The 265,592-nt window shown below is 39.7% G+C and overlaps 16 protein-coding genes and 1 long non-coding RNA gene across 34 annotated transcripts; 10 read left to right on the top strand and 7 right to left on the bottom strand.

Annotated features, from left to right (window-relative positions):
* The first annotated feature begins 12,944 nt into the window (after positions 1-12,944).
* Positions 12,945-14,852, top strand: LOC100701496 (tripartite motif-containing protein 16-like). The gene has a single exon (XM_019363299.2). It carries the CDS (start codon positions 13,028-13,030, stop codon positions 14,690-14,692), a length of 1,665 nt encoding a protein of 554 aa, XP_019218844.1. The 5' UTR covers positions 12,945-13,027; the 3' UTR covers positions 14,693-14,852.
* Positions 14,853-32,907: 18,055 nt separating this feature from the next.
* LOC109203648 (tripartite motif-containing protein 16-like) lies at positions 32,908-36,029 on the top strand. Its single transcript, XM_019363298.2, has one exon. It carries the CDS (start codon positions 33,155-33,157, stop codon positions 34,826-34,828), a length of 1,674 nt encoding a protein of 557 aa, XP_019218843.1. The 5' UTR covers positions 32,908-33,154; the 3' UTR covers positions 34,829-36,029.
* A 3,413-nt stretch (positions 36,030-39,442) lies between these two features.
* On the top strand, positions 39,443-69,738 carry rnf150b (ring finger protein 150b). Its single transcript, XM_003456457.5, has 6 exons — positions 39,443-40,725; positions 57,500-57,750; positions 58,088-58,242; positions 60,714-60,810; positions 62,528-62,783; positions 63,728-69,738. Exons 1-6 carry the CDS (start codon positions 40,269-40,271, stop codon positions 63,844-63,846), a joined length of 1,335 nt encoding a protein of 444 aa, XP_003456505.1. The 5' UTR covers positions 39,443-40,268; the 3' UTR covers positions 63,847-69,738.
* Positions 69,739-74,437: 4,699 nt separating this feature from the next.
* Positions 74,438-80,742, bottom strand: LOC100700947 (toll-like receptor 13). The gene is made up of 4 exons (XM_019363297.2): positions 80,296-80,742; positions 76,193-78,730; positions 75,693-75,810; positions 74,438-75,603 (listed from the first exon to the last, which is right to left on the bottom strand). Exons 2-4 carry the CDS (start codon positions 78,660-78,662, stop codon positions 75,357-75,359), a joined length of 2,835 nt encoding a protein of 944 aa, XP_019218842.1. The 5' UTR covers positions 78,663-78,730; positions 80,296-80,742; the 3' UTR covers positions 74,438-75,356.
* Positions 80,743-86,671: 5,929 nt separating this feature from the next.
* Positions 86,672-100,620, bottom strand: LOC102080834 (toll-like receptor 13). Of its 2 annotated transcripts, XM_025905524.1 has the most exons (4): positions 93,990-94,267; positions 89,163-91,685; positions 87,918-88,035; positions 86,672-87,836 (listed from the first exon to the last, which is right to left on the bottom strand). In XM_025905524.1, exons 2-4 carry the CDS (start codon positions 91,627-91,629, stop codon positions 87,590-87,592), a joined length of 2,832 nt encoding a protein of 943 aa, XP_025761309.1. In that variant the 5' UTR covers positions 91,630-91,685; positions 93,990-94,267; the 3' UTR covers positions 86,672-87,589. The 2 variants fall into 2 exon arrangements, with proteins under 2 accessions (XP_025761309.1, XP_013120341.1); XM_013264887.3 differs by lacking the exons at positions 89,163-91,685; positions 93,990-94,267 and adding an exon at positions 99,876-100,620 and having other exon boundaries at positions 87,918-88,051.
* Positions 98,870-110,900, bottom strand: LOC100700682 (toll-like receptor 13). 3 transcript variants are annotated; one of them, XM_025905523.1, is made up of 5 exons: positions 104,610-104,799; positions 103,083-103,168; positions 100,629-100,712; positions 99,742-99,859; positions 98,870-99,662 (listed from the first exon to the last, which is right to left on the bottom strand). In XM_025905523.1, exons 1-5 carry the CDS (start codon positions 104,651-104,653, stop codon positions 99,434-99,436), a joined length of 561 nt encoding a protein of 186 aa, XP_025761308.1. In that variant the 5' UTR covers positions 104,654-104,799; the 3' UTR covers positions 98,870-99,433. The 3 variants fall into 3 exon arrangements, with proteins under 3 accessions (XP_025761308.1, XP_013120342.2, XP_019218841.1); XM_013264888.3 differs by lacking the exon at positions 104,610-104,799 and adding an exon at positions 110,192-110,900 and having other exon boundaries at positions 100,629-103,168; XM_019363296.2 differs by having other exon boundaries at positions 100,629-103,168; positions 104,610-104,812.
* On the top strand, positions 105,761-107,721 carry LOC112846185 (uncharacterized). Its single transcript, XM_025905525.1, has 2 exons — positions 105,761-107,188; positions 107,431-107,721. The coding sequence occupies exon 1, from the start codon at positions 106,411-106,413 to the stop codon at positions 107,113-107,115; it is 705 nt and encodes a 234-aa protein (XP_025761310.1). The 5' UTR covers positions 105,761-106,410; the 3' UTR covers positions 107,116-107,188; positions 107,431-107,721.
* A 92-nt stretch (positions 110,901-110,992) lies between the features above and the next one.
* LOC109203507 (toll-like receptor 13) lies at positions 110,993-119,212 on the bottom strand. The gene is made up of 5 exons (XM_025904972.1): positions 119,056-119,212; positions 113,386-114,090; positions 113,216-113,276; positions 112,223-112,272; positions 110,993-112,141 (listed from the first exon to the last, which is right to left on the bottom strand). The coding sequence occupies exons 2-5, from the start codon at positions 114,012-114,014 to the stop codon at positions 111,883-111,885; spliced, it is 999 nt and encodes a 332-aa protein (XP_025760757.1). The 5' UTR covers positions 114,015-114,090; positions 119,056-119,212; the 3' UTR covers positions 110,993-111,882.
* Positions 119,213-129,941: 10,729 nt separating this feature from the next.
* On the top strand, positions 129,942-132,488 carry LOC112845553 (G protein-regulated inducer of neurite outgrowth 1-like). Its single transcript, XM_025904970.1, has 2 exons — positions 129,942-130,536; positions 131,200-132,488. Exons 1-2 carry the CDS (start codon positions 129,960-129,962, stop codon positions 132,486-132,488), a joined length of 1,866 nt encoding a protein of 621 aa, XP_025760755.1. The 5' UTR covers positions 129,942-129,959.
* A 5,121-nt stretch (positions 132,489-137,609) lies between these two features.
* On the bottom strand, positions 137,610-149,793 carry LOC102076811 (uncharacterized). 5 transcript variants are annotated; one of them, XR_001223031.3, is made up of 13 exons: positions 147,298-148,798; positions 147,144-147,203; positions 141,707-141,903; positions 141,247-141,396; positions 140,706-140,822; positions 140,257-140,433; positions 140,001-140,188; positions 139,732-139,873; positions 139,261-139,380; positions 138,794-138,958; positions 138,372-138,482; positions 137,817-138,062; positions 137,610-137,733 (listed from the first exon to the last, which is right to left on the bottom strand). It is a non-coding gene; the product is annotated as an uncharacterized LOC102076811 (long non-coding RNA). The 5 variants fall into 5 exon arrangements; XR_002063417.2 differs by having other exon boundaries at positions 138,845-138,958; XR_003219370.1 differs by having other exon boundaries at positions 147,172-147,203.
* A 151-nt stretch (positions 149,794-149,944) lies between these two features.
* LOC100700412 (protein phosphatase 1K, mitochondrial) lies at positions 149,945-157,928 on the top strand. The gene is made up of 9 exons (XM_005461201.4): positions 149,945-150,095; positions 151,567-151,745; positions 152,250-152,426; positions 153,384-153,556; positions 153,684-153,784; positions 155,089-155,254; positions 156,080-156,224; positions 156,421-156,555; positions 157,203-157,928. Exons 2-9 carry the CDS (start codon positions 151,635-151,637, stop codon positions 157,332-157,334), a joined length of 1,140 nt encoding a protein of 379 aa, XP_005461258.1. The 5' UTR covers positions 149,945-150,095; positions 151,567-151,634; the 3' UTR covers positions 157,335-157,928.
* Positions 157,929-164,742: 6,814 nt separating this feature from the next.
* Positions 164,743-185,445, top strand: LOC100700137 (ATP-binding cassette sub-family G member 2). 2 transcript variants are annotated; one of them, XM_005461198.4, is made up of 18 exons: positions 164,743-164,890; positions 166,286-166,498; positions 173,072-173,131; positions 173,642-173,756; positions 174,040-174,192; positions 174,436-174,593; positions 176,013-176,115; positions 176,230-176,278; positions 176,367-176,465; positions 177,852-177,968; positions 178,428-178,573; positions 179,484-179,566; positions 179,668-179,757; positions 179,982-180,106; positions 180,420-180,574; positions 182,206-182,295; positions 183,332-183,402; positions 185,148-185,445. In XM_005461198.4, exons 2-18 carry the CDS (start codon positions 166,317-166,319, stop codon positions 185,296-185,298), a joined length of 1,947 nt encoding a protein of 648 aa, XP_005461255.1. In that variant the 5' UTR covers positions 164,743-164,890; positions 166,286-166,316; the 3' UTR covers positions 185,299-185,445. The 2 variants fall into 2 exon arrangements, with proteins under 2 accessions (XP_005461255.1, XP_005461254.1); XM_005461197.4 differs by having other exon boundaries at positions 164,750-164,956.
* Positions 185,446-190,944: 5,499 nt separating this feature from the next.
* On the bottom strand, positions 190,945-198,389 carry LOC100699869 (cyclin-dependent kinase-like 2). Of its 9 annotated transcripts, none has more exons than XM_013264896.3 (11): positions 197,696-197,905; positions 196,475-196,646; positions 195,761-195,955; positions 195,364-195,548; positions 195,156-195,268; positions 194,938-195,077; positions 194,520-194,608; positions 192,522-194,366; positions 192,211-192,304; positions 192,033-192,138; positions 190,945-191,318 (listed from the first exon to the last, which is right to left on the bottom strand). In XM_013264896.3, exons 1-11 carry the CDS (start codon positions 197,779-197,781, stop codon positions 191,215-191,217), a joined length of 3,129 nt encoding a protein of 1,042 aa, XP_013120350.2. In that variant the 5' UTR covers positions 197,782-197,905; the 3' UTR covers positions 190,945-191,214. The 9 variants fall into 9 exon arrangements, 8 of the variants coding, with proteins under 8 accessions (XP_013120350.2, XP_013120349.1, XP_013120351.1 ...); XM_013264895.2 differs by having other exon boundaries at positions 196,475-196,648; positions 197,643-197,901; XM_013264897.3 differs by having other exon boundaries at positions 196,475-196,648; positions 197,648-197,901.
* A 396-nt stretch (positions 198,390-198,785) lies between these two features.
* On the bottom strand, positions 198,786-214,631 carry txk (TXK tyrosine kinase). The gene is made up of 16 exons (XM_005461196.4): positions 214,145-214,631; positions 205,263-205,311; positions 204,741-204,822; positions 204,530-204,667; positions 204,386-204,450; positions 203,767-203,826; positions 203,590-203,644; positions 202,768-202,847; positions 202,276-202,400; positions 202,116-202,190; positions 200,683-200,854; positions 200,377-200,593; positions 199,780-199,844; positions 199,532-199,650; positions 199,092-199,249; positions 198,786-198,967 (listed from the first exon to the last, which is right to left on the bottom strand). The coding sequence occupies exons 1-16, from the start codon at positions 214,155-214,157 to the stop codon at positions 198,896-198,898; spliced, it is 1,545 nt and encodes a 514-aa protein (XP_005461253.1). The 5' UTR covers positions 214,158-214,631; the 3' UTR covers positions 198,786-198,895.
* An 8,624-nt stretch (positions 214,632-223,255) lies between these two features.
* On the top strand, positions 223,256-244,099 carry tec (tec protein tyrosine kinase). Of its 2 annotated transcripts, XM_019363292.2 has the most exons (18): positions 223,256-224,002; positions 226,894-227,097; positions 228,585-228,689; positions 230,027-230,108; positions 231,537-231,665; positions 234,566-234,602; positions 234,686-234,922; positions 235,731-235,796; positions 236,603-236,657; positions 237,831-237,910; positions 237,999-238,132; positions 239,528-239,602; positions 240,301-240,472; positions 241,035-241,251; positions 241,377-241,441; positions 241,533-241,651; positions 241,742-241,899; positions 243,477-244,099. In XM_019363292.2, exons 2-18 carry the CDS (start codon positions 226,960-226,962, stop codon positions 243,558-243,560), a joined length of 1,953 nt encoding a protein of 650 aa, XP_019218837.1. In that variant the 5' UTR covers positions 223,256-224,002; positions 226,894-226,959; the 3' UTR covers positions 243,561-244,099. The 2 variants fall into 2 exon arrangements, with proteins under 2 accessions (XP_019218837.1, XP_019218836.1); XM_019363291.2 differs by lacking the exons at positions 223,256-224,002; positions 226,894-227,097; positions 228,585-228,689; positions 230,027-230,108; positions 231,537-231,665 and having other exon boundaries at positions 234,566-234,618; positions 234,724-234,922.
* Positions 244,100-244,651: 552 nt separating this feature from the next.
* On the top strand, positions 244,652-249,526 carry LOC102075888 (endonuclease domain-containing 1 protein). The gene is made up of 3 exons (XM_005461191.4): positions 244,652-244,759; positions 247,531-247,881; positions 248,057-249,526. The coding sequence occupies exons 1-3, from the start codon at positions 244,727-244,729 to the stop codon at positions 248,786-248,788; spliced, it is 1,116 nt and encodes a 371-aa protein (XP_005461248.1). The 5' UTR covers positions 244,652-244,726; the 3' UTR covers positions 248,789-249,526.
* Positions 249,527-253,421: 3,895 nt separating this feature from the next.
* LOC109203697 (protein-glutamine gamma-glutamyltransferase 2) lies at positions 253,422-263,666 on the top strand. Its single transcript, XM_019363453.2, has 15 exons — positions 253,422-253,510; positions 255,025-255,192; positions 255,841-256,092; positions 256,435-256,553; positions 256,925-257,053; positions 257,196-257,373; positions 257,479-257,614; positions 258,187-258,296; positions 258,417-258,532; positions 259,086-259,212; positions 259,660-259,772; positions 261,247-261,421; positions 261,622-261,776; positions 262,075-262,208; positions 262,724-263,666. Exons 1-15 carry the CDS (start codon positions 253,501-253,503, stop codon positions 262,872-262,874), a joined length of 2,073 nt encoding a protein of 690 aa, XP_019218998.1. The 5' UTR covers positions 253,422-253,500; the 3' UTR covers positions 262,875-263,666.
* Positions 263,667-265,592: the final 1,926 nt, after the last annotated feature.

Here is a 265,592-nt window from a genome sequence, read left to right as displayed (position 1 = left end):
TTTTGTGATTTGTTTTTGCGTTAAGTGAATTTGTTTTTGCGCTTTTCAATTTGTTTTTGCGTTAAGTGATTTGTTTTTGCGCTTTTCCATTTGTTTTTGCGTTAAGTGATTTGTTTTTGCGTTAAGTGATTTGTTTTTGCGCTTTTCAATTTGTTGTGCGTTTTGTGATTTGTTTTTGTGGTTTGCACTTCAGGGCCACCGTATGAACCAGGTGATCGATATATGTATTTTTTTGTCTGCTTATTTTGTTGGTTTTTGTTTTTTGCCCTTTATCCCCGTCCCTCTTCCCCGCTGTTTTTCTTTCCCTTTCTTTCTCCCCTTTCTTTTCCCCAGTCAAGTCTGTCCCGTATTTAACAAGTGAAAATAAAATGAAATAAACAATAAAAGTTGAATCAAATAGACCAATATGACAAGGCTGGGATGGTCCATTTGGTAAAGTAAATCCGTTGGGCATCTTTCTTCGCCTTTAGACAATAATTCTGATGGCAAAAGAGCCAAACGGACAGGCGGAAAAAAATAAAATAAAATAAAATAAAAAAATAAAATAAATCTTAGCATTTATAAAGAACTATTTCCAAATAACATAATTTTAGTTTTATTCAGATTTAATGATAATTTGTTTTTTATCAAGCCAGAACTTCATTTTACATAAGTAAAGTGAAGTTCTTAAGTAGTCATCTCATCCAATAAATGCTGCAGATCATCAGCAGAACAGAAGATGCTTTTGTCGTTAGCAAGGAGTACCATATTTAATACTTTAGACTAGAGATGGACCGATCCGATATTACGTATCTGTCAATGGAAAATTGTACTTAGTAGTCAGTATAAGCTTTTAATGATATGAGTTTCCATATATGCTTAGAGGTGTATAATCGACTGTGTAGTGATAGGATGTGTGATCTGTAGAAGCCTGCAAGGACTTTTATGTGCATTCCAGAGTGTTCTGGCTTTCACACCCACATCCTGGGAGCATGGGAGAGGTCATACCTTGTCTTATTGTTTTATGGTAGGATAAACGTATCTATGTCTGTTTTAGGCTAAGTGCATTTTGTTTAGATGAACTGTTGGACTTCCAGACCAGCAGGTTTAGGGAAGTCATTTATGGGGACACACACACACACACACACACACACACACACACACCTAAACATCCACATTCCAATGTAAGGAACAAACACCCACTGATGTATAAATAAAGACCAGGGCAGTCTCAGAGCGCGTGTCACAGAGCCCTGCTCTGTGCTGCCCTTGTATACAAGTAAAACTGTGTTTCTCCTCTCTGATTCTTAACTGAAGAAGTGCTTTAGAATACATCTCTTGACAGTATCGGTTTCGGTCCGATACTGACCTAAATTACTGGATCGGATATCGGCGAGAAATAAAAAATGTAATCCGATCCATTAAATATCAAAAAAACACCTCACAAAACTTGGGACACGGCGTAACTCAGCTCATAACCGTAGCATGTCGGAGTAGTATGCGTCACGTGATAGAGCGGCTGTGTGTATTTGTAGCCTCGCTACCAAACGAGCATTTCATCTCCGAGGAAGTTATCCCAGAGAGAAGTAAAGCAAGTGTGTAAGTTCATCTCTGAATGTTTGTAAAGCATTCCCATGTTAAGCTTAACAACCGATATATGGAGCGACTGCCTCTCTCTCTCCCTCTCCTGTTGCTACTTCAATTGTGAAACTGATCAATGATCAGCTGATCGGCTTTTCTGTCGCGAGTCCGTCTCTCTTCTTTGTTTTTGGTCCACTTTGCACCAGAAAGAGGAAACCAGCGGCTGAACAACAGCAGCACGTTTAAGCTTGATAAGCTGTTGTTAGAATTTATTTAATATTACTTTCTACACCAGGATCCTTTTCTATGTAGCTGACGGCTGATAACTGTGCAGGGGCGGATCTAGCAAAGTTTAGCCAGGGGGGCCGATAGGGCATGAACAGGGAAAAGGGGGCACAAAGACATACTTTTTTTTCTTATTCTCATTTAAAATATCTAGCTTTTAATAAATAATTATCTGAATCTTACACCCAAAGCTTTAATCTGATGTAAAATGTATAGAAGTCCATTACTGTATATAGTAACTGTTAAGTCTAATATACCCTAGTAAGCTATAGTACTTTTTCCTTTGGGAAAGTACCATCTGTGAATTCTGCAATTCTGTTGAAGAAAGATGTTGAATCTATTTAATTATTCTTGAAAAATAATTTATTTCTGTGCATTTTTTTTCACCCTGCATCAAATTAAAGTTGATTACATCGATTAAGCATCATGAGGTGGAGGGTGGGGGGTGGTTCCCTATTTTTTTTTGCTGGGAGTTTGCAACCCTATTAGTTAGGTTGGTTAATATTTCTGCTAAGTACTCTTTAAAATACCAGAATAGGGAGGATGGAGTAGGTTTAAGTTTATTAGATTGATCAGTGTTGCTGAACTATGAAATATTTTGGGCGCAGTGTATTTTTTACATACAGGTATAACAGAATAGCTTTAGTGTTGTTGTTTATTTAAACTTGAGTATGAACTTATACAAAATGCAGCAAGATATTAAAAAAACAGTTTTATTGATTAAAAAACACACTATATCGGATTAATATCGGTATCGGCAGATATCCAAATTTATGATATCGGTATCGGACATAAAAAAGTGGTATCGTGCCATCTCTACTTTAGACCTGGGCCAGCTCTAGACAGGCATATATCAGGGGGCAGACAGAAATGTAAAGGGGGCACATAGTGGTAATGGAGGTGAGAATGGTGTGGGGGTTGGGTGGGGTGCTCTGGATTAGGACTGCCACAAATTAAACAAATAAAACACTGAAAAAAGCCAAACAATAAAATTTTTAAGTTACCTAAGTGATTTATATATCATGTTTAACCTGAGTAGCAAAAACACTGCGGGGGTCTAAAAATGAGATGTGCTGCATGTCAGGCAGCCACAAAAGATATATCCAACCCATCCTTGAAATCTGGGGAAATGAAGGAGGAGTCTTCAAATTTGGACAGCCTTCAAAGTGTCCCGGTGATGTAAACGGACTTCAAATGTGGCCTCAGGAGGATGCGGCCCCTAAATTTGGAAACAGCTACGATACCTGAGACTGCTTCTTGTTCTTCTTTGGTGTTTAACGGCAGCTGGCATCCTTGTACATGCATTACTGCCATCTTCTGTTTCAGTCCGTTATTACACTCTTAAATCCTACCACTTATCCCTGTGTCTTTTCAGGATCTTACAAAGCTTCGAACATCGCATCGACTATTAAATTAGTTGTTGACGATATTGATATTCGATGTAATCTTAACTACTTGACTAATCGTGGCAGCCCTACTCTGGATAACTGTTTTTGTCATGTAATTGGATTGCACTTTGTCAGACCTCTTCCCTAAGACCTGAATAACTTGGGTGTCCCACCTGAAGGCTAAGCTTCTGCTGGTCAAGCTTTTATGTTCACCAAGGCACACAAACCCCCTGAGCACGTTAAGGTGGCAATCCCTCAGGGGGAAAACAGAAAAGCAAAAAATGAAATAAAATATTCCTCATCAGATTCTAAGAATTAAAAACATGACATTTACCTTTATTGGATAGCGTATATCAAATATATTTGAAACAACAACACTTCTCACTACTGCCAATATTAACAAAACTAAATAGGGCAAGCCGATCTATAAAAAAAAAAAAAAAAAAAGAAAAAAAGAGAGAATTCACAAAGTCTTGAAAAATAAAACTGAAAAATAGAAATAAAGTGTCACGTCTGCAGTGGCAGACAAATGGAAGTTGGAAGTAGGACCCAAGATGCAAGCACTGACTTTGATGAGAGTGAGCTTTATTGTGACAGTGATGGAACAAACAGCAAAGGAGGTGGCAAGTGCTGAACCTAAGATTAACTAAACTGGGAAAAACTAATACAAGTAGACCTGAACAGGAGACACAGGGAGACTCGGGGAACCAACACAGGGAAATAACGCAGATGAACCAGCAACAGGCAGGCGAACACACAGGACTTAAATACACACAGCAGTAATCAAGGGATGGGAGACAGGAGGGGAACACACCTGGGAGAAATCACAGCTGACGAGACAGGGGAAACGAAAAATTGAACACACTCACATGAGACAAAGACCTTCAGAATAAAACAGGAAACAGACACAGAGGACCAGACGACACTGAACTTAACAGACAGACTCACGAGCAGACACAGTGACACCATGGACAGACTGAGGGAACACTGGCAGGCATAAAACAAAACCCTAATACATAGCAAACCTAAACAAAAGACAACAGAATAAAGAAGAACATAGAATAATACAAAGAAACACAAAACACTGAGTCGTCAGACTCAGGACCATGACATAAAGAATAAAATCAAATATCCATCCAGATCTTTACAACCAACAACATAAAATCTATCTTAATTGGAGGGCCTAATTCAAATAAATTTGCAAAATTAACTAAGAATAAAATAAGACCTCTTAATATAGCCAGTACTTACAAAACTAAAAAGGGCTGGCATAGTAATAAAAAATTAATACCTGTTTATCGCTGGTTCATTGAAACTCATATTAACAGAGACATTAAATGCACCTCATTGCCTACTGTAGGCAAACGGGAAAAAGGACGTTCTTCGCAGCTGCACTTCATCTCAAAGGTAGTTTAATAAATTGGACTTAACCACAATACTTTGACATGGGTTCTTTATAAACTTTGGTCCAACTTGAAGTAGGTGGCAAGATGCGTCACATTGATGTTTAGCTGAAGGGAGTGGGAGTTCTCTGCCGAGTGCTGTGTGAGCATGTGCACAAACAGTGCACGGAGGCAAAGAGCGAATGAGACATGAAACCTATCATCTCATTTGTGCCTTTTGCCAGTGGATTTTTCAGCTACTACAGTAAATCTTGTCCATATTCAGTTTGTGGGTAATCTATTATTTCAACTTCTAAAAGTTTGACTTAAGGGGCAGGACATTTGTTTAAGGGGGCATTGCCCCCTATTGCCCCAGCGTATAGCCGGCCCCACTTTGGACACTTTACAAATGTCACTGATATATAATTTAAAAGTACCCCGCTGACACAATAACATTCCAGTTTTCTTATTAATATATTGTGATCTATAGTGTCAAATGCCTTTGTCAAGTCTATGAATACCACAGCCACATATCGCTTTTGTCTATGGAATTTGTGATGTATTCAATTGAATCTAATAGTGCCAATGATGTTGATCTGCTTGATCTGAACCCGTACTGACTCTCAGTGAGTATTTTATGTTTATCTATACATTTTTACAGTCGGTTGTTAAACAGTTTTTCAAGAATTTTTGAGAATTGAGGTAGTAAAGAGACAGGTCTGTAGTTTGTGAAATGGTGTTTTTTGCCAGATTTGTATGGAGGTGTAACTTTCGCTATTTTCATCCTGTCTGGAAATAGACCAGTTTGAAATGATAAATTACAGATGTATGGAAATGGTTTTAAAATGGCCTCAATTACTTTTTAAACAGTTTCCAATATCATTACAATCCAAAGATTTCTGATTTTTTTTTACATTTTTTGACAATTTCAAAAACTTCATTTTCATCAACGGCTGTGAGAAACATTGAATAAGGATTTCTGTCTATCAGTGTATCCAGTTTTTCTTGTGCTTTCCCAGGGTCAGTAATTGTTTTTGCTAAATTTGGTTCAGCAGTGTTAGGAAAATACATTTTCTTTGCTTTTGCTTTTATTTGCTGTGTATTTTGTTTTATGCATTTAATAACAGGCCAGTATATTAAAGGACACCTTTGAGTTATAAACTGTGTCATAGGTCATTAGATTGTTTAGCAAGACTTAAAACTGTGCAGAACAGGAAGCTTTGTGCAGAGTTGCAGAGAACATTGCCTACGTTTGTGCTGCTAAAAGAGAACAACAGGAAATGACCTTTGGGTCATAAAAACTAGACATGAGGAGCTAGGGTGCAAATGTTTTTGCAGCTATGTGGCAGACATGTAGAATTAAAATAGATAAAGTGATGGTTTTGTAGGGAAGGAGGGAGCAGACCATATTATACACATCTGGCCTGTAATGCTTCAGGTCTGCAGATGCTTAGCACTGTGCACATCTCCCTTCCAGAGGGTAATGATTGAATAAAATGATTATAAATACTTTTACCAGTCTGCGTCTTCTCTGTCCGGTCTGAAGAATAAAACAACCTGGGACAATAGCAGTTAGAAAGGATTCATTAAGGCTGTTTGCCACAGCATCCATATCATCTTTGTCATGGTCATTATCAATGAAATACTTGGGATAGTTTTTTTAGTCTAGCCCAGGGGTCGGCAACCCTGGGTTGCTGATGGCACGACCATAGCTGGACTGACCCGATGGCGATTTTTCATTTTTATGGGCTGATGGGGTTTTTTTTTGTTTTGCTTTTTTGTAACGGTATGAATAATGAAAGGTGGCGGATTGGCCAGATGCTGGCCGGTGTGTAAAAATAACTCAATTGTTTGGTGGTGGCTATGGCGGAGCTTCCACAGATTCAGTAACATTAGCAAGTGGTAGAGGCCAGCAGGTGGATGAGGGAAAGGGGGGGCAGGAGGAGGAGAAACCCGAGGCGGCCGGCGGTGAACTAACCTTCAGGTAAGAAGTTATGACCTGCAGTCTATCTGGGTCAGATATAAACCAAGTTTATGTGTAGTTTAATTAGTAGAGTTGCCAACCGTCTCGGAAAAAACGGAATCGTCCTGTGTTCAGAGAAAATATTACGCGTTCCATATTGAGCTGAAAAGGAACACAGTTTGTCCTGGACTTCAGCTAGAATGGAAAAAGAGACAAAGTTGGAGTTATTCTGTCTTTACGCTGCACAGCCACCTCTTCTTCTCTCTTTCTCTCCCCTCCCTCTCCTGTTGCTACTTCAGTCATGAAACTGATCAATGATCAGCTGATCGGCTTTTCTGATGCAAGTCCCGTCTCTCTTGTTTGTTTATTGCCCACTTTGCGCCTGAAAGAGGAAACCAGTCGCGCTAAACAACACCAGCACGTTTAATCAGCTGTTGTTAGAATTTATTTAATATTACTTTCTAGTATCAGCTGATGTTTGCAGGAGCCACAGCTGTAAAAGCTGCTGATCATGATATCGGTTTGGATATGTGGTGAGAGGGAAACATGAAGATGAAACCAGGAGATGTCCTTACTGAATCATCAGAGCTGAACAGGTGATGGAGAAACAGGTTTACCTTTTAGGTGACATGAATGAATTGAAGGGAAGTTATGAACTGTTTCTGAGAGACAAATAACACCAGGATCCTTTTCTATGTAGCTGACAGCCGGTAACTGTGCAGGGGCGGGTCTAGGAAAGTTTTCCTAGGGGTCCAGGTAGGGCATTAACAGGGAAAGGGGGAACAAAGAAATACTTTTCTTTCTTATTCTCATTTAAAATGTCTAGCTTTTATTAAATAATTATCTGAATCTAACAACCAAAGTTTTTATCTGACGTAAAATGTATAGAAATCATACATATACCAACAAGACAGTGTGCATCACTGTCACAACAGCGTTCGTTTTCATTCAAAGGCTTTATAGCTTTTCCTATAATACCTGGTGGGCCGGTCTCTGGTCAAAATGCCCAGGCTGATTTTTTGTCCCAGTCCAGCCCTGGGCACAACATGCAGTCAATTAATCTGAGAAGGTGCATTAAAAAAAATAAATGGCTGGGCCAGCAGTGCACATCGCAAATTAGCTCGCATAGACACTTTAGTTGTGCCGCTTCTTAATGACGGTATCTTAGCTAACAACCCCAACTACCAGATTCAACTTGGATTGGTTAAAAAGAGTGTGGATGCGGAGAAGAAGGGATGACCCAAACACAGTGAAAGCTGGTGTTTATTGCAGATGGAATGAATGGACAGAACAGGAGCAGGAAATGGCTGGGTGGCTGGCTGGCTGACTGACTGACGGACTGAATGACTGAATAGCTGACTGAATGAACAAAGCATACAGTTACAACCTAACATCAACAACAATGACACAACAAAGACCAGGATGAAACTGAGGACTTAAGTACACTGGCTAATGATGATGATAAGGGACTGGTGAAAACACAGCTGAACATAATGAAACAGGAAGTAGAACTAATGACACTGAGACAGAGGGCTGGCAAGGTGAAGCGGGAAACATGAATGTGGAACATAAACTGAACATGAACTGAAAACACATAGTGAACCACCCAGGAACCCTGACAAGAGGCACATTGCTAGCTGGCAGTTTTTTCAAGCGATGTTGAAATTTCCCACATTCCGACACTTCAAATGCTTCTGTTTGCTAAGCGCAGCATCAGCACCGCGGAAATACACGGATACATCCGAAGACTCGAGACAGAATTCACAATGTGTTTTCGGGACTTTCAGGTGTATGTGTTACACCACTCCAGGACAACTTGGTGTAAACAGCAAACCGAGTTTATTTGGGTACTCCAGAACTGTGGCTTTCACATACAGAACCCAAGAATACTCTCTTCTCTTTCTTTTACAGAACATTTTTTTTCTTTTCTTTTTGCCTTTTTCTTAGTGGAATTCTATTCCATTCATACAGCCCCCAGTGTGTTGTGAAGGCGGTATATTTTTTCGAGTCTTCGCTGATTTCACCTTGATAGTACGCTTTGCCTTGGTCAAGCACACTAAACCACGTATTGCCGCCAAGTCCATCAAGGATTTCCTGTATTCATGGAATAGGGTGTCTGTCTGGAATGGTCTTTTTATTGAGGCCCCTATAATCGACACACAGTCTCAGGCCTCCATCCTGCCTCCTCACACACACTATTGGAGAGGCATATGGTGAGGTTGATTTGCGAATAAAGTCTTTTTTAAACAAGTCCTGAATGTGACTTTTTACTTCATCACAGAGAGCATGTGGGACCGCATTATAGGATTTGGCTACAGGAATCTGATGAGTGAGTTTGATATCCATTTTTAGATTTTTTTATGTAACCAACTTCCTCTTTGTGTTTAGCAAATGCGCCTGCCTCCTCCCTTAACATTTCCATGACAGCTGCCTGGTGTTCTGTGTTAAGGTGGCCCAAATTGACAGGTGGTTCCTAAGGCTCTTCTGGTAAGCTAGGTGAGTTCTGATTGTCTTTTTCTACAACCAAACCTATCTGAGCTTCTTTGAGATTCACAGGATAACTGTGTGTTACCCTCTCTATGTTACCTAGAAGGGTTTTAGGTGGCAAAACAATGTCATGTTTGGTAACATCAGTAACATAGATATTGACTTTGCGGGTATTGCCAGATACAGACAGCAACTGGCACTTAGATTTCAGACCCTCATCTAAAGACAGGTTTTCATCTGGCTCAAAAAGCATTTCACTTTTTACCTTTAAGTCTGTTTTGATGGAACAACTAACGCCGTACATTTGTCCACTCGGTACGACAATAGCTTTGCGTCCTGATCTGACAGGATAAGTAACTATCTCGCTACTGGCGGTGTGGATAAGGTTCAACAGTGCTTCTGCTTTGCTTGATCCTACTCTTAGAGAGTTTCTGAGTAAAGACAAGCTTTCACTGGACTGAGTAGTGTCTTTTTTTATCAGTTCCTCAATAGCATTAAACCCTATTATTGGTTTTTGCATCACATCCTGACTTACTAGGATTGGAACCCGAACCTCATTCTAAGCTACAGCTTTTCCTCTCGGATCACAAAGGCTAAGGCTAACTTCTACCCAACCCTGGAAAGGGACTTCAGATCCATTTACGGCTCTCAAGTCTAAAAGTTCATCCTTACTTAGTAAATCACTGATGGGGTGAACTTCTAAGTGAGGTAAATTGTCTGATTTCCAGCATGCACTCATTATTGAAACTTGGGCTCCCGTGTCCCACAGTGCCTGTGTTTTGCAGTTGTTCATTCTACACCATACTAGACACTTTTTGCCCACGAGCTGTGCTACTTTTCTTTTTTTGGTACTCAGATTGAACATGTTTGGGGGTTGGTTCCTGATTTTAGGATTTCCTGAGTCAGTTGGTGATGCATTGGATAAGCTTTGGGCCTTGGGAATGTTGTCACATTGGGACATTGGTGCTGAAGCTGTGGCTTGTCCTGCAGTCACAGCCCCACCCAGTTTCCCTGCTTCTGAGCTCCCCTTACTTTACATCCTTTTGCCCAGTGAGAGTCACTGCCACATTTGAAACAATGGTCACAGTCCCTGTTTTCTTGTTGACATGCAGAGCATCGCCTTTTTGGTCTCTGAGCTGACTTTCTGTACACCCTGGCTTGCCTATCACCATCACCACTTCTATCCCGTTGGACAGTTTGCACTAGTGAAGCTACCTGTCCTGTAAGTTCCCTGATTGCTGAGTTACTTTCCTCAATTTTTGCAAATAAGGAGTTATCTTTGAGGGTATTAGCCGGTTTTGTATCAGGCTGGCTTGTGCGGGGATCAGTAAGCACTACATTCTGCTCAGCTACATTTAGTCCTGTTCTAAATGACCTGTGGGCTTTTGCCTTTAACACTCTCTCGCTTGGCTGTTTGCATTTTCATTAATAAGAGTTCATCGCTACAGTTTTCATCCTGCAAATATACTCTCATTTCTGCTCTGACATTGTCATTTAGAAGACCCGTTCTAATGGACTGAAAACACTGACTTTGAACAAGTTCTTTGTTGTACTTTAGGCTAGACTGGGCGCGCTCAGATGCAAAAAGAATTTTTTGATGCAAATCCAGCACTCTAATCAGGAACTCAAGTGGTGTTTCATTTGCCCCCTGTGTAGCCTTGGTTAACTGCTGATACAGTACTGTTTCATCCGTTTCTGCAGAATGGGCTTTTAGAACTTGTCTCAGGCTGGTCAATGTGAGATCTTCTTTCCCTTCCAAATAGCTCCTTAGTTTTAACCCAGGACTGATGGCACGTATGACAGCCTCCACGATCTCAGCTTCAGAGTAGCCTGTTTTTAAGCCGCTTTCCATCTGGTGCTCTAAGCTACTGAAACTCAGCATGTCTTTAGCTGTTGACTCACCCACATGTCCACTTATCCTGAAGTCTTTTCTGAATCCACCTGATGAAACATTACAGCAGCTGTTGCCAATGCAGTCTATCCCCTTGCGCTGTGTTTCGCCGTCCAGCGACGTCCTCATGGCCACCTGATGCTCCAGTGATGTCATCGGCCCTGTCCGCCGCTACGGAGGTGCCCGCGCCGCTGCGAGTTGCCCCTCGTGCACAGCCTCCGCCGTAATCCCCGCTCTGTCTGAAGATGAAGACTGGGCCGCCGCCCCCGCGCCGACAGCCGCTTGCCGCGCCTCCACCAGCAAAACCAGCACATCATTTAGCTCCAGAAGCACCGACATGCCTTCATCCTCTCGTTGCAAAAATTCTTCTCGTTCACAGAACTGGCTAATAAGTTTAACGAGAGCTTGGCGAGATTTGCTTTGTATTTCTTCGTTGTCCTTTTCTGTAATATTACATTGCTCACATACTCTGAGCAGTTCTTCCACCGAAAGTGCACATAACTTCTGCTCCAACTCCAACAAACAATCTTCACGGTCCTCAGACATGCTTGAGAGATAACTAGGATGAGTGAAGCTCTCTCAGTGTATCCGACCGGAGAAAACACAGTTTGCGTCGCATTAGCTAGACTGTTGCAATCCGTTAGCATTAGCCCCTTTGCTCTGTCACGCTCCTTTACCGTGTTAGCTCCCTGCCGTCTTCCTCTGTGTGAGGTAGTCCCAAAAACGATCTCGGTGGAACCTCCAAAATGTTACACCACTCCAGGACAACTTGGTGTAAACAGCAAACCGAATTTATTTGGGTACTCCAGAACCGTGGCTTTCACATACAGAACCCAAGAATACTCTCTTCTCTTTCTTTTACAGAACATTCTTTTCTTTTCTTTTTGCCGTGACTGCCCTCTACTGGTGGAAAACATGTAGCAGCCAAAAACCCAAACATATAGCTGAATAGCCCAAATACCAACAGATTTATCCAATGTTTTAGACATATTTTAGCTTTACACTTTACCAAGTGCTACATATGGAGCAATGTTTCCTTTTCTAATCAAACCAGAAAGCTTTAATGAGCAGCTGGATTTCTCTCTCTTTAACTGGCTGGACACAGAGGACATCGAAATGCAGCTGATTGAACTGAAAAGCTCAACTCTGTGGGGGTCAAAGTTTGCAGAACTACGAACGCTGCTGGAATCCACAGCTGTGCGTGTTCATAGAGCTTGCATTTTCACCTGCTGGACATCACTACCTGACAAGTTTAACTGTCTTAAGAACATTGCAGAGGCCTTATTGACAGTATTTGGCTCCACATATCTGTGTGAGCAGATTTTCTCTCACATGAAGAGTGTCCTCAGGTACTCTTCATGTGAGAGTGGACAGGTAATGCAGGACACTCGGAAACCTGTGTCTCTGAGTGGGAAACCAGAGATCACATTAACATGTGGGTCTCTGTATTAACAAACATGCTATATTGGGCCAGTTTATTTTTCTTATCATTGTTGTGAGGAGACCATAAATAGCATTTGCATTTTCTGTTGTACAGTTCATTTGCTGTTCTTGTTATGGATAAAAAGTGTCCTTTTTTTGGTTTCAAAGTAGCTGATAACTATTCGCTAATAGCTGCCAACATCTGCGAACAAATATAATTCTATAAAGTTGTTCTATATAGTGTGTAACTGTTAATATAGAGCACTATTAAATTTATTGCTAATGCAATCATATGGCAAATTGACTTCTGAGGGACTTTTAGATGGCACACCTCATCAGAACGGTTGCCGACCCCTGGGTTAAACACACAGTATCACTCTCAAACTGCTCCTCTTCCTGGAATGAAGCACAGCCTGAAAATCCTCTTCTTCCTGCTCTTAACCACAGAACCTCCTCTCTCTCCAAATGTTTCCTCATTCCCTTCCCTTAAGATGTGCACTTTGAAGATGGACTTAACCAACATGTGGTGACATGTAAGAGCTGACAGGCTCCATTCGATGCAGAAATACAGGTTGTTGAGATCAGAGCTCAGACTAGTTTCAGTTATAAGCAAGATAAACTCACACAGTCACTGACACTGAGAGGAGAAATGGCACAGAAAGGAATTCAGCTGGACCAAGAAACCTTCTCTTGTTCCATCTGTTTGGATCTACTGAAGGATCCAGTGACTACAACCTGTGGACACAGCTACTGCAGGAACTGTATTAAAAGATTCTGGGATGAAGAGGACAGGAAGGGAATCCACAGCTGCCCTCAGTGCAGGAAGACTTTCACACCGAGGCCTGTCCTGGAGAAAAACATCATGTTAGCAAATCTAGTGGAGAAGCTGAAGAAGACTGGACTCCAAGCTGCTCCAGCTGATCTCTGCTATGCTGGACCTGAAGATGTGGCCTGTGATGTCTGCACTGGGAGGAAGCTGAAAGCCATCAAGTCCTGTTTATTCTGTCTGGCCTCTTACTGTGAGAAACACCTCCGACCTCACTATGATGTAGCTCCATTAAAGAAACACAAGCTGGTGGCCCCCTCCAAGAAGCTCCAGGAGAACATCTGCTCTCGTCATGATGAGGTGATGAAGATTTTCTGTCGTACTGATCAGCAGAGTATCTGTTATCTCTGCTTGATGGATGAACATAAAGGCCATGAAACAGTCCCAGCTGCAGCAGAAAGGACTGAGAAGCAGAAGGAGCTCGAGGTGAGACGACTAAACATCCAGCAGAGAATCCAGGAGCGAGAGAAAGATGTGAAGCTGCTTCAACAGGAGGTGGAGGCCATCAATGGCTCTGCTGATAAAGCAGTGGAGGACAGTGAGAAGATGTTCACTGAGCTGATCCGTCTCATCCAGAAAAGAAGCTCTGATGTGAAGCAGCAGGTCAGATCCCAGCAGGAAACTGAAGTGAGTCGAGTCAAAGAGCTTCAGGAGAAGCTGGAGCAGGAGATCGCTGAGCTGAAGAGGAAAGACGGCGAGCTGGAGCAGCTCTCACACACAGAGGATCACAACCAGTTTCTACACAACTACCCCTCACTGTCAGCACTCAGTGAGTCTACACACTCATCCAGCATCAATATTCGTCCTCTGAGGTACTTTGAGGATGTGACAGCAGCTGTGTCAGAGACCAGAGATAAACTACAGGACATTTTAAGAGAGGAATGGACAAACATCTCACTGACAGTCACTGAAGTGGATGTTTTACTGTCACCACCAGAGCCAAAGACCAGAGCTGGATTCTTAAAATATTCAGGTGAAATCACACTGGATCCAAACACAGCACACACACGTCTGTTATTATCTGAGGATTACCGAACAGCAACATTAACAAAACAACAACAGTCTTATTCTGATCATCCAGACAGATTCACTGGATGGGAAGAGGTGCTGAGTAGAGAGAGTCTGACTGGACGTTGTTACTGGGAAGTGGAGTGGAGAGGAAGAGGAGTTGGTGTTGCAGTTGCATACAAGAATATCGGCAGAGCAGGGAGGGACAAAGAATGTGGGTTTGGATACAATGACAAGTCTTGGTCATTATATTGGTACACAAAAGGTTATAGATTTTGGCACAACCATGTTCAAACTGTCCTCTCAGGTCCTCAGTCCTCCAGAGTAGGAGTGTACCTGGATCACAGAGCAGGTATTCTGTCTTTCTACAGCGTCTCTGAAACCATGACTCTCCTCCACAGAGTCCAGACCACATTCACTCAGCCGCTCTATGCTGGACTTTATCTCTATGGAGTTGGAGCCACTGCAGAGCTGGTGTAGTTTCTAAATGAGGCTTTACATTTTAGAAGCTGAGAAGTTCAGTGGTCCATTGATGTGTGAAAATAATATTGCACTGATTCAAACTGTACTTACATTTATATACCTTACATCAATATAAATCTGAATTTGTTCTTATGGCTGATAATCATGTGAGTTTAAATGATACTACTCTTCATATTCAGCATGTTTGAAATCGTTCATCAGTCTGGTTAGTGGTTTTATTCTGTAGTTGCTGTGGGTTGTCAAATGCAAAAATATATTGGAGCTGCAGTGATTCATCAATTAGTCAATGATTAGAGAATTGATTGTTTTATTATTTTAGTGACATTTAAAGCTGGTTCCAGTTTCTGAAATGGGAAGATTCTTGATTTTCTTGATCATATATGACCATAAACTTAATGTCCTTGAGGTTTGAACTTTTAAAATGAAACAAAACATTGAATCCTTGAGGTTTTTGATATTAAATTATCATTATTGTATCTAAAGTGATGACATTTAATGTCCTTTTTCATATGAAAAGTCTAATCACATTTGATCATTTATACATGTAAACATATAAACTAAATAACACAGGCCTGTATATTGTGGAGGATAGACATGTTTCATTGCCCTGAGCTGTGTCTGGCAGGCAGAGCATCTCCACTCTCCACAAATCTGATGCTTCTGATTTGGAGAAAATGAGCTGAAGGAGACACCTGGTGGACAAACACAGACATGACAAGGAGAAAGACTAAAGTGCAGAGGGGAGACAACCAGCTGGAAATACTTGTTGGAAAGGATTGTCATGCTTCAGAAAAAAGGGTTGGATGTTTTTATATGAATGTTGAATTTTTTGTATTGGAATTGATTTTTACTGATAGATGACTTGTTGTAAAAAGTGGATCTACCAACAGTTTGGGGTTTTTTTGTTATCATGATTAAAAGTTAAAACAAATTTATTGTCTAGTTTTTGAGTGACAGAGGCAGAAACTTCTCTGTCCTGCATGTAAATTTTTCCAGTAAAGTTGCTGAAATAAAAAAACAACAAAAAACAAACATCTTTGTGTTTTGTGATATAAAATACAACTCAGTGTTGTCCGTTAAGCTAGAGAGGTCTTTGTTGGGAGGATACTTACACACTTCATAAACCAGCAAGAAGACTTTTCCCCAGAAATAGAGTTTTGGTTAGTGGACTCGACAAACAGTTTAAGGCTGATTTGGCTGATATGGGTGAATATTGAGCAGATAATGATAATGTGAGATACTTGCTGACGTGTATAGATGGATTTTCTAGGTATGCATGGTTCAGGTGTCTTCAAACCAAGGCAGGAGCATCTGTTGCATCTGCCTTTAAGGATGTTCTGAGTGAGGGACGTATACCCGTTAAACTTCAAACAGATGAAGGCGAGGAGTTTAATCATAAACCTTTCCATCAGCTGATGGTTCAGTTTAATATCACACATTTCTCTGTATAAAGCCAGATTAAACTAAGTGTCGTGGAAGGTTTGAACAGAAGCTTTAAGGGCCGTATGAGAAAATACTTCACATGTGACATTATCTGATTTAAAAACATGAGGACTTACATGTGAGCTTTACATTCAGTCGTTCTGGTATTGGGCCCAAAAAAAAAAGAAAAGAAAAAAAGAAAGAAAAATGAAACACTTTAAGCCCTGACAATTGTTATGGAAATGTTAACAATAACCTGCAACACACCCAGTGAGCTTGATTTGAAGTGGGTTTAATAAACACATTGCAATGTGGAGAGAGCATCGCAGTGAAACACCAGCAGTCGCATCATTGTTCTGACACACAACACAAAACTATCCACAACACTACACACTAACTACACAACACAACACATTAACTACACACTCCAAACACGCTAAACGTCGCAAATCTCTCACATCTCAAAACTCGCTCTCTCTTTTTCTGCTGTCTCTCTCTCTCTCTCTCTCTCGCCATCACTCCTAAAACTTCCCGTTTTTTTTTTTGTTTGTGTTTTTTTTTGGTCATAAGCAGAGAGTGCTTACTGTCCTTAGACAGTAAACGTGACGAAACTATTGAGGAAAAAACGCCGCGTATATATTGTTTATCATGACTCTGGTTTTACGTGGCCTATCAACGGGAGACAGACACTATCTCTACTTTCAAGATTAGGCTTAAAACGTTCCTTTTTGCTAAAGCATATAGTTAGGGCTGGACCAGGTGACCCTGAATCCTCCCTTAGTTATGCTGCAATAGACGTAGGCTGCCGGGGATTCCCATGATGCATTGAGTTTTTCCCTTCCAGTCACCTTTCTCACTCACTATGTATTAATAGACCTCTCTGCATCGAATCATATCTGTTATTAATCTCTGTCTTTCTTCCACAGCATGTCTTTATCCTGTTTTTCTTCTTTCACCCCAACCGGTCGCAGCAGATGGCCGCCCCTCCCTGAGCCTGGTTCTGCCGGAGGTTTCTTCCTGTTAAAAGGGAGTTTTTCCTTCCCACTGTCGCCAAAGTGCTTGCTCATAGGGGGTCATATGATTGTTGGGTTTTTCTCTGTATTTATTATTGTGCTATCTACTGTACAATATAAAGCGCCTTGAGGCGACTTTTGTTGTGATTTGGCGCTATATAAATAAAATTGAATTGAATTGAATTGAATTGAATTTGAAAACTGGTATATATCACCTTGTTGCTTTGTCTTTAAGTGGTCATGTGATTGGCTTACCACGACTACTTTATTCTTCCTCAGTCAAACAGCAGCACTCATGCGATTGTTTTGCCCCTTTAGCTCCAGGTGTTGTGCAGTGATCGTGATTACCGTCCGCGTGAGCGCACAGCTGCTTAAAGCTGTACTTACAACTACTTCCATGCAACTACTGATGTTCGATTCGTGAACGAATCGTTCAATACTCGAGAATCACTTTACTGACTCGTGAATCATGATTCACAAGCACAACTGACTCACTGACTCATCCCTGTTGCTGTTAGCAAACTAATTCCATTAGTAGAAATATATCTAGCTTATAATTAAAATTGTGGGGAAAAAAACAACAGCCAGTTTCTTAACAAAAACATTCCTGCTCTGAACTGGAAGAAAAAACCCTGAGTAGAAGCTCACATCAAGACAATAGCTCCTCGGTTCACAGTAGCATTGCTCAGCAGGCATGCTAACAGCACATTTGAGGTACTCACCCCCTCCCTTGCTGTGCTGAATCATAGCATAAGCGAATCGCTCAGGACTCACTATCCCCCTCCCTTCCTGTTACGAATCACTCACTGGCTGTGTCCCAATTCAGGGTCTGTACGCTTGAATTATGCGCACTACGCGTACTACATACGGTGCATACTATAAGTACGAGAAGTGCGGAAGTGAGAGGCTTGTGAAATGGGACGGTCTAGCCTTCGTCGTGCTGCTCAGGTTGCCTAGCAACCATGATACTAACCGCGAGAAACGTTACATACAGCATTGTTTGACAGAAATGAAGGAGAAAAAATGTTTTGTTGGTCATTCATTTTTGTCATGACATCACTTCGATTAGTTGAGTATCTGAGGCTGAGACCACAGGACTGTAAAACATGATTGTTGGGCTTCATTTCTGTACTGAACAGTCATTTTAAGATTAGTTAATAAATAACAATTAGCTAATGTTGTTCATGAGACTAAAATCATCTCGCTGTGGTAATGTAAATATAATATGGCCAATATTATAGTATTGTCAGATTATTATGAAAAAAAAAAACTCCCATCTCACCCCTGCGGGTGGTTTATCCTTCAAGCTCGGGTCCTCTACCAGAGGCCTGGGAGCTTGAGGGTCCTGTGCAGTATCTTAGCTGTTCCCAGGACTGCGCTCTTCTGGACAGAGATCTCCGATGTTGTTCCCGGGATCTGCTGGAGCCACTCGCCTAGCTTGGGAGTCACCGCACCTAGTGCTCCGATTACCACGGGGACCACCGTTACCTTCACCCTCCACATCCTCTCGAGCTCTTCTCTGAGCCCTTGGTATTTCTCCAGCTTCTCGTGTTCCTTCTTCCTGATATTGCTGTCATTCGGAACCGCTACATCGATCACTACAGCCGTCTTCTCCTGTTTGTCTACCACCACTATGTCCGGTTGGTTAGCCACCACCATTTTGTCCGTCTGTATCTGGAAGTCCCACAGGATCTTAGCTTGGTCATTCTCCATCACCCTTGGGGGCATCTCCCATTTTGACCTCGGGACTTCCAGGTTATACTCGGCACAGATGTTCCTGTACACTATGCCAGCCACTTGGTTATGGCGTTCCATGTATGCCTTGCCTGCTAGCATCTTGCACCCTGCTGTTATGTGCTGGATTGTCTCTGGGGCATCTTTACACAGCCTGCACCTGGGGTGTTGCCTGGTGTGATAGACCCCAGCCTCTATGGATCTTGTACTCAGAGCTTGTTCTTGTGCTGCCATGATTAGTGCCTCTGTGCTGTCTTTCAGTCCAGCTTTGTCCAGCCACTGGTAGGATTTCTGGATATCAGCCACCTCCTCTATCTGCCGGTGGTACATACCGTGCAGGGGCCTGTCCCTCCATGATGGTTCCTCGCCTTCCTCCTCTTTCTTGGGTTTCTGCTGCCTGAGGTATTCACTGAGCACGCTGTCAGTTGGGGCCATCTTCGTGATGTATTCATGGATGTTTCTTGTCTCATCCTGGACTGTGGTGCTGACACTCACCAGTCCCCGGCCCCCTTCCTTCCGCTTAGCGTACAGCCTCAGGGTGCTGGACTTGGGGTGAAACCCTCCATGCATGGTCAGGAGCTTTCTTGTCTTTATGTCAGTGGCTTCTATCTCCTCCTTTGGCCAGCCTATTACCCCAGCAGGGTACCTGATCACGGGCAGGGCGTAGGTGTTGATAGCCCGGATCTTGTTCTTACCGTTCAGCTGACTCCTCAGGACTTGCCTGACCCTCTGCAGGTACTTGGTGGTTGCAGCTTTTCTAGCGGCATCTTCATGGTTCCCATTCGCTTGCGGGATCCCCAGGTACTTGTAACTGTCCTCTATGTCTGCAATGTTGCCTTCTGGTAGTTCAATCCCCTCAGTTCTGACTACCTTCCCTCTCTTTGTTACCATCCGACTACACTTCTCTAGTCCGAATGACATTCCAATGTCATTGCTGTATAGCCTGGTGGTGTGGATCAGTGAATCGATGTCTCGTTCACTCTTGGCATACAGCTTGATGTCATCCATGTACAGGAGGTGGCTGACAACCACTCCGTTTCGTAGTCGGTATCCGTAGCCAGTCTTGTTAATGATCTCACTGAGGGGGTTCAGGCCTATGCAGAACAGCAGTGGGGACAGAGCATCTCCTTGGTAGATCCCGCACTTGATGGTGACTTGTGCTATGGGCTTGGAGTTGGCCTCTAGTGTTGTACGCCACATCCCCATTGAGTTCCTGATGAAGGCTCTTAGGGTCCTGTTGATCTTGTACAATTCTAGGCATTCCAGTATCCAGCTGTGGGGCATTGAGTCATAGGCCTTCTTGTAATCAATCCAGGCAGTGCACAGGTTGGTCAGTCTGGTCTTGCAGTCTCGGCTGACTGTTCTGTCTACCAGTAGCTGGTGTTTTGCGCCTCTGGTATTCTTGCCAATCCTTTTCTGTGCCCCGCTCATGTATTGACCCATGTGCCTGTTCATCTTAGCCGATATGATGCCTGACAGGAGCTTCCATGTAGTACTGAGGCAGGTAATTGGTCGGTAGTTGGATGGGACCGGTCCCTTCTTGGGGTCCTTGGGGATCAGGACTGTCCGACCTTCGGTTAGCCATTCTGGGTGTCCCTCGTTAACTAGCAGCTGGTTCATTTGTGCTGCCAGATGCTCGTGGAGTGCAGTCAGCTTCTTCAGCCAGTAGGTGTGAACCATGTCGGGCCCTGGTGCTGTCCAACTCTTCATACTGGAGACCCTTTCTTGGATATCTGCCACTGTGATGGTTACTGGACCCTGTTCAGGGAGGTCGCTATGGTCTGCCCTCAGATCCACTAGCCACTGAGCATTGCCGTTATGGGTTGCGTCCTTCTCCCATATGCTCTTCCAGTATTGTTCCGTCTCCAGTCTTGGTGGTGCTGTTCTCTTATTGTTCCCTTGCCACTGAGAGTACACCTTTGCTGGTTCTGTGGAGAACAGCTGGTTTATTCTCCTGCCTTCTATCTCTCTGGTGTACCTCCTCAAGCGGCTGGCCAAGGCTGTGAGTCTTTGCTTGGCAGTTTCCAAGGCCTCAGGTATGGACAGCTTGCTGTATTTCTTATGCACCTTCTTTGTCGCACCTTTCTGCAACTCCGTTAGTTGGCTAACCTCCCTCCGTGCTACTTTGATCTTGCCCTCTAGCCTCCTTCTCCATGGAGGGTACTGCCCCTTGTGGCTGTTCAACTTGTAGCCAAGCATCTCACTGATCACTGCTGCCGTATTGTACATCAGCTTGTTAGTGTCGGTAATCGTGGTTCTAGGTATCGTCCGTAGTGCTGCATTAACATCATCTAGCAGACCTTCTGAGGGTACTTCACGTAATCTTGGTAACCGGCTACGGGGGATCCAGGTTTCAAGCTTGGCCATGATCCTATTTTTCAGGTCAGTTCCTCTCGCACTCAACGATCCTTCTCCTATCGCACTTGGGGCTGTGTACCCAATCTCGGGTGGGGGTGATGATATCTCCCCCCTGACCTGGCGTCCTGACTCCTCCTTGCCGTAGCATTTATGTTGTACCTCGTCAATCTCTAGCTGTGATAGCAGTCCCTTCTTTCGAATGTTGGAACACTGAGCTACTAGTTGTTTCGCTGTCATTGTGGATGTTGGGTATCGAAGAATCCATAGGTCCCTCATCCTATTCATGTAACCCCTTCCGCCAGGGTTACTTGCGTAGTAGCATTCCAACAACGCCCTGTTTTTGTCTCTTGCCCACCGATGCCTTCTTGTTCCAGTAGCCCACTTGTCATCAGGGTGCCCTGGTTCCTCAACACCTGACGCGGACCTTGTTGATCCGGGCGATGTCTGAGCCGGCATGCCTTCATATTTATCTGTCTCGTAATGTAAATATAATATGGCCAATATTATAGTATTGTCAGATTATTAATATATATATATATATATATATATATATATATATATATATATATATATATATTTATTTATATATATGTATATATTACAGCAGTGAGCTTGAACTCTGGGTCAAAGATTCAAGTTGCAGTTATTTATATTTCCTATCACCTTAAATCTTCACTCAAAGACAAGTATCTTTGACAGTGTATATATAGATGTATTATGCATAAGAGACAAATATTGTTCATTTAATATGTTGGCATTATTACATTTGGCTCAATGCTTACATATATGTGTAAAAAGGAAAATGTACGAGCTGTGAAAACTGTTTCTGATAGAATGAAGAGTAGACTGATATATTGAATATTCCTTTATTGGGTGAGAAAATCAGACCATGTCATAACTGCTTTAAGTCATACAGAATAGATATCAGAGCCTTAAACAGGCTGACTTCTGCTAAATGGGTCAAACTGGGCAGAAAGTATACAAACACATAACATCCTTATAGAATATGATGTAACACTATAGATCAACTTACCTCAGAATATATAAAGCATATAAACAATTACAGCAATATGATGCAACAAACACAGCAGTACTACTAATCCAAAATACTCAAAGCTTCATAGAACTGAAACAAACATTTATTTTTAGCTCCATTCTGCTGCTGATACATACTTTAGGTTTCTGAATATTAAACTTGTTGCTGCCTTTCATAGTGTGTAACTTGAAGGCCCTGAGTACTTTCTCCCACACTGAAAACACTGGAATGATAAAATTATTTCAACATTACCTAATAAGACTGATTCAGCACAGACAATTAGTTATGTTAAACTTTCCTAGCAGTCCTTCACAAACAGGGAACAGTCTGTCTATTCTCTCCATCTGTCAGCTGCTGCTGGCTCTTCCTCCTCCTCTTCCTCACACACTGCTGAGTTTGTCCTGGTGGATCATCAGGGGTGCAAAGCCTCACAGATGATGTGCAGCAGTGGGTCCCTCAGTCTGTCCTCACTCTGGACACTTGCAGTTGTCACACATGGAAATCAAATGTGTGATAAGCTGCAGGATTCAAACACAAGTGTAACTTATAAATACATGTTCATACTTTTATTACACAATCAGAGAGAAAGAAACAGAGAGAGAGTGCAGGACAGACAGACAGGTGACAGTCTCAGGTGTATACACTGCTACAAAACAGCACAAGAGAAGGAGGATTTAGTGTTTGTGTTATTACGAGTGCTAAACAAGAAGAGTTCCAGATGGTGCAGTGGACACATGTGTGACTCCTGTGATTAAAGCATCTTTCTTTCAGCTTAACGAGTGAACCGTCAGCTCGTTCAAACACACGTTAAAGTCCGTTTGGCTCGACACCACCGAACAGAGGCAGCAATATAACATAGCTAACATTAACAGTGCAGTGAATCCTGCTTGTGCCGTGATATTCAGGACTGCAAACCGAGCAGCATCACTGACTTTCAGCTTGTTGTGTTTGTGGATATATGACTGACTTTAATTATCCATAAAATCATCACATTCCCTGTAAGATTAAGGTCGACTATATATATATGTATATATATTTAGAAGTAGAGGCTTTAAAACCAAGTTACCGCTGAAAGTACAAACATCGCTAATGTCACATAACTTTGCCGACATGTGGCCAACAATAATGTTTTAATGTTCTTAAACATTCGCACATAAATAAGTGACATAATATTCAATACTTACTTTTGACAGTTCACTCTTCGGCCGCTCCCTTTTGCCGTATTTTGCGGCAAAATTATCCACACCCACCGCCGCGCTATGGATTGTGGGATATATGGGACCACGAAGCGTGCACGCTTGATATTTGGGGAAATCGACGGCGCATTTTTAGTATGCATTTGGAGTACACTTTGAATTGGGACAGCCGTCGTCGCGTGGCGGTGACGTACTCGCACTTGAAATGCGTACTTCAAGCGTGCAGACCCTGAATTGGGACACAGCCATAGTGTGTGTGTTTACCTGTGCTCATTGTCTGTTTGTCTGCGTCAGTTGGTGTTTCTCCGCGTCGCTCTGCTCTCATCCCTGCGATTCTCCCTGCATGTTATCCTGTGTTTTACCAGTTCGAAAAGACGGATTACAAATGCATGAAAGGTTGCGCTACATATTCTATAATACTTTTAACTAATATGTTAATACTAAAACAGTCGGTGGACTTTTTATTTTCAAGTGTTTTCACAATGTCAAGTATTTCTTTATGAGTTACATCACCAATAAACATGGAGGAGAAAATCTGAGTAATATGTTTATTTAGTTCATTATTATTTCTTGACTCTGGGATGTCTTTTTCTCTTTTTAAATTCATTTGCAATCTCTTTCATTTTATCAAGCACGATATCTTTATCGTTTTTTTTTTATATTCTGGATAATTCTTATTTTTTGAGCCCTTTTTGATTATTCTATTTAATAACCTCCATGTTTCTTGTGTGTTACTCCTTCTTTGCTCCAATAATGTGTGGTAAAATTCTTTCTTACTTGTTCTTATAATATTTACTAATCTATTTTTATATGAATTATCTCAGCATCTTTTCTCCTCTGTTTTATAACTCTCGTATATAGATTATTTTTCTTTTTACATGCATCTTCTATCCCCTTTGTGATCCATGGCTTACTTGATCTGTGATGCTTTCTAGTGAGTTTCATTAGACAATGTTTCTCATATAGTGAGATTACAGTTGAAAATGTATCATATGCACTACTTGAATCTTCATTTATAAAAACCTAATTCCAGTTGTGTTCCTTTAAGTCCACCTGGAGGGCAGCAATGGCTCTTGTTGTTCTGTGCCGTATCATGTCAAATGTTTGGTTCTTTTGTTTAGTTTTGATCCCAAAATAATTTTGAAAAATTGCAAAATATCGTATGCGTATGTCGTTTATAAGAAGTCCACCTACTATTTCATAGTCAATTTTTATGTGTGAATACATTATCTATAAATGTAGCTGTATCAATTGTTATTCTACTTGGTTTTATAATTACAGGGAAAATGCAGTTACTATACATTGTATGGATAAATCTGTTGTTTGTGATGTCTGTTTGGGTTTAGCAAATCTATATTAAAATCACCTCAAATTATTTTCACTTTTTAATCATTTAGGTTGCTAAACACAGCAGCTAGTTTTCATTGAATGTGTCAAGGCATGATCCTGGTGTCCGATAGATGCAACTTATAATTATATTTCTAGCTTTTTCAACATGGATTTCAATAGTAACACATTCCAATACATTATCAATGGTGCTTGACATACATTCAATCAGACTACACCTTAGAACTTTATCTACATATAAAGCAACACCGCCTCCTTTTTTACTCACCCTGTTCATTGTAAATAATTCATATCCTTTCAGTCCCATTTTACTAACTTTCTCATTATCAAGCCACGTTTCTGATATTGCAATTATGTTAAACTTTAACTTACTTAAGCATTCTTTATTTTTAGAAAAACTTTTATAGAGGCTTCTACTATTGAATTGTATAACTGACAATGCATTTTCCATTTGTCGTCTGTATAGTACAAGTGTTATTGTTGTTATTGAAGAAGTGGTTATCTGGGTCAAAGTTACTTTCAGGGTCATGCATTTTGTGCTCTGCATAGCTAAATTTTTTGATGTTCATTTTCTCAACATGTGTAGTAAAATGACCACCTCGACAGTCCTTTTCATAATCAAAGTCTTCCTCTTCAATATCTCTGAATGGAAACATATAATCTTTGTCCAAACTTTTTATTTCTGTGTTTTTTTTGTTTTGGTTGTTGTTGTTTTTTCCATTGCAGGTTTTGCAGTGCCTCTGCCAGGGCATCTTCAGCGTCTTTACCTCCACTAGCTGTTGCTCTGGCGTAGGTTCGGTGTTGCATCTCCAGTATATTTATGACTGAATCATCCATTCATCATTCTCGTGTATTTGTAGCCGCGAAGCCTGGTCGATCTAAATGTCCCACCCGAAGGTTCTTTCACATACAAGGACGAGGGGAGCAAGTGAATCAGCGCTCAGGGCACAGAGATTGAGCAGGTCTTAAATACACCATTTATTCCCAAGAAGGATGAAAAACCAGAATAACAAACAATTTTAAAAGGACCCTTATGCAATAAAACCATTCTCAGTATGCAAAAATCTCTGCTAACAGGAATAAATATTCAAAAAAATAATAAAAGTCCCGTGATACCACTGTCCGGCCAAACTCGGGCAAATGGTCCTTACCTTTATATCTATGTATGTATATGTATATGTCTGTGTGTGTATATATATGTATATGTGTGTGTATATATACATATATATATATTCAGTTTTACAATTTATATTCATTGTTAATTGTAGCTAGGCTCAAAGTGTTAATGCTATCCTATTTTAATAAACAACACTGTCCTATGCAAAAGTAGGGTGAGATTAGCGGTGGCAAGAGATCATTTTACGGTGGCACATACCACCCCATGCCACCCTTCTAGATCTGCCCCTGGCATGTGCTGCACTCACCGCTAACTACAGTGAAAGACCCAAAATTTGTGTCTGAGTACTCCACACTTGCGCTGTGCTAAGCACAGCGGGAAACCATTATTGGAAACAATAGACACAAATGGGTTTCAGAGCACAGCGCTGCACGTGCTGCATCTCATGTAAAAGGGCCTTTAGGGCCACAGTGCCAACTACTCTTACCGTTATTGCTGTGGCCCTCTGTTTTTAACCTGTGTTAATGTTAGTTTATCAGAAATACTTCTGTAATATACATTTAGTTAAAATCTACACACTTATTTGAAAAAAAAAGAAAATCAATTGTTATTTGGCTGTAGTTCTAAAGATCTGTGATCTTTAAGTGTTCACTGATGCCTTATTTGTGCATGCACACTGTTATTGTCGTTAGCTTCACTATGTATTGGATTTGTCTGAATTTTGTGCCTGCTCCTTTATCAGCCTTTGCATGTACAGCTTATGTGATTATTATCCAGGAGGGTTTGTAATGTCTTCAAAACATGAGTTGGTTTTTGCTTTGATTATGACTTTGCTGACTGGCTGAATGGCTGCTTTTACATTGCCGAGTCAGAATATAGCCAAATGTATAAACACTTTATACTGTTATCTGTGTCTATAGAATTTTTTCTAAGTCTTGATTTGTGTAATGTAGGGGGAAAAATTATTAGTGTGACAAAAATTTGACACGATTGCCAAGTTGTCAAAGCACTGTGTCAGGTCTTTGAAAACTGTAATGCTCTTTTCAGTTTCCCGCTGGACTCAACATGCCTTGGACCTTACTTTGTTTCAAATCTGTCTAAACACATGCATGTTGTATTAGTTGATTAATTAAAACAGAAAATGGTGCTTTTGCCACTCAAGTCTGAATATGTGGCATTGGCAATGCAGTACTAGTTGACTTCTGTTTGCTTTCCCCCAGCATGCTATGATTTGCAGTTGCTGATTTTCTGGATGGTGGAGGTGGATCCAAAATTCTTTGCAAGTGGTTTACAGGACTGGTGGAAGACTCTTGTTTCTGGGCACCAGGAAGAGTCAGTATCAACAAGGCTGTGAAGGATGGAGCTGCTCTACATACTGCACAACCACAACCACAAGATGATAGAGTTAATATGTCCTGGCTTCACACCCTAACAGAAGACACATTTACTATGGATGGTGTTGCTGTTCATATGTAAACATGGACTAATTCAAAAACTTTAACCTCATTTAAATTACCACTGTCCGTGGCTTGTGCCATTGCTGTTCAGATTCGGTGCAGCTATGCACAGGGGGCCAACCGGCACTCTGAGTTGTGAGTAGTGTGCTGTTTGGAAGAGCAGTGCCACTGTGTGATTGCACATAACAGCGCCTGCCACACAGGAGGACTGGCTATGTGTCAGTACCACCGGCGATGAATCCAGAAGCTTAATCTACGAAGAAAGAACGAAAATTAAAAATGTAACATCATCTTCATGGAAGAGCCGAACAGGAACATAGTTCAGTGTTATGGTTACTGACCCCTACAGGCTTACCCTCCTGAATGCTCAATGTTTCCTTCTCTCCCTATTAAAACAACTTAACCATCCTTGATAACTGTAATAACTTAGATTATGTATATTTGCAGTATTAACTTGGTGTCAAATGTTTCTGATCACCCAAACACACGTTGATTAAACTACCTGACCAATCAAATTAGGTGTGATAAAGCAGGGAGACCAGGAAAACATTCGAGTTGATGGGCCTTTAGGAATGAACTTAAGTAATGCTTAAATGAACTGAACCCCACTGAGCAGGGATGAACAACTTTACACAGCTTCCTGCCTACACTTAGTCTGTGTGGTGCCTCACTTTTCCTTATTGACCTGTAGCACAGGGCTCTCACACCGACCTCCCCTGACAACCTGTCTTTATTGGACACTGAATACAAGTACTGTTAACATTATTTCTGTATTACTCATGTCTCATGTCTTAAACATATATACTTTACACTTAGCAAGAGTAGCAGTAGGTAGTTAACTACCGGCTTAGTTAGCCAACTACCTAACACAATTATTACAGTGTCTAACAACAAGAGTGACATTAGTTAAGAAAACTCCAACTATAGTTTCGGACGACATAAAACACTGTTTAGGAAAACATGTAATGTAGAAAACTGACATCAAATGAAGGACATAGTGGAGTAACGTAGTGTTTGCATTTGACGTTAGCTAACGTTTCTTTGTCGGTTAATTTACGTTTTCTTACCTTCATAGTTGGGTATATATGATGCAGCATATAACTTTATCTAATCTATCCTTTATCTAATTTGCTGGTGGGGGTTGTCGTCACTCTGCAAATCCGATGAACATCAGTGATGTTCAAATTTGGGAGCTCTTGTAGGCAACGAGTGTGGAACGTCGGCAACCACACCAGAAGCACTGGAGCAGGACTAAATAGAACGTGGAAGTAATTGTGCAAGTAGTCCATTAACAAGCTACACAGTGAGTCTTTCGATATAAAATGAGTGTTAGAATGTACCTTTAACAATCTTTAACTTAAGTTTATGTACTTTTCAGAGCCTTTTATGTGTTTTGCTCTCGACCAAACCAGGTGGAGCGTGTGTTTGTTTCTTGGAAACTCCGGTGAGTGACTAAAAATGATAAGTTAGCAGGAAAACCTACACAGCAAAATCTCCAGTGTTAAATTAACACTAGAGAGTGTCTATATGGGTCCACTCCTCTGAGTGTTAAATATAACACTGTTGAGTGTTAAATGAACACTTTTGACAGTGTTGTATTTTTAAAGTAACCTAGTCAGTTTTGAAGATTAACAATGACTAAAACTGAGCAGTGCTGATTTTCTAACACTGGAATATTTCTAACATTTTGAGTTATTTTCCAGTGTTAGAAAATCAGCACTGCTCATGCTGTAAAGCAATACAAATTGAATTCATAGCAACAGAAATGATGTTAAAACAACAGTGTACTTGATTTTGAAACCTTATGAGATCTCATTTTATTTAGAAACAACTGCTAAGAACTATTTTGTTTATTGCTCTGTACTGTATGTGCAGACTGTTTTTTTGTGATCCTGGATCTGATCCCGAAGATGGTTCTGGACACTGATGGCGAACCAGACCCTGTGGAAATTCTTGGCAAATCCAAAAGCAGTGTGGCCAGCTGTTCTGGATGCAGGAGTCGATCTACAGACTGAATTACTTCAAATCGCAGGATTTCAGATAAGCAAGAGCAAAACCACTGACTCCATATGGATCGTTCTCTGAAAAACTATTGAACTCATCATACATCACCTGTTCCTCAGGAGTCAGGTTTAAAGAGACTGCTCATTTTATTTTATTTTGTTGTTTATTTTCAAAAGAGCGCTCTTCTCTGTTAATTTTCTCTGCTGTTTACATTGGGTTATTGAACGATTGTAAAGTTGTAATAAACCTGCCGGCTGTTCAACGTTCAGTTTTCTCAAATTTATTGTATTCCTCCCGAATCTAGTCAATGACCCTAGCCTAACTATAATAAGCAGGTGTCTCTCAAGAAAACGAACAAGGTCTCAGAATAAATCTATACTGTGATTGCCATCATCATCTTCAAATGGATCAAAAGTGTGTTGAAGTTTCCTTTAACATCTGTTGTGGCCAGAATATCCTGCAGTTTCTTCATCCCACTGTCTAAAATACACAACATAAACATCACTTTAATACTTTTTGCTTGTTAGAATAATGAACTACAGAAAGAAAACTAAAGAAAATATATTTATTAAAGAAATAACACAGAATGGCCTCCTCGTGATTTAAGGTAATGTTACATTCCTAGAGCAGATGTTTGTTACATTGTTTTTTGTTATTACACGATAAACAGAAAATTATTTCTGAAAGAATCACCATGTCTAACAAGTCTCGATCAAAGCTGTGAGAATAAGACGAGACTTTGTTAAGTGGGGTTTTTGTAAAGCAGGTTTAATGGACAAAGAAGATTTTGAGCTCAAAGTTCAATCACTGTAAAAATAATGATGGGAACTTTGCTGCTTCACACTCAGTTTCTACTTGATATCTTTTGCTGTCTGAGCACTAAAGTTGCTGAGATTCAAGTGAACATCTCATGATGTGTTTTCAGTGCTCTAGTCTGACAGTAAAAGTTTATTTAAAACACATGAAGTCAATCACTTATGTAACAGATTCATCCACCAGTCCTAACAGCATCATTTAAAACATTTCAATAGAAAAGGTTTTAAAAACAGAGACTATTATTTTCAATACAGAGCAGAATACAGGAGGGATATGCACTATAAGCCCAACCCAGTGTGAGGGTCCATGTTTCCATAGTGAGTAAATAAATACAGTACTATATGCTGCTTAGCTAATAGAAACTGAATTTAGTTTAAAATACACTTAATGACAAAAGATACTTGACTGTTGATTTGGTTTAGTATTAATAATCTTGAAAGTTAGACGACCTCTGGAAGATGGACTAGCTTTAGATGAAAACCGTTTTCATGTCTCTCTCCTTCTTTTAAACACTCTCTCCACCCAACCAACATGGAGTCTACTGCCTTTAGCGGATGTTGCTCTGCACTTAGTTTCCTTTGCCTTTCATGATAAAAAGTGACCACTGCATGAGAACCATGAAAAACTCTTCAGACTATTACACAAATTTCACAATGTTTAGTTTCATAAGTATTACATGTCTAAATCATATAACACATATACTCACTTTTTGTTGAGCTACAAACATGTCTGCAAGAAAAATGTTATCTTCTGCTCTCCCTTTGTCTCACTGAGCAGCCATTTCAACTCTACTACATTAGCAAGATAAACAAAACAGACCAAACAATAGATGTAGGGCAGGCAAAGGCACTTCCATGCTTACAAACGATTACAAGATAGAGTAAGGTGAAAATATCTTGATGCATGCTCAATCATCCAGGTAAGTAAATCTCCAAAAGTTGAATCTGTTCATCTGGACGTAGCGTTTTGTGGGAGAAATGTTTCGTCACTCATCCAGGTGACTTCTTCAGTCTCAGCTGACTGCAGGTTTCCCCAAACCTTATAAACAGTACATTTGCATAACGACTGAAACCAGCCCACTGAAGGAACAATGGGCTGGGAGCTCCAGCCAATCCAGGAGAGAAGGACAACCGCTGACTAAGCGAAAACCTGTAGTGATCCCATATGTGTCAGGAGTATCGGAACAGTTGAGACGCATTTTTTCTAAACACCGGGTCTCTGTGGCTTTTAAACCCCAAAATACGGTGCGCCAAAAACTGGTCCACCCCAAGGATCGGGTCCCCCGACACAAACAGAGTAACATAGTGTACGCTGTTAAGTGCCAGGAGGATTGCCAGGATTTATACATCGGGGAAACCAAACAACCTCTAGCGAAGCGGATGGCACAACACAGAAGAGCAACCTCATCAGGCCAGGACTCTGCAGTCTATTTACACCTACAGGCCAGTGGACACTCTTTCAATGATGAGGATGTACACATCCTGGACAGGGAGGAACGCTGGTTTGAGCGCGGAGTCAAGGAGGCCATTTACGTGAAAAGGGAAAGACCATCTCTGAATCGAGGAGGGGGCCTAAGGGTACATCTTTCGCCATCTTACAATGCTGTGATTGCAGCCATTCCCCAACTCTCTGTGAATGGTACTCATGGCCATTGATCAGTGTTCTTTGATCAGTGGGTTTTGGTCAGTGGTTGTTGATCAATGGTCATGGGAATTTGCATAATTATGATTAAGGAACTGACCTCACAGCCCATTGTTCATTCAGTGGGCTGGTTTCAGTCATTATGCAAATGTACTGTTTACAAGATTGGGGAAACCTGCAGTCAGCTGAGACTGAAGAAGTCAGTTGGATGAGCGACGAAACGTTTCTCCCACAAAACGCTACGTCCAGATGAACAGATTCAACTTTTGGAGAGAGTAAGGTGAAGATAATACTTACCTGAAATCAGCAAGGCTTCCAGAAGAGCCTGGGAAAGAGAGACTGTGTTTGAGTTTGTTAGTGTATATATGTGTGTGTGAGAGAGAAAAATACAGAGATAAGTACAGGAATGGTTCTTAAAAAAGCTGTTTGTGTTTGTATGAAGAAGGAACAAGTGGAGGTCAGGGTTAGGACAAAAAAAGGACAAAGTGCTGCTCACAGCAGGTGCTGTTTGGACAAAGAAAAAGAGGAAAAATGATGATTTTTATGTAAAGAATATGGTTATATCTCTTGCAGCAGCTCTTATAAATCCAAAACCAAAACAAAATGCAAGATTCTTGTAACTTATTAACTTTTTGAATATCTGTAATTATAACTGCAGACTCTGTTGCGTTAGACTGTTCAAAGCAATGCAGTGGCATTTATCTAGCTCTCATCTTGCTACAGCAACATATCTTACTGACTATAAAAGGAAAAAAAGAAAAAAAGCCTGGACAACCAACAATATAACAGGGTTATGTTAGCCAGCATATGTCTGCTGGCTAACATAACCCTGTTATATATATCCTTTAATTAATGCAGCAGCCTCTGCTGTTCTGACAGTTACAGGTTTAGAATCTGGTCATGTGACTACAACCATGAGACATTTATGTCCAGTGTTCATTAATGCTGGTTTTGTCATTTATTTATTTATATAGAAGAAAGGCTTAACAAGCTCAAAATTTGAGGTGAGCAGTAAATAAAAAGGGTTAAACACACAGTTTCACTCTCAAACTGCTCCTCTTGCTGGAGTGAAGCACAGCCTGATAACCCTCCCTCTTCTTCCTGCTCTTAAACACAGCACCTCCTCTCTGTCCACGTGTTTCCTCGTTCCCTCCCCTTCAGATCTGCACTTTGAAGATGGGTGTAACCAACATGTGGTGACGTGTAAGAGCTGACAGGCTCCATTCACTGCAGAAACACATGTTGTTAGATCAGAGCTCAGACTAGTTTCAGTTATAAGGAAGATAAACTCACACAGTCACTGACACTGAGAGGAGAAATGGCACAGAAAGGAGTTCAGCTGGACCGAGAAACCTTCTCTTGTTCCATCTGTTTGGATCTACTGAAGGATCCAGTGACTACAGCCTGTGGACACAGCTACTGCATGAACTGTATTAAAAGTTTCTGGGATGAAGAGGACAGGAAGGGAATCCACAGCTGCCCTCAGTGCAGGAAGACTTTCACACCGAGGCCTGTCCTGGAGAAAAACACCATGTTAGCAGCTTTAGTGGAGCAGCTGAAGAAGACTGGACTCCAAGCTGCTCCAGCTGATCACTGCTATGCTGGACCTGAAGATGTGGCCTGTGATGTCTGCACTGGGAGGAAACTGAAAGCCATCAAGTCCTGTTTATCTTGTCCAGCCTCTTACTGTGAGAAACACCTCCAACCTCACTATGATGCAGCTCCATTAAAGAAACACAAGCTGGTGGCCCCCTCCAAGAAGCTCCAGGAGAACATCTGCTCTCGTCATGATGAGGTGATGAAGATTTTCTGTCGTACTGATCAGCAGAGTATCTGTTATCTCTGCACAATGGATGAACATAAAGGCCATGAAACAGTCCCAGCTGCAGCAGAAAGGACTGAGAAGCAGAAGGAGCTCGAGGTGAGACGACTAAACATCCAGCAGAGAATCCAGGAGCGAGAGAAAGATGTGAAGCTGCTTCAACAGGAGGTGGAGGCCATCAATGGCTCTGCTGATAAAGCAGTGGAGGACAGTGAGAAGATGTTCACTGAGCTGATCCGTCTCATCCAGAAAAGAAGCTCTGATGTGAAGCAGCAGGTCAGATCCCAGCAGGAAACTGAAGTGAGTCGAGTCAAAGAGCTTCAGGAGAAGCTGGAGCAGGAGATCGCTGAGCTGAAGAGGAAAGACGGCGAGCTGGAGCAGCTCTCACACACAGAGGATCACAACCAGTTTCTACACAACTACCCCTCACTGTCAGCACTCAGTGAGTCTACACACTCATCCAGCATCAATATTCGTCCTCTGAGCTACTTTGAGGATGTGACAGCAGCTGTGTCAGAGACCAGAGATAAACTACAGGACATTCTGAGAGAGGAATGGACAAACATCTCACTGACAGTCACTGAAGAGGATGTTTTACTGTCACCACCAGAGCCAAAGACCAGAGCTGGATTCTTAAAATATTCACATCAAATCACACTGGATCCAAACACAGCAAACACACATCTGTTATTATCTGAGGGGAACAGAAAAGCAACAAGAATGAAACAACAACAGTCTTATTCTGATCATCCAGACAGATTCACTGATTTTTCTCAGGTCCTGAGTAGAGAGAGTCTGACTGGACGTTGTTACTGGGAGGTGGAGTGGAGAGGGGGAGGAGTTGTTGTAGCAGTTGCATACAAGAATATCAGCAGAGCAGGGAGCTCAGATAAATGTGGATTTGGATACAATGACAAATCTTGGGCATTATATTGTTACACAAACAGTTTTCAATTTTGGCACAACAGCATCCACACTGCCCTCTCAGGTCCTCGGTCCTCCAGAGTAGGAGTGTACCTGGATCACAGAGCAGGTATTCTGTCTTTCTACAGCGTCTCTGAAACCATGACTCTCCTCCACAGAGTCCAGACCACATTCACTCAGCCGCTCTATGCTGGACTTTGTCTTTATGGACTTGGAGCCACTGCAGAGTTGATTAAAGTCAAATAGAGAAGACAGGTTGATGTTGATCCCTGACCATTATATGTACTTGTGTAGTTTCTAAATGAAATTTTACATTTTAGAAGCTGAGAAGTTCAGTGGTCCATTGATGTGTGAAAATAATATTGCACTGATTCAAACTGTACTTACATTTATATACCTTACATCAATATAAATCTGAATGTGTTCTTATGGCTGATAATCATGTGAGTTTAAATTATACTACTCTTCATATTCAGCATGTTTGAAATCTTTCATCAGTCTGGTTAGTGGTTTTATTCTGAACTAAATAACAGAGGCCTGTATATTGTGGAGGATAGACATGTTTCATTACCCTGAGCTGTGTCTGGCAGGCAGAGCGTCTCCACAAATCTGATGCTTCGTATTTGGAGAAAATGAGCTGAGGGAGACACCTGGTGGACAAACACAGACATGACAAGGAGAAAGACTAAAGTGCAGAGTGGAGACAAACAGCTGGAAATACTTGTTGGAAAGGATTGTCATGCTTCAGAAAAACACACAGCACACACTCTAACAGTCCTTTATTTGCACTGAAGGAGACACGTGAAGAAACCAAATCACACAATAATGAAGTGAACACATTTATAGCCAGTGTTCAAGATGATGGATACAAATTAAAATCATGGAGCATTTATGCATTTTTAGGTCTGTGTCTTACAGCAGAAGCAGCATTTACATGAACTCACTGGCCTTTTTCTACTCAACACTCTCTTCTTCATCACCTCATCTTCCTCTTCTGACTGCTGCTGAGCTCCCACCCTTTTTACCTCCTGGAGATGATTCATATTCACTGAAATTTCACTCATGACACAGAAACTGTTCAGCTATTCCCCATTTATTAGACTATTTATCAGGAACCTCTGTTGATTTTATATGTAAAGGATTTTTCTTCTGTCACTTGAATCTTTTAAGGTTTTTCTCATCGTAGTTTTGGTGAGTTTTTAATTAGATTCACAGCTTCAGAATAACTTTGATGTCAGATTAGAAAGTCTGTGTCCAACCCTGGTGTTTGATCAGATGTTTGATCCCTGCAGGGTTGGATTTTTTATATGAATGTTGAATTTGTTGTTTTGGAATTGAGTTAGATTTTCACTGATGGATGATTCTTTGTAAAAAAGTGGATCTACCAACAGTTTATTTCTCTGATTAAATGTAAAACAAATATATTTTCCACTTTTTGTGTGACAGAGGCAGGAATTTCTCTGTGCTAGATGTAAATTTTTCCAGTAAATTGTTGAAACTGTCAAAAAACCCTTGTTTGTGTTTTGTGATATAAAACACAACCCAGTGTTCCCAGGTAAGGTAGAGAGGTCTGTGTTCACAATGCTCATGTGTGGAAATGTATCAATAGTGTGTGTTGGGAGCTGATAACAAGCTAAGACAGCCAAGAAATATGTTTCTTTGATAATTGCTCTTTTAACAATGCTGGTTAACTCTGTCTGTGGTGGAGTGTGGTTTGTTGCTCGGCTTCACTGGAGGGGTGGAGCAGTGGGTTCAGGGTGTGGTGTCAGGGGAGGCTGGTTGTCACAGTCAGCAAGTATCATCTAATCATACCTTCACTATTTTAGTAGCTGCTGGGGGCGGAGGAGGAGAGAAATGAGCTGAGGGTGAAGTAGCTGGACAAGCGGCCCACAAGTGAGCGTCATGGGAAGTGCAAACACACAACTGTGGCAGTGCCAGCAGAGCGCTGGGCAAAATATAAAGAAAGACGATTGTCAGCATCCCACACCTGAGTCGTGCTGAGTCCTTTACACAGTCCAAGAGCACTTGTCTCATGTTTGAAGTTTCAATAAGTGAATCAAAAAACAGCAAAACAAATGAGATTCATGGTACGATCCAGAGGATTCCTGAAACGGGTTTCTAGCCTTACGTTTCCAGTTTGAATTAACAACACATTCCCTGAATGCCCTTCATCAGCTTTCAGCTAAATCAGAATAAAGTGTAACACAACTGTTATACGTGGTGCACAGTTACCTAGATCACAGTGAGTCAGTTGCACATGGTCAGAAACTATTCATGTGGGAAGCATCAAATTTAACAGGCGTGCACTGCTTAGTGTTTTTGTGTGATGGGAATGAAATAAGAAGATGTGTTAACACTGACAGTCTGTGTCTCATAGCGATCGTGGAAAACGCATGACATAAATGAAATCATGACCCTGGTTTGGGCAGTCTGAATAAGCTTCACATTGCTGCAGGGGAATCAGCAGGTGTAACGCCGCCACTACAGGAGGTGAAACATTGTTTAAAGGGGGAGGATACTTACTCACTTTGTAAACCAGCAAGAAGACATTGGCAGGGTGTGGTCTGCGATGCCACTGCGGGTGAGATGGATGCACCTGCGCGGCATCTGCAATCATGTCTCGCCGTCTTAAAATCTGTGCTCTGCCTGTTGTCATGTTGTTGGTGGTGTGTACTTGTGGCTGGCAGCGTTTTGTAACGGCAACCGTGTGAGCAAATAAAATGATGCTGAACAGCATTAATATGTCGTTGGGCCTGCCATGGTCATTCACAAAAACATTTTCCTAGAAACAGAGTTTTGTTTAGTTGAATCGACAAACAGTTTCAGGCTGATTTGGCTGATATGGGTGAATATTGTGCAGATAATGATAATGTGAGATACTTGCTGACATGTATAGATGGATTTTCTAAGTATGCATGCAGGTGTCTTCAAACCAAGGCAAGACACGTGTACCCCTTAAACTTCAAACAGATGAAGAAGAGGAGTTTAATAATAAACATTTCCATCAACTGATGGTTCAGTTTAATATCACACATTTCTCTGCATAAAGCTTTTACTGTTTAATCTCAAAGCGGTTTGATTTGAGGCCTGCAGTGACAAAATAATAACTCACCTCAAAGGTGTTAAGCCTAAAGTAACGAGTCTGTGAAAATGTAAGAAGTAGAAAGTAAAACGTTGTCAGAAAAATATATATAATATAATATTTGTACGCTACTTCCTACCTCAGGCTGTAACCCTCGACAACCGTCTGTTTCATTTTGTACAAGTTTGTGTGTTTTGACACCGTCTTTTCAAGGCCCTGATGCTGATCACCACACCGTGTTTATGTGCTAAAAGAGAAATCATTTCCTGCCTTGTTACTAAAACTGATTCTGAAGCACAATTTCACTAACTCAGAGGGTATAGCAACCACTGAAGTTTGTCTCGCAACAACTGTAATCTCCAGATTTGGACTTTTTTTCTAAATTGAATTACGATTTTAATCTCAAAATTGCAAGTTTATTTTCAATGTGACCCATAATATTCTTTTTTAATGTGGCCCTAATACGCCTTTGTACAACAACAATTAACTCGAGAAGCTTTATAAGGTAAAGACCCTACAATAATGCAAAGAATACAGAGAAAACCTAAGAGTCACATGACAATATGAGCAAGCACTTAGGTGACAGTGGGAAGGAAAAACTCCCTTTTAACAGAAAGAAACCTCTGGCAGAACCAGGTTTACCAAGGGGGAAAGTTTTAAGCCTAATGTTAAAGCCAGAGAGGGGATCTAACTCCTGAATTCAAACTGGAAGCTGGTTCTTCTGAAGAGGGGCCTGAAAACTAAAGGCTCTCCCTCCCATTCTACTTTTAAACAGTCTAGGAACAACAAGTAAGCCTGCAGTGTGAGAGCGAAGTGCACAAATAGGGTGATATGGTACTACAAGGTCATTAAAATAACATCGGGCCTGATTATTTAAGACCTTGTATGTTAGGAGCATGAGTTTGGATTCAATTCTGGATTTAACAGGGAACCAATGAAGGGAAGCCAATATAGAAGCCATATATATGCTGACCTCTAAGATACGTTATCACTTAAGGATTTGCAGATTTCACGAGGGGTGGGAGCAGCTTGAGCACCTGAGACCTCCTCCTCAGACTCATCAGATGTGTCTGTGTCTTCCGATTGATGCTGTATACCGTTGTCCTTCTCAGAAACTGGCTCATCCATATCGCTATTCTGACCTATGTCCTCTGCCTCATTAAAAAAGTTGCGGTCGAGAACCTGGCTTATTGTGTCTTTATTTTCTCTTGCTGAAATCTGGAGTGTGTCCTCTGTAACTCACCATCTGATCTGAGTTGGCCTGTACATGCCTTACATGTCTGCATATTTCTATCTGGATGATCTTTTCAGTCTTTGGAAGCAGAATATTAGTAACTATCTATATATAAACAGGTAAAGAGAGAAGGTCCTAAATAAGTTCTCTCTCTGTGTGTTGGTGAGCTTACAGTGTGTTTATGATTTCAATTTTGGCGGTACTTGTTGTTTTATAGTAACAACAAAGATCATTATTTTTGTCAGAGTATTTTATAATGTTGTAACATTTATTTATTTTTGTATTTTATTTTATTTAAATAATAGTTCCTGACAAATTCATAAATCCTGGATGGAGTGAACAGAATTAAACTGTACCTTTATACAGTCAAGAAATGTAAATGTAATTTTAAATGTGGCTTTATTGAAGATTATATAAAGACGAACATGAAAAGTTATTTGGTGAAGAATGCAAAAGACAAAAAGTTAAAAGAAAACATAAAAATAATGTACAGTTAATTTGCTATTAATTAGCCCTCTTCAGAAAAAATTATTAAGGCATTAAAACTATGACCCAGATTTGTAGCTATAATCAGAGTGTAGATTTTGCTTCGTGTCGCTTGGTGGCGCTGTTTAGAATTAATTTCTTCAAATCCAACAGAGCGCTTTAAATTCTTCAGGTAAACAACGTGTGGTGACCTTCAAAATAAAATACCTTAGAATTTCTTTTGTAAAGGTTGACTGTCAGAACACGTGATGGACATTGTTTCATAAAAATATTGAAATTTTTTCGTAATCTGACGAGCAATCCAAGCTTTAATCGAGTATCATAGACGTATAATTAAAGAAAAAGAAAATGATTTTATTTTGCAGAGTCATAACCGGAACTAGCAGTCCACATTTCCGTGACTTTACCAGTGGACCGTGTCCCAGTCAAAACAATGCAGCCGCGCTGGCCTGCTGCTGCAGCTGCACTTAGCTTTAAATCTCCAGCAAATTATTAACGTCTGCGTGCAGTCAGCCCACCGCCTGGTGCTTCTCCTCGGCGGGGTTACGTCGAGTCACTCCTGCGGTGATTTCTCCCCTCAGCTGTGCGCATTTAGGCGTTTATTCGTGGGTGTTTCTCATCGAGTTCACGGCGACGGCTGGAAATGGAAACTGCTAACAGGCGTCTGCTGCTAGGTAGCCTGAGAGTAGTGGAGGGGAGCGGCTAAAAACAGGGATTTTTTTTTTTTTCCCTTTCTTGTGGAAAAAAGGGAGTATAAGCGAGTTAAACACGCTCCCGGTGGTTTTGCCTTTTAGCATGGTGGGGTAGGAGGCTCCAGCGTTGAAACTATCGGGCTCATCCGACCTACCGACTCACAGCTCGCTCTCACCCCGGGGAGGCTCGTCATGGCCCCGGGATCGCTGGTGGCGGCCTGCCGCAGCCTGGCCCTCTCTACGTGGCTGCTCTCCTTCTGCTTCGTCCACCTGCTGTGCCTGGACTTCACCGTGGCCGAGCGGGAGGAGTGGTACACCGCCTTCGTCAACATCACCTACGTGGACCCGGCCACCTCGGAGCTGCGCACCGAGAAGACTGAGTGCGGGCGATATGGCGAGCACTCTCCGAAGCGGGACGCCAAGGGGGTGTTGGTCCTGCCCGCAGCACCGCTCGACCGCCAGGCCTGCGACCCCAACACCCGCTTTGCGGTGCCCGCTCAGGCCGGGGCCTGGGTGGCGCTCATAGCCCGGGGCAACTGCACTTACAAGGACAAGATCCGCCACGCTGCAGCCCACAACGCCTCTGCGGTGGTCATCTTTAATGTGGGCTCCACCAACACTAACGACACCATCACCATGCCTCACTCAGGTAGATGATGCTCTGCTTTATTCACCCCAATAAATGTGCATTTAACTCGATTTCCTCCCTCTATGAAGTGGCTTTGTTTAGCTTTTGTAAGTTGGGTAGTTTGCTGCTGGGGTGAACTATGGGGATTAAAGGTGACGTGGACAATGTTTATTTTAATTTCTTAATGCAGATGTCATGGAAAGAGTCCAACTCAAGACGTATTTCTGTTATAAGGGATGTGTTGTATCTTTCAGAGTCATTTAGTTTTATGTCAGTCCAAGGAGGAGTGGCATGGTGTTTATATGCAAACTGTCCCCAGATTCTCCTTATTTGGAAATGGTGTAGTTTAGACTAGAGGAACCACTTTTTGCAGAGCTGTATATTTTTATATAATTTTAAAGTTGTGTTTCCCCACTTTCAAAATTCTCCCATCTGTGGAGGTACCGTCTTGCTGCCACCTTCACTGGGCAGGGTGAAGCACTCACACTGGGGACTGCTTTACTATGGATGACACGGAGAAATAGTTAAGTGTAAAATGTAGATGTGTGTACAGGTTAAGACAGTGTTGGGTACAATAGCCACACTGACACACCCATTGGTTTCACTCATTTTTATATGTTGTGGTTGGTGTTTTGGTCTCACCTGTTGGTGTGTTGGGGCAAGAAGTTGCCTCATTTAGATTAGAGCAGGGGTGGCCAACTCCAGACCTCAAGAGCCGGTGTCCTGGAGGTTTTAGAGCTCACCCTGGGTCAACACACTTGAATCACATGATTAGTTCATTACCAGGCCTCTAGAGAACTTCAAGAAATGTTGAAGAGGTAATTTAGCCATTTAAATCAGCTGTGTTGGATCAAGGCCACATCTGAAACCTGCAGGACACCGGCTCTCGAGGCCTGGAGTTGGCCACCCTTGGATTAGAGGGTGAAGTGAATGGCTAGAACACTTAACAAGTTAAGTGTGAAGTTAACACACACATGAAATATCACGGTTGCACCCATGAAGCCATTCACTTTCTGCCGCTTTTCTGGGCGGCGGCAGCCTGAGTAGAGAAGCCCTTCCTCTCCTCAGCCACCTCCTCTAGCTCTCAGCTTTCTCAGGCCAGTTGAGAGACATAATCTCTCCGTCATGTAGGGACATGACATGAGCCTACCCAGGGCCTCCTCTTGTGAGGGCATACCCGAAACACCTCACCCAGGAGGCATCTTAATCAAATGGTTGAACCACCTTAGCTGGCTCCTTTTATTGTGGAGGAGTAGCCGACCCTGAAGCAGGAAACTTGCTTCAGAAAGTACTCTCTCAGACTCAAGACTCCACAGCATTGAACTGAAGCTTGCAGTTCTTGTTCTGCTCCTCGGCCTTTGTGAGCTCATCCTACTGACACATGAACCAGTTCTCCACCTGCTGCACGTTCTGGTTAGAGTGTGCATCTAGCTCACTGAGGTCTTCACATCTAAACAAGGTCCAGCATCTTCAGGGCGGTGGAGTTGGAGAATTGCACAGTCTGATCAGCGTACTGGCAGGAAGCACAGGCGCTAAATGATTGTCAGTAGTTGACCTTTCAAAATAGTCCCACAAGGATTTTTTTTGGTAGTAAATTGAAAAAAGAAATCACAAAATACACACCATGTAAACCAAAGTATGGGATCTTTCCTCTTAATATTTTAGTTCAGTCTTATTGCCACAGCCGTATGAAATCAGGCACCTAGCCATGCAGTCTGCTTTCCAAACAAAGTGGCTCTTTTTAAAGACCTCGCTGAATTTTGAGCGTGGTGCTGCAAGAAGTCTGCTCGGGAAAAGTTTATGTTGGCTACACGGGTAAAAACACCCCAGTTCAGGACAGAGTGTACAGTGATTTGAGTTCATTTATATTCATGGTTGTGACACTCTATATGTTCATATTTTATATGAATATTAACATTTTCCTCATGAACTGATGCGGGCGGGCATGCATTTGAATATCTAAAAAGTGAGTTGCACAGCAGATTCAGGCAGAAAATCCAAGATTGTCTAGCAGAAATGTTGGATTTTGGAACAAGGATGCAGGTTTGTTATAAAGAAATCCATCATGTCTAAAAACGTTAGTGGATTTTAATTTTCTTCAGCACCTGTAGTGTTTCTGTTCAGTGCTGTATCCGATTCAATTTGGCAAACGATGCTCTTTGTCTGATAACTTCATTAAAATGCTCCACACTCACTGTGTCTTTCAGCTCGAGTCAAAGAGTTTTTGGGCAATAAACTGTTATCTTGTGGAAGTGAAACTGAACAGATGTCTGTAGATGACCTGTATGTAGAAGGATCATTAATGTTGCAGTCATCTTTGTCTCCAGGTCTTTGATGCTCAGATTTGTACCACAAACACACCAGGATACATCTGCCTTTCATCTCCTTTGACATATAAGGTGTTCATTCTGTTAGAGTACTGTACAGACTCCACCCCCTCATTTCTTTATATTTTGCTAGGAAAATGGGAAAGACCTGCCTTACAACATGCAGTATGTAACAGGTGGTACAAATGAAATGAAGTCAGTTTTTGATATGATGATCTTGATCCGTCAACACAACCTGAATTATCTTAGGAAACTTTCTTGTAATTTCTTTAAGTCGTCTTCAGGAATGGTTCTCCAGGCTTCATGTTTTGGGTCCTTTTAGTTCTGTTCTTTGTTGCGATGATCCCACACGACTTTAACAATGCTGAGGTCTGGGCTCTGGAGAGGCCAGTCCATGAGTGATAATTTTCAACTGTGTGTGTTTGTTTGTTTGTTTTTTTTCCTTTTTTCTATCTGTGTATGCTTTTACTGTATTGGCTGTGTGTTAGGTAAAATTGGCATGCTGAAAAATGAAGCTGTCATCAATCAAACGCGTTCCTGGCAGTACTGCATGGTGGGTTATAATCTGACAGTACTTCTCTGTGCTCATAATTACATCAGCTTTGAGAAGATGCCCAACACCACTGGCTGAAATGCAGCCCCAGACTGAACTGGAGATCAACTAAAGGGTCAGATGGATCTTGCAGATCCGGAGTCGGGTTTTTGCTTTTTTTTTTATATATTTTGTTTTGAAGCCGGCTATTTCATCTTTTATCCGCCACTTGTATAGTTTCCAAAACATGTTTAAGGACTGCGAGATGCTGATTATTCAGCTAATAACTCCTTAGGGATCACTTTGTTGGTGCAAAATATTTAACGTCTGTCGGACTGTATTTTTCAAACTAAAGAATTGGGAATAAATTATGTGCTTTTGTAACAGGCTGCTAGTAACAAAGTGCCTAAATACAGGATTTAAAATAGGTTCTTTGATAAGTTGTGTTTTTTATGTTATTATGTGTTATTTCATTGGTCCCCTGAGTTATGTTGGTCTTCTTTTCATCCTTAAATGATTCATAGGTCAGTGTTAACAAACAGCAAAACATTTCTGTGAAACTGGTCTGGTACAAGGACTGATCTGAAAATGCGTGAAAGGCAGCCAAAGTCATAAGAAAAATGTTGAAAGACCTTCAGAGAGCCTGCAGAGCTGTTACTCAAGACCAGTATAAGCAAAATAAAGGGAAGTCTGACTCAAAATGTAAAGAAATGAGGGCAGGCTTGAGACTTGTGCACAGTGCTGTATGTGTGGCACAGTTGTACTTACAGGCATAGTCGCCCATCGAACAGACCATTTTCAGTCAGAAGACCCCCTCTGTGTAGTAACTAGAGATGGCACGATACCACTTTTTTATGTCTGATACCGATATCATAAATTTGGATATCTGCCGATACCGATATGAATCCGATATAGTGTATTTTTTAATCAATAAAACTGTTTTTTTTAATATCTTGCTGCATTTTGTATAAGTTAATACTCAAGTTTAAATAAACAACAACACTAAAGCTATTCTGTTATACCTGTATGTACAAAAAAAACCAAAAAAAAAACACTGCGCCCAAAATATTTCATAGTTCAGCAACACTGATCAATCTAATAAACTTAAACCTGCTCCATCCTCCCTATTCTGGTATTTTAAAGAGTACTTAGCAGAAATATTAAGCAACCCAACTAATAGGGTTGCAAACTCCCAGCAAAAAAAAAACAACAGAACCACCCCCCACCCTCCGCCTCACGATGCTTAATCGATGTAATCAACTTTAATTTGATGCAGGATGAAAAAAAAATGCACAGAAATAAATTATTTTTCAAGAATAATTAAATAGATTCAACATCTTTCTTCTACAGAATTGCAGAATTCACAGATGGTACCTTCCCATAGGAAAAAGTACTATAGCTTACTAGGGTATATTAGACTTAACAGTTACTATATACAGTAATGGACTTCTATACATTTTACATCAGATTAAAACTTTGGGTGTTAGATTCAGATAATTATTTATTAAAAGCGAGACATTTTAAATGAGAATAAGAAAGAAAAGTATGTCTTTGTGCCCCCTTTTCCCTGTTCATGCCCTATCGGCCCCCCTGGCTAAACTTTGCTAGATCCGCCCCTGCACAGTTACCAGCCGTCAGCAACGCAGAAAAGGATCCTGGTGTAGAAAGTAATATTAAATAAATTCTAACAACAGCTTATCAAGCTTAAACGTGCTGCTGTTGTTCAGCCGCTGGTTTCCTCTTTCTGGTGCAAATTGGGCCAAATACAAAGAAGAGAGACGGACTCGCGACAGAAAAGCCGATCAGCTGATCATTGATCAGTTTCATGACTGAAGTAGCCGCAGGAAGGGGAGGGAGAGAGAGAGGCAGTCGCTCCATGTATCGGTTGTTAAGCTTAGCGTGGGAATGCTTTACAAACATTCAGAGATGAACTTACACACTTGCTTTACTTCTCTCTGGGATAACTTCCTCGGAGATGAAATGCTGGTTTGGTAGCGAGGCTACAAATACACACAGCTGCTTTATCATGTGAGCACACTGCTCCGACTGCTACGGTTATGAGCCGAGTTACGCCGTGTCGCAAGTTTTGTGAGGTGCTTTTTTTGATATTTAATGGATCGGATTACATTTTTTTATTTCTCGCCGATATCCGATCCAGTAATTTAGGTCAGTATCGGACCGATACGTAATATCGGATCGGTCCATCTCTAGTAGTAACAGTCACAAATGCAGACTCGTTACACGTTGAATGGGCTCATTGCTGCGGACTCAACCACCAAGGGCCCTTTCTTTGAAGCTGTGTTTTGTAAAGTTTTGTCAAGTCTTCTCTCTTTTGTTTGAGATTTGAGTTTCAGGATATGGCTCATATAAAAAAGAACATTTTGGAGACTTCTTAACAAGAAAGTAGTAATTTTTTGACCTTTTATTTGCATCCATTGGGTTGGAACAGATAGAAATCAGAGATTGTCTCAGAGTGCTGACTGAAGGTCTGTGATGCTGCTTTATCAATTTATTTCCACTTGTTAAACGATGCTGTCAGTGTCTGTCATCCACACAGTGCCTCTCTGACAGAAACAGACAGGATTCCCAGCTCCGCTGCATCCACAGTGACTGATTATGGAAAACAGGCTCCTGTCATTCGATTATGTCCAGAGAAACTCCATGTGACGTTTGATGTTGGTCACGATTTAGCGCTGAATTACATAACAGGGCTGACTGCTCTGTAGCACCGTAAGTGGTGGTCTTTTGAGTCGCTCTGCTGCTGAGTGAAATAACAGCTGTTTCTCTGACAGCTGGGAACTCCTTCAGGGATCCCTGGCAGGCCTACACACCCAAATTTAGATGCCATGAATTCAGGAAGGGGGGGAAAAAAAGCCCTGGGTGGTTGGTTTGCTTTAAATCCAGTTTTTCATGACGTTTTCTGTGTCAGGGTCATTTTCTGCAAATCAGTCTTTGCACAGTTGAGCGCAGGTTAAATCATTTTTCCAGAAGTTCAACAGCTGGCCGGTCATCCACAAGTTCAACGACGCTGTTTGTTGTTTGGACATGTAATCACTTGGCTTCTTATTAAAAGCTGACTCACGTACTTAGTGAGGGCCATCACATAGTTTTTACTTTAGTTTTTGCCAGAAAGTCAGAGATTCTGTTATAAGATTGCTGCTGAGACTTCACAGGGTGCCGGTTTATCTCGCAGGTTGAGCAGGCGACCATATGCCACAAAGGCTAAATGCAGCAGCCTGGGTTTGACTCTGACCCGAGGCCCTGCTGGGCTTCCTCCACTCTTTCTCTCCTCCTGCTTTCCTGCCTCTTCACCGCATTATATAACAACACAGTAACATTTTTGACTGGAAACTGACTTCACTGATCAGCAGAAAAGCTGCAGATTAAATACTCGCAGTAGGTGAGGATGAATCATGATTAATCTGCTGATAAGGCTTATCATGAATCATCTGCAGAAGGCGGGCAACAGTGCAAAATGTTTTTTGTTTAGAGTGTGGTCTTGAACCTTTGTTCCTTTATCAAACAGTCTGTCCTAAACCAAAAGATGTTGTTTACTGTCCAATCAGCTGCGTCCAACATTTATTTGCAGGATTTTTGCTGCACAATAAGGAAAAATTAACTTTCTCCAAATGAAAATCATGAGAATTGCAGTTGAACTGGTTTTTGCTAAACTTTTCTAAGTGGGGTTTCTTTTTTTTTTTTTCTTTTTTTTTTCATTGAGCAAAAAACTTTGGTTCTGTTTTGTGTTTTATGAAATGGATTGAAACAAGCAGGAAAATTATTTGCTCGCTGTTAATAATTCCAGTATAATGCTGACATATTTTAACTGATTCCTGCACACTATTAGAGCAGCACTGCATCGATGTGCAGCCTGGACCGCACCAGCAGCTCTCTGCCTCTCCAGGCTTCTGCTGCTGTTTCAGGAAGTCTAGCAAACACAAACAGGCCTCAAAAATGTGAAGTTGAAGGTATGCAAACACGGGCAGCCAACTAAAAATATGAGTATAAATAAGCTGAAGAGGATCCTGTTCAGCATGCTGAAATGACAAACAGTGAAGTTAATGTTAGAAACATGAGTGCCGAGGGTCTGCAGAGAGGTAATGCAAACATTAGTAAAGTGAAGCAGCGGTCCAAAGACAAGTTTAACTGACTGATTCATAATGTGTGGATGGCTCTAACTTACAGTGGTCAACTTTGTTTATAAGCACATTTAAAAATAACAAGTGTTAACCAAAGTGCTGGACAAATAAAAAAAAAAAATGAAAAAAAAAAAAAACCACAATAGGAGCGATAAAGAAACATAATACAGAAAACAGACTGATCAGGTTTAAGTACGAAGGAGTAAAAATGAATTTTCAGACGGGGTTTGATGATGTTGCGTTTTGGTGAAGTTGTAAGTTGAAGGGTCAGACTTTATAACACTTATTAGTAAAAAAGCATAGCATTATTGAGGCAGTGCAAATTATTTAATCCCAACAAAAGGCTGTAATCTGCTTCATGGTACAACCAGAAGCATCTGGTCAGCTGACCTCAGTGATCTTTTGGGAATGTGCATTAGAAGATCAGAAAGGTAAGAAGGCGCAAACACAATTTAATGACTTAAAAACAAATAAAGTCTTCAGATAGTTTCTAAAATGCTTTGGGAGCCAGTGTGAAGAAGCCAAAACAGGGGAAGTGTGGTCTAATTTGTGTGCGCCTGTCAGGCATCGAGCCATCGCATTTTGAATAAAACAGCTATAGACGAGAAATGAGTGTCTTGATTTGTAAAATACGCAGTAATGAGGTGCTGATGTGACAGAAAAGGCAAGAGAAAAGGGAAGAATTTGCTCCAGTTTTGAAATGTGATTTTGAAACTCTGCTGTAAGCAGTAACTGTTTTAATTTATTTATTTTTAAATAGTTCAACCAGCAGAAGGACAGATGGCTTCATGCCTCTGTCCTTATGTCCAGAATGGTACACAGTGATCATGTAAAAGGTCCTGTCCTACATTTTGCCCAAAGCCGAGCTCACATTTGTCCTTTTCCAGGCAATTCTTTTAAAGGCATGTTTACTACTGACCCTGTAGGCATAATACTCCTCAGTACAAACACTTTGTTTTTGGTGATTCGATTAATTTGTCCTGGATGTGGTTGCTTGTAGCCATTCTGGTGTCTCAGTGGATTTTTGTGTTTTTTATTAGTTTGTGCAGCACAGCCAACCAGTGACAACAACACTTTCTATCTGTACCCATTACTATAACCTGTGAACTGTGTCATGAGCCAAGTGAGCCACTGTGTCCCTGACATTCTGTTTATCGCCTAAATAATGAAGTTCGACTTATAAACATGAGGGAATCCCAGTCACAAGGCCTTTACTGTTTTCTCCTGTATTCTGTCTCTTCTTTTCTGTCACACCACAAACGGCAACCAACCTCACTGAGCCTGGTTCTTTGAGTTCTGTTCTTGGTAAAAGGGTTTCTTCCTCCCCACGGTCGCCAAGTTCTGGTCGCAGGGGATAGTCTGATCATTGGGGTTTTCCTGTAATATTGTTGGGTCTTTACAATTTAATGTATTTAGAAATTGAATTGATTGATGTGGACAAATCAACTCTTTACCTCTTGAAAACCTACGAGGAATAACCTGTTGAGAGGTTTCTGTCATATTTCCGTCCTGCTTATAGAAGAAAACGAGGTATGGGTGGTCTTTGCCTTTGCAGCCACCCTTGGAAAAACCCAAACAGTATTCCAGTAGTCATGATTGGATGGATGGATACTTTATTGGTCCCATGAGGCAAATTGTTGTTACAGCGGCATGATAAAGAGTAAAAATAGCGCAGCTTACAATAGGGCTGTGCAATATGACCAAAATCTCATATCCCGATATAAGAATTCTATCGTCCCGATAACAATATAAATCACAAAAATGTAACATTTTCTGTAAATTCTGTGACTCTCGGGCTGCGCGTCATGTAGCTGGAGTCCAGTGTTTTAACCGATGCATGAAACTATACATTTTTAGACATAAGTTGTAACGGCCGCCGTTTTCTTTGTATTTATTACACGGCGTGCTGCGGGGAAAAGCCTGTTCTAACGTTTGAGTCTAAGGTTTATTTTTTAGCACCTGGCGGCTCTTTTTTACTTCTCATCCATAAATAATCTGCTCTTTCACGTGATTCAGTTTATTTTGAAAAATCTCAACAGGATCTTGAGCTTCATTGTGAAAGGTTTATGTGGAACATAAACAAGCAGACACGCGATGGTGTCACCGTCATTGTTGCTAACGACAACACATAAAAACAGGCGCTTGTCCATCCTTAGTGTGGTTATATTAAATATAAGAGAAAGAGAGAACTTTAAGAAATTAATATAGCCACTACAGTGACCATCAAAACGATGAAAAAAATATTGCCGTAAACAGTTTATTTTGCGACACCACGAAACAAATGATAGCATAAAATGAAACAATAGACATTTTTATATCGTCAGCCGATATATATCATTATATCGAACAGCCCTAGCCTACAATAAACAACAAATAATACAGTTAAAATAAAAGTGACACTGGCACTCTGGAAAACTGAGACTTTATTCAGATTTTTGGTCAATTTCTGCCAAAATAAGTTGATGTGACAGAAAAGTGATGCTAAAACATCCACATGCAGGATTTCTGGTTGTAGAGGGGCTTTAAAAATCTCTGATATCAGATGGAAATCAGTACTGTCAGAGTGAAAAGTCAAGTTGGTGAATTCCTCTGTTGGTCAGGAATTCACTCTGTGCTAATCCACCTGGAAAAAAAAGGACTATGTGGAATCAGCTGCTTTATCGTCCCACCGTTTATCCGGCAGATTAGTTCAGAGCTGCTGATGACTGCGAGCTGAATCAGTCTCACTGCGGTCTAAAGTTAGAAAAATGACATAACACCTGAAATACAGAAACATTTGAGGAGGAGCTTGAAGCCTTCACAGATCTGAAGCTTGTCTGCTATTGGTTCCATGCAGAGATTTACTTTGTTTTTACTGAGTGTTTTTAAAAAACAAAACAAAAACAAACCCTACTAAAGAGACTGACCAAATTGCAGTTATTTATCATGTAGTTTGGAGGTTTAACTGGAAAATAAATTTGCAGCATGGAGGACAAGTGTGATTGAGTCACTTTTCTCTTTGTGCAACATTTTAGTTAGTTGTCAATAGTTATAAATTATAAGCAGAGAGAAACAAATCTTAAAAACTTTTTTTGGTCCATCCCATAAAAACTTCATTTGAAATTCTGTTTTTGTGTTAAAGGGTTGGGATTGTGTAACTTCTGAGAGATTTCTCACAACAACTATAGAAATACAAATTTGTGTGGGGGAGAGAGACATCGATCCCAGGGGATTATTTTTAGGGCAAGACTAATCAATTTTTGTGTTCGTGTGTTGGTCGGGGTCATGTGAGTTCAGTGCAGGCCTCGGGGGAGTTTTTCCTAAACTGTGGTCAGCTAGACTGTGCTTACTGAGCAAATATACTGATCTTTGAGCAAACATTAAAGTTCAGCCTCAGCTTCCTTAAGATTATAATCTGAAGTATCCGCCATCTGTGTTTATCCAGGTCAAAGTCGATGGACGTTGGTCTTTCAGCTTGGAAGATTCCACATTAATGTAAACGTTTCTCCATCTATAATAAAAACCCTAAAACCTTCAAGTTACACAATAAAATAAAAATTAAATTGAACAGATATTCCTGTTTTAATGAACAAGGAGGCAAAATGCTTGAAATGCATTTATATAATGGTGGCAGTAATTGATCCCTTCATCTTTAGTAATTATGCTGCTACTTTGCAGTTTTTTAACAAATTAAATATCCTTTGTTTTTTTTTTTTGTTTTTTTAGTTAATGTGTAAACAGATCTGATCAGAACCATCAATTTTTACAATATCTCCAACAACACTGTCTGCAGTATAGCCCCAAACCATGACAGAGTTTTTACAGATGGGTACAGACCTCCCTCCTTACCTCCTCTGTACATACTGAAAATGATTGTTAAAGCAGAAATTTAAATTTGTGTTCATCACTCCATCAGACCTGTTACTGCTGATTTTTTTTTTTTTTTTTTTTTTTTCCAGTCCAGCTGTGTAATTTGGCTTCTTGAGAGCCACTTTTCCACTGACAGCAGCTGGATCAGCTGAAGGGTCTGATGCATGTCTCAGCTCCAGTGTCAGATCTTTGTTGGATTTGTCTTTGCTCCCCTCCTGTGTTTTAAGACCATGACTTTCAGGTGCCCCTCTCCTCATATCTGAGAAAGGTCAGATATAAGGACTGCCCTTAAAATTTGTAAAGACCTTCAGAAAGCCTGGAAACCTAATCCTCAGTCTCACTTTAAACAGTCTGGCCTCTTTGAAGCAAAATATTAAAAAATGATGGGCAGGTAAGTAATTTTGCACAATATTATCAAACCCCACCAACTATTGTCTTGAGTGGATAATCTTGGCTAATTACTTGAAATTCTGGGGCAGATCGGGTCATTTTATTCACTACTTTCACATTTCTTTGTTACATTATTTGATCATCACCAGATTCATGTAGCATGGGTAGCTATCTGTGGGTAGCTTGCTAATTTTAATGCTAGCAAACTCATACTGGAGTTGTCTGGCTTGGCTTTTGTTAGCTGATGTGATTTGTGTTGCAAAAGTCAAACAGCTTTTACCAGTTGGTAAGTCCTGTAACGACATGGAGCAAAAATGTTTACGTAAACATGTTTTTGTTCTGTACAATAAAAACAGATTAGTCTCACATTAGGAGTTCTGAGGTTCGAGATTCAAATCGTAAATATATCTGTATGAATCTGCCTTATGCTTCTGATGGTTTTGATCTGTGTGTAAATGAAGAAGAGTGTGGACTAAGCCTTGAGGAACTCCTTAAGCAAACTGTGAAATAGAAAAAACGTACCTTTGTGATGGCCACACAGGAATTAGAAGTTGAAGAGAAGTCGGGAGAAATATAATACTGTAGCTGATTTACTGCACCTTACATACCCATTTGCATGTCATGAGGAAGAGATAAAATATTTCTGTTGCTATGCTCAGGATGCTCTGTTACCGCTATTTTGAATAAAGTTACTGTACAAACTCTGACACCAGCCTTTGCTCCCAGTTTCTCCTGCAGTTAATCCCAAGCTTGTTGTCAAACGTTTGCCTACATGTGCCAATGTCTGGCCATAAACTTGTAGTGCGACATTCTTGTGCCACTTGTGAAAGAGTTTCTCCTTTTTGGGTGCATTTTTGTAGTTAAACACTTCAACGTTGCAGATGAACTTGTTTTTACTTGTCAAATCTGTATTGTGGAATTGAACTTTTACTTCAGAGCTGCAGATAAGTCTTAGTCTGGTAGCAAACCTTCCTCTGGGATATTTTTCTGTGCGTTCGGGGTGACATGAGGGTGCGTTTGTACCGAGTCAGGCCTCAGTCACAAGGATGGCCTCAACTCTAAATCAAAACAGCCCAAATGACAGGCAAATACAAATTAAATTTTCTCCTCAGTTGTGCAGAACTGAACTTGCTGTGTTCATGAGTCTTTGTGCATTTGTGTATTTTCAGCTTCAGAATAAGCAGCTGTTGAAGCTTGGAGTTGTGGTTTGGCTCGGAGGTGCAGCTCACAATCCTGCGCCATGAGCATCCTTTAGCAGCACACCGAATCATTACCAGCTGCACACCCTGACCTGACCCCGGAGTTCAAAAATGTTACTTTTTTTTTTTTCTCTTCAAGCCCTTTGAGCCCACAAAAGTGCCAAATATTTGTCCTAGATCAACACTTCAGGTTGTCGGTCTAACAAGGTTGGACAGTAGTGCAGATCATTGTCATTGATATTTGTGATCCACTAACATTATAAAATATTTTGGCCTGATTGTTTCTGTTATTTTTGTTTTTTGTTTTTTTGCCAGTTGTGCGGTCTGCCTTCTTGAGAAGTCAGCTTGGTAAATTGGAAATGGAAACATTATGTAAAGAGGAGACATGGGGCTCAAATTAAGACAATTAACAAAGAGTGCATGTGCACAATAGTTTCACAACATTTCAGCTTTGTGGTGGCAAGCATGCCTACTGGGCGTGGAAGTAAAATGTCAGATATTTGTTCTCTTTCCCTTCGTTAAGATAGAGGCTTCGAAAGAGTGTTGGAAGCATTTCAAAGGAAGCTGCTAAGGGCATGACTTCTGGAAGAACTTTGGCGTGAACCAATGAAAGCTAGAGTCTGATTGGTTATCCTGCACCATACATTTAGATATTAACACCTAATGTGAGTGGTAAATGGACAGGTTTTTGTTTTCCTTCTTAAGCACTCAAATGCATTACACAACTTGTTTTTCCTACGACAAAATGCTTTCTAACATTCACACGTGATGAACAGATCGGAGAGCAACTCAGGGTTTAGTGTCTTGCCCAAGGTATACAGTCAGTTATCAAACTACCAACCTTCTGATTAGAAGATGACCCTGCTCTATGTCCTGAGCTATAGCCATCCCATTCCTTTGCTTAATCAACCAAACGTTCCCTTTTCCTTTTAAAGAGGTTTTCCCTACTGAAAAGTCACAGTTTAGTTTAACTCAAGCCAACGAGAATCTTTGATCAACAAGTTTTATCTAGAACTACTTTTAGGAGTTGAATGTTTCTGCCTCCAAATGACAGGATCCCTTATGCCCACAGATATCTCCACCGCTGTCCTTTCATAGGATGGTCTTTTCAGTGAGAAACGCCCCACCTTCCAGGCCCAACTTCCTAACAACAACCCTGCATTTCCAACCATTTCCACTTTTTATTGATTTATTTTTAAAAATCTAGTTCAAGAAAAACTTCTGTAACCACACACTTGAAAAAAATTCTATTAAGTGCATGATGATTAAGTTGATGAATAATCACAAAAAATAAATATTGATCAGATAAATCTGACTATACCGTTTGATATCAGTATCACATTAATCTGGTCCTCTGGACATACGTGAGTACACTGGAAACAGGAGCTTTGAGAAACCTGCACCTTTCACAGACCCTAACAGGGTCACAGAGGTCTGTGCTCTTCTGTTCTCTTTCCCTTCACTCCCCCAGTGGTTGCAGATGGATGCCCTCCCTGAGCCAGTTTCAGATGGAGCGCTCTTCATCTTAAAAAGGAGCGTGTCCCACCCATAGCTTCCAGGTTCTTATCAGGAATCATCTGTTTGTTGGGGTTCTCTCTCTGTACGGTCTTTACCCTGCAGTATAAACAGCCTCCAGATGACTGTTGCTATTAACTGGTGCTGAAATAAAAACTGATAACAGACTCAACCAGCACTGTAAAGAAAACTTGGCTTATCAAAAGCTTTCCTGCTTTTCACTGCATTTTATTGGGGACCAAGTACACTCCTGTTACTGTGAACTCTTCTGTCAAACTCGCAACAGTTGGTTAACAAACACTTTGACACTGAGAGACTTTGTAATTGTAAGAAATCTTCTCTGTGTGTACTTCAAATCCATCATTTTGAACAACAAAAATCTGTGTTGGTGTGCTGTGGTTAAAAAAACAAAACAAAAACAAAACAAAATCTCTGATAAGAGAAACTGACTGTGATTAAGAGGTTTCTGCAGTAATACCTGCTGTAGGATTATAGAAATCCTGCAATAATCCTATAGTAGTCGCAGAGTCACTTATATAATCTTGTGTTCAAATTCCATCCCAATGCTGAATATGCAGTGCATCACAGATCGTGTATTCAGAGTATTTTTAGAGAGGCAATCCCTTGTGCGTGGGAGAGGAGCTGGTCTCCATGGTGATGGTGGGGGGATTTGTTGGTGTGGTGCGGGTGTGTTTGTGTCGAGTACGAACTCTGAGGTCACCTCCACAACAAGGTCGAGTGAACACGGTCAGTTTTCTGGACACTGAAAAGGTAAATAAATTAAAAGCATATCAACGCATCCATATCCATAAACGGTGTTAAATAAATATTGAAGTCTGGCTGAACTCATTGCATAACATGCAAGTAAGGTCATTTGAACACTGATAGTCGATTAGTTGATTGGAAGTTATTATTTCTTCACAGAAAAACTGAATTGTCTGCAGCTTAGCCTTCTTAAATTTGTAAATGACTGGAAACAATATATTTGAGTTTTAGATGCTGTTCTGGTAAAATGATTGCTACTCAACTCTTGTGGCCCGGTACCAAACTACTCGCAGCCAGGTACCGGTCCGTGGCCCGGGGGCTGGGGACTGTTGCATTATTTAGTCTGTTCAACATTTAATGCCTATTAAATTAATTTCACCAGTTTTGTTCTGATTAGCTGCCCCTCATAAACTGAGGGTTTGAACAGCAGGTGGGTGGAGCTTCTATTTTTATAGCCATGTCATGCCAGTACAGGAAAAAAACTTTATCAAACAGAGCGTTTAGAGCAGCCTGAAGCTTTGTGCTGATAACTTCTGAGCTCATTATTTGAGCGGGTACTTAAGCTTCCCAGTTTAAATGTTTGTTAGACCCTGAAAAGGAAACACTTTTTTTTTTTTTTTTGGAAGTTTTCTCACAGGGAGTGGAAGTAAAGCTGGCCTGAAGCTAATGAAAATTCTTCCTTCCTTCATTTATACTAAGGCACAGTCAAAACAAACGATGGTACGACATTGTCTGATGCATAAATGGGATAAAACTAATTGGAGGAAGTGGCAACTGTGAGTAACAGATAAAGTAGGACTTGCTTGTCTGGGGTTTTTCCTACAGCGAGCTGAAGGTTTAGGAGAAAATGGTCAAACCATGTTAGTGAAGAGTGAACCCCCTTTTGGTTTGGGATGAATTAGAAAGAAGTTTTAGAGCAAACCAAAAAGTGTAGCACATTTGTGTTAGGTTGTGCAACCCTGTTGAGACAAAGTTTCCAAACAATGTTTTATTTGTTTTTTGAGAAGAATGTTTGGAGTTAAAACTCTTGGCTCCTGAGCAGCAGGAGCCAAGAGTTTGTAACTTTTATAAGACTTAAAAATGCGCTTGTTCACTCAAAGTGGAGCAAATAAATCAGGCTCTAAAATTGATGGATAGATTCATGTTGTGTTCCAGCCTTTTATCTATTTGGTATTTACCGTAAAAGACTAACCAAATTTTTTGCATACTCGAGTCCACATCCCAAAGTACTCACAGCTTTAGGTCTCATTGAATTTCTTTTAATTTGATCCCATCACTCTGTTCTCTTTCAAAAATGTGTGACTGGAATATTTTTTCATTATATCGGTTTAACTTGGCAGGTTTTCATCTTTTTTGCAGTAAGCAGTTATGTTGTATTAATCATACACATCCATTCACCGTCTCAGAGGATTTTATTTCTCTTAAATTTGTGCAATACAGCCAACCAGTGACAACAAAACCTATTGTCTTCTTTCTGTACTTTATGGATTAGGGTAACATGAACTACACTACAAAGCCATACTAGTGACAGAGAAAGGAGACTTAACCAAAAGGAAGTGTTTTGGATTTAAATATAACTAAATATCCTTGCTTCAATAATATAGATTCATGTTTTATTCATCTTGATATTTGAAATCTATTCCTGTTCTTAGTAATTGGTGGTTGTTGCTCATGGAGCTCTAAACTTTCATTTTTTTAATTTGACAAATATTTTGGGCCAAAATGGTGACATTGATGATCTTTATATATTGACACCTTTTCCTACATCTAGAAAAGAAATGATGAAGTCTGAGTTCCTCATGAAAGCTTTTTGTTTGTTTTTTAACTTTTTTTTAATTTATTTTTTTACACAAAATGACTGGATCTGCATAGGACGTTAGTGAGGATAATCTCTGCCTTGGAAAAATCAAACATATATTCTAATGGTCATCAAAACCGCGTCTTTATGGATTATATATACTGACGGGCGTTAAAGTTTCATTGCAGCTTCATCGACCTAAGGAGTAAAGTTTAAATACTGTTTTTATGTTTGTCACTGACTAAAAGTGTCACTGACTTCTCACCTGTCCTCATCTTCAGGTGTGAGCGAGGTCGTCGCCATCATGATCCCGGAGCCAAAAGGCCGTGAGATCGTATCGCTGTTGGAGCGAAATGTGACTGTCACCATGACGATCACCATCGGGACGAGGAACCTGCAGAAGTACGTGAGCAGGACGTCTGTGGTGTTCGTATCGATCTCCTTCATCGTGCTGATGATCATCTCCCTCGCCTGGCTCGTCTTCTACTACATCCAGAGGTTCAGATACGCCAACGCGCGAGACCGGAACCAGGTACGAACACGGGTCTGCGTCTCCTGCTGTTCTGCTTAGTTTACGAAGACCGAAGGAACAGGTTCTAGTTATATGATGCTATGTTAATGAGATGGTTCAGAAGAAAAGGTTTATATTTTACAGGATAAGCTTAAGAGTAAATAATACAATTTTTATCACTTCAGGGTTAGTTGAAGCAAAACATTTTTTTAACTTATCTTTTAAAAAGTGTCGTCATTAATGTAGTTCATCTCTGCTGAATAACAAACCCATTATTTGAAAGGGTTCGTTTTCAGCTTGTAAACATGAATCACATTTTACAAGCTCAAATAAAGTAAAACTCACTGTGTCTCTCCAGCGGCGTCTTGGTGACGCAGCGAAGAAGGCCATCAGTAAGCTGCAGCTTCGCACCATCAGGAAGGGCGACCAGGAGACCGAGCCCGACTTTGACAACTGTGCCGTCTGCATCGAGGGCTACAAGGCCAACGACGTGGTCCGCATCCTGCCCTGCAGGTAACCACAGCCTCAGAAACGCCTCACGTAAATGTGGAAGTAAGGACTGAAAGATGGGGATCGTATTATGTTTGAGGACTGAGTGCTGAGTTTGAATGAAGACTATCAGGATAATATCTTCCATACAGTGTCAGTGATTCTTCTTTTTGGGGGGGGCTAACTATTCAAGCTATTTTAGTATTTTCATGGTGTTTTTGAGTCAGTTGGTGTTCGTCAGGCCACTGTAACCTGCAGGAGCTTTGCTGCCACAGAAGAAACAGTCATCGAGACTGAAAAAGACCTTGGGGAGTCTCCTGACGTCTTCACGCTGCAGCTGTCGCAGGTTATGAGCTCAAAGTGTTAGAGTCTGTGCAGGGAAATGACTCAGAGCTGACACGACAACTTTACTCTGACTGTTAGACAGGGATAGTGTGTTTGGGTTACTGAAAACAGCAGACTTTTAATGCTTTATTTGCTGGTGGGTTACGCTGTCTATAAGAATATACCATGTTTTAATTAGCAGTGATGTGAATAATCTATGTCTGTGAAAAAATTACTAAGTAGTTACTTAGTGCTTTGAAATAAATGTAGTGCTGCAGGTGTCAGTGCTAGAAAGAGGAGGACAAAGATTAGAAGACGTTTAATAGTAATGGAAACTAAATAAGACAGCTGTGGTTTTAACTTGTTCTCACTTCAGTTGGGCTGTTTCTGCAAAACAAAGTGGGCGTGGACAGCAGCTGAAACGAGACCTTTCTTCATGTTTAAGCTTACTGATCGGTGGTTTGATAACTTACTGGGTTGTGCTGCTGCTGTCGACTACAGGAAAAGCATGTTGGCTCCACCGCACATCACTGACTCGGTTTTTTCTGCTTGTGTGTCAGACTAGACAGGCTGCAGTCCCACCAGAAACAGTGACCGCATCCGTCTTTGTTGTGAACAGCTGAGCCTGCTGGGGCTAAACTTTAGCCCTTAGTCACACAGGCTGGTTAGCAACCATCTGGAAACCTATGGTAACAAGAGGAAAGAGGGATTTCTGGTAATATTCAGATGAAATCAGTTGCACCAAAACTCTGCTTTTGAATGTTTCAATCACAAGCAGTTTGCCACTGTTGTCTGTAGTGTCCTTGTCTACAAACACAGCATTTCACTCTTTGAGCTGTAATGAAACTTGAAAAACTTGGACTTCAAAGTAAAAGTTGTGCCTTACTGTTAAAATCAACACTTTTAAAAGGGTCAGCTTTTACTTTGAGGGCCAATGGCATCTTTTCCATTTTTGCATTGCACTTCTGACTTTTTCACTATGACTCGATGAGTAGTTGCTGGATGTTTGCAGCCAAATCAGCAACTGCAACAGTCGGCTAGTATCCGAAGCAGTCTCGAAGGTTTTCAGCACAGCACTGCATACCTCTCAACCAATTTCAAACTACCATCTGCTGAGAACCTCTAGAAAACACTTGACAACTTGTTGCTGGACACACACTTTTCTCTAGTGAGCAGCGGTTATCAGAGGTTCACTAACCCTCCTCTTGGCCTGCATGAGTGGGACTTTAGCAATCGATTTGACAGCGATTGGGAGCAAACACTGGCAACCTGTGGGGAATACACATTTTTCCCTAGCAACTGGTGGCTGCCAGACGACTGCTAATTGGTCATTAGGCCTTTGTGACTCTGGGCCTTTATTATTCACACATGTACTGCTAAATGCATTTTACAGTCCTTGTAAAATGTTTTATCTTATATGGGTCACTATGAACAGTCTCTTTAGTGGTAAAATACTAAAATATAAATAAAATAAAATAAATTATTGCGGGTTCAGCCTCTTTCAGGTGCTTCACAAGTAAAGTTGTTGTTGACTCTGATGGAAACCCCGTCACTGACCAAGGTGAACTTTAAATTGACCATCAGGCCGTCGTCTGTGCTGAACCCTGGCATGTTTACCTTCTGCTTTTGCATCTTCTTTTGTGAAAACTGAGGGAAGAACGAGAAGCATCCAAATATTTAAAAACACTGATCATCATCACTGGTAAACTGTTCAAATACCAGCCAGAAAACGCCCCGTTTAGTGTTTATTGTTCAGCCCTACGCGAAACTTGTTGAATGGAAGCCGTGATCGTTGCGGGCAGAGTGGACCTTTTATGAAATTGTTGCCCGTCTTGTTTTCATGTGATCACAAAACGACTGTGTGCCGATGGAAGCTGCTGAGTTGCGCTCAGGGCAGATTGTTTTCTTGTGATCAGAGGAAATGTATTTTTGGTTGTGACTACAATGACTATTTGTTTTGACCCCACAACACTCTGGCTGTGCGGCGCACTGTATGAGATTACGAACCAAGTTTCATGGGATAAAAAGCATGTTTGCGCAGATTCTTGTGTGCCTGCGCTAAGTGAAAGCAGCTGTGATGTTTGTCTTTCCTCACAGCGTTTTTGTAATGTTTTCAGATCCACAGCAGAATGACTGATTTCACCATATTTTATTGTTTTTCTTCTTTGCAGACATTTGTTTCATAAGAGCTGCGTGGATCCGTGGCTACTGGACCACCGCACATGTCCCATGTGCAAGATGAACATCCTGAAAGCTCTGGGCATCGCTGTGAGTGTGAAACTGGGTTTTATATTTCCTAGAGTGAGCACAGAGCAGGATATGCAGCCCTGAAAGGAAGTGATTTTATAGTTTAGGGCATGTTTACGGCTGGTTAAATAACAGGTGATGATAATGTCCTTCCTGGATCTTTTCACATATGTTCGCAGATCTATCGTAGCAGCTCCGAGTCATGCATCCTCTGATCCGTAATGGTAGCTGAGGATAAGACACGGGCGTCAAACATAGGGCTCAGGGGGCAGAATGAAGGCCGCAGTCCTGTCCACTCTTTAGAGTGTGAAAACTGCAAATAAGGAAATTAACTTTTTAGTGAGTTTTGTCCGTAAGAAGGGATCACGTCACAAAACTCCAAACTGTTAATTTAATCTAAGCCAGACGTCTGAATCATTCTCAGTTTTTACAGCCGTCTTACCGACAGAGACCTAACCCACTGTCTGTCCATGCAAGTGATACATAAACACACAGAATATGACGTGTTTTCCATGAAAGTGTTCATCATCAGTTTTGGAAATGCATAATTCATTAAATGAATGTTTTCTGAGTCTGTTTAAACTTTCTCACTTCTAAAGAAAGATGAACGACTTGCAGTTCTTTGAGACACTCAGCAGATAATATCCACTTTAGACCAGAAGTTGGGAAACTCCTGAAGCTGCAAGAAACGATTGCAAAACAGAAAGTGTTCGTTTGTTCAAAAACTGAAGGGAGAAAACATACAAACTTGTATTCGATGACTGCAATTTAAATGGTCCTTTACCAGCTTTACTAGAATTATTTCTTTTAAGATGGTGTAAATTTTTTTGAAACTCTTCTCTGAACCGAGTGGTTTCTGCCATGGTTCAGGTCTGCTTAGAAACAACATGACCAGGTTTGCATCAGGGGTTAGTGAGGGTGGTCTCTGCCTATGGAGAAACCTATGAGTGAGGGCCACAATATTGATGCTGTTTATCATATGTCCCTGCACACTGGTGTTTTTAACCATTATTTGCGTACTGGTTTATTGTATTTTCTAACTATTATTGAGGCATGTCTCTCAAAGCGAAGAAGCTTTAGTCCACCACTGCAACAACAGAGAAGCACACAGTAAAAGTACACACGAACATCTCAGCCAAAGGTCACCCCACTGACTTACATCTGCCAAGAAAATCACATTTACTTGCATCAGTGGAGAATATTTGTCTGACAGTTTGTTGCTGGCAAACTGTAAAAAAAAATACCATGGCCCGATGTTGGACTGGCCATTAAAGCAATGAATAAAAAAAAGAGTAGAGACCTAGTATAAAATGTTAAATAGTGACAGTTATAACACAAGAGTGTCATTGGTACTGGAACTGTTTACTTTACTACATTAGACATTGTTTTGTATTGTGTTTAACATTTAGGTTGAATTTGTTCAGTGATTTAAAAATTACTTTTTATTATTTTCCAGTAAAAATATTTTTTCTGTGTTGGCAACAGAACTCAGTCAATCTGTGACGCTCAGTGTTCAGAGCTAAAACGTTTTTAAGCTTTGAAGTAGAGGTTAGCTTGTGTCTCAGAACAAAGATGTGAAGTTTTGACATAGATCGAAGAAACTTTTAAAAAATGACTGTCACACATGTTGTTGATTGGTTAGACCCTCACTGTATCTTAGGTAGCATGACATGATGTCAGTGGGCACCTGTTGCTGGACAATCACACTGTGGCGTTCTTTCATGTCGCTCTGCTACAGTTGAACGCAGACTGTCTGGACGACCTGCCTCTGGACTACGACCTTGACCTGGGCCGTGTAAGTGGGGTGGGCGGCGTTGGGGCTCTGGCACTAGAAGCGGTGGTGTCCGGGGCATCCAGCGACGGCACGCTGAGCGAGGGCGGCTCCTCTGTGGTGCTGGACCCCGGCGTGCGGCGGGTGGGGCTCCCACAGGACTACCAGGACCCTGACACCCTGAGGGACAGCCCTGTGACCGCCACCACAGACACCCACACAGGTGACTGTCACACTCCATCTGATGAGTGCTCTTACACTGACACCCAGTGGTGTCTCTGCCCCATAACTCGCTTCAGTCATGGCTGCTGCAATTCACACTTTACAGAGCTATGTGATGCATCCTCACCCTCATAACGCCCTTAAACTTCCTCTTTATTTGATAATCAGCACTCTATTTGAGTGACTGCAAAAGAGGAAGCAGAAATACAATTTTAGCTTAATTTTATTGAATGAAAGTGTCCCATACTACGATCTATTATAGAAACATAAAGCTAATGTGACACTTTTGGCAGGATTTTGGTGATGTTTTCATTTCTCTGTAGAAAAACATGTTCTCTTGTCTTGTCCTGGAAGTATTACTACCATGTCTGTGTCATGCTTCAATGTCATCCTTTCTAACATCCTTTCGACTGGTTCTTATATACCACTATTCTGCTCTACTTGAGCACTCAAAGCAAGTCTATACACAACATATCCCATTCACCTACTCACACACACAGTTATGTAAGCAGTTTTTTATACTTCTAAGTGCTTTCTAACATTCATACTCCAATGAACACATAGAGGGTGTTCAGTGTCTTGCCCAAGAATACTTTAGCATCCAGACTGGAGCAGGGCTCAAACCACCAACCTGCCAATTAGATGACCCGCCTGAGATCTTGAGCCACAGACATTAACACTGAGTCTTAATTCTAGGTTCTGTTTAGCAAAACCAAGATTGGATTGCTCTCAAATGACTTTACATTGTTATTGTAGACCAGAACAGCTGGTTGTACCTGGCCAAGTTTGGACTGCACCTATTTATCATTACTTTTTGAAGGGGTTTCACACAAGACTTTCAGACAGCCGTGAAACTGAAAACTGTGAACCCACTCTGTAATCTGAATTAAAAACAAAGTTAAGTCGCCAGAAACTCAGGAATAGCCCTCTTTTTCTCTCTTTCAGGTGAGCTCCAGCCAATGGCGAGCAGCGCCTCAGTGGCATCATTTGTCATCGCTGTGGAAACGGGTCTGTCAGATGAGGAATTGTCTTTGGAGCAACCTCAGTTGGTGGACAAGTCCTGAGAGCAGCACAGCAGAACCTAACCAGAACCGGCCCAAACCAGACTCTAATCAGGTTCAGATTAGCTAAATAACAGACCTGACTGTTATATTTAAAAAAAACAAAATGATGAAAGAGAAAAAAAATGTATCTGAACCAAACCTGACCGCATTCGACTGAGCTAAACCTGAGCTAGGCCTAGGATCTGGTTCTGGTTTTCTCTCTTTCCAAGTGGATGCTAAACCCAGATCCAACACCAGGGTTCTTCTGGGCTCGTCTACATGGATATGTGATACAAGATTTCGCCAAACCAACTTGTCTGGACCAGAAATATTGGAACTAAGTTAAGTGGGTGTTTCCAGTGTGTCTCAGTCCTTTCCTTGGTTCTTGATTTAACCAGGTTTTTTCTCCAGTGCAACTCAGTCTGCAGATGTCTTGGTTAAATGCAGCTCTGCCTCAGTTTCTAAAAACAGCCAGACTCGCATCTTGATATCCTTACGAACCTTTCGTTGACCCTGACAAGCTTCCGCAGTATAGATCGAGTCCTTCATTTCAAATGCCACCAAACTTTTCAAGACTTTTTTTGGTCTCCTGACTTTGAGGACTTTCAAGCAGCATTAGGTTGTATTTCTGTATGCAGTCCGTGAATATAGAGTAAGGTTTTGTTCGGTAACTTTTCTCTGGATCTCCTGGAATATTCTCTGTTACCTGGTTTTCCCGAATAGGGAAGCACAACAGCTAAACCAATCATGATGGACTGCTCGCTTCCTCTCCAGGTCCGCATTATTAGAAAACTGTTAAATCTGCTTATTTTAATTTGCCTGCAAAAAGGCCAGGCACTGTTTCGTGATGTGTGTGTGAGTATCTGCGGTGGATGATTTACATTTTGCAAAGGTGGACATTTATTTTGAAAGGACACAAGCTACTCTGAGCAGTGGCTTTTTTTCAGTCTGTAGTTTATGTAAAGAGGTAGCTTTGTCCTGAAATAATTACTACCACAGTTTGACTGCAGTATTGAACGGCAATTACACGCAGTATTGTTTTATTTTAATTTCCCCCCCTTTTTCCCCGTCTGTGTTATTCTAGGCTTCGTTATCTTAACAATACTCTGACAGTATTTAGTTTGGATGCTTTCTGTCCACAGTTGGGTTTCCAAACAGGGTTCCTATGTTTGTCTGCAAGAGCGATGACGTTTAAACCACATTTTGGTTTGTAGATTACGGTTCTCCACAGAAAATTCTGGATTGTTGTAGCGGTGGCATTTCAGTACAAGAGGTTCATATGGAGGCAATACATCGTGCACCCTGGGTAATCGGGTCAATAGACATCCTGTTATGTTTCAATCAGCTTTTAAAATATTTAAAACAGTCAGACCTTAGAAGGTGAAAACAATTTCAGAAAATGGGATGAAAATGTGACATTTTTGAGATTTCTTCTTCAAACCCATAATCACAAAATACAATTGCAATAAAGGTAGCAGTCGAGTCCATACTTCGGCCAGTGCCGGGTCAGATAATGTTTTTATTGGCATGCCATTTGGGAAAATTCTATCACCACGGTGCACGAGAAGGGAATAACAGAAGTTTAAAAACTCCAACGCTTGCAGTTGGTGTGCTGTATTCCTTTAACATCAGAAGTTCGAGTTGGGATCGAAGTTTAGAGTTGACCACGTTCCAGCTGTAGTAGTTGGAATGACGGGCTTATTTTGTTCCCTAGCAAGGTAGAGTCATTTGGCCATAAACAGTGAATTTGTAATCTCCGACTTCTCTGAGGTGAACGTGAGATTTTCAGCTTCAGGTGGAACACAGCACGGGGACGGTTTGTTGTGGTTTGTGACCTCTGACGAACTCGTTGGTCTAAAACGGTTGTTGGAGATTCCTACTTTTTGGATCAACTCCAGCTACAAGAAGTATTTTGTTGCAATTTTTGCATTGATTAGTGTGCAATTAATGTAGAACTGATTTTAATTAGGAATGAGGTATCAACGTCTGCCCAGCCTTTAAGGTACACAGTGGAAACTCTTCCCTTGTCATTCTTCCGTCGCCTTAACCTTAACTAAGCAAACTTTGTGGCAGTCATACATCCAAATGCCACGTAGGAACCCTGTCTATAGCGTTGCCTTGTTTTGCTGTTTGACTGTCCAGCCGTCTATCCGTCTGCCTGACCACACGTGTCTGTTACCATGGCCTCATGCTGCCTTTTTTTTTCCTTCCTTCTTTTTTTTTTTTTTAAAAGACACATTTACCTTTAAACCCTGACAATCAAGGATTGGGTCCTTTACTTGCTAGTCAGGGATCCTCTCTCTGAACCTTAGGAAACCTAAGAAGCGCTTTCAAATCTGCAGTCAGCACACCACACAGTAGAGGTTAGATACTATTACTACTTCCACAGATCAAGAAATCATCAGCACCTCCTGTGAATTAAAGTACCTGGCATAGAGAAATCCTTTTAGAGCTTTAGAGACAGATTTGTGGAAACGCGTTTCATCAGGATGTGTTCGTCAGCTCAAAGCCGAACATGTAAATAAATAAAGTATATAACACAAGTCCACTTTGCCACATGGCATCACTGTCAGTTTGTCAAATTGGTACGCAGACTGTGTAGGGCTGCGGTCGCATTGTGGTGTCGGTGGCACCACGAGATTCCCGAAAATGAGAAAGATTGTTGTCTATTTTGATACCAGAGGAGACGTTTATTTTTGTAAAAAAGACTGATTTCCTTCCCACCCTCCCGAGTCTACCTGTTGCCTGGATGATTCTCAATGTGATTGAGCATTGACCAATTATTATCGATTATTTGTATAATTGTACATACAGTTTGCAAAGGACCTTGATGCTATGAGCCTAAACTGTTGTTATAAGCTTCTCTGTAAAAGGTTTTGGGTCTGATTTGTTTTGTTTTTTTTCTTTCCCCTCTCCTCTTTGCTGTAACCTGATGAAAAGTGAGAGAAATGAGACCAAAGGGCAGACTGGAAAACCAGCGCTATACTGGTCCACCAGGCAAACTGGATCGTATGAGAACTTCCAATGCTTAAATAAGAAGACATAAAAAATTTAAATGTTGTGCAAGGAAAAAATAAAATAAAATCTTGTCCTGACAAGAGTAAAAGACTAAATTTAAGTCTTGTGTTTATTGTTTACTTGTCTTTTAAAACTAATTAAAAGGAAATGCAATTTGATGAACAGACTGATATTTGGAAATTCGAGCTGATACAAATTTGCAGGAATCAAAGACGATGGTTGTGTGGCTGTCTTCAGTCCTCCCAGTGGCTTCTTTTTCTCTCAGATTCTCAATGAAGCAGAATTTATGTTGTGAAATTCTCCGACTTTAGTTCCAAGACTTCACCTTTCCTGTCTTCATGGTTCAGCTTCAAACCTGAGAAATTAGTCCACACTAAGATCCACCAGTCACCAAGTATCCTGTAAACACTAGCTGACTGAATCTAGAATGGTGGAGGGCTGATAACACATGAAGATGACTGATTTGTATGCCTTGTCCTGGCCTATTTTCAGTGAGTGATGTTTTAATTAAAGTTGCTTTGTGTTATAAGCTTTAACTGCGCATCGACATTTGCACTTTCATCCTCTTACTGTGTGACTGCTGCCATACAGTGGAAGTGAACTTTTCTCTTTTCTTCTAGTAGAGACTGATGCTGCTGTGGCATCATGTTCCCCCAGAGAACTCATAATAGAGGCCAGACCTCAGGTTTCATAAGGGGCTGTGGGGAAGGACTCAAGATGGTCCAGAATGAACGGGGCCCTATGGAGCTACAACAACAACAAATTACATTTTCTAGAAAGGGAAAAAAAAAAGCTGAATTTCTTTTTATTTTCAATAGATACAGTATAGGTTGTTTTTTCGATCTTTTATGGGTGTCAGTTGTAATGAAATCACTTTAAAGCACCATCAGCTGTTTTGCAACATCCAAAATTGAGATTTCAGGAATGAAATGGCAGCAGCAGAATTTCTGGCAGCACCCTATTAATGGCCTCTTAAAGGCCCTGCCGTCATGTACCCAAATGTTTAGAGAAATATCTATTCATTTTATGTAAATGGCATTTTAGGTCACAGAAAACGGAGCTTTTATTAAATAAATAAATAAAAGCAGGATTTCTGCTTTTAGGTGTTCAGAAGAAAAACTGAGACTTTGTCTTTTGGCATCATCGTGTACTTCTGATCTGTTTCGACGTCAGATCGGCCAACTTTTTTATAAAATTTGGGTAATCACCACAGGTTACTTTGGCATGCCCTCGACAGCGGCTTGGCCTTTTCATGTGGATGAAAATATTTTTTTCAGATTAATAGATGATGATAACAATAATAATAATAATAATAATAACTGTATGCAGCCCTTTACTTACTTTTTTTTTTTCTTTTGAATTATAACTGGAGTCAAAAATATTTTTAATGAAACTCATCTTTCGTATCCTGTTAATACATTATTTCAAATTAAGAAATATTTAGGAAAGTTAAGTTTTCTTGCTCATGTTAACTTTAACCTCCTAGGACCTGGTGTCCACATCTGTCCCATTTTGGGTTGTCTTGACCAAAATACAAAATTTTGCTCTACAGGGGCCTGATATCCACTTACAAGGACATTATACTGCCACTGTACAATCGAAATTTAAAGCGAATGTCCTCCTATGTGGATCTCACTTTATTTCAGGAACAAGAAACCGGTAAAAAAATTAAAAAGTAATTCTTTGGTTTTACATTCATCAGGTCCCAATCAGCCCAAATAGCACAGAAAAATTAAAAATGCATGCCAGGAAGGAGGTTAATGTGAATGCTTTAATAAAGATTATTTCCTCATTAAAAATGAGGAATTGATTCATCATCAGACAGGAAACAAAACCCAAAACAGCTCGAGCTTTGACGTTTCCTGCTGTTGAAGACATGGACAGAAAATTGCAGCCCTCGTTTTGGACATTTTAATAAATAAATAATAAAATTTTGTAATCAGCTTCATGTAATTATTTGAAATAAGAATACAAAAGAAATAATGTAATCTTAATAAACTTGCTTTTTGTGATCACAAAGGTTTAGAGGTAATCATCTAAACATGAGAATTATATTTTTAATGTTGCACATTAACGTGAAATGGTGAAGACTACAAATCATAAATGAGATGCGAGGCTGTGATTCCACGAGACAAACCTTGTGATTGGCAGTAATTATAGGTATGACATGGAAGTTGAGGTCCTTTAAAAAGGAGTTTTTCAAAAAGTCAAAGGGGGGACTGTTGTGTCACTGCCAGTAATGACGTCTGATTGGCTCTTTTGTTTAGGTATTTTTTCTTGTGTACGCTGTGGTTTGATTGGTTGCCCAGATTTTTATTTTTATTTTTTCCCTTCTCGCCTTGCATTTGTTCTGCTTCTTTACAAAAGTCTACTCCTTCTGCTTCAACTTCACCTCACTTCTGTTTTGTGTCTTTACATGTTTCCTGCTTCTGTTTTTGCCTTTTTTCTATCTGCTCTTTTAGATTTTGTTACTTTTTGTTCCAAGTCCCTAACCTTCTTTTTTTTCTTTTTTTTTCTTGAAGCAAATGAGCCCTGAGCCATGTTTATAGATTGCTGATTTTAGGTTACTTTAAATACATTTCTGCTTTTTTTCTTACAGTTTAGAGAAAGGAGGAAATCCAACCTTTCACAAAGCTGAGAGAATTCATGTGCTTTGCAGCCGCGGTGATGGTTGCGATGAGATCATGTGTGCGTTTCTTCAATATTGTCGTGGATTTTTGTTTTCCAGAACGTTTGTGTGTGAGTGTGTGTGATTGTCCCATGCACGCAAACATAAAACAAATACACATACACACACGTGTAAATACAAGGCGGTATGACGCCATGTTGTTTCTGTGTTTCAGTTGTTGCACGTGTCCTGATTCAGGACAGAATTTAAATAAAGTTTTACCCCAAGTTTTTGTTTTTATTCCAGCCTGGTGTTTGTGTCTCATGCTTGAATGTCGTGGGTTTCAGTTATTAGGCATGCATGCATACACATATATACTCCTTGTTGTATACTGAAACAAACCCAAACCATGCATTCGCCAAACAGACTACATCCCTGACCTTCTAATGTTGTTCTGTGCATCCACATGTTATAGTTGGTTTAATGCATGCAATAAGGTGTCATTTAGATGGCCCTTTAGTGGTTTTCAAGTCTAAACAAGGACAATAGCCAACATTAGTTTATCTAATGGTACAAAGAGTTAGTACCATGTAATTTTTCTTTTCCTTCATTTTACTGGTTTGTTTTGTTTCCTGCTGGAGCTTTTCAAGTGCATAGTATTGTTTACAAAATACATAGTCTCAATTTAAGAAAAAAAAAAATCCAGTTAACTATTTTTATTATTTGTAATTATTATTGTTATATAGATTTTTTTTTCATATTTTGCATTACTTTTTTGCTTTATCTACTATAATTTTTTTTTGTTTCAGATAATAAATGGAGACTGTCATTTTTATGCTTTTCAAACAAAGTTAGTGAACTAGAACCATAGATTGTATTTGGTTTCTGTTGTACATTGAAACTTCAAGGTACTGGTTTGACGTGTTTTTGGTAGTTCAACTTTAAGACTGGAAGTAGAACAGAAACTGTACAGAACTACATAGAAACTCTAGTCACAGCTTTCCTCAAGACTCAGCATTACAGCTGGTTGGTTTCCACTGGTCTTCAGGTAATACAGAATCAGGCATTCCTTATTGCTGCTCTGTGAGGAAACCTCTACAAGAAGAAAAAAATTTAAATCGATTCAAGGTAAACATTAAGAATTTTGGATAGCATTTTACCATAGCCTGTGTTCAGAGTCACCACCTTTACTAATTCACTACTTGATGTTGAGTGTCTTACCCAGTATGAAAGGAGAACAGGAAACAAAACTTTTCTCTCATCTTAAGTTAAAATGGCAAAAAAGCACCAACGATTGTGTGACATCAAGGCAGCACAACTGACAAATGTTCTGAAATTCTGAAATTAAGCCTTTAAATATTATTTGCTCCATGTTAGCCAGTAGATGGTGTTATACTTTCAGTTTTAACCTCCTCATTTCTCTTCTGGCTTCAGCAAATTCATCTCCACACGAATGTGGTCACTGTTTCCGCCACCTACACACACAAGTGAAATGTGTATATATATATACAGGTATATATATATCTATATAGATAGATAGATGGATATATATATATATGTATATATTATGTTTTGTTGTTGTCATTTAGTTAATATCAGTTTGAGCTTTAGTCCACCTGTGCCCCATTAAGTTCGAGTAAAAAAAAGGTCCTGATAACATTTTACCTGCTAATAAAGAAGGCGACATATGACACACATATGTTCCAGGTAAATGACTTTAAAGCTCAGTGAACCTTTCAGAACTCTAATGGTGTGTAAACTAGATGTAAATTAATTGATTGTAAATGTAATTGTAAAAAAACAAAAACTTCAAACTTGACAGACATCAGAATAGAGGTGGGCAAATAATTTTCCCATGAGAAACTGGGATTGTTTGGGAGTGCTGGACTAACAAGCTTATAAAGAGAAAGAAAATGCAAAAAAAAAAAGTCTACAGGATGGAAGCATTAACTTCCATTTTCTTGCAATAGGTCTGGCTCAAAATGTGAACTTCCTAAAAGGACAAACTCTTTTATTACAGCTGCTGGCACTTCTTCATTCTCCACAACATATGTGAATTTTAAAGAATCCTGGTTTTTACTGAGCGGTAATGATACAAAAGGCAGTGACATGAATGGTTCTCCTCACTTTTTCTTGTTTGTCTTCGTGCACTGTGTGATTCCATGGGACCAGCACCTGCATCTTGAATTTACCTGCAAAAAAATGTCAAGACACACCTAACATCTGTGTCTCTCACTCACTGACACACACAAACACATACATTACACACTTGTGTGCCATCACTTCCAGCATGGCTGTTGACTGACACAACCAGCCGTCTCTGGAGAGGAACTGCTGCCTTGAGGTGTGTCTGTGTATGTCTGAGTGAAGCTTTGTCCCTGGAGATGTGTCTGCAGTAGAGAAACAGTGTGATGACAGCTTTTCTGAGAAGTCCGTATTTCTCCTCCATTTTCTTTGTTTCTTGTAACGCGTTACTGCCCATCTCTGCCAGTCACTGCCAAAGGCTCTCTTAGGCTCAGGACTGTGAACTGTCGTCTGTGAGGCATGAGCTGTGTTTTGTTTTTGACATAGTTCATGGTGGAGAATATCTGCTCACATAGTATGTTGATCTGAAGATTGAGATGACTCCGAATGCATATTTCTTCATGTTTATGTGTCAGGGATGGCATTCAGTGTTTCAAACACGAGTTTGTCTGGTGTTGGAAGGTTCTCAGTATCACTCCATTTGTGATTCTGAACGAGAGCGGCCTTCTGGTGTGAAGTGTGACGCTTATTTTGAGCGACAAAAAATAATAAAATATAATTTTATTTTAATATTTCAAGATCACAATAATCTTCCAATTTAGAACTACAATTTTTAAAAAAGAAAGAACACAAATAAAATATACTTCAATTAAATACTTATAATTTATTTTCCCAAGCCACACAGAGCCACAGTATAAGGATGAAAGAGCCGCGGGTTGCCAACCCCTGTCTCAGTGGTAATCGGACCACTAGGTGCAGTGACTCCCAGGCGAGTGGCTCCAGCAGATCCCAGGAACAACATCCGAGATCTCGGTCCAGAGGAGCGCAGTCCTAGGAACAGCTAAGATACTGAGCAGGACACTCAAGGTCCCAGGCCTCTGGTAGAGGACCCAAGGTTGAAGGATAGACCGCCTGCAGGGGCAAGAGGGGAATTTAAAAGAAAAGAAATTATAATTATAATATATTAAAGTACCTGCTAATAACTAAAGTGGAACAATTACAAATTTGAAATTTTAACATCTCACAGCTTTAAGAAGTGAAGGTGGCTTTTCCATTCAGAACTTGTACTTAGTTGATACATGCCTTGTACAAGCTCGCTACTCTGAACACATCCAGAGCATTATGATCAGAGCAGCTGGGATACGATGTATCGGACTGGCTCTGTAGCGTATTTTAAAGGGATGAATATATTTACTGGAGGGCTGCACCAATAAGCTTACAAAGAGATTAATGCTTCCATCCTCTAGAGCAGTTTTTTTTTTTTTTTTTTAAATTTCCATTTGCTTGCAATATTTAACACAATAGCAAGCATAACCATTAAAAATAGAAATTTCCAGCCAGCTTCCTCTTTCTTTTGTATCATAGAATGAACATTCCAAATCCTTCCTGTTTCTGTGAACTAATTTTTCTCCAGTCAAGTCAGAGCCAAGGTTGCATCTTTACAACTACAGCTTAAGAAAACAGATTTCCAGAATCCTTGAAGCCCAATATATGAGTAGAGAGTCACAGGTGAGGGGAGCAAGTAATCTTCTCTGGCTTTGTTTCCAAGTTGCAGTGAACAAACAATGACCATGTCCATTACTTTTAATTGCATAGTTAAAAATGTCTGTTACTGGATGTATTGGACCAACAATTCACCCTTCTCCTGGACAGTGGTCAAATTTCTATCCAGCCGTTCAATTCCTGGAAGCAGAAATGACGAGTCAGGATGAGTTAGTCTGAAAGTTAGTAATCTGGATTCGGACTTCTCTGAGCCGTGGCATTTAGACAACTACGATGTGTTCCACTATTGTATGTGCAGTATTTTTGGAAGAATATGAGCAGAGTCAGTGGCTGAAAACACAATTTTATCACACATTAAAGAATATGCATCACTAGCCCAACCTTGTTTTTCTGCGGTGCGACTACGGCTTCAGTCTGAGGTAAAGCTGGCATTTTTTTTCCTTTTATATGAGTATATGAATTGCACAGTTGCACTTAAAAGTATCTGTTTGAAATAATAAACTAATGGGTTTTTTTATTCACACAATCGGGCCCTTTATGATTCTGTTTCAGGAGTTAAAAAAATTTCTTTGTGTTAAATTCAGTGTTGTCAAATGAGTGTCTGGAAAGTATGAATATATACTTAATTATAAATGTTGTGTTAATTATGAAAAATAAAAATTCCAAGGCCTCAGCATCTGAGAACCACTGATGTAGCTGAAGACTGCTGTCAGCAGGCCCCACACAAAAAGCTCTTAGTTTTTAGGTGACAAACTCTAAAAGACAAAGACAAGCCTTTCGGTAACCTTTTTGTTTGTTCTGACTTGTACTGGCCTATCAAGTTTGAGAACACAGGTAAGAGTTCTTTGTGGAGAATTAAAGAGGGAACAGATTTTCTCAAGAGTTGTTTGAAAACCATTGGCTATTGTCTGATAAAATAGCTTTTTTATTATGTTTTTCAAATATTTATCTGTAAACAATGACAGAAGTAAAATTCTTTGACCTGAAACCATGGCTATCATCCAATTCAAGTAACTTGAATTAGAATAAAATTGACCTCAAATATTGTCGCTACTGGGCAGTTAGGTTTAAGCACAGTACAAGATCCAAATGTCCTAGCCTATCACAATAAATTATTTGGGGGGGGGGGGGGAGAACAACACCATTATGACATTTATGGTTATGATTTTTTAAAAACACTTTTGGTGCTGTCAATGGGAACAATAAAAATGATGTAATAAATAAAACATGCAACTACTGTCATGTAAAAACATTGTTTTGCTTTTATTACAGCTTTCTCATGTGACATGTTATAACACATATTATCATAGCATTTCTTTCAAGCATATCAACGATGAAAAAAACTTTTATTTACACTTTAACGGCAAGAAAAAAATAGTAAATAGCAGATGGCACTCCAGGAAAGTCCACCAGACCAGAAAGTGTTCACTAAGGTCACAGGTCAAGGCAGCACAGGGCTGTTTTCCCTTCTAGCACCACCTTTATTGAAACCACAGGAGTTCCCCCCTGCTGGGCATTAGAAGTAATGCATGTTTAGCCGCTCCTGCATTAGCTTCACCTCTGTGGCCCAGAAGCTAGCGCTTTTATATGGAATAAAATTATGAATTTGAACAACTGGTCCCTTAACGCAATTGACACCCTATTCTCAACGAGAAGCCTGGGCTTGCGAGAGTCCGATTATCCTGCAGGGACGTTTCCTGCATGATGGACGGGTGGAGCAAGTTGCGCGTCGAGTGCCTGGCGGGACTGTTGATTGAGGACATCAAAGATATCTCCCTATTCTGAACCATGATAACAGGGTTCCTGCTTATCAGTGCTGGCTTGGCCCTGGCTTAAAGAAAGCTGTTACTGCTGTTCAAACCCCCACAAGACTGGCTGCTATGATTGAAGTGATGGGAAGGGCCTTTTTTTCTCCTCTTGTCCCTGATGTTGTGTATTTTTCATTGTTTTTCTTACCATTCTACCTCTCTCCGACCTCTCTTCCAATGTGATGTTTGTGCTATGTACCTATGGTCGGAAGGGGTCCAGTTTCACTGCAGGTAACTGTACGTGTAACACGCAACATGTATGCATAACTTTGCATGTGACAAATAAAGGATCAGTTGATTGTTTGACTGACTGATATATACAATCATTGATTTTCCACCTGGGTTAAATCTCACTGGATGACTCTCTGGTGTCCAGTGAGGAGGCGCCTGTGCACAGCAGGGGTTTCTTCTCTCTTGAGAGCTTGTTGTATTTTCTGCCAGAAGACTCCAGTGTGCTGAACAGCCTGTGGCCAACTCAGGTAGCTGCGCTTCTTCACCAGACTCCTCATTTGGTAGTACGGAGACAGCTGCTTGGCTGGTATGTCCTCCAGAAACACCATGATCAACACATCCTTGTGCTCATCGAACAGACGGTAGCTAAAGACACCACACACAGAACAGACAGGTGAATAAGCACAGGAACATAGTGACATCATTGGGTGCAAGGACAGAGATGTTGACAACACCTGGCCATTTGGATCTCTCTGGAGCACCACTCGCTCTGCAGGTAGTGCTGGCTGATCACACAGATAGTCTTCCTGCTGTTATAGATGGCATCTGTGATGTTTTCGACAATGGGCTTACCTGTTTAAGATAAGAAGATAAGATAAGATCACCAAAAAATGCACAATAGAAATGGCAGGTGAATTGCTTGGGAAATTAAAAGAACAATTCTTGGTCTTGATTAAATTGTGTCTGTTGGTTTTGAAAAATCTGCACTGGCTGTCGTGCTGATTTCACATCAAGCGTGGTTGTTAAGTTTTTATGCCAACTAACAATTATAGAAATAAAAAACAGAAATGGGTCCAAACCGAGTCTCAAAAAAAGAAGTTTAAATTGCTGACAAAGATGTTAAGAGGAAGTGAGTGATGCAGAAGAGAGAGCATGACTTTGACTCAAACAGTCAGAATCAACATTTCAGCTTCTCATTTCCAGCATTTCATAGTGATGAGAAAAGCATCTATACCTGGTTCAAAGTCTCTGTGGTGCAGACAGAGTCTCCAGCCCTGCTGACCCTCCAGCTCTGGAAGCAACTCTCCGCAGACCCAAGCTTCATCATGAACATTGTAGGAGACAAAGGCATCGTAGCTGTGAGGAATACCTTTCTTCCTCTTCTTATTATCATAGAGAAAGGCCAGGAAGAGGTAGTAGGCATAAGTGAGGTGTGACCTCAGGAAGTGGTGAATGAAGGATATAAGAAGAGTAAGCACAACTAGAAAAAAGCTAGAAATGAAGCAGAGAAAATTAGCATCCATCCGACAGGAGTCGATATCAAAGTCCAGGAATTTTTTCCCCTGTTGGCTCACAGGAAATGCACAAGTGTACTGGTGAGCATTAATGACCTGTGTCTGGTTGCTGCTTTGAATCCACCTGTTAAATTCAATGCTAGAGCACTCACATGTTAGACGGTTGAAAGCTAGATCCAGATAGGTTAAAGCAGGGAGGGAGCTGATCACATTCTGACTGACTAGTGTCAATGTATTGTCGCTGAGTTTCAGCCAGGTGAGTGCCAGCAGTTTGGCGTCAGCCAGGAAATCCAAAGATCTGAGTTTGTTGTTGGAGAGGTCGAGCATTGTCAGGTTTGGGACAGGCCAGAACACTTCAGATGTTAAATTTGAAATCTCACTATTAGATATCTTCAAAGACGTCAGTTGGGGGGTGTATTTAAATGTCTCAGGGTGCAATGACCCCATAAAAAATTTCTCCATCCATAAGTACTCTAAAGATGTCAGACCATTAAGTACGTCTGACGGAATTTCCTCGTGAGTTTCCCTTTTATCAAAGATAATAAGTTTCTTCAATTTGGTTAAATATGAGAAAGGATGTGCATGATGTTGTATGTTCTGATTTTTGGTAATATGGAAGACCAGAGTATTTAAGTTTGTTAGTCCCCTAAAATACTCTTTTACGTAACCCCTACATGACACTTTAAGAGTTTGGAGACTTTTAAGTCCTTCAAATATTCCCGAATGATCAATGCAACTGTCGTCTGATTGTAATTCCAAGTGATCGAGGGAATGGAGTTTTTTGAAGTCTCCTTGCTGCAAATCTGTCAAAGTGTTGTTGTTCAAATACAAATATTTTAGTTTTTCTAAATGTCCTTTGAAGCTATGCTCAAAAGAAAAAATTCCATTCGTTTCTATTTTCAGGGCTTTCAAATGAGGCAGATTTTGAAAAATATGCGATGTGATTCGGGAAATGCGATTGTGGTTTAGATTGAGGTGTGTGAGTGCCCTCAGATTTTTAAAGTCAGAGCTGTTGAGTTCGCTGATGACATTGAAGCTCAGGTCCAGAACTTCCAATGTGGAGAGTCCCCGGAGAGCAAGTGGCACTTTGGTTAGAACGTTCTTCTGCAGGTCCAGGTGTTTGAGCCGTGTCATTGATTGGAGTGCACGATCAGACATTGTGGTCATCTTATTAAAAGGTAACCTAAGCTGAGTAATTTTGGAGCAATTCCGCAGCAGGTTATCATTTGCATGGATAATTTTGCTACTCCCTATATCGAGACTTTGTAGAGAAGGAATCCGGCAGGCGATATCTATAAGACCGGATTTTATTGGGATTTGCATGAAGTACAGTTTAAGATGCTTAAGTGAGTCAGCAGTCTTTAGCATCTCACTGTATGCCTTAAAAGTAACATTATTGCCATCCAAGTAGAGTGAAGTTAGGCTCCTCAAGAATGTTTTATTTGTTACATTCCATTCAATCTTACTATTACATCTCCTGAAGTCCAGTAACTGCAGATGAGGAAACATGTCTTTTGTAATACTGAACTTTCTGAGTTTACACCAAATTATATCCAGTTCCCTAAGGTTTGAGCTATTTAAAGGCAGGTCAGAGGACTGAAAAGAGGTAAAAGGATTTCCCCCAATGGACAAATTTTGTAAATGTGGAAGTGTTAATACTGGAACAATAATTGCAATTTCAGACAGAGAATTGTAGCTCAGATCTACTGAGGTTATGCTGACCAGGGACTGAAAGGCTGCCTGCGAGATGGATGAGATCAGATTGTTATTCAAAGATAATTCTTTTAATTTGGAAAGACCCTGAAACATATTTTCTGTCACCTTTGAGAGGTTATTTCTAGCCAAGACTAGAACCGTTAACTCTGCCAAGTCTGCAAAAGCTCCATCATCAATGTGTACAATCACATTACTTTCAGCGTATACAAATTTGAGCTTAGATAAATCTCTTAAATCTTTGCAGGTGATGTTTGAAATCTTATTTGAGGAGACATTCAGTGATGTTGCATTTCTGGGAATGTCATCTGGAATAGCAGTGAGGTCACGGTCTGTGCATACAATGGATGTAGTATTTCCCTTTTGAGGATAGGGAATTGTGCAGTTTTTCAGTGAAAAAGCATGTGTGGGGTTATAGAAACAGAAGCAGAACAGAAATGAGATGAGTAGCAGAGACCAACTTCCTGTAGCTAGCATGGTGAAATGCTGTTTACTTCAGTTTTTGGACAAACTTCGAAGGGGCAATATTTAGTTGTTCATAACATCTGAAAATGATAGGAGAAAAAAATTACTCTTTACAATTCAGCATTCACACCTTTTTCAAGGAAGCAATTTTTCATTCAGTGTTTTCATAAAAGCCTTTAAATACATTTACTACTACTAGGGGGAACAAATGAGATTTAAGGCCTGGACAAGTTTGAAACCTTTTGTCCTTCACAATGGAAAATGACTGAAAATAAAAATAGCCAGCTCCTAATTTGATAAATTCTGCACCCAGCTTTGAAGTCTCCAGTATCATTGAATTGCAGCCAGATGATGCTCACTTCACGTTTTTCTAATTTCTTCACTTTTTCCCAACACGCATGCGTTCCCCTTCTCTCTGTACTTTACACCGAGTGTAGTCTTCAGAATGTCTACCCCCCTTCCTTCTTTCACATATTGGCATGACCCCAGTCTGTCTTTGCATGTGATTGGCTGCATGGTGTGCCCATAAAAAAAATCCCTGCCCTGTCTGCATGGATTTTTAGCAAGGCTGAAGTTTAAGCTCCCATATACCAATGGGCCATTAATAACACATGACACATGAATTTATCTCAAAGGCCAGATATAATTGTGTCACGGGCTGGGTGTGGCCCACAGGCCATATATGAGGAAGCTTCACTGTTCACATTTAAAAATGATGCTTAGCCAGTGTATTTACAGGTCATGGCAAAGGGTTAGATTTACAGATATCCATAGGTGATGGCATGGACTTAATAAAAAATGTACATACCTATGTTAGTGTCATTTTAATACACAGTCAGTTTCTTTTTTTAAAAAACCCAAACCATTCTGATTAAAAGAACTCCCAAAAACTCTTTTCTTGACATTAGTGAACTAGCAGAGCTAGGCCAAGCAGATGGCGCCACTTTAGGGAACAAATATGAAGCAGCAGAGATGAGGTGCTACATAAAGGTTACCTTGTATGTAGCACTTTTTGACTCTGGTCATAAACAAATATTGCTTGCTTGGTTGGTAACCTAGAGCAGTTGCTGATTAAGTTCAAAATAAAATAACTTGCCTGCTTTAATACTGCTTAACCTCTACTTTCTAGTCACTCATCAGCCTAAAGTTATTTCATGCTACGGATTCTCAGAAAACATCTCGGATAAAGTACATGGACGTAGATACCCAAACTCTGAAAAATACAGAATTCCAACGACCATATCCACAAACCATAGATAACACAATACAAACCTGCACACTGCTTAACCTATATTTTACTTACTATTCTTTGTGTCATGTGACGTGTAAATGTACCAACACAGTCCAACAGTTTACACTTAAATTAACTCCACCTGAGGATAATTTTGAATTTTCTTACATATTATGATTAGAATTGCAGTAATTCAGTAATAAAATATTAGCATAACTATTTTAGACTTAAAGTAGATCTTACTATGGGTAATTTGTTTTTAATATACTTTTTTAGAGTTAAGTTGTTCCATTTCTAATAAAAAAAAAGTCCAGTTTAAATTGTCTTGCAAAGTAAATGTTATTTGCATTAAATCTGACCATATATATATATATGGTCAGTGGTTTTTCATTAAGCAAGATAAAAGAAACTTACCTGTTCCAAAGACTGTTGTTTCTTTCACCAGCTTAATTACAGAAAAAAAAGAAGAAAAAAACCCCAAGCTGTAACCATTGAGGTCAATCTGACAAATTATAATGGAGTAAATTCAGAGTGAATCACTTGTACAAGGAAGAGGAAGTTGGATGGTTCACTCCCACAGATGATGCTACTTCTGCAGTCTGTCTACTCAAACCCAAGTTTGACTGGTCCATGAAGTAAAACACCAGAATGAAAAAAAAATTACTTTCTGCAGCTTGCATGCATGTCTTCTTTTTTCCTTTTGTTTTTTCATAGTTTTTTCCCCAGTATTTTAGATGAGCCTCGACCGTTGTCCAATTTTATTTATTGAAAGGGATTTTTCAAAAAATTTGTTTTAGTTGATTTAAACATTTTAGCATTTTTGAAGTCCAGAAAAGTTTTGCTCTGCAGCCTTCCTTCCTGCCCTCACATCTTAAGTGAATAGCTTAAGGCCTGTGTACACAAATGGGTTGCTTGCTTCCTGTTTCTACTTTGTGGTCTTTAAGAACACTCACTAATAATACTTCATGTTTCTGTATATCCTGTGTGAAATGTCATGTACATCACTGCGCAAAAGTTTCCTCACCCAGGGGCGTCCAAGACACTGGTCTGTATCTATCCCCATTTGACGAGGATGATGCCATCATTTAGCTTGTCTAGCCACAGAAAATGGCAGCACGTGAGTCACAACATTCAGTCTCAAAGCTGAAAAAACAGAACCACTGACTTGCCTTTATTTTATTACCCTTCTCATATGAAACTAGGTAACACCTCAAATCCACCTCAAATCCACTCCAGGCCTTTTGTCTAACGAAGGATTTTCCCACACCTGCCCAGGAAACAGCTAAAAAATTTCTGCTCCCCAAGATCAACAAAACAGATCTTGGCCTCTGCTGCTTATTTCACTTCTGTTTTTATTTCATTGTAAGAAAGCAAGTGAAAGGTTACTTTACTCTTTACTGAAAATTCAAAAGACATGCCAGTTATATGTGCAACGAAGACCTCACTGCTAATCCAGTGACATTCCCAAAACTAAACCTCACGTCAAATTGAATTTTTAATGATTATGATTGAATTGCACATATTGCTCCAATACTAAATCTACAATATTTGTCTGCCATATAATAACAAAAAGCTTAGGGTATTTTTTCTCATTTTTTGCCTCTACAGCGTTCATGGTGAAGCTTGGGTCAGAGAATTGCTTGAAGAGGTGGAGGGTTAGCGGTGTTGGAGACTCTGTCTGCACCACAGAAACTAATGATACAAATGCTTCAGTTTTTTTTTTTTATAGATCAAAAGTTCACAAAGCAACAGGACTCCTGTTCCTTACTTCATCTAAATGCTATTGTTGGAAAGCTAAACTTCCTCTTTTCACTAATCCTGAAAGTTTTTCCACACCATTATATTTTTTTCTTTCTATGACTGCTCTTCTATCTACGAATAGCTGCTACGGTGTCGAAACAAGAGTAGCGATCGCATTTTACTCCAAAAATGCATTTGGAATGCCAGATCTAGATATTTGAAGACTGACAACTTGGTCAAAAGCTACTCACTGGTTTTAAAAGAGTAGAGTTTAGCTCTGCAGAAATCTCTGCTAGTTAACTGTCATGGCATCCTGGATCAGAGCATATGCAAGGTTAACGGAACAAAATTCTGTTGTAGATGCAAATTTTGGTGACGGATAAGTTACAACATAACCTGGCAACATATGTTGAAGGTCACATGTTAATTATAGTTGGGTCCGTATATATTTGGACACTGACACAAGTTTGTTTTACCTGATTACTGAAACATTCCAATTATAGTCATATAAGTATAGTAAGGCTAGATATTAACTTTCTAATTTTGCATTTGCTTTCTTTTCATCATAACGCTCACATACCAAATGAAGACTTGAGATTTTAATTCAGTTCAATGCATTATTATTTATAGTCTCAACTCACAACAACATTCACCTCAATGTGCTTTATATTGTATAACAGACCTTACAATAATAGAGAAGAACACCAACAATCAGATGACCGCCCCTTTGAGCGAGTACTTGGTGACCGTGCAAAGGAAAAACTCCATTTTAATAGAAATAAGCCTCCAGCAGAACCAGGCTGAAGGAGGAACAGTCATCTGCTGTGAACAGCTGGGGGTTTGAACACCCCATTATGAACATTGTATCATTTGTCTTATACTAAATTCAAGTAATGGAGGGAAGACAGATCCCTGAATGCCTGAACCCTCTTAAAAGCTTCGAGAAACCATTCTGTCAAAAACTCCAGGTTTTATAAATTTAAGGTTTTACCAACAAATAAAATGAGATTTTGTTTTCAGAACTGTCAAATTGTTCAGATTTTGAAAATGTAATTGCTTTTCAGTGTGTTAGTTCACTGAAAATGTTGAAGCTCAGGTCTAAGAGTTCTGGCGTGAAGAGTCCTCTGAGAGCAGCTGGGACCAGGTAACTGAGCTCAGTGAGATTAGACCAAGACTTTAGCAGGATGTCATTTAGACCGCCAGTTTTCCTAAATATTACATCAAAAACTATTAGAGGAGGAATTTGGGAGGTGATGTCTGTGAAATCTTTACCTATCCACCTTTTTATGACGCATAGCTAAAGATCTTGACTTGAATGAGCTGTTTGCAGTATTGTTTCATAACTTTGACCCAAGTACAGTGATGTTGTAAATGTCTTAGACATTCTACTCAGCGTCAGTGATATAGTTGCTTAAGTCCATCAGCTGCAAATGAGGAAATATGGTGAACAGAGTTAACACCAAATTAGATTTGCTTCCTTTGAGCTATTTAACAGCAAGTCCTAATGCCCTAAGCTTTCTGTTTTTACATGGCAGTAGTATGGGAGCGATATGTGCAACTCAATCAGGATGTAACTAGAACATAATTTGAATGTTCAGTATAGAGAACTGTGCAGTTGTTCAGTGAAAAAGCAAGTGAAGTAACCCTTCACTTGCTTTTTACAACAAAATAAAAACAGAAGTGAAATGAGTAGCAGAGGCCAGCTTTCGTTATCTATCATGCTGATCTCGGGGTGCAGCGGTGTTTTGTTTTTCTTTGTTGAGGAACCTGTTGCTAACGTTGTATTGGTATTCAGCTTATCTGAGAAGGACAGCAGAAGAAAGGAAACCATCAAGTGTTTGTTTGATCGCATTATAGTGTCCAGCATTTTTGTCATGGTAACTGTCTGATTCTGATTCTCTGACCCTAAGACATTCTTCAAATTCTCCACTTATTCACTCACAGTGTTTTGTATATAATACCCTATGTATGAATGACCGCAGACAGCTGTTGAAAAATTTCAAATATTATAAGATGCTGATGTCTAAAACATCTGGATTAAGATCATGGGCACCTCAACGTTTATATTTTTTGGGTGAGTAAATGTTACAGTTGATATATACACATTAAAGTTTTGTGCACATAAATGCATTTATAACATTCTGTGGCTGAACTGTATCCCCTTACAAAAGAGAGTTTGAACTGCACCTGTAACTGTGATAATATATAATTATGTCTTGATGCATGCTCAGTCATCCAGGTAAGTATTTTCCTGGAGGTCAGTTCCTTGATAATTTCTTGATTATGCAAATTGTCATAACCATTGATCAGCAACCACTGATCAAAGCCCATTGATCATTCGTCAAAGACCAGTGATTAAAGACCATAAGTACCATTCAGAGAGAGTTGGGAAATGGCTGCAAAACCTCACAGCCCATTGTTCATTCAGTGGGCTAGGTTCAGTTATGCAAATGTAAGGTTGATGAAACCTGCAGTCAGCTGAGACTGAAGAAGTCACTTGGATGAGTGATGAAACGTTTCTCCCACTGAACACGCTACGTCCAAATAAACAGAATCAACCTTTTGGGATTATATAATTATCATTTTCCTAAAAAGCTGATTCTGTTTTGCATTTGTTTTCTTTGGAAAACTTCTTCCTAACCAACCGGTCTCAATTCCTCCCCCCATCAGTCAACACTGGATCCTCGCAGGGCTGCGATCTCAGTCCCCTACTGTACGTACTGCACGCCTATGACTGTACATCATCCCACCAAACCATCATCATCATCAAGGGCTCACTTCTGATGGAGATGAGACAGAGGTAGAGAACTTGTCCCGCTGGTGCTCAGAAAACAACCTGATGCCAAACGTCCTTAAAACAAAAGAACTCTTGGACTCCTGAATCATGGACTTCAGGAGGCACAGACATGTCTACTCCCCTCTAATTATAAATGAAAAATAGGCGGAATCTGTTTCCACCTTTAGGTTTCTGGGCACCCACGTCTCTGCTGATATCACCTGGACCCACAACACCGTCACCCTGCTAAAAAAGGCAGCGGCAGCAGCTACACTTCCTCCATGTCTGGATCAGAAGGTGCTGCTGTCCTTCTACTGCTCCTCAGTGGAGGGCTTGTGTCAGAGTAAATTGTTAAATGTTGTAATTGTTTTACTTAAATTTGTAAACCGTGCCTTAAACTGCATGGTTAGATATTCTTCTGTTCCTCCCCTACACATCTGTGATGCTGGGGGAGGTAATTAGCTGTAGCTGTTTAACTGCAGGCACATTCCATGTGAGATTCTGGTTTCCTTCTCTTCTGAGGGATGTTCACTCCCGGCCATTTAGGGGCTCGTCTATGCTTGCATATGGTGAACCATTAAAGTTAAGCTGTATACGGGTGTGGGGAGATGACCTTTGGATAACCAGGAAATGTGGTTAAACAGTTGTAAGCAGGAAGTCATGTACACACACACATTCTCGCACATGCATGCACACACATACAGGGCCCGACACACCACAGGGGGATTTACGATGGGTGGTGCTTGTGTAAACTGTAACTGTATTCAATAAAAAGGCTGCATGGAAGGCTGTTTATTTGAAGTTGGCTAGGAAACAGGTGAGGAGCGTTCAGCTCCAAGAGCTTGGGTTCCGACCAGCCTTCCCTTGCTAGCAAGTAAAAAACTGGCTCCGTCGTTGTCTTGCTTTCTTCATGAGTGATGAGTCTCTGAACTAGCGGGCCTGCTGAAAGCGCAGACCCAACAGCTTGCTCTCCTACTGCCTGGATTTTTGGTATGCAGGGGCCACAAGGAGAACAGGAAAGCTACACAAAGTGTAATTAACATTGCCCAAAAAAATCACTGACTGCCCTCTGCCACCCATGGAGGTCATCCGCAGATCCTCCTATCTCAGGAAAACCAGTGCTGTCACAGGTGACCCCTTACACCCCAATCACCACCTGTTTGACCTGCCCCGCCTCAGGTCACTCATGTCCCAAACCTCCAAACTCACAAACAGCTTCTACCCCTGGGCCATTCGGACTGTCAACAAACACTATCCCCCCCACATCCCACCCCTGCCCACTCACCTCAGCAATCTGTGCCACAGTCTGACCAACCCCCATAACTCATGCCACTCACATATGAACTCTATACTCAGAAAAAGTCCTTTGTACTACTTCCAAACACACCTTCTGATCCAGACATGGAGGAAGTGTAATAACCTTTTGTCTTTCTCTTGATTATATATATTTCTCCTGTTTGTTATTTATTCCTGCTGTCTAACTATTTATATTCTATTCCTACACAGTTGGCGTGGAGCACCCATAATATAGTTGTACATGTACAATAAAAGCGCTACTATATTCTATTCTATTCTATTCTATTCTATTCTATTCTATTCTATTCTATTCTTTATTAGAGAAACTGCATTTGCAGATGACAGGGGAATTAAAATCAAACAATCAAGATGTGATGACAGTGCAGTCTTTCACCTTTGATTCAAAGTTTGACTAAAGTATTGCATTAAGTGTTTAGAAATTAGAGACATTTTAATATACAGTTTTCCATTTTTAGAGGTTCACAATTGATGAGAATTGACTGACAAGCTGTTTGATGGCAAATGGGAGGCCTGTGACCTTAATATTATTATTAAGTTTCACTTTGTCAAATTCATTTGAGTCACTTCAGATCAATGTTTAATTAGGCACTTCATGAGGAAGCTGTACAGCTTGCACCCAAGACTTCTGCATTTACATAGTGCACTGCGGTCAGCATCATAAACTGATAGCCTCCCTTGTTTGGTTTTATTTTATTTACTATGCTTCTACTATGCTACTATGCTTTGTATTTAAGCACACTGATCTGTTTTTTGTGTGTGTTTTTTTAAATGTTGTCACTGTGCTGGTGTAAATTTTACAATGCTGCTCCAGTTTAAATGTCTTAATATGCTGCACTATAGTTGTTTTATGTTGGTGACAGGCAGTTTATTTCATTGTTTATTATTATCTTAATTTTCATCAGGATAATGGAACCTTCAACCTATTTCAAAACTCTGAAACTTCTGTAAAGAGACAAACCACTGAATTACCTTTATTTTAAATACACTTTCCACATGCCAGTAAAATGATATAGTACAAAAACTCATACCATTCCACATAATCAGAGCATCAATAAAAAAACAACAAAAAAGCATTAGCTACCCCAATACTGCTGCTGCTGACTGTCACTCCAGCCCTCAGGTAGTGTGATCGTCAGGTGACGTATCAAGGAAGCCAGCAGTGTGCTGGCTAAGCATTAGGACAGCAAGGATACATCCGTGTGACCGTGTGACAGTTTAGTACAAGTAACAAGAAACCATACATGTTATATTTTTTGTAACACACAATTAATCATATCTGTAAATACAAATAATATAAGATGATTAAGTAGAAAATACATTTAGTCTTCTGGCAGAAGACTCCAGTGTGTTGAACAGCCTGTAGCCAGTTCAAGTAAGTGCTCCTCTTCATCAGTCTCATTATTATTTTATTATATTATATTATAATAGCATTTCTTTGTAAGCACATCCACTATGAAAAAAGTTTATTCACAGTGTTATGGCAAGAAATGTCATTCAGTATATTTACTCCTGACAGGATGAGCACAACAAACATGCTAATATGTTACAATTCGGTACATGCGTTAATAAAAATGCACATATAATTCTTGTTACATTGAGTTCTACATTTATAAAACAGACAACATGAAATAACACTTGACACTTTTGACCGAGTCCATAAACTCCAGGAAAGTCCACCAGACAACAAAGTGTTCACTGAGGTCACAGGTCAAGGCACCATAGGGCTGTTTACCCATAGACTTCAAGCCACAGGAGTTTCCCCCTGCTGGGCATTAGAAGTAATGCATGTTTAGCCGTTCCTGCATTAGCGTGACCCCTCTGTTTATATATACAATATGTATATACAATCTGTGATTTTCCCACCTAGATTAAATCTCACTGGATGACTCTCTGGTGTCCAGTGAGGAGGCGCCTGTGCTCAGCAGGGGTTTCTTCTCTCGAGAGAGCTTGTTGTATTTTCTGCCAGAAGACTCCAGTGTGCTGAACAGCCTGTGGCCAACTCAGGTAGCTGCGCTTCTTCACCAGACTCCTAATTTGGTAGTACGGAGACAGCTGCTTGGCTGGTATGTGCTCCAGAAACACCATGATCAACACATCCTTGTGCTCATTGAAGAGACGGAAGCTAAAGACACCACACACAGATTAATCAATGTAGAAGCTGGTGACATCATTACATGTAAGAACAGAGAGTTGGTAACCATACCTGGCCATCTGGATTTCTTTGGAGCACCACTCACTCTGCAGGTAATGCTGGCTGATCACACAGATAGTCTTTCTGCTGCTATAGATGGCCTCTGTAATGTTTTCTACGATGGGCTTACCTGTAAAAACAAAAATCTCACACATCAAACATGTCAGCATTGTGTTGAATTCACTTTTGATATCTAAAATGACACAGGTAAGTTACATAAAATTTAGCTTTGTACAAGTTAAAAGATTTTAAAGGTATTCTCACTTCTGAGAACAGTGAGGTCTAAAGTAGGGCCTAAATTACCTTCACTTTAACCTTGGTTGGACTTTTTTAGCAATGGTGAGTAAGCAAAAAACTATTTTTTAAGTCACAAGGCATACACTGATGCTGAATAAAACTCCTAACTAATGAGGATCTATAATTTTCTTTTGTGAAATTCTTAAGTTTATACTTTGTTAATTGGGCAGCTACATATATTTGTATTGGTTTTGAACAGTTGATAAGCACAACAGAGAACAGTGGAGATGAATGACTGTCTCTGGCTAAACATGTTTTAAGTCTGTCTAAAAGTGCCCAATTTAGTAATGGCAGCTGCTAAAAGATTCTACAGTATTCAACTTTTATGTTTGCTGAAATCTAATTTAGTGAAGATTTTCTTAGAGGCATGTAAGTGCATAATACATCTTTGGTGCTTTTCTCTTTTCAATGCAGTAAAAACACAATGAAAGTAATTTCATGTTTAAAGATTTTAAATATGGAAGAAACTTTGTTTTCAATTTAGTTAAAGCTTTGGGTATGGCCTTCTAGGGCCTTGTTCATGGTTCCAGCAAAAAAACCCAAATAATCTTAACTGTAGTTCTTCCAAAATAAACCTTTCATTTGCCCAGATGTAGGATGCTTTGACAGTTTAGTAGCACATCTATATACTACTTTTAGAGGTTTAAAGATCAGTTTGTAGCGTTTGTCTAAATGGTCAGTGTTTTAGATCTAGCATTCAAACTGTGGTTTGTGAGTCAAATGTCATTGGTATTTTTGTTTTGACACCATAGACGCTGTTTATATTTTTGCAGTGCTGTCAAAGAGAAAAAAAAGACACTGTGGTGTCAAAACTTGATCTTTTTCAGTACCACTGAAAAGAGGAAGTTTAGATTCGCAACAACAGTATTTCAGTGAAAAGAAGAGACAGTGTTTGTGTGTTAGCTTCATTAAATAATAAACTAGAAATAGCAAAAAGAGGCTAATGAAAAGCATCTATACCTGGTTCAAAGTCTCTGTGGTGCAGACAGAGTCTCCAGCCCTGCTGACCCTCCAGCTCTGGAAGCAACTCTCCGCAGACCCAAGCTTCATCACGAACATTGTAGGAGACAAAGGCATCGTAGCTGTGAGGAATACCTTTCTTCCTCCTCTTATTATCATAGAGAAAGGCCAGGAAGAGGTAGTAGGCATAAGTGAGGTGTGACCTCAGGAAGTGGTAGATGAAGGATGCAAGGAGAGTAAGCACAACTAGACTAGAACTAAAAAGGAAGCAGAGCAAGGCAGCATCTATCCAACAGGAGTCAAAACCAAAGTCAAGGAATTTGTTTCCCCGTTGGCTGACAGGAAACGCGCAAGTGTACTGATGTGCATTAACAACCTGCGTCTGTTTGCTGCTTTGAATCCAATGGATAAGACCATAATTAGAACATTCACATGTTAAAAGGTTAGCAGACAGATCCAGATATTTCATGGTTAAAAGGGATTGGATGACTGTTTCGCTGATTACGAACAATTCATTGTTACTGACATCGAGCCACCTGAGTGCTGGCAGTTTGGCCTCTGCCAAAAAATCCAAAGACCTGAGTTTATTGTTGGAGAGGTCGAGCATCATCAGGTTTGGAATTGGTAAGAACACGTCAGATGTTAAAACTGAAAGCTCGCTGTAAGTTATCGTAACACGTTTCAGTTGCGGTGTGTGTTTAAATGTGTCTGGGTGCAAAGATCCCATGAAGTATGCCTCTGTCCTTAAGGACTCTAAAGAAGTCAGACCACTGAGAACATCTTTGGAAATATCGTAATAACCTTTATGAACCTTGATATGAAGTTTCCTCAGTTTGGGTAAATTTGAGAAAGGCTTATCCCTTTGTTCAGAGCTGTTATGTGGCAGGCTAGAAACAACATTTAGGATCAGAGTGCTTAAGTTTGGCAGTCCACTGAAATGCTCATAAAAATAAATATCACCTTGCATAAGAAGGAACTGGAGGTTATGGAGTCCCTTTAACCCTCCTTCCTCCACATTGTTACACATGTGTACATCTAAACTCAAATAACGAAGGGAAGACAGATTACTGAAAACTCCTTGAAAGAGATTTATAAGCTCGTTATTTTTCAAATACAAAAAGTCCAGTGTCTGTAATTTAAATTTGAAAGAATAATCGAATGATGAAATCTTATTGTTTTCAAGATTTAGGATTTTTAAATTGTTTAAATTTTCAAAAACACACTCATAGATATAGGATATACGATTGTGGCTCAGATCGAGTATTGTTAGGCTTGTTAAATTCCAGAAGTAAGGACAGTAAAGTTCACTGATGTCATTGATGCTAAGGTCATAGACTTCCAGTGTGGTGAGTCCTTGGACGGCCACTGGCAGTTCAGACAGATAATTATTTTGTAATATCAGGCTTCTGAGCTGTGTCATTGATTGGAGCGCATTATCAGCCACGCTCTCTATATGGTTAGATGATAAATTGAGGTTAGTTAGGTGAGAACAAGACTGCAGCATGTTCTCCTTTAAGGTGTGAATCTTACTACTGCTTACATTCAGAGTTTTAAGAGAATGAATTTGGCAGGCGACGTCTATGAGACCATCATCTATCCACTTTTTTATGTTATCCATCTGAAGCTCTTGAAGAGAGTAAACAGTCTGCAGAATTGCTCTGTACACCTCAAAGCTAAGAGAAGTTCCACTCATTTGCAGTCTCGTTAGGCTCTTTAAAAAAGTCTTGTTTGATACTTCCCACTCGATGTCCCCGGTCCAGGCTCGCAAGTCCAGAGACTGCAGATGAGGAAAAATGTCTCTTGTAATGCTGAACTTTTTCACTGAATCCAAACTTAGAGTGAGTAGGTTTGAGGTATTTACATGGAGGTCATCTGACTGAAACGAAGTAAAGTTGTTGTAACAGACAAACAAATGTTGTGAAGTTGGGAGTTTAATAATCTGATCAATATCTGTAATTTGATGCAGAAGGTTATAGCTCAAATCTACTGAGTGTACACCGACCAGGGGCTGAAAGGCCACAGGGGAGATAAATGAGATCTGGTTCCAGTCCAGAGACAGCGTCTCTAACTTGGAAAGACCCTGAAACATGTTTTTTGTCAGTTTTGCGAGCCTATTTATACTCAAGATGAGAACCTTTAACTCTACCAAGTCTGCAAAAGCATCATCATCAATTTGTGAAATCCAATTTTTTTCCAAATTTAGAACTTCGAGCTCGAATAAACCTTCCAAATCCATCCTGGTAATATTTGAAATGTAATTTGACTTGAGATTTAGCAATACTGCATTTTTGGGAATGTCATCTGGAATAGCAGCGAGGTAACGCTCTGTGCAAGTGACTGACACATTTGATTTTTCTGTATAGATAATTGTGCAGTTTTTCAGCGAAAAAGCAAGTAAATGTTCACAATGAAAGAAACACGAAAGAAGTGAGAGAAGCAGCAGAGGCCAAACTCCTGTAGCTAGCATGTTGATCTTGGGAAGCAGTGCACTTAGAGATGGGGGTATCCTGTTGTTCAATACACCTGAGTTGGGCAGGATAAGAAATAAAATTAAAGGTATTAGTCTGATTACATTACAGTGTCCATCATTTTAGCACAGAATAAAACAACGTGAGATTTGCTGCAACTAGTGATGAAAATTGGTGATTCTGATTTGTTGTTCCAGTAAACCTCTGAGACACACCTCTAACCAGTATGTCTCAGAGGTTTACTGGAACAACAAATCAGAATAGTGAACTGTTGGAATCCTACTATACATTTAACCTCAGTGAAAGCTTCATCTAACCCAGAAGGTTACATGAAGAGGATACGGATTCATTGAAACCCACCAACTAGACTAACATCAAGACAACTAGTAGCTCAGTGATACGCAAGTAACTGCTATCACAGCTAGAGAAGGATGAAGTAGAACACAAATACTATGGCAAGGTGGAGCCAGGATTTAAAGTCAGGACTGAGATATAATTTTCTCCACCCTCCAAGACCAGGTGGCAAGCCCCCAAAACAACTGGTATGTTCAAAGAGAAGATGATGGCTAAGTTGGCTAAACCTGGCCCTCTGTGCTTATTACCAAGATTACGTGAAGTACCCTGTAAATGTCTACTAGCAGATGTGAATGCAGCATTACCGTTAGTGAAACCAACTAGCTGGTTTATGCCACAGCTACAGTGATCCCTGAGATACTTGACTAATAACAGCCACAAAGAACAGCAAGACTAGAGGCCAACATCAAGGCAGCACAGAGGGAAGTCGATCCATTCGTCCACCCAGTCTCCTCTGGTTGTCTTCATCAGCATCACAGGGGGTGCTGGATCTGGTCTTAGCTATCATAGGGTAAGACACGGGGTATAACCTGAACAGGTCACCAGTCTATCATAGCACTAATGCAGAGGCCATCTCTCAATACTCAAGTACGCAAGTCCATACTTCGTAAGTTCACACAGGAGTCCAAACTTCCTGAGAACGCAGCACAATCATTCTACAATTGGAATGGAAGTGTACTTGATGACATCACAGCTCCATAGTTTCTGGCAGTTTTCTGGCATCCCGCCTTAATTATACTGTGATTAATATTTTAATCTCCTTGGTGAGGTGCTCCACTGGGAGAAGGCCACAGGGCAGACCCAGGATACGCTGAAGAGATTATATTTCTTGGTTGGCCTGGGAACGCCTAGTTGTTCTCCCAGATATGCTGCAGGAAGTGGCCGGGGAGAGGGAGGTCTGGGCTTTGCTGGTTATGCTGATGCTCCCGCAACCTGGCACCGGATAAGTGGAAGAAGATGGATGGATGGATGGATGGATGGATGGATGGATGGATGGATGGATGGATGGATGGATGGATGGATGGATTAATCTCTGGCTCCTCCACAGCATGTCTTCTATCATGTCTCCCTCTACTCACTCCCAACCAGTTGTGGCAGATGGACATCCCTCCCTCAGCCTGGTTTTGCCAGAGGTTTCTTCCTGTTAAAGGGGAGTTTTTTTCCTTTCCACTGTCACCAAAGTGCTTGCTCTTAAGGGCTTGTCTGAAAGTTGGGGTTGTGTTATGTATTATTGTCCTGGTCTTTAGTTTAGAATATAAAGCACCTTGAGGCAACCACTGTTGTACTTTGACGCCATATAAATAAAACTGAATCGAATCAAATTCAAAGGGTAAATCTCTGAGATGATTTGCTGTGGGAGAATCAGTATGTTTGATTTGGCACAGATTTTGCATCACATGTTCTTCCTGACACAACACTGTCATCTATCTGGGCCCAAGGATCATTATGAGTCAACCGCGTAATAACTTGACTTGAAAGGGAAATGAGCTAACCATTACACCATGGAGCCACTTGCTTTGGTGACAGTATGGGCTGGATTATCTCATGGACACAGCCTCAGCCAACTCGAGGGTTTCATCTAAGTAGCATAAAAAATTATTTTTCCCTTTAATTGTAAAAATTTTAATTTGTTTTTTCAAAATCAATCATAGTTTTTTTTTCATACAAAAGCATTTTCTTGGCTGTTGTGTCAATATTACTCTCAAAAAGAACAAAGAGCAAAAAACATATAAATGCAACATAGATAACAGTAAGAAATATAAGACAGTTCAGTGTGCTAGGTTTCCATCATTACAAAATCCAGTTCTGAGAAAAACCTTGATACTGTTTAACTGATATTAGTTTTTAATCACTCAGATTTTTTAAGTGTGTGTTTTAATGTCAGCTACATCTCAACAGCTTTAAAGGAAAATAACAGATCTTTTGATTTAATGTGACCACATTTGTGTCATTTTTTTCCAGTGAACACGAATGATATTGTTAGGGTTTATAAACACAGCCTTACCTCTTCCATCAGTTTATCCTTGAGACATGACACTGGCCTAAACTCAGAGTGGATGCGCTGCAAGTGCTATTAATCTGAGGAAGACAACAGAGGAAATTGTTTGTTTTCCGTCTGACTAATGGGGAAGTTAGACTGTTAAATAAGAAAAGGTTTTGGCTCTCACTGCTGTATCATATCGTTTCCTGTTTCTGTTACGATGCTGATGTAGAGCTCTTAGATCGGGTGATCTTATACTCTTGGCCACACCAAGGTCGAGGCTGGTTCTTAGAGGTGATCGTGTGTTTGCGGTCGTAGCGCCTAAATTGTCGAATGATTTGCCTCTCCATATTAGACAGGCTCCTACCCTCAATCGTTTTAAATCCTATCTTAAAACACATTTCTACTCACTGGCTTTTAATACTGCATGAGAGTTATTTACTTATTTATTTGTTATTAGCTATTTGGCATTGATGTTAATTGATATTGCTATTTTATTGTGTGTTATTTTATTGTGTAATTTGTATGTTTGCACAGCACTTTGCTCAACACCACTGTTGTAATTAAAAGTGCTATATGTATAAATACATAGAAACAGAAATAGATGTAGCCTGTTTAATTAAAAACCTTTAGATAAAGACTTATTTCATTTCTTCACTGTTTTTGTCCAAAACACACTCTCTGTTGCATCATCTGACTCTTGCTTGCAACAAAAGAGGGAGTTTACACAAGTCAGATATGAAAAGTTTATTTATTAAAGTTTATTTACAAAAGGTGGAAACAGAAATGTCAGTAAGTCAGGGTGGAGATGAGGACAATTGACAGCTCCACCCATAAGTCACATGATGATAAAATGTGCTTATCAGTGCACCAGTGAAATCTCAGTTCCCATTTACTCACCAACTCCCGCTCAGTAATGTGGTAGTTACAAAGCATTATTTAAGGAAAGGGAAGATGGAAACGCCATAAATTGATGAAACTAAAAAAAGACATATTATGATGAACATTAAGTTCTAGACAGAGCATCAGCCATCACATTTTCTGAACCCTTCAGATGTCAGATGTGCATATGGTAAGGCTGTATGTGCCATGTCATCAAGTGCTGACTTGGGTTCTTATGCCACGAGAGGACTCTACCACTACCCAAATATACTTCAAAATGTTTCAAAGCCAAAATTGAAGCGTTTCCTTCTCCAAAGTAGAATAATTCAACTGGCAGGAATAAAACTTGTGGGAGAAGTAGCTCAATACCTGCTCCATCCTGATGCAACAATACTGCTCCAGCGTCCACTTTGCTACCTTCAGCTGGAAAGAATCTCTGAGATGGGGACTTGCAAGCCCTGGAGCAGAGGCAAGGATAGCCTTGACATCCTCAAAGGTTTTGTGATAATGATCTGACCATTGGAACTTAACCTTGGGGCTTAAGGAGTCAGTTAGAGGAGCAACCACTGCAGAGAAATTCTCACAAAACCCATAATAATAACCCACCATTCCAAGAAATTGTGGAAGTTCTTTCTCAGTAGTGGGAGAATAGAAGTGATCAGTAGCTTCTACTTTAGTTCTTACTGGATGTACCTGGCCCTGTCCAGCCATCTTACTCAAGTAAGTCAAAGTGGCCTTAGCAAACTCACACTTGGCAAGGTTCGCTGTAAGATTTTCCGAAGTTATGGAATCAAGGAAAGCCCAGATGCCCTTAAGATGACCTTGCCAGGTGTTGCCTTTAAACCACCATATTATGTAAAACACAGCACACCCTTCCAAACCAGAAACCACAAAACTCATTAGGCGCTCAAATGTGGCACGAGTATCTCTCAACCCAAAGGGCATAACTGTAAGGAAAAGATAGTATAATATTAAAATACAATGTTCTTTTCTTAGGCAGTATTATTCAAAGACATAGCATACAGGCTTGACCCTTAACCCTGACCCTTTTTTAGTTATGTCACAATAGGCCTAGGCTTTATTCACCATATTGCATTTAACCATTAGTTATTAATCTCTGGCTCTCTTTCACAGCATGTCTTTTTTTCTGTCTTCCTCCCATCACGCCCAACCGGTAGCGAAAAATGTCTGCCCCTACCTGACCAGGGAGCAGCTCCCTAAGTTTTGCCACAGGTTTCTTCCTGTTAAGAGTCTTTTTCATCTGAGTGTTGCCATGTGTTGCTCAAAGTGGGTCTCTTGATTGTTCAGGTTTTCTCTGTATTATTGTAGGGTCTTTACTTTATGATATAAAATGTATTAAGTTGACTGCAATTGTGATTTAGCAATATATAAATAAAATTGAACTGAACATGTAACTGGGTTTTTTCTTTAAATTTTTTTTTTTTTTTAAGGTAAAGTAGACTGGAAAGGAGAGGGAAGAGGGAGGTCCATTAGGTCGACAGCAGGTAAAAGAAAGGAATGGTAGCCAAAGATTACAAAAATTCACTTTATCAGTTAAGCACATTTGATATATTCACCATAAAACAAGCCCAGGGTATTAAAGAAAAACAACCAAAACTAAAACCAAGCGAGCAGTCCAGCCTCTTGACCAAGATGGCGGCGCGTGAACAACGTGAGGCTCAGTGTCTCTCCAGAATCTGCTATTTAGCGGTTTTTTATCTACTTTTTTTTTTTTATCTAATTCAACCTCATGTATTATATGCCCAGTCTTGATGCATGCTCAATCATCCAGGTAAGGAAAACCCAAAAAGTTGATTCTGTTCATCTGAACGTAACGTTTTCAGTGGAAGAAAAGTTTTGTCACTCATCCAAGTGACTTCTTCAGTTTCAGCTTTAAGGCTGGGGAAACCTTCAGTCAGCTGAGACCAGGGAAGTACTTGGATAAGTGATGAAACATTTTTCCCACTGAAAATGCCATGGCCAGATGAAAGAATTAAATTTTGGGGATTATGTGCACAGGTTCAAGAGTCTAAAGTACTAACCATCAAAGTAATCAGTCTTTCACTGGTTGTGTCTCACTGGGAAAGGCCTCCTCCACATCCGACACCAGTTCCACAAGCAATTTAGGAGAGAATTATAACAATAACGAGAATAATAGGTAAAGCAAAATGACTCAGTTTTTTCACTATCATCACCAATAATCATAATAATAATAGCAATAACTATGAGCAATGGCCAACTGCGAACAGTAACAATAATGACAATGACAACAATGGAGGTTCTAGAGGTAACCTTAAATTCTTCAACCATTCTTATAAATAGTGGGGACAGGGTTTGCTAGAAATGTTGGCAGAACGCAGCAGGGACGCCATCTGGGCTAGATGGCTTATTATTGGGGATTTGATTAAGAATAGTTCTTCTAGAGCTATAGGTTTATCCAACACCTACATTGATCTTGTGTTAAAATAGGCAGATCTATAGCACTAAGAATTTTTTTAATGTCTTCCATATTTGGGTCATGGTCAGAAGTGTATAGATTAATATAAAACTTCCTAAAAACATTATTTATATCTGTAAAATTATGAAAAGGTTTCCCTGCTGAGTTCTTGATAACTGTAAATGTTGTTTTTTTTCTTTACTTTTCTTAAGTAGCTTTGCCAGGGTTTACCTGATTTATTATTGTATTAAAATTTGTCTTGTCTCAACTGCTGTATAAAAAACTGGGTTTTTGTATTTAACAAATAATTTGACTCAAGTCTGTGTTTTCTTAAATCACATAGTAGCTTCTAAGAAGGGTTGGTTGTGTAATTTCTTTCCAATGATTTCATTTTTTTTTTTCAAATTGTTTGTAATTCGGTGTCTTTCTTCTCTTCACAGGATGAGTATGAGATAATCCTGCCCCTTACAACATCTTTGCCAGTTTCCTATTATATAGTTGGAGAGATGTTCCGAGAATCATTTATTTAAAAAAGGATGTCCATTGTCTCTTTAAAAAAAACTATTGAAGTCCTGGTCTTTTAGCAAAGATGTGTTCAAGCGCCCTCTGGTGGTGGATTATGTTTGGAGGGGTTTTTTCAGCTTGAAAGAGACTGGCACATGATCACTTATTGCCCTTGAGTGGAACTGTGTTTCTGATATATCTGGATGAAGGGAATCACTGGTTAGGAGAAAACTCAATTCTAGATGATTGATAATGATGGACTAAGGAAAAGTAAGTGAATTCTTGATCGTCAGGGATATATATGGAGCCCCGCAAGGGACATGGGAGAAAAAAAAATAAAGATCTCAAAAGATCGCAAAAGTAACTTGGGATCTCACAAAACCTTTGCATCCTTCGCAGGTCACATTTGAAGGCTGAGTCGGTGTATCCTTTGTGGCCCAACCTATCCCAGACTTCATTGCGCGGCCCAGCCAATTCGTTTCCAACAATGGCGGCAGCTACTTAGTTTTAATTTTACTCTTATTACTCTTTCTGGGTCACAAAATAAACTTTTAAGATATTTTCAGGCATGAATGTAGCTGTGTAAACTTCAAATATCTGCTCGGTTTATCAAGACATCACATATTTGCAAAAGTGCTCCGTTGTTTTCGGAGACGTGTGTTACCCACCAGCTCGCAGCTAACAGGAGGTCGAGGCCCACTACAGCCACTGACGGGACATCAGGCCTTGACCTCCCGGTCGGCTTCTAGCTGGCGGCCTCTGAAAGATGCGGCCAAAACATTTGCGAGATCTCACAAAAGTTCATCTTTTTTTTTTTTCTCCCAACCTCCAACTGTCACAAAGGCCATAATCTTTCATGTACTGTTTTAAAATGACAGTGGATTGCCATGTTTTACTATTATTACTATTTTTTACTTTTCTTTTTTTTTTTAAAGAGTTGATTTGATTAATAGTTAAGTATACCAATATAAAACATGTGTACACTCAATTGTTATACTTATATTTGTACCTTTAGCTCTAAACAGAAATATTCTTAGACTGTATATGTAGCATCCAGTCGAACTGAGAAGGCCAGAACTGATGATTGTTGAATGACTTTTATTATTCCTTGCCGTGTAACAGACAATGAACCAACGTAAGAGGTACACAAACAAAACAATTACCATGCTATTCATGTAACACCATTTTAACAGCTCATTACATTGGTCTAACCGTTTTCACTTAAAGTATACAATACAAATGATACATTTCCGATTGAGCTAGTTTCTGTTACAATATTCACTTCCGGTCACACAGGAAGTTACCAAACAAAAAGCACAAACGTTATATTACGTGTATATGAGCTAGCTTTATATAGCCACCTTTACAGTATATATAAGATGGATGGAGCCACCACAGCATCATCCACCAGCTGGAGAAGTCCCATTCTGAAGCCTCTAGTTGAGCATTTTTGCAATCTTCATTTTGTTGTTTTAAACGTAATGGGCTGAATCTGACATGGATATTAAATGATAAGCAGAGCAAGTTGTCAGTCTCACTGTAAAAGCATATCCCGCTTTATTCTCATTTGCAATAATTACATCTGTCTTTTACAAACAATCAGTGATTTTTACACCTCAGGTAAACTTCAGTAGAGGACTATGGGCTATCCAGTGAGGAGGCACGTGTGGTCAGTGGGGTTTTCAACTCTCTCGAGAGCTTGTCGTATTTTCTGCCAGAAGATTCCAGTATGTTGACCAGCATGTGGCCAGCTCAGGTAAGAGCTTTTCTTCACCAGACTCCTAATTTGGTAGTACGGAGACAGCTGCTTGGCTGGTATGTCCTCCAGAAACACCAGGATCAACACATCCTTGTGCTCATCGAACAGACGGAAACTAAGCACCACACACAGATTAATCAATGTAGAAACTGGTGACATCATTACATGTAAGGACAGAGAGTTGGTAACCATACCTGGCCATCTGGATTTCTTTGGAGCACCACTCACTCTGCAGGTAATGCTGGCTGACCACGCAGATAGTCTTTCTGCTGCTATAGATGGCCTCTGTAATGTTTTCTACGATGGGCTTACCTGTAAAAACAAAAATCTCACACATCAAATATGTCAGCATTTTTCTGGTTTTAACAATTTATAGTTAAAACAGCACTGGTGAATAACATAAACGGTGGCCTTTTCTATGAGTTCAAAGATTTCAAAGATATTCTCACTTTTGAGAATGGCAGAGTCTACAGTGGCATCTAAATTCCAGTCACACTAGCCTTTGGTGGGACGTTTTTAGTAATGGACAAACAAAGAAGAATTCAGTAAGCTTCTGGGGTAATAACTGGTGCTGACTCAGACTTTAATTTTAATATTTTCTAGAATTCAGGTGTTTTTGTACTTCTGTTTTCTTTTATGTGAAACACAACTTCACTTTTCAGCAACAAACTGGACCAATCTTAACTGTAGTTTTTTCAGAGTAAATCTTTCATTTTCCCAGATGTAGGATGCTTCGACAGTTGAGCAGCACATCTAAAATCTACTTTTAGAGGTTTAAAGATCAGTTTGTAGCTTTTGTCCAAATAGCCAGTCTTAAAATTTCTAGATCTAGCATTCAAACTTGATTGGTATTCTTCTTTTGACATCAGATCAGCCATTTGTATTTGTGTAAAGGTAGTGGAGTAAAAATTTGAACAAAACTAAACAAAAAGCAGTGGTGTGAAACCCTGATCTTTGTCAGTACAAGTTTAGATTGGCAACAATAGTGTTTGAAGGAAAGATGAGACAGAGTTTGTGTTGTAGCTCCATTAAATATTGATCTAAAAACAGAAAAACAGAGGCTAATGAAAAGCATCAATACCTGGTTCAAAGTCTCTGTGGTGCAGACAGAGTCTCCAGCCCTGCTGACCCTCCAGCTCTGGAAGCAACTCTCCGCAGACCCAAGCTTCATCATGAACATTGTAGGAGACAAAGGCATCGTAGCTGTGAGGAATACCTTTCTTCCTCCTCTTATTATCATAGAGAAAGGCCACGAAGAGGTAGTAGGCATAAGTGAGGTGTGACCTCAGGAAGTGGTAGATGAAGGATGCAAGGAGAGTAAGCACAACTAGACTAGAGCTAAAAAGGAAGCAGAGCAAGGCAGCATCTATCCAACAGGAGTCAAAACCAAAGTCAAGGAATTTGTTTCCCCGTTGGCTGACAGGAAACACACAAGTGTACTGATGTGCATTAACAACCTGCGTCTGTTTGCTGCTTTGAATCCACTGGATAAGACCATAATTAGAACATTCACATGTTAAAAGGTTAGCAGACAGATCCAGATATGTCAAGCCTGGAAGGGATTGGATGACTGCTTCGCTGATTACAAACAATTCATTGTCACTGACGTTTAGCCACCTGAGTGCTGGCAGTTTGGCCTCTGCTAGAAAATCCAAAGACCTGAGTTTATTGTTGGAGAGGTCGAGCATCATCAGGTTTGGAATTGGTAAGAACACGTCAGATGTTAAAACTGAAAGCTCGCTGTAAGTTATCGTAAGACCTTTCAGTTGTGGTGTGTGTTTAAATGTGTCTGGGTGCAAAGATCCCATGAAGTATGCCTCTGTCCTTAAGGACTCTAAAGAAGTCAGACCACTGAGAACATCTTTGGAAATATCGTAATAACCTTTATGAACCTTGATCACAAGTTCCTTCAATCTGGGTAAATTTGAGAAAGGCTTATCCCTTTGTTCAGAGCTGTTATGTGGCTGGCTAGAAACAACATTTAGGATCAGAGTGCTTAAGTTTGACAGTCCATTGAAATGGTCATAAAAATAATTATCACCTAACAGATAAAGAATCTGGAGGTTATCAAGTCCTTCGAACCCTCCTTCATCAACACTGACACACTCGTGTAAGTCAATATCCAAATATTGAAGGGAAGACAGACTATGAAAATCTCCTTGAATGAAATCCATGATATCAACATTTCTCAAATTCAAAAACTCCAATGTCTGTAATTTATCATTGAAGGTTTTTATAAATGACAAAATCTTATTGTTTTCAAGATTTAAGATTTTCAAATTGTTTAAATTTTCAAAAACACACTCATAGATATAGGATATACGATTGTGGCTCAGATCGAGTATTGTTAGGCTTGTTAAATTCCAGAAGTAAGGACAGTAAAGTTCACTGATGTCATTGATGCTAAGGTCATAGACTTCCAGTGTGGTGAGTCCTTGGACGTCCACTGGCAGTTTGGACAGATAATTATTTTGTAATATCAGGCTTCTGAGCTGTGTCATTGATTGGAGCGCATTATCAGCCACGCTCTCTATATGGTTAGATGATAAATTGAGCTCAGTAAGGTTAGAGCAAGACTGGAGCATGTTCTCTTTTATGGTGTGAATTTCACTATTTCTCACATCAACAGTTCTTAGAGAATGAATTTGGCAGGCGACGTCTATGAGACCATCATCTATCCACTTTTTTATGTTATCCATCTGAAACTCTTGAAGAGAGTAAGTAGTCTGCAGAATCGTTTTGTACACCTCAAAGTTAAGAGACGTTTCACTCATGTGCAGTCTCGTTAGGCTCCTCAAAAAGGTCTTGTTTGATACTACCCACTGGATGTTCCTGGTCCAGCCTCGCAAGTCCAGAGACTGCAGATGAGGAAAAATGTCTCTTGTAATGCTGAACTTCTTCACTGAATCCAAACTTAGAACGAGTAGGTTTGAGGTATTTACATGGAGGTCATCTGACTGAAACGAAGTAAAGTTGTTGTGAGTAATAATCAAATGTTGTAAAGTCGGGAGTTTAATAATGTGATCAATATCTGTAATTTGATGCAGGAAATTGTGGCTCAAATCTACTGAACGTATCATGACCAGGGGCTGAAAGACCACAGGGGAGATAAATGAGATAATGTTGCTGTTCAGAGATAGGGTCTCTAATTTGGAAAGACCCTGAAACATGTTTTTTGTCAGTGCTGTGAGTGAGTTTTCACCCAAGTCGAGAACCTTTAACTCTACCAAGTCTGCAAAAGTTCCATTATCAATTTGTAAAATCCAATTATATTTAACATATAGAGCTTCAAGCTTAGATAAACCTCTTAAATCCATCCTGGAAATATTTAAAATGTGATTTGAGCTGAGATTGAGCAATACTGCATTTCCAGGAATGTCATCTGGTATAGCAGTGAGGTGACGCTCTGCACATGTAACTGACACATTGTTTGGATTTTCAGAATAGAGGATTGTGCAGTTTTTTAGTGAAAAAGCAAGTGAATGTTCACAATGGAACAAAGAAGACAGAAGTGAGAGAAGCAGCAGAGACACACTTTCTGTAGCTAGCATGTTGATCTTAGTGGTGGTTTTCACTTTCTTGAGGAAGATGGAGGTGGGGGCATACTGTTGATCAATACACCTGAAGCAGACCAGAGAAGAAATAAAATATCAGGTAGGTCTGATCACATCACAGTGTCTAATAGTTCGGCACAGATTGATATAATGTGATGCAGCCAAAAATGATGAAAACTGGTGATAGTCTGAGAATTGATCTACCTATCCATGGGTCATTGGCTCAATCCAGCACATATATGAAAATCAGGCCCTGCAGGGCAGAGCCACTCTTCACATATTTCAAAGAGACATGCATATCACTTTAGATTCTCCATATATTTTGTCCTGCCCAGTTTTACTTGTGGTTAACAAGCTAGATAACACAGAATGAAGTTTAAAGGAAAGGCAGGCAGCTGAACTACAGATGGGAGACTAAGTTGTCTTGCCCCAGCAAATCACTGTTTTCTATGAAAAACCCATTGAGGAACCCCAAAGGTCAAACCTGGTGTTGGCGTCTTATCCTCACCCCCAAGTGGGATAAGTGTGGGTCTGTCCTGCCCACAAAGCCCCACAGTTCACCCACACCTAGCCACAATAAGTAGCTGTTTCCCTATTATTTATATAAAAAAAAAGAACTACCATTCAAGGAAATGTGAGTAATATGGAACATTCTTTGGTCTATATCTGGGATGACTCATTCAAAATATCAGTAAATGGAAGTTAAAGTGCATCTTACTGCAAAACAACTCAAGTGTGGATTCAAGTTTTTTTGTTTTTCATTGCTCTGTTTTTCTTTATAATGGGGAACATGTGTGCCACACAGTGTGAGACCTGCGTGGACAGCCCACTGTGGTTCCCATTACTGCCATGAAATGTTTGGCACATGTGGACGACATGGTGCAGACGGGGCCCCAGTAGAGCACCCCACACCTACACGGGTATGTCACACTTGAAAAACCAAACTTACCAAAGTATCCTAAAGGTTTAGCATTTGTAAGACTAGCAGGTAAAACAGAGAGTAAGCACAGATGAAGCTCCTCAACACAAGGAGCTTATAAAACTTTCTGACACAAATGGCTTTTTTTGGTCATCATCTTAATATTGATGTCAACAAAAAAAACCTAATGAAATGCAGGCAAAACATATGTAAAGTAAGAAATATCACCACGTTACTTTTCCATCATCACAAAATCCATATTTCTGAGGAAAACCTTGATACTGCTTAACTGACAGTTTCAAATCAGTCTGCTGATATTTTAAGTGTATATATTAATGTTGATTTTGATTTTGTTTACTAACATAAATGCAGATGACTGTAAATAGTTAAAGTTTTCACATTCTGTTATTTGAATTACTTCACCAAAAGTGCATCTAACAATGCTACATCAACAGCTCTATTGAAGCCTTGTTTCTATCTAGACGTCATAATCATCTAACAAAGGAACAGATATTTTTAATTTAATGTGACTGCAGCTGAAGTCATATTCTTTCCAGTAGACATAAGAAGTATTGTTACACAGCCTTACCTCTTGCCATGGTCTGACCAGCCCTGGCCGGGCGACCTGTTCATTTGTGTCTGTTTACATTTTGACAGACCGCTGCCTAAGGATTACACACTGAACTGTTGTTATTTTTTTGCACTGTAAATAAATTTGCTGTCTCATCGCAAAGGAGATCTGCGGTCGAGTCCGCTCCATCCGCACTCCTTGACAGAATGATCCAGCCACCTACGGACTCAGCAGACTCCGAACTTGTGAAACGTGAGTTATGCGTCCAAGCAGACCTTTTGGACCGCCATGACAAAATGTTGCATCACCTCGTGAAAGAACAGAACACTCTGCTCCAAGCTGTCTCAGAGATTAAAGGTATGTTGCAACCCGCACCTGCAGCGGCAGCAAATACTCCACCTACCTTGCCTCCACTAAGTGTGGCAGCTGCCTGCCCGCTGCCTCCCTCTCCTCCTCCACCAGCATGTGAACACACTATTCCTATGCCTGAAAGGTTTTCTGGGGAACTGGACAAGTGTGTGTGTGTGTGTGTGTGTGTGGGGGGGGGGGGTTGACTCAGTGTGCTCTGATTTTCAGGCAGCAGACTCAAGCTTATGCTACCGACTGTGCCAAGATCGCTCTCATTGTTCAGTTATTGACGGGTAGAGCTTTGAAGTGGGCTCAAGCTGTCTTAAGCACCAATCCTAATGTTTCCTACCCAGATTATCTGGCCAAGTTTAGGTGTGTTTTTGACAAGGGCTTCAGCCCCGAGACGGCTGCCCACCATATGTTCTCTCTGAAGCAGGGCAGAAGGAGTATGGCTGATTTCTCCGTGGAGTTCTGGACCCTGGCAGAGGAGACGGCCTGGGAAGAGAAGGTGCTAAGAGGAGCTTTCCTGAATAGCCTCAACGAAAGGATAAAACGTGAGTTGGCAACTGAAGACATGCCTGCAACTTTGAGTGCCCTTGTCGATATGTGTATCAGGCTGGATGATCACATGTGGGAGTACAGGGGGCAGTCGGAGGAGTCTCGTCACCCCATGGGGTCCTCGAATGCCTGGGGGCATCCTGTTCCCTCTGAGTGGAAAAGGGTTGAGCAGGAACCTGGAGATGACGAGGAACAGCCAATGCAGCTGGGGCGAGCAAGGTTTAGGACTGCTAGATGGAGAAAGAAACGCCAAACGGGTGAGTGTGTTTTGTGTGAGAGAGAGGGACAAGTTGTTGATATTTGTCCAGTCCAGTCTAAAAACCCTAGACCATCAGTGTCAGTGAGAGTATTATCAGGCGCTACTAAAATCATGTTGCTCCATCTCAGTTTCCCCGCGAAGCTTATTTTTCTCTCGCGCACTCACTCATGTGAAGCCTTAATAGACTCTGGAGCTGAGCAAAGCTTTATCTAGACAACATCCTCATTTTCTCCAAGAACTGCGCAGAACACATTAAAGACGTGCATCTGGTGCTGCAGCGGCTACTAGAGAATCGACTGTTTGTAAAGGGAGAGAACTGTCAGTTTCACATGCAGTCTGTCTCGTTTTTGGGCTTTACTGTGGGACAGGGGCAACTGAAGGCGGACCCTGCTAAGGTTAAGGCAGTGGTGGAATGGCCGGAACCCAAGAATCAGAAAGAGGCCTAGAAGTTCCTGGGGTTTGCCAACTTTTACCAACAGTTTATCCACAACTTCAGTAAAGTGGTGTCACCTTTAACTCATCTCACCTCTCCCAAACAGCAGTTCCTGTGGTCACTAGCAGCACAGCAGGCCTTTGACCTGCTGAAACGCCTGTTTTCCTCTGCACCTGTTCTAATCCAGACAGACCTTAATCAACCGTTCGTGGTGGAGGTGGATGCCTCGGACTCTGGTGTGGGGGCAGTCCTCTCGCAGCGATTGGAAGGTACATTGCATCCGTGTGCCTTCTTCTCATGTCGTCTGTATCAGGCCGAGTGGAACTATGACGTGGGGGATCAAGAGCTGCTTGCTATCAAACTTAACCTTAGAGGAGTGGCGTCACTGGTTGGAGGGGAGCGAGCACCCAGTTCTTGTTTGGACGGATCACAAGAACCTTGCCTACCTTCAAGCGGCTAAACGCCTCAATGCCAGACAAGCCAGGTGGGCCTTGTTTTTCACCCGTTTCAACCTTGTGATTACTTACAGGCCAGGCTCACGCAACACTGAACCCAACGCCCTCTCACGTCAATTCTCACTGGTGGAGGATGCAGAAGAAAAGGACAAACCCATCCTTCCTGCTTCCTGTATCATCGGGGCAGTCACCTGGGAGGTCGAGAGGCTGATCATAAATGCCCTGCAGCAGGATCCAGACCCTGGGTCAGGCCTGGCGGGCCGGCAGTACGTCCCTGTGGTTGTTCGGGGCAAGGTGATCCACTGGGCACATATGGCAAAGTTCTCCTGCCATCGGGGTCAGAATCGCACCGTTAGATTCCTCCAGCGTCTATTTTGGTGGCCTTCCCTTGCCAAGGACGTCCGGGAATATGTGACGGCCTTTTGTGCCCAAAACAAGGTGCCAAGCTCCCCACCGTCGGGCCACCTGTGACCACTCCCTGTCCCCAAACGCCCATGGTCGCACATTGCCGTGGATTTCGTCACTAGACTGCTGCCGTCAGCAGGTAATACCACCATACTCACCATCATAGACCGCTTCTCCAAGGTGGCACATTTTGTGGCTTTGACCAAACTTCCCTCTGCCTTGGAGATTGCTCAGCTGCTCACACAACATGTGTTCCATCTACATGGCATCCCTCAAGATATTGTCTTTGATCGAGGTCCCCAGTTCACCTCCCAGGTGTGGAGGGAATTTTGTTCTGATCTGGGAGCCCGAGTCAGTTTGCCGTCTGGTTTTCACCCACAGTCTAACAGTCAACCTGAAAGGGCTAACCAGGAGCTGGAAGCCATGTTGCGGTCCGTTGCCTCCTCCAACCAGTCCTCCTGGTGTGAGCAGTTGGCCTGGGTGGAGTATGCCCACAACACTAGCACCTCGTCGGCCACAGGGTTGTCTCCCTTCGAGGCATCCATGGGATACCAAGCCCCACTCCTTTCCATCACAGAGGGTGAGTTGGCAGTCCCATCTGTGCAACATCACATGCGTCATTGCTAGGGATGGGTATTGATAAGATTTTAACGATTCCGATTCCATTTTCGATTCCGTTTAACGATTCGATTCTTTATCGATTCTCTTATCGATTCTTGTTTTTAAAAAGGAGAACACTAAGGTCGATTAGCTTAGAATTTTGTTTTATATCTTCTCTTTGAACAAGATAGAAATTTAGGAGTAACATGTCCTTATAAACCCAACAGTGGGATCTTAAGAGATCCACAGCCTACGGCTCTTCAATGGGGTGTCACAGGGTCCCCGGGGAAAATTGTAAATGTAAAATAATAAAATAAATATTCTTCTGTAGCAATAACAAAGTATAACATAAATTATTCTGTAGCAATTACACAAGAATATCCAGTAATGTCCCTGCCTACAATTAAACACATTCACTTACCATCTGCTGTGGCAAACGGGTGCAAGGCTTTTACCACAAACTTAGTCACTGCTCGGTGACATTCGGGCCTGAAAAGAGACGCTACCGGTAGACTGCAGCGACAACTGCCAGCGAGCGCCAGCCAGACTCTGTCTGTCTCTCTCATCACGGTCACCTAAATGCACAGTAATGGCAGGTTTTGTAATAAAGCAGATCGCGCTAACATAATATCCACTGTTAGTTGATTAGTTACCTGCCGCATTAACGGGAGAGGACGTGCAAACCGCTGCTGCTGGGTTGAGATTCACGAGTCCGGAGCGGAATTAAAAACACGACATTCATTTAAGTTCATCACGTGTTTTGTGAGCAAATGCTTTTGCATATTCGTAGTGTTTCCTCCCTTAAATGAAATATCTACTTTGCAAGTATTGCAAGTTGCCCTGTTGTCATCCGTTCTCGTAAAGTATAACCAAACTTTTGAGCGTTTGAGCCGCTTAGGCGCCGTGTTTCCTGCCAGGTACGCTCCGACGCTCCGCAACGTGGTGACGTCATTCGGGGCGACTGGAATCGATAAGTGAATCGTTTGCAAAAATGGCAAACAATTCCAAGGAATTGAAACAGTCGGAACCGGTTCTCAACAAGAACCGGTTTTCGATACCCATCCCTAGTCATTGCCGGCGAGCATGGCGGGCTATTAGGGCAGCATTGCTCAGGACAGCGGCGCAGAACAAGAGACCAGCAGCATTTTTTTGCACTGTCAATAAAGTCATCGCAAAGGAGATCTGCATTCAAGTCCGCTCCATCCGCACTCCTTGACACCTCTTCCATGTTTTTCCTTGTTTCATCAGCTTTACCAGACACAGTTTAAGCTCAGTCTGCTGGTAGTGTCTGACAAAAGTGAATATATTTTATATCATTTTGACTCATGATGAAATTAGACTGGAGGTGAAACTGTACTGCCTTGTCAAGAAAAATACACACACCGGCCACTTCATTAAGTACACTTTGCTAGTTCTGTCATAGAACGGCTGTGTGGCGAGCAGGTTTCAGACCCAAACGCATCACAAAGATGAGTCCTAAAACTGCTTTATTGCTAAACTCCTCTCAAAACACAAAAAACACTGGTCAGTAGTCAGTAATGATGTCACGTCTGACATTGGAAGCCCCCAGGCCTGTGTCGAGCAATGGAGGCGTATCCGAATGAAGCCTGATGGATACCTGTATCGTTCTTCACAACCAAAGAGAAACGAGGCCTCATTTCTCTGAAACGACATCACTGTCTCATTATATGACTCGAGTTGCTGAAAAGATGCCGGAATTTGATTTATGCGTGAACTGTATCTGATATGATTTTCCGAATCATCACAAGCTTGCAAGGAGAACATTATGGAACCACCAAAAAGGTGAAATATATCAGCAGCTGGGGAATATTTTGACATGATATCTCCCAATAATAATACCTGTTTTCTCAAATCAATTAGAGAGGGTGGTCAGTTAGAGCTGTATGTGCATGTATGTATTTAATACAGGATCTGAAAGCAGGAAGTATGAAAAACACCGAAACAGAGACCGAGGGCCCTGTCTCAATAAGCATAGTTGCTTTCTCATGTACTCGTGATACGTTATCAGTCGGAGACCAAGTACTGTTTCAATTCAAAGCCTAGAACGCAAAAAAATTCCCAGATGTGTTCTTGCTCCGCCAGTTTTATCGAGCATGCATAGGTGGTGACTTGTGTGTACTTGGTACAGCTAAATATCCCCAGAATGCATGCAACTCAAACGCATGTGACGTGTAAGTGAACCAACATAGCCCAGCAGTTTATACTTAAATTAACTCGACTTGAGGGTAATTTTCAATATTTCTTACATATTATGATCAGAAATGCAGTAATTCAGTAATAAAATATAAGCATAACTATTTTAGACTTAAAGTAGATCTTACAAGGACATTCAGTATTTAAAATAGGTAATTGTTCAATTACTGTAGATTTTTATATGCCTTCAGTTCTCTAATAAAAAAGTCTAGTTTAAATTGTTTTACAAAGTAAATGTTATTTGCATAAAATCTGACCATCTATTTATATATACAAATAATATATGTGGTCAATGGTTTTTCTATTAATCAAGATAAAAGAAACATACCTATTCGAAAGATTGTTCTTTCTTTCACCAGCTTGACTACAGAAAAAAAAAAAAAAAACCCAGAGGCAAATCACTTGTACAAGAAAGAGGAAGTTGGATCGTTTCCTCCCACAGATGCCGCTACTTCTGCAGTGTGTCTAAATAAGTCCAAGTGTGACTGGTCAATGAAGCAAAACCGCTCAATGAAAAAAAAATTGCTTTCTGCAGCTTGAATCGATGTCTTCTTTATTCCTTTTGTTTTTTCTGAATATTTGAGATGAGCCACGAACATGTCCAATTTCATTTATTGAAAAGGATTTTTTAAAAATAATTTTTATTTGATTTAAACAATTTAGGATTTGTCAAGTCCAAAAAATGTTTTGGTCTGTCATAAAAAACAATTATTCAATTGCAAGCAGTGACAGCCAGCCTTCCTCCCCTCACATCTTACAGTGAATATCGTTAGGCCTGCGTGCACAAATTGGTTGCTTGCTTCCTGTTTCTACTTTGTGGTCTTTAAGAACGGTCACTAATAATATGTCTCTGTATATCCTGTGTGAAATGTCAAGTGCACCACTGGGCAAAAGTTCCCTCCCCCAGGGGTATCTAAGACAATGGAATGTATAATCTACCTAATCTCTGTCTCTCTTCCACAGCATGTCTTCTATCCTGTCTTTCTTCTCTCACCCCAACCGGTCGCAGCAGATGGCCCCGCCCCTTCCTGAGCCTGGTTCTGCTGGAAGTTTCTTCCTGTTAAAAGGGAGTTTTTCCTTCCAACTGTCGCCAAAGTGCTTGCTCATAGGGGGTCATATGATTGTTGGGTTTTTCTCTGTATGTGTTACTGTAGGGTTTACACTACAAAATAAAGCACCTTGAGGTGACTGTTGTTGTCATTTGGTACTGTATAAATAAAATAAAATTGAATTGAATCTATGACATCCCCATTTGAGGAGGAGGATGTCATCATTTACATACAGTTTGACATATTTTCTTTTTCTTTTTTTTGGATTAAAACTGTAAACTGAACAAGCCATAGAAAGTGGCAGCAAAATTTATGGTGAGTCAAAAAAACAAAACACCACTGCTCTTAGCCTCTGCTACTCATTTAACTTCTGTTTTTATTTCATTGTAAAGAAATAAGTATCACAAAGGAAAAATCATTCATTGGTTTCAGGTTGGGTTTCATCAGTGTTATCAACTAAAAATACTGTCTCTCACGCTTTGTCAGAAACACTAACAACTGTCAGTTCGCAGTAACAGGAACATAGAGTATGAAGGAAACCAGCAGTGAGCTCTTGGGACTACAGTAAGACTAAATGTCATTCAGTATATTTACCCCTGACAGGATGAGCACAACATGCTAAGTTGTCAGAATTCGGTACAGACGTTAATAAAAATGCACATATAATTCTTGTAACACTGGGTTGTCCATTTATAAAACAAACAATATGAAATAACACTTGACACTTTTGACCGAGTCCATAAACTCCAGGAAAGTCCACCAGACAACAAAGTGTTCACTGAGGTCACAGGTCAAGGCAGCACAGGGCTGTTTGCCCATAGACACCTACAAGTAACCTTATTGAAACCACAGGAGTTTCCCCCTGCTGGGCATTAGAAGTACTGCAAGTTTAGCCACTTCTGCAGTAGCTTCACCTCTCTGAACCAGAAGCTAGCTCGTTTATATGCAATCTGTGATTTTTCCACCTAGATTAAATATCATTGGATGACTCTCTGGTGTCCAGTGAGGAGGCGCCTGTGCTCAGCAGGGGTTTCTTCTCTCGAGAGAGAAAGAGGTTGTTGTATTTCTGCCAGAAGACTCCAGTGTGCTGAACAGCCTGTGGCCAACTCAAGTAAGAGCTCCTCTTCACCAGACTCCAAATTTGGTAGTACGGAGACAGCTGCTTGGCTGGTATGTCCTCCAGAAATACCATGATCAACACATCCTTGTGCTCATTGAAGAGACGGTAGCTAAATACACCACACACAGATTAATCAATGTAGAAGCTGGTGACATCATTACATGTAAGAACAAAGAGTTGGTAACCATACCCAGTAGCGGTTTTTGATACGGGCGACACGGGGGTTGCCCGGGGCGGCATCACGGGCATCGGCCAAAAAAAAAAAAAAAAAAAATTGCTCGTACTCATGCTGCCCCGACGTCATGTCAGCGCATATTGGGAATGTCACAGGCACCGATCGGTTTTCTATCACCCATTTGCTGGGAGTAAGGGCGCCCTCCGTTTGCGAGGTGCGCCTGCTGCTTGCAGCACAGGGAGGAGAGGGCGGGGCGGCGGGGGATTCTCTGGCTGGCTGGAGCAGCATCTAATAACCAACTCGCAAAATAAAACAAAATAAAAACAAACCAACAAACACGAAAACACCAGACATTATGATACAGACTTATAATTTGCACCGATGTTTTTTCGAAATTCTATACGCGAAAAGTGAGCGCGAGAGCCCTCTGTGCGCCTGCTCGCTGCTGAAGTCAAAGTAACTTTATTGTCATCTCCGCTACATACAGTCCAGTATATAGAGAGACGAGACGACGAGGCTCCAGTTACAGCAGTGCAAGTAAACAAACAATAAATATAAGAAGAGTAAGAAAATAAATATACACTTTAGGACTCGGGGTAAAGGGATCAATAACAATTTAAAATTTATAATTTCTTTGTATATACTTATTTAGGCATCTAAATGTATATGTACAGACATAGATATATGATTGTTTATATAATGGTAATTATATTTAATGTAAAAAGGAGGGGGAGAGGAAGGAGAGAAAAGAAGAAAAAAATTGTCACTGTAAATGAGATATATACTTTGTTACCTGATTTGGGAAGGGAAGGAAGGGGGAAGAAGAAAGAGGGGAAAGAGGAAAAGAAAAAAAAACAAAACAAAACTTCACATCTCTGTAATGAGATCAACATCAATGTCCCATGATAGATAAAAAGTGTTTTAGATCTAGCATTCAAACTGTGGTTTGTGAGTCAAATGTCATTGGTATTTTTGTTTTGACACCATAGATGCTGTTTATATTTTTGCAGTGCTGTCAAAGCGAAAAAAAAGACACTGTGGTGTCGAAAACTCCCTCTTTTCAGTGCCACTGAAAAGAGGAAGTTTAGATTCGCAACAACAGTATTTCAGTGAAAAGAAGAGACAGTGTTTGTGTGTTAGCTTCATTAAATAATAAACTAGAAATAGCAAAAAGAGGCTAATGAAAAGCATCAACACCTGGTTCAAAGTCTCTGTGGTGCAGACAGAGTCTCCAGCCCTGCTGACCCTCCAGCTTTAAAAGCAACTCTCCGCAGACCCAAGCTTCATCATGAACATTGTAGGAGACAAAGGCATCGTAGCTGTGAGGAATACCTTTCTTCCGCCTCCTGTTATCATAGAGAAAGGCCAGGAAGAGGTAGTAGGCATAAGTGAGGTGCCACCTCAGGAAGTGGTAGATGAAGGATGCAAGGAGAGTAAGCACAACTAGACTAGAGCTAAAAAGGAAGCAGAGCAAGGCAGCATCTATCCGACAGGAGTCAAAGCCAAAGTCCAGGAATTTGTTTCCCCGTTGGCTAACAGGAAACACACAAGTGTACTGATGTGCATTAACAACCTGTGTCTGTTTGCTGCTTTGAATCCACTGGATAAGACCATAATTAGAACATTCACATGTTAAAAGGTTAGCAGATAGATCCAGATATGTCAAGCCTGGAAGGGATCGGATGACTGTTTCGCTGATTACAAACAATTCATTGTTGCTGACGTTTAGCCACTTGAGTGCCGATTGTTTGGCCTCTGCTAGAAAATCCAATGACCTGAGTTTATTGTTGGAGAGGTCGAGCATCATCAAGTTTGATCATGTTGATCTTGGGAAGCAGTGCTGTTTTCACTTAGAAATGGGGGTATCCTGTTGTTCCATACACCTGAGTCGGATAGAATAAGACATAAAATTTAAGGTTTCAGTCTGATTACATTACAGTGTCCATCATTTTAGCACAGAATAAAATAACCTGAGATTTGGTGCAACCAGTGATGAAAAATTGGTGATTCTCTGAGATAAAATTAAATAAAAAGGTGGAGATCAGTTGACACCTCAGAATCACTCTTAAGTTGAGTGTCATACAGCCACAGATCTAGTGATACGATTGCAAAATCGATCGTTGACCTGCAGCCTATGACTTCCCGATGCCACATGTTTATGCTCAAACATGGTGTTTCTAATAGACAAAGATTGGTTTACTCAGAAGTCCAGTAACAGTTTCTCCTAATCATGCCCTTTCAGGTCTAAATGGCATTCCCCAAATGAGCATTGAGTCTCCCAGTAAGATGACAGAGTCCCGAGGTGGAGCAACCTCTAGCACCACACACAGGGACTCTAAGAAGGAAGGGTACTCTAAACTGTCATTCGACGCATAAGAGCAGATGACAGTCAGGACCCGTTCCTTGACTTGAAGGTGCAGGGAACAAACCCTTTCGTCCACCAGTAAAACTCTAATGTACAGGCATCGAGTAGAGTGGATACTAGGATACCCAGCCCAGCCCACTGCCTCTCACACATCTTCCGTAGAGATTTAGTCTTGGGATGAGGGGGGTGACTCGTCCATCAGGGTGAGGTCACTGAGGCAGTTGAAAAACTCCTTGGTGGCAGGTCCCCTTGGATGAATGAGGTTTTCCCCCATTCATCCAATGAGGATTATGTAGGGCTGGTTAACACGTCTCTTCCAAGTTGCGTGACGATCGGTGGGGGGGGTTGCCTCTGGATCGGCAGACTGGGGTGGTGTTACCCATCTTTAAGGAGGGGGAACAGAGCATACTCCAACTATAAGGGGATCCCACTCTTCTGCCTCCCAGGGAAAGTTTATGCCAGGGTGCTGGAAAGGAGAATCTGACTGTTGGTTGAACCTCGAATATAAGAGGAACAACGTAGTTTTCATACCAGTTGTAGAACACTAGATCAGCTCTTTACCATCTTCAGGTCTTGAAGGTGCATGGGAGTTTGCCCAACCAGTTTACATGTGTTTTGTACAATTGGAGAAGCCATACGACCATGTCCTTCAGCGTGTTCTGTGTAAGGTGCTTTAGGAGTGTGTGATGTCTGGGCCACTGCTAGGATCAAGCCATTTGATCCTTATACAACCATTGCAAGAACTTGGTCTGCATAGCCGGCAAGAAGTTGGACTCATTCCAGTGGGTGTTGGACTCAGCCAGGGCTGCCCTTTGTTACCAACTGTGTTCATAATTTTTATCGACCAAATTTCTAAGCATAGCAAAGTGGAACAAGGCTTCCGCTTAGGCGGTCTCAGAATCACGTCACTGCTTTTCACAGATTATGTGGTTCTTTTGGCTTGATCAGGTGGTGGCTTCCAGCTTGCACTGCAGCAGTTTTGCAGCTGAGTGTGAAGCAGCAGGAGTGAGAATCAGCACCTCCAATCGGAAAAGGGTGAAGTACTGAATATGGGTCAGCGATGAGTTACTGCCCAAAATTAAGTTATTTAAGTATCTCGGAGTCTTGTTTGCGAGTGAGGGGAGAGTAAAGCAGTAGATCAAACAATGTTTTGGTGCTGCAACTGCAGGGACACTTTACTAGTTCATCATGGTGAAGAGAAAGCTGAGCATAAAAGTGAAACTCAATTTACCAATTGATCTATGTCCCTACCCCCACCCATTGTCACAAGCCTTGGGTGGTGACAAGATACAAGTTGTGGAAATGAGCTTTCTTCGAAGGGTCCCCTCCCTTAGAGATAGGGTGAGGAGTTCGGCCTTCTGGGAGGGACTCAGAGTAGAGCCACTACTTCCTCATATCGAAAGGAGCAAGTTGAGGTGTTTCGATCATTTGACAAGGATGATTCCTGGGCACCTCCTTGGTGAGGTGCTCCACCGGGCCACAGGGCAGACCCAGGATACACTGAAGAGATTATATTTCTTGGTTGGCCTGGGAATGCCTAGTTGTTTCCCCAGATATTCTGGAGGAAGTGGCTGGGGAGAGGGAGGTCTGGGCTTTGCTGGTTATGCTGATGCCCCCGCAACCTAGTACTGGATAAGTGGAAGAAGATGGATGGATGGATGGATGGATGGATGGATGGATGGATGGATGGATTAATCTCTGGCTCCTCCACAGCATGTCTTCTATCATGTCTCCCTCTACTCACTCCCAAGCAGTTTTGGCAGACGGACATCCCTCCCTCAGTCTGGTTTTGCCAGAGGTTTCTTCCTGTTAAAGGGGAGGGGTTTTTTTTCCTTCCCACTGTCACCATAGTGCTTTGCTCTTAAGGGCTTGTCTGAAAGTTGGGGTTGTGTTATGTATTATTATGTATTATTGTCAGGTCTTTACTTTACAATATAAAGCACCTCCATCCATCCATCCATCCTCATCCGCTTTATCCGAAGTCGGGTCGCGGGGGCAGCAGCCTAAGCAGAGAAGCCCAGACCTCCCTCTCCCCAGCCACCTCCTCCAGCTCATCCGGGGGAACACCAAGGCGTTCCCAGGCCAGCCGAGAGATATAATCTCTCCAGCGCGTAAAAAATCAAACTTGCAATTGCTGAGCTTACAGTCATTTCTTTCACAATTCAACAATAAAAGCTGAGTTGCCCCATAAAGTCAAATACATTAAGGGTTTCAACTAATCCTTTAACGTTTTGGAGCAAATGTTGGTCTCAGATGAAATTTATTGCTGGCAAAATGAATGAATTCAAGTTTTACTTGAGTTGAAGCTGTTGGTGCCTTTCTGTGCCTGAGCACGCATGCGCATCTCATATTTTGGGATACTACAGGGTCTACTTTGCACTTTTGCAAGGACTGAAAGCCACCTGGCCGTCTGCCTTAATGCGAACACGAGGCTTTTTATACCAGGAGCTGGATGTAGCTAAGGTGTTCATCTCAACTTTCTTAAGGCAAGTAATGTTTCTTTTATTGTGTATTTGTGTGCGTTTACTACATCATTTTAGGTTTATAAATGAGACTGAGTCTTATTTGATTTCCTTGTTTTAGGTCTCAAACATAGTCCAGCATCGACGAATCATCAGTTTGGAAGGGTTACTGATATTTGTTCGCGCCGACGAGACCAAACTCTTCTTAACATGTCTGGTGAGTATGCAAATCTACTCAATCTTCAGTTTTGGTTTACAGAGACTTATATGTACTGTTGTTAATTTTGCATAGGATACAGATCCAGTTGAGAGGGCAACCCAAAGTGTTACAGTGGGCATCCTCACTGTTCTGGAGGACTACGTGGAACCCAACTTGCAGTCCACAGGGGTCAACACTTCCACTGTTTTGGAAGAGGACATTATTCTTGATGATCTTCCAGACCTTCCCACTGCCTTTGCCTACCTGTTTGGCCTACTTTATGGGCTCAACATGGAGTTTCCCAAAGAACTCAAGTACACATTTGTTTGCTGTATCGAAACCAGATAGAAGAGTTCACATCCTGCCATCTGATGTTTCCAATCTGTTTGTTAGTGACTATCAATCAAGATTCTGTCTGACAATACCACACCTTTAAAATTGGATGAGTAACATTTATAACAAAAATTTGACTTTTTTTTGTTTTTGGAAAATAACTTTATTTGTGGCTGAATGTTGTCAGTATGTTAAAAATTGAACACAATAAAGTTATTTGAAAATCAACATTGTGTAAACATTCATTAATATAACAGGGAGCACCTCATGAAAACTATAAAGGATACTTTTTCTAGACTTTAGGAAATTGATTGGCAAAACAAAAAAAGAATGTTGTGTAAACTTTAGGAATTACATGGTTAAAACAATAAAAAATACATTTTGTAAACTTTAGGAAATACATTGCTGAAACAATAAAATATGAGTTAAGAAAAAGCACAGTTATTAATCTTGTAAACACAAAAACATTAGTTGAAGCAACTTTTCTCCTAAACTTGAAATTATGAGTTATCCATCAGAACCAAAATATAAGTTAAGAAAAAGCACAGTTATTAATCTTGTAAACACAAAAACATTAGTTGAAGCAACTTTTCTCCTAAACTTGAAATTATGAGTTATCCATCAGAACCTAAAAACGTAAATGCAGTGGGTGTCCTTGAGTTTTTAAGTTTTTGCAACATTTTTTTTTTTTACAGTGTTGAGATGAGAGAGATGAGATAGCCTTTATTTGTCAGTTGCAGGTCTTTTGCCCGCAACTGTTGTTATAATTTGAGGCCATATAAATAAAACTGAATCGAATCTAATTCAGAGGGCCACCGCTGTGGCAGAATCCATATGTTTAATTTGGTACAGATTTTGCATAACGTGTTCTTCCTGACACAACACTGTCATCTTATCTGGGCCCAAGGACATCATTATGAGCCAACCGCTTAATAACAAATCACAGATTCTTGACTTGAAAGGGAAATGAGCTAACCATTACACCATGGAGCCACTTGCTTTGGTGACAGTATGGGCTGGATTATCTCATGGACACAGCCTCAGCCAACTCGAGGGTTTCATCTAAGTAGCATAAAAAATTATTTTTCCCTTTAATTGTAAAAATTTTAATTTGTTTTTTCAAAATCAATCATAGTTTGTTTTTTATACAAAAGCATTTTCTTGGCTGTTGTGTCAATATTACTCTCAAAAAGAACAAAGAGCAAAAAACATATAAATGCAACATAGATAACAGTAAGAAATATAAGACAGTTCAGTGTGCTAGGTTTCCATCATTACAAAATCCAGTTCTGAGAAAAACCTTGATACTGCTTAACTGATATTAGTTTTTAATTACTCAGATTTTTTAAGTGTGTGTTTTAATGTCAGCTACATCTCAACAGCTTTAAAGGAAAATAACAGATCTTTTGATTTAATGTGACCACATTTGTGTCATTTCTTTTCCAGTGAACACGAATGATATTGTTAGGGTTTATAAACACAGCCTTACCTCTTCCATCAGTTTATCCTTGAGACATGACACTGGCCTAAACTCAGAGTGGATGCGCTGCAAGTGCTATTAATCTGAGGAAGACAACAGAGGAAATTGTTTGTTTTCCGTCTGACTAATGGGGAAGTTAGACTGTTAAATAAGAAAAGGTTTTGGCTCTCACTGCTGTATCGTATCACTTCCTGTTCCTGGTATGATGCTGATGTTTTGTGTAGCCTGTTTAATTAAAAACCTTTAGATAAAGACTTATTTCATTGCGTAATTTTCACTGCTTTTGTCCAAAACAAACTCTCTGTTGCATCACCTGACTCTTGCTTGCAACAAAAGAGGGAGTTTACACAAGTAAGATGTGAATTAAGAAGTTTATCTACAAAAGCTGAAACAGAAATGTCAGTAAGTCAGGGATGAGGTGAGGACAATTGACAGCTCCACTCATGAGTCACATGTTCCCATTTACACCAACTCTGCTACTCACCAACATCCCTAGCAATAATTTGGTAGTTATGAAGCATATTTAAGAGAATGGAAGATGGAAACACCAGAAATTGTTTAAACTAAAAAAAGACATACTATGATGAACATTAAGTTCTAGACAGAGCATCAGCCATCACATTTTCTGAATCCTTCAGATGTCAGATGTGCATATGGTAAGGCTGTAAAAATACGAGCCATGTCATCAAGTGCTGACTTGGATTCTTATGCCACGAGAGGACTCTACCACTACCCAAATATATTTCAAAATGTTTCAAAGCCAAAATTGAAGCAAGAGTTTCCTTCTCCAAAATAGACCAATTTAACTGGCAGGAATAAAACTTGTCGGAGAAGTAGCTCAATACCTGCTCCATCCTGATGCAACAATACTGCCACAGCGTCCACTTTGCTACCTTCAGCTGGAAAGAATCTCTGAGATAGCAGAAGTAAGGATAGCCTTGACATCCTCAAAGGTTTTGTGATAATGATCTGACCATTGGAACTTAACCTTGGGGCTTAAGGAGTCAGTTAGAGGAGCAACCACTGCAGAGAAATTCTCACAAAACCCATAATAATAACCCACCATTCCAAGAAATTGTGGAAGTTCTTTCTCAGTAGTGGGAGAATAGAAGTGATCAGCAGCTTCTACTTTAGTTCTTACTGGATGTACCTGGCCCTGTCCAGCCATCTTACTCAAGTAAGTCAAAGTGGCCTTAGCAAACTCACACTTGGCAAGGTTCGCTGTAAGATTTTCCGAAGTTATGGAATCAAGGAAAGCCCAGATGCCCTTAAGATGCCCTTGCCAGGTGTTGCCTTTAAACCACTATATTATGTAAAACACAGCACACCCTTCCAAACCAGAAACCACAAAACTCATTAGGCGCTCAAATGTGGCACGAGTATCTCTCAACCCAAAGGGCATAACTGTAAGGAAAAGATAGTATAATATTAAAATAAAATTTTCTTTTCTTAGGCAGTATTATTCAAAGACAGCATACAGGCTTGACCCTTAACCCTGACCCTTTTTTAGTTATGTCACAATAGGCCTAGGCTAGGAGTGTATCTTCTTCACTAACCTTTTGTTTATTCACCATATTGCATTTAACCATTAGTTATTAATCTCTGGCTCTCTTTCACAGCATGTCTTTTTTTCTGTCTTCCTCCCATCACGCCCAACCGGTAGCGAAAAATGTCTGCCCCTACCTGACCAGGGAGCAGCTCCCTAAGTTTTGCCACAGGTTTCTTCCTGTTAAGAGTCTTTTTCATCTGAGTGTTGCCATGTGTTGCTCAAAGTGGGTCTCTTGATTGTTCAGGTTTTCTCTGTATTATTGTAGGGTCTTTACTTTATAATATAAAATGCATTAAGTTGACTGCAATTGTGATTTAGCAATATATAAATAAAATTGAACTGAACATGTTGCTGGGTTTTTTTTTTGTCTTGTAAGGTAAAGTAGTAGGTAAAGTAGCCAAAGAGTAGAAAAATTCACTTTATCAGTTTAGCACATTTGATTCATTTACAATAAAACAAGCCCAGGGTATTAAAGAAAAACAACCAAAACCAAGCTGGCAGTCCAACCCTCATGCATTATATACCAGGTCTTGATGCATGCTCAATCATCCAGGTAAGGAATCAGCATCTGGATGCAGCATTTTCAGTAGAAGAATAGTTTTGTCGCACATCCAAGTCACTTCTAAAGTCTCAGCTATAAGGCTGGGAAAGAGCTGAGTCAGCTGAGACCAAGGAAGTCACTTGCATGAGTGACGAAATGTTTCTCCCACTGAAAATGCCATGTCAAGATGAACAGAATCAAATTTTGGGGATTATGTGCACAGGTTCAAGAGTCTAAAGTACTAACCATCAAAGCAATCAGTCTTTCACTGGTTGTGTCTCACTGGGAAAGGCCTCCTGCCCATCCGACACCAGTTCTACAAGCAATTCCATGCTGAATCTCGGGTCTCCTTGGCATCCAGTCTGTACAGTCCATCTTTTTGCTTCCCTTTGCTCTGCTATAGCTCTGCTGTGTGCCTGCTCTGGACTGTGCTGATATCCCTCAATTATATTGTGACTTTGCAGGTGCTGTTAATTTCCTTCAAGAAGTGGCAGCTTTTAAAAGTTTTTAAAAATTAAAACAGGAGGCAGGAGATGGAAAAGAAGGGCAGGAGATAGAAAGGTAGGTGGCAGAACAGAAATGCAGTAACGTAAGATGTCAGAAACTTGAAGGAAAGAACAAAACAAAACTGAATAGTCACTTAGAATTAAACATTTACTTTTTTGAAACTTCAAATTATACCAATGAATTAACAAATAACTAAATGATACGATAACGCACTCAGCGTCAGCACATACACTACTGACTCACAGCGCACAAAGACATATCGGACACACGTGCACAAACACAAGCCTGTGTACGCTTGCTCATACAAGTTAATATGCAAACACCTAATCAGACAACACCAAGCACCACTCTTGTCTACATATTGCACCCTTATGGAACCTCTCACCAAAGAGGTTAATTTCACATTGCTCAACACAGTTAGAGATCCAGAGGGTAGATTTCTATTCATTAAGTTATCTATACTTAACAAAAAGTTATGTATTGCAATTGTATATGGCCTAAATGTTGATGACCTCTCATTCTGCCACTCATTTTTACTGCACTCTTTGAACACCTAGATTGCTCACTTGTTCATGGGGGTGACCTCAACTCCAACATCATGTCTCAGGACAAATGACCAAAAATCCTCCGGCCTCTGTCTCCAGCCGGGTAGCAGGCAGGGATGCCCACTCTCACTGTTTGCAGTTGTTACTGAACCACTAGCAGCAGCAATTAGACAGGCTATAGTGATTAAGGGCATAAAATGCAAGAATGTAGAACATAAAATCAGTCTTTATGCGGATGATGTGTTGTTTTTTTTCGCCAACATTAACTGTAATAACCACTCTCTCTGAGGGTCAAAGTCAAAGTCAAAGTCAGTTTTATTTGTCAATTTCTTCAGATGTACTTGCCATACAAAGGAATTGAAATTACGTTTCACACTGTCCCATGCGTAGACATAGACAACAATAAAGTGCAGATGCACAACATTTAGGTAACATACAGGATATAACAAGACAGGACCTACACATAACACATAACATATAATAAAGTGTTCCACAGTGCGCCCTGGAAAGTAGTGTACTAGTTCACTTGACGTAGTCCCAGGTTGTGGTTGGTAAGTGTTTTTGTTTTAATGCAGCATAAGACTGTAGCAGCAGTAATAGTAATATAAATAATATAAATAGTGCTAAAGAAAATACTAAAAATACAAAAAATATAAGGCAGCAGGTGTGTGCAATTGTAATGCAGAGGTAGTCGTGTGTGTGTGTGTGTGTGGGGGGGGTCCCAGACTGTCTTCCTGTCTTCCTAAACTCCTGCCAGTCTGGTGTTTCTGCTGGCTGGGAGCCGGGAGGGGAGAGAGTTCAGCAGTCTCACAGCCTGGTGGATGAAGCTGTTGGTGAGCCTGGTAGTGCGGGAGCGGAGACTTCTGTATCTTTTTCCAGAGGGCAGGAGGCTGAACAGACAGTGCGCGGGGTGGGTTGCATCGTTGACAATTGTGATGGCTTTGCGGGTAAGGCGGGTGGTGTAGATGTCTTGCAGGGAGGGGAGTGGTACACCAACTATCCTCTCAGCTGTTCTCACAATGCGCTGTAGAGCTTTCCTGTTATAGTCAGTGCAGCTACCGCCCCACACAGTGATGCAGCTGGAAAGGATGCTTTCAATGGTTCCTCTGTAGAATGTGGTCAGGATGGGTGGTGGAGCACTTGCCCGCTTGAGTTTGCGCAGGAAGTAGAGGCGCTGTTGTGCTTTCTTGGCCAGTGATGCTGTGTTGGTGGTCCAGGAGAGGTCCTCACTGATGTGCACCCCCAGGAACTTGGTGCTGCTCACCCTCTCCACCGCAGCGCCGTCGATGGTCAATGGGGGGTGACAGGTGGGGTCTCTCTGGAAGTTGACAATAACCTCCTTGGTCTTGCTAACATTTAGCAGGAGGTTGTTGTCTCTGCACCACGTGGTCAGGAGCTCAACCTCTTTCCTGTAGTGGGTCTCATCGCCCTTGGTGATGAGCCCCACCAGCGTTGTGTCGTCCGCAAACTTCACAAGGTGGTTGGAGCTGTAGGTTGGTGTGCAGTCATGTGTCAGCAGGGTGAAGAGCAGAGGACTGAGCACACAGCCTTGTGGAGCCCCCGTGCTCAGGGTGATGCTGTTTGAGACCTTGTTGCCCACACGCACCGCTTGAGGCCTCTGGCTGAGGAAATCCAGCAGCCAGTTGCAGAGGGAGGTGCTGAGGCCCAGTCTGTCCAGTTTACAGATGAGTTGTTGTGGTATTATGGTGTTGAATGCTGAGCTGAAGTCTATGAACAGCATTCTCACATATGAGTCTTTCTTGTCCAGGTGAGTTAGGGCTGGGTGGAGGGCAGAGCAGATTGCATCCTCTGTGGATCGTTTCGCTCTGTATGCGAACTGGTATGGGTCCAGGGTGGGAGGTAGGGTGGATTTGATGTGTGACATGACTAGTCGTTCAAAGCACTTCATAATAATGGGTGTCAGTGCCACGGGGCGGTAGTCATTGAAACAGGCTGGGGATGGTTTCTTTGGCACAGGTATGATGGTGGCAGTCTTGAAGCATGATGGGACAGTGGCTTGCCTCAGGGAGATGTTAAAGATGTCTGTGAAGACATTCTTCAGCTCCTCTGCGCAGTCTTTCAGCACACTACCAGGGATGTTATCTGGACCCGCTGCTTTCCGGGCGTTGATGGTGATGAGGGTCCTCTTCACGCTGGCAGCAGACAGGCACAGAGGCTGGTCGTGTGGAGGTGGTGGTGTTTTCTGTGGGCGTGTGTTGTTCTGTGCTTCAAATCGTGCAAAGAAGCTGTTCAGGTTGTTGAGCAGAGTGGTGTCGCTCTCACAGCTACGCGCTGCAGGCTTGTAGTCTGTAATAGCCTGGATGCCTTGCCATAGGCTTCGTGCGTCCTTGCTATCATTGAAGTGGGAGGTTATCTTGTGTGTGGAGTCCTGTTTCGCTTTCCTGATGCCACGGGACAGGTTGGCTCTCGCTGTTCTCAGGCCTATTTCATCCCCAGCTCTGAAGGCCTTGTCTCTGGCCTTCAGCAGCCTGTGGACATCTCCTGTTAGCCATGGCTTCCGGTTGGCTCGGGTTGTGATACTTTTCATTTGTGTAACATCATCAATGCATTTGGTGATGTATGAGCTCACCGTGTCTGTGTACTCCTCAATGTCTATGATGTTATTGTAGGTGGCTGCTTCCTTGAATATGTTCCAATCAGTTGACCCAAAGCAGTCTTGAAGAGCAGAGGTGGCCTCCTGTGGCCACACTCTTACCTCTTTCATAACAGGTTTGATGACCTTCACTCTCTGTCTGTATGCTGGCATTAGCATAACAGTGAGGTGATCAGAGGTGCCGATGTGGGGGAGGGGGATGGCTTTGTATGCTCCTTTTTCCTGTGTGTAGACCAGGTCCAATGTGTTGTCTCCCCTTGTTGGAAAATGTACATGCTGATGAAACTTTGGGAGAACAGTTTTAAGATCAGCATGATTAAAGTCTCCTGCGAGGATGATGAAACCATCTGGGTGTGTTGTTTGTTGCTCACTGATGGCCTGATACAGTTCGTTCAGCGCTGCATTTCTATCGCTGTTGTTGCTAGATGGAGGTATATAAGTAGCAACCAACAGGATCGAACTTATCTCCCTGGGCAAGTAGAAAGGGCGACACTTCACGATCATGAACTCCGCCAATGATGAGCAGTGTTTGTGTACTACAGAGGGTATTACAGTAATAAACTCTTTCTGAAGAGTTTCAGATTATTCGATAAACTAGTTAAAATCTACAGTTCTTCTGATTAATTGCTCCTTCCAGAATTCTTCACTTCAATCTGGAAATATTAATGTTTTTCCTAAGCTTGCAGATTTAACTAAATAAAATCACATCCCACTTTTAAAGAAAGCTAAAGACAATTTGACTATATGGAACACTCTACCCATATCAGTTCTTGAAACGTCGTTTCAAAAAAACATGACAGTTTTGCCAAGAATCAATTATTTATTCTTGATGATCCCAAGCAAACCATCACCAGACTGGTTTAGATATCTGGAATTGTCTATTTTTAAATTCCTTTAGAATAAAGCCCCTTGTAATAGCTTAAAAACAGTACATAGGAACAAGGATGAAGGAGGACTAGATCTACCTAACTTTCAACACTTCTTCTTGGTCAACAGGCTACAATTCATCTCACATTGGTTAAAACACACCCTCTTAGATGAGCCCTGGCTAGACATAGAACAGGCACTATGCAATAGAGATTTCGAACCTACCATTCATTAGCTAAAACAAACAATGTGTATGCTTTAAAAGCATCAATATCAGCTCCTCTCTCACAGCATGGTGGGAGTTTCTAAAAATGATGTAGTCTTCATTAATCCCATTCAAATGTACATCCATCTGGAATAAACCTGACATAATACAGAACAATAACATGATTAACTTCCTTGATTGGAGCCGTAAAGGAATTAGATGCTTGGAACATCTATTCAAAAGAACAGACTTTATTCCATTTGACAGATTAGCTAAACAACATGGAATTAAAAAGAATAGATTTTTAGAATATCAACAAATTAAATCTATAGTAAAAAAGACATTTAAGCCTAATCAAGTCAAATTACAAACACCAACAAGTGTGGTACAATTCCTTGGTCTCAAAATCCCAAAATTACTCTCTAAAATATACAGGACACTCTCCAAAATAGACGAATCAATATCCCTTCCTATTGCCAAATGGGAGGCGGATCTATCAGTCAGCTTGCACAACAACTTCTGGTCTCAGATATTTTTAAAAAATATTGAAATTGATTAGAAATCCCAGTCTACAATTAATACAATACAAAATAGTACACCGAGGACCGAGGTCCATACTGCTGCAGGACCGGGGGTGGTCTGCTTGTCTCCACCCCAGAGAAAAGGGGACCATCTCCTGCATCTGGGGGCGATTATCAACCATATAAAATTGTAGTGAATTACTTTTTCTAAGTGTGATGCAAGGACATTTTAATGTCTGTATTTATCAGAGAAAGTGGTCAATAACTAATTGCCACGCAGGCAATTAGTTATTGACCAGTTATTGATATAAATAATGTTTTAGGACGTTTTACATGCATTTATACACTTCTGACCATGACCCAAATATAGAAGATATTCACAAATTTCTGAGCATTATAGATCTGTCTATTTTAACACAAGATCAAGGTAAGATGATGTTGGATAAACCTATAGCTCTAGAAGAACTATTCTTAATCAAATACTCAGTAAAAAGGCATCTACCCCAGATGGCGTCCCTGCTGAGTTCTACGAACAACCCTGTCCTTGCTATTTATAAGAATGGTTGAAGAATTTGTGATTAAGTCTAGAATTCCTCCTACCATGAAAACTGCAATGATTGACCTGTTGTTAAAACCAGATACGCAGTCAATGGTCAGTTAGAGGTGTGTGTGTGTATGTGTGTATGCATTTAATACAGGACCTCAAAACAGGAAGTATGAGAAACACAGAAACAGAGACCCAGGCTCAGCACCAAGAAACGTGATGCAGGAAGAGAGTGAAAATCGCATGGTAGACATGACAGGGCCAAGAGACAGAAAAGAGGACACCAAACGCAAAGACGAGAAAATAAACATGAAGACAAAACTGACTAACCACAGGAGACTAGACACAGGGGGACATGTGATAACTGACACCTAAAGACTAGATAATAAGACTAAGAACAGAAAATACAAATACTGAGCATAGCAACATGATAACTCTAAGAACCAATGCATAAAACCCAAACCTAACCTTAATAGCATAACAAAAACCTTAATGACAGTGATACAAAATACAAAACTATAACATAAGGATAACAAACAAGAAAACTCCAAAACTGAAAACCATGGGTCACAGGCCCAGGACCAGGACAAGTACAGGGTTGGACTTCCTTTTTTTGCCTTCAACACTGCATTAATTCTTCATGGCATAGATTCAGTAAGGTGCTCAAAATATTGGGTGGTTGACAGGGAAAAAAAGACAAGAAAAACCTAAAAACAGAAGAGGGGATTACAAATTGAGGAGGAGGTCTTAAGAAGAGAATCAAATGGTGGAGTACATCTGAAGACAAATCCATGACAGAAGAAAAGTGGGATAAGAGGAGTGTGATAATGTTTTTCTTTTTTTTTCTCAGCCCCTGCATTCTCCTCTATGCTTCCTTGCTCCCTCCTCTTGTAATTTATTCATTGGTGCCTCCTCTGGTAGAGCAGTGAGGAGAAAGAAGCGGGGAACCAGATGAAGACTTTTTCTCCACTTTGGGAGTCTGCAGCGATGGACTGTCGAACATTTACCATGCCTTTGTCAACCAACACTGATGTATGTGGATCCTAAACAGGTATGAAGGAAATATATTACATGCCTGCAGTAATATTCCAGTGACAACTTTCTGTAATACCCATGAGTGACTTTAAAATGCTTAAGTTACTGCTTGCTCTTTTAATTATATTTCTATTTATATAGAGACTTGCCTGATCATTCTGTAATACATCAGTAGTTCTATTAATAGTTAAAAGTGGGAAAAAGCTGTAAAATGTCAACTTAAGTGTAATTGTAATGTTATAAATGTGGGACTCCTTTCAATTTTGTCTCAGTTAGTTTCATTATATAGAGAGAGCTTTTTTTTAACAGTAGGTCGCTTGTATTTCCTTTTTAAAATCAAGTCATGACTATGGATGCCTGTGTCAAGCACAGGAGGGAAGATGCAAACGTGAGTGGGACTGGGTCTCATGAGAATTCATGTGTTTGGCAGAAAATAGCTGCCAGACAGGGCTGAACTACTAATCTGAAGTCTTCACTCCTATGTGTGAAGGGGCATTTTTTCTTGTTGTGTGTCATTTTTTGGTCATATTATGGCAATAACTTATGAATACGTTTGCCTAGTGAGACCGCTATCTTTCAATCAAACATGCATTATCTATAGCCTCCGCTCGGCTTATTGTTTTTAATCATCTGTTTATCTATCTGTCTCATCAGGTTCTCAGTATCAACTGAAAAATATCACCAAAAAATTGCTCCTTATTTCTACTTGATACACATTAACCATCATCATCATTATTATCATGGAAAGCTCAAAAAATCTTTTAAAACGACAGAGAGATATCGTCCAATCAGAGGGTCCAGTTACAAGGGAGCATGGGCTTGAAGACGATCTTTGCAACGCAGATGCTAATACAAAACTTGAACTGGAACCTAACTTTAACCTCAACCTCAATCTTACCTCACCAACCAATCCCCGTCCATTCATCGAATCCTCAAAGCTGCATGGGGGACAGAAAAAGGATAATATGACCAAAGGAGGTGAAAAACCTGGGGTGAAAGTAGCAGTAAGTATGTCAGCAGGCATCCTTACACCCACTGTGACATCACCAGGAGAGAGAGATGACCCATCATGGCAAAAAAGCAAAATCCCATCTTTGTCTCGCTCACCAACAGCTAAGCCAACGGTTAGATGCAGAGATGAGCAACTGCTGAAATCACCAAATATCAAACATGCCCCAGGACTTAGCCCCAAGATGCACACAAGTCTAAAACCACAGCAGATGGAGCAAACAACAATGGCTTGCAGCCCCAAAAGTACTGAAAGAATAAAAATACAGAGCCTGAACTCTACAAAATCTCTGACAGCTGGACTAACCACAAAGACTACAAATAAAATAACAGTCAGTCTAAGTATGCAGTCAAACCAAAAAGAGGATGGGGGTAAAGTGTTCAAGACACCATCGCCACAAACTTTACACCTACCTGTAAGCCCCCAAATTCCTAACCAGAAAGCAAAGGCAAACGCTATCAGTTCAAAACTGGCAAATCAAATACCAACAGTGGAAGTCAACCAAAATCCACCAAGCATAACCAGCAAGTCAAATCCAAAACCTGGGCATGACTCAAGAACTCATAGTTCTGAAACATCCTCTACAGCTACAAAATCACAAAGTCAGAGGGGAGAATCAGCACTTCTCAGTAACAAGAGCCCCCTATTGACGTCTGTAAGTCCCAAGCCATCCACACAGAGAAAAGCCACCAGGACTATTAACAGTAACACAACACAACCAAAGGAGAACCTTGAGAGTAAAGATTCAAGTGTTGGATCCAAAACCAATTCTAAATTCAGTTCAAACTCAGTCAGTCTGGTTTCTAAAACTGGCACTGAATCCAAAGCCAGTCACAATTCTAAATCTCAGATTGGGTCAAGAAATAGTTTAGATTCCAAAAGTGATTCAGCTTCCAAAACGAGTTCAGACTCTAGGGATAGTTTAGATCTTAAAAATGACTTCCCTTCCAAAGCCACTCCCAACTTTAAGTTAGGGATGAGCTCCAGAGATAGCACTGACTCTAGAAATATGTCAGATATTAAACCAAACAAAATTACTCAAGAGTCTAAGACAGCTGGGGCTTCTAGAACAGGCATAAGGTCAAAGGATGACCAAGATCCCAAATATCTGCCAGACTCAAAAATCAATCTTCAAACTAGCCCAACTGCAGAATGTGGGATTGCTTCTAGTTCTGATGTCTCTTCCCATTATAAAGCTGAGCTAACACAGTCAACTTCTATATCTACTTTAACAACCTCTAGCTCTAAAGTAGACCTTGTCAGATCTGTTTCCCCATCATCCAGTCTGTCTAGGACCAAAGATGGCAACCTCAAGTCTTCAGCATCCAGTACCAAACAAGGTACGAACCCTAAAGCTGGATCAAACATTCCCAAGTCTGGACCAGTTCACCCTACTTCAAAGCTAGCTTTGAGGGATTTGCCCTCTTCCTTGACACTGTCTCCAAGACCAGGCTCAGCAAGTAGGAGTCCTGGATCTTGTGCTGGGAAAACTCTTGATTCAAATCCTGTTGGACCACACAGAGCTGCCCAGATAAGCCCTGGCTCTGCTTCAGGTAACTACTGCCACAATTTAATTTTATGTAGACATTTTCCAAAACTGACATCTTATGGACATCTTTGGAATGTAATAATCAGTTTGAAAAAATAAGCTTTAGTCAGGGTCCAGTGTGGTACAACCTCCACCTCCAATACTCCAGTGTGGTATTCTATAGTAAAGAACTTTCAGGTCAGATAGCTTTTAATACAGTATTTAAGATTTGGGCATTTATGATTGTAATAACAAAAACCCATTATTGTTTTTATTAAAACAAGTGATACCAAGAAAAAACCTAACAAAAAAATCAAAAACAAAGGACAATTAAACAAGTATCAAGCATCTTTTTTCTTTTTTTAAAAAAAATACCATGTGTATGCATTGTAGAAGGTTTTTCATCTTTTGTTTTTGGTCGTACTAGTTCGTATTTGACAGCAACGTTTCTTTTCAGTGTCATGATTAAAGCAAAAGAAAAAGAGAAGAAAACAATTAAGTAACAGCCCAAAACTAGATTCACAACAGTAATGCCGAAAGGTCACAAAATCAGCACTAAGATGAATTTACTTTTAAATATCCAAGTGGTTAATGAAAAAATATAAGAAAAAAATAGAGCATAATAATAATAATTTATGCTTTTTATGCAATTCATATATATGAGCTAATATTTATTTCTTACTTTCAGGTGTTTCTGCAATTTCAGGCCCACTGGCTACTTCCAGCCCCAAAACCAGAACCACCATTCCCTTGACTACAATGGGAGGATCCACAAATGAACCTGCAGCATGTGTAACTGTGGAAACAAACCCCAGCGGTGTATCTCATAATACCTCTCTGACTCGGGGTCTCACTTTTGATTCTATCACTAAGACACAAGCAAAAATGGGTGCTGACGTCAAAGAAAAGCATTTAAAAGTGCCTGAGAGAAAAGCAGCAGCTGTAGGAGGAACATCAGCATCCCAGGGGGCTGTGACTGACAATCCAGCACGGTCAACAGGAGGTGGTGCAAGGATACCAGAGGGTCTGCTGAGTAAACCTGGCCACCTGGGAGAGCCAAATGCCACAACTGCTGGTAGCAACATCCCATCATCGAGGACAGAGAGTGTGGAGAGTAAAAGCACAGAGAAAAAGAAACAAGAGAGGGGGAGACAGAGAGTGGATCAGGGTAGTTCTCTTTACCCTGTTTCCACCATTACAGCGAACCACAAGAAGGTCAGGGATATGGCAACCATGACTGACCCAAGGGAGAGGCTTTATCCATTGGCAGGAGGGCAAAGAGAAGTTGCTGTCCAAGTGGAGGTGGAGGTTGTGGAACGGTCAGCATCCACCAGTCCCAGCTTCTACCAGGGAGGTATCACGTCCTCTCTCATTGGCTCACCTAGCTGTCAGTCAGGTAGTTTGATTTCACCAACAGTTCCATCCCTTTGCTGTATCCCAGCTGGTCAGAAACCTGTCCAGCATATCTGCAAGATTGACATTGAGTTGCGTAGCCAGTCATTACTTCCGTCAGCTGTGACAAACAAGGCAAACTCCCTGCCTGCCTGTTTGCGTACGTACAGCTTTCAGAAAAGCCCTGCTCTCGTGTTGGCGCAACAACTAGGACAAAACCAAGACAGAGTCGTTAGCACTGACAGCATGTGGAAATATGAGGAGCAAGAGGAGACAAAGATGGTGCACAAGGAGGTGGAAGAAAATGGGGATAAGGAGGAGACAGAAAAGCCACAGGAAGTAGCATGGGATGAGCAAGGGATGACATGGGAGGTGTATGGCGCCTCAGTAGACCTGGAATCTCTGGGCACAGCAATCCAGTCACACTTGGAGTCAAAGATTCGGGAGCAGGAAAAACACATCAGGAGCCTGAGGAAGTCCATCTGCTCTGACAGTAGTCTCAAAGGGATAAAGATGAAGAAGAGGAAGAAGAGGAAAGGAGGGATTCTGAGTTGCTGCAGGAAGGCATCCGCTGTGGCAGACTGAGAGTAGTCTAGAAAGTTCAAACCCCTCTGAGATATGACTCTAAAACCGAAATTCTCTTAATGGAGAAGTTTGCACTGTATGCGCAGCACATTTGTGTACTACACTTACCCTATTCATATCACCCCATGTGATTAGACATCTTACACTTTGTGCAACCATCACTCAAAAGAACCCAATCAGATCTTCTGTTCTTCCCATCAAAGTAATCTTCTTGTGCACATCTGAATCACTTTGACAACAGCTACTGTATTTAGATTGTTCTACTCTGACCATTCTCCGCGGACAAATGTTGAAACTGCATCAGAGCTAGAAGAGGTCCAGAGATGCACAAGGAGCCAACTTTGAAGCACCCAGTGAGTAAATGTATATTAAGTAAGGGTCTTGCTTTTTGTGACTGTTAGAAATTTAGTATCACATGTTTAATTGAAGTGACAAAAACCTGTTGGTTTATGTTAAAAGAAGAGTCAAATAAATGATTTGTTTAGTTTCTTTCTCCACCAAATTAAATAAGGGAGCAGTTAATGATGATTTATATCATATATTGTCATTTTGGCCAGATGCTGCCTGCATTTTGAGGCACCAGCCAAGAGTTTATGGGTCCATTTTAGAGACTTTCAAGTGTTCACATTATGATACTGGAGAGTTCCTACTGACATTATTTTTTTTTTCAGTCATGGAAACCAAGTTTGTGTACTTTTTGGACCTTTCTTAACACCTTGTCTTGCTTTTCTCATCACTCGCTTATTCGTTTAGATTTCATTTCTCTTTAAGTAGGTTTAGGTACTGAAAACCTCTTGCTAGTAGTAGGCAAAGTTCATAGTTCAATGAGCGGGTTCACTGATTGAGCGGAGACTTCAGAGCTTTTAGAGCAGTCATTCTGTGACTCCTTTGAGAACTGGACTCTTTCCATTGTTGTTTTATTTTTTTTCAACAAAAAAACAAAAACACTATCCTCTTCCTGTTTTGACTGAGCCTTAATTTTTCCAGGGGATTTTGTACCTGGAGATGGATCAAAATGCAGAGTAAATGCACAGCTAATGGATGCCTAGTCAAATCTGTCATTCCATCTTAATGCAGCCCATCTTAGCATAATGACTGAAAACAGTAGGAAACTCCTGGAGGTGAAAGGTAACATTATATTAGCTACTAAAATCACTCGCATGTACACAAACATTGCTACTTCTACCATTTTGCTGTGACTTTGACCACTCCCACTGCTAGTTTTCCAACAATATCAGGTTTAAAAATGTATCACAGTTTCATCAAACAGCAGTAAGAGCAGGAGTCAGTGGCACTCCTTTTTGTGTACTTCTTCCAGTGTTTCATATTCAAACAGCCAGTGGTTGTTGACGTGGAGCAGAGAGGACAGCAACTCTGCTGCTGCTGAATATTTCATCCACTTTCTTTTTGACAAAGCACTCAGGCAGCCGGGATCCCAGACTGCCTCAAGTGAGCCCCTGAATTGTTTCCAGCAATTGCTGTATCTGTCTTCTTTCCATTTTATATCATCTGGGCTTCCCCTTCCCTTCCTTTCCTTTCCTTTCCTTTCCTTCCATCTTTGATTACATGCACTTTCTTTTCCTCTTCTTCATATTCCCTTCTATGGTTGTAATTTTGGTTATGTCCCTTTTTTTGCTTTTGCATCACTCTTTTCTTTTCTTTTCTGGACGATGCTTTTTCCCCCTCTACCTTTAGACCTTTACCTTTTCTTTTTTGTAATTTTTTTATTTCTGTCTTTATTTGTGCCTCCTTATTGTTTTTTTTTTTCATTTTGCCTTCTGTTCCTTTTCTACTTGTTGTTTTCTTCATAATTTTACGTTCCCATTTTCCAGCTTTCTTTTTCTCTTGTGCCTTTCATTTTATTTCTTTATACCCGTCTTTCCCTCTCTTTTCTTCGCTACCTTGCCTTTCCTTCCTCTCTTTCCAGGTCACTGCACTTTTTTATCGCAGTAGTTGGTCTGTACTGATAGGGGGCGAAACAACATGTGCTTTTTTCATCTGCATCATTAAAATATATATTTTTTTTTATGTTTCATGTTCATTCTCTTTTACTTTTCTGTTCTGCCATCTCAGTGATGTTGTCCTTTTGGAATCAAAATCTTTCTAATGTCTCTTTCCTTCTGCGACATTTCCATCCACCTCCACCCTCTTTCATAACTCCTCCTCCTCCTGCAGTGGAGTCATGTTGTTGACGGAGCACCGGATTGCTTCTTTGAATTATTCAGAAACATTAAAGTCACCCTCATGTTAACAAGAGTGTCTCCACCATGATTTATTCAGCTGGTACGTAGGAAACACTGAGCAGACATGGTTTATTAAAGTATCCTCAGAAATCTGCAAAATGTTCAGGAATACAGACGTAACATCATGCTATTTTTTATCATGCTATTTATGATTTAACCCTAAAAATTATATTATGCAGTCACTAATAATATTAAATTACAGGTTTTGAAAGGTTAAAAAATTCATATTAATTATAAACATTGCTTATGATTAATAAAAATGTTTTGTTTATTGTTTATTTAATGTTTATTGTTTCACAGGAGGTTTCTTATAGAAGTTTAGTCTTATTGAGAATAAAAATCATTATTATTATAAATAATACGATTATCTCACTAAATTAGTCATAAAATTTAAAAATGCAATGTTCATTAATAATCTTCTGAGAATTAATAATTAATGGAAAGTCAGTGAATATGACGAGACAAAATAAGAGGGCAGAAGGCATCCAGGCTGATTTACGGTGCCATCATCGCGCCATGGCTCTCTTTCTTCTTGTTTTTAGGTCGTGCTGTGAAGACATGAATGTGATTAAAACTCAACCACCGTTTTACTTCTTTCTCTTCCCCGTATTTTTTAATACCTTTAACAGTAATCCAAATTACATGACTCAGTAGAGTCCCTCATTGGCCTTGGTCACTGCTTTCAGAGTAACAGTGCTTTTGATGTCAGGCCTAGATACACAGAGGGTTTGGTTACTTTTTCAACTCTTAGAAAACCTCAGAACATAAAACTTTGACTTATTATTATAATCCCTGTAAACCCTGGTGTGTTCATTGCCTACAAGCTTGCACTTTACCAGACAAATAATATGTCTCACTGTACAGTTAATTGCACTAACAGACCAGTTTTGGTCACTGTTACTTGGCTGCACTGGTTAATTGTGAACCAAGCTATCTAGTGTTAGCTGATATGGAAGTACTCAAACCTCTTCATTTAATATGGTTCCTTCATGCTCCAAAAACATGCAAATTATGTACTGACAACCAAATTGGCAACATGGCATCCAAGAAATAATCTTGGGTTGTATTTTATGAATTATAATTGAAGTCTTCCATTATCATTGAGATTTTAGTTCATTGTGTGCATGAAAAGAAAAATGTTAGTTTTACCTGTGTATGATAATACCGTCTCAACTCACGTTCCAATATAGCTTTAGAAGTATTGAAGAGCACTGTTGCTTCAATACACTCTGGTGGTGAGATATAAATATATCACCTGTGAAGTGGCATTTCAAGTGGTTTTTTTTTTCCACTAATAATTCTGCATTATTGGGATTTTTAGTGTTAGTCACCTTGAAAAAAACTGAGCCCATGAAGGGAGTACTCATTCTCTCAGTAAAGAGGACATCAGTGCTTCTGTAATGTTGACTTTGGAGCTACTTATTGATGGAGTATCCCTGATTATCTTATCGACTTATTGCTCAAAGTGACTTTGTGGTTTTAGCCTTGAAAATGCTGACCTCGTCTTTTTCCAAGAAAGAAGGTCAAAAGAAATATTCAATATTTTAAAAAGTAAAATCCTTGTAAAATGATGTTACATTGCATGGATCACAAGGTACATTTACACTGTATATATAGGAAAAAGCACTCAGTGAGATGATCATCCATCAGTGATATTTCCAAAGACTACTTTTGTGCTCTTGCATTTTTAGAATTTTTAGCTTGTAACCCAACAAAAGTTTAACTCCAAGACAGCTGCATGTTGTGTCATGCAGTACTGCATGGTCAGAGCAGAGGGCAGTAGGCCTATGTTTACACTAGAATTACACCGCAGCAGTATGTAATCAGTTTAGTTTGTTAGAAGTCTATCGTCCTGTTTTCAAAACTGAAATCACATCACAAATGTGAAAATCAGTAAAAACCTCATTACCCACAATTCTTTATGGACCTTCAAACTTCACATTATACTAGGCCTTGGCAAACATGAGCACCTTGACCTTTATCGTTAGCATCGAAGGTGAAAGTTGGGGTTTTCCCCCCCCCAAAGTCAAAGCAACAGTGTTTTGTTTTTGCCCCCGCCCCCATATCATGCCCTTTGATGTCACAATGATGCAATAAAAGGCTGACATCAGCATGCAATAAAAACAAATCAGAGTTTTAGTACAGCTGTTGCCTTTCAGGGGGAGTTGCCCTTGTTTACTAATGGGACATCTGATAACAGACTGCCACACTATACTGAAACTGACTAAGACTTTCAACTTTGCTACTAGCGAGGTTTAACACCCACTCTAGCCCTGCAAGGAGTAGCAAGATAAGTGATTTGAAATAAATTCAGTATCCTCCATCTGCAAATCTGACTGGTTCCAAATCTTTGCTCAGAGCTAAACAGAGCAGGCTAGTGCGACCTCAGGACTCGACTCTCTCTGGGGAGGCAGCTGAATATTGGGAAGTACAACAACAGCAACTTCACCATATTCAATATTAACATGTTTAAAACAGGATAACTGATCTGGGGAGTGAAGCATTTTCCTTTGGACCTTCACTGCAAGGCAAATACCGACATGAGAAAAAGTACAGTAGAAATCACAATGCAGTCTGATTTACCTACAAATACTTCAGTGCAGGCAAACTAGCATAAGGATAATAAGTAGGATTTATTTAGTTTTTTTAAAATCAGGAAGCCAAAAATAATTTGACTGTAAATGAATTGAAATACTGCAAATTTTTAATAATGTGCAATTTTGGCGAATCCCCCTCCCTCCCCTTTGTGACACGCCCTAATACAACGAGTAAATACTTTTCCACCACCACCGAGCATATTACAGTAGCCTGGCACAATTTCATGCATGATTATTACCATGTTACTGTTCAGATGATGAATTAGAGGCAGACAAAGAAAAACACTGCAAGTGAAATTTTAATATTTGTTGCACAGTCAGTGAAGAGTGCCCATCACTAAGCAGGAGCAGGTGACTTAATGGCGTCATGCTGCCATCGCCTCTCCTTCCTGCTTTCAGGTCGAGCTGTAAAGACATGAACAGGATTCAAATTCAGTTGTTCATGTGGGATTGCATGATTGATGTCCTTCTCAGATGTACGCTGATACCTTTTAACAGTAATCTAGAGGTCATTAGTCCGTCCTGCTATCGGGTGGTGGCATATGTAGAAACCTTGATCAGCCTTGGTCACGGCTTTCAGAGTCACGCTTAGATGGGACTAAAGTCCTTGTAGAAGCTGGCGTCAAAGTTGGAGGTGATTTCTTTGGTGGTTTGGTTTCTATATAAACAGCGGAATGTCACATCCTCACCCTCCAATACAGGAAGCGTTGGAGCCTCCAGGACCACTGGAGTCGCTGTATAGAGAAAGACACAATGTAGTCTGAAATCACAAATTTCAGATTTGCCATCAACATTTAGTCATTTTATTTAAGCAGATTTCATTCAGTGATAAAGTATTTTAAGATAGCATCTGGTTCAGGCCACAGTTTAATAATTTAAAGTGAATTAAGTGGCTGAAATAGGAATGTTTCTAGAGGTTAGGGTTCACTAGTGGGGAAAGAGTGCATCATCTCTAGTGAGGAGTATGCTGTGGTGGTCTGTTTGTGTGAAGAGAATCGAGTTAAAGAAAAGCTGTTGGTTTATTGGTGGAGCTAAAGTCTTACCCCCTATACGTCTTTGGCCTGTGGGTAGTTTCCAAGGACAGAATCCAACAGATTCTGAAGGGTGGCGTGGCTCTGGCTTTGTCCATCCCAGCGCAGACCTCACCACAGAGTCTTATCATATTAAAGATAGGAAATATTGTACATGTATTCATGGTTTAATTTTGCCTTACTGCACCAGAAGAGAAAATTGAAGAACTTTAATTTCTGTCAAAGCAACACAGTGCCATCTTTAACATAGTTTGAGAAACAATTAACACCAACTGAAGATGGTATTTCTTTAGAATATTTATTTTTATCTAGACTTAAAGAAACGTTAAGACTGGTTTTTAAAAAAAAAAAAAAAAAAAAAAAAAAAAAAAACACACACCCCACACACCTTGCTGTTCACTGCTGTAAAGCTAATGTAATATTGAAGGGTTTACCATTGTTGGTGATGTTGAGAGCATTGCTCCTCTCCCCCTTTTCAGACTCACCAGTACAGCTTGTGAGAGGAGGGCAACCCCGTATCAACTTTGCAGGTCAGGAGGCGGTTGGAAGACAAGTTCAGTGACCTACATTCTTCGATTTCTCCGCTGTGACTGTCAAACCTTCGAAAATAAAAGTCAAGAGCTGCATTACTTTTTCGAGAAGTGTTACGCTGTCATTTTCTGGTCAAGACTTGGACACATGACAAGCAGGCAAGTTTAATACCTGCAGACAGGAATAGTTTTTACTTTAGTCACATTAAAAATCAGAAAATGGGACAAACAGATTTAAGTTATTTTAATCACTGATACCAGGTAGTTTGGGTTTTATTTTCTAGTGGCAGAAACAAGTCGCCATAAGTTAATTTCAAGTATTATCTAAAATTATGACTAAAGTGATCACTTGAAAAAGATACATCACTAACCACTTAATTTTCCACTGGGATTGATCATTTGGCAGCTGGCAGGCCAAAGTTGCCATTTCACCAATGAAGAACTGAATCCGTTTGGGACTTAAACATCAATGGACACAATTGGAGAGTCATCTGTGTTGGAAAAAAAAGAGGCAAAGTAAGAAATATGAAAAAAAAAATTCCCTTTATAGAACTGCTGTGAATAAGTTACACATCATTACATTAAGTGTGTTTTTATTCACCCCTTTATATGGAAATTTTACCAAATCTAATTATTGGATAAAATGTTTTTCACCCCTCAAATTCAGTCCATATCAGTTTTACATTTTAAAACAAGTTCTCTTAATAATTTACCTTTTTTTTTTAAAGTTTAGAATAGTGCTTCGTTTTGACTTTGACATTTGTGCTGGTTTTGCCAAATATCTCCGTTTGATGACATAACCTACTGCAGAAATGGCTGCACCAGCAGTTGCTGTAACTCACCAGCTACCCAGATGATCTTATGCCAGAGATTACCAAGAACAGGCAAACTCTCATCAACACATGTGTAAACTCCCTGATGTTCGAGGGTAACAGGACCCAGTGTGTAGGAAATGCCTGTAGATGCTAGCTGGCTTGAGACAACCTGAAGGAGGAGATGAGAAAAAAGGAAGAGCACAAAATATGTGTGATAGGAAAGTAGTTTAAGAGATTGCAATTAAAGGAAATAGTTGAGAAAGCTTTCATTGGCTGGTTTGAAAGTTAGGTAAGACCTTCGTGCTGTTCTCTTCAGGCCCCATCTTAGTCCAGATCAGCTGCAGGTTCATCTTGTTGCTGATGTTGTAAATGTCCAGATTCACACTGCAGGTAATCTCCGTGGTGTCACCCACATGGAGGTACCATGCTGACTGGGCATTCATCGAAGTTCTCAGTAGTTTATAATCTTTTCGACGCTCACTCACTATAGACCAAACACAGCAATTAGCCTCAGGAAATTGATACTTTTTTAAGTCCCTTCAGAGAGCTTACCAGCACGGGAGGCATCAAGGATATTGCTCCTGTTCCCTGATGCAGATTCACACCAGCACATCTTATTATCTTTTAATTTAATCTAATGAGTCATTTCTGTTTTAATGGTGCAAGACAGGAGGCAGCCTGAAGTCTGTGGATCCGCACACTCTGATAGTCCCTGTATCCATGTCAAAGCTGGAATAATAAAAGTAAGGTGAAGTATTTAGTTCATCCGACTTTCACTCTACATTTCTTTTCTTCAGATTTCATTGGAAGTTTTTGGATAACCAAGTCTTTTCCAAGCAGACTTCTTGTTTTAAGAGTGATTTTGGGATTTTGCATCTTGGCAACTGAACCTACCACCCAAGCTTCAGCTGCCACCTTGTACTGATGGTGTTTTCTGTCTGCTTTTTATTTTATCAGTCCAAACTAGATACAGGAAATATGACAATAAAAGAATTACCAACCTCATCATCTTCCACTGACTTTGTTAGGCAGCTGGCACCCAACAGTGATAGTCTTTTCACCGAAGAAGTTGACCCTGTTGATGCTGAGCAAGTTTATTGTGACTGCTGGAGACGAGTCTGTCATGAAGATAAGTTTGACAATTACCGCACTGTGGTAAGTAAGTCTGCTCATGTAAGCAAAAGTTAGTGTATTGAAAATAGGAGATGGAAACTTTAGTTTCACACAGTTCTAGTAGGGGATTAACAGAACACCACCTACAGACAGTACTCAGTGTGTGTCATTGGACAGCTATATAATGTAAGCCTAGACACGGCCGGTTTCAGACTTCAGAAAATACTGTTACAGATGCTGTCAACTTAATGAGACAAGGGAAACTGGGCCAAATTATTCAGTTTTTCCTTTTACACTTTTAGTTTGAGTAACTCCTTCAGACTGTTTTGTGTGAATAACTGTTAAAGTAAAAATTGTTCAAATCTGTACCAGCCAAAATTTGTGAACAAAATGGTCTGGGCTACAATAGTAATTAAAATCATTGCTAACCAGTAACCCAGATTAAATGGTGCCGATCCGTAACGTCAGCATTAGGCGCGCTGCCACCTTCCACACAGCTACAGACTCTCCCAGGTGCTCATGAGTAATGGGACCCAGTACATATGAGATCCCTCTTGAAGCTGGTTGGCTCACCAGCACCTGCAAGAGGAAAGGGTACAAGAGTGACAATTTTCTGTCTGAATGATCAATTCCAAAAAAAAAAAAAAAAAAAAATCTTGGTAGGGACTTTATTTGCCCACTAGATGGAGCCATTTAACTTGTAGTCATGTTGAAGAATACTTTCCCCATCTCTTCCTTTCATCATCATCATCAGCTTGATTAAGAACTAAACAAGTGTACCAAACAGTAGACAAACTTTATAAACACATGCCTTAACTTGTATAAAACAACTTAATTCATATATTTTAGTGTTGCACTTTAAAACTGGTTATAAAGATTCTTTCCAGACCTTAAACTTTTCCTCTAGGCCCAGTTTTGTCCGCATCAGCTGCAAAGTCACATTGTGGCCGTTTCCTGGTTTGTGCACGGTGCAGTTTATCACTGCAGTATTGCCCACAGTGAGGTTCCAACTTGCAGATATTGTCATATCTGTGACGATCTCTACAGGGTCTTGAAGCTTTGGGCTCGTTTGGCGACGCTGAATGTCTGGACAGATAATAATAATAACTAGAAAGCGAAAATTTCAGAAGAAATTTTATGTGTGCCTATGCCGCTGCTAATCACTGTAGTTGCCATTCATACGGCTACAGAGAGCAAAACTCAGAAGAGCAGCCATTCTCCACCATGAACTATGGTAAAAACAAACACCGCTCACGCTTCACAGATGACAGCTTACAGTTTTGTGTAAAGATGAAGTTACTTCGTACAGCGCCGATTTGCAGACGCTGTGCACACAGGTTCATGAGCAGAAGTCCCATTGTACCACGGCAGACCCGACAATGTTTGCATGAACACGCTTTGAAGCATTACATTATAGACCACTTTTCACACATGCATTCACTTTTTGTTTTTTGTTATTTCTACACAGTGTTCTGAATTATGAACAATGGTCTACAGCCAATCTTGTGTATTATTATACAAACTTTGGTTGTGAGATTCAGATAACTATTTAATAAAAGCTAAATATTTTATATGAGAGTAAGAAAGAAAAGTATATCTTTATGTCCACCTTTCTCTGTTAATGCCCTACCTGGCCCCCTGGCAAAAGCTTTGCTAGATCCGCCCCTGCACAGTTACCAGCTGTCAGCTACACAAAAAAAGGAGCTTGGTGTTTACAGGGAGTGCAGAATTATTAGGCAAATCAGTATTTTGTCCACATCATCCTCTTCATGCATGTTGTCTTACTCCAAGCTGTATAGGCTCGAAAGCCTACTACCAATTAAGCATATTAGGTGATGTGCATCTCTGTAATGAGAAGGGGTGTGGTCTAATGACATCAACACCCTATATGAGGTGTGCATAATTATTAGGCAACCTCCTTTCCTTTGGCAAAATGGGTCAAAAGAAGGACTTGACAGGCTCAGAAAAGTCAAAAATAGTGAGATATCTTGCAGAGGGATGCAGCAGTCTTAAAATTGCAAAGCTTCTGAAGCGTGACCATCGAACAATCAAGCGTTTCATTCAAAATAGTCAACAGGGTCGCAAGAAGCGTGTGGAAAAACCAAGGCGCAAAATAACTGCCCATGAACTGAGAAAAGTCAAGCGTGCAGCTGCCAAGATGCCACTTGCCACCAGTTTGGCCATATTTCAGAGCTGCAACATCACTGGAGTGCCCAAAAGCACAAGGTGTGCAATACTCAGAGACATGGCCAAGGTAAGAAAGGCTGAAAGATGACCACCACTGAACAAGACACACAAGCTGAAACGTCAAGACTGGGCCAAGAAATATCTCAAGACTGATTTTTCTAAGGTTTTATGGACTGATGAAATGAGAGTGAGTCTTGATGGGCCAGATGGATGGGCCCGTGGCTGGATTGGTAAAGGGCAGAGAGCTCCAGTCCGACTCAGACGCCAGCAAGGTGGAGGTGGAGTACTGGTTTGGGCTGGTATCATCAAAGATGAGCTTGTGGGGCCTTTTCGGGTTGAGGATGGAGTCAAGCTCAACTCCCAGTCCTACTGCCAGTTTCTGGAAGACACCTTCTTCAAGCAGTGGTACAGGAAGAAGTCTGCATCCTTCAAGAAAAACATGATTTTCATGCAGGACAATGCTCCATCACACGCGTCCAAGTACTCCACAGCGTGGCTGGCAAGAAAGGGTATAAAAGAAGGAAAAACTAATGACATGGCCTCCTTGTTCACTTGATCTGAACCCCATTGAGAACCTGTGGTCCATCATCAAATGTGAGATTTACAAGGAGGGAAAACAGTACACCTCTCTGAACAGTGTCTGGGAGGCTGTGGTTGCTGCTGCACGCAATGTTGATGGTGAACAGATCAAAACACTGACAGAATCCATGGATGGCAGGCTTTTGAGCGTCCTTGCAAAGAAAGGTGGTTATATTGGTCGCCGATTTGTTTTTGTTTTGTTTTTGAATGTCAGAAATGTATATTTGTGAATGTGGAGATGTTATATTGGTTTCACTGGTAAAAATAAATAATTGAAATGGGTATATATTTGTTTTTTGTTAAGTTGCCTAATAATTATGCACAGGAAGTGTCACCTGCACACACAGATATCCCCCTAAAATAGCTAAAACTATAAACTACTTCCAAAAACATTCAGCTTTGATATTAATGAGTTTTTTGGGTTCATTGAGAACATGGTTGTTGTTCAATAATAAAATTATTCCTCAAAAATACAACTTGCCTAATAATTCTGCACTCCCTGTATGAGAGTAAGAAAGAAAAGTATATCTTTGTGTCCACCTTTCTCTGTTAATGCCCTACCTGGCCCCCTGGCAAAAGCTTTGCTAGATCCGCCCCTGCACAGTTACCAGCTGTCAGCTACACAAAAAAATGAGCTTGGTGTTTGTCTCTCAGAAACAGTTCATAACTTCCCTTCAACTCATTCATGTCACCTAAGGGTAAACCTGTTTCTCCATCACCTGTTCAGCTCTGATGATTCAGTAAGGATATCTGGTTTGGAACAGCCGTTTTTACAGCTGTGGCTGCAGCAAACATCAGCTGATACTAGAAATTAAAAGCAAATGAATTCTAACAACAGCTGATCAAGCTTAAACGTGCTGCTGTTGTTTAGCGCGATAAACAAACAAGAGCGAAAAGCCGATCATTGATCAGTTTCATGACTGAAGTTTCAACAGGCGAGAGAATGACAGGGGAGGCTTCGTAACGACAGAATAAATCGTAATATTTTCTCTGAATGTGGCACGATTCCGTTTGTACGGCAACTCTACGAACTAACCATTATGAATAAAATAAAGTCCAACGTCAGTAACTTAGCGCGCACACAGCTGTATATAAACTCCCCTCGTGCTAGCTAGCACGCAGTACGATTGTAAAAAGTCAGCACAACGAAAATAAACTACACCTAAACTCGGTTTATATCTGACCCAAATAGAGTGCAGTTCATAACTTCTTACCTGAAATTCAGTTCACCTCACGCTCCTGCCTTCGCTTTCCCTGATCCATGATTGACCACCGCGTTAGCAATCGCCTGCCCGGCCTCATATGTCTCGTTGGCGGCATGTCCTTTCTGTCACACACCGGTGGGTAGCTGCCCTCTGTTGTAGCTCCACCACCAAACAACTCAGTTATTTTTTCCACATCCAGCTGTAACTCCGATTCTATGCGAGCATTTGCGAGAGACCAGGGAGGTGAAACGACAGAGAGAGTCCCCTCGCTATCCATTTGCAGCCAAGTGCGGCAGCTAGCTAGGTAGCCAGCTAGGTAGCCGGCTAGCTGTCAGGCAGGACCGACATAGTCAGAGCACTGTCGCTAAATATGGGATGTCTTGATAAAACAAGCAGATATTTGAAGTTTACACACCTACATTCTCGCCTGAAAATATCTTAAAAGCTTATTTTGTGACCTAGAAACACGAATAAAGACATATAAAACGAAGTGGTGGCCGCCATTGTTCACTCTGTAGAGGCGTGCTATGAATTGTGGGATATTGAGTTTTCCACCAAGCATTACCGTAACTTTTGAATGATTTGCGCAACCTTAAAAATTCCAAGGGCTCCTGAAAGCAGCGACGCTGTGCGCACCGTTGAAATTGTCATCATTACGGTAATCCAAATAAGGGTACACAGGCTGTACCACTCCCGGCATACCACTAGAGAGAGCCAAGACACCACAAATGAAGTCTGTTTATTTGGCGCCAAAAGATGAATTGGCCTAAATTTGCACTAAAATATTAATATTTAAAAAACTATAAAAGTTATAAACACCAAAAGTCATAACATAATAGTCCAGCTCCAGCCGCACAAAATGATCTAACATATGTAACCCTAATGTCAAAACTGTTTGGCAGAGGAGCGCGGGAAAATTTTCACTAAAATATTCAGGCGGAAACTGGAGAATAATAATAATAATAATAATAAATCCGACGAATAGTAATATGTGTGCCTCTTGTCATAGGCACACATAATAATAATAATAATAATAATAATAAGCAAGTGGCATGACCTAACCCACGAGCTGGCTGGACCTGCATATCAAAAACTGTAGTGTGTTCCAAATAAGTCAGCAAAGCCATAACACTGAGCAACAGTTAATTTTAGTGCTTGTTGTTTCCTCTACCATAATTAGCTACAGTTCAAACAGCTATTATAGCACGTGGTGGCAACATTTCCAACGGATACTAGTCCCAAATGCATATGCAGAACAACAACCTGAAAAGAATATGAACTGAAAGGTGGCTGCATTTGATTTAGTCAAATTTCTATATTTTTAAAAACTTCATACAAATGTTTATACAGTGTAAATTTTTCTGTAAGTTGCCACACACACACACACACACATTATACTAAATAAGATTAAAGTATTAATAGCTGCTTCAGCTTGTGCATAGTGATTAAAATGTGAGCCCATGTGATTTTCTTATGCCATTGCCCGCAGTCAGTTGTAAGCACTGTTTAGTTCATTCATGTTTGTTTATTTTATTTTTTCTCAATTGAGTGAATCCCAATTTAAAACCAAAAAAGTTAAATGCCGAGCTCGAGTTAAAGCTTCAGGGTAGGATTCTGTTCTGTGATCAGAGAGGGATGCATGTTTACTCTTGAGTAATATGCTCATGAAACAGTGCCCATCAGTAAGTTTTGAAATTGACATTAGGAAACCAGCATGTGCTGGCTGTTAAGGTAAACTAATGAGCTGGTTTAAACCACTGCACCTCTGGTGACATCAGGTTATTGAAACTAGACCCTGGCAGTTGAAGCCAGACTCCAGCAAAACTTTGTCACGATTTCTCAACAAGTGGAATAAAGTTAGTATCTTTAACAGATAAAATTTAGACACTAAATATTAAATTTAGGAGGAAATGAAATAAATTATGTAGACTTAATAGTCAAGATACAGTCATGGCATACAATTACAACTATTGTGTCATGTTGAAATGGGAAAGAAAACAGATTTTAAAAAGACAAAACGTGTAAACACTTCAACTGTAGTATTTCTACTACTATAGCCTCAGAAAGGCTTTAAGATTTAACATTTATGATTTTTCTAGTTTTTAAATTGTAAAACCAAATATTACAAACACATCTTTCCATATAAATCACCATTTAAGGGGGAAGTTGCTTTTCTCATTTTACGCATTTTACTTTAAATAAAATAAACTTCCTTATTGTAGAGTAGAAAAATCTAAGATAGTCAGTGACAGCTGATTTAATAGTTTACTTTTGAAAGAAACGGGATCCATATAAAATTTGACCAGTCTCTAAGTAAACTTTATTACAGTTACTTGCCCAACAGACCATACTCACTATGAGCTTGTGATCCATCGATGCTTACCAAGTTCCCAAGGTAAAAATGGACAGACAGAACTTAAAAAAAAAAAAAAAAGCCAGTGGGAAAGAGTCATTAAAGTTTCCACAATCATCTGAACTCTTTGTAAATAAGCAGAAAAACATAACTTACAGAGCAAGATGACGTGCCTCATGTTGTCAACGCAGTGTAAATTTAATCACAGCTCCACCAGCTTTATTTCCAAGGAACCTCCCAAACAGTCAAGAGGTCAATAGCACTGGAGCCTCCTGACTGGCTGGCTAGTTGAAGCTGGTTGATTTTAAGCTTTAGGGTTAAAGTTGCACACTAAAAGTTAAACAAACTGATTCCAGAAACAAGTGCTTTCCCGAGTTTGTAGCTTCTTTTTGATTTAAAATGGCAGTAAAGATGAAGACAAATTTAAAAGAATTAGAAAAAAAAACATGACCACCTGCCCAATATTATGTTGGTGTCCGTTTGCTGCCAATACAGCCCTGACCTGTCAATGCATCAAATCTACTAGACCCCTGAAGGTGTGCTGTGGTATCTGCACCAAGGTCGTAGCAACCAATCCTATAAGTTGTGAACTGAGGCCTCCATGGATCAGACTTGTTTATCTAGTACATCCCACAGATACTCCGATTCAGATTTGGGGAATCTGGAAACCAAGCCAAAACCTCAACCTTCTTGTTGAGCTCCTTAAGCCACCCCTGCTTTGGGGCAGGGTGCATTATCCTGCTCTAAGACACAACAGCCATCAGGGAATACCATTTCCATTAATGGGTGTACATAGTCTGCAACAATGCTTAGTTTGTAGGCCTCTACATGGATTTCCCTGTAGTCAGACAGCTTTCTATCAGAACCAGCATCAACTTTTATGCAGTCTGACATGCATTGGCTTGAGTGTTGAATCAGAATATAAGGACCAGCTTTCACTTCCCACATGGAATCAATGACCCTTAGCCACCAATGACCCTGTTGCTGGTTCACCACGGTTCCTTCTTTTGATAGATGCCCACAAGTGGCGCAGTTTTGGAGCTGCTCTGACCCAGTGTAGCCATCACAGTTTAGCCCAAATTAAATTCAAATCCTTACACTTACCCATTTTTGTTCTTCCAACATCAACTTTGACAAAAAGTTCACATGCTCCCCACTACATCCCGCCCACTAACAAGTGCCATGAGTTATTCAGCTCACCTGCTGTAGTGTTATGCCTGATCAGTGTACATTAAATTATCTAGTGATAATTCAGCTGTTCTTTAGGATGTTTATTAAGTAGCTGTAGTTGTCATTTTGCTCTTTGGGGCCATGCATGGCCTTTTGTGGCAAACTTGCAGTGGTCTTTCCCACAAAAAGACCATATAGGGCCACATAAGCCATCCCATGTGGGCACTTTAGAAACTGATATTCAATTAAGCAAATAGTATAAACAACAAAAAATATTAATGGGAAATTTCAAACTTAAATTTAGTTCATAATACATTTGCAGATGTTATTTTCACAGCAATTAATTTTTCCTTTAAAGCCATAAAATGCTCCTACAGAGCTAAAGTGAAAGACGTGAGAATGCTGATAAGGAGGTAGCTCTAGACAAGTGTATCAGTTTTGGGGCAACAAAAAAAAACCCTTCTTGACCCACACTCACAAGCCAGTCAAACCTATTACTCACCTGGCTTGGAACTGTGGAGCAGAAAGAGGTTTCTTTGAAAGTTCTGCTGGTGAGCAGGTTTGCAGGAGGGAAGCATAAACACAGGTAGAACAGCCACATCAGAGAAAGACCAATAACAAGCCTGACTGACACACCAAAGCAGGAGAAGTTAAAAAAACAAACAAAAAAAAAAACATTAGGGTAAGTAGTAAGACAAAGTGCTACCCCTAAAGTAGATACACACTTTACCACTAGTATTGCTGTAACAATGAAATGCTAAGTGGATGAACAGCCAGTCTTTTTATTGTAGATGAATGATGAGTTAATGAGAAACAGCTGTGTGAGTAAGGAGCCAGCACGAGCTGCTTGGAAAGCTAGAGCCCCCTGGAGGACTTCCCACACCTGGTGACAGTCTGCCACACTCACACCAGAGTAGGACTAAGAAAAGGAGAGCAAGAGAAGAAAGAGAGGTGGAAAAGCCTATGTGTGTGTGGCTCCAAGTTATTATGCTTTTAGTTTTATTTAATTTTATTGTTTCTTACTTACATACATTTTCTTACATATTCCACACTTTTCCATGTCAGATGAGGTACACACTCGACAGATCGCCCATATGATCTGGTCTGTGACTTTGTTGTTACATGGTTGCTAGGCAACACAAAGACGCATGGTTAATTCAGATGCGTTCAATTAAATTTCTTTATTCAGCACCAAATTACAACAGCAGATACTGTGGATGCATAAATGTTACAAATGCACCATTTTAACCTGTTAGTTGATGGCTGCTAGGTAACGTGATGATGTCACAATATCTGATATAGATAAGAACCTTCATAGCGACTTATGATGTACATGTGTGGCAATTTTGCTTCTTCTTCTTCTTCTTGTTGTTATTATTGTTGTTGTTGTTGTTGTTGTTGTTATCATTATTATTAAATTTACACCTGCTTTATTTTTTGTGTGCTCTAAATCATTTTGAATTGCTCTAGCTTTGTATGACTGGAGCTTCACACGTTGTTGTAGTAGTTGTTGTTGTTGTTTAGCTATAAAAAAAAAAAAAGCGTACAAAGACATGCCTCACACCTTGTGTTTCAACTGGCTTGGCTGCCAAAATAGTCACAACCTCCACATGTGATTCAACAGTGACGTCAGGACCTCTCACGTTTTGATTGGATGGGTGCGGCTCAGTTTAAATACCCTCCAGCCGAGCCCCTTAGCTTCGACAGCAACAGCGCAAGAGCGGCTGAAGGCTCCAAGCAGCTGCTGGGACTCTGGACACCTGTTGCTACAGAGGAGGCACAAGGTGGGAAGATCAATAACAGAAATACAAGAAACAGGAAGAAAGTGATTTTGTGCAGCTGCCGTTTAGTTTTTGCTTTACTTTTAAAGTTGCTAGTCCTACATAGTAACGTCATATTCATTTAAACTTGCTACAATCTTTTAGGTTCTTTTCTCTGGTATGCCAAGACCTGATGTACAAAAATATTTTTAACATATAAAAAAAGCTTAGACAAATGATGTTCTGTAATTTGTATCTAGTGAATTTCCTCATTTAATATTTTTTTAATTTGCTATTTTTTTTAATCTCATGAATAAAATGCTCAGTTTTAATTAAATTCTGGTCTAAATTCTAATAACTGACCTAAAACTGTTACTGTTATTTGTGTCAGTGCATGTGACCCCTGGATTTACTCATGTGTGAAACCAACAGGCATCGCTCTGTTTTGTCAATAATATGTGTTTATTTGTGCCCACACTGTTTTGAAGTGCCGAGTTAACTTACGCACATCCCAGAGCTGCAGAGTGAAATTTAATCCAAACATATTGACAGGTTCATACTTACTACTGGCAAGATGTAAATTATGTCAAAGGTAAATGGGGGAAAGGTGACAACTTCAGTACTACATGTCTCTCAGATTATTTAGATGAAACCTAATATAGGCTACATATCTTTTAAAAAGTGTCTCTTTGGAAGGAAACTACTTTCCAAATGAAGTAATACCTTTTGTACTTTTAGAGCTCATGCCCATGGCCTACTTGTAATAGATAGGGGATGAAGGGCTAAGGAAACACAGCAGGGGGCATGAGGCTATTTGTGGACATACTCATATATAGAAAGATGATGAGTGATGGAAAAGTAGAGAGAGAATGAGAAACATAAGCCTTGTTAATGTCAATTACGTAGGATTGAAAGATTAAACTCCAAATGTAGCCAACATCTGACAGCTTCTCAGTCTAATAGGGTCCTAGAAACTACCCTCAACAAACTCAAAACAGATTCTCACAAAGTATAATGTGAATTAGTTTATCTGATAAGATTATAACTGATTTTGTTATCCGTGTCACATTGTTGTGCACTACAAACTGCAAAGTTATTTGAATACTGATTTTATTAACATGTGGACAACTGGAGGGAAAAACCAGTAAAATCATATTTTAATGTAAGCTTTTCAAGTCATGCAAAGTTGTTACCTTAACAAAAATTTAAACATCACATATCATAAAATCTTTACACAAACACAAGAATCAAAATTTAAACTCAACATAACCACAACAATGATATTAACACTGCTAAATAAAGGGTTTGGAGGTTAACATTAATAATTCCACTAGTTTCTAGGAAAGAAAGTTGTGCATATACAGTGCAGTTAAAAACCTTTATTTAAATTATTATTATTTTCATAATAAGAGGAAAACCTCTTTAGGAGGAGGTGAATTTATTTACTGCACCAAGCCGCAGCCCTGTTAACACGATTTTTGTTCTTTCTTTTTAGAAGTCCATCACCTGGCTAGGTCTTTCCTCCTTTTGTAAAATCTCCACAGCTGTTAAAGGCGCTCAGTCATGTCATCTGCAGTGCTGTTCAATATGCTGCGTTGTGGTCGCTCCACAATCGCCAGACAAACCTTCCTCTCCGTACGATCCCAACCAGAAACCTCCACAGCCTCTGGACAGGTGAATCTGTGACTTGCATGTGATTTTCTGTTTCAAAATGAATAATTAAAAAAACAAACAAACAAACAAACAAATTTAAAAAAAAATCATGTAATCCTACTTTCTGAAGATTAGAACAGAATTTAATTAATTGTTCAGATTAGGTTTTGGGGTTTTGGTTTTTTTTTTTTGCTTGTTTGTTTGTTTTTTGCATGATTACAAATCCAGAGTTTTCTATTTACTATTACACTTCAATCTCATTGCAAACACCAGAAATGTGATTGAATATTTTGTCAATGACAGGGATAGTGTTAACAAACAGATCATCTTTTGTCATTAGATATAAATGTTATGACTATTTTGGAAAATGAATTAGTTGCTGATGAGTAAAATAACCATGTATCATCTTCTTTGAAACGACAAAATTCTCACAATCTTATAATAAGAAAAATAAATCCCTGATCCGATTTCACACAAACAAGCTAGAAATTGAGTCTAACCTTGTCCTGGATGATCGTCCTGTAGATGGGTGGGGCATTGTTCGGGATGGTGGGCGTGCGGCGGGGAAGTGGATCAGTCGGATTGGACGGTGACATCAGCGTCCGTCCAGTGACCTGGGACTCATTTGGTATTTGGGACAACAGGATAGAAGAACCAATACTACTGCCCTCCAGTATCAGATATGGAAGACTCATTCCACAGGTAGGAAAGAGCAGTAGATGGATAAAAGAATAAATAAACACATCCATCAGCCACTTTATCAGGTACAGCTGCAAATGCAAGTATTTCTCAGTCAGACACATGGCAGGCTAAAGGCTTTAGGCTGAAGTTCAAACTGATGCTAACATTTCAGTATGAACCAAAATCTCTGAGAAAAGTTTCCACCACCTTGTTTAATCTAAGCCATGAAAAACTGAAGTAGATCTGAAGACAAACTGCAGTTTAGATGGGTACTAGCACCGTGTACCTACTAAAGTAAAGCACGGATATGTAGAGCATAAGTTAAATGGATATACTGAGAAATGCACAAATAGTTAAGCATTGAAGTCTACAATTACTGTTTTCAGTAGCTATGTTAAGGGCATGGTTACAGGTTCAAAAAGATTTTAACCTAAAATGTTACTATCTTTCATTAATAGAATATTAATAAATATTCCCCTCTGATAATTTGAATTATTTTGTTAAATACCTTTAAACTTTTTCTTTTGTGTCCTTTTTTGACTGATGGTATTTTGTGTTTTGTTTTGTTTTTTAAATTTATTTTACATTTTTTAGGTATCTGTAATTACAATAAAAATAGACATTCAAATGCTGACAATGACAAACTGGGAGTTGCAGTTTGATTAAATTATTGATAGGATGCATTTGATGTCTTCAACGCAATCTCGCACCATGACAAACAAAGTGAGACCATAAAGCTACTTTTAGAAGACTTAAAAAAAAAAACGCTTAAGTTTTCAAAATGGCTGATGATTGATTTTATTTTGCTGAAGATGACTGAATAGGAGGAACAAGAAATAAATAAGGAAGCTGTTCAATTGCTTTTTTTATTTGATAATTTGATGGGGAAAATTGTGAACGCATGGGTGGAACACATGAAACAAATAGCTAATCAGTCAGTTCAGTCAACTGACCAAAGCATGTCGTTCTCCACCTCAGGTCAGTCTGTCTCGTGTCGGCAGCACGTCTGTTCTGGGTCTTAGGAAACAGAACGAGGACCGTCTCCGCATCGGCCGTATCCACGACAACCTGCTGTACTTCGCTGTGTTCGACGGCCATGGCGGCCCGCATGCTGCTGACTACTGCTACACCTTCATGGAGAAATTTATCAGGTTAAACATAATCCCTCTAAATATGAGAACATAAACAATTGAATACTGGGAAAGTTGTGTAGTCATTAATGACTGCACTTCACAAAAACAGACAAACAAACAAAGCAACTGAATTTTTTTGGTGCAGAGATGCTTTGGAAGAGGACGATGATCTGGAGAAAGTTTTAAAGAAAGCCTTTTTAGATGCTGACAAGGCTCTACACACACATCTCAGCTACTTCAACAATGGTGAGACACAAGCCATTTCTCTAAAGCCGTAAAGATTAAAGAGCTGAAGGCCATAATGGTAAAAAGTGATTCACGTTTTGAGTTTGTCAGGCCATATTAGCAGGCACAGTTTGACTTGTTTTACTTGTAAAAATCTTTGAGCTATAGGAAGTTACACAATATTTTAATACCAACTATGCCCTGTAGTTTCTAAGATATAAAAGGAAAAACTAAATAGAGAACTGTGACTTTATTGATAAAGAGGGAATCACAGTGATTTAAAAAAAAAAAGGTAAGTATTGGACGACTGAATTTTAATTGTGATGCTCTGAAAGTAATAAATGAATAGTTCGTGATTGTTATTCATTGAGAATAATAATGATTCCCTTTGGGAAAAATAGTTAAAGTTATAGCATAGTGGATAAATCTGGAGACTACATGGTGCAACTGTAAATTTACTTGGGCCACAAATAAACCTAAACCCATAACTGGTTTAAATTTGGATCCCTCCTTCAAGGTTGTCTTCTTCTGCGACCAGGAACACGTCCCTCATTTTTATATTTCCTGGCTTCTGCACCGTGAACTTGTGTGAAGCCCTGTGCACATATAAAGAGATTTAGTGACTGATGGTTGGTCACTAGTGGACTTTCCAGGCTCCAGTTGCATAGGTAACCATATCTGCACCATTTTCTCATATGTCATGTCTTCATTAGCAGCATCCCTTACTCTTGTTAGTAGCTGCTTTAATTGAATCACAATGTCTCAAGTTTAAGTTTTACATGGTACCTGCACATTGTGACTACAAATCACTGAATTTCATTGACATGCTAGTCATGCTAGTCTTTGCCTGTGTGGAAACACTTGAGGATGAAATTCAGAGTGTGCTGGAATGCGCTGAATGTGACTCACAGCGTACTCAAAAAACTTTTGAGCCCCACCAACATAATGTTTACTCACCACTTGCCCTATTTGCCAGTTTTGTCTCCATTTAGCTATAAGATGCTGTGACACAGTGCACAAGTGCAAGTAATCAGAACTGATCTAAAAGTAGCTGGAAACAGTCCAGAGGTGCACAAGAAGATGATCTTGAAGTGTATTTTTAATGTTTTGATCACAACTTCTATCTTAAGTTGATAGAAAATCATTTTAATTTTTACAATTTTGACACTTGTGTAGATAATAATGCAATGCGTTATAATTTATATATGTATAAATAACCAAAACAAAAAGCGCATAAAGAAAAAACTTAAGTTTAGTACTTTCTGTAAGGCATTTTGGACTTTATAATATATCAATCAAAAATTTTTGCATTTATTCCTCTCCAGCTTCCTTCCTGACAGCTGGCACCACTGCAACGGTTGCTTTGCTACGTGACGGCGTGGAGCTGGTGGTCGGTAGCGTTGGTGACAGTCGGGCAATGTTGTGCAGGAATGGAAAAGCCAACAAGCTCACCACAGACCACACACCTGACTGCGAGGACGAGAGACACCGGTACATGGTCCCCACTACTACCATAAATGTTATCCCTTTGGTTAATGATACTTTTTCTACAGCTACTAGTACAGTGCTTCTACAATTACTGTGGGCACTATTAGAGGCAATCAAATGACACTGTTCTTGCTACCATAAAATTATAATATAAATCAACACAAAAAGCAAATTAATAATTAAAGTAATGTTGACCTGTTGCTTATTATAATTACATTTTAATAACATGCAGGAATATTTGAGGGGGGTTCAATCAAAACCACTTACAGTCCAAAGTGATTTGTACAGATGAAAGAGTGCAAAAGGGTTCAGGTTTCCCAAAAGCAGCTGGTCAAATCACTGTGTATAAATACACCCTGCAGCATGTTGGCGTGCCTACAGCTGGCACAGAGTTGGTGCTCCAGGGCATCCCTGCAGAAATTAGATCTGGTTCATCCAGTACTTGAAATGAGATGTGCAGGGACAGATGTTTGGATTTACCTTCAGCTAAAAGCTGCCGGAATTATGTAACAGCAGACCAAGTCTTGTGTGACTTGAACTTTATCCAACACTAGTTAACGCTTTGGTGTCTGGTTTCTCATTCTGTAAAATGCAGAAAGATAAAGTTTTTAAAGACCTTAATTGTTCCAATTGTTACTATTTCGGAGCCACTTGGGGCAGTTCTTTGTTGCTCATAATTGGCATATAACTCAAAAAAAAAGTAGGCTGAGCCACAAAAATAGCTTTTACTGTAAATATTTAGTATACACCTTGTGATATGTAAATATTATTTCAGCACATGGACTTTCAGAATAGAAAAGGTCATCCTGGGTGTGCATTTGTGTTCAGGATCCAGACGTTTGGTGGTTACGTGACGTGGAACAGTGTGGGTCAGGCTAATGTTAATGGGAGGCTGGCAATGACACGTAGCATCGGAGACTTCCACCTCAAAGCTAGCGGCGTCATCGCAGAGCCAGACACCCAACGACTGACCGTAAGTTTTCCTGCTATTTCCTTAGACCTCTGACCTTCAAGTCAGTTAAATAGTTTTCAAAATACCAACTTTAGACTTCATAACAGGACTGGTGATGTCACAGTGGTTACATCCATATTTTATAGGGTATTTCATCAGGTGTAACGGTACTTTCTACGGCTGAAATGATGGAAAACTCACCTGACTTTTCCTGCAGGTCCAACATGCCAACGACTCGTTCCTGGCTTTGACCACAGATGGTATCAACTTCCTGCTGAGTGATCAAGAGATCTGTGACATCATCAACCAGTGCCAAGACCCCACTGAGGCTGCTGATGTCATCGCTCAGCAGGTTCGTCATTGTTATTTCATTCAGTTTACATAAATGAGAAAAAGGAAAGGAGTGAAAATGTGAGGGTTTTTTTAATTGATATGGCTTCTCAGATTCACAAAATTGACAAGAAATACATTTGTAGGACCATTTGATGAACCTTTAGGTGACTTGGCAAAGGGAAGCTGTCAGTTTACTGGACAATCTACATTTCTGCCCTCACTAGCAGATTGAATAGGCTTCTTCCAAATGTTGTCTGGGCTAACATTAGAGGTAATTTTGTTTTAGAGGGAGCTGAGAGTAGAGTCACCACTCCTCCACATTGAAAGGAGCTAGTTGAGGTTGTTCAGGCACGCTTCATGGGTGGGGTGTGGCTGCCCTACCAGGAGGAGATCCCAGGGCAGATCAAGACACACCGGACAGATTATGTGTCTTTGTTCATTTTGAAACACACAGAAAAGCAGTAGTCTACAAAATACCTGCCATCCATTACTTCAAAAGTCCTAAAAAATGTCATATGATTAAGCTAGCTAACCTTAGCTGATGTAGCGCTCCATCCCTTTGTTTAAATATGATCACTTCAGGATATTAAGCATTAAAAATAGTATTATGACACAAATAGTCACCAATGCTGCTGACATAAATAATGTGATATATATATTTTTTAGGCGTTGCAATATGGCTCGGAGGACAATGCTACAATCATCATCATCCCATTGGGAGCCTGGGGGAGACCTCAGAGCTCCACCACAGTGTACAGCATGAGCAGGAACTTCGCTTCAAGTGGGAGATGGGCATAGACGGCACAAAGACATAATAACGTCACAAAGCTCTGGAATTAAGTTGAAGATGACTATAAGGATACAATAATCTTTTTAAATACTTAAAATGATCCAGAACCCCTATCAAATTTATTTGAAAATGTTAAGAATATGTTAGCACCAACTTTCCTTTGTTAGCGCCCAGCTGACTAGTCAGTATTTATACAGTGTATAATGATACATATATATATTTTGTACATACAGAGATTTGCTGTAGTGTTTGTATGTACATCATGTTTATAACGCTGTTTGATTTGTGTTTGGAAAAAACATTTTAAAATATAACACGTCAGGTTGAAGTGAAAAAATACACTACAAAATATCTGTAACTGGGTCACACCGAATCCTCACCCAGCTCCACATTCTCACCTCTGACCTTTGACCCATTGGCACAGAGTAAAGTTTGGTATTTTAAACTGAAACATCATGCTGTTGCTCTATTTTATTATCAGTGTCACTTTCTTACACAGACTTGTGTCAGTTTCGTTCACAGGTTTTGTGCTCATAATTGAATTTTAATGTTGGCTAAATTGTTCAATACAATGAATTAAAAATAAAGATATTTGAAAACAACTTTATGTTTTGTATTTATTTTCTCTACACTTTTTCCCCAAATTTATGTTTGCATTTTCTTTTTAAATACATTTTTGTTTTGTTATGAAAATGGGGGTCATTCAAAGTGTGTTATGAGGTCATCTATTGATGAGGTCAGAGTCTGACTCCTGTCACTTTTCTTTGCTAGAGAATTAAGATCCTGTGAAGAGTTGCATCAATACAATTTTTCCCAGTTCTGATTTGTTATTATTTGATACAGTTATTAAATGAAAAACCTGCATCCTTAAAGTTGTTCAGTGCTTCATGTGAAATTAACACTGTCATGGTCCTGGGTCTGTGTGTTTACATGTTTGGTCTTTTAATTTTGGTTTATTTGGTATTTTAACGTTTCTGTTATTTTGTGTTCCCTTTCTGTGTCCCTGGTTTGTCATGTTTTCATGTCTGTTTACGCCCAGTCCTAGCATCAAGTTCATGTGTTTGTGGTTTGTTACTTCCTGTTTTATTGTGGGGGGGGGTTGAGTTTATAAGCTACAGCACTAAAGCTGCCTATTTAACTTTACCCCTTTGTCTCTGGGTCCTGCTTTGTCTGCCACACAGCTGGACGTGACAAAAACACCGTCTAATGGCTCTGCCATATCTCATGGTGGGCTGCTGTTGTATGTATCAAAATCCAAATTCAATGTAATGCATGCATAAAAACAAAAACAATAATATACTAAATTGATTAAAATGTTAAATTACAGAATTTGAAAACAGGTTTTTAAAAATGTTTTTCGCTTTAAAGCTGTATTTCAATGATTTCTTTAATAAGTTCTATTGCATTTCACTGCAGATTACTTATTAGGGGTTTTTTTTCTTGTTTTTGGCAGGTTTGGTTTTCAGTATCGTGTAGGATCAGTGCAGCTAGTAACCGAAACGGTAATGTTAGCGTCAGCAAGCATAATCTAAAACTTCCCGGTTATAAGTAAAAAATCTGGGATTTGAATTTCTACTTTACAAGTAATTAAGCTTTACAAGAAATACTTATGTTTACTCTGTTAGTGACATATACGATCTGATGGTGTGCTGGTTGTTGTCTTCTTTGTATTTGTTTCTGTTACCACAAGCCTGAATACACACAACTGGCCTTTCTGATTATATTCATGTAGCATTGTGATTTCCCAACACACAGTGCTGTCATGGAAAGATTCTCCTGGATGGACTTTCCTCTCAGAATAGCAGCACAGGAATCTCCTGCCACCTTGTGGCTAATGAGGTGTTCCGGTGCCAGTGAGTAAATATAGAAACCATTGAGATTCCTCAAATTTCTTCACGTGGCCTCAACTTGACACTGACGTTCCAACCGCACACTTGCGCACAGAGAGAGTTTCATAAATACCCACAAACACAGTGACACACACACAAGAACTTGACCCAGAAAGACTTGTGATGGACGGCGCGTTTGCTGACCTTCAGAAAATGTTGTAATGTTAGTTCCTCTGTGAGTGAGTGCCTGTGTGTGTGCATGTGTTTCTGTGTGTGTTTGTACTTGTGAGAGAGGGCCAGTTAGAGATTTAGAAACCTGGCAGACCTTTAAAGTTTAAAGGTTGGTTTGAACTTGGATTTAACACTCAGGTTAGAATCAGAGGATTAGAAATGTGGAGTTCAGAACCAAGAGATAACAAATTATAATGCACTATTTTGCATATTTGTGGCAGGAATTCACAAATATATATTTGCAACAAGGGCCACCTGGCACTTTGATAACTTCTGTTGTGTCATTGGCAAAGGACCTTTGAAAAGGAAGTGGATGGGTGAGGAGAGGGGAGGTCTCCTTTGTGGGAATTTCAGGAGACCATTTATACACTCTGGATTTGTGGTCAGAGATTTGCTTAGTTTTTAGTATCAGATTATTTAGCATTATAGGTGTTCAATTTTAATGTGTGTTTTGGATTTTTTGGTGTATCTGCAAGTTTTTATGGTCAAGTTCATCAAGCCCTAGATCTACTCTGCGTGAGAAAATTGGTTGGTGTTGTAGATTTATTTGGTTGTTTCATTTTTACAATTATTTTTAAACAGTTTAATAAAATGAACTTTTTTATTACCTGTAACTTTTTTAAATTGATAACTTTGTTTATGTTTTGCATCGGTCTCTTCTGTTTTCGTTCGTGCCGCTTCCATGTGACACATGGCACTAATTCTAAGCAGTACTGAGAGCCGACTTGTTTTGCAGTGCTTGGCTCACGGGTGAATTGATTGCAGTGTTCCTAAAATAGGGTGTAACAATTTGCAATGCAGTGCCATTCGTTTTCACCTTTTGGTTTGATAGGTTGCAAGTTACAGCTTAGATATTCCTTGATTTTATAACTGATGCTGTCTGGGAATAAATGGGGAATTTTATGTGATTTATTGGCAAAATAAATATTAGTTATTGGTTTATTTGGGGTATTTTATCTTGGTGGGCTATACTACATATTATTTATACTTTTCTATGGCTTTAATTCATGGAACTCCCAATCCTAAAGCTCAGCCACCCTGTTACTTCTCCCACAGTGTTAAAATTGAGGGGTGTAGTAACTAGTTATGTCCAGTAGGGGAAGCTGCTGTAGTGCAACCCAGAGGAGAAACGCACAGACGAACTAAGCAGCTTGGAAAGAGAAGCAACTGGACTTTTAAGTTTCTTGAAGACGTTTCACCTTCCTGCATAAGTAATTTAAAGTCAAAATATATTTAAATCTAAAATATATTTAAATCTAAAGTAAAAGTACTTATTCATAATTCTATCCATTATTATCCATCATGATACATTTACTCATGCATACTTTAATGTTGCTGCTAAACTGTTTAATAGTAGCAATAGTACCACCTAACAGTGGTACCCTGCTAGTTGGCACCAGATGTACCAGTCAATTTACAAATTATTATTTTATCAATGTAAAACTGCATCTACCTGTTGGCCCTACGACCTGCTAGACAGGGCATTGACCCTGGCAATTGACAGAGTTGGAAAACTGTAAACAAGTGAGGTCAAAAGATGGTGGATAACAAACCAGTGTTGCAAAACAGTGCTGTTTCGCAACACTTTGATGTAACCAAAAAAAAAAAAAAAAGAGCTTCCTAGTCTTCGCCTGTGTTTCCCTCCATGTGATGCTGCTGCGTGGGCATATGTACACCTAAACTCTATTTGTCGGTAGTTTTATGTTTAATTTTAGTAATAATTCCAAATGGTTATGTGTCTTTCATTCAATCTTACTTCCCCTGTGTAATTATCCTTATTGCTTTCACCTGTGTCTTATTAAACTCCTATGTCTAATTCACTTGATTACTTTCATGTGTGTAAATAGTGCTCTCGTCTCCTTAGTCTTTTACTCAGTATCTGTGCTTTTGCTTTTCTTGTGCCGATCCATAGTTTTCAAGTGACATCAGAGCTGGGACACGCCGACCCCGAGGGCAAATATGTATGTTGTCCCTTGCCCTCCAGCCATCTTTTGAACATCTTGGATTTTAACGTCGCCAAAATGTCAGATAGCCACTGTGCTATCAGATGCACTAATCAATGTTTTGTGGCACTGGCGACGGGACTGAACTGAAAATGTGCCTTTTATTTATGGGCAGAACAAACACAAACAACAGCGCAGGAAGACACTGATTAAACGGACACAACCTAAATATAGAGGAAACGAGTATAAAGAACCTGTGAAACCTGGTGAAATGCAGACAATCCAGCAACAAACAGAGGAAGAGGAAGGGCTTAAAGCACATCTGGGAGTAATCACACACAGCAAGACAGGGAGACTGAGATGTGAAATACAGGGGAGACATAGAAACAAAATCTAAATCCTAGAAACAAAGATAAGATAAGATAACCTTTATTAGTCCCACATGTGGGAAATTTGTTTTGTCACAGCAGGAAGTGGACAGTGCAAAAGTTATAAAGCAAAATTAGAATACAATAAGAATAAAATACTGTACCCAACTGTACAGAATAGAATAAAATAAAATACTATATACAGTAGAATAAATAGAATAAAATATACAATAGGATAAAAATAGAATGGAAATGCTTTATACAACTGAGTAAAAATACAACTTTGTCAGAAAAGGAGTATTGCACTTAGTGTTATTGCACATGTGTGGATGTGTGTGTTTGATCAGTTAAAGTCTTTGTTGTGGAGTCTGACAGCAGTGGGGAGGAAAGACCTGTGAAATCTCTCCGTCCCACACCGTGGGAGCCACAGCCTGCCACTGAAGGAGCTGCTCAGTGCTGTCGGAGTCTCCTGCATGGGGTGGGAGATGTTGTCCAACAGGGATGACAGCTTAGCCGCCATTCTCCTGTCACTCACCACCTCCACTGGGTCCAGAGGGCATCCTAGAACAGAGCTGGCCCTTCGGATCAGCCTGTTCAGTCTCTTCCTGTCCCCGGCAGAGATGCTGCCGCCCCAGCAGACCACACCGTAAAAGATGGCTGAGGCCACCACAGAGTCATAGAAGGTCTTCAGGAGTGGGCCCTCTACTCCAAACGACCTGAGTCTCCGCAGCAGGTACAGCCTGCTCTGCCCTTTCCTGTAGAGGGCGTCTGAGTTATGAGTCCAGTCCAGTTTGTTGTTCAGATGAACACCAAGGTACCTGTAGCTGTCCACAGCCTCAATGTCCATGTCTTGGATGTTCAGTGGTTGCAGTGGAGGATGTTTGTGCCTGCGGAAGTCTACCACCAGCTCCTTGGTTTTACTGGCATTGATCTGGAGGTAGTTCAGCTGGCACCAGTCTTGGGTCAGTCCTCTGTACTCCAACAGAAAATACCTAAGAAAAAAGAAATACAAACATGAATAACACCAAATCAAAGAATATAAATTAATCAAAAAAACAAAACACTGGGTCACAGACCCATTACTGTGACATGTTCATCTATAGCTGCCAGAAGGACAGAGTATGTGAGCACACATTTCCTAACCCCGCCTTACAGGCCAACTGGAACAAATCCCTGCTTCTCTCAAGCTGAGTGGCGGGTAATTTAAAATGTAGGAAAGATTAACCTGACATTAGAAAAAAAGTCAACCGACTTTATTGTTATGATTCCACATTAACATGACTAATACTACTGGAACTTTTCTTGTGTTACACTGTAAAATTCCAAGTCAGCAAAATGTAAGATTTATACATGTGATAGTTAATTTAACATATGTTGCATTTACCTTTGTTTAATGATAAACGATTTCTTTTTCTTTACCTCTCACACAGTGGCTTTATTGGATAATAATTAAAATGGATCATAAATCTGTAAAATTCATAGTTTTTATTTATATCTTTGTTAGGAAAGTGTTTAGAGATCAAGACAGTGATGTTTTCCTGTGGACTACTATTCAGGTTTTGCAGACAAGTGATCACTAGCCACGTGCCAGACATTTCAGACACGTGACAATCACGGCACAAGTACAGGATCAAGTCAATAAACTGAGTGTCACATATAACTCATCTACTAAACTCAAAGCACCAGCACAGTTTTTCCCAGGTGTCATTAAGGTCCTTTTCCATTAGTATCTACTCGGATCGACTCGGCATGGTTCCCCACGATTTTCGGGGTTTTCCATTAGGTCATAGTACCTGGTACCAAGTACTTTTTTAGTACCTGCTGGCGGGGTTTCTAAGCAATCCGAGCAGGTACTAAAATGTGACGTCGTCAGGCTCAATGCCGCTGATTGGCCGGTCAGAAGCACCTCTCCATGAGTCACGAGAACCTCTTGTTCATGAAAATCAAAACCCCCATTTTTCTTTTTTCTTTTTTTAAACCTGTCAATGAATTAAATGGCTACCAAAACACAACAGCTGGTCCCCGAGACTGAACAAAAGCCACAGATAGAGCAGCAGTATATTATTGCTTCGACGTCCTTTTTTGTAGGTTCCTGTGGCATATTAATTACATCGCAGGATGCTCGGATGCGTTACTATGACGACAACCAAGTTAGGTTGTACCGGATTGTAACGGAAAACCAGTGGAGTGGTGGCGAGTCGTAGGTACTAATGGAAAAGTGGCTTAAGTTTGTGGTATTGTATAGCGGTCTTTTAAAAAAAACAAAAACATTTCTGAAAAGTGTGAAACTTATCTTTCATTTTAAATTCTACTTAATATTCCCTCTGAGGTTTTGGTGGTTTTTCTTTCTTGTTTTCTTTCTGTCGCCCTAAAGTGCTTAAAACTGTGCTGACATAACGGTGATTTCCAAACTATAAAGTGGTTTATGCTGAGTCACTTTAAAACTTTGAATGTCACTTAGAGTGAATCAGCACTAGACATCACGGTTTTATCATGTTATTTATTTTTATTAATTTTTTATTTTTTACATAGCATGTGAATTGGAATTTTGTTAAACTGCTTTTTAGGGTGTATTTTTATTTCTTTATTTTATATAATTTTTCACCCTATTGACCTACTTTGTTATGTCACTCTCTAGATTATTAAGACACGTTAGGCTATGCTTTTATTTTTTATAGGTTCTGTTTGATATTTCGGCTGCTGTTACACAGAAATGTATGAAATTTGGGATAAATAAAGTTATTTTATATCCTTTTAATGGTTTTTTGTTTTGTTTTGTTTTTTTTGTTTGTTTTTTTTTTTAGAAAATCTCTTTGGTAAGTAAGTTTTATAATGGAAGTTCAGGTAAACGACCTTATGAAACAAACACACACACCTTAGGTTCACCAATAAATTTCAAAGCCCTGCCTTTGTCAAGAGAAAAATGATATAAACAAAAATCTCAAGTGCAAACTGTAACAGCAGTGCCGCTTACCCAGGAACTCATAAGTCACAGTAAAGCTATAAAAGGACCTCACCATTGTAGGAGGGAGGGAGTCGCAGAGAGAGAGAAAGAGACAGTACTGCCCTCCCCCCTACTCTCTTATCACGCCTTTCAGACATAAAACTGGGCCGAGCACATGTCCTAAACAAACCTCTTCAGCTCTGCCAAGCACGCATTTAGCTCTGCAGTGTGACTCACTGCAGTTTCCTGGTAAGCCCGCTGCGGTTTGGATGTCTGTCAGTCGCTGTTTTCACTGGTGTTTTCCGACTAAAGCAGGTGAGAGAGAGTGTTTTGGTTGCCACGTGTATCTTTTTCTATTTTTTTTTAATCTTAAAATCAGCTGTTGCTGGGATGGAAGAGTTTAGAGCATTTTTTCATTAACGTGGTATAAAGTAGACATAAAGACAGAGTTGCGTTGCTTCTGAGTTCATCAGATTAAACTTGAGATTCCCGACGAACAGCACTGCGGGAAGCGTCTACTGCAGAGGCCGGATGCCACAAGCAATTTACATTTGAACTTTTGACCTTTACAGTATTTTCAACAAACCCAGCTTCAGTTTACACATCGGTAAAATGTATCTTCCCAGCCTGAGTCTTAAAAAAACAAATCCGATAACTGTAATGTCAAAATGTCATGTGTTTTAGAAAAGTTGACACCAGCTTTTTGGCCAAAAGTGAGGCAGAAACCAGAAATATTCAAAACATTCATTGTGAAAATGACAGGAAACCACCCGCTTCGTTCATTCATTTACTGTTCTAGATAACTGTAGATGGTTGTTCTTGGGACTTATTAATGTTGGCTTAAAAGCCAAGAGTCCCACATCTTTTCTTGTAAATGGGGAGGAAAAATGATTTACCAATGATTCTAAAGGTATACCTGCCTAAATCTGTACAGATTGTGGGAATAACTTAGCTTCATCCTTATAAACAGTAGTCAGTGTTTAGGAACGAGACTTGTGCAAATACAACAAAAAGCCGTATACGGTGTTTTTTCAGTGGGTCTGACTCACTTAAAGAAATATCCGAACTTGATGCTGGGTTTAAGAGATAGTGAACTTCGTAATTAGGATATGAGAAAGATGTTGGAAATGATTATTGGTCGATTTATCGACTCTATTGCTGCATGTGTTTTAAATTTCTTAGGTTATCCAAACGTCTGGTCTTTCTTATAGCTCTAACATGTAGTAATAGTTGACTTACATACCTGAATTAAAGCTACACAGACATCAAGAGCTCCACAGGATTGTTCATATGGCTTTGCTTTGTTGTATGTTTAACAGAATACATTCTGAGACAGCAGCACTGAGGAGACGAGAGTAAATGACTCGTCTGCAGCTCTTATTTCAAGTTAAACTTTAGCAGCAATGGGCGTAATTTCTTAAAATAGCACAAAAAAGCTGCAACGGGGTTGTAATCTTATTTTTTAAATCTACTGTTGTTAATATTTATGTAAAATAGGCATTTTTATATGGAAATCCAAAGGTTGAGGATTTGAAACAAACCAAATTGCTTCAGCTTTAGTTTAAAAATATGACAAGATATGGTGATATTGTACAAGATACGATTTTATTAAGAAATGGTATTTACAGCAAATATGTTCTTCAGTTTTGTGCATACAGGTGGAGACAAGTGAAGGATGTCAGACAACCAAGATATGATGGAAATGGGGGTAAACGGAGCCTCCAAAGTTTCCCGTTCAAGACATCCGTTGCAAGGCGCCACAGTCAGTTTCCACAATATTCACTACAGGGTGAAACAGGGAGGTGGATGTTTTTGCCGAAAGAAGGCCACGACCAAAGACATCCTCGTCGACCTCAAGTGAGTACACTGGTGGTGTTAAACTTCAAGGACAACAGACACTTTACTACTCGTCATTTTAAACACACTTCTAAAAAATGGGCAAAAATTATGTTTCAAAAATTGGAACAAATTCCAGTTCCTTAAATAAATACATCAGTGCTTGATTTATTGAATAAAGTCTTATATTCTTATATCCTTCAGTTCTTATATGATGCCCTTTTATAAAGATTTATTTGTCCATTTCTGCCAGAAGTTTGTAGTAGTAGTATTAGTAGTAAGTAAATTATTGTTGATGTGCTGATTAAATTTCTGTCTTCAGACGATTTGGAAATCTGAAAGATATAGCTCTCAAATCTTTTAATGTATTTCAAAGAGGGCATAGCTTAGCTGTAGTACCTGGTCTTCAATCAGCTGTGCAGCCCAAAAATACAACATTAGATTAAGACATTTTAACACTCGATCAAAGTGTTAAAAGTCGATGTAACAAAGGCAAAAGAAGTCTGGAATTTAGATTTTTCCATGCACATCCTACAAATGGCTAATTATCTATTGGTTTTCAAAACTTGAAACTTGATTTTGAAAGTTGTGTGGCTGAGGAATGTTTTGATAAGAGGGACATTGTTCACACATTTATGTAAAAAAAAAAAAAAAAAAAGTCTCTTTTTTTTACTGAGGACCTTTGAACAGTCACAGGTGCATTTTGCCCGAATTCTGGTTGATGGTGTAACTCGGTTATGAAATTGTCCTGGTGTGATGTTTAGCTCAGTGGGATATGATGTTACACCATCAGTGAAAGGCTATTGTTTCATCAGAGAAAAGGCAAACAAACAAAAATTCCTAGAATACAAACTTCCTTTTACAAAGATTTAGAGGGGTGTTCAGAGGATGTTCATGAAAGACACTGAGCAGATGATGAAGAAACATTATTAATGTTGGAAGAACTTTAGTTTCAGTGCCACCCTTTTTTTTTTTTCCAAAAAGCTGGACAAAGAAGCCCAAGTGAACGATGCCGCTTACCTTCCTTTTTTCAAATTTGTGAGACAACAAACTTTGTAACTTTCCACTCCCGTGTAGTTATTCAGCCATCATCAAAAACATTAACAATGTCTTTTAAGTCATTTCTAAGTTCACTGCAGTTTTCACACTTTGCAAACCAATCCATTAGGTTCAGTTAGACCCTTTTGCAGCCCTCAGGTGACTTGCAGGTCCATGTTTGACCATGTCTTTAGTAAAAGAAACATGTACTTTCAAGATAAGATAAGATCAGATTGGATAATGCATTATTGTTAGAGCACATGTAACCTTGTCTTACACCACACGCTCTAACAATCAGCAGAATAACATACAGCATGAATAAAAATCGGAAAAAAGAGCACGCCCTTTACACGAGGATATACCACACAGTCACGTGATATATATGTGTAGAGGGTGGAAATGCTCAGGTTTTGTCAGGACTTGTGATAATGAATCAGCTTCAAGGAAAAGAAATGTGGATTTACAACTGACTAATACCTTTTTAAATCATATCTTTTCACCTCACTGTTTCTGTAGTGATGCACTTTGCCTCTTAAAGTTTACTAACCAAACTGTAATAAGCTGGCTTGGATTTACTTTGTCTTACAAGAAATTCCTCTGATGCTACAATGCGGGGCATGCTTCAGCCCTCAGGTGACTGCAAGCATGAGCCCACAGTGTGGTAAACCGATAATGCACAGTGTGCATGTGCAGCTACTGTGTGTTTATTTGTCTACGTGCTGCCAGGAGCCCACCTGGGATACAAACGTGACACGATCAAGGTTCGCTTGGTTCAAACACTCCCACATGTTGGGAGGCAAAGGAAGGAAGTTTGCTTTGTCGGGAGACTCAGGTTCCCCAGTTTGCCTCTGTGAAACGCATACACATACTGTACATACAAAAGCCTGTGAGAAGACAATGACTCTGGGCTTAAACCAACAAACAGGCACAGGTACAGGATGCTGTACTGCCTCAGTATGTATGAAAGTTTACTTGGCAAGAAGGTTGAGGGTGTAAAAGTTACAGAATCAAAAGTGCAAAGTGTTAACACTTTATAACAGCCAGGATTAATAAATTTAAACTGATACTTACTTTAACACTGAATCAAAGATTAGTAAGAAAGTTCTCCAGGTTGTTGAGAGTTGAGCTTCTTCAGGTTCTTAAAACAATGTCAGATGAGCTGTGCAGATGATGTTGGCGTTAAAGCTAATAAATGTTGAATAACAGTTACATTACTCTGAGGTCTAAGTCGTCATAGATAATAACCCCAGCCCTATGTTTTATGTGTAGGTTATTTGTGGTTATTTTCTTTGTTCGTTTGTTGCCGAGAGTTTTTGAGAACAACTGAACTTCAGCGGTTCAAGGTCCTAGTCAAAAAACCTAGAGACTAGTTGCCAATTCCCTGGCAACCATTGGTCACTTGAAAAAAATGTCTATTCCCTGACCAGTTGGAGAGGGGTTACTGGCAGTCACTAGGTGAAATCAGTCACACATAGGTGCAGGGTGCTGCCAAAAAACCGCCATATGATTTGTATTCTAGCAAACGTAGACATATACCCACATAGCAAGCAGGTCTGGCCCAGATCTGGTGTCAAGCCAGCAATGCTGGCTGACTTCTGGCATGGTAAGTGGGATGTCATCCAGATATGGGCCAGGCCTGGCAATGATGGCACTGTTTATGTGATGGCATGCCACATCTGGCTCGATTGTGGTTTTGTTTATGTGGCCCAGCTGGCACTTCTGACTGACTGGTGTCATGGCAGGGTGTATTACTCATGTTTATCACTGGGTGACTGTAGCTCAGGAGGTAGAGCAGGTCACCTACTGATCGGAAGGTTAGTGGTGTGATCCCTGGCTCCTTCAGTCTGCATGTCAAGTATCCTTGGGCAAGATGTTAACCGAAGTTGCTCGCCGATGCATCAATCAGTGTGTGAATGTAGTTAGGAAGCACTCAGTTTAGAGAAAATGCTTGTGTGAATGGTAAATGTGGCATGTTGTATAGAGTGCTTTGAGTACTCTGGGACAGTAGAAAAGCGCTATATAAGAATCAGTCCATTCACTATCTAAAAAGAGTTTCGTCATGTTACTTTTGCACTATTATGTTCCGGCACATGTTGTTATTACATGGCTTGATTAAGGTACACATTAGGCTGACATCTGAGGCCAGAGCTGAAACTGTTCTGGGCCAGCACAGGGCCAGCAGTGTGTCTGCACTGGCGTTGTGCTGGCCCATGTGTGGGCCACCTCTGGCAAACCAGGCCTGGGCCACCAAAGGGCCGTCATTCTTTGCAGTATGTGGGCCATGTATTAGCACATTGTGTGGGCCAGATCCGGGCCATACCAATTTTGCTATGTGGGTAAGAACTCCAAAAATAAATGAAAGTTGAATCAACGTTGCTGATATGTTTGTTTGTGTTTGTTCAACTTTAGTTTTTAAAAAAACAGTTTTTCAGCCATGAATAGACATTGTGAAAATGCTGGCCGCCAATAATTATTCAACATTGAAATGTTTGTTAGCTTTGCCATGGTCTCCTGTTGACGATCGACAAAGATGTCACCTTGTTTGCAAATTGCGATTTGCTTATAGTGAAACTTTGAAAAGTCCAGCCTGGAAATGGAGACCATTTACCTTCAAAAATTTGTTTAAGACAATAATTGCATCAAAAACTTTTCACATTCGTTCCAAAAAAAGTTGGTTTTACCTTTATAGGGTCAGGGAAAATATAGGGTAAAGGTAGAGTTAAATCTACTACACCAATACGTGTCTGCAGACAAAGCCATGGATTATACTTTGTTATGAAAACGATCAAAGTCTTGTTACATACGTAAGTTATGAAAGCTTTAATGGGTCAAAGTGTAGCAGGTGTGTTTGTGTGTGAGCAGATTTTAATGACTGGTACCTGTGGTATTTTATTGGACATGTGTAATCATTGACAAAGTTGAAGGTCTGTGCTTTAGTTGAACCTGTTTGCATGAGAATAAAGGCTGTATCCTGCCGTGACAGCTCATACTGGAGCGCATTAAAACTGACTTTACCGTCATTTATGATTGTGCATTTATAATCAGGCCAGAGACTGACCTGTCTGGGTGTAATGAAAGTTAAATTATCAGCAACGCCATTGTCACGCGCAGAATACACGCAAGGGATTCTGAATTGTGATAAGATGTGAAAAGGAAAACCTAATGAAAAAGGAAAGAAAGGAAGCTATAGAAAGAGGGTAAAGTTAACAAAACAGGACTCCACCTTTTGTGGTGGAGTCACGTGGATGAGAGATGAAACATCCTCACAAACTTACAGAGGTCCAGTCGCCTTCTTCTTCAAGCTACTCCATCTATTCACTCTATCCATTAGAGCAGTTCGGTGGAGCAGTGATCTTACTCTTTTTGTGCATTTAATCTCTGAGATATCTCAATACGAGTTAAAGAAGCGACGTTTCATCAGTTTTCTTTTTTTAACTAGAATCTTTTCTCTTTTCTTACTGTAGACCTATTGTGTAAAAAAGCAAAGTCATCTGTATAGTAGATAGTGAAAGAAAAAAAAAAAACAGGAATCGAGTTTCTCAATCATTAAAAGTTGTTATTATTTGATTCCCAAACTACTACCTCCTTTCACCACAAAGGAGTAGCAACTGTACTTCAAGATATCTTTGGCTGTCTCAACTCACCGTATCTCTAAAGGGGTGTTCAACCAGGAAGAGAGGAGCTGCAGTGAGGGAACCAGAGATTGTGAAATATCAGCGAAATTCAGCAACCACTTCTATCTGCGATATCATTCTTTTCTGGCCGTTGAGAAGGGCCTATAATCCCACGTGAGGTTTCGGAACATAGATTGATTAGTCCATTGAGAGGTTCATCTTCCTGCTTACTTAACAGAGAAACAATAGCTTTCCAGGACTTTTTCATTTATTTTAGTTATTATTATTTGGATCACATAATTATAAAAAAGTAAACATCGCTTTTGAACAGAGTCATTTTTAAAAGTGTGTTATCGTATGGGAACGGTTCGTTTCATTTTACAGTGTGACACAAAATTTAAGAAAATATAAGACCCAGTGGGATTGGGCTCAAAATGGCAATGAAAAAATGCACGGAGGGAACGGCAGGTTTCTCATTTGCAGGAATCTGAAAAAAAGCTGCAGAGTCATGTTTTCTAAGATCTGCTGAATGAATGACAGGACAGAGTCTGAGCAGGAGGAAGTCCACCTCCCCGTGTTTGTCAGAGTCACTTAAATGGCTAAGTGACTAAAAGAAATGAATTTTACTTTTCCAAAACATTAAATTGCTGACTAATGCCCTGACAGATACTTAACAGTGTGCCAATGTGGTTTGGGGTTTCAGATGCCTGTGATAATTCACTATACTATAACTATACCAGCAATGGCCAAAAACAAACCAATAAACAAAAAAAACTGTATTAGCCTAAAAGGGATCAAGGAGAGAGGGGCGACTATCACACAGATGTGCATATAAAACTGCTGCATCATGGTTACAGTTTGAGATTTGCTTAGTGGCAGTTAAAAAAACAAAACAGGAAGTCTTCATTTCTGTGCACATGAGGGAAAATGCAGAATAAGAATCACTGTGTTACGAAACATCCTTAACCAAACGGCTACTAAACTCGTAACTTTGCTGGAAAAAGCTTTTTCAGTTCCTCAGAAATACAGCAGCATGACTTCTGTAGTATCACAAAAGTCACTCCAGAGAAAAGCAGAACTCAAACTGCTTCATCATTTCAGAGACAAACCAAAAAAACTCTTGGGAAAAGTAACCAACCTTAACCCTTTAGAGTCTAACTTGTCACTGGTGTCAGATGGGTGTTTTGCATTTTTTTTTTAAAACCTCCATAATTCCTGAACCATTTTCTTAATTGAAAGAATTCCAAAGCAGCGACTCTGAGCCTTTCAATGATAATAGCGTCATTACTTTAATCCTAGGCGTAGCAGCACTGTGAAGATGAAGGTTAGTAGAGAGAGTGAGTGAGTGGGATGGAGCTCTACAGAAAGTAAACATTTTATCAGGTATTTCGGTTCTTTTTTTTATTTTCTGCTGTTTGCTGTGTTTTGTTTTGTTTTGTCTCATTTCCCTGAGGTTTGGCTGTGGGACACTGCCTTGGACGATCATAATGACCCTGAGATCACTGAAGAGCACAGAGTTCTTGCTTTCAGGAACCGTTGGGACTTTTTGGTTTCCCCAATTCAGCTAGAAGAAGATTCCCTTTTGTTATTCCTACACAGTAAAAAATAAGATCAACATTAAATCTTTATTAGGAATCCATTCAACTGTAGGAATTTAAATTTTAAAGGACTGCATCTTATTATTATTGCTGATTAATTTCACAGTTATCACAGTGACTTCATTCAACCAAGAGTTCAAATTTTTCAAAGCATCTAAACATGAAAAAAGTAAAGAAAAAACAGCAAAATTTAAGAAGCTGAAACCCTTAAATTAATGTGTCCCAACTTTTGCTGACTGCTGTTTATGAAATGAATTATTAAAACATTTTTCATGTGAAACCCTCTCACATCTGCACATCTAAAGATTCACCACTGATAATATTTTTGTCGCTCTCTCCCTCAGTGGGATCATGAAGCCGGGTCTCAACGCCATCATGGGAGCGACAGGAAGCGGGAAGTCATCGTGAGTGCTGCAAATGTCTTTGTACAGGAAGAAAATGGGAGAATAGGACTCCAAACGTGATTGAATGTTTTCCATTCATATTTAACAAAAATCTGAAAAAAACTTCTGTCTTTTTGTTAAAAGATAAACAGCTGGTGGTTGATGCATCAGTGTAGAGGAAGTACTGTATACATTTACTGCTGGAAAATATTTTTTTCATGTGTCTTTGCCTGTACACAGAAGGATTAAGCCTTCTTCAATCCAGTATAGTTTGAATGTAAACAGTTTCCCTGCCACATGGAAAAAACATTACAGGAAATAAAACAAGAACATTTTGCTATTTTTCCCCTCAAACTTCCCATCCATATTTTTGCCAGCTGATTAGCAAAGACAGGCTATTCTTGCCTTTGTAAATCCAGATGGTGCGTAGCAGGAAAGCAGCCAACCTTGTAGACTGGGTGAGCTGATGTCTGCATAAAAACCTCCTTACCAAGACTAGATTTGTGATTGAGTGTTGCCTTTTTGTTTCAGGTTTCTGGATGTTCTGGCAGCCAGAAAGGACCCTGCAGGTCTGACAGGAGAGGTCCTGATCGACGGAGCCCCTCAGCCCCCGAACTTTAAGTGTCTCTCTGGCTATGTGGTTCAGGTAGGTGAAAGAGGCAGGAAGTTCGACAGGATTCAGGAGAGTTTCCTGGACAGGGCAGGAAGAGATTTCCTGCAACAATAAAACCGGCTTCTTAGGCCAAGTCTGTTTGAGTTGCATAAAGTTAATTGTTTTAGAAATACTGAGGTCATAAGTCACATCTGTGGAAATTAAACTGAGTGTGAAAAGATGTCCTTGAAACAAAAATTCATCTGGCAGCAGTAAATGTTTGGTCACTTTTAATGTGTTAGTGTTTCTTTTTTAAACAGTAGCTTCCTGTCTGCAGGACGATGTGGTGATGGGGACTCTGACGGTCAGGGAAAACTTCACCTTCTCTGCAGCCCTGCGGCTCCCATCAAGCATCAGCCAGAAGGAGAAGAAGGCGAAAGTTGACAGACTGATCAAGGAGCTGGGACTGGGCCGAGTGGCCGACTCCAGGGTGAGAAGAAAGAAAGCTCAATAAAACTAAAAAACATTCAAGAAGTCAAGAAGTGGTACAAATGAATAATAGAATATGTAAAAATGACTGTAAAATATAGGAAGAATGAAAGTATCCAAAAGAAAGCTAAAAAGAGCAAAGACACGAGAGAGAAAAAAGACACAAAGAAACATGAAAAGAGAAAAACTGGAAGACAGACCAAAAGGAAAGAGACTGAGGTCTGACAGTAATGTGTTTGTGCAGGTGGGCACTCAGCTGATTCGTGGGATTTCTGGTGGCGAGAGGAAGAGGACAAACATTGGGATGGAGCTGATTATCGACCCGCCCGTCCTCTTCCTGGATGAACCCACCACGGGCCTCGACGCCAGCACGGCCAACTCTGTGCTGCTGCTGCTCAAGAGGTGAAAACACACACACATTTTTAGTGCTAGTGCTGATGCCATGAAGATGCCCATCTATATCATGCGTCCACACCTTGAACACTAACACTGAGTCTGAATGGAAGTTATGTCCTAAATCTATGAAGTCACTGGGCAAGCTAGCCAACAAACATCACTACTCTAAATAGTGATGATTTTATGGGATATTGTCGTTCAAAAATGGCCAGTTTTCCAGATCTGCATCTTATCTATAACAGTATTTTCCAATGTAAAATGTTTTATCAGAGATTAAAAAGCAAGAAGGACTGATATAGCTGAATTCTGGTTCAATTAGACAACATTTGCTGGGTGAAACATGGAGTCTGTGTTTTTCTGGAGATTGCTAGCTGGTGCTGATTGTTGTTCTAGGAGCAGAGCAGAAGCAACTGGAAAAAGCATTTCCTAGCAAAAATGCAATGTGAATACTGAAAATTTGAAGATTTTGCCTGAAATGCTTAAAAATGCTCAACTTGCTGAATGAGCTTAATTGCATAAGGTTACCAAAATATCAACCAACCTAAGTGTAAAAAACAATAGTACCATAACTGAAAATACTCTAAAGTCAAAAAAGTACCAAAACTGAGCTTCATTTGTGAAAATATTCTTTTTCAAAACAAAAAAAAGCATAATAATAAGGAAAGAGATTGACTCAGACACACAAGCATCAGATTATTTGGAGTTTTTGCCGAAAATCTTTTCACATAAAAATCAGTCTATGGGCTGTTAGAAGAAACAAGGAGTCAAGAAAAAGAACTTTTAAACAGCAAACAGATTTAACTCATTATTGAAAAACTACTGTGTACAGCTTCTTCAGGCCATCATATTAACATTAAGACCCCACCTATGACTGTTTAACTGCTGGTGACAAATAGCTGGCATATGCTTAAAGGTCTCCCTTATCTCGGTAGCCTGGTCAGCACAGATAAAAGAATCCAGGAGGAGTTCAGATTGTGTAAGGCATTGGGTTCTTTGATTGGGCTTGGCTCTTCGTGAAAATCAATCACATAGAAGACCAAAACAAAACAGAGATGTGAAGTCTGTTCTTCTGTACGAGCACGTCTGAACGATCAAGGTCTTCCCCAATTGGGTCTCCATTTTCTGGCCAAACAAATGCTGAAGTGTAGAACTGTAGAGAACAACTGGCTGTATAAACATCTGCCATGAAATAAAAGTGAAAGGTTAGGGTAACCCTAACCAAAAACATGAGCGAGAAGACATCAGCTGGGAAGGAAAAGACCAAAGGTAACAGTTAGCAAAAGGTCAATGTAGGGTGAAAGCCACAAGCTGCATCATATGGTAGTAGTAATAGTAGTAACACTAAATGGATAACGATGATAGATGGAAAAAAAAAATCCATTGAATAAGTTTAAGCTAAATAACAGTTTTTTCCTGTTACTCCAGGATGGCAAACAGTGGTCGCACCATTATCCTCTCCATCCACCAGCCTCGATACACCATCTACCGCCTCTTCGACAGCCTCACCCTGCTAGTCAACGGTCATCAGGTCCCCTTTAAATGCTGTTTATTGAAATACTGAAATACACTAAACTAACCTCCAGCTAGTGGAAGGAACTGTGACTTGCATGTTAATTCCTCTCTCCATTATAAAACACGTCAGGTTTATCACGGCCCAGCGCGGAGTGCACTGGAGTACTTCTCAGACATTGGTAAGCACATTTGATTAACTTTAACCCAACAAGATGCAACACGACAGAAAGGGGAGGTTTGTGATAATGTTTAAAAACTGTTTCCTAGGATACACCTGTGAGCCCCACAACAACCCTGCTGACTTCTTCCTGGATGTCATCAACGGAGACTCGACCGCCGTCGCCCTCAACAGTGGGAAAACAGAAGGTGTGTAAGTTTGTTCTGGACCAAAAGACAGCAGTGGGGAAAAAGACCCTCTGAGGTGTAAGCCATCGTGGTTATAACCCTACCTTGTTTGGAAAATGTCTTAAAAACAGATTTAGAGCAAGAAGCTTTTAGAACTGGTGTCAAGTCTTCTCTTTTCATCTCTTCAAACACCATCAAGTATCCTTCCACCATCGCTGTGTTCGGGTTTAGCCAACGAAACAATGAGACAACTCTGCCACTATCAGGTCACAGTGGGAGTTACAACTTTGCCCTCTATAATATTCGTAGGCCTTCCTGCTGTTACAGAAAACATTACAGAGAAAAGTACAGTAGATAAATAGTTTATTGAGAATTCATCATGTGAAGCTTTAGTTGGTTCAAACATGAAAGTCTGAACAATAACTTTTGTTCAATAGTTTCATAAACCCTTTAATTTTATCCACACAGTCGGTGTGTTTGACTCACAATATCATAATGTGTCATAATCATGATGATTACAGGTTACGGAAGAGAAACAACAACATCCAAACACACGAAGAGAAATATTCCTGGAACTTTCCAAGGACAGAGAAGTTTACACTTCTTTCATGTGGAAACTTGGACACATATTTTAACCAGCTGTCTCTCAGTGACTTGTGCCTATTTCATGTCCAAGTCCAGCATAGGGGGGGTGGGTGAAAGTGGTTCCCTTTATTCCCCTTTTTTTCTTCTCCGAAAATGTATTACTAATGACTCAAAATACTTATAGAAACGTTTACTATAACTATAAAAACATCTTATTTTAAAATGTTATGAACTCAAATTATGGACCTGCTCAGCTGAGGACCTTTAAACTCCACTACATCTCTGTTAGCAGGATGAAGACGCCCTCTTCTGTCCTGCGTTAAGTTTTAGATTAATTTTAGTGCAAAACTAATGTTCACTGAAGTGTTTCTGCCTTCAGTCTTCATCAGGACAGGACAATCTAAATGTCTGTAATATCACACTGTGTCTGTTTGTACAACCTGTAACACATGCTGCATTCAGACACTGTGGGACACACGGCATTGTTCAGACTTGATTTGACATTAGTTTGAATTCACTTAGGTTAAAATATTTGGCTTGTTTTGAACACTATGCAAGTGAAAACTTAAAAAAATCCAGGAAAAATAATAAATCTACAACAATTTCCAATAATGCTGAAGAAATGCTTTCTAATTTCACATATTTGGAGTTTGCATGTTAGTAATAGAACCTCACTGCTTTAGTTGTAATTTTAAAGTGATTTAATATCCTGATTCTGTGACACATGCCAGTGATTATATGATTAGAAGTAATAATATAAACCCCTTTTTTTTTTCTGTGACCGCACTAACTTTAGACCTGACCAGACCTCTCTTTGTCCAGATCCAGATCTAGAGCCGGATTCAGAATCGATGTCAAAGTCCCGAAGAGGGATTGAGGAGAAGCTGGTGGAGGAGTACAGAAACGGTCAACACTTCAAAGAGACCAAAGCAGAGCTGGGTGGGTGCCAAAAGAAGGCTCCAGTGTTTATTGATTTTTAATGTTTGTGTCTGAAATTGTTTCAAAAATATGTTGGGTGACCATAAACAAAGCTAGATGGCTACAAAGCGAAGCTAAAACAACTACCAAACAGAGGACTGCAAATAGGTCCAAAATAGGAAAGGATGACCCAAAAATTACAAATAATTGCATCTCAGTGTAAATGAACCACAAACAGATAATGAATGACTACATTGTCTCGTAATCCATGTTGTGTGTCTTTATTATGTTTTTACTGTGAAATCACGCTGTTATGTTTTAGTGTTTTAGCTCCTTGGACCTTAAATTCTCCTCATTTCTTGTACTTCACAGGACATGTTAATGACTTCAATGTGAACTGCCGACATTAGTTCATACAGGCATGAGCATTTGTTTAAATGTAAAGTAATTCACACCTTTGCCACCTTCTGTCTATCTCAGAGAGGATCGTCCAGGGAAAGAAGGTGGTCACTACTACTCCCTTCAGAACCATCACCTACACCACCGGCTTCTTCACGCAGTTCAGATGGGTTCTCAAGAGAACATTTCGCAACCTCATACTCAACCCGCAGACCTCCATCGCTCAGGTAAGTCTGCGTAAAGTTCACTTTATTTATTCACGTACGTAAGAAGAACTGTCCAGTTTGGGGAATGTGTATCTTCACTGTCTAAGAGTGAAGTAATAAGATCAATATCAATATGGGATTAGTTCATTTATATTGATAAACATTTGTTACTATAGTGACATTACGCTGACACAAAGCAGCATGATTCAGAAGCCGCCTTGAAGTAATTATTTTCTTCTTAGGTCTTCAAACTACCTAAACTCTGCTGCAGTGTTGTTTGTAGAGAGAAGAGGCATTCTCCTGGTAACCTTTCCAAACAAGTCGTACTTGCTCAGTGTTTTTCTTATTGTACCGGCTTTAACATTTAACATGCTAACTGAAGATGCTAGAGTCTGTGATGTAGATGTTTGGATGTTTTTGCCGTTTCTCTGAGCGTTGCACAGTCTGGGACTTACACTGCTGTGAATACTGTGTCATTGTGTTAACACATATCTGACGTCTCCAGAACAGATCAAATAAATAACAAGACTTCTAATCAAGTGCATTTGATTAGCAGCACGTGGCTGATGTTTGCCCTCTTAGCCCTATGGAAGCAGTAAGGGGGCACTTAGTTTTTCACATGACTACATATTCATGTGAAAGCTCTCTTTTTCTTATGACTGTTATTTTGCCTGCTGCTGAATTTACTCTGGGCTTTTCTGTGGTCACTGCATCACCGCTCATCTCTTCCTGTATGCACGCGTCTTCAGTCAGTGGGAGTTTAGCAGGAGCAGCACCTGGTGTCAATAATTGAAACTGCGGCATCAGATTATTTTAAGGGGTTTGGGAAATCCACTGCCTCCCTGCCTTAAACTCATAAGGAATGATGAACTTGCATTATTAACTGCAATAAGTGGTTATAAGTGTTGTTTTTTTTTTAAATTCTGTTTAGGTAGCAGTAACAGTCTTCCTCGCTCTGGTTGTTGGAGCCCTTTTCTTCAATGTCCAAGATGATTCGAGCGGAATTCAGAACAGGTATCTACTGTAGTACTTCTGTGGCTTTGTCTCATTCGAAAAGCAAATGATAAAACTGAATCTGGGATGTAAGATTATTGATGTTGTGGTTTTGTTTCCAGGACTGGCGCGCTGTTCTTCGTCGTCGTGAATCAGTGTTTCAGCTCCCTGTCAGCTGCTGAACTCTTCATCACAGAGAGGAAAATCTTCACGTGAGTCTCACACTCAAACATTAATATGTTTTAAAGAAATGGTTTAAGGAACTTTTTAAATTCACTTTGGGGTGAAAAGGTAAATTCTTCAATAAACCAACTTTATTGGTTAAAAGTCTACAGTAACGTCACTCACCTCTATTTATCATTATGTTTTCACAGATGCTGTTTTTTTTTTTTTTTTTAACACAACTTTTCCTGTATATCTTCTCCTCTCTCTGCAGTCATGAGTATATCAGCGGTTACTACAGGGTATCGGTCTACTTCCTGTGTAAGATCTTGTCTGACATCATCACACTGAGGACCATCCCCGCTATCGTCTTCACCTGTGTGGCATACTTCATGGTTGGTAAGTGGAAGACAAGCTGTGCTTTGCTGGTGTTTATGCTTTAATTGTATGCAGAGTAGAGCTGATTTGATTGGTAAGCCGATGTGTCAGTGTTTCTAATGGTCTATGTTATGAATGTTGATCTGGATCTGAACATGTTAGACTCTCAGCTCAGACTTTTACATCACAGAAATCAAAGCAAAAACCCTATAAAGACATGGTTGTTGTACACATCAGAGGTTTGTTAGGATTTGTATCATGTGCCGTTTTTGCGTCTTTGTTACTAATTATAACCCTGGCACTCTGATTCATGACTTCGTCTGTGTATGTACAGGTCTGAAGCCGACAGCTGGGGCCTTCTTCTTCTTCATGCTCACTGTCGCTCTGTGTGCCTACACCGCCACGTCCATGGCTTTCGCCATCTCAGCTGACCAGACAGTGGTGGCCATCGCTAACATCTTTATGACGATCACCTGCGTCTTCATGATGGTGATGCACACACGTCAGCATACACTTGTGAAAACATTAGTGCATACACACCCAGAGCCTGCATATATAAAGATGGCTGTAGCTTCTGGCTCTGAAAAGATAAGCCAATCTCTTAAGCCTGCATTTATTCTAATGGACAGCAGGGGGCGACTACTCTGGTTTCAAAAAGACATCTGATTATATAGAAGGTTATGGAAAAGTGACCCTACTTTTGATTTGATTCATGACCCAATAGGTTTGTTTATTGTTTCATGTGAGTCAAAATTGTCCTTTAGCTTCACAGGCTGGTTGACCCCATATTTTTTTTATTTTTAATTTAAGCTTTTTTTGACCAGAAAGTCCCTTTAAATAAAAAAACAAAAAAACAACACAACTCTTTTTCAAGGGAGACTGGTCAAAGAAGGCACACCATTACAAAATTACAAATGTAACATAAAATCAAATACAACATGAATACACACAAATCCACAAGACTCCAAAAGCGAGGAGGGAAGCATGAAAGTGCTCAGCTCAACGCTTTACAAATCAGTTGAAGACACATTTTTGGCTTCAGTTTTTTGTAAACAGTCTGTAAGCTGGGATTTCAATTCTTACATGGAAAATGCTGGAAACTGTGGCTCTGCTCACCAGAAAACTCACCATGTTTCCAAATGAATAGCATGTGTGTTAGAGTTGGCTGAAATAAAAGCCTCAAGTGAACATAGTTCTCCTCTAGGGTTCAAGGTTCTTGTCATTCATCATGAAGAAACCAAGTAATAAGTAATTGCCTAATTAAAATGTAATAATACAACTAAATAAATATGTAAATGTAATAAAACATTATACTGATAATATAAAAAACATAAATAAATGCATCACCTATTAAGTAATAATGGCTTAGTCAATAAGTCCATCAAAAAGTTTATAACTTTTGTAATGGTGATCTCCATTAAAATCCTCCAAACACTCACAAAACCACGATGGGACTGTGCTTGCAAGCATGCACCAGGGTATATTTTCCTTTTTCTGGTTCCACCTTAACATCAGGCTGAGATTTTAACACATGTTTACAGCAAACTGAATTAAAGCAAATCTCATAATGTTCAGCTATTTGATTATAAAAATATGAATTTACATCAATTTATGAGGAACTCGCTCAGAAAAAACTGACAGTGAGAAGATAAATATGAGCCTCGAAGTTAATGCTAACACCTTTCATATTCATGATGGTCAGACAGGTAATGTGAAAGTTAGACAACAGCCTAAAGGTGAATTTCACTCCCTGGTTATTATAATTAAATTAAACTAACATGCTGTTTAAAGGAATGGATTCCTGTGACATGTAAGACTGAGTTAGTCTTATGTCTGGCAGAGGTAAAAGTCTGTGAGCAAGAAAAGAACAGCTATAAACATACAAATATTATAAAAGTTCAACAAGTTCAAGGCCTGTGTGCTCTGTTTGCTGTGTAAAGGCTTACAGATCAATACAATGGTGCTGGAATTGGTTCTCATCAGGGAACAAAAACCTCTGCAGATGTGGGATCTTTTTTCTAGGCATACAGGCAGAAAGAAATGAAAACTCAAGGTTAAACCTGAAGTAACCACACAAAGCCTCGCCTCTTGTCTCATCTGCTGTGTGTCCTTTTCTCCAGATCTTTGCAGGACTACTGGTGAACATCCCCTCCATCGCCAGCTGGCTCGCGTGGTTGAAGTACTTAAGTATACCCAGATATGGCCTCAGTGTAAGTACAAACACTGCCAGTTAAACCTGTTTTTAACTGTTTTATTATATCTGCGGCAATTTTATAATCACTTAAAAAACGTACCTTCCCTTAAGTTAGGCCTGTAGACAACTAAACTGTTAAACTTACTTTAGATATTTACACCATGATAAATTACACGTGAATGTTCATATTTAATGAACCATTGAAATTTCATATTACACATCTAATGTTTATTTTTTACAGACATTACTTACTTCATTTATTTTTTTTTATTATAACTAACCTGTAGTTTACATTACATTTTTTACACAGCATTGCATCATTTTATTAACTAATCGTACTTTTTAATTCTATTTTATGATGTTTCTCTCTTTTTAGCATGTTTTATCTAGCAGTTCTTTATTTACTTCATAGTTAAAGTTTTACTGAATTATTTGATTTTTTTCCTATTGGTTCTTCTCCTGTGGTGCTTACAAGCTGGTTAATTTTTTTGTCTCTTTGACATTTTGTAATTACTTTCAAAATTCATCATTGCATTTAGTTTGCATTGCATTTGGCTCTATCTTTGAGGCACTTTGAACTGCACTCGCGTGCACAAAGGTTGTTGTTTTTGCTATTTTTGGCTGCCCCCTGCCACAAAGGGATCGCCATAGTGGGTAAATCCACCTTTCCTGACACAACCCCAAAGAGGATTTGCGTCTCCAGCTGAAAGGGAGCTATACAAATAAAGTTTGACTGATTGATGTGCTGATTATTGATAATAGATAAGGTAAAATCAGCTTTGAGAAATAAACCATGATAGTATTTGACTCTTTCTGAGTAAAGAGCTTTGCAAAGATTTAGAAAACCTTGCTGTAGATTTTCACTCCTGTGCAATAATGCTAATATCACCTTAGCAGGAACAACATTTTAAAGAATAGGAGTTCTTCAGTAGTTTTTACATACATACAAATGCATACTGTGAGCAGGATTGGTCCTCTGGGTTTACAAAGACTTTTTCTGCAGATGAAAATCTTGTTGAGTGATGTTGTGATTTGTCTCTGAATCTCTCCAGGCTCTGCAGGCTAATGAGTTCACCGGGCTGACATTCTGTGAGAAAATGAATACTACTCTCGGCCAGCAATAGTAAGAAGCACTGACACACATGCAAGAAACCATGAAGTGATGAGGTTCACTGTGGGTTCTTAAATGAGATAGAAACATGGAAAACAGGCCCATCTGTGAGCACAAAGCTGATAACTACCAAAGTAATGCAAGACATTTAAAAAACTAATTTGAACTGCAGTCAAAATATGGGATTAAAAAGGGATTTAAGTTAATAACACAACACATACATCTAACATTTAGCCTTAACACATTCTGAACGGATGAGGTCATTAAATAATTCAAGTCCCATAGATGTTGTTTAAATGGAAACTAGGCAAAAACAGCTTTTGTATCAAGCTGTAAACATGTTTATTTCTACTAGGAAGTTGGACATTTTTACATCGGAGTCTGTGGGGACTGACTCGTTTTTAAAGCCAGCCTCAAGTGGTGATTATAGGAACTGCAGTTCTTGGTTTACTGTGAGCAATTTCTGGAGTAAAGATGGGAGTCTCTGGGGGAATGACTCGCCTCTGGTTATATCAGATCAATTGCAGCTTTTGATACTTCAGAGCTTTCTTTGTTTTGTTAACCTGAAGAGATGTTGCTTTTTCAGCACTGAAATCAATACTGGTAGTGGACTAGTTACCGTATTTTTTGGACCATAATAACCGGATTATAAGGCGCATTAAGCGAAACAAAACGGTCAGATAAGTCAAACTTTACTCAGCTCATTCTTCTTGCTTCCTCCACTTCCTTACCATTGATTCATTAATGCTCAATTATCTCGCAGCTGCTCTATTACCATGTTGTTGCAGTATATTAATGACTAACCTCGTATTGTGGATGGATTATCTCAGTTGTTCTCCTGACTGAAGTTTGGTCCGTTTACAGCATCCTGCCATGTGATTGCATTTGTTTCTAACCATCGGGAATTCTCACATTAACTGTTATCAAGTGGAAAAAACTTTGCGTTCATCCTCCAGCTTCACTGTGTTTATATTATGCTAACATAGCTATGTTGCTAGCACATCATTATATACCAGCTAGTCCAACTTCAGTAACCCTACAAACGTCACTGCTGTTTAGTTTTCTGTTTTCTTCTCATTTATGTTGGAAGTGATAGCAGAGCTGTATGTTAATTTTTTCAGAAATCTCTCAGTCAGAACATGCTATATCATGTTTAGGTGGAAACTAGCGAGCTAACTACCTGCTAACTTCTAACTCCGTTAAATTTAATAGATTCTGTTTTCATGGATGCCTGGATGTTAAACTTCATTGTTACACCTGGTAAAGCAGCAACACTGATCATTTTATTAAAGATGAAAGAATTTAGACAGTTTTTAACTCTCAGTGATGCTGCAGTGTTCGTTTGACTTTGGGACCTGAAGCAGACGGAGTTTTGGACCCAGATTACTGCGCGAGGCTCCTGACTACGTTAGCCGTAATGCTCCGACAATCCATCAAGCAGTGCGGCTTCGTAGCTTACCAAAGTCGTACTAAAACATTTTTGACAGACTTTTGAACGCCGTGTGCCACATAAAATCAGTTTGAGGTCAGTAAGCACAACCAGAATTCATACATAAGGCGCATTGTGGATTTTTGAGAAAATTAAAGGGTTTTAAGTGCGCCTTATAGTCTGAAAAATACGGTAAATAGCTAGGCAGCTAATTAGAATGACACTTATCTACTTCTTTATGTAAAGTTGTCTGACTGCTGTTCAGTGTTAGTTTCAGATAGCTCAGCATTTATTTGGTTGGTGACGAACTTTTGTGCTCTGTTTCCAGCTGTTACAGTGGCGAGAAGGTTCTGGAGGACCAGGGCGTCAATTACTCCCTCTGGGGCATGTGGCAGAACCACTTGGCCTTGTTCATCATGACCATCTGCTTCCTCATCATAACTTACCTGAAACTGCGCTTCATCAAGAAGTTCACCTAAACACTGCTGACTCAGGGTTGTTGGTCCTGAATGTTTTTGTCTTATCTGTTCTTTTCAAGTTCAGGTTCAGTTTTCATGTCATTTATTCAGGTTATAAATACAGATCTATAATACTGATTTTTTTCCTTACTTTTTCTATTTTGTAAATTTTTTTTATGAAGATTGTTATGAAAACAGTGATTATTTGATCACTCCTTACTAACCTTGTTATTGCCTCATCAACTGTATCATAATTTTTGCACTTTAAAGTTCAGCCTCACAAATACAAGAATTTCATATTTATAAACTTTTCAAAGACTTTTTTTCAAAATAAAATATTGAATTTACATTGTATATTTCTGTTTTGCTCATTTATACGTTTTCATCATCGTTTTATGACATATAATGGCAGCCACAACATTTAGCTTGAAATGTATCAGTTTGCTTGTAAAACTAATTCATACATGAGCTTTGAACCAAATCCTCCTACTGTACCTTCAAAGTTGTTATAATTCATTCTGATGGATTCATGAAAGGCTGAAACAAGTTTCAAACCAGTCAGCTGGAGCAAAAACATTTCAGTCAAAACCCATAGATGTGCTGGGGGAACTAAGCAACAGGCAGCTGCTCAGGTCCAGATTCTTCAAACCGTGCATCAGAATGGGAAAGAAATGTGATTTTAAGTGACATTGAAGGTGGCGTGCTTGTAGATGTCAGATGGACTGGTGTGATTATTTTAGGAACTGCTGATCTGGGATTTCCCCACGCAACCATTTACAAGTCTTACAGAGAATTGGTCTAAAAAACAGAGAAAATATCCAGACATCTTCTGATGGCTGCTTCCAGCAGCACAACACGCCATGTCACAAATTTTAAATCATCTTAAATTGGTTTCTTGAACATGACAGTGAGTTCACTGTTCTCTACAGTCAGCAGATCTCAATTCAATAGAGCAATGTTGGCATGTGGTGGAACGAGAGATTCACATCCTGGAGGTGCAGCCGACTAATCTGCGGCATCTGTGCAACGCTATCATTATAATGTGGACCAAACAGCCCTGAGGAATGTTTCCAACACCTTATTGGATCTCTGCCATGAAATAGGCAAAAAGGGAATGTCCAACCCAGTAACAAACAGAGTGCATGGTGAGTGTAAGTGTCTATCCATCCATTAGTTGTTGACATATTTCTACTCACAACTGGCACAAGTGTGGCTCCAAAAACAATCTGGCTTTTGTTTGCACATGATGAGATAATGGGAGAGGATCATGAGGGTAGAGCACGTGTACACAAACCTGGAAACATCAGAGGGCTACGGTAGGTGTGTGCCTGTAAACAGACAGCTTCCATAGAAACCACTGCTATGTTTATATTGTTGTGTGAAGTTGGGAAATCTCATTTCACATGAGTAGCAGCAGTAATGACATATAGGTAGAGAACAGCTTTGTGTTGCTGTAGGAAAACCTCTGTGTGGTAAGTGAATGACTAACTGTTTCCATAAACCGTTTAATGAGCCCTTTTAGCAAAACATCAAACCAACAGCTGAGATTATAAAGAGAAGCAAATTAGAACAAATGATGGGGCTTTTGTTCTCGAAAGGGTCTGAAAGACTTGTGTATGTAAATAAGACACACAGACAAACAGCATCCTTCTTTATGTTGTATGCAGATGTTTGAAGCCCCAAGATGACAAAAGGAATTATGAAGCTACCTGTGCTGATGAACTAGTAAAAGTAAAGAGTGTTCCCTGCTAACAGAGTTTTTCTTAAAAAAATACATTTATTTGTGCGTTTCTCATATTAGAACAGCCAAGATTACTTTTTCTCTGTTACTCTATACTTGCTCATCTGCCTTCACACATATGAACTTCCCGTTATAGATTCATAGGGTTTAATATGATGTCAGTCCACGCTTTGCAGCTATAACAGCTTCAGCTCTTTTGGGAAGGCTTTCCACAAGGTTTAAAAGTGTTTACGGCAATTTTTGACAAAATGCAAAAAAAAACAGACTTTGAAACTAAAATTTCAGCAGAGGATTAGATGTCAGCACACATACTCAGTAACAAAACTACTATCATTTTCTTATTTATTATACATCAATTTTTAGGTTAATCTTGAATTTGACAAATAGCCAGTGTATAATATGCATAAAGGGAAACACTCAAGTAAATACAAATACTTTCCATGAAGTTCAGACTGGACTGTTGAACCATCATGTTAAGGCAATGATTTCTCTTTGAATCATACAAAATTAAAACTTTTGGGTAATCATCTCTGCTTAGAGCAGAAAAGGCTTAGTGAATTACTCCTCGGGGAGACTAATGTCTGACTGAATATTATTACACAGATTTTGGTTTAGAGATAATGACAGGAAGAGGCTTAGAAAAATAAACATGGCAAGAAAACTGGGTGTCTCTCTCCAAATCAACAGACAGCAGGGTGAGAAGAGCTTTTAAAACATAGATCCAAACTTGTCACAGTCACTGACTTACTCTTTATATTGACTGATAATAATAGAATGATAATAAAAGTTATTAATTCAGCACTTTAAAATTGTTTTGAGATGAGTATGATTTTAAAAAAGAGAGAGAGAACAAATAGATTTTTAAAAACAGCTACGCTGACTCAGCTCTTTGAAGCTTCTAGATTTACACTAGCTATAGAAAAATGCACTATAAAATCGGGAAAACTGTTTGTTGTGCATACGTCTGGGCTTTTGCATATGTTGTGTGCCATTCTCACATATAAGGAGCGTAACAAGGACTTCCTGATTGTAAGAAGAACACCTTGATGTTTGGATGTAGACATTAGTCTTTTGATTTTTTTTCCCCAACCAGTGTCTTTTAGCAAATTAAAGTCATATTTTGGAGAGACGTAATATAGTTATTCATTTATTTTTGTATCATCACATTTAGGAAAAACAGGCCTTTTTTCTTTTCTTTTCTTTCTTCTTCTTTTTCTTTTTTTTTACAACTTGTGTGTCTAATTTGTGTGATACTTTTGTATTACAGTTGTAAAAACAGCTATTTTTGATGTGACCTTGTAAACATTAGACAATTTTTATTTTTTATTGTTATTTTATTGTTGTAATTATTGTTATAATTTTAATATTTGTCGGAAACAGGCCTCTCTTGTAAATGAGGCATTCAGTTTTAGTGGGACTACCGGTATAAATAAAGTTGAAATTAAAAAAAAAAGTAAATAGCTCGTGAGTGCCCCCTGGTGTGACCACAACTGAACTACACCAAACTTCTGTGCAGTGGGATTGAAAGGAAGTTTAACTGCCCTGATCTTCTCTGGTTTGAGAGAAAGCACCAAGCTCTAGCTAAGGTGGCAGGTTTACCCTGCTTGGTTTAAGTTTTGCAGCAAAATGATAACTAAGTATACTAAATAATCCTTCTTGCTGATTTAGTTTTGAATATTGGATGCTTATTTCTTATTATCTGATGTAGCTCTATAATATAAGGTTTAATGCATTCAAACAAATGCAATACAATAAATTCTGGCCAGCAGGTAACATCATGCTAAAGAAATTTTACTACAATATCTTCACAGTATTTCACTAAGCTTTGTCTTCTCTGAATGATGAAGGTAGTCTGGGTGAATGTGCAGGTTCTTCGATCCCTAAATAACAGTGAGGCTAAAGTTATTGCAACATTTAACTTAAAAACCTTAAGACGTTACAGTCTGGATATAAAAGCGATTTGAGGAGTTTGACTATATATAAATAATATGGAAACAAGTTTTATATAACCAGTTTAGAAAAGATGACAAAATCTAGAAAATAATTCCCAGTAATGGAGAACACATGTTGACATTGCTCCATAAACCTTAAATGAATAAAGGCAAAAAAAAGGCAGCAACGATTAGCGGCTTTTACTCTGTTGCAAAACAGAACCACAAATCCTGTCATACCTGCTCTGACTAATATTTACAGTCTAGACGTTGTATATGTCTTCCCTTCCTTTCTCCTCCCTCCTTTCAGCCTCTTTTATTCAACACCTTGCTCTCCTAAGTCACTCTGCTCTCTGTCTTCTTTCTGTCTACCTTCTTTTCCCTTCCTTGCATCGGTGGTCATGTCTTGGAGTTCGCCCTTCATTTTCCTGCTCTTCCTCCTCAAAGTTCAGAGCGTGGACTTAATTAACGGTGAGTACAAGTAAAGTGATCTTAATCTTAAGAACTTAAGCCGTAGGATGTAAATGTTTAGGATTAAAAATAAAATATACAGTAAATGCAAATTTGGCAACTGGATCTATTTTTTAGTATCTTGTCTTCAGGGCAGCTTTGCAACAAACCAAAGACAAAAGAAAACACACCTCAGTCCTGTCATCATGAAATATGCAGCACACTGACAGATCAAATAGCAGCACACACACCTTGATACAAAACAGAGCTGTTGACCTTGGTGTAGATAAGGTAGAGGTTCACCATTGAGTACTGAATCCGGCCTTAAATTGTAAATATATCTGCATTAGGAGGCTGAATGAGTTCATGGAGCTGCAATTTAAAACCTAACCCTCTGAATTTCAACTCATAGTAATTATGTTACTCAAAACCTGAACCCTATGTTTTGGATAAAAGCAGAAAAAGACTTTCTTCACAAAAGAAAGTGTAAATAGTGCTTTCCTATTGACTTTTCCCAGCCAAAAGAAAAAAGTGTCTACCATGTATTCAGTATTTCTCCACCTGTGATGACTCAGGAGACTCTTAGAAACCTGCAAAGTGCAACAAATGTACTTCCAGTTATAATGCAATACTTTCAAAGTTGTGCGCAAAAAAACAAAACAAAAAAAGATAGTTTTTGTTAAATTGACAAGCCTTTTACTCCACTCTGTTAGCTCGGTCCATCTCCTCTCTGACGGGTTTTGCGGTTCCAGAGATCGACGGTTCAGCTGTGGATGCGACCTGCAGGATTTTCTTTGATCCTACACCTGACACTCCCACTGAGATAACCAGAAACTCCCCCATCACCAGGAAGGTGATGTATTAGATATATTAAGAAGTAGCACCTTGACAGATTAGCTGTAGCCTACTTAAAAAGTTTTTGTTACAGTTAAACTTAATCTCTTATCTTTGTATTACAGCAGCAGGTAGCCACTACAACTAAAAAGCCAGCTGTCAAGCCGCCACTAAAGAAACCACAGACCAAAGATGCTGGAGTACCAGTGAGGATACAGCCAGCTGCTGCGAGACCAATCCCTAACAGTCAATCCAACGCTGCCCTCAGAATCCTTTACTACTTACTGGCCAATAGACAAGGACAAATAGGACGTTTACAGATGGCATCACGCAGTGCCAAGTCATCAGCAACCTGGAAAGCAGGTTCATTTTCTTCAGAGGACTCAAGTGATGAATCTTAAAATCATACCATGGCCATGCTTTGAACCTGATTTTCTGTTACAGATTTGTGAAAGTTTTTCTTTTTTGTGTGTGTTTTAAACTTTTCCTACCACATCTACCAGCTAGTACAGTAGTTGTTGTACCTAGCTGTTATAACAGGGGTGTTTGGGGGATGTTTTAGTTACTGTATGATACTGTTCTTAGCTTAGGTTTAGTTACCAAATCACAACCCATCCCTTATTTTATCTTTAAAGGCTCTTTTACTTTGATCTCATAAAAAATAAAACAACAACACTAATGTAATGAATTCATTTAAGCAGTGATTCAAAATATATTTACAAACCGTTTATTTGCCACTTTAAAAGGTTTATCGTAATTAAACAGAAAAACAAGTTACAATGATATACATTGTCTATGTCTTTGAAAAAATGTTCAAAGTTTACTGTTTTGTTGCTGTATTTTCAACAGTATTTGGTTATTTGACAAATCACTCAATCTAAATCTGGTTACAAAAGCAAAATCCAGATAAATAAACCTTTAGAATGGACAATAACATAAATGTACATATGTACATAAATAAGAGTACATTTCATGTTTGCTTTAGTGTGTTTCAGTGCTGTTGTGTCCACGCTGCTGTGGTTCTGATGGTAGATGGGATGGTTGTTTGACTTTCCGCTGGTTTGTGGCAGCTCCTTTTTGTTTTCCTGAGAACACAGGACACGACTCATTTGACTTTCCCCTCCGTTTTTCAGTTTTTGTATAATTGATAACTGTTTAGTTCATTTATTGAATAAACTATGTGTTATGCTAACCAACAAAAGCTCTCGAATTAAAACTCTGTGTTAGGCAGACACAATCTGTACTTGCAAGTCACTGAGCAGAGGCTGTAGGACTTTAAAGAAACCTTCGACTCAAACACAACAATAATGGTCAGAATAATATTTGCCAACAAAATGGAATGTGCAGATGAATATGCAAGTGATTAGGTGAGAGTGCTGGGCATCCCTAGACAGAGATCCCCAAAGTTGTTAGCTAAATATCCAGTTAAGGAGATAATCTCTGCAACTGGTTAAAAAATAAGTGATTATTGAAAATCTTGCACTTTTTACCCCAACGCATATTGTTTGGTGTGTACCCTTAGACCACTGAAACTTTACAAAGGAGATGGATAATGCAAGGTAGCATGTCCCATAGACGTACCACAGACTTACAAAGTGGAAAGACATCAAGTTGAAACAAAGCAAACTACTCTCTTGCAAGGTAACTGGACTTTTTAAACCCCAGTTAGTCCAAAATGGGGCTGTTGCTCACACTTCACATACAGCTTGGAAACTGGACTACTGGGTCAAATTGAGCTGGCATCATCACCATTAGCGCGCTGAAAACTGTTACCATGTGTGAATACCTTCTCTTCGTACCTAAATCTGGGAAATGTATGTGTGACTTAGTTTTGGAAACATCGCTGCTATTCTGGAGGCAGTCAGATACAAAGGAGTGTTCACAGATTGGACTCCTCTCTGGCTCCTGAAAGGACAAAGATGTTATTTTCAAATATTTTTTTTAATCTTCTGATTATGCTGTAAAGAAAGTTGTTACCTGGAAGGTGAGTAATTCTTTAACATGACTTGATGGAAACTGTTGGGTTTTTTGGGTATAAATGCCACCATGATGTCTTGGCTTATCTAAAGTCCTGTAAAAACAAAAAGACAAAACCCTTGTACCAAACCAGGCAAGGTCTGAATGAAAAGAATCAAAAAGGTTCCCTTTAGACAGCATGAAGCCCGTTTCATAGATAAGCAGGACTCAAAACACCTGACAGGCCTAACTAATTTCGGTCTAATAATGAAGAAACTGCCACATAACCATACCAGTGTTTTACAAAACACAGTACTATTTGGTTATGATACCTCAGGGTGGGGGTCCTTGGATGGGAACTTGCCCCTAGGATATAATGATTACTGATGGCCGGGCCATGGGTTTTGATGACTAAGGAGTTGACAAGAGGTGTGGCGGATGAAGGGAGGAGGACAGGAGTGGAGGATGGTGGATGAGGGGGTGGGGAAGAACAAGAGACACTCAGATCAAGCTCAGTAAGGTCTGCACCATCCTCGTTGTGAAGGACAGAGCTTCTTGTCAAAGCTTTGTGGTGTAGAGTTTCTGTAAACGTGACTGAAGTCACATCTGGGACACTGGATATACTGGCTTTGTCTTTTCTTTCATTCACCTTTCTTGTGGATCTCGTGTGGTCTCTGAAAGATCCAGACTTTGTTTTAGATTCTCCAACCAAATATTTGGAGTGAGGAACTTTCCAGTCTTTTATGTCAGATTCAAAGTCACTGCTGTTGTTCTGTTTGTCATTACCTGAAGACACATTTGAGGTTTGAGTTACTGATGACTTGGCTGTTGCACTAATGGGCACAGTGAGAGCTAAATCTTCTTGGTTCTCTTTATTCAAGACATTCAGTGTTGTCCTAAGACCAGCCCCTATTAATGTGTTTTCAGTTGAAGTTGTGGCTTCTGTGGAGGTCTTAGGTTTGGAAGTGCTCTGCTGATGAAGGCAGCAAGGTTCAGAAGATTCAGGATGTACCTTGTAGTCTGCAGCAGAAGAATGGGATATGTGCAGGTCCACCTTAGTGTCTTTATCTTCTCTATGGTTATTGTGCTGTGGAAGCAGGTTTGAGGATGATCCAGTTTCGGACTTTGGATTTAATAATTCTTTAGGTACAACCGTAGTACTGTGGGGAGGTTTGACCTCAGTAAAAACTGTGAAAGACTGTATTGGAAGATCTGAGGTATGACTTTTTGATGTGTGCAAAGATGAGTTGTTCATTTTTGAGGTAGACACAGACGGCTTGAGGTTTAATAGTGGGACTTCTGGACATCCAGGTGTCTTTTTTTCTTCTGAATCAGCTGTTCGGTCAGTATGACTATTGGTCTCATGCTGTTTGGTGATAGACAGTGTGGTATGGACCTCAATGTGATGATTGCTTCCCAATTTAGGGGATTTTATTGGCAAGTCTGTATTGGACCAATCAGTGGCTGATTCCACAGAAAGTTTTGGAGTCGAGCAGAAATTTAGATGGTCAGCAGTTGATTGTTTCAACAACTGGGGAACTTTTTTGATTGTTTTATGCATTTTTTGCTCAAAATCCTGGCTTGGTTCCAATTTATACAGTCTTGAGCTCTCTGGGGTATTTTTCTCAGTCTTACCTGACGCTGTATTGTCAGAGCTATTGCCGTGCATGTCTTTTATAATTCTCATAGGGTCTTCCCTTATATCTGCAGATAGCACTCGCTCATGTTTTGGTTTTGCTACTGTGCTGTTCGCGACGTCCAGGTTGGCTACAGTCTTGGTGGTCTCTGATGAATCAAAAGTAAGGGTTCTAGTTATCTTTGGAATCTCTGATTCTTTCTTCAAGTCTATACCAGCAGCTTTGCCTGCTTTACTTTTCAAAGCCATGGGAGATTGAGCTGCATTGTGGATAACCTTGCTGCCTCCTTTGGAATGTTTAGTGGAGATTAAAGGTTCTGACTGACGAGTGGTTTTAGACAACTTCAGAGGCTGTTTTCCCTTTACTTTCTCCATCTTTTCCTTGTTGACTTTTTCATCCATGTCTTCAGGTTGTTTCTTGTCCTTGCCTCTACAGTTTTTCTCATCCCTTTCATTCTTTCTTGGGTTTTTGGTTATTTTGGGAAAGGTAGAGTTCTCTCTGTGGTCTTTTTGGATCTTAGAATTTAGCTCGTCCAAAAATCTAAATGCACAGAGAAAGGCAGGTTAGTAATTCTAATTTAGTGGATACTCATCAGCCCAAATGTTAATTTTCAAATCACGCTATCAGTGCTGTTCTTGCTCACATGTATTTCAAGGTGTACCAGCATCAAGAGTATCTAAAACAAAATGGTACCTGATGTGGAAGGAGTCTTGTGTAAACAGTGGATGCTCTAACAGCTCCGAACACTGAGCCCGTCTTTCTGGATCTATCTCTAGACACTCCTGAGAAAAAAAAAGGAAACCAAAGGTATTACTGATATGTTTTACCCTGAAACTGACTCAGACAAACAGAGATAAATGCTTTCAGAAGTCCAAAAGTTATCAAGCAAGAAATAAAGATGCATGTGAATGCCACAGATGCTGGCATTCACATGTCTCCAAACTTGTCTAAATCTAAATATTTTTCTTTTCCTGTAAACCCCCACACAGCCTTTTAGTTGTCACGTTCCATGAACTGATACATCCACAATATGTTGCAGCAACTGATAAGACCATATGAACAGAATAAAAAAAAGTAATTTTTAATATACTGAGATTAAAATAAACTGTACCTGTGCCAGATCCAGGCTAATAGGTGTGATTGTAGGGAAACGCTGCTGGAGAGTGACTCTGTCCGAACATTCGGGCAGTGTAACTCCAGAAAATACAGGATTTCTGTAGAACAGCTCCTGGTGATGACTTGTGAGGTTACCTATAGCAGAGAAAAAGAGAGTCCAGTTAGGATGGGGAAGAGGAAAGACAATGTGCTAACGTTGTGTGAAGAGCTTACCAAAGCACCGGATGATCTGATATATTTGGTCAAGGTCTGAGTCTCCAGGAAACAGAGGCTGACCTGTTAACATCTCTAATAATACACACCCCAAAGCCCACACATCTACAGGTCTACACACACAAACACAAACATATGTTAATATTTCTAATCAACAAACACCCTATAGCACAGCTAATTTCAGCAAGGTTAGGACACAGATACTTACTTGCCATACTTAATGTCTCCCACCAGCAGTTCGGGGGCTCTGTACCATCGAGTGGCCACATAGTCAGTGAGGAGGCTGCCCTCACTGGTCGATGCAACGGTGCGGGCAAAGCCAAAATCACACAGCTTAACCACGCCCTCCTGAGAGATGAGGATGTTCTCTGGTTTGATGTCACGGTGGATGATCTGGAAATGAAAAGAACGAACGAGCATCATGTGGTATATTGCAGTCTTTACTCATTGAAAGCCTGCTAGGAGTAACTTATCAAGCTCTTTTCTAAAGTGATTGGTTTCTCTCCTGTTTCAGGACTGCTTATAGAACAAAATGACTGGGAAGTTAGTGTGGGTGTTCTTTTGCTATACAGCTAACTAATCTATATTTAATCATTTATCCTCACATTTTGCTGATGGCAGAAGGACGCAGCCCTTAGGATCTGGTACAGGTACTGTCGGCATGTGTTCATCTCCAGCCCGCTTGGGTTTTGCTGCAGATCATCAAGAAGTGTCCGGTCCACAAACTCAAATACCAGATACCAGCGGCGGCGGCGCTTCCACACTTCTAGGAGGTTCACAAGGTTGTCGTGTCGCAGTTGCTTAAAGTTTATAAAGATAAGTGTGGTTACTCTGTGAATGCATACAGTACTGAGCTTAGTATTGATGGTGTGAGTGTTTTTGGGTCACCGAAACTGTGTAGGCCCAAAAAACCCAAAGGACCCCAACTTTTTCATGATATTCAAATGTTTACAGATACACTTGTTGACAAAACAAGCTTTTAGAAATAAGGACCGATTTCCTTTCACTGTGACTGGCTCAACATCAGACAAACAACCCTCTTAGCAACCGTAGGCTTTATATACTGACCTGTAGAAGCTGTAAATCCAATGTCAGATTACTGTAAACCTACTAAACTATTCATGGGTTTCCAACAAGTCAACACTAATATATTAAGGGGATAAATTCGTATTTTCCCTTTAGATTTTAATAATCTGTTGGGTTCCTCTCATAGTGACTTTTGAGGTTGGTTGTCTTTTGGTCGTTATTGTAAGTGTCTTTACTCAGGTTTCACTTAATGACTGAATGAGTGGTAGGCTGATGGATTAATTGACAGGTACCCTGAGTAGCTTGATCTCCCTGTGGGCGATCTTCTTCACCGTCTTGTCATCATCAGAGTCCATGAATTTCTTGATGGCGACAAGGCGACCAGTATCACGATGACGGCACTTAAGCACCGTGCCGTAACTGCCCTCCCCAACTGGACCCAGAGATTCATAACGCTCCATCGGCCTCTTATCCCAGAGGGAAAAAGGAATAAGTTGGATTTTGAAACCAATTTGTATGTTTGGTTTTCATCAGTATAATTGAAAATGTATCTTAAAGCACTATTTGTCTTTTCAAGTTTACATTCACTTACATGCCTGTAGAAAACAAAGCCGTATCAAATTACAGAAAGGGCAATATAATATGAAAGAAACAACAACATAAAACACAGAAAAATATGCAATTTAACCTAAAATATGACCCAGAACAAAATAATTACAGTACTTTAACATAGAAAAAAATCTGTATCAGTTTAGTAAAAAAAAAAAAAAACAAACAGAAAAAAAGTAGCTGTCAAATAATGACAGAGTACAGACAGTAGTAAAATATTATCACAGTCAAAGTCATGAATGTCTTTATTAAACCTACACACTAATGGAGAACTTCATAGTGTTTTATTAGTTCTTTCAATTAAACAAATTATCTATATAACCAAGTGAGAGTACCTCATGCAGGAAAAAGTCCCCTCTAACTCTTGCACTGTCATACACACCTACACGATTATTATTATCAGTCATGTATTAACGTAATATATTTTCACTAGGGCTAAATGTCTCACCAGTTATTAACATACTGACAATATGGAGACGTTTCTGGCACATATTAATAATTTTAATGGCTAAATCAAAACCGATTTTATGTCATTTTTAAGCACTTATTATCTTTTCCTGTTCTTATCTCTTGTTTTATTTTAGGAAAGTATTTATTTGGCTATTTTGTTATTATTTTATGTATATTCTATCTTTTTTGTTTACTTGTTTGTCTTCATACATGTCTATATGTGATATTAAAGCTGTAAAATAATATACGTTTAGTGTAAAGTATGAATTTTGCGAATGCCTCATAATCATCCGAGAATAAACAGACACATTAAAAAAAATATTTCAGAAGTACGACAAGAGCATGACACAGACAACAAACAGCGGCAGTTACGTTAGACACACACTCACACCACAAGCTGACCTTACACGGATCTCCTTTTATCGCTTTAATGTGCGCGAGTTCCTGGTACTCACAGTAAACGCCGTTTCTCTGATGAGCGTAACGTGTTGTTGTCACAAGAGAAGACAACTTGACTCCGTGTCCGTGTGTTTGTCACCATGGTAACGCTGTGGTCTGTCAGTGCTGAAGTCCCCCGCCCCCCCCCCGAACATATATATGAGCTTAATGTCGCTTTAAGTGTGTATTTAATTCACATTTTAGGAATTTAAATAAGCGGAATTCATCGTTAAATGTTATTTTGGGTATGGATAGCTTCATGTTTTCACAAACTTTACTAAAGTCCTTATAAACTGAAGAAACCTTAAAGCACACAAATTCTCGGGCAAGTTCTGTCCTTTTCAACGATCTCTAATCTGAGGTGTATATTAAGATAAGATAAGGATAATATAAGACTTTATTGATTCCTACGGGGAAATTTTTGCGTCACCTCAGCTCAGGTACAGATATCAGAAGAAAAAGACATAAAATACAAACAAGTAAAAAATAAGTACGATTCTGTACAACGGTAGCATACACAGTATGTGATTATGGATATGGTTGTGGAAATATGCAAGGCATAAACTATATAGCTTAACATAACTACCACTACAATATTAGAGATAAAGCTCTTGATACATTTATGTAATGCTTAGACAAAGTTTCAGGAAGATTAGTCCACTTGTCTATGATCATGAATGAACTTTCAAATCTACAAATATATACATGATTGTGTGATTTGTATAAAATATCGGTAATAAAGAGGTTGACACCCACAGTGTCCTCGGAAATTATTATGCAATGCTTGGTCAAGATTGGGGCACTGGTCTAGGGAGATAGGAAACATATGTGCTAACATTTTTATATTATGATACCAATTTTATTTTATTGTTCTGCTTCAAATTTTAAATAAATGAAGCACTCTCTTATTCATTGGGTCACTCAAGCCTAATATGCACAACTGCATACACATACTATTGATATATTTGTGCTATTAGACTTTCATGTGTGGTTCATGTGCGCAGACATTCCTTCAAATTCAAAGCAAACAAGGAACAGCATAGATCACTTCAGTCTTCATATGTGTTCCTGGCAGATGTGCATTAAGTAAAATACATCACAGAAGCATTAGAGCCTTATAAAAATATGTATTTACAAAGACAGAATACAATATATTTACATCCATGACAACAATAAACAAACAGTTTGGAGTCCAGCAATATAGTAATATGTGTGTGCTAGTCTTGATTTTCTGCCAGTTTTCTGATTTCCTCCAGCAGTTCAGAGAAAGATGGCCGACCGTCAGCCTTCTGCACAACCACCGAAGATAATAGTAGATGAACAGAAGAAACAGAGAACGATGTCATGTAGTTATTAACAGAAGGTGTAGAAACATGATACCATCAAAATATCAAAATACAAAATGTTTAATACCTCGTGCCAGCAGCGGTACATAATGGCGTACAGTGGTTGTGAGGCACGTTGTGGTCGGTAGAGCCGGATTCCCCTGGTGATGTCAGTAACTACTTCCACATTTGATCGGTTTTCAAATGGAGTCCGACCCTCAGAGAATATCTCCCACATTACCACACCTGGAAACACATAGCCACATACGCTACTGTTAATACTATATATATATATATATATATACACATATACATACATATATATATATTTTACAGAGAGAAAGAGGTTACGAAGAAAAAGAGAAGCTGCAACCTATTTAAAACTATTCAACAATCACTCAGCAGCTATATTCACTGCAGTCCTTCCATTTGTGTTTACATATTTCAGTTTTCAGAAGTATTAGCAGCTTATAAAGTACCAGCAGCATGGGTTGCTGGTACTGGTGTATTTGGCCTGTGTTTCCTCACCGAAGGACCAGATGTCAGACTTGCTGCTGTATTTACTGTAGTGGAGAACTTCAGGGGGAGACCACTTCACTGGGAACTTAGCTCCATTTGAACTGGTGTACTGATTGTCTAGAACGTATCTGGAAAACATGGATGAAAAAAGTAAATATAACTAGAGAACAGATGGTAGGAGTAGTTATTCACCATGCTTTAGACTCTATGGGTAGTCTGCATAGCAAATGTGGTTAAAACAAAAAAACCAAACATACCTGGTCATTCCAAAGTCGCTGACTTTCACCACGTTGTGCTCATTAACCAGACAATTCCTGGCTGCCTGGATATGGAAAAAATAATTATAAACCAAATATTTAGCTGGAACAGATTATCAACTAGACTGTGTGGCAAAGAGTTTTATCTTTTTTATTTGAGCATTTGAGTTATTTTAGCTTTGGGTTGAGCAGCACAAGTTAATGAAATTTGCATTTTGAATCCCGTCCTTCTTTTCTTCTGTTTTAGCCAACCAAATCACACATCTTAGTAATTTATATTGTATTTTACCTAAATTTAGCAATTTATTATTTATTTGTAATTTCTAGTTAATCTCTCTTGAAGATATATTTTTTATTATATTCTTAAATATTATATTCTTATAAATGCACCATGGGGGCGTGGGGTATTTTGGTACGCTGTATACTGTGTATATTGTTGTATTGACAATAAAGACCTTGAATCTGAATGTGAAGATGTCAAAGATGCATTATAGGGGAGTCTGTACAAAATCATTAACAGGTTAAAATCTTATAAAAAATATACCATGATTTCATAGACTGTTACTCATGTTATATAGAATTACTGTGTTGGCTCACCAGGTCTCTGTGGATGAAACTATGTGCCTCCAGGTAATCCATCCCTTCACACACATCCTGACACATGGACAGAAGCCACGACTCCAGTAGAGCTTTGCCCCTTTGCCGCAGGAAGTTCAGCAGGCAGCCATTTTCCATGAACTCAGCTACGATCAGCAGGGGGCGCTGCTGCAAACAAACACCATACAGCTGCACAAGCTTCGGATGGCACAACCTCCTGGAAGAAAGATCAGTAACAAAATGTTTTTAAGGAGCTCTTTAACTGCTCTTCCTTTTCCCATATCCGGATCATCCCGATATCCTTACATCATGACTTTGGCCTCCTCGATAAAGTCCTCTTCATACATGGCTCCCTCCCTGATGGCCTTGATGGCCACTCTTTGCTGTCCCCTCCACTTGCCAAACCTCACCACGCCAAACTGACCGCTACCCAGCTCCTTCATGAAGGTCAGCTCACTGGGATTGATCTCCCACTTTTCTAGAAGAAAAAAAACAAGAACAAGATAAAGTGAGTAAAGAGAAAAGTGAGGGCATCTCAAAACCACTTGCTCTATGAGACCTAAAAACCAACCAGTATAGAAGGAAAAGAATAAATATAAGTTGGGAATGGTAGTAGCTGCTGTTCATGAAAACTGCTAATTCTTAAAAAACAACAACAACAAAAAAAACGTTTAGTTATATTATTTAGTTAAATATTTAGATTGCTTTTTATTTTTCTAACTTTGGATTCACTTTCCTATTGCTTATAATGATTACATTTATTCAAAAATAAATTCAAAAATAGAGAACACACCCACATTTAGTCTATGATTACAAACCCACGACTTAAGACTTACAGTCTATAGACTGCAAGCGCATAAATAAATTAATAATATAATTGCAATATGCCTTGGGAAATGAAAGAGGAATAAATTCTGATATAAAGCAACACATCATCTACATATAGACATTATATTCTAATCTGTATCTTTTTTTTTTTTTCAAATCAGGCTCCAATAATGAAAGATATTTTCATTTTTGTGTTTACGTATTTACTTTGCTGTATATTAGATGTAGATCTGACCATATCTACTTGCTTCTCATTCCCGTCCCTGTTAAGGAAGTATTTGCATAAATTTATACAACCAGTTTCTGAATGACCTAATTCTGCCCACATTTTAAAACTCAACTTGACTGCTAGCCAATTTGATAGAAAGAAGATTGCGATTGCATTTAAGCTAATTAAAGCTGTTTATATATTTCCACTGTTATGTGGAAATATATTACTTTGCAGAACTTGAAGATTGAGTTTCAAGCTGTAGTAGTTCATCATATTCTTTCAGTAAGAAGTACAACTATTCATTGACTGATCATCCCGCTTTAACCTTAGCTTTCATCAGGGTGATGAAGGCTACAGGCCAAGCACTACAGGTTACAAGGGCAAAATGTGTGAAAGCCTCCAAAATTGTTGAAATTCTGTTGGCGCTTCAGTGTCTTTAGAATTTTGATCTTCTACATGACTTAAGAGCCAATATAGATAGAAACATAGATAGAAATATGAGTATCTTAACTGCAAGTCATGCAAAGCTACTCTTGCAAAGTCCCAGAATAAAAAATGTGCAAATGAGGAAATGAGTATAATAGCAAACCCTTTCAATGGCTCAGTAAGAACTATAGTTGACGTGTTTCTCCACCTCTAATTTTAGCAGGTATTTTTGACAAGTACTACAGAGGATCTGTAAGTGTTCATATATTCATACCTGAGCTGAATCCTGCAGTGGCAGGGACACACCTTCCCATTGGTCCAACTGGATATCGCAACCTGGCCACTAGACCTGCACAAAACACGCAAATAAACATATCAACTGCAGTAAAACTGACAGTGTTGTGTTCACAAACAACAGGTATGTGCTTACGTACCTGCTGCGTTGTGTTCATGGTAGTGTATAACCTCAGGTATGGAGCTGAAAATATGTTTTTCAGCTAAGTAGTATTGCCCGGTGTCAGTTATTTTAATCTGGTAATGCCTAACATCACCACTGGAACTACAGACAAAGAAACAGAAGAATTTATCAGTTTATAGGTTAAGTGGTACTTTGTTTGTGATTTTTAGTCAGTGTATGTTTTGTCTTTGTCAGACAGTCTAAGACAGGGGTGGGCAATCTCAGTCCACGAGGGCCGGTGTCCCTGCAGGTTTTAGATGTGTCCTCGAACCAACACAGCTGATTTAAATGGCTAAATTAGCTCCTCAACATGTCCTGAAGTTCTCCACAGGCCTGGTAACGAAATAATCATGTGATTCAGGTGTGTTGACCCAAGGTGAGATCTAAAACCTGCAGGGACACTGGCCCTCGTGGACTGAGATTGCCCACCCCTGGTCTAAGATTTAACCCTTCAGGTTACATGAGTCACCTTATTGTTTTAGTGTAAACAGAGACAGTGTAGACTCCCTTTCGACTAGACTCCCGCACCACAAATCCCCCCTCTTTGTCCTGGAAGAAAAGAAGAAATAATAATTATTTATTTGAATAATCCATTAATCCTTTATTTTTTGACTAACATAATGTGTCTCAATTTGGATTCTTCTTTTAGTTCACTTTTTGTGCCTTGAAAAAACAACATTTGTAATGTTAGGCTATTTAACATTGAATTATCTAGTAAGTAGTGTGGTTTACTATGTGGTACAGACAGCCTAAGATATTGTTCCAGTTTTGAAGAGCAAAGTTGTAGTTTTGTTTTATCAGGCTGGTACTTGCACAGGTTATCACACGTACGTCTCATCGGAGACAGTTTGCTAACCAAACTTTCCATCATTAGCTGACAATGGGACGCTCCACCCTCTTGACCAAATATGGTCATGTTTATCTCCAACACTCTAATGATTACATTTCAAAATTTTGCTTATAATACTGAGTGTGTGTATGAAAGCATCCAGTCTGAGTCTGGTCTAAAATAATCAGTCAGATACAGGTTTTCACATTTGATAAGCTAAAAAAACCCCCCCAAAACCTCCAAAACATTTGCCAGGAATAATTCCAAAAACAGCAGTTATCTAAGTAGTAGTATTTCTAAACACTGCTGAAAAACACTGACTAGAGAGTGAGGTAAAAAGTTCAGAGAATGGTTGATTTATATCATATTCATTGATTCAGGCCATGTCAGCAGACATGCATGCTTCACTGCTACCATTGTTTTTGCTCCACTTAGAGCATATTTAAATAGGTGCATAAATACCTCTTGTCTTAGCAGCTGCTCTGCTTCCGTCCTAGTGATGTTCTTGCAATACCACCTACAGGATGGATAACGAGAATTTAAATGATTGTTTTTGTGATTCTGAAATGACTAAAAACAAAACCAAAAAGAAAAAAAAGAAAGCAAAAGTCAAAAATGTGGAAAATATGTAAGACTTACGCGTTTGCCTCGATTTTATTTTTCTCTGTCACATAGTTACTGGGGATGAAGCCTTTATTACTGATAGAAACAGAGTAGGAAGAAAAAACATTGATAATCTAGAATCTTTAAGATGTTTTAAGAAATAAATATTAAAAAATTAGTTCTAGATTGAAAAATGTATTTAAATTTCAAAATGAAAATTTATTGGGTGTATTTCATACATCGCATTAACGCGGCAAATCTCCGTTATCGAGTTAGCACGGATCGCCCCGTGCGTGGAGTTGCACGGCGTCAATGTGTTAGCACGGTTAGCTGGTTGACGCATTAGCGCCGTACAGCCCCACGTACGGGGCAATCTGGTGATTTGCCGCGTAAATGCGTCATTTAACAAGATTAACGCTGACAGCACTAAATATTTGTTATTTATAACATATTGTATTATCACAAAAACAAAAAAAAAAACATATGTTTGTGTCCAGAAAACTTCACATTTCCATAATAAAGCAATATTTATTTGTTTTACTGATCAACCACAATCCCACCATAATTGCTCTATGATATCTTATATCAGCAGTAATATTGCTCCAAATACTCTTGTTGAAACAAACACAAACACTGAAATTTAAATTTAAATTACCCATGCTTGTCCTGCGCCCGCCACCACAGCTGGTCTTGCTTGTGCAGTATGATGTACTCCTCCCCCTGTGGTCACAACACAAAACATTAACAAACCTCTGCAGTTTATTTTTGTGCGTCTATGTGCTTGCACGTGTGTGTATACCTGTTTGAGTGTGAGGTCAGTGTCTTCCTTGGCGGTGAAGTCGTACATGGCCACGACACTCAAGAGGCCCTCGCCTTCACCATCCTCGCCCTCGGGAGGGGGGAGGGGGAGCTTTCTCCTTGACCTCTCGACCTGCAACTGAAACAAAAACTAAAGATTAATTCATAGAATGAAACATTGAAACACACAGAAGCAAACCCATTTGACCTACCCGGGTGGGTTGTCCTGAATACCGTCGGTTTGGGAAACAAAGGGAGGTTCTGCTCTCCAGCTCCACACGAGTGCTGAACTCCCTGGAATCAACCAATCAATCAGTCAGTCTATATGCCACATATGTTTTTTTATTTTTACCCAAATCGATTTAGTTCACTTTAGTTTCATTTATATAGCACCAAATCACAAAAATAGTTGCCTTGAGGTGCTTTATATTTTAAGGTAAAGACCCTGCAATGAAACCAGCGGTGACCATTTTAAAAATGCAGATTTGAGGCAGCCTTTATTTCACGTGCCTTGGTCTGTGTGTCAGTCTGTGTTAGTCCCGTTTTATTTTGAAAGGTGGGTTTAATTCTACTTCCCCTGCCTCGTTATTTTGTTTTTGGTGCCACCTCCTGTTTTTCCCAGCATTTTATTAAATCAGTCATATCATTACTTATTGCTTTGATCCATATTTATAAAATGAACGAGCTCCTTGTTTTTTTTTATTATGTTTGTTTTGGACTCTTAAAAACCCCACCTGGTCTGAACAGCACAGCAGCAGCAGATGATTGACCGGATGGAGTGATCTGAAGAAAGAAACAAACAAGAAAAGAGTTGAATTAGTGAACAAATTGTAAACATAATGGAATGGTGGATATGTTAATTTATTTTCATGAAGTGTCATATTTAAAGGAAAAAACTGAAACAATGAATCATGAAGCACAACACATGCAGATGCTTCCACACAGGCACTGTGGGTTCCTCAGGGCTCTATTCCTGGCCCAATATACTTCTTCTTCTTTTAATCTAAATTAATCAAAGACATAACATTGCTTCAACACTGCAGGCTAATATGGTCACCTGGTATCAAACAGTTCCAGTAGCCTTGATAAACTGCCCCGAAGCATTCCAACCTAATGAATCTAATGGATTTGTTCATCGTCTTTTGACTGCTCCCTTTAGGGAATGCTAATCCCTAGCATACCTACTAGCTCCATCTTTACCATCCTTTCTCCAATATATCCACTATCCCTCCTCTGCATGTGTCCAAATCATCTCAACTCTGTCTCTCCAACTTAACTTGATGTATTAGTTATTCCTCTAAATAAAAATCTACGGTCTTGGCCTACAATAAGCTAGGTTCATTGACCAGGCCATTGATTGGCCTCTTAAGATCAAAAGAATTTCCATAATTATATCACTCTTATCTGCTACAACAAGGTTATACACACATTTATTCTTTCATGCTTTGACTATTAGAGTACTTTTACCTCTTACATCCAGAAACCTAATTAGGAAGTCAAGGTGGATTCACTTTTGAAATTTTATGTATGACAGTCTTATGATACAAGACCCCAAATGTTTTAAAATCCTCTAGTTTCTGAGACCAGGCTTTTTTATTATGAAGGAGTTAATATCCATTGGTTGTTTGGCTGTCCTTTCAATTTACATTTAGGTAACAAAATCCCTAAAGATACCATTTAAAATTGGTTCTTTGCTAAGAACCTATTTTAATGACATGTATTTGAACTTAATATCAAATACATTTTAAGTGGAACGTAATTTTCCACTTCTGTTCACTCATGACTAAGACACGCACAACGAGATTCAGAGATATCTTAAATTTCATGCGGTTTGACAACTGAGCAGTCAACGCTCACAGGCTTTTAGGGGTGTTTGGATGACGTTTGTAGCCCAGTTACATAAAATACACTGATCTCTGTGTGGATGAGGAGGAGTTTCAGGCCACACATCTTGTCTAAAACAGCTAAGTATGTCATAGAAATCTACTGGAAAAGCGAAGCCTAAACCACAATTAGTGATATTGGGGCACTTCAGACCATCAATCACAGATACGGTGTAGACATGATAAATGCGTCACCTTTATTTTTGTTGCTTAAACTTGAGAGTTGAATGACTTTGAAAAAGTTTTACTGCTAGCAGGAGCTTTAGTCAAAAAACACTGCTCATCTTAGCGTGTCGTCTGCATGCAGACATCCGTAAAAGCAGTGACGGAAATTGTGGTCAATGGCTTTCATTTGATGGCCGTGATGCTCTCAATACGATATGCTGCATGAAGGTGATTATAAGAGTAAGTGCAGGATGTGATCACACTGTCAGTTCGCACGGTCAGACAATCAAAAGAGAGAGAGAGAGAGAAGGGTGCATTAGTGAGCGCTGAGTGTTGCTAAAAACCACAGAGCCAGAGAGGTGGTTTGGTCTGCAGAGTTAGTGGAAAAAGAACAGTGTGGTCAGATGAGTCATCTTTCACCAAAATTTGCAATAAGTGAACAAGCGCACATGAGGGGAACACGATAAAGGGCCGAATGCTGGACCCTTATGTGTGGTGTCCACACATAAGGGTGCGCTGCAGGAAGAGGTCAAATTATAACACGAGTTGATGCATCAATGAAGGGTTGCAATGGTTTCTATTTCTCACCACTCTCTGCAGTTTAAAAAACCCAGAGATATTGATTAATGAATGCATGACTCCTTCCACCTCAACCTCAATTAAGTACAACACTGAAATGCATCTTTATTGTATTTATTTCTAATTTGGGGTCATATACTAAATATACTGTTACAAATATATACTGCTACTCGGTTTCTGGCAGTCCACTCTGCGCTCTGTATGATGTCACACAGAGTAAATATCCCTAATATGGCTGTGGTGGTTGCAAGAGACAACCAATCAGAATAAAACTGTATTGAAGGGGAAGGAGCTAAAAAGCTTGTTTCACACACAGGATGACCTGAGAGGAATCACCAAGGCCCAGTTTAAGACAAATAAGGATAATTTAGATATTTTAAATATGCAAAGTTACTCTAGTGCAGGGATGTCCAACTCCAGGCTTCAAGGGCCGGTGTCCTGCAAGTTTTAGATGTGTCCTTGATCCAACACAGCTGATTTAAATGGCTAAATGACCTCCTCAACATGTTTTGAAGTTCTCCAGAGGCCTGGTAATGAACTAATCATTTGATTCAGGTGTGTTGTCCCATATCTAAAACCTGCAGGACACTCGAGGCCTGGAGTTGGACACCCCTGCTCTTGTGGAATCCAATACTACAAATCCAGAGTGATCACAATGGTCCATTTTAATAAATATACTAATATAATGAGAAGCTGGATTGGACCGGTCTCTTCTGGGGATCCTTAGGGATCAGGACTTTCCGACCTTTGGTTTTCCATTTCAGATGAGTGTCTCATCTGTCGGCAGCTGGTTTATTTGTGCTGCGGATGCTTATGATGTGCAGTCAGCTTCCTCAGCCAGTAGGTCTGAATCATGTCAGGGCCTGGTGTTGTCCAACTCTTCATACAGGAGACTCTTTCCTGGATGCCTGCCCCTGTGATGGTTACTAGATCCTTTTCAGGAAGGTTGTTCTCATATTCTTCCCCTGCAACTGAGAGTACACCTCGGATGCTTCAGTGGAGAACTGCTGGTTAATTGGGCTGCCTCTACCTCTTCAGGTAGGTGAAGTCTTTGCTTGGAAGTTTCCAAGGCCTCAGGTATGGGCAGCTTGCTGTACTTCTTAGGCGCCCCTTTCGTCATCACACTTCTGCAGCTATGATAACTGGCTTGATATTAGCCTTTAGTGTCCTTCTTGGAGGGTACTGCTCTTTGTGGCTGTTCATCTTATAGCAGTCATCAGTGCTGCTGTGGTCTAGATAAGCTGGTTGGTTTCAGTGACGATCACAGTAGGGAGTGTCTATAATGAGGCATTCACATCTTCTCGTTGTCTGTCTGTCTGTCTGTCACAAGGCGGGAGTTCGTCTTGTAATCAGAAGGTTGCCGGTTCGAGCCCCGGCTTGGACAGTCTCGGTCGTTGTGTCCTTGGGCAAGACACTTCACCCGTTGCCTACTGGTGGTGGTCAGAGGGCCCGGTGGCGCCAGTGTCCGGCAGCCTCGCGTCTGTCAGTGCACCCCAGGGTGGCTGTGGCTACAATGTAGCTTGCCATCACCAGTGTGTGAATGTGTGGATGACTGGATGTGTAAAGCGCTTTGGGGTCCTTAGGGACTAGTAAAGCGCTACACAAATACAGACCATTTACCTTCTATCTATCTATCTAAAACCGAATAAAACTAAAGGTTAATTTTGTGTTATCATTTTTTATTGTCATTATTTAAATAACTATTTACCTTAATTAAATCATTTGAATTTTTATTTCAAACTGAACAGATTAGACTTTTCCCTCCAGATGCAGCTTCTTCTTGAGCTTTGGTCATTTCTTGATATTAAGTTCAAATACATGTTAATTTTCTCTCTGTGGTTTTGTGTAGGAGGTCTTTGTCATGAAGTGGGGTTTCCTGTGAGCCTGTGTGTGCATGTATGTGTGTGTGTTTATGTGGGCCAGCAGCAGCAGACAGGTGTGTCTGTGTGTGATGGCTGCATTCCTTCCTGTACTACTTCATGTGTTTGAGAGAAAAAAAAAAAAAGAGACACTCAAAGGCAAAATGCTCAAAGTGTCACGTGATTTTAACTGTAACTGCCAAATGCATATGTGGCATGTCCCATCATGCTTTGCATGTGTATTCCCTGCAGTAGAACTTAGGGACTGATGAACTCTTCTGGTGGTTTGTGGTGAACCAACACCCTAATAACAACCGGTCTCTCAGGTTTCTATCAGCTGGGGCCCTAAGAAACCTCAACTTTTGGATAAATAAAAGTTAAATGATTTTTATTTTTAAATAAAATTCAAGGAAAACAATGCAACTTCACAGACATTCTGAAACTTTTTTACTCTTTTACATTTTTCCTCCCACTGGTGCACAATGTCATAATTAGAGAGTACAGTTTTATATCCTAAATCCTGTTTAATTTTTAGTACGTTTGGGTACTGCCTGTTATGTTTTAGAGGACGATCAGGCTACTGGGAGTGGAATCTGCCCAGCCCAGCAGCCACCGCCAGTCCAAATCTCATCAGACTGGCAGTCAAATCTAATTGAGGATGTGGTCCCAGCTGGGGAATATTTATTTAAAGGTTTACCTGTAAAGAAAAAGTAGGATGCATGATGGCTTTAGACGAAGGCTGCAGTCAAATAGCTCAAAAAATGACCTCTTCTATATCTGATCACAAATGGAAAATGTCACAAGGTCGAGGAAAGGTGTGAAGGAGAATTCACGACTCCTCAACAGTGTGATCATTTATGTAGCTGACATATTTCTTCCGGATCATAAAATACTTATCTTGGATTATTTATCGGTAAAATCATGTCACTTCCCTATCATGTTGTGATAATAAATAAACAGGCATAAATGGGCTGTAAGGTAAAAAGGAAGTGTGTGCCATACCTATCCTTTCCCCTCATATTTTCACTTCCTGCTGGAAAGATGATCCAGTGTAACCTCTACCTTTATTCAGGTTTTCTGTCACTAAAGTGACTTGTGACTGCAATACAGCAGCTGTTAAACTGTGGACTCAGATCAGAGGTCATCCAAATGACTGTGGCTGTGGGGAATGGACGTGAATAATTAATGGATCCAAAACGTCCTCTGCTCCACTAACCGGACGTTCAGTTGCAGGGAATCCCCACATTCATTCATTTATTACTGTATCATATTAGATATTAACCAAATGTTTCCTAATTGTTTATCATTATGAATGATGGGATGAAATCATCTCTTTTCTTTTCATGATGTTTCAGTGTATCCTCTAAGCTATGCACCTTTCCTAAGTATTTACAGAAATCAAACAGGTCTTAATATGGCCGGCATGCGGATACTTCTGTTTCAAGTCACTTAGTTAGGAAGTTCCCTAAAACAAACTGACTCTCTGACTATAGCCTTTGTGTCAACATGATTGTTGGCTCTTCTGCACATGAGTCTGTAGAAGCTGATTTCCTCCCAAGATGACTTTCTCCCTCCTGGATGGCACCTTTACTTGGCTTTGATTGTGTTGGTGCTATCTATACTTTAAAGCTCACGTGGTTTGGCTTATTCTCTTTGAGCAACAGAGAATTGGTGCAGTACTGTATACCTCTTTGTCCACAGACCACATTCTGACTTCTGTTTCAGTCCGTGGCTTTCAATCTCTCCTGATTTTGGCTGGTCAAAAGAAGTCACACAGTACAGAGGTGTTACAAAACATCTTAACGATGGCCTCAGTTATACACACCAGGCAGTGACACTCCGACCTCCTTGACCTGGTTAGTAAGGCATTCCTTGAGGTTACTGGCTTTTATTAGATGAAAGCAGTCATCAGATGCGTCCTTGTGTTTGCTTTGGTCGCTAGCAGATTGCTAGAGTCATCCATAGACTGCACGGAAAACAGCAACTTGTCTGCAAACACTTTTTGCCGTTCAGTAACAAAACTCAAAAAGGTTTTATGCACACTGAAGAAAGTTAGACTTCAGAGCAAATTTGCACCCAGACTTACAATGGATTTGTATTTTAGATTAGTTTATATTTTAATTTCATTGTTGTTTTTACTTTTTTTGTTTTAATTCAGTTTAAAAAATCACAGATTTTTAGTTTAGTGGTACCATATGAAACTCGGTTATGACTTATCGCTCCAATCAACACACTTCAAGTATTTCGATTAAGGCAAATGATTTCCAGTTTGCCTCAGATTGTGTGTAGTTTCACTACCACTTGGCAATTAGTTGGAAAGTGTTTGCAGACAAACTGGCATCTTACATGCAAACTATGAGTGACCGCAGCTACCTGCTAGCAACCACAATAAATGTAAGGAGGGTATTGGTGCAGTACCCTATACCTCTTTGCAGCCAATTTCGCCTAGAGACTTGCAGCAACTTCCCGTAGGTACTACGTGGCAACTGGTCAGGGAATAGACAGTTTTAATGAGGTATCTGTTATTTCTAAGATTTGTATAACTGATGCTAAGTGCAAAAACCAGTGGACATAGGTCCAGATATGGCATTAACATAAGCCATGCATAATGTGATTCGGACCTTTAACACCTTTGGTTAACAGTAAATAATCTGGTAGGATGCTTCATGCATAACAATGAAAATCTGCTTTTAGTCATTTAACCCTTGTATGGTGTTCGGGTCTGTGAGACCCATGCCATTTAGAGGCCGTTGCCCCTTTAGGCAGTATATACCATCAAAACCTGCAAAATATGGTATAAGGATATGTACACTTGATTAGAACTGATTTTATTTTTTTTATAACATTTTATTGACAAAAAACGAGAAGCACATTAATTCATAAATGTGATCGAACAAAGGTAAAAGGAAAAAATTAACCATGTTTGCTGTTCACATGGCTCGTAATTGGGATAAAGTAAACATCTGTTGAGTAATTTAACATAAAATTGTTTGATAGTGTTAATTGGAAAGCCAAAACTCTAGCGGGTCCACCAGACCCATGAACACTGGCTGAGTAACAAAAATACGAACACCATACAAGGGTTAAGCCAGCCTCTGATTGCCACATGTTCTTAAAATGCTTGTTGTTAATTTATTTCCCTGCACACAGTACAGCAAGGTGAGTAACATTACTCAATAGAACACACTGAAACAGTGCATTTCCACAGTAGATGAGAAGATTTTAAATGAACGGGTACTAAAAACATTATGTTCAGGTACTACATTGTTTTGAATACAAGTCATAATCTTCCTTTAAAAGTAACAGTCAAAGGTTTCAGAGTGTGTATATATAGAGTACCTGAAGTGAAAGCTGTGGATTTTTGTTCATACGTTTTGGGCTTCTGATTCCTGTTTTCTGTGGTTATTCTGAGGATATTAACTCTAATATTTCCTTTCGGGTGAAAAATGAAGCCAACACTGAAGTTGGCTTCATGAGGCTGGTTCCAGACTTCTATGTTCAACTGCTGAAAAGAAACATGTTTATGGCCTGCTATGAAGTAAGTAAGTCCTCTCCATAATAACTTTTTGTTTTTGTAACTCATCTTGGAGTTATACTGGTGAGGCCTAAAGTTATTCTTTAACAGAGATGCTGTTGATTGCTTAGCATGCTGAGACAGCTGTAGCTGCTAGCTCTCTGCTAGGCCTCTCCTCTGCTAAACTGGAATTGCAAACTTGTTCTGAAGTGAAACTCTCATCAATGTCAGCTGCAAATCAGTGCTTAAAGCAAATATTAGCATGCTAACACAATTTATTAAGATGGTGAACATGGTAAACGTTAACTGACAGCATATTAGCATTACTTTTGTCAACATGTTACACTAACATATAGCAAAAGCCTGAACTAGCTCTACTTGGGTTCTGCTCAGATTTAAAGGCCAGTATGAGTGTACTTTCCTGTCTGGGTAACTGCACCCTTGTGCCATGTGAGAAACAGAACTGAAACTTTACATTAGAAGGCAAAACGCTCCTTTCTGCTCAGCACACCCGAGGTGTTACTTTGCATACAGGTGTCTCTGCCTCTGCTTAGCTTTCGGTCGACATTTTCACATTGTCCTTAGCTCAAGGGTTTATGCATAATAAATGTGACAAACGTTTCAAGCCAAAACAAGGTTTAACGGTTTAACGGTAGATGCTTCAGGCTAAAAAAAATACACCTTTTCTGGATGTGCACACAGATTTCCAAACACGTAAACCAAGCCACAGTGTTTTTGTGTTGTTGTGTTTGGGTTTTGTTTGTCAAATCAGTGGCTCTCAAACCACTGCAGCGGTGGTGTGGACGAGTGGAGGTAAAAGCAAAACTAAGTTGAATTAATTTGAATTAAGGAGGGAAATTACTTTATTTGGTTAAAAATCAAGCTTTACTACTAAGGACTACTAAAAAACTGTCAGTGGGGGGGACACCAGAAACAGTCAGAGAACTGACCCAAATAAACAACAAATCAGAACAAAACCTAAAAATCACCCCAGTTCAGACTTTGTGGACATTCTGCGTTTTAAAAGTAGAAACATTCAAGAGTCACTTGAGGCGGTAAGAACGTGAGCTACATAACTCTTTATCTGAGGCACTGTGACATAAGCAAGAATTATTTTCAAGTAAAACTCATGTAAAGCTACTCTAGTCCAGCCTAAGAAGAAAACTTTGGAGCGGACACCCCTGAAAATGGCATTAAAAGAGTATAAAGAGCCACAGTTGAGTCTTTGTTGTGTTTTCTCATGTGATGAAGTGACATTTCAAGCCAAACTGCCATTTTGGAGTCCCCTTTAACTGCCTGACTGCCACAGCTTCAGAGATCAAGGAACATCAAAAACTCTCAGAAAACGTTCATAACCTTGAAGTTACTTCAGGTCTAAAGTGAAGGGAACCTATGGCGGTGTTAACTCCGGTCGTTTGTTAGATGACGTTTTAACGGCCTCGGGTTCATTGCACGCCACATATTTAGTCACCATTTAGTCACATTTTCTCCTATAACGCTCAGTATCTCATCCTTAGCAATGCAAATGTTGGCTTTTTTGTTAGTTTGCTGCGTCCTGCTCCAGTTTCAAAAGAAAGAATAAGCGAGGTTTGTACGTATGTTCGTAAATTACTTACTTGAGTGAATCATGACTGTCTTTTTCTTTTGTCTTCCACCTCTCTTCTTTTTTGTCTCCCTCCTTCTCCTGCTTTCACTCTTCTTCTATCTCCTCATCTGCGCCACTTAATCTTCTTCAGTTTTTTAGGTCAGCTCAGTTTAATTTCTTTCTGCAACCATCGGTGCGGAGCTGATAGGACGCCACAGGTGGGAAACCTTCGAATAGTTGAGCGACAAGGGTGCGGAGACAGAGTGAGGTAGAAAGAAAGACGGAGACACAGGCAGGCAGGTGGGTGGAGGAAGTAGAGTAGGTGAAGAAGAGAAGAGAAAAGAATGAAGATATGGGCACAAGAAAAGGGAGGAGGACAGTTGCCTTGCTGCCGTTGCTGCTTACGCTTGTTTTTGAGTCTGCTTTTGGCCACATGAATCAAGATTTAAATGTCTGAACACAGAGCATTTATATTTACAGTGTTTACAGAAAAAGAGAGAGGGCGAGAGAGAGTGGGAGAAAGATGAAGACAAAGATACAGAAAGGAAGTGAAAGAATGACGTGAATGAAACCACAAAGCATCCGTCTATGTGAATATCTCCAGGAAGAGTGCACACACACACACACACACACACACACACACACACACACACAGTAAGGCTCATAATGCAAAAACAGGGCTCGTATTCTATCCTCCGCTAAGCTGCTGTTACCTTCAGAGCTGATTGAAAATCTGGTCCTTTGACTCAAGCTGCACTTTTTATTTTTGTGTTATTTCTTTAGCAAAGATTTATTAAAACAGGAATGATGTTGTTTTGACATTAATATTTGACCCTGTGTTACTCACACAGGTTTTCCATTTGTCCCGATTGACCTCACTCAGGCTTCAGCTCAGCCACAGCTCCACCCTTTTTCATAATTGTTGGCCACATCTGGTCCACAGAAGACTCACCTATCCCTCTAAATGAGCTGTGCCAGAGGTAGCCCAATTGTGGGGAAGGAAGCTCAGAGTACAAGGTCACTGTATGTGATTAGAGGATCATAAAGTCATAAATTCTTTCTGTGACTTGAAAGTGTCCGATCCAGTCATTCCTTTAGTGTAAAATAAAAGAATATAAAAAAATATTTTATGGGGTAGAGGTATGTCCAGTGTAGAGTAGATAACTGTCAGAGTTTTGTTTTAGACTGAGTAGTTTAAGCACTGGGGTAATATCATCCAAAGCTGTAATTTCCTCCTAACAAAGGTCAGGAAAATGTTATTTCAGATGCCTTGTTGGAGTACTTTCCCCTTTCTGGTACCAGCTCTATAAAGGTTAGCGCCACATCCCATTTCTTCTTGGTGTTTCTTGTTTGTAGCTTCAGTGTGATTGGCTGAGTGAAATAGATGAAAGATAAATGTAGCAGAGCTGCTAAAATTAGCTGACTCAAAACAACGCGGTACACACACAGCTGACCAATACCTACATATTGTGGTCACGTTGATCTTTAATCTTGTTCACAACTGAGGATAGATGCAGCAAGGCTGTACCCGGTCATTGTGACAACAAGAGTTGAGTGTCAAAGCAAAACTCTCAATTTACTGCTTGACCTACGTCTCTACCCTACCTATGGTCACAAGCTCCAGTAATGACAGAAAGAATGAGGCTGTGAATATAAGCAGCAGAAATAATCTTTGTCCAAATGGTGACTGGGCTGTCCCCTATGGAACGCCAGGACTGCCATAATGAATTAATTAAATACACCAGCCATAGTCCCCGAACCACTACTCATCCAAATCGAAATGAGCCACGAGGTGGTTGGTGCATGTGACTAGGAAGCTTCTTGGATGCCTCCTAGGTGAAGGCATGTCCTACATGGAGACGGCCCGGGGCAGATGGGAGACATTGTTCTCAGTAGTTCAGGACTTTGTAGTCTTGAGCGTATGAAAAAAGTGAGCTAGACTTGTCTAGATTCATGAAAATATTTCCCCACTCATCCAAGAGAATTGGTCAGTTCTGAAACTCCAGGTATTTAAACCCCTAGTGGGAGCTGTCTCCTTGGAGGTGGTGCTGATGGACACTGACCTTTAATTAATGATGTGATTCATCAGCCAAAGTGTAAGCAAAACAAACAGTGGGTCATTGCCACTGTGTGTAAAAACACTGTGAGAACCATCATGTGACCGACTGAGGTCACCTGAGGCAAAATGAAAGCAGCGGTTGAAACACCTGGTAAGAAATCTCAAGACAGCTTTGTAGTGCAGGTGGTTGACAGCTGGTGACATAATCCACCACGTGTGTTCAACGTTCATCTGGACGCATTTTCAGTGGGAGAAACATTTCGTCACTCATACAAGTGACTCCTTCAGTCTCAGCTGACTGTTTGTCTACTTGGTCCAAAATGTGAAGACATCGTCAAAGAGAGGAGAAAGGGCACTCTTGATTGCCACTCTCACCTTGCCTGGGATGACCTTTAACATGGGAACAGCTCTCCGATTACAACAAGACATTCACACTACCACAGTTTCGGGAGGCCCCACAATTCATTAAGGACAGGGAGCACCCCCAACATAACCTGTTCATACTTTGCCCTCAGGTAGGCGCTACAGGAGTCTGAAAGTCTGACATCTTTAAATAAAAGCGGGCTTTCATCTATAGTATGCAAACATTAGGAGGTGGTTCATTGAGATAACCAGATGGCCCTTGTTCTCCAGTCAACCACTGAAGCGTGACAGAAGAAGAAGTAAGATGACACAATTTAAAGAGTTCCAGTTAAAGCTCAAGTGATGGGAAACCCCCTGTTTTTTTTTTTCTCTTCCATGAAGGCTTGAGTCATGTTTAAGTGAGATGTATCATACATATCCTCATTTTTCCTGAAGTATGTTTGTTTATGCTCAACCCAGTCAAGTGTAAAACCTTATTTTTCACATTTCCTCTTCCCCCTCTGCTTTTATTCAACTGCAGTTGTAATATAAGTATATAAGTATGTAATATAGGTAGTTTGCTGGTAGACCAATCCTTAAATGGCTTTGCATGATACACAGTTTATTATACTCTTTGTTATACTGTTGTACAGTTATACAAAAATATGGATATACAATAAGATTTTTATGGGACTCTGCAGTCCTGTGAATCCAGTGCATATCATGATTAAACAGCTTGCAGAACTTTAACCCGCAGTGACTTAGCAGGTTGCAACACAGCATTTTAGTCAGGTTTGGGTTTTGACTTTGACTGGGACATTGCAGCACCTTGGTTATTTTCTTTTCCAGCAAATCTGCGTTAGCGATCATTTCTTCCCAACAAACACAACAATGTCGACGAAACGTTTTGCACCGTCACAGGCACCTTCGGATGTTGGACTTGTTTTTCTACGAAGGTTTGAACTTTGAGAGTGTTTAAACAAGAGAGAAAAATGTGAAAATGTTCATGCCTGTCTGAAAAAAGTGTATAAAGTGTGTAGTGAGAGATTTTTACAGCCTTAAAACATCTATAATAATTGTAAAAAAATAAAGCTGGTTATTTTTAGAACGTAACTCTGCGATAAACGAGGGACCACCATAGAGGAATTCATGGTCAGCATCATGCCTGCGACCTGTCCGTTCCTGAAAAACAAAGCCCAAATAATCCCCCTTCCACCATCGTTTGATATGCTGTGTTTGGTTTTCTCCAAACACACTGCTGTGCATTACAGCCAAACATCTCCACTTTGCTCTGGTCTGTCCAAAGGACATTGTTCCAGAAGTCTTTGTTCAGATGCAGCTTTTGCAAACTTCAACTATGTCGCCATGTTCTTTTTAGAAAGAAGCTTTCCTATCAATCCGCACTTGTTCAGTCTTCACTAACACTTAACATGCTAAATGAGGATTGTAGAGTCTTCAGTACATATATATCTTACAATAATGTCACCTTCATTGCATCCTGTGTCAGATATATGCCGTTTTAGCTCTTTATGAGACTCTTGTGGTCACAGCAAAAGCTGCTTTCCTGAGATGACCATATTTGGGACATAACCTCCCTCTGATCTCACATAGAGCCGATAGGAGAAAGTAAACTCTCTAAGGGCATTTCCAGCATTCGGCTATGTTTAATATGAGCATCCATGGTATGTGTAATAACAGAAAATGAGCAAAAGCAGAGAAAATATTTCAGCTCATTTAAAGCAACACTTATAAATGCTTTCATCTTCAAAGGTGGCCTAACTTTTGAAAACGTCGTTTCAAAAGTGGATTTTAGAAAATATATTCACCGAGAGCTGTCGCCACTCTTTACAGGACCCAAAGAGTTTCCAAAAGCAACCCTCCAACACAGCTGCACTAGCAGTATTAAATATTTTCCACTCAGCTATCAGCCGTGCGGTGTGACACCCCTCCCACAGTTTGAGAGGAAGTCCCAGCCCACTCTTACTGATAACAGTAAAATATATAAGGCTTATCCTTTATTCACCTGAGCTTATGGGACATGGGACTGTGCAGATTTCTCTTTTCCTCTCCACCACAAGACATATGTCATGTGTGGTCTTCCTCCCTGTCACATATGTTGTAAAATAGTCCAGATTTTTGTTTACTTATCTATCCATCCCAACCTCCTCCATGCACTGCCTTTAAGACACTGTAAGTAACCTATACTCTTATTTTAAATGGACCTAGAGGACATTTTAGGGGCATTTATTGAAACTGAAGGTCTTTTGGAAAACCTAACTTTGTTTATGCTGATTATGGGATGACACAACACTTTTCCCTTTTGACAGTTTCCCAGATATGGCTCTGACCACCGGTACAGTATGTTGACAGATATTCAAATCTAAACAAAAAAAGAACGTTATGCAATTTTCGAATATCAGGTGTTGAGTGGCACAACAACACTGAGAATACCTGTAATCCATAACAGTCCTTTCTCTGTCCTCAGTCATTTGCTGCTGCTTCGGCTTTGTTTGTTTTTAGTAAAGATAATAATGGTTCAAAGTGTCTGCCATGAAGTGTATACCCACAGGAAGTGTTGTGCCTCCACAGTCTAATAAAAGAAATGAAACCAGCAGCATGAAAGAAGTAAAACCATGAGATGTGTTAGAAAGTTGGTGTCTACAATGAAACAAAGTACAGACAAGGTCATTAGTCTGAATAAACTCTAAGCTTTAATTGAGTTTGATCATGAACAGCTGGCAGGAGTGCAGGATTGAGCTTTAAGTACTTATGCAAACCTGAGCCTTAAAAATTATGCATTAATCTTAAACACAGGCTTAAAAACTCTGCAATAGTCCCCAGGAAGACGATGATGATGATGGTGTGTGTGTGTCCTTATCACCATGTTGGATGCATGAAATTACATTACATTTAACACATAAGTATAAATCCCTTGTGAAGATTTGCTAATTTAACTAGTGTATCCTGTTGGATACACTAATAAAGAAGTTTAAAAAGAGATAAAATTTCAAGGCAAATGTTATAATTTAATATGAGATATCTATCCACTCTCGTCAATTCATCATGGCAGGCTAAACCGTTTATATATGCATATAAAAATGTTGAATTTGATTCCATTTCCTATATACACACACACACACACACACACACACCTACACATATCTATGTTTGTATTTTTATTCTTGGACTCCACTGAGGTAGTTCAAAATCATTGTTATTTATCATATACTCGACCTTGGTGCAGCCTGTCAAATTCACCCTCATCTGCATCAAACATCTGTTTCAGTTCCTCATCCCTTAAGATAACTTCTTTATGATTGGCTGCCCCTCACAAACAGAAAGTTTGATCAGCAGGTGGGTGGAGCTTCTCTTCCGGAGATTATCATATTGATCAAGAAGCAAAAAATCAACCAGCCATGGAGCAGCCGTTGGCTTGTGATGTAAACTACATAAGTGGCTGATGCCATTGCTAGCATTCATGACAGAGCGTGGGTTTAATTGCATTGTGGTCGTGTCCCACTGTTTCATGCGGTGCCAGTGACAGTAGAAACAAGTACAATTATGGAAATTTTTCTCTTTATTCACTGCTCTTCTTATCTGACAGCTGTGCGTCCTTATATTAACGCTATGACAGGTATTGTGTCACCAATAAATTCCAGAAAGTCATAAGAGGAATTGATGGTACTGAGCAGGCTGGTTGCCAGGTGCAGCGTGACATTTCTATGGAGGTGCATCTCAGGTTAAGCTGAGGGTTACGTCATAGCATTTCAAAGGGGTGTGTGGTTAGGTTTAAGGTTTGTGGTAGGTTTAACACAGAAGAATATACCCCCTGGAAGTACGTGCCCATCAAAGAGAAAGAGGTCAGCAGTGTGTGAGATAATTTGACTGGTCAAAAATAGTCTGACTGGTGTTCGTGAATCTGTCATTATGGAGACAATCTCAGGACAGGAATATCTATGGAAGCGAGGACCTTCTAAAGAGTAAGGACAGCTAACACTGACAACATTTTCTTAAATTTGTTTTGAGATCCGAACATTTTCAAAAAACAAGAAAAAGAACATGTCTGAAGGTGTGGGCATTCAGGACTGAATGATAACCACTTCTCATTGAAATCTAACACATTTTTGAAAAATTACATTTGAAAGAGAGGAGCTCAGAAATTCTTTTGCTTATCTGTTATAATTTTTGATCCATTGGTTTATTTTTCATATTAAAAATAGCAAAAGTTTCTAATGATGAAGTCAGGGTATGTGCAAGTAATCCCTGTGAGACAAATGTTCATACCAGGCTTGATTGCTCATACTGAGGCTCATACTGAGGATTCTGGCATGTTGTTGGCTATGAACTCTTGCTAATTTTAGCTTTAATTGCTTTTTTGAAACCTTTATTAAACTGGTGAGGGTGATTTAAGTGTTCAGTTAGTTTAGTTGATACATAATTTTCCCCACAGGTTAGAGGGGAGTTATACTTCTGTGTTAATTCTACATCTGCATCTGATGTTATTGTTTAGCTGGCGTGATACAGTCCACGGGCAGATACGGACGGTTATCAATGAGCCAGTGTAAAAAGTATGTGGTATAACCGGTTTGTGGGCTACTATTGCTTGTGCTGTTGTTGGTCTAACATATAAAGTTCTATCAGAAAGAGCTGAAGTAAAGCCGACTGTTTAAAACCATGAAAAGTGATTACTGGATCCACTGTCTGCATACTGATTTTTTTTTTTTTAACTTTGATGGTTTTTCATGTTTCTCCCATTTCCAGTGAACTCTGCTATCAATCCCTTCCCTTTTCAACTAATCAGCATTTAAAAGATGTAAAAGTCACACACAGCTAGTGATATGCTGCTGGGTGGACTGTGTGGGAACACTTCTGTGGTGGTTAAAAACTCCTCTCTGTACACTGTTTGTATGGACTTGACTTTGAAGGTAGGAAGGGTCCAGCCAAAATAACTATCCAAGGTGCCTCTCCTTTACATTTCACTTGACTCTCATAATCCTAGTGTTATAGTAACAGCTACATTATCTGTTTAAATCATGTTATGCATTTTCCTTCTGAAATGAATTGTCAGTGCAAACATTCACTCAGTCATTGCACACTCCAATGACTTAAACAGTCACTTTTTCAGAAATGTTTTGGTAGGAAAGGGGCATGCTGGAAAATATATTGCTTGTACTTCCTGACCTTTGGTCACTGTCATTTGGACAAAATAACAGCAAACCCACTGAACTCAACCATGTTTGTTGGCAAGTGTCTTGTGGAGTGGTTTGCTGGTACAGCGGCAGCAAGCAAAGCAAAAAAAAAGTGTTGGTCAAAAGAGGAAGGAGAGAGAGAGAGCAGGGTGAGGACACCAACTGAGCACAAGGCCTGAACGATGAAGCTCGGATGGCTGCGTAGGAATGGAACTTTGTTACCACTTATATGTTGAACATATACATTCGAACTGCAACATGACTGTGTGATACATGCAGCACCTGCTCCAGTGGAAACAAGTTTTGAGTCAGGAATTTTATAAATGAGAGTACTTGTTGTACGCTGACTCATCACATCAGTTTGTGAGGACCTGTGGTAAATGAACTTCTCTTTGTTCCACACTTACAAACACCACAGCTGCACAGCTGTGTTTTTAGATGTGATGTCATTTTAGTGAGTCCGAGTGTGTTTTGTTCTTGGTAGAAGATGCTGTAAGTTTAAAGCGCAATCGTCGCATCCGCTGACGCGACCTCTGACGGTTGTCGTCCATGGTGCTGATTAAAAGCTGGAATGATGCTACTGTTAATATCGATTATGACTAGGGATGGGTATCGTTTAGGTTTTATCCGATACCGGTGCCAAACCGGTACTTTTGAAACTGTGTCGGTGCTTAAACGGTGCTTAAAGAATGGAGAACACAAAATTGGTCCAAAAACCTCTCATGTTTAACTGTTTTTTTTGTAAAAAGATAACAATGTTAGCCTTTTCTGCAGCTATAGGACATATATGGTCTCACTCTTGGCTGGAAGCAGTGCTTAATCAATGGAAAAAACACAAACTTTGTCCAAAAACCTCTCATGTTTAACTGTTTTCCACTTTTTCTTTGGTCATTTTAGCCTTTTTGGCCAGGGTGAAGGGAGTATCTGCCATCAAACAAGAAGACAGCCGCATGTAACTACGACGGTGTTTGCTAGTTCACCTTACATGCATTAATGTAATAACGTGATTAGCGTACTCAACGTTAATTACACACGAACAACATGAAGCTACTCACGCAGAGAAGAACGGCTGCTGCTGCCATCATCATCCTCATCATTTCTGCTACGCTGACAGGGCTAGGGGCCAGGACTCTACTCTTCGGGTTTTTGGGGGATGTTGCTAACTCCAGGTCCGATAACAGGCACCACACCCGCAGTAGATGTGCACGGTGTGAGGTCTCGCAGCAAGCTATCAAACACGGCGCATTTCTCGGCTTTAAAAAAAAAAAACGTTATGCGTCGCCAGGTGTTTCATCGGATTTGAGGTGTTACCTCCTTTGACAGTATCACAGTATCAGCTTAAAGCACTTGTTGCAGGCTGCTGAGTTTGCATCTTTTGCTGTGAAGTACAGCCAGACTTTGACCGCTTCGCCTTGGGCATTTTTAATCTGTAGCTCTGCTCTAAAAGAACGTACGTACCTGGCCCCGCCTACTATCCTTGGAAACGTAAAATGATTGGCTAGAATTGGCTCAGGAAAATAAAGCACCGAAATGTGCGCTGCTTTTCGGTCTGGTTACTACCGTTTGTCAGAACCACTGGACACCGGTACCCATCCCTAATTATGACTATATCCTGTTATTTTTGCACTTACAGTGTGTGTGAGAGAGAGCGACAGAGATTGAGAGATGCCATGTTTGCTCAGGTGTAACAGGGCTCTGAAGGTGCCCCCCTAAAAAACTGCCCTGGGGCCTTTCGTGGAGTTACTACATTTGTGCACATTAATCTTTTGAAACCTCAGGGTGTACGCAGGGTGTGACCTCATGTGCACATTTCTACAGATGTAACTACAGGTCGTGTTGACACAGCTCTATTATTAGCCCTTCCCAACTACTTTATCCTAGTTTTGGAATTCATCAGTGAGAAAAAAAAAGTAATATAGAAATTCACAGATGTCAGCAAATTCCTGCAAGTGCAATAAAAAAATTGAGTCACCACAGCAAAACTGGGACCCGTGATGGAACAAAATCCCAGCATCTCATTTGCTTCTTCTGCACGAAACACGAGGTAATTAACAGCACGCACACACGTGAACGCTGGCGACGGGGGACGGTCACCCACTGGTGACGCAGCGTTCTACAAAGATTCACCCCAGAGGTCTAAATCAGTCACCGTGCTGCAGCGCAGTACGAGGAAGTGCGCGTGTCCGTGAGCCAGTGCATTTCTCTTCATTTCCTGAATCCCGCTCCTGATATTCACAGTGACATGGGAGATCCACGCGCTCCAACCAAGTGAGGAGAAACTGGGAAATGAGGCGCGGAGGTAAGGGCACCTTCTTTCCACAGACATCCAGCGAAGTTCCTGTAAACTTTCTGGCTTTTGTGCGCAGAGTGTGCGGCTGTCCGTGAACGAAACCACCGAGTGTGACTTCAGGGTTCAGAAGTGCCGCTCAGCTGTGAGTTTAAAACACAGGATACGGTGCGAAAACGCTTAAAAACGTTAAAAGCTATCATTGTGCGAGGGCGATGTTGCAGCAAACAGACCAGACTAAAAAGAAACACCATCAAAAATGTTAGGTTGACAAAAAGACACCGCAGTAACGTGTACGGACGGACCTGCTATGTGCTGCTGCCTTCTAAGTTGTCCTTATTAGTGTTTAATAGGACAGTATGAGTTTTAAAAAAATAATATATAATATGTTATATGTAGTAGTACTGTGTAGTATCACCTGAGAACAGGTGTACAAGCCGCGATACGCTTCAAATCACCGGCGAGCGCTGCCTTCCTTCTTCTGCATTTAAGTGCGGTTGGAAAAACCTAACGGACACTACTATAAAGAATCTCGGCCTTGTTGGGGCCATTTAAAATCCAAACTGCACCCACGCAGTGAAGGGTTTATGCTTTATAGACGAATGTACTGTGAAGATTATACCTGAATGTGTTCTATTCATAGTCAAAGGATGCTTTACTGCTTCCTGAATTGAAAAGAAAGAAGGTAGCAGGTGAAGAGGGGCAACAACTTGGCCTTTGACTAAGGAGCGGTGCCACAGCTCACCAGTAACAAATGTGCGATCATTGTGCAATGCCAGTAAGACAGGTGTTGCCTTTGTCACCCTTCGGAGTAGTTCGAGATATAGCATGAAAACTGTCAACACGTTTATCCCATACATACAGTTACATAAAGGAAACCATTTACATGTCTCTGTAGGCACATGCATGACACTGTTGTAACTGACGTTATATCAAATGGTCTTATCAGATATTATTCGCAGTGTTATTCTGCATGATCTTAAGGTTTTAGGTTAGCATTATGGAAACAGTCTCATGAGACCAAAAGAAGAGGTTTCTTCTGCTCTGCCTCAACCCAGCTTTGTTTTTCGACTCGTTTTTGTTTCGAGCAGCAGTAACACATGTCTGACACATTTCGAATGCCACCAGGAAGTCACCTGCTGGTTTCTGGACTCTGGTATTTCAAAGGGCTCTATGTTTGCTTGCTTGGATGCATCACACAGACACATACCTGCTGGTTCATGCTAAGTGACAGACTCTGAAATACTGAAGCATAATATTTGTCAGCTAATTACAATAAGGAGCTAACGTCACAAACGATGGGATGTTTGGCTAATGCAGCCTCACAAACACACCCCAAAGTTAAACCTCAGCAAAATTCTAATGACTTGGGTGAATTTTCCCATCACGCAGTTCTTAGAAACAGCTTCTTGTAAAAATGTGATTTCCTCGGCTGAATTTGAGAATCGTAAAATTAGGAGTCTGTGGGAGTGTTTGTGCACTTTTGGTGACAGTTTAAGGTGACCACTGTGGGAAATGCGTTGGCTATGAGCATTAGCATGTATTTTTAACCTCAGGTGTTGCTGCTTGGTCATGCCCGACCCCATCTGCCTCCTAATGTTGAATGCTCACATTACTTTTTTCACAAAGCAGAAACAAAAGGCTTCTGTGTAACGCAGCTAAACATTCACCTTACCTCTGATAGATTTGCACGGAATCACTTATTACTTGCCAACCAAATTTGTGAATCACTCGATAAGTTCAAACTGAGAGAAGAGCTTTGTATTGAGTGGACACAGATAAGAGCACATCCTCAATCAGCTCGATACAAAACACCTCTTTTAGTTTGAAATTATCGATTGACTCAGTGTTTTACTGGATGATTGATGACCACAAAAGATGTACTGACTATTGGATGTGGTTGGTAAGCTTAATATGCTACTCACCTACCCACAAATGCTAGTGACTAATTTATAGTCGATGAATTCCAGGCCCACAGGTTTTTATCAATCACACTCAGTAGTTTGTGCTGGTTGAATCAATCAGGCCATCGAATCAATCACAGCAAATGAGCTGATAATCAGCAAGACAGTTATGTGACTGCATAATGAGCTGACAGTGAGTGAATGGCTTGTGAGGCCACTGAGTGCAAAGGTCATTAGAGTTCATTACTTTATTAAAGTGACACATATGGTGTTTTCATGGTGTTACACGGAGCAGATCTTAACTTTAACTTTACTCTTAAAAGTAAACAATTAAATTTTAAGCGTTCTGTTAGCGCCCAGAGCATGATTTTGTGTGGTTTGTATTTTAAAGCCTATCTTAAATCTTATCCTGGATGAATCACATCCTTCTAGAAGAAAACAAATAACAAAGGCTGAGGTGAAATGAGTAGACACAAGTGAAACTAAACCGTGTTATTATAAGATAACTGAGCGTTGCCGGTGAAATAAAGGAAATCAGTGTGCATCGCATGTAAACAGAGACAGTGCTCATGAGCCTTGTGGCTCTAAAGGAAAATAAGCAGAATCAGGCAGACAGAAATAGGTCATAATGAAAGCTCGGTATAGATGGCTGCACTTCCTCAGAGTATGGGCGGATGTAATGACCAAAAATGAATCCCTGCTAAATAAAGCTTCCACAGAAAATGCATTAAAATCCCTCAGAGCTGCTCGCTGTGTCCAGCTTTCCAAAAAAGCTCCATACTACCAGAAATTTAGGAGAAAACATTTGTTAAAGTTTTACTGTGATAGAAGCACAATGTGGTCACAGACAAAGGAGGACTTCCTGTTTGTGGCCGTACTGGTTCGAATTTATTTCATCTCAGGAAATATGTTAACTCTTCTTTGGAACAACAAATCTGAAGGAGTTTTTATGTGGAAGGAGGAATGTGTTAAATTTGGAAATTTGGTCATCTCTCTTAGATCAGCTCCTTACCTTTGCGGTCTGACGTCTTCCACCAATGGGCTGAGGCCGTGGGTGGGGCCAGGATGAGTGCGGATCTGCTGTTGGAGGAGTTGCTGATCAAGCGTTCGCAGCAGAAGAAGAGGACGTCGCCGCTTAACTACAAGGAGAGGCTGTTCGTCCTCACCAAGAGCCGGCTGACATACTATGATGGAAAAGCTGAGGTCGCTTTCAGTTTCTGTTCAGTTGTTCTGTTTTTATTTTTAGCTCCTTTAGTCAAACTCCTGATGAGATTACATAATGGTGATGGTCATCCACTACTCCTACAGTACTGGTCAGACTTTAGTGAAACAAGATGTACATGATTTGCACATGATGCGACTGTTTGTAAGTCTCCCTGACGTCTCAGTGGATTTTAGGGATTTTAGTTCTCAGACATTATAACAACCTGTGAAATGTGATGGATCATGAGCAAGTCCAGCTCTGACATTTTTGCATTTTCTTAAAGCAGACTTATTCTGCTCATGTCCAGCTCTGTAACTTAATTGTTGGACTTTATAGCAGTAAATTTTTTTACAGTCTCTCCAACAATCTGATTTAACCCCCTTTCTTTAATGCCACCCTTACTTTAACAGAGCTTCATCTGAGTGGCTGCTCGTCATTGAAATGAGTGATGACCATATTAGGGATATCCCCTCTCTATGACATCATACAGATCCAAAATTGGGAAAAAGAATGACTGAAAAGGAGTGTTCAGAACATTCTACAGCATGACTTTTGGCTCACATAGATTACTTGTACATGTAGTGACTTCATTTCAAAACTTTATCCATGTTTTATCTAAACAAGACACATATAACAGACAATAAGAAGCACTGGTTCAGCATTTGTACTTACCTAGTTCTATACTTTAGTCCTATAATATAGTCTGGGAATTAGATCAGTAGATCTTTGAACTTGCTAGTGAAACATGTTCAATATCCAGTCAGCTTACTCAAAGAGGAAAACTGGAAACAACAGCTGGACTCCTGTTCAGCAGGTATTTTTGAGACATTATTAGAGACGCGGTTTTCAAAGAATGCTGAAGTGAAAGCTATCCGAGAATTCAACAACAGCACAGATGATGCAGAAGTCTAACTTACAGGGAAGAAAAGCACCCTTTGGTTAAATAAATAGCAGCTGTGTGTGTTTCATTAAAGAACATTTGAGTCAGCAGCACTTTAATTTTACACTGAGCCAGAATAGTCATTTCTCTTTTGACATTAAGCTAAGCTAATGGTTCCAGTTCATTTGTACTGCACAGGTGTGAACGTGTTATCCGTCTACATTATTTTAGTGTGAACTATGCTCTTCAAACTCGACAAATGAGTAGGAGTGACTGTGAAAATGTCTTTTTAAACATTTTGTTGGTTCAGGTAGCAGCACCCCGTTTTAAGGTCAGTGTCCATCTCATTTGTACTTTCAGTTTTGCTAGAAACACCCACATAGCTGCACACAGGGCTCTTATCCCAGTTTAAATCAAAAATACTGCTGGAGGAAATGACACGGTGTTTGAAGTTACATGTCAGATTAGTTCAACGATCATTTCATTACTGCTGATGTGCAAATATATGCTATGTTAGCACAAAATGTCTCAGTGTATAAGACTGCAGTTGGATAATATTACAAAGATAGCAAGAACAAAAAAATGACACGATGTTTGCATCAACAGAAGAAGTTCAAGAGGGGCTCCATCGAACTGAGTCGCATCAGATGTGTGGAGGTCGTCAAGAATGGAGGAGGGGTCATCCCCTGCCAGAACAAATACCCCTTTCAGGTACAAACACACACTCTCACATGCAACCAGAGAGACCTCTCTTTTTTATATTCACACTGTCGAGTTAAAGGAGTAGTGTAAGATCTGTGGAAAAGACTGAACAGTCCTACCTGAGAAACAGGTCAACATTCAAACTGTTCTTAAGACCTATAGTTACATTCAAAGTAAAGGAGCATCTAAAGGGAATGTAATTACTTTGATAATGTAACCTGGTGTTCTTATATGTAAGTGGGGTAGAAGACACAGACTATATGTAAAAGGTAGACACCAGGACATCGCCCATTCATTTCTGGAGATTTTAAAGTCTTGATGCCATAAGAAACCAAATTTGGACAAAAGAGTGCAGTACTAAGTTAGCAGCTAATGCTAGCTAGCTTGATCAGTAATCTGCTTTCATAAACTGTATTACAATGAGAACAGACATGTATCTGCTTATTACTGCTAAGTATAAGCAGTAATAGACTAATAAAATACTAGAATTTCATTTGACAAAACTGAAGCAGGTTGGTAGGATGCCGTGTTGCGGTGTGGTGTGGAGGTTAGCATGCTTGCCTCATAGCAACATAGCAACCTCATAGCAACCTCCTGGGTTTGAATCAAGGGTAGAGACTTTCTGTGTGGATTTTGTATGCTTTTCCTGTATCTGCAGGGGTTTCTGTCCCTTCTCTGTTCCAGCTGGCTTGTTAACCAGTGTAGGAGTACATTTGCATGGGTTTTTTAATAGGAAAACAACTATGCAAATAGACACAAATTGAGTCCCATTCTTAAACTGATCAATTGTGGGTCAACGACCCTCTCAAAGGACAACTGGGACTTTCTACCATTTGGTTTTAGAACTGAAGAAGCTTCTCAGATGAGAGGTGAAACATTTTCATGAAACTTAAAGAAGTCCAGTAATTTTTTTTTGCCAAGCCCCTTATACAAATCAAAATATTACATCATTTTGGACCTCTGACCTTTTCTTGAAGGTCAAACAAGCTCAAACTTTCATAAAACATCTTTTATCTTCAAAAATATGCTTAAATTTTACTCTGTTTGTATTGGGAGCATTTAGGAAATGACAGTGGTATATGGGGATTATAAATATCACATTATAGTTTATATCCAAGTATCATGCCAAATTCAACCACACTTTCACATCAGCCTTTCTTTCACGTTGTGTTATTTTTGCTGCATTGTGAAAATCTTAAAAGTATGTTTAAAAAGAACAAATGAATATGTAAAAACTATAATACTAATCCCTTAAGAGCTGGCTTGGCAGATGTTTAAGCATTCAGAGTGCTTCTTGTCACTATCACTGCGTTAGCAGACAGATTTTTCTTTGTGTTTGTGTCCAGGTGGTGTATGATAGCAACACCCTCTATGTATTTGCTCCAAGTCACGACAGCAGAAGCCGATGGGTCCAGAGCCTCAAAGATGGTCAGTCCCTGTTTTGTTCTGTGAAAAGAAAGCAAAGGCACAAATTCAGGGTTAAGATACTTTGGAGATCTGAACTACTGCAGAGATGTTTTTTCACACGTTGAACCACAAAGCACAAACTGGTTTTCACACATGCAAAGCCCTTGCCAGCACCCCTGCACTGTTTCCATTGTTCTTGTTGCTCCTTTCGTGAGAAATTTTACATTTAATTTACTTAACAGAATCACTGGGGGCTGCTTAGTAGTTTGACCTGATTTCTCAAACCTCAGAAGAACTATGGCTAGTTCATTTTTTTTCTCATAGTGTCTTATAGTTTGCACCGTGTATCAATACTAGTTCTTCTAGAGATGCACCAATCACGATAGTCTTTTTATTTTGTTGATGTTTTTATTCCAAAGAATTTAATTTTCTTTATAAAATAATGCAAGTATCAGTCATCAGGCCTATAAATGGGTGCAACTCGACCTTAGAAGTGACCAAATCTACATCAATCTGATGCATATTGAGAATTAAAAAAAATGATAACATAAAAACACCCAGACGATCACAGGATCCTTGACATGATAAAGAAAAACTCTTAAGAACATTCAACCTAATAAAGAGCACCCTCCAGGTGGTAGACATTTTATTATCCCGAAAAGACTTGATAAGAGAAAATACTGAACCCACAGCAAGATTTATGAACCATGAATCATCCTTAAGAACGGAAATGCCAAATTAAAGTAGGAAAAAAAAAATCTGAACCAGCCAAACCTGGACAGAACAGCTTTTTTGGGCAGGTGACATTAAAATGAACTTGTACCAGAAATATGGGAAGAAAAAAGTATGGGGAGGGCTTGGAATGATTTATGAACTGGAGTACACAACAGCGCCTGAAAACACGTGGCTTATAACGGCAATAGGTCACTTGCATTTAATAAATGATGTGGGGAGATGAAGGGATTCAGTCAACTGCTGCAAAGTTGACTTTATGCCGCTTACAAATGGACAAGAACCCAAAGCATCAAGTGAAAGAAAACCAAAAGTTTTAAAGGTAAAGGAGTGGAATATTCTGCACTGACTGAGGCAGGAAGACCCACAAACGAACAAGTGAAAACAGCTGCATTATAGGTCTGGCAAGGTATTACAAAAGAGGAAACCCACTCTTTTGTGACAATCATGAGTTCCTCACTTCAAGCTGTCACTACAACTGTGGTTAGAGTTTAAACATTTCACAGGATACTTTTGTTCCACCCTAAATTAAAGCTAATTAGCTGCAGCTTTTGTGATGCGTATGCAGTGTATGGACCTAACTTTATATACAATCAAACAGCTTATCAAGGAAAACCAGTCTCAGATAATCTAGACATAAAAATTCAAAGAGAGGCAGCAGGAAAGACCTGGTTTTGTTTAAATTTTGTGTGTTTGTGTGTGTGTGTGTGCATCCAGAGATCAAAGACAACCCAGAGGTCTTGGTGAAATTTCACCCTCAGTTCTGGCAGGATGGGCTGTGGCTCTGCTGCCGCCAGGCAGAAAAACAAGCACTGGGGTGTGAGCAGTACAACCCGTTAGAAGACAGTAAGTGACTGACGCTCATATGTTTGTCTTTCTGTACTACATCTAGACTTCCTTTCTCTTGACTTTGTTATTAACTTTATGGTTAATAACAAACTGTGAAAAATAATTAACCTTTAAATGGAGCTTGTAACGAAGGCCGGTTGTCCAGAATGTCTACAAAGAAGCTGCAAGGCACACAGTGCTTCAACCAGCCCCCCTCCGATGAAAATTATGTGTTTATCCATGTTTAACAGTCAGGATTTCATAAAGAACAAATCAATTTCATCAACCTGTCTGGTGACACTTTGACCCAGATCTGAAGCAAGGTTTAGCTTATATTAGCAGCACGTCTTAGCTGTTTGCTAAGCTCATGTCCTCTCGCTGCACTCATTTTATGTCAGCTCAGCACCAACCACATCACATCGATTGCATCATACTGGAAACTAACTAGGTCCAAAATTCTACATCAGTGTGTTAACATTAAATGCTACAGACCTTTACAGCGTCTTTTTAGCTCACAGTTATGGCCCCTGAGCTTCACATAGAATCCATAAATTGTGTGTAAATATCAGTTTTCATATTTCATTTCTCTGTATTAAAAATTCATTTTGTGCTTTATATACTAGAACAAAATAAAACAGAAAGCCTTGTTTTTACATTGTATTCATGAGAAAATGAGCTTCGGAGTCCCAGACGGATACATGTTACATTTTTAAATCATGATATTAGTCACACCACAAAGCCAGTTGCACGTAATCTAAAAGAGGTAGCTGTGCTATAAAGTGTCCGAGTCCACAGTGAATGTGCAATTCATTATTGTCATGTGACATAAAAATAAAAAAATACACTATATTGCCAAAACTAATTGCTCGGCTGCCTTGAGTAACATCCCATTATTGATCCAAAAGGGATCACTATGATGCAAAGTCATGTTTGAACAGGAAGGGGCCACAAACAAACTGTTCCCACAAAGTTGGGAGCATGAAGTTATCCAGTTTGTGTCACTGGAACTAAGGAGTCGAGCCCAAAATCCCCCTCCACCAAATTTTAGACTTGACACAATGCAGTCAGACAATGACCATTCACCTGACTGCCAACCCCAGACTCATACGTCAGATTGTCAGACAGAGAAGTGTGATTCGCCACTCCAGAGAATATGAGTCCAAAGGCAGCATGGTTAACACCACTGCGTCGAACGATTTGCATCGTGCTTGGTAATGGAAGGCTTGGATGCAGCTGTTTCCATGAAGCACTGTATGCACTGATCTTGAGCTAATGTGAAGGCCACATGAAGTTTGGAAGTCAGCAGTGACTGACACTGGAGAAAGTTGGTGACCTCTGTGCACCTCAGCATCTACTGACCCAACTGTTCTTTTTGTAAGAAAGTGGTAATTATTTTATGGAACAAACTGTTCATGGTCTGTTAGTCCGAGATCTTAATGACCTGAGCAAGTGACCTAGGGGCAGATGTTACAGATCATTGGCTCAGACAGGTGGTGGCCAGAGTGACCGCAGTCTCAGGCAATGTTTAACCTCTGGTGAGGTAGCAATATCTAGGGCCATGTCCACACTAATACGTTTTTGTTTGAAAACACATCGTTTTCTGTCTGTTTTGGCCTTCCGTCCACACTGAGACGCCATTTTCGGTCAAGGAAAACGCAGCATTTTGAAAACGCTCTCCAAAGCGGATACATTTGAAAACGCCGACGATGACACATTTTAGTCATGTGATGCAGTCATGTGACCAATTAAACTAAGATAGCGGAGGGCATTATACAGCAGTAGTTTTGTTTGCCCTCAATTTTGACGGCCCTATTAAAGATTAATATTTGTTTGTACATGCTCCAGAGAGCTTTTCTTCAAATTCTTTAATTCTCACTCGCTTTTGGAATTTTGTACTTTTGTGTTACTCGCAGCAACAACTCCACCTCATTGTTAGTCCATTTAAAAAACTCGGTGCTTGTACTCGACATTTTGCCGCAACGTTTCAAAGAGCCGTCAGAACACCGGAAAGTAAATAAACGGCAGACAGAAATGAGACAGGTCGAATTGTCTTGGGTTTCACGCATGCGCAGTACTGGAACGTAAGTGTTTTCGGATGTTTCAATGTGGACACACTGTGAAAGAGACTGAAAACCATAGTGTGGACGCGGAGCGTTTTCAGACGAAACTGCCATTTTCAAATTTATCCGGGCTAGTGTGGACGTAGCCTAGGAGAGAGAAAGGAGGGCAGCCAATAGTTTTGTGGGCTTTGCTAATGACCATTTGTAGCCTCTTAACACTTTTTGTCAGCTGCTGGGCAACCAGCTTACCACACTGGGAGTGAGTATGTTGAAACACTAACTTGTGGAGTGGTAACAGGCCAATGGCAGCTGAGTTGTACTTAAATAGCATTTAAATGTCCCAGATAAAGCCTACCAGTTTTGTATAGTCACATGCACAATTAAAGCCACAGTGCAAAGCCACCTTTGAGTATGCAAAGTGACTCCAGTCATCAGTGAAATGTAGCGATAACTACATTAATACACTTTGGCAGAGCACCTCAAACTAGTAGAATACATTTGTAAAAGTCGGTAGTATAGGAAAGGTCAACCTTTCACAGTAAACATTTTCAGATAAAACTCTGTGTTGCTCCATTTTCATGGTTGTTTTAGGACATTTTGAAACCCTTGATTCGCCAAGTGAGAAAAGAAAAACAGGAAATTACATTTATAGCTTAAAAGCTAAGGCGTTGACTGGCACACTGCAACAGTTTAGTGAGCCTCAGCTGTTAATCAGCCACATAACAGGTGACCAGAAGCAGAGGGGTCAAGAGGTCCGCGTGAACTGAAAGCAGAGATCGTGGTGAAGATAAAACAGAATGAGAAAATGTAAAAACTTCATGCTTGACTCGCTGTTTCTGTTCCTTTTTTTTTTTTTAGTTTCCAGAAAACCTCTGCCCCCGATTCCTGGAGAGAAGTATAAAAAAGACAGGGTAACCACATACACACGTACACACACACAGAAGTGTACTACTAATATAAGATATTAGTAAGAGTCAGGAACTGCAAGCCTGTAGTCACTCCTACTTCTCCTGCAGCGTCGGAATCCTCCTCCCGCCCCCCGACCCCCCAGGGTGAGGACGAGGACGATGAGGAGGATGAGGAAGAGGAGGTGGTGGTGGCTATGTACGACTTCCCCGGCATGGAGCCTCATGATCTGAGTCTGGTGAAAGGGGAAGAGTATGTTATCGTGGATAAGTGTGATGTCAACTGGTACAGGGCACGCAACAAGTATAAGTGAGTTCATGTTGCACATATATTAATAAACTCTGATGGTGACATTTCCTTTCTTTGACAGTTTTTTTATACACACACACACACACACACACACACACACACACACACACACACACACCAGGCACATAGACTGATTTCCCATAAGGCACGGGTTGGTGACCTTTTTCTATTAAAAGAGCAATTTGTAGACTGAAATAAATCTGCAAGGAGCTGCAAAATATATTTGGGCCTTTTAATGAAGTAGACATAGCCTTTAAGTGTAAATTAGCCAATTAGCTAATAAAACTTAAATGTGTGGTTAAAATCTTTACCACATGTGAGTACTCTGCCATCGGCTTTTTCTAATTATTTGGTGTCTCAAAAAATGAAACTGTTTACATTCATGCATTATTTTAATTATTAATTAGTACCTTACAATATGAAGCACCTTGAAGTAACTGTTGTTTTGATTTGGCGCTATATAGATAAAATTGAATTAAATGATAATGAGTTTGAAGTGAAAGAAGAGAATATGAGTTAGCGTGTTTAGGCCTAACCCTTGTATGTATAAGCTACACGTTTTAAAAAGTGAAGAATGTAAAGAATCACAACATTGTTCCAGTGTTTGTGAGGAGGTGAACTGGCTCATGTAGGGTCAACATTCTTGTGTAAATTTGGTTCAGGCCCTTAAAAGTGTTTTGAAAGCGACCAGTCAAATGTTGTACTTGTACTAGAAAAAAAGAAAAGAAAAGCGTGTTTTTCTGTGTTTTGCCACCTAGTTCCTCATGTCTTTGTGTGTTGTGGTGGTTTGTTTTGTGTTTTTTCACAGTGAGGAAGGATACATTCCAAGTAACTATGTAACGGAGAAAAAATCCGGAAACTTGGTCCAATATGTGTGAGTGTGTTAATCATTTCTCAGTTACAGTTTGAGTTTAATGGCTGACTGAATCCTAATGTTGTAGGATTGTTAATAGAGGGTTGTTCAAATTTGCCATTTCCTGAGTCTGCTAGGACACCAGTACACTTTCTATGGACTGAAAGTATGGCCAACCGCCAAACTGTTTGATACACGTTGGGCACATTTGAATTAGAGTTTGATATGTGGTGTTTTGCTCAAGTTAACTGTGTCAACTTAAGTACATCTTAAATAGGTTTCCAAAGTTAAAGTGTAATTTTCTGATTAAAGCTGTAATTAGTTAAAGTTAGACCTTTATGATAAAACCAGGATCCGTATTAGTAGAGGTCACACACTTGCATTCTGTTGTATTGTCTATAGACAACTTATAATAGTAATAATAACAAAATTAACTAAAATTAAACTAATCTTGAACATTAATTAACAAAAAACGCTAAAAACACTCTTTAAATGAAGTGAAACTAAACCAAAATTAAAACTCCCGTGGTTGACTTTCAGCTTTCCTGCGACACCATCACAATGTCACTGATGAAATGGTTTTGCCACTGTAAGTGGATCAAAAACTGTAGAAGAGAAATTGCGATCATTTGGAGGCCAATGTTGTACTTTTGAAGTAAATGTATTTGCAGTTGAATCAAACAGTTCACTGTCAGTCATGTTATCCTCCAGCAAACGCTCATTTCACTCTTGACATTTGGATTCAGCCAGCTGATAGTGCTTTACAAAGCAGGCAGAGCACTGGAGAGAGTCTCATGTTGTGTTTTTTTTTTTTTTGTTTGTTCCAGCTGGTACAATAAAAATGTCAACAGGAATAAAGCTGAGGAGCTGCTAAGGAAGGAGGTTAGACTCTCTCTCCTTTCTCCGGTTCTTTGTCTTTATTCCCTCCCTGTTCATACGTACTCCTATGACACTTTCTTCATTATGTCTGTAATGTGTCTCTCTATTTTGTCTTCTAGATTTAGAGACAGTGACATTAGTGATAGCATTTTGCTGAAAGACATCTGTTCTTAAGAAAACACAGTTTCTTGGACTTCTAAAGCAAATTTAGACATTATCAGCCTTTCTGGTTTTCTGGATTCTTTGACTAAGATGATTGTGATAACATAAATTACTGTCGTATGGACTACAAAAGTCTTGAATTTTAAATGTGTTAACAGCCACCAGGCGAACTGTTTAATATTAAAATGGCTTTTATTTTAACTACATAGTTTCCACAAACTAGAAAATGTTACATTTCAAATTAAGTCTCATGCATTTTGGCCTTTCAGTATTTCCATTTAATAGTTCCACACAGGTTAGCGTTCTATTAAAAAAGAGGTGGATGTTAATCCAGTCTGACCCTAATCATAGATGGTAAAGTACAAAGTTTAGTCTAGGTCAGTTTAGGAACAACAGTGAGCTGAAGAAGTAGCTGCTTAGTTTCATCCATTACAGGCACGCTGTCACGGCTGAGCAGCCGGTGTGTTTAAGGAACGGACCCAAAAGCGGACACGGGAGAACTGAACTGAAGTTAAACAAAAAGCAAGCCTTTATTGGGGCTGATACACAAGAAAACAAACTAGATAAAACTCAAGGCACACAAATAATAACCCCAGAACTCAACATCATCTCAACATCAAAATGTAACATAAGAACTCAACTGAAAACGCTGGGTCACTCTTCTGTATACAAATCAGTAGAAGGTCAGGGGGCAGAGTTAAAATGAATTATATCAGACTAAGAGTGAACAGAGTGTTTTCTTTAATCTTTTAACAAGCACTACGTAGCCGATCTGGGGTTAGAGTTCATTTTTGCCTGTTTGGAACGCTCAAATGGAAAATCCTGCAAGAGAAAAACTGCAAGGTCAAAACTTTCTTTTGTGACTAAAATAAAACCCACTCTAACCCAAAAACTAGTCTGTCCTGGTGTACGTTGAGAGGTTAAACAAAAATATTCTTTGATTATGTTAATATCAGCATAATCAAATCTTATCTAGTTTTCAGCCTGTGTTTGTCTCTGTGCCATGCCCTCCAGGATAAAGAAGGAGCCTTCATTATTAGAAACTCCAGCACCCCAGGAACCTACACTGTTTCGCTCTACACCAAGTCTTCAGGGTAATTCTGCACATGTGTGGTAGTTATAATTTTTAGGACATAAAGCTCATATAACTTGATTTACACTGTGGTTATGTTGTATTTGTAGGGATGGAGGTGCAGCTATTAAACATTACCACATCAAGGAGACGCAAACCTTACCAAAGCAGTTCTACCTGGCTGAAAAACACCTCTTCAGCTCCATCCCGGACCTGATTGAATACCACAAACATAATGCAGCAGGTAACAAACATGCACACGGAAAAGCTTCAGCCTGTGCCTGTAAAATTAAAAAGAATTTATGTAGACTGTTAAACAGTGACTTTAGCTAAATGCATTACGCTGCTTTTCTGACTTTCTGAGGCCCAAAATGTCAGTGGTGACAGTGATGCACACATCGCAATCACATTGTGTTCTGCGTCCTGATTGGCTGTAGACCACTGTCAATCAATCTCGTCCTGTGTCTCCTGTACAGTACAGAATCCGTTCAGCTTGTCAAATTTACATAAATCTTCGATCGCTAGCAGTGTGACTCTGAAGTGCTGTACTGTATGTTTGTAAGTTTTCTCCCCAACAAACACAACAGTGTCGATGAAACATCGTCACCTGTGGGTTCCTTTGGTTTCATTCTATAAATACTGGACTTATTTTTCTACAAAGGTTTGAACTTTGAGTGTTTAAAGCAGGGAGAAAAGTGTGAAAATGTTCCATCCTGTCAGAGAAAAGTGTATAAAGTGTGTAGTGAGGGGTTTTACAGCCTTAAAACATCTATAATAATTGTAAAAAATAAAGTTGGCTACTTCGCAGATTTCACCTATCGCTGGTTATTTTTGGAACGTAACTACCGCGATCAATGAGGGACCACTGTATTACAAAAATATTACAAAAAGTACCTAGACTTTAAGTTGAACTGTTTTACCTCACTACTGAAAGTAGTGTGTACTTTCTGACACATGATCCTCAATGGGATATTGCAGGGTCTTCACCTTACAACATAAAGTGCCTTGAAGTAACTGCTGTTGTGATTTGGCGCTATATAAATAAAATTGAAGTTAATTACATTGAAATAGGTTCAAAACTCATTGGAAAGTTAATTCCAGAACCAGTTTTAGTTTTCTAGCCTGAACTTGAACTGACATTGTCAGCAATGGACATATTGTAAAACGAAAAACAATCGAAAAGGCCTCATTACATGGATTTGCATTGCACGTACTCAATGTACACATCTGTGAAATATCCATAAGTAAAGCGAGGTCTGCCGTCACGCTTGCTTTTCCAAGTCATAGGTCAAAAGAAGTTCAGTTCATAAGTGATGCAACAGAGCACCTGCAAAGCCGTCGAAAGTTCGAAAGCTCATTTGGAAGGTTTCCTGAAAAGAACAATTACTAGTACTGAATTTGTGAAGTTGTTCTTATTTGTGTTGACTGAAAAACAGTTTAACTGTAACAGCTGAGAATAAAGGCAAAGCTTTGATGTATCATTTAATCCTCACCTATACCAATCTAGATAATGACTCAAAAAATGTTGAATGTGGATACATCTGACAGAAAGCTTCCTTGTCTGGGCTCCCCTTTTAGCCCATCTGGAAGGGCTCTCTAGTAAAGTTTACATTTATATCTCTCTATACGTATCTCTCAGGTCTTGTAGCCAGGTTGAGATATCCTGTTGGAAAACAAGACAAATCAGCTCCATCCACTGCTGGCTTCAGCTATGGTGAGTCTTTATGATAAACTGTGTATCTTTAAATAAATAATGCTCTTTTTCATATATCAAATGCTTTTTATTGCCAATTATAAAATAAAAAATAAATATGAATGACTGACTAACTCTCGAGGTGACATGCACAACATTATTTAAAAACAGCTGAAAATAGAGTCCGCTAACCGTCAACAGTGACAATGGCTGGCTCCTAGCGCAAAACAGACTCCAAATTACTCATAAGGAATAAAAAACTCACAATGTGGTTTTGAATAGGTTGTTATTAGCAACAATGCAACAAATAGAGCTAAGTTTAGCCTTTGTTGGGTATTGAGCAACTTCTTTTGAAAGATAAGCCAATATCAGCCAAAAAAAACCTATCTTGTCTGGCCAAATTTGGCTATCAGAGGAAAAATATGGTTATTCTTGCTAACTCCAGGATGCCTGCATATATAAATAAATTACATTTTATCTTACCTATCAAAATAATGTCTTAGATGAGAAACTCAACTAATTCATGCACACCAAGTCCAAGCTAGTAACTCAGATGTTAACTTTCAAAATATTTTATGAACTAAAATTAAAAATTAACCATTGCCAGATTGATGCTAGAGTACAAACTTGAGTTCACTGAAGAGCGACAAATATCATTAACAGTGTTTTTGTGGGAGTGATGTTGTGCTCTTGTAACTTTTGAAATGGTTCCCCTTCAGAAAAGTGGGAGATCGACCCCAATGAGCTAACCTTCATGAAGGAGCTGGGCTGCGGTCAGTTCGGAGTAGTGAGGCTCGGCAAGTGGAGAGCTCAACACAAAGTGGCCATCAAGGCATTAAAGGAGGGAGCCATGTATGAGGAGGACTTCATAGAGGAGGCCAAGGTCATGATGTAAGTGAGGAAAAGACCAAAGTTATACTGTATAAGGAAATGGTGAGAGAAAGAGGAATGAATTGAACTATGTTTGCAGGCCTATTCATAAACTGCATAGATGAAGTCATCCTTCACCTGTGCCACCACCTGGTGGAGGATAGAAAGTGCTACAGCAATATGTCACCTACTCCTTATCTATGTGCTTCCATAGTTTAGTGGTTTACACATTCACCTCATAAGTGAAAGATTCCAGGTTTGTTCCTGGGAGAAGACACAAACCCTTTCACTGTGTGAAAATCTGCCACATCAAACATGTGGAGCTACCTACTGTGGTGACGGCTTGTGAAAAAGGGAGCAACCAAAAGGAGCTTTCCTTACCTTTTCTCTGTCCGGTAGAATGTTGGGTGGTGATTGTCTCAGAACAAGCAGAGAAATGATCTATTTACAATCAAATACGACAAATGAGGAACTGAAATCTGTAACTGAATCTTCACATTTGAGCCTCTTTGACCAGCAAATATTTAAAATTGCTGCTTGGAAAATGTCATTTCCATTTTACAAAACCACTTCCCCTCTCCAGGAGACTGTCCCACCCCAAACTGGTGCAGTTGTATGGGGTGTGCAGCCAGCAGCGGCCAATCTACATTGTCACTGAGTTCATGGAGCAGGGCTGCCTGTTGAACTACCTCAGGCAGCGGCGGGGCAGCTTTAACCAGGGATGCTTGCTGAGTATCTGTTTGGATGTCTGCGAGGGCATGGCGCACCTGGAAGCCAACGGCTTCATCCACAGAGACTTGGTAACTTCAAGTTTGGGTCGTCATTGGGAAACTGTTTAACCCAACGCTCAGGAAACTGAGCTGCTGAGTACTTTTAATCACATGTTTTGATTCCATACTATTCTGTTCGTCTTTGTTTTCTAAAGGCAGCCAGAAACTGTCTGGTAAACGACTCTCTGGTGGTGAAAGTGTCTGACTTTGGCATGGCCAGGTATGAGTTTCCCTCCAGTTTTGAATGACTTGCATTAAGTCAGCAGATAGAAAATAAAAGTGTCTGATATCACTAAATGGTTTAAATGCAGATACGTGTTAGATGATCAGTACACCAGCTCATCAGGCGCCAAGTTTCCTGTGAAGTGGTCACCTCCTGAAGTCTTTAACTTTTGCAAATACAGCAGCAAGTCGGACGTCTGGTCATACGGTGAGCTGGGATATTTTTCCACTTAGTTTAACAGACAGAAATTGTTTGAGCGCTCATATAAAAAAATCGTCTCTGCGTTTGTGTCTCCAGGTGTGTTGATGTGGGAGGTCTTCACAGAGGGTCGGATGCCATTTGAGCAAAGTCCCAACCATGAGGTGGTGACATTAGTTACACAGGGTCATCGACTGTACAGGCCCAAAATGGCCAAGCCCGTCATCTATGATATCATGCAGATGTGCTGGTATGAGGTGAGTAAAAAGTGTGAAGTAAATTCCTTATATGAGGCAGAAATAACACTAAATAACTGTAATGCAATTACTAAACTTTGTACTAAATTACTAAAAAATGTAATGTGATTATAACAGGGCTGCAGCTATCAATTATTTTAGTAATCGATTAATCTATCAATTATTTCATCGAGTAACTGGATAAAAAATACTTTTGTTTTATTAATGAGCAATAATAAATATTCTCAAGAGAAAGAAGAGGTCTTTCAAAAATGAACTGCTTATTGGTTTCCATTTTAGAAAGGCTAGGAAGGCTTTCAGAGTTTATGCCTTTAAAGGAGAATGTGGTGGCTGCAATGAAGAGAGCATATCCGCATTCTGAAGTCCCCCCTGTGCTTTGATGCAAAGTTTTTGTGCTGCTAAAAATAAGACGTTATGATGGTGTAGACGTTAATTAATATTAACAATAATTCACTGTCCAACCTAAATTCGCTCAGGTCAGTGGCTCAGAGTTTTATTAGCGATGTCCATTTTTATTAGTTTGTGACAAAAGCTTTTATTTTTATATTTTTAAATGTTAATACAATTTAATTGATATAGTATTTTACATTATTTCACTTTCAAGCTGAAAAATGTTACGAAAGCCTTGAAATTTAAATGGTCTAGTACACCCTATGCCCCCCTTTAGACTCGCCCCTGTTTGCTTCCATGTAAAATAGGACGGCTGTCATCAGCCTTCAGTATGCTGTATGATTTGAACATGATATTAGACGAAGTAAAAAGTTCATCTGCATATTTTAATACAACATCTGGAAGCTTACTGCTGATTTTTCTGTGTAAAACAAATGGCGGTGGATGGTGTGACGGCTCCGCCTCTTTGCTCTTCCAGTGCAGACTCCTGCTCCAACTGTGCCAGCGTCATCATCACTGCTGCTGTTGTGTTATGAGTTGGAGGCTGTGTGGGCTTAATGTTGTCAAACTTATTCGCACGCTGCTCCTAAATACGTTTGTATTGCAGGTCTGTTTTTAGTCACAAATGTGGGTGAAACGCTCACGTTTCCATGGTGACAATACCGTGCTAAGAAGAATCGAAGCTAAGAATTTGTGTGGAGAATTTTTTATAATCAAATTACTCGATAAAGCGTTGCAGCCCTAGATTACAGTAACACTTTACTTTGGAACACATTACGTGAAACACAAGTGATCATTCACAAAAATCATAATGCTGTAATTTGTTTTGTTTTGCTTTATGATTTGGCATGACCTCTATTGACCTCTTTAGCTCAGCTGTTTCTAACAGTGGTTTCCAGGTGGAGAAGTAAGAGCGCCCTGAGACAAGCCCATTTTTGCCTTGGGATAATGTGGCAATCATTGTTATTAAAAGACAGAACCACACAAACATGACTGAAAAGAACAAGAAAAAGGCCCAATGTTTGACTTTTTTGTTACATGCAGAAAAGCTGAACATTTACTCATTTAAATCAACTTTTTAATATGGATAATTAGAAAGGTCTGATGATACGAGAACCCATCGTCTAACATGATATAAACCTGTAAACGTGTTGTATTCAAATATCTTGTGTCTTTTCTCTCTGCAGAGGCCAGAGGACCGTCCATCATTCGCCAGTCTTTGTGTAATGATCTCTGATGCTCTGGAGGACGACGAGGCAACTCTAAACTGACCAATCAGCTGCTTGCATCCTCCATGGCTGCCATTCAGGAGCCACATCTAAAATGCAATGAAATGGTGCTTATTGTGTCTGGAATGGACTGATGAACTAAATGTGGAGGAAGGACCAGTCGCACCAGCTCTAAACTCATTCTCCGTTCACTAAATCACATCAGCTCGCACCCATGAACACCTGCACCAGCAGTACTAAAGACTAAAGTTCACAACACATGTTGGTGGTATTTCAAGATGACTCACCAGCATGAACTGACAGCAACAATGAAAACACATAAAAACAGGCTCTGCATGTACGATGCATTATCTGCTGACATGTTTCCTCCCACTCAGACACGAACAGGAAGCCGTTTGGTCAGAGACCTGTCAGCAAGAAAAAGCCACAGAAAATATTTTTTTGTCAGGCTCAAGTTTCCCCTAACTTTATACTCATTTGTGTCAGCCGTTGCTGTGACATCCATGAGGCCTACAGCAACCCATCTAGTGTTAGTGTTGGGTTTGTTCTGAGCCCATGCTAAATAAACACATTTTCAAATAGTAGATGTTACATTTTAAATTAAATCTCATATTTGTTCTGGTAAAAGCTTTTCCATTGTTTCCTAAATAAAACAGAGGATTGTAATGAAACCCTGACCCTAACAGTAGAGGGGTCACCATCGAACTGCTAATCTTTTTAAAGTCAAAATATGTAACTTTTGCTTTATAAAAAACTGCTCTCCCTAGTCTGTGAAATTCAAACCATAGGACTGTGTTTCGTGTTGGGGCTCGGGCTGGGGTCGTCACTGATGACCTAGACCTCACAGAGTTAAGGAAGTTACCCGTGTGTGCTCTTTATGTTGTGTACTTCCCCAACACATCTCGCACATAATATGGATAATGCAATGCATAACATTAGAGTACTGTAGAAAATAAATAACTAACTAAATAAATAATCGTAAACGTGCTACAAGGCCAGTTTTCTGTGACAACAAACATTGCACTTAGACTTTTCTCTGTGAAAAAATTACTCTTTTGCACAAGTTTGACGTTAACTTCTTCAGAATAATATTGATAACATATTGCTGACAGTGCATAGTCTTCTCATAATAAAACTGCTGAACTACTCCATATTATCCATATTTACGCAACTGAGGAAGTGTCTCTAGTTTCCACAGACATTTTCACATGACAGCAGTTTCAGTGACTATCTGGAGAGTGGTAAGTTAAGCCTTCTTACTGATTATTCAATGTATTTTTTCATTATTTAATATTAGGTGTGGATTACATTTTAAATTACATTTTTAATCCCCTGTGAATTTTCACAGCTTTTTTATATTTATGTGCACGAAAAATGAAATAATGTAGCAGTGCTAAAGAATTATATTTCAAGGTATTTATAAACTTATTTCATTAGTAATGGCATTTTAGCTCATTTTCAGTGTCACTGGAGAATTAATGAGAAAACTGATTACAAAATGCAAAATCAGAACATTTAAGTATCTTATGGGTTATAAATATTTAGCTATGAAATATATACATTTTTAACTTAAATGATATACATGTAATATTACAATGCATATATACTTCAAATTATGATTCTGTTGAAAATTATTAAACTGAACGCTGATGAAGTTGGTCTGAACAAAGTCTTTAGCTAATTAGAACATGTTGAACAGAAATAGATTATTAGTCATCTGAGTGTGTCAAAAACAACACATTCAGATGACAGATAAAAATTTTACATTTATGAAGAAACGTGACGTGACTTTAGGTGGTGTTTATAGGCTGTACGCTCACTATGTGATTTCCACCTAAATACTAAGAAAGTAACTCAGTGTTAAACCCGTCTCCATTAGTTACAGTTGCTATGCTTGTCAACATTCGGACCATGGACTATTTATATAGTGATTTGTGAGTCATACTGACCACTCACTTCCAAAAACATTCAAACAATTTTTAAAACTTAGATTAAAAACAATAAAGTTATTTTCAATTCTTATAAAAAGAACAAAGAAAACATTGTTGACATTTACACTCAGACATTCCACTTTCATGAAAAAAAAAAACTAGCTCATTTTGAATCTGATGGCAGCAAGATGTGGCAAAAATGTTGGGACGGGCAAAAAAAATCTTGAAAAGTAAGTGCAAAATGAAACAATAGGAGAAACATTTTGCAAATAAAGTCAGTAACATGTTTGGGTATAAAAGCATTTTAGAGAGGCAGCACTTCAACGTAGTTCACCAATCAAAAAAAACAAACTCTACAAAGTGTGGAACAATTTCAGAACAGTCATCTTAAAAATGTCAAGATTTTAAATACCTCGTCATGAACAGTGCAAAATATCTGTTAACACACTACAGTGTGCCATCCACAAATGCAAAGCTCATTCATACAAAGAAGAAACCATATGTGATTCTGAAATGCCACAGTCTTCTCTAGGACAAAGCTCATCTAAAATGGTCTGTAGCAAAGGGGAAAACTGTTCTGTGGCCAAATGAATTGAAATTTTATATTTAATAAAGAGCAGAGGGACCATTCACCTTGCTGTCAAAGCTAAGTTCCAAAGCCTACAGCCCTATGCCTATGGAATTGGCAGCTTGCACATCTGGAAAGGCACAACAATGTGGAAAGATATATACAGGTCAGATAAAATCCACTCCCATCCATATGTCTTTTTTTAGGGAAGGCCTTGCATATTTCAGCAAGTCAATGCTAAAAGGCATACTACATCTATTACAACAGCATGGCCTCATAGTAGAAGAGACTGGATGCTGAATTGGCCTGCCTGCAGTCCAGACCTTCTGTGAACTAAAAACATTTGGAGTATCATGAAATGAAAAAATGTAGCAAAGTAGACCCTGGACTACTGAGCAGCTAAAATCCAACATCAGACAAGAATGAGATAACATTCCTCTCCCAAAATTCCACCATTGTCCTCAGTTCCCAGAATCTACAGGGTAGTAAATAAAACCTTTTTGAGACATATTGCTGCCATCAAGTTCAAAATGAGTTAATATGTTTCTTAAATGGTGATTTTTTATCCTATTTAAACATTTGATATGTTTCTATGTCAAATTTAGAATAAAAATCACCAAGTCAGGCAGGTTGCTTGGATAGTTTGAGAATGAAGTGATGTAGGACTCTGCAAGACCGTCAAATTGCTACCACAATTGTATCTACTAAGAATCTCGGACGAGTTTGAATCTCACTGACCTTGATGTCAGTATCAGAGATCAGAGTAAGTTTTCTGAAAGTCTTGTAAAAACGATAACTTAAGAACAAGGTGACTGTAAACACACCACAGCAGACACGATGCCGTTTTCATGCTTTTCAGCATTTACTTTTTAACTCACACGGTTGCTGTTACAAAACAGCTGCAGCTCTCCACTCACAGCTCACTCTCTGACAACAACAACAACAACAATGACAGGAGTTAACCCAGACTTTAAGCCGGTGAGGTATGATTGCGGATGCCGCTCAGCTGTGTCTACCTCCCCTGTAGCGGCACCACAGACCACGACCACATACCCCATTGCCCAACTGAGGCTGGGGAGCCTACTTCCACGCCCCTGCCCGCGAGCGGGAGAGGGAATCGGCCCGGACCAACGGCGCCGCCTGGCCCAGTGACAGGGAGGTGTCCATTCAGGTGGCCGCCCACGTATCCAGCAGGCAGCTGGGCATGTGTTTACACCACCCTTCAACTTATTTTTAGACCAAAGCACACTCTTTGAAAGACCTACTGTGTACTTACAGACCTTCCAGGGAAACACCTGTTCAGATGTAAGTCTGCAAATACAGACAATTAGAGTCACAATGGCTCATTAAATGCAAGGTCACTGCAGCTTCATTTAGTAATTTCCACTTATGCACCCCTGGTACATATCTGTTGTAGAATCGAGACGTTCTGTTGCCATTATGTGAAGGCTAGCATTACTCTTTTTTAAGGCGTATTCCTGATCAATCTTTTTGTTTTTTCATCTGATTGCAGGACACATCTCAGTTAAGGATGTCATCAATACAAACATATTTCCTGTCCATCCCTGCCCTCCTCTTCCAAATCCTCTTAATAGATCCCACTTTAGCTGAAGTGGTGACGTCGATATCAATCTGTAAACAATTTCTTCTTGAGGAAACTCCCCCTCAGGTCCCCGGTGTCTTGGAAAGTGGAAACATTGTGAACCAGAACCAGTACAAGCCTATCTGCCAGACTTATAAGAACAAGAGAAGGTTTTTAACTCTCTACGACATCAAAAACAAGATTCCAGTGTTTTCTGCATACAAGTACATTGGAGACGTGGCAATAAAGCGACCCCGAAGTCATTGGCAGATAGAGCCACAGGTAGGTCTCACAGACTGTAAATCAAACTTTATCTATAAAGTCTATAAAGTATAAATCTATAACTTTATTTATAAAGTTTGTAAATGAAACTTTATAGATTTGTTTATATCTTACGATGTGTTAGAATGTTAGCCATTTACTGTATATACATTGCTAACTGTCCACCTCTTTGCAGCTTGAGAATGAAAATGACAGCAATAACATGAGGAGAAAAGATAAAGAGAAGATCTACAATCACCAGGCTGTCGACATTGATTTTAAATCCAATGGAACATATGACAAAGGTCACATATTTCCAAGCTCTCATGCATTCACCAAAGATGATAAACTGGCTACTTTCACCCTGACCAACATTGTTCCACAAGCAAGAACTTTCAACCAGGGAAGCTGGAACAAAATGGAGAGGTGCATCAAATGTGTTATGGACAAATACTGCAAAAATAGCAGTGGTGTCACTGAAGCTTTTGTGATAACTGGAGCACAACCCAGCTCCAACAACGTCCTTAACAACAAGATTAACATTCCCTCCATGCTCTGGTCGGCATTCTGCTGCTACAGCTCCAACATGGACATGTGGATCGCTAGTGCACACTGGGGTGAAAATGTTCCAGATGAATCTAAACACAAATATCTACAGACTGAGACTCTCTCAGAACTGCACAACAAACTGAGGACAGCAGACTCTGAGTTTAACATGTTTCCTGGAACACAGTGTCCTCTACACAAGACTGTCTCACAGCTTTACCCAGATATCAAAAACTGCTTCTGCCCCTCATCCATATCAACCACTTCTGCCCCTAGCAATTTAACAACTGCCACTCCCACTCCACCTTCTGGTTCAACCACATTACAACTGACCCCCACGCTTCAAATTCTACTCCTAACACATCGGTTTCTCTACTTTTAACACCTTCTATTAGCTCTATGTCAGATTGGTGACCTGACCTGGGTGTACCCCACCTCTTGCCCTATGGTAACCGGGATAGGCTCCAGTACAACCATTGACCCTATTAAACATAAGCAGAAGAGAATGGATGGATAGATGGATGAATTCTATTCACCCCCACTGCAGATGGCTGCCCCTTCCTGCTACATCGACAAAAACTGGCTCTCCCATTTGAACATCTGCCTTGCTTACTAAGATCTGGCTCTCCAGTTACTACATCTACTCCTCTTACTATGATGGGCTGTTATCTAAAACATCATTCAACATCAGAATTTTAACTCAATATCTGACCTTGCGATTGTGACATTTGAAACATCAGGCTCAGTTTTCTCTCTGAACTCTGCCCCTAGAGCAGGGGTGTCAAACTCAAATACACAGTGGGCCAAAATTCAAAACTGGAACAAAGTCGCGGGCTAACATTAATATTTATTGAAAAAAAAATCTTCCTCCAGATATAAGAATGAATCTTTTCTTATGGACTCAAACAAGTTTTGCTGAAAAACTGAATATGGAACAAACAAAGTTTAATACTAAACGATATATATATTAGATGTATAATACCAGTAGGCCAGCTCTAATAGTAATTTGGCATAGCTTCGCCCGCGGGCCAGAGTTTGACACCTATGCCCTAGAGGGACTAATACTGTGCAGACCAAGGATAGATAGAGCTGATTACAATAAACAATGCAAATATTGTCATTAATCTCTAGAACTGATTCCAACATATATATGTATGTGTGTGTGTGTGTGTGTGTGTATATATATATATATATATATATATATCTATATATGTATACACATATATATAATCTTGTGTTAGACTATTAAATGTTTTAGGTTTATTTCTTTATTTGAAGCACGTTTTCTGTTAGTAAAAAAAAAAAAAATTAAACCTGAATACACAAAATGGTACAATATATTATTCAATAACTTCAATACATGCACAGACTTTGCTTGATGTATCATGGGAAACTTGAGATTCACTATCTTGCCCAAAGAAGAATGACAATAGCAATGCAAACAGAACTGGTAAATATGAACAGTTAATGATAAATTCAGACAGATTTATCAAGGCACCACAAGAACATTCACTGCCTGGACTAGCATATGGATGCTATCCACCACGTGGAATGCAAAGATACAGTTAGCTTCCACAACAACTCCCCTCGACAAAAATGAACAGGTCTTGCAATAAACTGATAGCGACAAAGGTCGTGACAGCTAATAAACCTATTATTACTCACAGATGCTTCATAAACGCACAGAAGGAAATGCCCACTGCATGGTAAGCCTCACAATGACTAGTTAAATTGGCTGCTGTAGCTAGAAGGGTAACCAGTCATGCGGTGGTGATTACGTTTTTCGCCACAAGGTGTCACTGCTATTTAAAAATTATTCTGTGAAAAGTGATCATGTTTTTCCAGCTAACTTCATTATCGGCCCATTTATTCACCTGATTCTTCCTGCTCTTGTACAAACTTGTACAGTGTTTTAATTCTGCACCACTGATTCATCTTCTTTAAAGACCTCTTGCTGTCTTTAACAGTCTCATTATTTACTTGACTTGTTTATACGCGGATTTCTCCAAAACATGTGTTGACCACAGTTATTGACAGAATGGTATGATAAGTATTTGTTTGACTTGTGCAGGACTCGTCTGGGTCACTGTTTCACAACATCATCTTCAAGATCTGGCGATAAACCAAATTGGCCAGCAGGTGTCACTGTCGAGATGGTTTCAGATTGTTTCAAAACTATGATACATGAATGCTTTAAATGGTTCAGTGTTTCACGAAGCCTTGCATTACCCATCACTTTAAATACTTTAAATAGCATAAACTGTTATAGTAAAAATGTGCATCGTTCCCATCGTGTTTTATAAGGGTAAGGTTGCTACAGCTAAAACAAGAACAGATAACAACATGTCAAACAAATCAATCAAGTGGTTTTGTCTGACAATCTAACGCGAGACAAAGAAGGACACAGATGCCATATGATCACCATCACTTATAAGATATTCATCTTATCTGATGCACGCATTGTTGTGCTTTCTTCAATGAAGCCTTACACCCTTGGGCTAACTGTCCGCCCGACAGCAGACACCTGTCCTACTGAATGTAAGTCACTTTTGAATATATACAACAGTATATAAATACTGTTTTAAATTTCAGTATAGAAATTTAAATCCTATTTAGCTATAATTCTTTAAGCAGAAATTAAATCATCTTTCTGGACTGTATAACAAAAAATTGCAAATCAAGCCGTCTTGATTTAGAAAAGTTTTACAGTTTGGAGATTTAAGCCCAAAGGTTTCATGTTCTTCTGCTTGGACACTCTGTATATACAGAGTCTTTTCTTTGGTGTTAGATCAATAAAACCAACTGTCAAGAAAACTATAATTGCTTTTTCCTAATTATGATTACATTCACAGATTTTCATTTTTGTATGTATTTATATTCTCTGTTTTATACAGGTGGTTTTTGCCAGGCCTGCAGCGCCTGTTTTGATCTATTTGATCAAAACTATTTGATTTCAGTTGTTTGTTTCAGTTGCTCCTCTTTTTTTCTCCTTACTTTAATCTTTTTCTTACTTTTTTGTCTTTTACTTATTATTGTAGGTGGTTATTTGTTTTAAATAGTTTTCGCTTTGATCATTTTCTCTAGGTTTCTAAAAATGTGATTTTTGAGTTTAACAAATTTATAACATGAAATTCCATCAGTCATGTCAACGCAAATGCTTCACTGACTATTCACAGAACAACACATCAATTTACGGTATATTTCACATTTCATATGATTTTATGTAAAGGTAATGGTAACAGTGGTCGCCGTGGTAATCAGAGTAAGCTGGGCAAGTGGCTCCAGCAGATGCCAGGACCAAGATCCAAGATCTCTGCCCAGAGGAGCGCAGTCCTAGGCAAAGGTACTCTGCTGTTAGAGGACCCGACCCGAGTATTTTATTAATTATTTTCCTTTTTGATTTATTTTCCCTTTAATTAAACTGAACATCACTTTAAATACCTCTAAATTTGAAATGTCCTATTAAAGAATCTCTGATAACAATGAATTAAAATTCCAGTTTCAGTGGCATTCGAAGGATGTCTCGCTGTTCTCACCTCATGTACCCTCACCTGCTAAAATATTATACAAGCTGCTAAATATGAAATTAAACAGCCTAGAAGATAACATAAAATAGCATGTGTTTTCTGACATAATTGAAATCTAATCTTTGTGAAAAATCGGACAGTGTCACACACATAACTGTGTGTTATCTGAAAATGCAAAGGTGTACACTGATGCAGAAACATTTCAGAGACACACCCAATGAGATAAAGAACAAAAAGGTCTGCAAAACAAAAAGTGTCACCTGATGCAGAGTTAAGACGACTCAGCCCTAATAATAGATCATATTTAAGCAAAGCAGCAGCTTGTTGTGCATTTAAATATTATCAGCTGTGTTATAACCATTGTGACAAAATGGTAAATTGAGAGCTAATTTACCTTTGCCACATCACTAGCAATCATGAAAGTTGGGTTTTGTTACGGGAATTTTGGCATTACAGTTTTTCTGGTTTAAGATTTTTCATTCAGGTTATTTGTTGTTAACAGTGAAAACTGTAATTAACAACTGCCAACTGTTAACACTAGATTGCCTTTAGAGTCAGCTGTGTACTGCTTGGTACAGAGACACCAGTTCCAATATTCTATTCTATTCTATTCTATTCTGGGGCCATGAAAGGCTTTAAAAGTATAATCCTAAAATCAGTTCTTAAACAAATGGGCAGTTGGTGCAGAGTCATTAAAACTGGTGTGATATCCCCACATTTCTTGGGCAATTGCAGCGACTGAGAATAAAAGGATCATTAATCATATGAGTGTCAGCAAAACTCATAGTATTAGGCTAATAATAATAATAAGTTTTTGTAACACTTTAAAACATGTAAAACTCTTCTGAATCTGGATAAAAAAGAAAACACAGAAAACAAATGTACTGTATGGATCCCAACAGGGGATCAAATAATTATTTAATAATAATAATTGTGGTTTGTAGTCTAAAGTGCTTTGGGTGATCGGTGATGCTAGAAAAGCTCAAGTTAAATATCTGGTTGCTGTTTTTAATCCCGTTTGGTTTGGTGGCTTTGGTTTCCGCCAGATTGAAACAGTTGCCTGTAATTCATATGGAAAATGGCAGCTTAAGACTTGCTTGCAGCTTGCACAGTTTCATAGTGACTGGTGGTTGCCAGAGGGTTACTGGTCTCTGGACCTGTGCAACTGGTTCATTTGCACAGTGAATGCTGGTTGTGCTTTTTACCCGTCTATGAGTTTGATGGCATCTGCAGCAGAAAGAATTCATGTGATATAATCAGCGGCTGCTACATAAGGCCAACTGTTGGAGACTAAAGCAGTCACTTTCCCTTTTCTGAGCTGGTATCTAAAAAACTTTATCTAATTCTAATCAGTCTGTTTCACTGATATTACAGTTGGTTGGCAGTTTGAAATGATCTGTCTTTCAAAAAAATGTCCCAAAAACCTGTTTCAGCAGGAATTTTATCTCTTTAAGTATGTCAGGCTCTTTAAAAGGCAGGAGCCTATAGTGTTTGCTACTCTGTTTTCAGAGCTGAGCTGTTGCTTTCCAAACCTGCGATTGTTGTGATCCCTCCAATAACTGGCACGATGGTGAACAGTGAGTATAAATGATATATTTATATATTTTAATTATAAATATATATAAATGACCTGACAACTAGAAAAAGGTTGAACAAGAATCATTTGTCTGAAATTACAAAAGAAATGAACAGAAAATCAAAATTTGAAAATTCTGGTTCAGATTTTTGACAATATATTTAAAGGACCTCATGAGAGCCGTACAACAGTAAGTCTCTACAGCCATCTGTAAAACATGGTGAACGTTCTGTCATGATTTGGGGCTGCACTTTAGCCAGTGATGTTGGCGATCTTGCTAAAATTGATGAGCATAACTCATAATTCCAATCAGATTTTGGTTCCATCATGCACTATCTGTGTGTAAATTTCTGGAAAAGTTCCTTTTTCAGAATGACGATGATCCCTAACACACTGCCAATGTAGTGGAACAGAATAGAAGGCAGCCGACATTCAAAAAAGATTGTTTGAATGACTACAGAACACTACAGAAGACTACTTGAAGAAATTAGAAGAGAGCAGGCTGTGTTGAAGAATAAAGTTGGTCACACCAGATACTGATCCAAGCTCAGTAGAAATGTACAAACTCTGTTTTTGCCTTATATCCTATATTTCCATGTATGCCTGCACACAATTTAATAAATTGCTACACTTATTTACCATTTCCTAGCAAAAATTAAAAAACAAGAGGTGGGTAAAGACTTTCACACTGTACTGTAATAGTAGTCTACCAACAAAGAAAATCCATTGCTGATATGTTTATTAACACCTGTTTATCTTGAGGGCATCAATGTGTGGTGTCTAGTAACTTTGTACTTTTTTCAGATATTTTTCAGTTCTGTTTAATTATATTCAGTTTGATTTATATGGCGCCAAATCATAACAGTCACCTCAAGACACTTTACTAAGCACCTTTGTAATAAAAGAGAGAAAACCCCAACATAACTCTGTATGGGCAACCACTTGGAAACAGTGGGAAGGAAAAACTCCCCTTTAACAGGAAGTAACCTGGATCAGGGAGCGGTGGCCATCTGCTTCAAACAGAGCTAAGGGAAGAAATGCAAATTAAATATAACCAGGGCCGATTGCTCAGAACTGATTTGCTAAATAAAATATTTTAGTTTCATAGATATTTGAAAATGGTTGAAAAAAATTTGATTCTTTTGTAACTTTTCATTGTTTTACACTTTTCTAAAAATCACAATTTGTTAAAAGGGTTTTAATAGAGCATACATAACAAATCAAACATAGGTCAGTTCAGTGACACAGGGCATTTATGGTCAAAACTGAGATATTTTTGAGATAGGATTCGAAAATATTAAAACTAAAAGAGTTTAAAAAAAACAGTAAGATAGGAAACCTGTGACTCAAAAGTCATCACTACCATTTCTGAATTACTTACAATTACATTTCTGAACTTCTTGTAAAACTTCCGGGATCTAAGTTAACAAAGGCTTTTCATGTCATACTGATAGTTGCTTTTTGTGGCTCTCTAAGAAAATTACATTTGTACTTATGTTGTGTTTTTTGCTGCAGGAATTAACAAGGTGGATTTTCACTACGTGGCTAACAACGCTGCTCATCGCACCATTGAAATTACAACAAAGCAGCTGATTGTTAGGCGTGGCCAGCCCTTCCTGCTGACCCTGGAAATGCTGCAGTCTTTCAGTGTTGGGGACACACTCCTGCTCACTGTGGAGACAGGTAGCCACTTGAACTGATTTTAAAAGCCTTTTTTTTTTTTTTAATCATTATGCTGCATCGCCTAAAAGCATTTAAATAGTGCACTGACAAATAAGTAGTTACATAAGTAGCCTGTTTATAAGTGCGTCATATGGAATATTCTCTTTATTGTAACTGACTGGCAGCACATTTGAACTCAACCACTGACATAAAAGATTTGTAACAAAAGTCACCCAAAAACAGTTTTTTAAACCTGTTGATATCCAGCCACTCATTGTCAGTCTATTGGCATTAGGGTTAGGTTAACGTACATGGTGTTTTATTTAATTTTCACCCGTTGGAAACACCCAGATAGAAATTCTTTCCAAAGAAGAACATCTTGTTTCTGAAAACCTAGCTCTTTAGCATGTGGCTAAAACAACATTCAACACTAACCCTGAGTGTCCACCGTCAGTGACCTGATGGAAGTAAAGAAGTCAATGGATTGCAAAATATTGTGAAATATCAATAGATTAAAACTGGCTGATCCCAGAAACGTAACTAGTGTTTATTTGTAGACTAAAATGTGAAAAGCTAGGCAATGACGATGTGCAGCAATACAAACAACATGGTGCCTGTTAGTGTTACCTAAATGACTGAAATAGTTGAATGCCCTGTTCCTTACTTCAGGTCCTGCTCCATTAGAAAGACATGGAACACGTTCTCAGTTTGGTAACCCATCTCCCAAATATCCCCGTGATGCCAAGGCAGTATGGAAGTACGAGATTGACAGGAGGGCTGTCCTGGAGAGGGGCATTGTGGCTCTCTCTGTGACCCCACCAATTGACGCTCCTGTGGGGAAATACTCCCTGTCTGCAATGACACATGGTGAAACAAAAAATCTGGGAACCTTGGTGGTGCTCTTCAACCCCTGGTGCTCTGGTAAGAAGCAGTGTTACAGCCCTACAGCCCATATTGATGCATTTTAAATAAATTCCAAAGGGTTCAGAGACCCTCCCTGTACAGTTCAACTTTGGATAACTCTAAAAAATGTAAGTTCCCATCACTGATGGTTAGATTAATGTTCGGATAGTGCTGGTCGTTGAAGTGATGAGGAACTGGAGTGTTGTATAGTACCTTATTACTTATACAAATTAGATATCATTTAGTATGAGAAACAGGATAAATGATACAATAACCTTTTAAAAAAATATCAACTTGAGTTGGTGTGCTAATGAGTTTACTGAGGATGCTTGCATATATTTGCATGTGTCGACTCTGCAGATGACTGGATGTATCTTCCCGATGACAGAGAAAGACAAGAATATGTGATGAATGAAGAGGGAACCGTCTACACAGGAACATCAGACTGCATAAGTTCTCTGCCCTGGATCTTTGGACAGGTAAGCACCAGAGTGCTGCCATACTTATTCTGCCATATTTGGCCAATGTTTGGAAGATTACTCAGAAATTTCATTTTAGTCACAAAAAAAAATTTATAATTTTATAATTCACTGTTTGCATATTCAGTGTTAATCCTAAATCACAATTCTTTTATCTTCGAAGAGGAAATTAAGATTACATTTAGCAGGTTAAGTTGAGGGACCTGAAGAATATTTGACATACAATTCTTTTTTAAAGTTATCTTTGAAAGCTTCTGACTGGTCACAAATTCATGACAAAGATCCCTAAACCTACAGCCAGATTAATAATAAATTCCATCCATCCATTCATTCTCTTGGCGTTGTAGCTCTAACTTGTGCTTCTTACTCAGTTCGAGGAGGAAATGGTGGACATTTGTCTCAAGATACTGGATGCCAACCTCAAACACAGGAAAGACCCAGCTGGTGACACCTCTGCTCGTTGTAACCCCATCTATGTTAGCCGTGTGATCAGTGCCATGGTAGGACCTAAATTTACGTGCATTACAATTTATATTTAACACTTCATTTAAAAATGCTACCTGTTGTAACAATAATATAAACCAAATTTACTCTTGTGCCACCAACGGATGAGGAAGAATGCAGCATTTGTCTGATTTGCAGGTCAATTCCAATGATGATCAAGGTGTACTAGTGGGACGCTGGGATGGGAACTATAGTGATGGATGCAGCCCCACCTACTGGACTAGTAGTGTTAGCATCCTTCAGCGCTGGTTTCAAAACTGCTGCAGTCCTGTTAAGTACGGACAGTCCTGGGTGTTCGCTGCTATAATGTGTACAGATACTGCAAATACTGTGTTGTTGATGTGTAGGACAGTGTCGACATGAACTTTAAGCAAAACTGAGACGTCATTCGACTTGATCATTTTGTTGTCTGTCATTTCAGTGATGCGATTCTTTGGTATTCCATGTCGTGTCGTCACCAACTTTCAGTCTGCTCATGACTCAAACAATAGCCTCACTATTGATGAATATTATGATGACTATGGAGTCAGTAGCAAGGAGACCTCTGAAAGTGTCTGGTAAGACATTCAGACAGTCAGATGTGCAAACACAAAGAAAACTTTATTATTGTTTGTTATTGTAAAACTATGGTTGGGCCTGACATCAATTTAGTTGAAAGTATTCAGTCTGTTTTTAGTCAGTGTTTTAACATAAATTTGTTCTACAATTGAAACACAGGAACACAGAATGTTATCATTATAGGGACTTTACAAAATAAAATGCCTTGAGGCAACTCTTGTTGTGATTTTGCATAATAATAATAAAACTGAACCGAATGAAACTATTATAAGTTGGATAATGTTAAAATGCAAAATGCAGAATTATAAACATTCATCAAATGTGACAAACTGGAGGATGTTAAATTTGGGTCATCATTTATCCCAAAGTGCTCCAGTGGATTCAGTGTGATACTGGAGGAGTATCTTTAAAAACCCCTAAACAAACAAACAAAAACATTGGAGTAATCAATTGATCAATGAAACTACCTTGGCAACATATCACAACATGTTTTCACACAGACAGAGCTATTATGTTATGCAATTTGAAAACCTCAGCGATATAAACTGGGAAGCTTACCTTTCTTGTGCAGGAACTTCCATGTGTGGGTGGAGGGATGGATGAAACGACCAGACCTCATGAAAGGTGGTATCTATGATGGCTGGCAGGTCTTGGATCCCACTCCACAGGAAAAAAGTGAAGGTAAAAACTATTTTGTTTTTATTTAGAAATGAATGCACTGAGACAGATGCACAAATTAATGATTCGTACAATGAGAAGTACAAACAATTATTTTTAAAGGTTTTGCTTTTGCTGCTCCAGGTGTGTTCTGCTGTGGTCCAGCCCCAGTCAATGCTATCCTACGTGGTGACACAGACGTCAAGTATGATGTACCATTTGTCTACGCTGAGGTCAACGCTGACATTGTCAAATGGATGGTCTGTACCAGTGTTATAAAATAACCAGCTGTATACTATACAGTCTGTCTATACAATCTGTGTTTCTACATTTTACTTGAATCAAAGTTAGGGCAGCATCAAAAATACAAGTATGCAATATCATTAGTCTTTGTACTGCCTGTTCCAAAGCTTTTTTTTTTTTTTTTTACTAAGAATGAACTCTTTTAACTCAGTTAAACTCAGTTATAACCCCAGTTCCAATCCTAAAAAGGCCAGGATACAGTTTTTTTTAAATATATTTATTTATTTTGTAATTGTTTTTGTTATCTATTGCACAATAAAAGACTAGACTTTAGACCAGGGGTGGGGGAACTCCAGGCCTCAAGGGCCGGTGTCCTGCAGGTTTTAGATGTGTCCTTGATCCAGCAGTTCCCCACCCCTGCTTTAAATCATCAAGAAGCCCAATATTCCTGAACACCATTTCAATTTTCTTCAACGTCAAGTTTAGATTACCAGTGACTTTAGCCTTTTCAGTTTTGCAGTCTTGCACAAAGCATTGACTAATTTTCTGTTGTCATGTTACATTTCTCAGATCAGTCCTGATGGTTCAAAGAAGAAAATGTACACTGACACCAGGTCAGTGGGTCAGAAAATCTCTACCAAGGCTGTTGGTTCCTGGAAAAGGGTTGATATCACTGACAGCTACAAGCACAAAGAAGGTAAAAAAAAATCCCAAACATCACAATGTTCAAGTGCACTGGACACACATTTTAGTAATATTCAAGTACAACAGCTAAAGACAGCTTGATTTTAAGCAATCCCGGACAAGTTAGGAGTTTAATAATTTCTTTGTATAGGTTTTATCAACTCGGAGTTTGAGTTGATAGAAAGTTCTTGAGGATATTTTACCTCTCATATGAAAGGTCGGATGAACTGAAGAAGTCACTTAACATGTATAATTTAAAAAATAATCACATTATGCCATGCAAAATGGTTAATTTTTGTATTAATCTCATTGTTCTAATGATGGAGTGCCTTAAGTTGGAACATACGAGATCCAATATGCTGTTAGTCCCTATTTAGATAAAATTTCTTGCAGCAATACCCTAAAAACTAACCAGACTACTATAGCTCTGAAAGTTGTGTTGATGGGTATTTCCATGCAGGCACCTCAGCGGAGAGAGCCATCTTTCATCGTGCAGTCAGAATGAACTCAAAAGAAGGTCATGGATGTGACATAGAAGAGGCACCCCAGTATGTGGAGATGAGAATCGAACAGGTAAAACTAGTGTCATTAAAGCATGATATAAAAAGCATCATCAACTAGAGGGCATACATTCAGATAGGTACAGTGGTCCCTCGTTTATTGCGGGTGTTATGTTCTAAAAATAACCCGCGATAGGTGAAATCCGCGAAGTAGCCAGCTTTATGTTTTACAATTATTATAGATGTTTTAAGGCTGTAAAAATCCCTCACTACACACTTTATACACTTTTCTCAGACAGCCATGAACATTTTCACACTTTTCTCTCTTGTTTAAACTCTCTCAAAGTTCAAACCTTCGAAGAAAACACGGGAATAGAGCAGCTGTGAGATAATTCAACATTAATGAATCACTGGTACGGAAGTAGAGGAAGCAAGAAAAATGAGTTGAGTAAAGTTTGACTTATCTGACTGTTTTATTTTGCTTAATGTGCCTTATAATCTGGTGTGCCTTATGGTCCGAAAAATACAGTAATTTCTACCTTCCTTTAGCATGTCCAGAAGTCCAACTTTTTGTGCGATGGTTAGCATCTTCCTCTGCTTTTTGGGTGCTACCACAGGTGCCTTTGACGGTGCAAAACGTTTCGTCGACATTGCTGTGTTTGCTGGGGAGAAAACTTACAGACATACAGTACAGCACTTCAGAACACAATGCGCTGTAAAAAAACAAAACAAAAAAAAACCATGCAAAATTGCACACAAAAAATCCGCGAAACAGCGAGGCTGCAAAAGGTGAACCGCATTATAGCGAGGGACCACTGTATAACACAGTCCAAACAGGCAAACAATTATGGCATATGGTATGTTCCAAAAGTTCCAGCAGTAGGCCTATAAAAATCACCATCCTTAATCTCGTGTACAAGATCATTTTCCCATGCACTTCTATACCATGTTTTAGCATCACTCCTATTTTTAGGTTCCAGGTGGTACTCCTGACATCTTCGCCTTATACATGTGCCTCTGCAACATGCATTCGATCGACTCAAAACAGGGATCCTTCAACTTGATTTTCATTTTCAGAAAGTTAAAAAAAGTCAAAGGGTGGCAAATCTGAGAAGGTGATGCTGAATAAGATTGACCAAATTTACAAAAAAAATAAAAAAATAACGTAAGGGCTGTGTTATCTCTGTGATGGACTGGTGTCCTGTCCAGGTATAACCTTGCCTGTGACAGCTAGGACGAACTCCATCCTCACACTACCTGTAGTTGGACAAGGAGTTCAGAAAACTGATAAAAAGTATGCCTAGATGGAAATGTTTCATTTTTAAGGGCCTGTTCTTAGAAGTTTTTTTTGCAACGTGTATTACTTAAAATCAAATTTCACTGAGTGAAATCTTCAGTACAATGATGTTGTTTTCTGGATTCCATTTTGTTTCAAGCATCCTAAAAACTGTTACTGAAAAAAAAGTGATTGATGTGACAAAATTCTGATTTCAGGGCAAAAAAAAACACTAAAAATGGTTGTGTCTAACTTTCTCTTTCTACACCAGGAGACCAAAGTGATAAATGGTCAGGACATTAAACTCAGGCTAAAGCTGAGCAGTAAGGATCACACCAGTAAGGAGATGACCATCCGTATCAATGCCCAGGCCATGAGGTACTACGGCAAAATGGCGGGCAACATCCTGAACAAAGTCCAACTGGTGACACTGCTGTCTGGACAAGGTCTGCAGTTACTGTCTTATAATTTTGTTTTGCATTGAAATTGTATTTAAATAATGTAATGCATAATACTGATTGCTATGATTAAAGGGTGTTAATTTGAACTCCCCCTCAAGTCTCATTAAAGAAACCAAGTTTCCTGAGGATACCATCAATCTCTAGATAACTATTTATTTTCCTGTCTCTCACCATGTGTCCTACAGATGTGACCATACCTATCCAGATCCCCTTCGCAACTTACAGTAAATATATGGTGAACTGTGACAGCATAAAGGTTTCAGCAGTGGCCAGCGACAGCGATGAATACTACCAAACTGAGACCAACTTCACCCTAGAGCAACCAGTCATCTCCATGAAGGTCATTAAAATCTATGTAATACAAAAAAGTATGTGAATGTATAAACTAAAAAGTGAAAGTACTGTACATCCAATCTGATAACATTATTTAATTACTTCTTCAAAAGCAGAAAAAACAAACACTTTTTCACAGCACTGTGATACCAAAATGAAAGTTGTGCCAAAGTCGAAGACATAAACTCTTCACTTTCAAGCAAGGGGGATTTTGTCTACAAGAATTATTTGATGTTGTTCTATTCAGGGCTTTGTACTGGATATTGCAGCACTTTAATGCTGTGGTATGTGTGTGTTTGTTTTAGGCTTTGGGTCCAATCCAAGTGGACCGTGAAATGACGCTGCAGGTGGAATTTACTAATTCGCTCAATGAGAAGCTGAGAAACTGCTCCCTGACGGTCAACGGATGTGGCCTTTTCAAACCAGCCTATGTAGGAAGGTGAGTATTCAGACTTAACATATAGCAGTATGCAGGAAAAACCAACATTTTTTTCCCTCCAAAATAAATGTAGAAAATGTGATTTTAGTGGGAGTTAATACGCTTGACTGTCTTGATCCAGTTTTGATCTCTTCTACTATGTTGTTAGTTGTGTCACCAGATGCTGTTCACCTACAAATGTTTCCAGCTCAAAATTCCAATTTTGTACAGAATTATATATACATATATATATATATATATATATATACATATATATATATATATATATATATATGTGTATGTATATATATATATATATACATATATATATATATATATATATATATATATATATATATATATACATATATATATATATAAAATACTGCTGGCATGCAGATTTGTCGAGTTTCAACAGTTTTCCATATCCAAGTGCTCTGCGAGGCTAAGCTAATCTGGAAAATGAATTAAAATGAAATTAAAAAATAAACATAACCATGTTTCAGGTTATATTAACAGTATGTTTTTGTTAACAGTGAAATGTATGATCTGAATCCAAAAGCCAAGCTGCAGCTCACAATCATCACGACTCCCTACAAGGTCGGACCGAAGACTGTGGTGGCTAACTTCAGCTGCTGCACCTTCAGAGACACAAAGAGCACCTACATTGTTGAAGTGAAACCATGAAGCTCTGGTTTCATTTACAGCTTCTTGTGTTCCTGTTTCTTTATATACTTTGAAATTAAGATAGATTAATCTAATTAATCTCCTTATTATCATTCATGTTGTGGTGTAGGTAGCTTTTTTTTCATAGGGTGGGATATAATGGACTAGAAACAAATCAAATTTTCTTCTATCGTTTTAAATAGAATATAATTTGGTGTAAATGATTGTGAGACCATTGTGAACTTGTAGTTTATCATATCAGCAGTAAGCATTTAAAATAATGAATTTAAATACATTTTTAAAAAGCTGTTCTCTGTGTAGGATCAAATATTTAGAACATGAAATGGAATATATTAAAGTAACAAAAAATAAAATCAATCTTTGTCTTTATTGTCTTCTATAATCCTAATTCCCAGTCTGTTCTCTGGGAACATCTCTTTTTCCAGAGATAATCATATAAATTGTCAGACTAACATTAACAGAAATAGCATAACATAGTCATAAAGGACACTACTATACAATTATTTGTTGACAACTAATCAAAATAGAATACTAAAATATGTTAGTCAATTTTTCAGTACATTCGGACATCCCTACTCAGCTTTCAGCCAACTGGTTCTTACTGAATATGTCAAGTGTTAAAGATGATGGCGCATTTGAGGCTGAGTCAAACTCATTTCAGCATGTGGTTTGTTTCTAATCAGATTGCATTAACATTAGCACTGGTGAATTTCAAGTCTTACTTAACATAACGTGCTGTAATTACAGTCTCCATTGTTGTATATAAGTACAATAAAGCGAAGTCTGATTTAAGGTGAGTCTTCCTTGTGTCTACCTACGAGCCACTTGTTAACAAGTGTTGAGGTCATTACTCAAGAAAACGAATGTAAGAATTACACATTACTTGTTACTTTTTTAAAAAAGTAATGAAGTGCATTATTTAATTCCTTGCCGGACAAAGTAATTAGGCACACTACTTCTTATATTGCTTTTTTGTTACTCCATAAAATGACCTGAAACGAGCTGTCACATAATTACTAACTAACAATACAAACATATATAGGTTGCTGTCTATGAGTGTGCTGTGGCAGGCAGAACGGAGCAAAAATAAGTTGTGTTAGCAGCATAATCCAGTTGTTTATATTGTGGGCGCAGTTTCCATCATGCTCTTGTCCTTTTGTGCAATAAAAATAAAAGTAATGTCCATAGTGAAGGAATACAGTTTTTAATATCTATCAGTACATGCTTTTAATACTTTCCTCAGTGGTTTGTGAGGGTCAGAGTTCAAAAATCTCTGCTAAACTCAATATCCAGTTTTGTATTTAACTTTTGTAATTTCATTAAAAATATATTTTTTCTTTTTTTTCATGTCAAAATAATCTCATGTAGATCTTGCGACTAATTGTTATCATAGTTAGGATGAAGTTAAATTAGTTTTCCTAAATTTCACAGAGCTTTTAAAGTTTTCAGCCTTTGAAGCTGAAAACGAGACGCACGTCTATAGTCAAGCTCAACCATCTGCTGCCCCCTGGTGGAGACTCCTTAGCAGATTTTCATTCAAAATGAATCGAATTGGTCTGTGGCTGCTGTAACAAACCTACATTTTATCAATATAATGTACTGATGTGGAGATTTTTGAAGTGATAGATGAAGCCAGGAGTCAATGTAAGAGGAGCAGATGTGGTAATTGTTGATGTGTCGAAGTGGCAGATGACAGTGTTAGAAAGCCAAATGTTATATTAAGAGGAGTACATTCAGTAGTTGGGGAGTGGGTGGGGTATGAAGAGGAGCAAATGTGGTAAATGAAGAGACAGATGTTGATTTGGGTCGATCTGATGTTAAAGTGATGGATAAAGGTTTAGGAAAGCCAGATGATCATTAATTTGGGGAGTTAAGGAATTAAGTTAAGGAATGTCTCCAGATCCTTGGTGAATCTTTTTCATTCTGAAGGGAAAAAAGCGGTCCAACCTACTAGTAAGGTGTAGCTTATAAAGTGTTGGTCACCTTGGCATACATCAAACTAAAGAAGGAAATCATCGTCTTTCATCTTTCCGTTGTCGTCTTTTAACTGTGGTGGTCCTGACAATATATTAATATTAATAGTCATCATTATCATCATCAAGAAAGAAAGAAAGACTAGATAAACTGGATATATTAGAGATATCATTAGCAAACAGAATAACTTGGAGGACTAGAAGAGGAAATGATGAATGAGGAGTAACTGTTACAAGCAGTTGTGGGTCAAATTTGGCCCGTTTTGACATTTTACAGTAGGAAAAATTGCACTAAAATAAGGCTGTTCTGGGTCAAATTTCTCCTGCATCTATTGAGATGGATTTTAGATCCACCAGTGAAGTTCTGGGACTGTGATACTGTGCATATCGTGTCTCTGTGTACTTTTTATGGGGCAGTGACAGAGTTCAGGGGGAACCCTGACACTTTCAGGAGAACTGTCTGTATTCCCATCACATTTCTCCAGGATCCTGCAGAGAATCTCCAAACAGTGTAACAGTAAAACAGCATAGACATGATCAGAGTCCTACACATGCAAGGTTCCCACTACTCTGAATTCACACAATAGTTTGCAATAATAAAGTTTTGTGCTTGAGGTGTTACTTAATACTGAAATGGTAGTTAAGATAATTTTTTTCCTGACTGTTTTCATGTCTTAGATAAAAGGACAAAATATTTTGTAATAATATATCTGACAACTCTCTCTGCTCTCTGAAACATTAAATA

The sequence above is a fragment of the Oreochromis niloticus genome, linkage group LG3 (assembly GCF_001858045.2).
Source record: "Oreochromis niloticus isolate F11D_XX linkage group LG3, O_niloticus_UMD_NMBU, whole genome shotgun sequence".
Classification (NCBI taxonomy): Eukaryota; Metazoa; Chordata; class Actinopteri; order Cichliformes; family Cichlidae; genus Oreochromis; species Oreochromis niloticus.
The sequence above is the reverse complement of the archived record's forward strand: the minus strand, read 5'-3'. Positions and strand labels throughout refer to the sequence as shown.

Coding starts and splice junctions, on each gene's coding strand:
- LOC112846185 (XM_025905525.1), top strand. CDS start 106,411: ATGCCTCGGACTCTGGTGTGGGGGCAGTCCTCTCGCAGCGATTGGAAG.
- LOC109203648 (XM_019363298.2), top strand. CDS start 33,155: ATGGCACAGAAAGGAGTTCAGCTGGACCGAGAAACCTTCTCTTGTTCC.
- txk (XM_005461196.4), bottom strand. Junction 203,827..204,385: donor CGGGCGCAGGACAAGCATGG/GTAATTTAAATT, acceptor TGTTTCTATCAG/TAATAAAGGCTTCATCCCCA. Junction 203,645..203,766: donor AATAAAATCGAGGCAAACGC/GTAAGTCTTACA, acceptor TCCATCCTGTAG/GTGGTATTGCAAGAACATCA.
- LOC112845553 (XM_025904970.1), top strand. CDS start 129,960: ATGAGCTCCAGAGATAGCACTGACTCTAGAAATATGTCAGATATTAAA. Junction 130,537..131,199: donor AAGCCCTGGCTCTGCTTCAG/GTAACTACTGCC, acceptor TCTTACTTTCAG/GTGTTTCTGCAATTTCAGGC.
- LOC109203507 (XM_025904972.1), bottom strand. CDS start 114,014: ATGATGCTCGACCTCTCCAACAATAAACTCAGGTCATTGGATTTTCTA. Junction 113,277..113,385: donor GGTGTTGATGCTTTTCATTA/GCCTCTTTTTGC, acceptor TCCTCTTTTCAG/TGGCACTGAAAAGAGGGAGT. Junction 112,142..112,222: donor GTATCAAAAACCGCTACTGG/GTATGGTTACCA, acceptor TGGTGTATTTAG/CTACCGTCTCTTCAATGAGC.
- LOC100701496 (XM_019363299.2), top strand. CDS start 13,028: ATGGCACAGAAAGGAATTCAGCTGGACCAAGAAACCTTCTCTTGTTCC.
- LOC100700682 (XM_019363296.2), bottom strand. CDS start 104,653: ATGAACAGGTCGCCCGGCCAGGGCTGGTCAGACCATGGCAAGAG. Junction 103,169..104,609: donor TGGTCAGACCATGGCAAGAG/GTAAGGCTGTGT, acceptor GGTCTGCTTCAG/GTGTATTGATCAACAGTATG. Junction 99,663..99,741: donor AAAGAAATCCAGATGGCCAG/GTATGGTTACCA, acceptor TGTGGTGCTTAG/TTTCCGTCTGTTCGATGAGC.
- LOC102080834 (XM_025905524.1), bottom strand. CDS start 91,629: ATGCTAGCTACAGGAGTTTGGCCTCTGCTGCTTCTCTCACTTCTTTCG. Junction 88,036..89,162: donor CCACAGAGACTTTGAACCAG/GTATAGATGCTT, acceptor TTGTTTTTACAG/GTAAGCCCATCGTAGAAAAC. Junction 87,837..87,917: donor AAAGAAATCCAGATGGCCAG/GTATGGTTACCA, acceptor TGGTGTCTTTAG/CTTCCGTCTCTTCAATGAGC.
- LOC100700947 (XM_019363297.2), bottom strand. CDS start 78,662: ATGCTAGCTACAGGAAGTTGGTCTCTGCTACTCATCTCATTTCTGTTC. Junction 75,811..76,192: donor CCACAGAGACTTTGAACCAG/GTATAGATGCTT, acceptor TATCTTAAACAG/GTAAGCCCATTGTCGAAAAC. Junction 75,604..75,692: donor AGAGAGATCCAAATGGCCAG/GTGTTGTCAACA, acceptor TGGTGTCTTTAG/CTACCGTCTGTTCGATGAGC.
- LOC100700137 (XM_005461198.4), top strand. CDS start 166,317: ATGTCAGACAACCAAGATATGATGGAAATGGGGGTAAACGGAGCCTCC. Junction 179,567..179,667: donor TCGAGCGGAATTCAGAACAG/GTATCTACTGTA, acceptor TTTTGTTTCCAG/GACTGGCGCGCTGTTCTTCG. Junction 179,758..179,981: donor ACAGAGAGGAAAATCTTCAC/GTGAGTCTCACA, acceptor CTCTCTCTGCAG/TCATGAGTATATCAGCGGTT.
- LOC100699869 (XM_013264896.3), bottom strand. CDS start 197,781: ATGGTGACAAACACACGGACACGGAGTCAAGTTGTCTTCTCTTGTGAC. Junction 196,647..197,695: donor TCAGAGAAACGGCGTTTACT/GTGAGTACCAGG, acceptor CTGGGATAAGAG/GCCGATGGAGCGTTATGAAT. Junction 195,269..195,363: donor GGAGACATTAAGTATGGCAA/GTAAGTATCTGT, acceptor TTGTGTGTGTAG/ACCTGTAGATGTGTGGGCTT.
- LOC109203697 (XM_019363453.2), top strand. Junction 255,193..255,840: donor CCTGCTCACTGTGGAGACAG/GTAGCCACTTGA, acceptor TCCTTACTTCAG/GTCCTGCTCCATTAGAAAGA. Junction 258,297..258,416: donor TCCACAGGAAAAAAGTGAAG/GTAAAAACTATT, acceptor TTGCTGCTCCAG/GTGTGTTCTGCTGTGGTCCA.
- LOC100700412 (XM_005461201.4), top strand. CDS start 151,635: ATGTCATCTGCAGTGCTGTTCAATATGCTGCGTTGTGGTCGCTCCACA. Junction 151,746..152,249: donor CCTCCACAGCCTCTGGACAG/GTGAATCTGTGA, acceptor ATCGTCCTGTAG/ATGGGTGGGGCATTGTTCGG. Junction 156,225..156,420: donor CAGACACCCAACGACTGACC/GTAAGTTTTCCT, acceptor CTTTTCCTGCAG/GTCCAACATGCCAACGACTC.
- LOC102075888 (XM_005461191.4), top strand. CDS start 244,727: ATGACAGCAGTTTCAGTGACTATCTGGAGAGTG. Junction 244,760..247,530: donor CAGTGACTATCTGGAGAGTG/GTAAGTTAAGCC, acceptor ATCTGATTGCAG/GACACATCTCAGTTAAGGAT. Junction 247,882..248,056: donor ATTGGCAGATAGAGCCACAG/GTAGGTCTCACA, acceptor ACCTCTTTGCAG/CTTGAGAATGAAAATGACAG.
- tec (XM_019363292.2), top strand. CDS start 226,960: ATGAGTGCGGATCTGCTGTTGGAGGAGTTGCTGATCAAGCGTTCGCAG. Junction 230,109..231,536: donor GGTCCAGAGCCTCAAAGATG/GTCAGTCCCTGT, acceptor GTGTGCATCCAG/AGATCAAAGACAACCCAGAG. Junction 231,666..234,565: donor GTACAACCCGTTAGAAGACA/GTAAGTGACTGA, acceptor TTTTTTTTTTAG/TTTCCAGAAAACCTCTGCCC.
- rnf150b (XM_003456457.5), top strand. CDS start 40,269: ATGGCCCCGGGATCGCTGGTGGCGGCCTGCCGCAGCCTGGCCCTCTCT. Junction 40,726..57,499: donor CATCACCATGCCTCACTCAG/GTAGATGATGCT, acceptor CCTCATCTTCAG/GTGTGAGCGAGGTCGTCGCC. Junction 60,811..62,527: donor TGAAAGCTCTGGGCATCGCT/GTGAGTGTGAAA, acceptor GCTCTGCTACAG/TTGAACGCAGACTGTCTGGA.